The sequence below is a fragment of the Vigna unguiculata genome, chromosome 6 (genome assembly GCF_004118075.2).
Source record: "Vigna unguiculata cultivar IT97K-499-35 chromosome 6, ASM411807v1, whole genome shotgun sequence".
In the NCBI taxonomy this organism is placed as follows: Eukaryota; Viridiplantae; Streptophyta; class Magnoliopsida; order Fabales; family Fabaceae; genus Vigna; species Vigna unguiculata.
In genome coordinates, this window is record NC_040284.1 from 23,732,327 (window position 1) to 24,019,948 (window position 287,622).

The following is a 287,622-nucleotide window of genomic DNA, read 5'->3' on the forward strand; positions in this document are numbered from 1 at the left end:
ACAAAATCTAAATCAACTTTACAAATCTAGTATATAAGTTGGGATTTACTATACTTTTGAATTTATTTTATTTTTAATTAATATGAAATCTCCTACTAGAAAAGATTTTAGTAAAATGCTTTTTTATTCTATTTAACAATAAAAAAATTCAGCTAAATAAAAGAAATAATTAAAATTTAATGCATAAAAGGTAGATTTTCATTAAATTATAAATTATCTTATAAAAATTTTTACCTTTTCAGAAAATGTATTTTTAATATAAATAGCGATTAAATTTTTTAACTTATCATTATATAAGATTTAATTTTACGTTACATTAAAAATGAAAACAAATAAAATTAAGTGATCAATCTACAGGAAAAGAAAAAACGAAGTAACAGGATGAAATATCAAAGTTTATATTGACCACTAAATAGCATTAATAATCTGCTATACATCATTTCAAAAGGTTTGTGCACCTTAATGGTTTATGCACCAATAGAGCAGAAAGTTTTTGAAATATTATTCAATCATAAACAAATTTTCATATTTAATAAGATTTTAAAGTTCTACAATAACTACCGATAAAGTCATAATAATCACGCGTTATGATTGATTGGTTGATAGTATAAAATATTTCACACAGCATACAAACAAACTCTTAAAAATGCATAATGCTGGTCATATAATGGTCTTTTAATTTTTTTATTTATCTTAACAATATAAATATAAATTGAAATAGTTATAGTTTTTTTTTTAAAGATGACAAAGTAAATCAACCATGTTCATACAAGTTGAATTATCAAGAATTAAACTTAAAAAAAAAAGTCTTGATCCAATTCATTACTCACGCTCAAACTTTTGATAAATCTTGACTCATAAGTTATAACTCATTTTAACATCTTTAATTATTTTCTTCATTTAATCCTTTATTGCAGTTATAAATAAAACAAAGATGTAAAAGGAACATTTTTTTTCTTTTGAAAATGAAGGAAAGAATATAGTATTACTAGCAGCACTTACGTAACATAAGCGGTGTCCACGTTATGTTATTCCAAAAATACATATGATACAAAACACGCATCCCAAGAAATGCAATCTCACAACCCAATAGAACATACAAGTAAAAAAAAAATCCAACATACAAAATCTTTCAACCCCAATTATAATTCAATGCAACAAATCCTGTATAGCCATTTTTCAGTCCCTGGATTTGAATCATCTAAAGGTATGAAATAATTATATTATTACCAACAAAAACTGGACAAGATATGACTGATATAATGCACTTTTCTTTTTCTTATTGCAAGAGCTTGTAATTAGAGCTGGAACTTACTTAACTCATTTTGCAAGAGAAAATTTATAAAAAGCTCAAAGGTAAAAATTACTAATAAAAAGTCTTGCAATAAGTTGAGCAAGGTAAAGTATTGCTAACTCTTGCAACAAAGAAAAGAAAATATGTAAGACCGATCATTTCATGAGATTTTATTAGTAATTTAGTTATTTTATAGACCATTAGATGATTCACATCCAAAGAGAGAAAAATGGCAAGAGAGTGCTGGAGAGAAAAATTATTGGAGAGGATCTAAATCCAGCCAGAACCCTCATTAGCACAAGCAAATATAACCGTTGAAGATCTCACATTAATTAAAAATATGAAAAATTACGGTGTATAAGTCAATGTAAATTCTACTTTACAAATCAATTTTGTAGACTTGAATTAAATTTAAAGTTCACTTCTTAACTTAATATCAGAATCATCTAAGTCTACAATCGAGATGTGTATGTCTCTCTATAATGCAATTATCTATCTGTAATGATACTTTGTAATTAGATGATATTACAAAAATACTTTGCCCAATGGTACATAATCTATTTAAATTAATAGTTATTCACATAATATATATATATATAATATTAATTTCTCCCTTATACAGGTTTTCTGGTTCATATGCTTATCCTAGAGGGACGGAAACTCTATAGTCCAGCCTTCTTAATAGATCAAGCTCCGGGCCTAGTGTTAATACACTCAAGAAATTCTAATGACATATTTATATATATAATTTTGTATTTCAAATTTATTGCTTGACATAAAATTACCAAAAGGAGATGCCTATTCTTTCCTGTAAATGCCTGTAAAGGTCATCATGATATTTGGAAAGAACTACCATACTTGCTAATCTTCTAGTATTTATACTCACTCATATTCTAAGATGGCCAAGCTCAGAGCTAGTTCTTGATACCTCTTTGTCTTCAGGTTTTAGATCTTCTTTTTCCTTGCTCTTGGACACCTCTTCTGCCATGGATCTCCTTGGAGGAGCGGAGCAGACCGGAACCACGGATCTGATTCTCACAGGTGGTGCCACAAATAGCGGAGTAGGTGTTCTCATCATGCCAAATCTTCCAGGAGTAGAACTTCCTGGACTTAGTGGGATTCCAGTTCTCAACCTTGATCCAACATGTTGTGGTCTTGAACCAGATGAAGTAGGGCATATGGCTCGCGCAATGGAAGATGATGAAGGAGGTGGTGGTCTAAAACTTCTGTTGTAGCTTGCTTGTGAACGTGATCTGAGAACAGATGAACCAATCCTTGATGGGTTTTGGAGCTCAGAATTAGTTGGTCTGTGTACAGATCCCATGCTCCAATGAGAATCCCATTCAGATTTCTCACATTGTTCTCCCTGCTCAGTAGCTCTACTTCTGCTTCCAGAACTATCAAGCTTCTTATTCTCATCAACTGGGGGTAAGACTCTAGTTTCATTGCTAAAGGTACAAACTGGGGGATCTTCTGTTTTTTCTTCTTGTATCTCTCTGATGGTTAGTGTTGATCTGCTTGCACTTAGTTCTGGAGCAATTTGGTTTGAAAAACAAAATGAAGGGCTTGATGTAGCCATTGATAGTTTTGGTCCTACAGGAACTGATCCCAACTCGCTCGGGAAATAGAGACAGTGGTCTGGCTGGAACATGGATTGCATTAATGGATAAATATGTTGAGTAGATGGAATAATTGGCTGAAATGTTAGTGCCAATAGACGATTTTGTTGCTGCAAAATTTGTTCTTGCTGCCAAATCTGATACAGAGCCAACTCTGGTGAGAAACTAGAGATTACACATTGCTGGCATTGTGTAGGGTACATGTTTGCTGTAGGATGGGTTGATACCAAAGAGGTTGAAGTAGATTTTTGCCATCCAAGTTGATTATCACCTTTGGAAAAGTTCTCTGAACCATTTGCAAGGATGCGAGCTATGATGACTTGATCTTGTTCTTCATTGCCTCTAGACTCCGGCGAAAATGAAGATGATAAACTATGCTCTGACACTAGAAGAAATTTAGAACAACAACAATAAGTTAAATGTGGGAGGGAAAGACAGAATAATGTGCAAAAAAGAGAAAGGTATGATGAAAAATAGTCATATTAAGGCACGGATAATATGCAGACACACATAAATATGATTGAAGAATCAAAAAGCTCACATTTTTTCAATGCAGCCCAAGCAGCCATTGCAGCATTTTTTTGAGCCTGTTTCTTGGTCCTAGCTGGATCTCCTGTAAAATGCTTTCCTGCAATCTCAACTGTACACGAGAAGTTAGGACCATGACCTGGTCCAGAACGAATTGTAGTATAAACAGGAAGATTCAGTCCAGCTCTATGAGCAGTTTCTTGGAGTAAATTCTTGTATACTCCTGTTTCATCCTGTCAATATCCAAATGAAAAATACATATTCAGAAAAAAAATCTTTTAGATCATCAATGACATTCTTTAATTCCTAACATTTGTGGGTATGTTTCTGTTCTTACTATAATCTGAAATTCTTCTATTTGTCCATTCTATATACTATTTGGTTGCAAAAAAAGTTAAATGTAATTAATGAGTCAACTAGCCTCAACATATTTTGGGAAAATGCAACCCTCTAAAAGAAGATAAAAAAGAGACTATAAAATTAAATATCTATTTGAAATAGAATGTATATTTGGCCCTAAAATCGCTTATATATATAAGTTGACATTTAAACCAGTAATGGAGAGAAAGCCAAACATGAAAATTCAGCTTTAAACACTCTTATTAAAATGCTTCTGGTTTCCCAGAAAGTGGGTGCTAAAATGATTTTTGTATTTCTGATACACTAAATACTTATTTTCAAAGATAATTTTCTACTTTTATTTTACTATACTAATACTACAATATTGAATATTTTTATAGGAAGAAATACTTTTCCAATTCTAGTATTCAAGATCAAAATACTTGTACATCAAACTACAAACGTGAGTGGAAGAGTGATTACAGTTTTAAAGAAAGAAAGAAAAAACCAGGAAGGAGATTCTTAAAATTCTCATTTGCTCACCAGAACTCTTGCAGCCAAAGCTCTAGAGGGACCTCTTTTTGCAAGAGTGTTAAGAGCCACTTCAGCTGCTGCATGTTCTGCCTGTCTAAGAGTAGAACAAAAAGTAGGGCTTTCAAAGGTCTCTCCATTAAAGTTGACAGTAGCTTTAAAACGAGGAGCATGATCTGGCCCTTCACGAATGCATGAATAGGCTGGCAAATTAAAACAGCTTCTTTGAGCCAACTCTTGCAGCCGATTCTTGTACATGTCTGCACACAAATAAAAATTAAAAAGGAATTTAAATTTTTATAATTTTTAAGGAAGAAAAAAGAAAACTTGTGTTATTCTAGCAAACATTTAACTGGATGAATAATTCACCACACTCCAACTTTTTATAATTGAAGAAATTTATCACATAATAATATCACTAATGCTCTTTTTTGTTCAATAACAAAGACTCAAATCAGTCAACATCCTATGCTTAGAAGCCTAACTCAATAATATATTGTGAATTGTTCTTATCACTAATCGATATGGAAATTCCAACACTCTCTAAAGCCGGAAGAAAACATAGAGGCTTTTTATCACATAATAATATCACTAATGCTCTCTTCTGTTCAATAACAAAGACTCATATCAGTCAAACATCTTATGCTAGTAGTCTAACTCAACCCCACAAAACCAGATTGAAAAATCAAGTTTTCACCTAATTATATTTTGTGAATTGACCTTATCACTAATCAATGTGAGGCTTCTTCCAACACTCTCTAAAGTTGGAAGAAAATAGAGAGGCTTTCTTCAACTACTGGACTTAGAAAGTTTTCAATAGTTTAAAAAGGGTAGCCATACCACCACTGTAGCATCTCAATTTCTCTTAAATTGTTTGCTATTACACCAAAGATCAATATGAATATTCTCCACCCACATAACAGCAACCCCCACACCTAGATTAGTGTTTATATGAATCAGCAAGAGAAATGTTAGCAACACATGCATTATCACTCTTGACTACTGGTTGAAACTTACTGAAAATCACAAAAAATCGTGAGTCTTGCTTCACATTTTAGTTTCAACAAATTTTAACCAATGATGGAAAATGTATTAGAAAGAGTGTATTAGTACTCTTCATGTCAACACACCCTCACATAGGTAATCTAGGGATTAATTCAAAAGACCAAAAACAACCGAGCAATGTTTATAACAAGACTTACGAGCTGTCAGTAAAGATATAAACCTAATCAAGAAACAAAATAAGCAGCACTAATTGAGTTCATTTCTACATAAATTCGAAAATACTAACAACACAGTAATTCGACAAGTTTTCTGTACATTGGGACAAACCTTTTCAGAAATAGTTTACACCGACAAAAGCAGAATCACCATTTTACTAAACCTCGTTCCAAATAAAAGGAAATGTAAAATCGCAGCACAGAAAAGAAACTCTCGAAAACCCCTAATAGTAAGTAACTAAACAGTGAAATAATGAAACAGACCCATTAGTCTATGTTCACTCAACATCTACGAAACCACCCAATGGACCAATATTCAGCACGATCAAACCCATTTATAACAACACAACTCAGAATTTGCATTGATAGAAGTAAAAGAACGGCGATAAACGATAAAGTAAGAAAAATCGAACCTTTTGAAGAGTAGTGTGAAAGGATCTGAGTGTGAGGAACCACAAAATGAAGCACAATTAAAAGTATCAGAGTGCGTCTAAATCTTTTGAATGTTTGATTAGAGAAAAACTTGGAGAAAGTGAAGGAAGAGGGAGAATAATAAAAGTAACAGTAAAGTGAGAATTATTACCCACAACACAAAATAACACAACGACAATGTTAAATTTTTTGTTTATGGAAGCAAAACCACGCAAGCAATCTATATTTATGGCTCATTCATTACCATAACTGTGTCCTTCCTCACAAAAGCTTAAAGTTCACATCTTTATTTATTTTATAGATAAAGAGTACTTCTTATGTTGTTTTAAAAATATCTTTGGATTGTAGAATTCTTCCTAATAAATACCCTAACAAGTATGAATATTTTTAAATTCTTCAAAATTATTACTTTGTAAAATAGCAATAATAATTTAGATGTATTCTTTAATGTATTCTTTAATCGGTAACAAATTTTAATAATAATTTTTTGTTATAATAACTAATTTAAATATAAATTTATAAATTAAAATTATTTATAATGATATTTTTAAATTATTTTTTAAATCAATCACTATAATTTATAAATTAATCATTAATATTAATTATTAAAATTTTAATTATCAACAAAAATTAATTTTTAAATTTGTATTTAATTATTAAATAAATTTAGAAATAATTTTTTAGTTAATATTAATCGTTAATTTAAAAACTAATTTATTAACCAATTTAATATACTCATGTTATTTTATTAGCATTGCACTACCGCAACTAAAAACAACCCACCGTTGCACCATGTCCTTCGTTGACGTGAAAGACACCAGCCACCACCAACAACGTAGGCATCCTTCAATTCGGTTGTAGTAAAATGTTTCGACGTTCAATACAACAACTTTCTGCCAAAAAAACATACGATAAAATTTTTGAATAAGTTTCAGAAGTAAAAAAAGCATGAATGAGAGAAAGAACCAGTTGCAAATGAAAAGAGAATGGGTTCCATTGACATCTTCAATTTTTTTTTTACAACTAATAAATATTTTTTTTTTTTTTACAACTAATAAATATTATGAATAATTTTATTTATTATAAAAAAAATTCAAAATTAATTACAACTTATCTATCTATCATTTTATATTATTTTTAACAAAAGATAATTTGGTAATCTTATATTTTCATTGATTAAATTTTATTTTTTATTACTCATATAAGTTAAACCTTCACAATCTTTCATCAAATTTACCTTCAAATCAATTTCATCAGTTCCAAATCCCTTAAAAAAATAACATAAACTTCATTCTCAAATTCATTCAAATCAATCATTTTCATCTCCCACACATCATTCTTCTACAATTTTGATACCTTTTACATATATCAAGACACTAAATTTATAACAACTGAGGTTTTAAATTTGATTTAGTAATACATATTTATAATATTTCAAGTTTTGTTCCTTGCTAGAAAGTCATAAGAAATATAGATTAAAAAGTAAAGAAACATACATACATTACTAATGGGGCTTTCTGTTGGGAAACATGTTTGAGACAGTGCCTTGAGTTGGAAACAGTTCACGCATCTATCACATTGGAGAGTCATGGTATCGTTATGAGAAGAGGAACCAACATAATTTATTTTAGTGAAAACGAACTAATATCTCCTATTTAATAAAAATATTTAAAAGATGATGTAGTTAATAGTATTAAAAAAAATTACCATGCCAATAGTAACAGGGGTTAACCAATATACAAATTTTATTACATGGTTCATCAATCTTAATCTTTCATGCAATTGAAAATTAAATTTGCTGGTAATTAGTTTTGAAAGTATATTCACATTTTCAAGTAACTAAAAATCACGATATGTATGTCTTTCAACAATAATTATTACACAAGTCAATTAATTAGATAAGACTTTGAGATGAGATGATATTTTTTTTATTTAAACTACTAGTAAATGCGCCATTTAAGTTTAGTTTAAAAGTCATACAAAAAGCGTTACTTATTGATAGACGATGTAATTTTGTATAAGCATCAACAATTAAGTTTAATAAGTATGTCGTTCAACAGAAAAGTTTTCTTCATGAATCTGCATAATTTATTCGCACACCCCTTACACATTCGAGATGTTCTTTTGCCTTTCTCACAGTTTTTCGAAATTTTGGGAACTGAATTTTCGGAAAGAATTTTTTCAAATAAATCTCTCAAAACTTTTGTAACAGAATCTTCGAAACATATAAAATATGTTTTAGAATAAATTTTTTTCATAATGAAATTCTTGAAAAAATAAACTTTTCAAAACTCAACAAATATCTGTTGGAATGATTCTTACGGTACATATAATATGTTCCAGAATATATTTTTTCAGAATGAAATTCTCGAAAAAGAAAAACTTTTCAAAACTCAAAATATATTTTGAAATGATTTTTTTAAAATACTCGTACGTTGAAATATGTTCCAGATAAAAATTTCCAGAATACAAAGAAATACATTTTAAAATTCTTTTCATAAAGAATTTTTCCTGTATTCTCTCTTCTCATTCTTCATCTATTCTCCTCAGACAGAAGCAATGCAGCAATATTAAAGTCTTTTCAAAACAATTTTTTTCTGCATTTTTTCTTGTCATCCTCCATCTCTTCTTCCTCTGCAGAAGTAGCGTGAGGGTTGCAGTTAGTAATTATAGGGATGTAGGAAGCAATAGCTAAGATCATTTTTGCAAGACACATTTGCCATATACACAATTTGCTGTTAGAAACAGTGTAAAATTCTTTTATAACGTGAGTACTATATTACTCATTCTAAACTTTAAATGTGATTGAAAGGTTAAAATAAAGTATGAAAAAATTGTAACCAAATGATATATATATATATATATATATATATATATATATATATATATATATAAAACATTAATAAGTCATTCAAGTTGCTTCTTCTGTTTTAGACTTGCAAGGCACAGTTGTGGTAAAGAATGTGGCTGTTGACATTGACATCAATTATGAACTCTGAAGAAAGCTACATTATTTTTGGTACATAGAAAAAACACCACATTTTATTAGAATAATGACCATGTACATGTATCTGTTCACAAATAATTGTGATTACATAAGAATCAGTAATGTGAATGAAAACATTTGTTAGGGCTCAAATGATGGAGTTGGTTCAGTTTCAGGAGGATAAAATATCTGATACATCTTTCTGTCAATGAAATTCCTGTATGGATCCTCTTTCCTCTTCTTGATCAAGTAATTCAAATTGCTTTCAACTTCTGACTTAATCTGCAGGTATATTTTGTTGGCATTTTCTCTGTCTTTTAGCATATTTTCCATGCCTTTTGTTCTTATGGGCTTCCCAAACAGAAAGTAAAAGCGACCAGGTATTTTGGGTGCAAGCACAGGAACAGAGAGATTCTGGTTTGCTACTTCACCACTTCTCTCATCTCTGAATAGCAACAAACACACCAATGGCTTAGTTGTGAAAGAAAAATCCATAGATTGGATGTATAAGCTATCAGATATCATATGAAAACATGGTTTGAAATTTCTTAAAAATGGAATGTTTTAGTGAATTATACTTACTTCAAAAAGATTCCACCAAATTTTGTAATATATTAACCAATGATAAAGTGTGCAAGAGTGTGTTGTTGTTAGCACTCCTCTTCATAAGTTATATGGTCTATGAGAAATGTCAAGAACATTTCTTCACTCCCCTTAGAACATGTTCTTTGTCTCTTGTACAGGTTGAAATATAAAATCATACAAATTTGTGGGTATCAGTGTTATTTAATAAATTTCTCATGATTTTATACCTTTCAACAAATTTTAACTATAAGGTGGGTATATATTAGAAATGGTGTTGTTGGCTACAGTTTTGAGGCTATATTATAAACAATAAACAGTATTGAGATGGAGAATAGTTACCTAAACTTAACTGAGTCACGATTCATATCTCTTATGTAATCGTTGACTATGGGGATCTTCATTAAATCGTTGTAGTCAAGAACCATCTGCATAATTCAAGCAAAAAAGTCCAACCAAAAAGCAAGACCAATTAATCAAAACTCAAGAATTGCAAGGAAAAACAGCTATTTTCTTCTCATTCCTCTCTCCCACCACCCCCCAACATTTTCATTATTCAACTTGATATTTCTCTGAACGTTCATTGAGACATTTAAAAGTAAACATTCCTAACAGGTTTAGAAAAAAAAAGAGGAAAAAGTACGAATTTTGTAGTCCCTGTAATTTTTGCTAAACTTGCAATCAGTTATTCTGCTTTCAAATTGATGAATTAGTCATCCATCCAACTTTTGAAAATATGTGATTTTTAGTCCTTCATTTTCTTAAACTAACTATTATGAAAGACCAATGTGAAAGATGAAACTTATTTTAGGTACACTAATTTTTAATGTCAACACTTTTAGAAACTGACTAGAAGGTAGCATACAGAATCAAGAAGCCAAAAGAAAAAGATCTGATGAAAGAAAATCTAAACCTCAGTGTACTCCACTAACTCCACTTTTAACATTGGTTTTCTCATCAATAACCAAAATTACTTCACTCGTAAGAGCCTCAAACATCCCTAAAGTGTGATGGTTAAAAAATGTGAGGGGTGAACCAAAAAGAGACTGATAGAAAAAGAAGAAACGTACTTGAGCTAAATCATCTTCTCCCACAGCTCCAAATGGAACAATTGTGGCACCAAATCGAGCGGCCATTCTCACAAATTCCGGATGATCAGGCCAAAACAACTTGTATTCTTCCCCCTAGCAATTGCAGAGTTCAGTCAGTTTTAAAGTAGAAGACACCATCACAAAATAGTAAATGCTGATCCCAAAGACTACACATGGAAACATCAACTGCATGTTGTATTAATGTGATTGCATAAATAACTGAATCATAGATACTACAAAGGTTGGATAAGAAGCATAGATAAAGCAATAAAACTAATGTACCTTATAATGGAGAGCCTCACGAGCACCACCAGGATATAGAAGAACATGTGACTTTGTTGAAAGTAATTTGAAAAGGTTGCTTGCTGAAACAGGCACCCCACCAAATATCTTCACCCAATCAAACATGGAAAACTCAGATGAAAAACTCTCCACTTTAGGCAAGAACAGCTCCGGATGGGCTATTCCGCGAAGGGCAATACCTTTCTCACTTAAAAATCCATCTGTGAGTGAGATAAGCTCAAACCCCAACAACATATGATAACCGACATATAAGACAGGACCTTCTTCTGGAACACCAGAGAGACCTTTTACGATCTTTCCATCCTCCAAAGTAGAGAAAAATACAGATCCGGTAACAGAACGAAATAACCTACCATCCACATTAGTAGTGTAGCATATCAGATTTAAACCTACTAGTCCAATTTGTTTGGGAACAAGTGTTAATTAAACTATCAAAGAAGATTATTGAAGTAAGGCTGACATAAATTGTAGGCTTGAACCTAAGAGAATAAGGACTTAAGTCTAGGTTTCACATTTACTCATACGGATACGTATGCACATCTATAAACCACTTTTTCTCCATTTAGGCACTTTGTATTAAACTATTAGTATAAAGATAAATACAAACAAACAAATAAAATGGATGCTTGACATCCAAGGTTGATTGTTCAACAGAACATACCAGGGAACAAAGAATAAGGTTGTGGAGGAGTGGCTAACAGCACATGAGAAAATATGAGCAATTTAATGAAAAAACTCCTTTCAAGTTTAAACATGTTTATCTTTTACAGAATCAAAAATTTCTGTCGAAATTATTAGGTACACCTGAGAATAAGCAAGGAATAACAAGAGATGCACATGAAGAGAGAGATCAAGTAAATAACTGTAGTCTAACAAATCAAATTGTGGGGGACATAATATTGCCAAATCAAATTACCCAACCACTTGATCCATTGCATATCTGAATTCTGTCATACTAGGAGGAATGAAATCTCTGACCAAATCATGCCTCCGTGAAGGACGGTACATGCAAGTTCCCTTGATGATGGTCAATAGACCAATACCATCTTCCTGCATTTGATGAGTTGTTATCACTGAAGCTGTATAGGAGGTAAGTTTGCGACTAATATAGTTAAACTTAATACAGCAATATAACATGGCTAGTGAGTTCATGATGTTCATCACATGATCTAAGGACTGTGTTAAGGTTATGCAGAAATGGTTTTAGAAAAAACACAAAAACACATCCTTTTGTATGCCTATTGGTCCATGGACAAGTACTAAAATTAAAAAATGCTCTTTACAGCATTTGTGACTATGAGAGTCCCTGAAAGTAATAAACATAGATAATTTAATAAAATATTAAAAAATGTAAATTAAGGTAAACTCAAGCTTTTCAAAAGCAATCTTAGAAAAGAAAAGAAAAACTTTACAAAGCAATTAAAGGGGAAATTATAAAGAGAAAATCATCAATATGGTCCTCATAAGTTACATACACCCCAACATTAGTCCTCCAAAATATTTATACGCCAGATTAGTGCCTCAGGTTTTTTTACTACTTTGTTCTCCAAAGATTGTCACCAAATTAACCCCTCAAAGATTTGATATAAAGATTCTTTGTGCACCATTTTAATCCTTATAGAGGATTCAAATGGTGATAAATCCTTTAAAGGATTAATTCAGTGACAAAATATTTAGAGGACTAATATACGATAACCATTTGGTGACCAAGATTTTTGAAGGACTAATAGTGAATTATATAACTTTGAAGGACCGATTGAAGATTTCTCTATTATAATGGAAATAGTTTACATATAAAATTTAAATATATTGAACAAACTACAAAGATTTAAATCCTCTAAAATGAGTAAAATTCTAATATGCTCCTAGCGCTACTCTAGGTGGTTCTTGCTATGTTCTCACAAGAGTAGTGTAATATTCTCATATCACAAACTTCTAAATGTGGTGAACAGCCAAACATAACTAGTGTTATATGATGCAATGCAATAGTCTACCTATTATAGGAGTCATCAAGTGAAAGAATTATCTTATTGTAAAAGGTTGAAGGAACTAATTTCGACCATTCAATCTTATATAGATGTGAGAACATTATCTTATTATAGAGGGTTAAAGGAACCAATCTCGGCCATTCAATCTTACACCAATGGTCAAATTTAGAAGTTGCATGATCGCTAGAAAATATCCTCAACTTTATGGATGATAGTTTCAAGTAGTCTCACTTAACACACCCTGTTTATAGAGGTATCAAGTGAAAGCATGATCTGAAATTATCATACTTGCAAGTATATACATTCACTTCACGTACCAGGAGAAGGGTGTGTCCACTGTCCTTAAAGACGCGAACTTTGCAGTTTGACAATATTCCCGCAAGTCTTTGAGCTTCACTTGTGCTGGGAAGCAAGTTATCCTTACCACTAGAATAGAAATTTTGTCAACATCCAGCGGAAAATATTAACTAGAGGGCAACTTATACATCTTAATTATATGAATACGAGAGTCTGAAATTTGGATGCGAAAATGCTACATTCATACACAAAATTATTGACTCAGTTAAAATGTAAGAACCTAACTCAGAAATCAATAAATTTAAGCTAAAATTAAAGATCTAATACATCATTGACCTATAAGAATGTGAGAACTGTAACTCTGAACCACACTATCATACATGGATAGTCAAGATTAAAAGCTATTGAGTAGTCACATGATACCATATACACATTATTGGTCTACTACTAGTTTATATCATTCTATAGGTTATTGTGGCTGAATTCTTGTATTACATTACAATAGCTGCATAACCTCTTCCTATTAGGTTGGTTTGGTTGAATCAAACAACGCCATAACATTCTGCATTGCAAGTATAAATTTAGATTTGTGACGCAATTAGAAGAACTTCTTTGAGGTATGATGAAAAATTAAACTATGCATGCTGTATTATCATGTGAGGCGTCAATTTTAGAGAGAGTAGAAACCTGGCAAGTACAAGTACTTCAGCTTTAACAGCATGAAGACGCGAATTAGCATATGCAGCAGCTGACTTCAGAAGCTTCAGCTTCCAAAGAAGAGTATCCCTTGGTATAATATTAGCCAGCTCCTGGCAATACAAATACAGTTAAATACAGATGCAGATCAACATAATAGCATATTATATGAACTTCGAGAATTTGTCCATAAAATAGAAGAAAGAAAAAGCATAGAGGAAAAAGACAAATACTATTACAATCTAAAAAATAAGAGGTATAATTAAACAATCACAAGGATTACCAACAAGTTGAAAGAAAAAACTTCATAATGCTAGTGTGTAATTCTCAACAATTAGCTAAACATAGATACAATATAGCCCTAAACATTAAGAAATACAGAGAGAGTGACCAAGGACAGAATATTAAAATCTTCTTACAGGAAGACATGGTAGCAATGCAGTAAGGTTGTATGATAATTGTTCAATTTTTTTGACTGGAGGAAGCCTATTTCCGATATTGACTGATGCCATCTTCACTGGATCGCCTGATGTCAATAAATATAACAGTATATGTGAATTAATGAGACAAGATAAATTACAGCAAGTTTGTTATGATACTGATATCAACATATATTCTTCAGACCGCATTCTGTTGAACCAGAACTTAGAGATTAGGCCTTTTTGTTTCATAATTGGTTGTTATCCTCCTAGCAATGTTCTTCACCTCTGTGTGTGTGTGTGTGTGTGTGATCACAATTACTCTGACATCTTTAGTAGTTGAATACAATTCAGTCCCTCATTCCTTTGGAATAGACGTAATTATTTATGGACATAATTCACAAGATATACAATAAGTGAGAATTGGGTTATTTATGGACGTAATTGCATATCTAACAGCTAGAATATTAAGAAATAGATTATTTACCCATAATAAAGCTCAGAACAAAGGGAACAGCAACATGCAGTTCGTCAGGTAAAGCCTCCAAGATAGGAAACAAAGGTTGCAACTGAGATTGGCCGACGGATGTAGCTGTGATTGAAAAAGGTATATTCCCAGATTTCAGATGAAAATTGACAAGACATCGCCAACTAAATACATTAACAAATTTGACATAAAAGAATACACCATTGATAGAATCACCTGGATTGGATAATATCAGTACCAGGTCAACAGTTGGATTATGAGCAGCAACAGCAAGTGCTAGACTTCCACCAAAAGAATCACCTACCAGATAGATTGGTTTATTTGGAGATAAAGCATGTTCATGCTTAACAGCTTCTCCAACAAGTTTCACCAGCCCTTCAAAAATTTGAAAATAAAAAGCACTTCACTAGCAAGTTTGAATTTATTCCTTTATGAAATTTTACAATCAAGAGAATGTTTAGGTTTGCATAATTCTTAGGGAAAGACATTTTTTAGTTTGACATTTCAAACAGAAAGGATACGACAGTGTGAATAGTTGATTAGTTTTCCTTATATTTTTTTTAAGATTACTACCATATAAGCAAGATTCTTGATAATTAGTTAGCCATTGATTAATCAATATTGGTTTCACCTCAAAGTAAACTGATAACAGAGAATACTAAAAAACAATCCCAAGAGCTTTTGGAAGGGAAGGTGGGAGGGGGAGGAAATCCCTCCAATCTAAAATAGGATTCTGATCATCAGAGTGCCCAAAGGAAGAGTCACTCAATCACCCAATTCAGAATTCCCATATTGTTTCTCATAAGATCTATTTTAACCATCTACTTCCTTTTGGTTTAAGATTTGGAGCAACAACATGCTTAATTGAATTCTATGCTTCAAATTCATTACTATCCTACTTATAAATGTTCAATTGCTACGTGAGCTGCATCACGTTTGAACTAGCCAGTGTAGAAGTATATTTTGAGAGCATTAAACAAATTGAAATTGAGAAGTTCCACATGCTTTAATAAAATGAACAACTCAAATCAAGCACTCTCATATCATCAAAAACAACAAAAAGCTTTCAAAAGCTGACAAAAGCATACGTTAAAAAGCAAAGACCTTCAAAAGGTGTTCGATCATGAACTGGGATATGCAGGCAACGAACTTCAAAAACCCTGCATTGTTGAAAGTAACGATCAAAAGAGGAAGCAAGATAAAATTACAAGAACCAACATAGAATAATTGTTCTGAACAATATAACAAGCATATCCATCAAGCAGCTTAATATTTCATCAACCTTCAACGAGAACTCTATGCCAAAAATAGAATCAGACCATTGTAAAACTGAGCAATATCTCAGACATGCAATTTTAAAAGGCTGAAATTAATCCAGTATACTTAACTTGTGCTAAACAAACGCTATTTTGAAGTAGTTTTTAACTAACTACTAAAATACAGAAAACAACATACTTCCCAAGAGCTTGATGGTGCAAAGTGAGACCGAATCCCGTGCCATCCATCCCTGCACGAGTTAAACTAGAGAAATGTCAACACTCTGCATTTTCAATTCCAACATTCAATATAACACAACAACATTTAGAGTTAATAAACAACTTCAATTTGGGGTTTGAAAGTAGCAACTAGTATCACTCTGTCACCAAAAAGTTTTCATCTGTTCAAATCAGTCTTTGAGGATGAAACTGTTTTCAGGTTAAACACTCATTCACATTACACAAATATACTTACATATCCAAGTTGAATATAACCCAACATCAACCCAGTCTTCAAAAAACATGAAAAGAAACCCATTCAACACTAACTATCTCTCCTGTTAGTAATTGTTTTCTTTTTAAGTTACAAAATCACAAGTAAGGTTCATTAAACAAAGAAGTCACAAACAAATTTATTTTGTTGTTATCTCCAATAAATATTAGCAGAAAAAGTGTGTCGGAATGAATGTGTCAGAAGCCTCATACATAAGTTACTAAAGTGTGAAAAGTGACCATGTCACAATATTTCTAAGGAAAAAACAATTTCATGCCTAGAAGCCTCATACGCATACATCACACACAGAGTGAATGCATGGAGTTCAAAAGTGTAACTTTGAACCTGGTAAAAACAGAAGAGTAGGAGAATCCTTCAAAGGGGGCCCACATTCAACTGGGCAAAACCACCGAGGTGGGCCTCCATCTGATCTACAAATCTCCTTGGCTGCAGCAAAGTAATCCTCCACACTGTTTCTCCCATACCCATCATCCCAAAGCGCTGCCAAACCTTCTTCTGTTTCACCCTTCTTCTTCTTCTTATTCTCCTCAACTACTAACGACCGAACCTTCGCTTCCTCCTTAACCAACGAACCACCATTATGATTCTTCTGCGTCCCCACCACCACCACCGACGAAGATCCGTTCACAGACTCCGACGACAGCACCGTCGAGCCTCCACCCTCCAAACTCTGCGCCCGAACTCCAACCCTGTGCCTCGTAACGCACCTTACAGCACCAACGGGCGAGACTACAAAACCCCCAACCGAGGCCATCACAGTTCACGGTGATTGAACTGAACTTACTCAACTCTACCGATGTTCACTCTTTTTGTGTTGCTACTGTTATCGTCACACTTTCCGATGCACCGAAGCATGAACCAGGAAAAAGTAGTACCTTTTTACACCATGCTGTCTTTGTTATGCATGTTCCTGAGAGTTTATAGTAAGAAAAAACAAAACAAAACAAAACAAAGAAGTTGTGTTGTTTGTAGTGCGATTGTGCAAGAGTCACATGTTTGCGTTCGGTCAGCGGAAAATGCTTAAAAAGGAGAATGAGTGGTAGAAGCGAAATTGTAGCAACACACGAAACGAGCGGAGCGCGTAGTTACACCCGCGCCATGACATTAAAATCGAAATGTTTTTGAGGCTGTCGTGTTGCAAGAAACTGTACCAGACATAAAGATAACAATGATTCTTCTTCCCACCAATGGCAATAAGGGGCGTGGGATTTTATTACGGAGAATGTTAATCGACGTAGTTAGCTATGGTACCCGTGAAGATATAATTAACTATATTTGGGTAATTTTATATTGAAAATTGAATAATTAACTCGTTAATTAAAATTATATAAATTTATTTAATAGATTTTATACAGATACAAAAATATTTTTTGGAATTTTTAATCATATTTCTTTGACTCAAATTTAATGAAGTTTTACATTTATATATATTTTTTAAAATTTTTTACACATTTAATACTATTTTTTTTTCAATTTAAATATTTTTAAGTTTAATTACATTTTACTTTTTAACGACAATAAAATATTATTATTTTAATTATTTTTAACTTTTCTATTAAATAAAATATTAAATATATAATATTTGTAACATTTTTGTAGTTTAGAGAAATCAAACTATATTAATAATTATTATTAAGTCAGAATTTATTAATGTCATAATTATTTACGAAGTTTTGTAAAATTTAATATGTATTAATTATATTTAACTAGTGTACTAAGAATATTTATTAACAGGATCTTTCTATTATTTCTAAAGTGAAAGATAAATTATATCTCTTAAAAACAGTATGACAGAAAAGGTGACAGACTTTTTTTTTCTATAAAATGATGTTATTACTATTTGGAGAATGTTAATCGATGATTAAGAAATAATTAATGCATATTAATTTTATTAGTTTTATATTAAAAATTAAAATAATTAAATTTTTTATTAAAAGTAATATAAATCATAGATTTTATAAAACAAAACTGTCGTTTGAAATTTATAAATTAATATAAAATTAATATTTTGAAATTTGTAACGTTCTACTAAAAGTTTAGAAAAGTTTAGGTAATTAACTTTTTTAATAATATTAAATTTATGTTTTTAAAATTAATAATTTTAAATATTTAAATATTTTATTTTTTTCGTGGATATTGTTTGGTTAAAAACAAATTATGAAGTTAGAGAATAAAAATTCAATAAAGCTTGATACTTTATTTTTATTTTTTTGTAAAATTTTAAAATGTTTAGCATTATTTTATTTATGTTTAATTATATTTTAATTTTTAATAACATTAAAATATTATTATTTTATTATTTTATTATTTTTTAATTTTTACGAATAAACATTAAATAAAATATTAAACACAATTATATAATATTTAAAAGTGTTTTTATTTTTTAAATAAAATAAAATATAATTATTAGATAAAATCTTATTTATTATCACAGTTAATTATAAATTTTTATAAAATTCAATGAGTTACCCGGTGTACTCAGAGCACAGTTAGCCAGATACATTATTTTTTTTATATTTAATAAATTAAATAAAACATTTGTATGATGTTCGAATATGGGAGACAAACAACTGCAGTCTAGTAATCATTTTTAAACGTGAAGATTGTTGCACTTATTTTTTTTTATCCTTTTTGGGAAATGAAAAGATTAAGAATATTCACCCTAACAACTACTATTTTTTATTAATGTCTGTTTTTTTTTTTAATTCTGCATTAAAAGAACTCTTGCAATTGTTGAAGAGTCCCAGTGGAGAAAGTTGTATTGAAGGTGTTTTGCGTGTTTAGCGCAAAGAACCCCTTAGGGAAAAGTTGGGTCAAATGAAAACAGAAAATTTCTAATTGAATGGACCAGAATACTAAAAGCGGTATACGTCCAAAACACTTTTATGTTGCCTAAACTTACACGTTTTAGTTTAATAGATGTAGAATAGTTGGCTATTTTAAATGGATGTCATATTTTAAATTTGGACGCATTTGACTAATTTTTTCATAAATAATTAAAAAATTAAAGAAAAAAGTTATTCTTTTTATGAAGGTTTAATTATTGATTTTTAATATTTGTTCAGTTTTTACAATTTAGTTCTAATAGTTTATGTTTGTTCAATTTGACTTTTTTTCTAACATTATTAAAATAGTTAATAAATTATGAATATAAATGGTAACTGTCGCGTGTTATTTTTTAATTTTTTTAATTTTTAATTTTATTTTTTAAAAAGATATCTATGTGTCAAACAAAAGTCATGTAAGGTCAACAGGTCAATAAAACTTCTGAATTCGATTTAAAAAGAGTATTGTTGACTAATAAGGATATGAATGAAGTGAAAGAATATATAGAAAAATACCACTTTTTTATAAATTAACTCATAATTATAAGTTAATGTTAATTTACAAAATAATTAAATACTGATTTGACTTTAATATTTATTCAATTTTTTAAATGTGGTTCTAATTTTTATTTTGCTTAATTTAATTTTAATATTTGTTAATTTTGTACATATCGTTACATGTCATTTCATTATTTTTTTATTTTTTTAATTTTTTTCATATAAAAAAAATGTTTATGTGTTATTTTTTTTAATTTGGTTCTAATATTCATTATATATTTTTTTATTTGGTCTTAAATGTTTTAAAATTGAACAATTTTGATTTTCTTTAAGACCAAATTTAATTTTTGAATCTTAAACATAATATAAAGTAATATAAATTATTAGTATAATGTTTATATGATTTTTATTACTTTATGTGATTTATAGAAAAGCACAAAATTATTTAATTTTAAAAAATTAGGATCAAATTGAAAAAAAAAATGTTAAAACCAAATTAAAAGAAATAACACATGAACATTTTTTAAATGAAAGAAATTTAAAAAATTAAAAATTAAAAAAACTATGAAAATTCATAACGATCCGAATAAAATTAAAAATATTAAAATTAAATTAAACAAAATAAATATTAGAACCACATTTAAAAAAATAAACAAATATTAAAGTCAAATCAATATTTAAGCCTTTTATAAATTAACATTAACTTATAATTAAGAGTTAATTTATAAAAAAGTTGTATATTCTTTATGTATTCTTTTACTTCATTCACATCCTTATTAGTCAACAATAATGTGTCTAAATCAAATCCAGAAGTTTCACTTATAAAAACATTATTTCTTTTAATTTTTTATTAATTTATTTTAATGAAAGAATTCGTTAATCCAAAATTTACTTATCCAAATCCCTGAAATTTATCGTGTTGTTACAAATACCCTTTGCTTTGGCAGTGATCATAGCATAAATGTATACTTCTGTTTATTACTTCTTTTTAACAGTTATAATTAAATTAAAAGATAAAAACATGTTTCAAAATCTGTTTGGGAAAAACCTCCAAAAATGACAAACCTTAATTTAAAATTTTAATATTTAATAAATTTTATATGTAAATATGTATTAAAAATCCATTTTAAATATACAAATGCATTAAAAACAATTTTCTATACCTCGTATAACAACATTATATTAAGATAAAGCATCCCCTCAATGAAAACGGAGTGCATCTGTCACTGAATTTAAAAAAGAAAAATTGTATAGTCAACAACACATGTGATGCAAATTTCACTGAACACAATAATTCTCACTGTAATTTATAAAATGAATTATAATACACCAATCACCAATGCAAAATTCTAAAAAATATGTTTCAGCAGAAATAATATTAGTTTAAAAATAGTAAAATTTAATTATTTTAATATTAAAATGTTAAAACATAAATAAAAATTTTATAAACGAGTTTCATAATTATAACTATCTTTTTAAAATCTTTTTTCTAAGAGTTCCAAGAGTTCTCTCACATTTTTCTAGGATTTCTTATCATGTGTTCATCTTTTTGAAGAACGGAGACCGTCCGTGTGATTCTCACGGTCAGATTTTCAAGGTCATCCGATCAATTTCTCTAATTGAGTAAGTTGGTTTTTTGCTCTTTTCTCATGATCAATTGATCTTCCTGTTGCATGAGAGTGATTCTAGTTGGCATGTGGTGTCTTTATAAATCTTTATGGATCAATGATTTTAACGATATGTCCTAATCATGTTTGTGTTGTTCCTAGATTTAGTTTTGACATCTTATTGAGTTGAAAGAGGTTGGATACTCTTATAGCTAAATGAGTTATCTCACAAGTAAGGAAAACTAACTTTAAACTTGTATCTAAATGAATGTTTTTTATTTGTGTAATTACTTAGATTAATAAAGTAAAAATTAGTATGATTATGGTTAGTTGATCTTGTTTAAATTGGAATTTTTTTATTTTTATTGTGTATTATTGATGAATATTGTGATAATGAGGATAACTTGAAATCTGAGTCATAGATCATATTGGTACCAATTTCTATATTATAAAAACCATTAAGAATCAATCTTAAATAAGAGTACCAATTTTGAACTGTGAAAACAAGGTCCAAATCACTTAAAAACTAAAAAAGTGGACAAATAGTTCTTTTTGATACAATGTCAGCTGAGCACTAGAAACTAGTGTATTCTAGGGACTGGGCGCCACTTTTTCCACGTTGGGCACCATTTTTGGTTTACGTCCTTTTAGTAAAATGAAGATTCTCACTTCGTTAACCATTGAAGTGAGCTGAAATTTTAATAATTAATCCTAAACACATGAATATTCATTTTTATCGTTTTGATGTACTTTGTATATATATGTTTTGAGATTGTAATTGATTGAGATGGAATTGTTGATATGAATATGAAAAGGAGATTAAGAATATACATGATAAAAGTATACCTTGAATGTTTGCAATATTTCTCGGAGAGAAAATCCCATTGGTCATCTGTTTCATTAGGGTGTACCTTAACAATCAGTATTGTTCCATCATCTTGTGTAAAACTATTATGAACTCTACTAGCTATTCATATTCACATAAAAAAGAATAATTAAGTGATGAAAATAGCATTATGTCCTATAAAAATGGTTCCTTTATCCTTCTAACTCTAAAAGTAATTAACCCTATACGTTGTAGCTTGGTAGAAATTATATCATTGCATGTGCATAACTTCGGTAGTCTGATACAAATGCAATATTCGAATAATATTGAGTTTAGAAGAATTTAATTTATAAAATGACATGAATAGTAATTGTGTTGTATATTTTGAAATAAAAAACTTATATACATATGAAATGTTTTAAAGTGCTTTTTGTATAATTAATTCAATTAGTTAACTTTGCACTATATGTCTCATGTTATTTGTTTTTTTTTAATAATCACTTTATTAATGTAAGTAGATGTAGTGTCACCTCGCCATCAGTTTTGACAATCAAACGATATTAAATATAATTTAATAATAGAAACATAGTATAATAAATTAAGAATGCATATGCATGATATTTCTGTAGTCTATGTAATAAGACTATATTAACATACGATATAGATTATATTACCTATTTTAAATATTATAATAAAATGTCATATTTTATTAGTTTTAAATTGTTAAAATAAAATGTTACAACTAACTGATAAGAGTAAACATCGAACTAACTGATTAGAGTAAACATAGCATGCCGGTAAAAGTATCACCCATTATGTACATATTCAGTTTCCATATTTCACACCCATTGGCTCAACAAAAATAAATAAAATAAAAGCATAACAAGGTATGATTATCACAGTTACAACATATAATATAGAGAATAATTTCGAAATATAAACCTCTACGCAAATAATGCCATAGCTACAATTAGTACCGTCACAGTTTCAACTAATGTTTTGCCTTCAGAATTCAATATCGAATACACTCAAATATTCATACACTAATGCGGAGAAAGAACACAAGACCCAAATATGATGTTAGATGAGAACTAGCACTGGATATAAAATTACTGATTTGAACAAATGGAAATATTATTAGAATTAACAAAATTTTATGATGTAAATATGCACCTGGACAACATAATTACTCTGGCCAGATATTTAACGCACAATTCAAATTTACAACGTTTTCGTTGTCATCTCTATATCAACTACCTGATTCCTGAAAGAAAACCCCACTTTGGCAGTATGATTCCCACTAATCCTCAACAGAGTCAATTAAAAACCTTCAACAGATGCAGAAGACACCGCCATGTCCAGCAGAAGTATGCACGCCAGCTAGATATAGTTCAAAATTTACAGTAACAGCTCTCCAATAAAGAATAAACTATCCAAGCAGGTTTGGAGAATGTCACTAAATTTGGTGATAATGAACACTAAGAATTTACAAATTCCTATAATACTACCGATCAATGCAGGCAACCCAAGAAGAATAGTTGCTCAGAAGCATTTTACATAATCACAACAAAACCTGCAAGAATCAGTCATAATTCATAGTTAAGTCTGCAATCTTTGCTTAGATTGCATAAATAAAATACAGAAAAATACCTGCAATACACTCTTTCAAAACATCCCTTTTAATATTGGTTGAAATTTATTAACAATTACAAATTTTAGTTGGTTTCACTTCTCACTTAATGAGTCTTTTCTGATTTTCTAGTTTTCAGTAAATTTTACACCAATGAGATGTCTTAAAAAAAAAAGTGCTCAAGAGAGTAATTACTTGTGGAACAACAACAAACTATATCCCACCAGGTGATGCTTGTATATAAAAGAAAAAAAAGTTCAGAATAAAAAAGACAAGAAAATATTTTTTTCCTTTTATTATTTTTCTTACAGAAATAAGGCTAAGAAAGAAGAACAAATGGCCATTCAGACAATAATAGGTCAAGCTCACTTTTGTCCAATACGAAGGAAAACAAATACTAATGACTTTATCACCTAATATCACTTTTATCGACATTCACACAGTCAAGAAATATTATCCTAAAATGTGATAAATACAGGAATGTAAATTCATAAAAGCATTAAATATTATATTTTAGCTCAGAAAAGACAAGCAAGGATCAATTACCCACCTCTGATGCATATGCGATTGGTAGTCACCTGCTTTGAACTAGTCTGTAATTTAGAACCAAGTCCTCTGATTTCTTCCATATGTAAGCTCGCACTGTGGCCAAGCTCATTTCAGGAGATAGTACCTGAAAATAAATAAAAAGGCTGGCTAAATAAAGATTACTTAAATGATAAATAGTATCATGCAAAATAAAGTCAAATGTGAATCAAATAAAAACAACATTCAGTCTTTGGGCCAAATGATATTTAAAAAAAATATTATCATCATCTCCAACCAGTAAAAGGCGTAATAAGTTTAATAACTTGATTAAAACACGAAATGGAAAATAAAGGAATAAAGGTGGTAACAAACAAGAACAGTTAAGACTAAAGATCAAATACAAATACCACAGTCTATTTTAAGACTCCAATACAATAGTAAGAAGGTCAGTTAGGAGTGTATAATATCTGAAGTTTAGGTTTATAACAAAGGGCTTACTAGTAGGTTAAGAATTTAAGAAGAAAGTCATTTCAAAGCTTATTATCAGTTCATCTTGTGATATCCAGTGAAAAAAAAATATCTATCACGATGAATAATGTCACTGCTAAAAGAAATCCTAGCTTTAAGAAACATTCCACTGAGTTTTGGGATAATCACACCAAGATTATTTAAACCATATAGGCCCTAATATTCTATCCTGCATCATGGACTCCAGAAGTCAGTCAAAATAGTAACTTCGTAACTGCAAATTACAAGTTTAAATATGTTTTTAGTTAGTCAAATTTGTATCACTCTTTCCTATAGTCCACCAAATTAAAAATTGTCTTCATTTAGGCCTTGAATTAAAGAAAATGTTATTTGGATCCTTACGTACTAAGCCTTCTAACAATATGTAATTTCTTCAATGACTTCCAGAAACAGCAAGACGAAAGACTAAAATGGCAATCAGATTAGCAAAAGATTCTTGAAGACAAGGAATTGGAAAGTAAGCCAACCTCAGAAAAATAAAGTATGAAGTCAAGAACTTGATCAATCACAGTATCATTTAAAAAGCCATGCTATATTCATGCAGTGTCATAAGATTGTATATAAGACAGGTAAGCAACATATTACTTGCCTGGTTGCTGCACAATATTTCAATAGAAGGTCTAAGCTTTTGCCAAGGCTTAAATCCAGATCGAAAGGATCCATCTCCAACCGTTTGATGTTGTGACTGTGAACCAGTAAGCCCAGGGGCAAAATTACCATCAGCATTTAAGCTGTCCAAAGGTTTGTCAAGCACCATCTTCTCAATTACATAATTAATAACCTAAACCAACCAAAAGAAGAGAATGTTTAAGTTCATCATAAAAAAAATTATCATCTACATGTGGGGATATGTTTAGAGAATCCACACATGAACAAACAAAAACTAAACCAAATTCAAAACGAATAGTACTTTTGGAAAGCATGATCAGAGTCAACTTAAAACCACGTGCAAAAAGAATCAAGGCAATTATTAATGCCACAATTGTCAGTTAATATAAAAACTTACCTTGTGAATTCTTAATATACGTGGGGCACTTAGCTTCCCTTGGGTCACAATCTGGACTGAGGAGCCTTCACACGGCTGCAAATAGAAACTGCATCTGCAGTGATAATCACAAGAAAACACATTAACGAGAGCATTATATAACTAGGCTGAGATTGTCATCATAGAAACTGCATCTGCAGTGGTTATGACAAGAAAACACATATCAACGAGAGCATTATATAACTGGGGTGAGATTGTCATCATGCTCAGACAATCAAATTCAAAGATAACGTTCTATTTCTTTCTCTCTCTACACAAACACACGTATATATAAAAAATAAATAAATAACTATGACTTTTAACCATATATGAATTGATTTCATGTTACAAAAGCCATGTTAAATACTACCATATTTTTGGATATGATTAAATAGATATAATCCTCAGAGTTAAGCAATTATGCTGAATGAACAAAATATACAAATTGTCACAAGCACGACTTATTGCTCTCAACTACAACCACATATTCTATTGCTCTCAACTACAACCACATATTCTAGGCAATAATTAATATGGAAGGAAAAAATAAAGAAGGGGGCAAAATTACTTGGTGTTTTCTCTGGGAGGTAACCGATTATTCAAGACACAATCAAGGCACCACCAGGGGAAGTCTTTCTCATCCTTAGTTCCATCTAAATCAGTAATTTTTTTCCTCCACGGACCTCCATGAGAGCCCTCGGTAATAATGGAAGGAGGGGAAGTAACTGAGAATTCAAACGGAGGATAAACCATAGTATCATTCTCAGAACTACCATCAACCTCAATTCTTGAATGGGTAAGACTTCTAGAAGCAATATCTTTTCCAGATAATAACTCCCCATTAGCCGAAGCTGGGGATCCTGTTCTCTGCTTTCGTTTTCTCAACCAATGAGCCAGGAGCCCTTTAAGGGTTTCACGACCCAAATTAACCTGCAGAATAACAGCCAACGAATTAGATTGTTCACACATGAGCAACTAACCGATGAAAACATTTTCATTATGTCGTTGTGTGCATGAATTGCATATTTCTTTAAACTATAAAGCTTCAAAACAGAACTCAGCCAATATAGTTCAACAGACATGTAAAAAACTTAAATGCTTTCATCATGACCAATATACTATGAACCAAGATAGGAATCATACCAGACTGAGCAAGATTATGGACTAAAGATGATATGATGATTATGTGCCACACTGACTGGAATGAATCACATGAAGATTAAGTGTGTGTTTGGATTACTAGAAAATACATTTGAATGCAACCACAGTTTGGGCCTCTTTAATACTCAAAAAAACGTAAAAAAAAATTGTCAAACAAGTGGGTGAGACTTTCAATGCTCTTCAACTGACTTTTGGGTGCTCAAAAAGTAATCCAAACACAAACTAAGTGGTCGAACACTTATACAGTTTCACATCAATTGTAGCCAATGATAACAAGTAAATAAGGAGTTGACTTTAATTGTAGTGGCATACCAAAAACTAGGAGCAAAATTAATATAACATTGATTTAGAAAAACGGCTAGTGCATTTTTCAAGACCGTGATGTCATTACCTTATCATCTTCAGGCTTGCCAACAATGTTAAGATCTGCTGAATACATTTCCGCAGAAAAACACTGGGGTGTGTCCAAATGAACTGACAAGCTTCCAAGCCTGGTATCCACAGTAAACCATGCAGGAATGCTAACCTAAAGCAGCATTTGGAAAAATTAAAAGCTGGCTTGAACAACTAGTACAGGGAACCGTGTCATCTTGCCAAGAAAAGAAAATATAATTATTAAAAAAGAAATTCATGATGTGAATTAGTAATCATACCATCTCAAACAACTCTTCCTTTTTCTCCTCAAATGAAACCTAGATAGTTCACAAGTAAAGCAAGAGCTATATTAGTTGAAACTTTGTAAATCATTCATTTATTACAGACAATCTTCTTCCCTCGCAAAAAGGAATGTGATACAAGTTACAAATCAAAATGCAACCAGTTGTCACCTTTCCATAATCTTCAACCACAACGCCTTTAGTAATCTCCCAAAGTTTCACTGAACCAGATGCATCCTATACCAAAAGTTATTCATCAGGTGAGAAAATAACAGAGAAAGGTCATGTCCATATGCAGGGCATAATAAAATTACCAAAAAACATCACGGTTACCTTTGTCAGCACATGCCTCTTATTATTCAAAACTTCATGCTGTACTATTGCAGGTGTACCAAGGATAGTTAAGGTAGGTTCTTTGTATACAGGAACCTATTAGATCAGTAATTTCGAGAATAAAGGGACAATTATTAGTTCTGAGAAAACGAGAACCCAAAAGAACATTATTTTCAACAAAAACTAGTTTAGAAGACAAAATCTATCATATTAACTAACAGGAAGTACTAATATTGGATATGTAAGCTAACATGCCTAATCTATACATGTATATATGCAACTGGTATTATGAGAATTGAGGGTAACACAATGGAAAATAAACATATAAAATTAATATAGTAATTTTGTATCAGAAATAAATGTAACATACAGGGGTAGATCCTTCCAGTGACACTCTTGCTCTTGAAAAAGACAAGTTTCCTGCTAAAAAAGAATTTCCGCTCTGGAAAATCTTTTCCGGGTTGCATCCTTCAGCAGGCCATCTGTGAACTGAAGAGTCTGTTGATGCAACCCACATGCTATCATCGTGCAAAGCTAATTGAAGAATAGGGTGCTCGCCAGTACAAAGCAAACTACTCTCTCTGGTTTGCAAATCTGTCAAGTATAACTTAGGATATAAAAGAATACAACATTAGAACGTGGGGTTCATGAGTTAAACAGGAAAAGGAGATGTTATGTCACATAAATTAAAGATGTAACAATAAAAAAAACAAAAAATAGTTTTATGTTAATTTTAGTTGAAGGTTGCACTCACTGAAAAGTCTCTCCCCCCACTATAAACATGACTAAACGTTGGGGTGCTGGCAAGTGCCCAAACAGAATCTGTATGAACTGCATAAGAATGCACACATCTCTGCTGTCCTATATCCCAAAGCCTGTGAGGAAAGATGGACAAATTATTAGTCAACAACAAAACAAAACGCTTTGAAATGCTTATAACAACTCCATATGCAACCATTACCTTATCATTGAGTCTGAAGATCCAGATAAACAATATCTGCAATAATGAACATTAAAAACATCACAGCTGACTTGCTGAAAAAACATATTACTTAATTTGAACTAAACAAATTTATCTAGTGAAAATATACATTGTTATATATAATGAAAAGAAACCCAACAACACTTTTCACTGTATGATCGACTATTAAACAAGTCCACTCTAACATAGTCAATCAAAGAATTAGGTTGTTCAAGTGCATTGTTATCTACAGGTTGTGGGAAAACATAGAAATGCAAAATGTATCAATGCAAAGAGAGACAGAATTTTATGATAATAAAGAAATGAAAAATAAAAAAGGAGGAAAAACAAGTTACAAACTTTAAAATATAATTGTAAACTGAAAAATAGCAACTAAAACTAGATATCCACCATCACAAACCTGCCAGTAGAATCCAGAAGCAGAGCCCTGATGTTATCTGTGTGCCCTTTTAGCTTTAGTGTCTTTGATCCTGTTCTTGCATCCCAGACACGCACAACCTACAGAATCCCCCAAAAATGTAGAAGAAACAAATCATGGTAAAGAAACATGCCACAAAATTCAAGCTACAAAAGCGATACATCTTTATCTAATAAGCACAAACAAACCACTTCTAATGTTTCAAAAGTTAAAGAAGCCTCAACAAATCAGACCATAGGCCATACTGTACCTTTTCAGTGCCACCAGACACGAGAATTGTTCCACTTTCATTTGTAGCTAATGCATAAACAGAATCTTTATGGCCTTTGGCAGCAATTGGACTGTAGCCCTGAGTTTGACTAGTGTTCATGGACATATTGGTGCTTGAGTTAATAGTTCGCAAGCTTGTCAATGGTAGTAAGTTGCTAGAACCATTGATACCATTTGAAGATTCATCAACTGTAGTGTCATTGCTCTTAGAGACTGGAGTGGTGGCAGCCTCTATATCCCATACAAAAACCTCCCCACCAAGGCCACCAGAGGCAACAACATTGCTCTAAAATGCATGACACTATTAAACAATCAAAGAATGGATTTGACATTGATAATTCAACCAAATCTATCTGATTCAATGCACGACTTATAGAAACAACAAATTAACTTTCTTCTTGATGCACTAAATAAGATGCGTAAAATGTTTGAAGCACGTTACATTTTTTCCTGCTGCTGCAAGGCAAGTAACATAGTCAGAGTGTTGTCGAAGCGTCCTAGTACAAGTTCCAAGGGACAAGGCATTCCACGTCTAACACACAAAAAAGATGAAAATAATTATGAAAGTACTTGCATCATTTCAGAAGAGCAAGGATTGGTTGTAACAAAAAAGCTAGCTAGCCACCATCAAACCTTGAGGGTAGTATCTGACGAACAAGAAACAAGTGTACTGTCACCAACAAGAACTGCGTCATTAACCTGAAAGAATAAAATAGCATTTATAAATTATGTATTCAATTGTACTTAAGCTGTTGTGCATGCGCTAGAGATTGTGCCAGTGTCAGATTTTGTGGGTACAACTTAAATGCTAATGAACAGGGTTTTGGACTTTGGGGGGAAGTAAAAGTCGAAGAATGATCATAAGTTCAAAAACATTGACATCGACATATTGAACAAAAATAATTGCATAAATTTCTAAAGACAATAAATAATTAGATAAAAAGAGGATATTTTAAAGGAAAAAATGTACACTAGACATTTAAGGATATTATGAATTCTACAGTATAAGAGAAGGCAAGAGAAATAGACAACCTAAAAACAAAGTTCAAGAACGCAGAGATAACATTATCTCAATCAATACAAAACTCAAATTCAGTTGCACACGTGCACGTTCAGTTTTGGGATATTTGAAACATGAAAATCCAATGTGTTTTTATAGCCTTTTCCTTTTCAACCATACTTCACAATTAGAATTAAGCTCTTTAAATTTCAACACCACAAATCATTACACACAGCAGGAAAGGATGTCCGATGAAGTACTCCACAAAAAACAAAATAAATAAAAGTCAATGTCAAATTCAGACCATTGAAGACCTATTTTTGAAGATGAAATTCTAAAAAAACACAATACTCATCTTATTAGTATAAACATCCAATACACCCCTCACACAATCATAAAAGGCAAGACCCCGACAATGAGACCTCTTTTGCACATAGCATGGTAAATAGATTTCCCACATTGCATCATATACTTTCTTACACCTTTTGACCTTACCACTAGATTGGGTAAAATTTAAAAAAACAAAACGCATTATTAAGAGCGTAACATAAAGTCCATCAAGAAATGCCTTGTGCAGGAAAAATGACAAAAATAGCTGCTGGGAGGTGTTCCATTGCAGATGAAGTTTTATGAAGTAACCATGTTTCAAAAACATTGCCATGTACCAGAAGTTACTAAATCAAAATTAAACTATTAAATGGAAGGGAAGAAAAAAAAATTAACACAAGGATTACCCAATCAACATGAGATTCAAAGGTAGCCGAGCATGTTGCTCTATCCACAGATAGAGCCCATCGCTTTAACCTGCCATCCCGGCTCCCAGTGAAGAGATAATCAGACCCGTCAGATGCTTCAGAAGTAAGCAGAGCCAAACAATTTATGCCTGCACAATGCTGCAGTAAAGAGCCAAGTTACAATTCTAGACTGTGCAAGACGACACCTATCAAAATTGAAGGAAATACAACCAAAATAAAAAATATTGAAAGAATAAAATCTATGGCAATAACACCTTTCAAAGCAAAACACGAGTACCTGGCATAAAGGAGCCAAGTACTGTATGAACTATTCAAGAAGATTTGACCGATTAGAAAGTAAATATTAGGTAAATATTAAAAAACAAAAAGGTCAAAATATGCAAACCACCAAGTGGGTCTAAGCCAACGTAAAAAGAGAAAATAAGATTAAAAATTAGGGTAAACCTCCATCTTGGCATTTGTAAAATTCTTTCGAACATGAACACATACTGTTTACTACGACAAAATCTATGACAGTCAATAATCAAATATTCTCATTAGAGCAGAATTTAAATCACTATATTGAGAGGAAGATTAAGTCAAAAGAATTTTTCAAGGACCAAAATGGGAATTCACAAAATTCATTATATAGTATGTTCATCCAAGTAAAAAGATGTTTGTGTTTACTAAAATCAACCCGATCAGTTTCAACTAGTTAACAAACTAGGAAGCATAATATGAAAGAATTTTTGTGTAGGAATGGATAGGAATAAAAATGCAACTACTAGAAGCAAGCAAGCATGAAACTTGTATGCTACCCTGGAACAAATAAAATAAATAAAACAGCGAGCTCACCTTACTGTCATCAGAATCATTCAACACATAGGTTAATCTCTTCTCCTTGCGAGGACGAGTTGAGCTGTTTCCGTTGCTCGCACTACCCACGCGGTGCATTGCAGAAACTGTCAAGTACATAAATCATATAGCTTAAGTAATAATCCCAGGGATAAACTGAGAAAATAATTCCACAACAGGAGTTCTAAATAGGATCATTTCCAACGGCAAATAAAATAAACAAAAAATCAGATGTAGTTTATGGATTATGACCATTTATTTAACAAACGAAGTTTGCAGTGCATAAAAACTCTCTGAAGACACATCCAAATACTTCCACTTCCTCAGAAAGGCGTTACCTATAAGGCATAACCGTACATCGTGGGAGCTCCTAGAAACTAACATTAAGAAGTCTCTGTAACAGTAGCTAATTATTATCAAACGTTTTCAGCCATTATATAAGATGGACCATAGTCTTCTCAACATCCCAAACACTGATACCAAAATCTACAGCTCCAGACATGGTTCAGAACTTCTCATTGATTTTCCAGACACGCTACACCATCTCTTACCACAATCCCCTAAGAACCTCACAATCCAGGCAAAGTTTAAAATCATTCTTTCAATACTCTCTGAATTACCAGTCCAAGCATAATCGCGTATCAAACGCGGCGAATACTCAATGCGAATCAAATCAGAACGCAGAGTAACGTCATCAATAACAAAAAACACACCTAAAATTCATAACATACTGAACCCGCAGAAACTATCGAATACCCCAAATCATCGACACGAGTAACGCAAACGAAAGAGAAAATAAAAGGTCGGAAAACGAAAACATAACTCTTCGCACAAATTAACTAAACCGATCATAACGAAGTATAAGCTAAAACAGACTAATTACGAGATGCGATAAATTGTTTGGTAGAATCGAAAGGAGAAAACAACGCAATAAAACGAAATCGAGCTGGAGAAGGAGAAGATGAATCAGTGGAAGGAACAAACCGTGATGAGTAAGGAATTAGGAGCACTTTGAGTGCTTGCGTTTGTTGCAGTGGCGAGGTTTCAAGTCTAGAGAGAGAAAATGTTTGGACGAAGGTGAGAGAGAAGGGTGAAGACAGCGAACATGGGTGTGGAAATATGGGCGTCCAAATTTATTCCGGTAGATCCTTTGACCCGTTTATGCCTTTTATGTGAGGGCAATTTGGTCTTTACAGGCGAAGAAAGGATAAACCAAAACCATGGAGAGAGGAAAAATAAGCAGCATGGCCGATGATTCATCAAAAACAGCTCCGTCTGCGGAACCAAAGCTTTCAACGGGGTTTTTTCTTTTCTTTTTCTTTAAATAAGAACGTAGTATTCTTATGAAGGAGAAAAATATTAGTTTTACACGATGTGACAACCTTTTATCAATAAATTATTCGTATTAATTATATATATATATATATATATATATATATATATATATATATGTTCTTCTAATTTCAGTAAATTAAATTAATCAAAAATACATTTTTATATAAATGATAATGTGAAACGGACCAACGAATTGGCAGATCCGTTAAAAAAATTAAGAACGGATTGAGTATTTTAATTGGCTGCCTGGTTTAGTCTCTTCTGTTTAATTCACATATACGCCTGGTTTAATCTCTTCTGTTTAATTCATATACCTACGATGAATATGATTTGCATAATTTGTATTGATTTAAATTTCCAAAATTTGGTGACACCAACACGATAAATTATGTATGTTTTTATAAATAAGTTGTTAGAGTTTTTTTTTTTTAATTTATCCAATAACAATATTTTATTTGTATCTTTTTTTGTTTCAATCTTAATTATAATTATTATTATTTTTAACATATTTATATCTAAAAATTATGAATTATAAAATTTGAATGTTACTTATTTTATAAAAAAAATTACTAATTTCAGGCAGACCGATCCAGAAAAATTAAACCGTATTTCATATGTAAAATGGGGACCGACCTTCACGCATTGTCGTCTCTATATTTAGAAGGTGTGTCTTTATTAATACTGTAAATAAATTAAATTTTAAAAAAGGAAAATGCACTAAAAAAGTTAAGGGTAACTTAAATCTCCTTGTGGTGCTCTAAATGATATTATTTTGATTAAAAAAAAAAAAACTATTGTTTGCACGCTTTATGTTAGTTTGTAATTAACATCTTTTATAATTTGTTACGAAGGTTCATACTTAGAGCAATATAAAACATATATAGATATGTGCGTTTGGGGAAAATATATGTTTATTATAGATGGGTGCGAGGGATTTGGAATTAAATTATTTATGGCTTAATTGTGGTTTAGGTCGTCGAAAACTTTGTTGAATTTTTAATAATATAGTTTATTGACTATTTAACAAATTTAATTTTAGAATTAAATCTTTCTTATTAATTGTTTGTTTTAAGTTAGTTATGTGAATATTAATTATGTTAATTTTTATTAAAGTTAAATTGCACGCTTGAGTTTACAATAACTAAACATTATTTGATGTAATAAAGTTATCAAATTTTAAAATTAAAAAAACTTAAAATAATAAAATTATAACTTAAAATTTGAAAATAATTAAATTATATGTAACAGCAATCTAACGACGTGGCAAGATAATAATAATATTAAGGTTAAAATATTTCATCTTATTTACCAAAATCTCAATTTGGTCTCGTATCTTTATTAGTCTTAATTAGGTTCACATTTTTGTAAATCAGTAACAATTAGGTCTTTTTATAGAACTAAAACCGATAAGTAGGTGTCACGAGTCAATTCTTAATTTTTTTGAATTTTTTTGAATTTTTCTTTTTCTTTAAATTTTTTTTTTTAAATATTTATGTCATGTGTCACGTGCTACGTGTTAATCTAATATGGTGACACGTGTCAAATTATTGTATGAATCTCAATTTGGTTTCTTATTTGTTAATTTGATTTAATTTCAGTCCCAAATTTTTTAAAAAAATTTTATTTCATGTGCTTCAAATTTAGACCAAATTTAATTTTTATATAAATATAATGATGATACTTTTATTACACATGTTATTTCTATTACATATTTTTAATAATATTTAATTTATTTAAATTTATATTTTACATTAAACTTTATTTTAAAACTATAAATATATAGATTAATAAATTTATATTCGAAATATTTGTATAACATTATATATCAACAATTTTGTAGAGTTGGCTTAAAAATAACAATTTTATAAATTCAAATGTAAAATTTTAAAACAAGTTTATAACAAATTAAAATAAATATATTTAAAATTTTAATATTAAATACAATTAATGTTATTAAAATAATTAATAAAAATATCAATTTTAATAAAAATAATCATAACATTATATAAAAGTAAAATTTGGTCTAAATTTGGACGTCTGAAATTGACAAGTTTTAAAAAAATTTGAGACTAAAATCAAATCAAATTAACAAATATGATGACCAAATTGAGATCCATACAATAATTTGACACGCATCACCATATTAGATTGACATGTGGCACACTACAGATGTAACACGTGGCATAAGTATTTAAAAATAAAAAAAAATTCAAAATTCAAAATTCAAAAAATTAGAAGCTGACACGTGACACCTACTTACCTACTTAACAGTGTTAGTTCTATACTAACCGAAATGACCTGATTGTTACTAATTTACAAAATTATGAACCTAATTGAGACTAATAAAAATACGATAACCAAATTAAGATTTTGATAAAAAAACGAGGAGTAATGGAGTATTTTAACATAATATTAATCATCTAACACAACATTACTATCATTAAACAAAAAAAAGGTAACTAACAGTGAGATTCAATTGAAAAATATAACTTATTAAGTATTCCATATACTATAAAGATTTATAGAAACTCTCCAAGTTGATTAGAACATAAAACATAATTAAATCATTATTTATTATTTATGATTTGAGGGATACATTGTTTAAAATATTTAAACCATGGTGTTGGATGGATGTTGGCATGGAACAAGACATTTTGATTGAATTTGTTATTTATACCTTAAATATTTAAGAGATTTTTTTTTGTCTCCACTTTTTTTTTCGCTTTTACTGCATTTCATTCAGATTTAATTGATTTTGTAAATTTAACTAATTTTTAAAATTAAATAAATAAAAGATATTTACAAAATAAATAAAAAATATCTATATTTAAATTACAATAATATTTATATTTATTTGTATAATTATAATTTTATTAGTTTTTGTTACAAGAAGTTAGCAACATGTAACGCATGTGTTCTCAATTATGATTATAAAAACAATCTACAAAAGTAATATTAGGAATCATAAGAAACTAAATTTAAAGTTTTTTATGCCACGGCATGCCAAATTGTTAATCCTTATCATCGTTGAAGAAGTAATACTTTTAAATAAATCAACCAAATTAAATGTCATACAAAAATAAGTAAATGACAAACCAAACTAAATTTATGTATAAACAAATAATACTTTCAAGAAATAAATCAACCAAATATAAAATAGGAGATGTTAAAACTATTTTAAAAAAGAAAACTAATTATAAGTAAGTAAAGATGTCAAGATAAATTTTAATCTATGAGCTAAGGGTTAAATCTTTTTTTTTTAAAGTGGATTGAAGTTAATTCGGTCACTTAATCCATGGGTTCGAACCGGATTGAGGATGAATTGATCCACAACCCATCAACATCACTATTATTTTTTAAAAATATCTCTATTATAATTATTTATTATTTTTAATTATATATAGGTGCACAATTTGATATTTTTAAATACTAGAATGTTACTAAATAATATTTAAATAGTTTGAATGTTTAATTTATTTATTTATCAAGTTAATTATACATGTATATACCTTATACTTTAATATTTAACTATTATCTTTATAATAATATGTAAACACTTTCATTTCACCATTACAAATAAATTGAGTTAATTCATTTTCATTGTAATACAATGAATATATAAAATAAATTGCAAAAAAAAATCATAATTAGAATGAGTTAGTTATCGAATAATGATGATAATTATATTAATAGGGCGATTAAGAGCAAAAATGTTATGGGTTAATTTAAAGGAGATTTCATTTTATATTCTTTGATTAAGAATTTATTTACCACTTTCTACGAGGCATTGTAAGGATAAATGGTTGTTATTTAATAATTTTTTTGGTAAGAGTCATTTATTATACCTTTAACACTACTAAAGTACCATCTTTTTCATACTCATTAGATTTAAATTTTTGTATAAAGTACATAAACAAAAACTCATTATTAATTGGTTCAATTTAGGAAGTTAAAAAGTATTTAGATTACTACACGTTATTATATTCCCATCCCATGTTAAATGGCCCTAATTTTGTTGCAACGAAACGACGCCGAATCATGTTCCCTTTTAAGTTAAAATAAAAAGATGGCATAAGAAATGGTGTCGGGGGTAGCCATTGTTACGCAATCCTATATGGCGCTGATAGCGTCAGTTATCGTTCTTTTCTCCACTCTCTCTTCTTGTTCTTGCCCTTCCAACGCTCCGGTAAACGACGTCGTTCGCGGCAGCGTCTCGGAGAACGACAATGCCGTTTTGATTACGGCGGCGGAGGACGTAGCGTGGGTGCAAGACCAGATCCAACTGAACGGACTGCACGTGCACAACAACATCCCCCGCAAAGGCATTAACCCGCGCACCAGGGCTCACTAACTCGACGATCTCAGAGAGTAAGCTCTCTTTCCTGCAATTTTCTCTTTAACTCGTTCTTTTTCGGATCACATGTATTTTACGGCCATTTTATTTGTCAGAATGATAGAAACATGCACGGGAATCTGCATATGGGGAATAGATTTGCGATTAAACATGAATTTGTTTGCGTTATTCCCTTCTTGTTGTAATTGTCTTTTTCTTTGTTCGGCCACTGTAATGGAATGTTTCATCGATGATAGTAGAATTTTTTACTGAATGGTACTCTGCCATTAATTTACTTAGATAGGATAATGACTAAAAGAATTTCACAAATAACACTTATCTTAATATATTTTTATTTTGAGATATTCTTGTAAATTCCTTAAAAGCATCTTGGATAGGGGCGGCCAGCACGTAACTCAATGTTAGATGTTTTCTCTTTCATTTGGGCTGCATTTTTGCAATAACTAATAAAATCTTAATAGTGTATTTTACTATTATTATTCTGTCGAATCTTGGATGCAGTATATTGCAAGTTGTGGTTTGTAGGAACCAGGTAGACTTTGGACATTTGTGCATTGGAAAGTGCAATTCTTCGGTTCAATTTTTTTTAACCTCTTTGTTTGGATTCAAATTCAAATTCTTGCATATTCTTCTGACTCAACTGGTTGCGATTTCTGTTATGTTTTGCAGATATAAAGGTATATTGCAGATATGAGGGAGCTGATTCAGATAACCACCATGTCTTACCCTAGTCGAGGAGCACCATAGTAACTATGGAGAAACTTGGGGAGGTGGAAAGAGATGTGTTTGGATTTCTCGCTCTGCCCCCTAAACTCAAACTCTACACCCACGTCCTTGAGATAGGTTTTGGTATAGCTTCCTTCCCCGGGCCTTCGATAGTGTAAGGGGAAGATATGGATTTCAGCAAGTTTGATTCTGGAGTTATGTATGATTTGATTTAAATGCCTGATAAACTAGTGTCGGTTGGACTTGAGAGGTTAGCTGATAGATTGAAACCTTATGATGGGCGAATTTTTGTAACATATCATGAAGTTATATTCTCAGTTAGGAGGAGAGGAATGCATAAGGAGGCTTACGAGTTCAGGGTTTGAGTATACAGGGAAGCATACACATGATAGTTTTCTATTTAATCATTATGAGATATGGTTTGAATTTGGCGGTTCAGGGCTTAATTTAGACACGGAAATGGAAAAAAAAAATTGGAAATTATCTCAGTGCAGTGGTATTGTGTCTCTGCTCTCAGGATCTATCCTTGTCCTTGAGCAACTCCATGTTATTTTTGGTTTAGTTAGGGAGCGAGCTCAGAATTAAGAACCTGGTTTGTGGATTTCGACGTAGAGAAGGATCATGTGATTTTGGCGGAGGACTCAACAGAACCAAAGGCTTGCGATTATTTATTTGATGTAATTGCTTGCCTGGCTTTGGCTTCTTTTCTGATAAAATAATTTGATGTAATTTAGTCTATGCTGTAACAGTCATAGTTTAGCCCTTATTCTATGTTGCAACGGTCATAGTTCAGCAAATTTCTTTCTGTTTTTTTCTTTTATTCTCTTATATAACCGGATTTAATGTACTTTAAAACAACAATGCAAACATATCCCCAAACTTTGTGTCAATTAAATAAAGAACTTTTCAGTAAATACTTACTATGTTTGAGTAGCAGAAATATGATTATCGAGTTACCCAATTCATTCTATATATTTTTTTTTTCAACCTTGATGAAAAGTAGAGGCAGAATAAGTATGTATGGTATTATTGCAACAACTTTTTGAACTATATTCTTATTGTAGAAAAGGATAAACATGGCGACCGGTTACCATTTTTATACTCCTGAGAGGTTGTCATGTTCTGCCACCGTTTTATATCCACAAAATGTAAATAGAAAAAACAAAGAATGAAAGGGATTTGGAAAGGAAAAGTAAAACAGTGGCGGTTTGTATTAGAATCCTCAGACAAAAAACGGAAAATGTTTCATAATATTGAAATAACATACTAATGATAACTTCTAGTCTAGATTTTATTTTCAGCATTAATATATCTATCTATATATATATATATATTTATTTATATATGTATGTGTATGCACACACACTTATATAAATAAAACAAAAGTTTCAGACAAGAGCAGTGCACTTAAAACGACGTCGTTTAGGCCTAGAGTCATCATTCCAATTTTGAGGGCAATTCTCTAACCTCTAGCAGAGTTGAGTGTTCAACTCAGAAGTTTCGATGGCTTTACTTCGCATCGCAAGCAAAATTTTACATTCAGCAAGAAACCAAAGTTCCAAGTGCCAGCACCGAACAATCTTTGCCACGGCACAGTTGCAGGTTTCATGGATGGAGAAGGTCAAAAACGTCATCACAGGCCCGAAGACCACGCAGTCCCAGGAAGACGGGTCACAAGCCGATTCCAATTCATTCACTCTGCTTCGTCAGTTCCTTTTAATTCCAATTTCGCCCTTGCTTCTCCTTTCTCACATATCTCCACAAACTGTTTTTTACATTTACTTAACCTCGTAATAATGATATCATTGATCTCAGGTTTTGCGGATGAAATGAAGAATGCAAGTAGAATCGGCGCTTTCAAGGAGTTCATGGTTGGGCGAAGCAGCGAAGCCACTTTTTCATCTGCGTTCGAGAAATACGAAGCCATAATTCGATATCTTGGGGTTTTGGACCCCACTGGAGAGGTTTCTGGATAAATTTATGCTTCACGATGTTTATTTATGCATATATTAATTGATTTGTGATTTATTCTTCTGCCTTTTATCCTTTTGTTTTGTTATCTCCAGAATCTCCAGACTGCTCAGAAGCAACAAGCGGCAAAGCATTGTAGCTGCACGATTGCTGATGTAGAGAATGCACTTGCTAAGTTTACTTGGGCCAAAGAAGCACAGAAGAAGATAGAGAAGTTAAAAGAAGAAGGAAAACCATTGCCAAAAAGTTTTGCTGAAGTAATGCTTCTTATTATCACTTTAATTCCTTGCTGAAGTTGGTTCAATTGATAATTTTTTGGAAGAAATTTTAGTTTTGTCATTGGTTTATTAAAAGCTTATCGTTTTTTTACTCTCGCTTTTGTAGTAGTTCTACTCCAAAATAGGTCTTGATCGGGCAGTTTTATCTTGACATTTAGGGTTTGGTATAAGTAGCACGATTTGGGTCAATTATTAGCCTAACAAAGTGCAAAGCCTCGGCCATTGGATAAGGTCCATAGTTTATTTGTAGTGATAATTTAAAAACCAATTACTAGCTTATTCAATAGGATGCCAAAATTTCAGAATCATGTTGTAGATTCATTAGGACTTCTTGATTTTGGCTTATGTTGCTGGCAATGCTGTACAGCATTATGCTTCAAACAAAAACAAACCATGTAAATGTTGATGTCTCCGTCAATGTGTTATATTTTATTCCTTATCTTTTGTTGTTGGTATAGATAATCATTTCTTATTTCAAAACTTGTTTGATTTGGATGTATTACCTTTTTTGATGACTATGATGCTTGTGAGTATGTGCAACAAGATAACAACTGAACTTTGAATGTAAAATAATTAGTGTAATTGCTTTTCTGGGTGCTTGTATTGTAGCCATGCTTTGATAACCAGCCATATTTATATTTCATCTTCTCTAGGTTCAAAAGCTGGTTGGTTCTACCCCTTTAGACCTTGCAAGGTCTAATTTGGCCCAATCTGGACAAATTAGCAGGAATGCGCTCTGTCCATGTGGTTCAAAGAAGAGATATAAAAGGTTAATTTTTCTCCCTTTTCCTGTTTTGTTTAAGCGAGTAAAATATTACTGTGTGTCCATATGTAATTCCTTGGTTTTCTTCGCATACTTTTACACTGTAGCTGATTATGAGGCTAAAATAATTGATTTCAAAACTCCTTAATCCGTGGCCTTCTCAGTTTGCTTCTGTTTGTAATATCTTGTTAGATATTAGAGTAGTTTCCAGCCTACTGTCTTTTATTTCTTAATTTGTTTCTCAAAAGCTTGATTTGGAGTATTAATACGTATTTGTGTATTAGAGTAGTTTTTCCTTGTCTTTTATTTCCAGCCTATCGCGTTGTTCCTTGTCTAGTTGTAAACAGTAAATTCTGACATTTCTTTCTTTTGTATTGAAATAGTAAACGGCATTTTTTATCCACCAAATTATATGAACTTTAATATAAAAAGTCCAGAACCCTTATGTTCCTCATTATTAATTTATGAAGGTGCTGCGGAAAGGATTGAAGGAATTCAGAGAGTTAATGTTAAACTGCAAGTAAGCCTGATCGGTTATGGAGGTACCCCTACACATTGGTGAATTGATCTAGAGTTATAACCAGTTTTGTTCAGTAACCGATCTAGCTGCCCAATTCACTGGACTGCAAGAATACCAACAATAAGTTAATTTAGCTTTCCAATTTTGCTGAACAGTTGCACAATTTTGTTTAGCTTTCCAATTTTTGAGGTGGTCACAGGCAACATATTTTGTTCAACTGAAGAATAGTTAGTTAGTTCTCTTCTTTCTGTCACACCTGCCCAAATAGGCAAGGGAATAATAAGAATGATTGTGTTCGCTTTAAAATTCCAAATGGTTCAACTATTTGTTTACCGATATATAACATCATTTTAGTAAATCTTCGGGATTTGGTATTCAAGTTGCATCGATAGATTTTTGTTTTGGTATATTTGGTCAAGGTGAAAAAGAGATTGGATGAGGGATACACGGTTCAAAGATGGCAGTGAAGTGAAGTGGTCAGGCAAAGTTGACCTCATACTCTCACCCATTGGAAGTGCTTAAATTAATTATCAATCTGGGGATGAAAAATTAACATATGAATGCAGGAAGTATTTGCTCCAAATGATCAAAGTTAGGTGTTTGGACTCCTATATAACGTGCTTCCTATTCTCTGCATGTGTTCTAGTTCAAGCATATCTAAGCAATCTATGTATAACTTTCTCCTAAATCGTGACATTAGAGGCACTATCAGAACTTAGTTTACTAATTACAAGTCAGGAAAAGAAGATATAAATAAAAAGAAGAAAAACAAAAAAAAGTTAATAAAGATGTGAGAGATTTTTGTTAGCTAATGTATAAACTAATTTTAGTTTATGCTTGTGATTCAAAGTTGATCGGTAAATCAGTAGACTATTTATTAACTCTATTATTTGATATGAAATTGTAATAATAATAATATCATTTTTCAATTAAAATAATCTTACTTAAAAAAGAATGAGTACAAGTATTTAATATGGGTATTATATATATATATATATATATATATATATATATATATATATATATATATATATATATATATATATATATATATAAGTAATAAAATAATACAGGAAGATTTGCAGGAGTATTATCCCGTTACTAATGACCATTGTCTTTTACTAGTAAGTTTCATAAGTAAGCATAATTGTTTTTTTTTAATTATTTAGTTATCAAACACAATTGTAACAAAATACCGTGCCAATGCAGGTATTACTATTCTAAGAATGTTATGAATCTTCACGAGTTAGAAGTTGGTAAGGTCATCTGAATATTTTATATTTCACTCATCCTTAATTTTTCTTTTTTTTTTATAAAATTTCATCCATTAAACATGGGAAAGTCTATTTCAATTACTCGGTAATTATTAGTTCAAGCAAGAGAATATTGTTCAACAAACATATGTTTAGAGAAGAAAAGATGAATTATTGTGTTATCTCACTTCCAAAGAGGTAAATAGGTGCGGGAAGTACATTGAAAATTTCAGGTTATGACATTATTGTAACAGCAGCCTGCACTATTCAAGTCAGTTTAAACCTACTTTTAGAGAAAACCAGTTAGAACACTTCAATGTAGTCAAAAGGTATGGTTTTCATTTTATTTATTAGAAATAATTTTCATTTCATAAGGAGTTATTTTATTTGGTACATGAATTCGGAGTACTTATTAATAGTCCCACATCGGTCAGTAGTAAAAAGCAGTAGTCTTCGTAGTGTTTAAATAAGAACTAACTCTCTACGTTGAAACATACTTACCTGGATGGGGTCTATGGGCGATCATTAAGGTCCATGGCCTAAGTTGGCAACCTCCATTGCACATTGGAGGGGTGCCCACTTAAGGTCTCCCTACATGGGAGAGCCTACATCATAATTTGTGGCAGAGGGGCCTGCGTTCGCGCGGCCTCTACTATTTTGAGTTTAAGATTTATAATTTTCAGGCACCAGGTTCAAGAATTACAATTTTTAATCAAATTAATTACTCATTATCTATTGATTTGCTGAAATACCCTTACCAATTTTAGTTAGTATTTCTGGATCATCTTTCTCTAAGCTGAACATTAGAGTGCGTAACTGATGGCATAGTATCTATGTTCGTCTACCCATTGTTGTCCTTGAGAAGTGCTTGTGGTGAACCTTATATAGCAACGTCTGGTTTTAATATTTCATTTCTTCAGAAAAACTCTTGGACACCAATATATATATATATATATATATATATTTGTTTTTTTTCTCTCATGGTAATTTCTCTTTGTTCTTCAATTAAACTAGTGAAATATTGCTGTCTGTTCACGCTTTCTGTAGTTCTTGGTTTTTCTGTGCATACCTTTACACACTAGCTAATGTGTTGAACTTAATATATTTTATGTGTGACTAAATGGATTGTTCCAAATTCCCTAAGACCCAACACACTCATAGCATGATACTTTACTAAGATATTATTGTAGTTTGCTGTCTCATGCATTTTATTTCTCCCATCTCTATCAGAAAATCAGTTCTACATGATCAGTAAAACAACAATTTCTATTAACACAGGAGATGGTAATAGTAAAACAACAATTTCTATTAACACAGAAGATGGTAATGTGCCTAATATTAAACTGGAATTGGTGGTTTATTATTTATAAACAATGAAAACTATTGCGTGCTTATTGGCATTTGTCTTTCTTTTTTTCTTTTAACCGTAGTAAATGAATTTTCTTTTATCTCCACATATGTTATGGATTTAATATTTAACATAAGAATTCCACAATCTTAAAGAGATGGTTTCCAAAATTGACCACAGTATGTTCCTCGTTATTCATTTATGAAGGTGCTACGGACATTGTAGACACATGATTGCTACAGCTACACCTGCTTGCAGTTGTAAGTTCACAGTAGAAATTTGATTGAAGTGTGCATTGTTATTTGGTTAGAAGTGGTTACAAATTTGAATTCGCAGAAGAACTCTTTCTTTCATCCATAAGAATTTTAAGACCAGGAGTAGAGTTGCAATTAGTTTGTTTGAATCAGTTATTTTCAAGACAACAAATGGTAATAGTTTCTAAAAACTAGAACCAAGGATCTTCTGGCTATGTCTGTTGAACTAATATTAAACCTTTTTCATCTTGTCTTCAGTTCAAAAAGATTTATATGAAAGATACATTAGTTAAATTAAAATTTGATATTTTTTCTGTGAAGTTCATGAGTTCAGGGTTTGACAGCAGCAAATCCTACATAGGTGAGGGTGATTAGAAACGCACCTAGACAGTATTTTTATTAGTCCCACATCGTTAAAAGATATACATTCTTTTCATCTTAGATAATTTAAATATAGAGTCCCTAGCAACTTTTTAACATACTTACTTGGATGGGGTCAATGAGTAATCAATAAAGCATATGACTTAGCCGGGTGACTTCCATTGCACTCAGGAAGGGTGCCAGACTAAGGTCTCCCCAAGTGGGAGAGCCTACGTCATAAGCCAATTTTCTATTATGTTTATCAAATCATATTTCAATTCAATTCTTATTTAATCATGTTTGACAGACAAAAATCCTTTCAAATTCTTTATTTTTTTTGTGTAAATCAATATCTGAAACTTCAGAAATCAGAACAACACATAGTTTGACCAAGATGACACCAGTGGATCTGTCCACCATTACTCTCCGGCCATTCAAGATGAGTGATGTTGATGATTTTTTCTTGTGGGCAGGGGATGATGAAGTGACAAGAAACCTCAGATGGAAAACGTGTGGATCCAAGGAGGAGGCTTTGGCCTTCATAAGGGATGTTTGCATACCTCATCCATGGCGTCGTTCAATTTGCCTTGACGACTGTTCCATCGGCTTTGTTTCAGTGTATCCTTGGTCAGGTGAGGAAGCTCACAAGGCTGACATAGGTTATGCCATTGGGACTAGCTACTGGGGCCAAGGGATAGCCACAAAAGTACTCAAGATTGCTGTGCCTCAAGTCTTCAAGGACTTTCCCAATTTGCTGAGGTTGCAGGCTTTTGTTGATGTTGAGAACAAAGCTTGTCAACGGAGGAAGTTCTTGTCACTGACTAGATTACTTCTGGTAATGTTTGGTCTTGTTTGGTGCAAGTAATGTTTGGTCACTGACTGTCAGGAAAACTTTTTGTCTGTCAGTTCCATTCCAAGAATAATGCATAAATAATGTTTCTCATTAATTCCTTATGATTTCACTATAATTTGAGACCTTTGGTGTGAAGTTTATCTTAAATCTATTACAAACAAAGGATTGGTTCTGCAAATTTACTTTTCCTTAATCTTATGATTTATTGTTGTGGTGCACTTTCCTGATTCTAGTTTAGTTATTGATATTTTGACTATACTGAATTGGAAGGTTGATTCCGACAGAGGTTTTGTTAATCGACATAGAGATTAGTCCCACATCGTTCAAATAAGCAAAAATATTGTTTTGGGAAAAAAAGTGGAAATCTTGTAATGGTCAAGTCAAAATTATTGGGCTAAAAACAAATTCAGACTATTTTTTATTTTTTATTTGTTGGTTTGATGTATATTTATTTCTCTTTTAAAGTATTACTTATTTCAATTTTAAGACCAACTAATTCAACTTTTTATGTTAAAGAAAATTTTGATATTCTGTTTATTAGAGATTTTTCGAAAGACATCCATTTATTTATAATTAATCATTAACGATATATAATTAAAATAGGAAATAGTGAATAGTTCAACTTTTCTTAATTGGTAGATTTCGTTGGACAATTTAATTGATCTCCGAGAAAAAATCTATTAATTAATCGTCATTTAAGATATTCAAGTTTAGTATAAGTCAAATCCACGTAATAATAATAATATATATTTCTTTATCTTCATTCAAGTTGAATATTCAAAATTGTTTTTTTTTTCACATATTTTTCCTCCCAATTATAGAATTTATCACATCTATTCCTTTTATTTTGATTGTGAAAAAAAGAAAAAAGAAAAACGATAAAAAGATGGGTTTAATTTTTGAGTCAAGACAACCTCCTAAAATACTTGATCTCAAAATGAGATATTATCTTTTAGCCATTATAATTATTCAATTGATTTTTTAAAAAAATATATTTAAAATTTTCTTAAATTCCGATGAAAGAAAATCTCCTCCAACTTGCTAATAGTCAATGTGCAGTGGTCTGATCAACATAAAACATATAAATGAAGTCCATATGAATTTGTTATAAAAAGGGGTCATGACACCAATCTTAGCAATAGTTAATTACACTAATACTATATGGTAACAAATTAATTAAATTAATAATATGGTGGGTGCAGATAACAACACACGTTAAATTGTCATCAGAAACAACAAAATTCATCTTAGATATATTGCACATTAGATAGTGACCGCAACTAGTTAGCATTTGAAAATGACTACAACAATAAATTTGTCAGGAATCAATCATCCTTCTACCATTAAAGATTTTGATTTATGTATTATTTTGTTGTAATCTTTATAGATATATATTTTTTTTCATCCTAAGAGTAAACAACACAAATCATCAACATTAAATAAATAACTTTATTGCATGCAAGAGAAATTTCAACAAATGTATAAGGAATACATACAATCAATGATAATAAACTGAAAATATCCAATAAATAAGAGAGAAAAGCATGATGGAAGTTTTTCTTTTTTTGTCAAGATCGTCACAAAAGTTTTTTGTTAATTAATTGTGCAACTAAGCATCCAAAAATACATACTTAAATCTAATTCACCAGTGCAGTAAAGGCTTTTTGTCCCGATTATTTTCCACATTTTGCTTCGGGTCTGGAACCGAGACATATTGGGGCGAGGCTAAAAGGTACACCCGAAGCCATATACCCAATTTTATGCCTCGGTTGTTTCAAAACCGGTGCCATATACCCAGTTTTCCAACACCGGCAATGGCAACCTTCTTACCCTTCAAGGTCCTACAATTGTTCTTGGTTCGCTGGCCTCTGCAAGGAAGCCCCTGAATATGCCTTATTCCTCTGTAGCACTGACTGTCCTTCAGTCTCTTTATATCAATCGCATTAAATCGTCTCTGAGGCCGCCAACGATATCAAAATTCACAAAGAAACTCACAGAAAAAGGAAAACAAAAATGTAATAACAATATCTTCATTACCAAGTCTCCTTCAATCATGTACCTGGAGACTTCGTCCTTGAGAGTGATGATTTCCTCCTGAGTGAGCTCCTTTGTCAATTTGTTATCCATGCTTATATCACACAAGATCTGTCGCGCTCTGCTCCTCCCAACTCCATGAATGTACTGCAGCGAATACTCGATTCGCTTGTTGTTCGGAATCTCCACATCGCCAACACGAGCGCATTTGATGCTCAATCCTTGAACCTGCACGCACACCTCCAATTCATGTTTTACTGTGCCAAACACGAAACCCTAATTGTGTGTGGTTACCTTTGGAGTATGAGGATTCAGAATGTTAACGGAGGTGGTCGAAGGTGGCTGAAGGGTGTGGTGGCAGTGGGTGCAACGTAATAGAGAGAGAGAGAGAGCACGAGAGAGAGACGCGAAATGAATGTGCAGCACAGGGGGTTCGTTCGCGTGGTGGTTGCAATGGCCGGAGGTGGTCGATCGACGGTGGCCGGAGGGTGTGGTGGCAGTGGTTGCAGCGGAGAGAGAGAGGAGAAAGAGTTGCAGAGGCGCATGCGCGGGGAAGAAGAAGGGTTCGCGAAATTCGAACCCTAAATAAACCCTATGGCTTCGGGTGTTAGAGGAACCAAAGCCATTGACCCCATTTTGGCACCGGGTCTCCTTGAACCGAGGCCAAACAACTAACGTCCAACCACTTTTTGGCTTCGGGTCTTACTGGACCGAGGCCTATTCCACTGTTTGGCACCGGTTTTGAGCGAACCGGGGCCTATACCCCTCTTTGACTTCGGGTATTTGGAGAACTGAGGCCTAAAACTTGACTCTAATTGCAAAAATGCCACCGCGCCATTATATGCTTCGGTTCCTGGCCAACCGAGGCATATAAGGCGAGGTAAAATGGGAATTCTGCACTAGTGATTTCAGATTTTTTTACTGAATATTTCTACTGAATATATTGGTACTATCGTATGCTGAATATTAAAGATATACTATGTTGATATTTTAAAAATATTTTTAATATATTTTAAAATTTACCGAATAAAATTTTGCATTAGCGACCGAAATCGTAGTGGTTGCTAATTTTTTTTTATGACAATTAGCGATTGAAAAATATTTGGTTGCTAACTAAAATTTTTTTAATACATGAATCAGTGACCGAAAGTATAGTGGTCGCTAAATATGTATAATTTTATAGTTAGCAACCAAAAACTTGGTGGTTGCTAAATATTTATTACATGGTAATTAGTGACCGCAAATTGTTTGGTCGCTAAATGTAGTATTTTTAACATTTCAATTTGTGACTGATATGTGGTGGTCGCTAAATATTGAACATATCATTTAGCGACTAAATTGTTTTGGTTGCTAAATTCAATATTTTTAAAATTGCATTAGATGTGTGTATTTAGAGTTTGGGATTTAAGGGTTAGGATTTTAAGACTTAGGGTTAGGGTTTATGGTTAAATGTTATATTAAGATCCAAAAATTTAATGGTTGCTAAATGTTTATTGTTTTTAGTTGAAAAATAAAATTTAATATTTAATTGTATCACTAAACATTGGCATGTAAAATAATATTAGTTATGAGCTAGTTCGTCATTGATTTTTTTTTTCATACAATAGGTATTGAAACTTTTGAATTTAATACAATTGAAAACAATTGACCACTTTTGTGTAATAGGTATAATTTCGTTTGACTTTTACTTGTTAAGTTAAATGCTTACTTAGACATCATGTGTGAGACTATTCATAAGTTGAATGCTGAACTTATGACAAAGAATGCCAAGGAGAAGACACTTGAAGAAAAGGTTGAACACTTGCTGAAAAATCATGCCAAACAAAGTGAACATATGCATGAACAAAATGAACGTATGCGCTAACAAGATGAACAAATGAAATTTATTTTGCAACATATTCATTTGAAGAATGTTGTGTCAGGTCCTAGTGATCCTACTATTATTGGAGATGATAGAGTAGACCATATCAGTGATAGTAGACTAGGAGATCATTAGTTTCATGTTTAGTTATTTGGTGTGTTTCAATGTTGCACACTTTCAAACTATTTTTGTTTTGTTCTTTTGGATCATGTTATAATATATTTACCACTTGTTATGTATGTACTACACTTTACTATATTATGTAATGTAGTTTGTTATTACTTAGCTAGATTAAATTTTATCATTCATAAACAGGTAAAAATATTATTTTTAAGCAGGTAAAAATCGTAAATAATTAAAACAAAAAATTTTATTTTTTTGCTAATCAGCGACCGATTTTATAGGTCGCTGTTAGTTTCCAAACTTTGCCACCAATTTAGCGACCAACCAATATTAGTCCATGTTGATAAAAAAAATTGCCACCATTTCAGTGACCCCAAACAAATGGATATCTAAAATAATCATACTTTAGCGACCGATTTAATTGGTCGCTGTTTGTCTCATAACTTTGCCACCAATTTAGCAATCAAAAAAATTGTGTATAAATATAATAATCATACTTTAGCGATCGAAATATTTGGTCGCTAACTACCTTCCTTTTGCGACCAAGCTAGCAACCGAATTTAGTGTCACTTCTGGTTGCTAAATTGGTTATGCTTGAGAAGTGACCAAACTTTTAACGACCAAATAGCGGCCGATATTTCAGTAGCTATTTAGCGACTAAATAAAAATTGGTTACTATTGTTTTTGCCACCAAGATTTTTGTTACCATATACATTCGGTCGCTAATTCAGTCACAAAAAGTATTAGCGACTGATTTTTGTTATTTAGCTACTGAATTTGGTGATCGTTAAAATACATTTTTTTAGTAGTGTTATATCATACACATAAAAAATAAATATTAATATTTTCTATGCACTAACTAAAAAATTGATCTAGTTTTGTAGTTATATAACTCTTTTCTTCGGACCGAAATTTAAAATTTACACAAATACAAATTTTCACAAATGCTTGAAAATGATCCAAAATATTCTACAGTGATAGGTTTATCAATCACTTCATGTTTATTTGTGATTTGTTTAAGATTAGACTTAATAAGTAATTAGTTCTTATAATAATTTACTCTTTTATATTTATTTTTATTCAATATTTATTTAAAAAACTGTTATATTAATACCAAATTACTTATTGAACATTGGAATTATAATTAAGAGATTTGTTTTCTCATAATGCAAAAGTCATGTTATTTGGAATAATGTGTTTAAAGTTAATAACTCGGTAACCAATCTTGTCACATTTTTTGTGTTTTACCTAACATTACAAGCACAATAGTTTAGTATTTTAAAGATATATTTAATGTATTTTAAAATTTCAAAAGTGAGTCATCATTCGTATTTAAAGGCATATCATAAAAACAACACATAAAAAGCAGTACAAAATCTAAATTCTCACAATTTTTTCTTTTAAGTTTGTTTCCACCTTTTTCGTCCTTCCTTTTGTATGGGTAAACTTAAAAAGATTTTTTTTTTAAATATATATTTTTCTTATATGTAAGATGAGATTCATTAAGAAAAAAAAAGTAATTCTTTTAATTTCGTTTTTTTTATTTTAAATTTTACATGATATAATAATTAATTATTATTCTATTGTTCATTTTTATGGGTTACTTTTTTTATATTACTTTTATTCATTTGGTTATATAGCATTGCAAGATTGACTATTTTTATCAATTGAAAAATATTTATTCTCTAAACTAGGATGAAAAAGATGTAATAGGTTTTCTTTTAAAGAAAATCTAAAACCTTTTAATCAATTGTGCTGATGACCTATAAATTAATTTATAGAAAGAATGATGTAAAAGTGCTAAAATTTATAATTTTTTATTAATTCTAATCACCTTGCTTCCAAGTTGTTTTGTTGTTTCCTTTAATTCCATCTCCTATTTTTTTTAATGTGTTGAAAATGATAAATAATATGTAAAGAAAATTATTTTTTTAAATAAAGTTTTGCCAACAAATTTCTAATAATATACGTGATGGTACCTTAAGAAGGAACAAAAAAGCAAAATTATTGTAATTTGAAAAAAAGAAGAATATATATTTAGTGTATTTTAAAGAATAAATTTTGTTACACCTTATTTATAAAAAAGAAAGTTTAGTAAAGTATCATATTCGATTATTATCGTGTGTAATGATAAATTAATTCTCCCCAATGATATCAAGGTTTATTGTAATGATATTTACTATCCAAACATAATAACGTACAGATAGATAAATAAATAAATAAATATATATATATATAAAGTTTCTTTATATAATTTTTTAATATTAACACTATTTTTCATGTTATAGAAAAATCTCAAACTTATCCATTAAGGTGTGTTACCTTGTTAAAAAATCATTAATTCTAATTAAATAATTATAACTTATTATATAATCTGAAAATCTCAATTGAACTCTTTAATTAAGATCTTTTATGTTAAAACAAGTTCTAATATTAACAAAAAAAATCTCTATTTTCTCTCTCTCTCTCTCTCTCTCTCTCTATATATATATATATATATATATATATATATATAAATATATATATAATTTGAAAGGCTCACTGATAAGTAAAGAAATTATATAAAAATTAACCCCTAAAACCTAAATGCCATACACTTAATAAGAGATTAGTGAACTAACTCACACCTCTCAATTATATGCTACTTATTAACAATTTAACCAACTACACAACTACTCATAATCTATGTTGCATTATTACATGACCTGCACCCACCAACCTGAACTTGGCACACCCTTATGCACCACAAACAGCATGTAGTACCCCGGCGGCGCTATCTCCGCCGTCGAGGGCCCCACCACCGTCGCATAATAAGCCTCTCCACCCACGTATGTAACCCCCCGCAACTTCAACACCACCATCCTCTGATTCTGTCCGAAAGAGTGCGTCGTAAACGACGGCGCCACGATCCTGATCGACACGTCACTCGCCGAACCAAAATCAGCCACCGTAAACGTCACGTAACAAAAAACCCTAAACCCTAAAACGTTATTATTCGTGACATACCTAATCGTTGGCCGCACCGGATTAAACTCCGGCGCCAAATACGGCGGAGAAAACGCCTCCAGGCTAAGATCAGTGGGGTACTCTACCCCAGTGAAGTTGTAAAAAACGTGAGGGTTGCTACCACCGACTAAAACCCTTCCATCTTTCAACAACACAGCTGAAGAGTGATACAACCTGGGTCTTGCCGCCGGTGCCATGATACTGAACCGATTCACCGTCTCCGATGGCCGGAATATCACCGGCGTGAACACCGGCTCACGGCTATGTTCCCACCCGGCGGTTCCCGCCCCTACGCCGTTAATTATAACGACATTGCCGTCAGGGAGGAGAAGCATGTCACCCATTGCTCGTGGCATCGGCATCTTCTCCATCACCCAGTTAGGGTTAGAGTCAGAGAGTCTCAGCCTCCCGCACGTGGCAAGGGCTTGCATGAACGCCCCACGCACGGCGCTCTCGAACGAGCCACGTGGCGCTCCGCCGCAGACGACCACTTCAGCTTGGAGTGGAGCAAGGTTTTCGTCCAGTGGGAGAAGAACGGAAGAACCCGAGCTAGGGTAGTTACGAGGATCTTCACCAGGAATCGGAGGGAACTCTTTGATTACACTATTTTGCTTGTAGTCAAATAACACGGATTTTGTGTTGGCGAAGATGAATAGGTTTCCGTCGGGTAAAAGATGGACGAAAGGGTATAAATTATTTTCACTTTCATCGGTGGTTCGTTGCAGAAAGTTAAGAGGAATAGAAGAAGGAATATTGTTGTTAGGTAAGAACTCGTAGTTGAATTGTCTTCTACCTCCAACAACAACGACACGAGCATCTGGGAGTATTTGGTTTGTTGCATACCATCTTCTCTGTGACAACGAACGTGGGAATTCGACCCAGTCGCAGGTTTGGTCGAAGCATGGGGTGAACATGCGAATGGTGCGGTCACCATCGTTGTAGCCTCCGGTTTGAATCAAAGTACCGTTGGGGAGAACCGAGCCTGAGGAACACCATGTGTCGGTTTGTATCATTAAGGGTCGTAGAGTGTTCGTGACAACGTCGTATAGAACGGAGTGAGCGGAACAATCGAGTTTTAGGGCAATGTCGGAGGGATCCACGCGACAACGACCATTGGAAAGAGGAAGGTAGGAGTGACCAAAATCAGTTCTGTCGAACATGATGACTTTGTCGTTGTGTAGAAGTTGCATGTGCATTGGAGATATTCCAATGGTTGGGTGCAAGAGTTGCCATTGGCCTTGGTTGGCGAAGGGTGATGATGGCAGAATCTGAGTCTGAAAACATGGAAATAGTGAAGACAGAATAAAGGGTATTGGTATTAGGATCATGATAGTGTTCATTGTTGGGAGAACGTGGTTGAGTTTATTGGTGAAAAGTTGGTGGAGTTTAATTTATATTTGTGTAGAGAGTGATAAAGTGTGAAACATGTCTGTGATGAGAAGAAGAGAAAAAAGATGCATTGATATAATTAGAGGGAAGAATAAAAAGGAGGGTATCTTTGAAAGGAATGGTTATGATTGGGGAGCTATAAAGGGGCGAAGGTGAAGTTTAAAGGCAAGAAATATGACACCAAAAACCTACACATCTTCAGCTGATTTTAAATCATATTGCTCACATGTTCAGAAAATACAGGACCAGATTCCAGGTTAGATTTTGAAGTATTCGTCCTTGAAGCTCGTAGATCTGTGATAATTTTATCCTGAAAAAACGTATCAAAGAGTTGAAAGAAAAAAATATACATTTAAATTATTTAATCTCAATTCTTGAGTTATTAAGTGTATATGGAACAATATATTAGTTTGGTGGCAAACTATCGTAAGTTTACGGGATTTTATCAATTTTGACCAAAATTATAATCTTATTTTTCAAGTTTTTATTATCTGGGTATTTTAGTTGTCGTAAGTTAAATTTTGGACAATAATATTTTGATAATTTTTTTTATAATTATCTTTTAAAAAGTTTTGAAATATAAAGAAATAAAAAAAAAGATAAATATAAAAGAAATATGTCAAAATTTAGTTGTTAAATTTTTTTTCTTTTAAGTTTTTGTGGTTTAAGATTATTTTAAAAAGCATCTCGTACATTTAACTTTCACAATATCTATTTTATTTTATATATATATATATATATATATATATATATATATATAATATAAGAGAGAGAAATGTTTTTTGACACACATTGACACTTATAATTAAACGTGACTTTTGCGTGGGCTTTTAAGAAATGCTAACTTTGAGATTTGTTGTAGTGTACATCAAGATCACATGTCAAACGTAAGGGTGGACAAAAAATCCATTTTTTATGATCTAATTAATTTTTTTATGATCCAATTCATTTAATATTCATTCTATCAAAAATTTAATCCATTTTATTGGATCTGGAATCTAATTTACATTTTATATATTTTATGGATTATATATTCATACTCTAAATATAGATTTTCAAAATGGATAATCCTAAATATCCAATCCAAATTTTCAGTTTATATTTTTTGTTAGGTTAGGCTAAAGGTTGAGACGGACTAGCCCAAATTTAGTCATATTTGATTGAGTTGGCGTGACCCTATACAAAATTTGGCCGAATTAGGCCAAATTCTGTCAAGTCGGTCCTGATCGAGATTTGACCCAGTTGGTCCTGAACAAAATTTGGAAGTATTCGGCCAAATCTGTCAAATTCTTTTTTGTCAGCCCTATGGACACAAATTTGGATCCACATCCATTATTTGGATCCAAAATGGATGTGGATTAGATTTTCGATAGGGCTGACACCATAGAATTTGACAGATTTTTTGTCGAGGCCAACGAGGCCATATTTCAGCATAGGATGAACTTGGATGACTTTCGAACGAATTTCGATCGAGGACGACGTGACCAAATTTGGGCTAAGGTCGACTCGACAAAATTTCAGTCGAGATCGACTTGACTTAATTTCGGCCAGGTCCAATTTTGCCTAATACGACCAAATTTTGGCCAGAGCCGATTTGGCCAAATATGGCCACATTTGGGTCAGGGCCTGATCAGTCAAATTTCGGTCAGGGTTGACTCCACTAAATTCGTCGGTCGGGACCGACTTGACTGAATATGTCCAATTTTCGATCACAATCGACTAAGTTGAATATAGTCAAATTTCGTTCGAAACTTAGTCGACCGAATACGGCTAAATTTTGGCAAGTGCCGACTTGACCAAATTTTGGTCATGACCAACTCGATTGAATTTGACCAAATTTAGGTTATGACCAACTCGCCTAAATATGACCAAATTTTGGTCGCGATCGACTCTGTCGAATACGACCAAATTCAGGTCAGGACCAACTCGGTCAAATTTTGGTCGAGGCCAACACAACTAAATTTTGACCGGAGCCGACTCGACTGAATTCGGCCGACTTTCGGTCGTGGTCGACTCAGTTGAATACAACCAAATTTCGATCGTGATCGACTCATTTGAATACAGCCAAATTTCACCCAGGCCATCTTAGTCAAATATGACCAAATTTGGGTCAAGGCCGACTCGGCCAAATCTCAATTGGGGCCAACTCGATTGAATTCGACCAAATCTTGACTGGAGCGAACTAGGTTGAATACAACCAAATTTTGGTCGCGGTTGTCTCGGCCGAATACGGTCAAATTTTGTCTAGGTCGATCATCCTAATGCAGTCAAATTTGGGTTGGGGTGAACTCAACTGAATACTTCCAAATTTTGTCTAGGACTAGCTGGGCCAAATTTCGATCGAGACCGACTTGACAGAATTCGGCCAAATTTTGTATAGGGTCACGCCAACTCAATCAAATACAACTAAATTTAGACTAGTCAGTCTCAACTTTTAGCCTAACCTAACCAAAAATATAAATTGAAAATTTGGATTGGATATTTTGGATTATCCAATTTGAAAATCTAGATTTAGAGAATGAATATCCAATTCATAAAATATATATCAGATTGATATCCATATCCAATAAAATATATTTTAAATGGATTGAATTTTTAATAAAATAGATATTAAATAGATTATATCATAGAAAAAATAGATTGAATTATAAAAACTGGATTTTTTGCCCACCCTTAATTAAAATTTTGTGACACATCTCTTCGCATATTGAATATCAGAATAGAAAACCAATAAAAAAATATTGCCTCCCAAAATCTAAACACTTTTCTAAAATCATTTATATAATGATACCAGACATCTGTAAAAGCTTCAAATTACAGTTGTTGTATAAGGTTAGCTTTCCTATTTCCGGTAAAATAATGTCCTTTCTCTTCCTTCTTTCGATCAATAAGAAACTATTATCTAAAGAAGGATAAACAACAAAGAAGAACCTTACCAAAGCACCATTATTTTATGAAAGAATAAAGTATTTTAGTGAAATAATGTGAGACGTTCGACGTGGAAGGTGAGACGTTGGCGTGATACGTGGGATGTGGGACGCGAGACGTGAGACGTGGTACGTGGGACATGCGACTAGAGATGTGAGACGTAGGACGTGAGACGAAGTGGGACCTGAGACGTGAGACGTGAGACGTGAGAAGATATGAGACGTGAGACGTGAGAAGATATGGGACGTGAGACGAGAGACGTGGGACATGCGACGTGAGACGTGCGACTAGAGACGTGAGACGTGAGACATGGGACGTAGAACATGAGACGTGGGACGACGTTAGATGTGAGACGTGAGACGACGTGAGACGTGAGACATGGGACGTGAGACATGAGACGTGAGACGTGGGACATGGGACGTGAGACGCGGGACGTGGGACATGCGACGTGAGATGTGGGACGAAGGAGGTGGGACGTGGGACGTGGGACATTGGATGTGGGACGTGAGACGTGAGAGACGTGACACGTGGGACGTGAGACGTGAGAGACGTGACACGTGGGACGTGAGACGTGAGAGACGTGACACGTAGGACGTGAGATGTGACACGCGGGACGTGAGAAATATGAGACGTGAGAAACGTGCGACATGCGACATGAGACGAGAAACATGAGACGTGGGACGTGGGACGTGAGAAATGTGGGACGTGAGACGTGATAGACGTGCGACTAGAGACGTGGGACGTAGGATGAAGAACGTGGGACGTGGGATGTAGAACGTAGGACGTGGGACGTGAGACGTGAAATGTGGGTCGTGGGACGTGAGACGTGGGACGTGGAACGTGAGACGTGAGACGCGAGACATAAGACGTGGGACGTGAGACGTGAGAGACAAGAGACGTGAGAGACGTGAGACTTAGGATGTGAGACGTGAGAGACATAAGTGTGAGACGTGAGAGACATGAGACGTGAGACGTGAGACGTGAGAGACATGAGAGGTGAGAGATGTGCGACGTGCGACGTGAGACGAGAGACGTGGGACGTGGGACGTGGGACGTGCGATGTGCGACGTGAGAGACGTGAGACGTGGGACGTGAGACGTGAGAGACATGAGACGTGAGAGACGTGAGAGACGTGCGACGTGCAACGTGCGACGTGCAACGTGAGATGTGAGACGTGAGACGTGAGACGTGAGATGTGCGACGTGCGATGTGAGAGATGCGACGTAAGATGTGAGACGTGAAATGTCTGTAAACACTAAACCTTGAAATTTATATTCATAAACTTTAAACTTTACAATTTAATTGCAAATTTTAGAAGTTTAATAAGGTATCCATAAATTTGTACTAACAAATTTAAATAATACTTTTGTAAAAAAATGTATTAATAAAAAGAGATTAAATACATATAAAAGTGAAAGAATAAAAATATGAGGGTAAAAGTAATAATTAATGTTTATTTAACACATAAAAATAAAAATTATGAGAATAACAACAATAATTTATATTTATTGAACTCTTAAATGAGCAGAAGGAAGCAGAGGATGATCTGAAAAGTTAAACTAAGGATGGGCAAAAAATCTAATTTTCATGATCCAATCCATTTTTGCTATGATTTAATCCATTTAATATTCATTTTATTAAACATCCAATCCATTTTATTGGATTTGGATAATCTGATCTACATTTTATATATTTTATGGATTGTATTCATACTCTAAATATAGATTTTCAAAATGGATAATCTAAAATATCCAATCCAAATTTTCAGTTTATATTTTTTGTTAGGTTAGGCTAAAGGTTGAGACGGACTAGCCCAAATTTTGTTGTATTTGATTGAGTTGGCGTGACCCTATACAAAATTTGGCTGAATTAGGCCAAATTCTATCAAGTAGGTCCTGATAGAAATTTGGCCCAGCTGGTCCTTGACAAAATTTGGAAGTATTCGGTTGAGTTCACCTCGACCCAAATTTGACTGCATTGGGCTGAGTCGACCTAGACAAAATTTGACTGTATTCAACCGAGACAACTGCGACCAAAATTTGGCTGTATTTAGCCTAGTTGGCTACAGTCAAAATTCGGTCGAATTCAATCGAGTTAGTTGAGTCGGTTGTGGCCCAAATTTTGTCATATTTGGTTAAGACGGCCTAGGATGAAATTTGGTCGTATTCAAATGAGTCGGTCACGATCGAAATTTGGCCGTATTCAACTGAGTTGGCCACGATCGAAATTCAGCCGAATTTAGTCGAGTCGGCTCCGGTCAAAATTTGGTCGTGTTGGCCTCAACTAAAATTTGACTAAGTTGGTTCTGGCCTGAATTTGGTCGTATTCGGCAGAGTCGATCGGGACCGAAAGTCATATTTAGGCGAGTCGGTCCTAACCTAAATTTGACCAAATTCAGTCGAGTTGGTCATGACCAAAATTTGGTCGAGTCGGCACTAGTCCAAATTTAGCCGTATTCGGTCAAGTAAGTCCCGAACGAAATTTGACTACATTCAACTTAGTCGCCTGTGATTTAAAATTAGAGCTGTCAAAATGGGTTAGAACCCGCGAGCCAACCCAGCTCACCACGGTTTCGGGTCGGGTTTGGTTGAATTTTTTTTTATAAATATCAATACGGGTTGATTTTTGACTCGGCTTTGACTACATTCAACTTAGTCGTCTGTGATTTAAAATTAGAGTTGTCAAAATAGGTTAGAACCCGCGAGCCAACCCGGCTCACCACGGGTTCGAGTCGGGTTTGGTTGAAATTTTTTTATAAATATCAATACGGGTTGATTTTGACTCGACTCATTCGGGTTGAACCCGTCGTGAGCCGGGTTGGCTCACCAACCTGCAGATAAAAGGGTCACAAAAGTATTTTTATTTTATTTTTATTAAGTTGGGCTTTATATTTAGGTCATGTTAGGTTGTTTTTTTATCCAACATAAAAATAATTTGTATTTTTTTTATTTTGGTTTGTATTTGGATTGTATTAAAGTTTATTTAGATTTTAATTAGAATTAAAATTTAGTTTTGATTGAAAAAAAAATTAATTTTTTTAATTAAGTGAACCTATGAGCCAACCCGTTTAACCTGTCAACCCGTGGTGGGCCGGGCCGAGTTCGAACTTTTTTGGCTCGCTAAAAAGTGAGCCGGGTTGGGTTGGCTCACTAAATCTTCAACCTGTGTGGGTCGAGCCGGGTCAGAACGGGTTACCCATTTTGACAACTCTATCGAAAATTGACCATGTTCAGTCAAGTCGGTTTCGACCGACGAATTTAGTGGAGTCAACCCTGACCAAAATTTGAATGATCAGGCCCTGGCTCAAATGTGGCCATATTTGGCCTAGTCAGCTCTGGCCAAAATTTGGTCAAGTCGGCTCTGGCCAAAATTTGGTCGTATTAGGCAAAATTAGCTCTGGCCGAAATTCAGTCAAATCCAGTCAAGTCGATCTCGACTGAAATTTTGTCAAGTCGACCTTGTCCCAAATTTGGTCACGTCGTCCCCGACCGAAATTCGTTCGAAAGTCATCCAAGTTCATCTCATGCTGAAATTTGGTCTCGTTGGCCCCGACAAAAAATCTGCCAAATTCTATAGTGTCAACCCTATGGACACAAGGTTTACAAAATTTAATTTGAATTTATTTTATGAAAAATGTATTTTGGATTTTGAACTTGATCCAAATATTTAGATATGGATTTAAACTTGATCTAAATATTTGGATATGAATTTTTAAAAAATCCAATCTACTTTTTAAAAAAAATAGTTTTGGATTGAAAATTTAATTAAGTTATTTCGATCCAAAATGGATGTGAATTGGATCATTAACAATCCAATCCATAATCACCCTAACCAAACACATCTACAACTTTTTATTTATCCTAGGATGGTTATTCTGACAGTTTTTACTCTATTTTTAAATAAGAAACAATTGTTGAATAATGTTTTGTTCGATAAATTTTGACAAAAATCATTTTTAATAAAAAATTATAAAATTTAATTATTTTATTTGTGTAACTTTTATAAAAAATAAAAAAATAATTTTATTTTATAACTTTGTCAATTAAAAAAAAATATTTATCTAAATAATATTTTCCTTTTTAAACACTTAAAACCAACTGATTGTTATAAGTATTAGTTTTGTTGTTATTATAAAGGGTTAAATATTTTTTTGTCCCTTAACTTTTAGTCAATTTTGAAATTAGTCAAATTCGAAATTTTGGAGTAATTTAGTCTCCCAACTTAGAAAATACACATATTTAGTTTTTTAACAAAATTTTATTAAATTTATTTGATATTTTATATGAATTTTTAAGTTAACATCGAAGCAGGAATGTGTCAGATGATACAAATAATATAAACAACTTAAATACTATAATTAAACATGTTTAAAACATCAAATAAATTTAATAAACTGTGATAAAAAAAAACTAAATCTATATATTTTTAAAAGTCAAAATACTAAATTAAACCAAAATTTTTTAAAAAAATTAATTTTAATTTTTACTAAAACTTAAAAATAAAAAACATATTTAATCCTAAATATTTAAGACGATCTGTACGATATATGAATAATAGAACAAGCAAATAATTCTGATACGACAGAAGGAAAGGAAGGGACCATTTTGTAAATTTAGAATTTCCTACTTTACTACAGCAAACCAACACTGTTTATTAAATAGCTCTAATTTACTATTTTTGTATAAATACTGTAAACTATTTTTTTTCTCCATCAAAGAAATTTAATAGATTGGTGACCTGATGCAGGAAGGAGTTGGTGCAAGGTAGTTGGAAATTTAATACTTTAAACATTGGACAACTTATTTAACTCCATAAATTTTAAAGAATTCAATCAAACAAAAGTATAGGTAAATTAATGTATTTGAAAGAAAATCAAAGTATAATTCTCTTATATGTAAATAAAATTTTAAATAATGGTTAAACAAATATCAACCGATTAGTTATTATCTTATAAATTCAATAACTCATTTTTTAATTTTATATTCAATAATTTAATTTATATTTTAATTGAAAAGTTTAATATTTATACTTTTATATATATATATATATATATATATATATATATATATATATATATATATATAAAAGTATAAATAAAGAACATTTTTTTTGTGTGTTCATATTTGTTTTTAGATTTGTCCTTCAAATAAAAGTTCTTAAATTAAGATAACTATTTCATCATTTTTATTGTTTAACTGACTCTTTAAATTTTAACTTTTGTTTTAATTTTAATATTTTTTAAGTTTAATAATTTTTAATTAAAAGATCACATATAAAATAAATGAAAATTATTACTTTTTTATTATCATACAAAATGTTAACATATATCTATTTTATCTAATATTATTAATATTATTAACGGTTTTTATATAGACGTGAAAGGAGAAGAATGGTGGCAAAACATTTTTTTCCATTTAAATGTGGTAATTAATTTTATCAAATAATTTAATGTAAATAATTATCTTTTCAAATATTAATTAAAGTTGAAATAAAATTATTATACAATATTATTAGAAGTAAAAACTATAATAAATAGACAATAAAATAAAATAAACTTTTTTTAATAATGCACTAAAATTTAAATTTTAGTTAATTTTATTTTAAGTGACTAAATATTATTGTATTTCTTAAAATAATTAAATTAAATTCATATAATTATTACATTTAACGGCATAAAATTGATTTCACGTATATAAAAAAGCAATTAATACAAATTATAGATTAATATGTTGATTTCACGTACGTAAAAACAATTGGTACACATTATATTTTAATGTTATTTATAGAAAAAAATGGTAATTGTGTAAAAAGAAATAGTTTATTACATTCATTTCAGAGAAAATTTTAAAAATAGGTTGCAAAAGCGTACGTTAAATCAGAATAATCTAAATTAAAAAAAATGTTTATTCAAATCCTATGTAATTTATCAAAGGTTTATTAAAAAGCTGTCAATCCTTAAATAAACCTTTTAAAACTTTAACCGACAATAAAAAAAAATAGACAACAATAAATATCAAGTCACGAAGAAAAATATTAACTCAAGAATATTAGTATAACTTCCTTAATCCATACTTTAACATATTATACCATAATTTACCTTCAACACTACATTAGATATATACTTAAAAATAGTAAACCAGATTTTATAATTTTAATTATAACTTTAAACTAGTTTGTCCCACTTTAAATTAAAATACATAAATTTCACTTTAAAATATTAAATTCTAATTTTAAATTACTACACCTACTTAAAAAAATATTAAATCATATTCCAATTTGAAAATCGTTCTTTGAAAATATTACATCTTAATTTAAAATTAGATTCCCTAATTTCACCTTTCTACTTTAAAATATAAACTTCTACTTTCAAACTTGCCTAACTTAATGGTAAAAACAATAAAAATATAAAGTCCAAAAAAGTTACCTACTGCATATTGAAATATTAAAGTCAATAGTTCAAAACTTAGTACCTATTTCAAATTATTAAACCCGATTTCACATTTTATATTCATACTTTGAAAGTATCAAAGTTTAACTTAAAAATATAATCTTTAATTTTAAATTAACTTCCTCCAATAAAACATTAAACCTGTTGTAATTAGTCCCGATCAGTGATAACAATATTAAATTTATATTTTGTAATAGTTATAGTTTGATATTTTAATAACCAGACACGATTGAATGAAAATAACAACGAGCTTATATGCAATTTCAATGTTTGTATTATAATTTAAATATTATATAATCAATTATTCTTCAACATATTCATTATTTCTTTTATTTTGAAAGTGTACTTTAGTAGAGCTTTAACAGAACTACCATAAGCACATTTACGAGTACAAAGATAATAAATCACGAACTCATTATACTACAAACCCATTTTAATACACTCATTTTTATTAGCTAAAATTGATTAAAGTTATAAAATCAGGAAAATTAAATGAGAAATACTTGATTTTTGAATAAATTTTTATTAATAATAGGAAACATGTTTTTTATATATATATATTGGAGTTGAGTTATGAGAAATCATGTATCATGTGTGACGTTTGATTAATCAACTAGATCTTTGATTAATAAAAGAATATGTTTAAACTGTACTTAAAAATGTGTGACGTTTAATTTTTCTAAAATTCAAGGTAATTCTGGTTCTGGTTCCCCAAATTTCAACAAGTCCCTTTGGTCTTTTGAAATTGAAAAAGAAGAAAAAAGACTCTAAGCATTGTATTTGAAAGGAATTCATAAAGATTTTAGTCGTACATCCATAATTCTAAAATCAACTCAATTTAGCCATTTGAATTGAGTGTTTATAAATTAAAATCATATTATTTTAATTTTAGAAAAATGTTTTTAAGAAAATAAAAAGACCAAAATAATCCCATTTTAGAAAGTAAAATCTTATCGATCATTAAAAGATATTTTGTTAGTTTTCCTAAAACACATTCCTTTTTAAAAATGGACAATTTTATTTAAAAATTAATTATATTTTGATCTCTAAACTATAACATAATTTTATAATTTTCGATTTTATTTAAAAATTAATTATATTTTGATCTCTAAACTATAACATAATTTTATAATTTTCGTTTAGATATGAAATTTTGATTATTTTGAACTCTTATATTTAAGGAAATATGGATGTAGTACTTTTCGTCTGACAAGGTTCATTGCTTTTTAATATCATAAATTATAAATTAATTTGAATACGGTCCACCAATTTTCCTTCTATTACTATCTTACAAAGTCAACATAATTTATAGTTTATGATGCCAAAAATCGATTAACGCAGGTTTTGGACCGAATAAATTTTTAACTAATTTTTTAACACATAAATAATAATGACTTGTTTTTCATTCAACACAATTTTTTTAATTAATTTTAGAAAAATTAAATACATATTAATTTTATATTAAAAATTAAATTTTATCAATTTTATATTAAAAATTAAATTTTATCAATTTTATATTGCTTTGACACAGAATAAAACACAAAAAAATTATATTTATGCAATTTTTTAAGTATAATAACACAAAATGATAAAACTTTGAAGAAAAACCAAAATCGCATTGAAGGATAAAAACATAATCAACCTCATTTAATTTTATTTAATGAAACTTAATTAAAATCATAGGCACAGGGAGAGTACAGGTGTAAAGACCATCCTACCCTCAATTAAGAAGGCACGAAACGGGTCAAAGGATCTACCGGAATAATAAATCTGGACGCCCATATTTTTACGCCCACGTTCGCTGCCTCACCTTACCTCACCCTTCTCTCTCTCTCTCTCTCTCTCTCTCTAAACTTGAAACGAAACCTCGCCACTGCAACGAACACAACCACTTCCTAGTGCTTCCAATTCCTCACTCATCACGGTTTGTTCCTCTTCCATTTTCTCCCTCTCCAACTCCATTTCCTTTTCTTCCATTTTCGTCTCCTTTCAATTCCATACACCAATTTATCGCATCTCATAATTACTCTGTTTTAGCTCATAGCTTTTGCATAGTGCTTAACCTTATGATCGCCCTAGTAGGGTTATGGTTTCGTTTTCTCACCTTTTATTCTCTATTTTTTCCTTCCTTTGGGTTATTTCTGTCCATGATTTGGGGTATTCGACAGCTTCTGCGTGTTCGTGTTCGTGTTCCTTATGTTATGACTTTTAGCTGTGTGTTTGTTTATTGATTACGTAACTATGCGCTTTTGATTTGATTCGCATTGAGTATTTGCTGCGTTTGGTACGCAATTATGCTTTAACTGCTGATTCAGACGGTATTGGAAGAACGAGTTTGAACTTTGCCTGTGGAGTTATTGTAAAAAATGGTGTAGCGTGTTTGGGAACCTGTTGAGAAGTGAGACGAGGAACCCGTAGCTATTAGCTTCTTGAAGCTATAACTATTACTTTCTTAGTAAATGTGAAAAACTACGTCTGGAGTTGTAGATTTTAGTACTATTATTTGGGATATTGTGAAGACTAAGCTCCATCTTATATGATAGCTGAAAATATTTGATAATAATTAGCTACTGTTACAGAGAATTCTTTGTGGTTGTTTCTAGGAACTCTCACGTTGTACTGTTTGGATCTGTCTGTCATTAAATGTGCCCCTGAAAGAGTTTTTCAGCACAGCAAACTTCCGTTTATTAAAGAAACGGTGGTAATCCATAAACTGCATCATCTGTTTATTTGTTTTTAAATTTTTATTTATGCAGTTGGAAACGCTCCTAAGTAGAATTCCTGTTAATGGCATTGATTTCTCGCTTTACTCCTGGGGTTATTTTTTAAGTAATGTGATTTATTGACATGTCAGTTTCGGCAATGCACCGCGTGGGTAGTGCTGGTAATGGAAACAGTTCAACTCGTCCTCGCAAGGAGAAGAGATTAACCTACGTGTTGAATGATTCTGACGACACTAAGGTGAGGTCATTATTTATTTAAGTATTCAATTTGTTTCAGGGAAATAGACAAGTTCAATATTTGCTTCTATTAGTTGCATCATTATCTTTTCAAAACTTTTGTTTGATGTCTGCTTTATAAATCTGTTAACTAGTTGAACTTGATTGAGATGTTTTTAATGATCACAACCGTTTCTTACTTGAATGAAAAATATTCTTCAAATTATATGGTGAATTCCCACTTTGGTCCCTGCAAGATTTTTTAAACTTAAATTTTCTTCTCAGAAGGTTAGTGATGTTAAATGTTGCTCCCGTGTGAATATTTGGGTCAATCGGGTCCTTGTGAACAGTATTTGCACAAGTTTGATTTTAGAACCTTTTCTTTGAGGATCAAATAGATGTGATCACCTTTGGAGGGCCAAATTGATGTTCCTACAAAGATCAAGATGGAGGTTTACCCTACCTTGTGATGTTAGTTTGTCTTTTTACATTGACTCAGACCCATTTAGTGGTTTGCAGATTTTGACCTTTTTTTAATATTTACCCTATGTTTTACTTTCTAATCAATCAAAGCTTCATTTATAGTTCAAAAAGCACTTGGCTCCTTTTCTAACAGGTACTTAGCATTTTACTGTGAAAGGTGTTATTGTATGGATTTTGTTCTTTTCATTAAGATTTATTGTCCTGGTTGAAATTCTTTCAATTTTAATCGTTTTCTTGGTTGCACAGTTTAGAATTGCTTCAAAGTTGTCTCTTCTCTGCAGCATTGTGCAGGCATAAATTGTCTGGCTCTACTTACATCTGTGGCATCTGATGTGTCTGATTATCTCTTCACTGGGAGTCGTGATGGCAGGCTAAAACGATGGGTATTAGATGTGGATAGAGCAACATGCTCGGCTACCTTTGAATCTCATGTTGATTGGGTAATATTTATGTTCATTTTTTCATTTTATTTTTCTTCCTTTCTATTTTTTTTTGTTGACTTCTTAGTTCTAATATAGTAGCTAGCATGTCTTTTTAATCATGGTTACTTGATTAGCACTATCTGCAAAGGATCCACTGCCTCTTCAGCTTTTTCTTGCGGAGGACATCTTGTTTTTGGTGGACTTATGTTACATTTTAATAATGCTCCTTTATATATATATATATATATATATATATATATATATATATATATATATATATATATATATATATAAGCTTTATGCTCAATCTCAGTGATGAGATAAAAAGGTGTAAGGAAATGCATCATGTGACATAGGAAAACTATTTACCATGCAATGTGCACGTCTCATTCTTGAGATCTTACCATCTTGGTTTTGATTTTGTGGGGCCTGTATGTTTAATTTTTTTGATTAAGACGAGTAGTGTTTTTTAGTATTCAGCTTCATATAGAGGTATGTAATGGTCTGAATTTGGTATTGAATTTTATTTATTTTATATTGTTGAATTCTTCATCAGACATCCTTTCACTCAGTCTATGAGGATTTGTGGTGTTCTTTTTATGTTGAGGTTTAACAAGCTGAGTTCTAATAAAAAAGATATGGTTGAAAAGGAAAAGGCAATGAAAACCCATTGGATTCTCATGTGCAAAAATTTCTAAAACTACAAGTGTAATTTTGCAACTGAATTTGACTGAGTATTGTATTGTGCTGTTTGTGTGAGATAAATTATCACTATGGTTTAAAATCTGTTTTAGGTTGTCTTTTTGTCTCAGTTCCTTTTCTTACATTATAAAATTCGTAATATCCTGTAATGTATCCTGTACACTTTTCCATTAAAATATCCCCCTTTTTTCTAATTTTTTACATTACTAGAAAAGTTCTGCAATTTTTTTTCCCCAATATATCAATGTTCCTGAAATTATAATCATTCTTCATCTTTGGTGTTTTCTCCCTAAAGTCCAAATTCCTGTTTGGCCCGTTTGATTAGCATTCAAGTTAATTGAATATTTAAATGTTATTTTAATCTTGCAGGTTAATGATACTGTTCTTGTTGGTGATAGTACACTCGTTTCTTGTTCTTCAGATACAACCATAAAGGTTTGTTGATTGCTAGCTTTTTTTTCTCCGACTAGTACTTGCTCTTCTGAAATAATTACATAATTTTTTACTCCATTTTATATCTTTGTTAGCTATGGAATGCCTCGTCCTTTGGAACTTGTACAAGGACTCTACGACAACACTCTGACTATGTTACTTGCCTTGCAGCGGCAGGAAAGAATGTAATGTACTTAGAAAATCTTATGTTTCTTAAAGTGCAAAAGAAAAATTCATTTGATTACTTCCGTATGTTCCACACTGAAACAGATAGATACTTTGGTTGAATTGTCAATGTCAAATCCATTATTTGATTCTTTAATAGTGTCATGCTTTTTAGAGCAATGTTGTTGCCTCTGGTGGCCTTGGTGGGGAGGTTTTTATATGGGATATTGAGTCTGCCCTTGCTCCAACCTCTAAGAGTAGTGATGCTACGGGGGATGAATCTTCAAATGGTATCAATGGTTCTGGCAACTTACTACCATTGACAAGCTTGCGTACCAACTCAAATGACAATATGTCTGTGCACACTACTCAAAGTCAGGGATATAGTCCAATTTCAGCCAAAGGCCATAAAGATTCTGTTTATGCTTTGGCTATGAATGAAAGTGGAACAATTCTTGTCTCTGGAGGCACAGAAAAGGTATAACGTGGCATTTGCTCTGCTTGTCAAGGTTTCTTTGTGTTTTGATGTCAGAGTTGGTTTGTTTGCTCTGTAGGAGCTTGAATCATATGAATGTTTTCTCTGACCATGGTTTATTTATTCTGCCATTTTCTGGGGTTGTCTAGGTTGTTCGTGTCTGGGACACAAGGACAGGATCAAAGACTCTAAAGCTAAGAGGGCATACTGATAACATCCGGGCTCTGCTTCTGGATTCTAGCGGCAGGTTTGTGGAGTGGATATCTGAGTTTAGTTGCAATTTTCGGTTTACATCTATATTTTAAAGTTGGTAACTTGCTTTCCTTCCTATTGGTTTATAATACATTTATTATCAAAATTCTCTCCTACTCTCTGCATTGATCTTTCTCATTTGACATTTCTATTTTCCCACAATGTATAGATAATAACTAACAGGAATAACTTAAAACTTTCGTTGGCTGTGTGTGTTGCAATGGACTTATTTAATAGTCAATCATATGGTGGATGAAATCCTGTTGGGTTTACGTTTCATTCTATGCAGTCATGCATCTTTTTATTGCATAAGTTTGTTAGGGGTGAGTTTGGTAAGGGAGAAAAAGTGGGGAAGAGGAAGGAATGGGAAAAAAAGAGCAAAAGTAGGTACTTTGGTAAGGGAGAAGTGTGAGAAATAAAAATAATCAGCACGGGACACATTTTTATTTTTTCATTCAAAACAATAAAGAAATGGGAAATGCGTCATGAAGCACAACATAATCCATTGTGTTGTGATAAGGGTGTTTTGTTAATAAACACTCCCTTAATCAATTATGTACGGCCCATTTTCAATATATGGGGATTGCGTTTTTTTCAGACCTTATTTTTATAATAAATAAATAAAACAATATCAATATAATAAATAAATAGTAGTAAAAAAATAAAGATATCATTGTAAAAATAAATTCTCTTCAACTGAGCAACCTTCAATTTTATGGAGTCTTCTTGAACTTGTGAAGGATCTATTCACCTTAAAGAAAGCAAAGAGTCCATGTAGTTGCATTGATTGGTTCGGCTATTCACCTTAAAGAAAGCAAAGAACTGTCCGTGTAGCTATCATCTTCTAACTGCTAGAATATTCTAGAAAATTCCAAAAGTTATAGAGTATTATGCTTTCTGATTTCCAGTTCAAGCTCTTTAAGTTTCCTTGTAAATCTTCCCTTTTAGTAGAGGCGTGTTTCATGTGTGTTAGTTGTAATGTTATTTGATCTATAAATAGGACCTTGTAGCTTCAGTAGAAGCTAACCGAGAGTTGTAATGTTTGAGTTGTATTCTGAGTGAGTTTGGTGAGGGAGAAACTCCTAAGTTGTAATCTGTGTGAGTTTAGTGAATTCTCCTGTGGGCGAAGGATGAAGTTGATCAACACTTCAATCGAACCACGTTACTTCTGTTTGTGATTCTTTCTTATTCTTCCTTAGTGTTTACCTTCTATCGTCTAGCACTGCAGATCTGTTTGTGTGGTAGACGTTTTGCAGTAAATTGTGAGCTATTTCCTAACACCTCTCCCTTATTTCTTTCCTTCTTTCCCAACATATCCTATTCAATTAAATAAAATGTTTCTTCCAAAAGTCAGCTGTGATTTTTTGATTTTCATTATTGCAGATATTGTTTATCAGGATCTTCAGACTCTATGATAAGGTAATGCACGTGCATGGAGTTATAAGCATTTGTATTTGTTTTGTTTTGTTTTGTGGTTGACTAATAATCCATCTTCCCTGGTAGGCTTTGGGATATCGGTCAGCAAAGATGTGTGCATTCTTATGCTGTTCATACAGATTCTGTCTGGGCACTTGCCAGCACCCCAACATTTAGTCATGTTTATAGTGGAGGGAGAGACTTTTCCGTGAGTGCAATCTTCCATGAAGATTAACATCAACCTTTTTTTTTTTATTATTACATCATGCATATATGTGACTTGACATCTCCTTTTTACGTTTAACCTGTGAACCTCATCTTCTAATGCCCTATTCTTTTATATCTTAAGTTATACTTGACAGATTTGCAAACTAGAGAGAGTAGTTTGGTCTGCACGGGCGAGCACCCTATTCTTCAATTGGCTTTGCATGATGATAGCATATGGGTTGCATCAACAGACTCTTCAGTTCGCAGATGGCATGCTGAAGGATGCAACCCTGAAAAGATTTTCCAGAGCGGCAATTCCTTTTTAGCAGGAAACTTGTCTTTTTCAAGAGCAAGAGTGTCTCTAGAAGGATCTACCCCTGTATGTTACATGCATTTCTGAAAATAATTACCATACGACATTGCTCTCAGTACTCATAATACTAGTTGTATACGAACATCTGTAGATTAAGTGTTAGTTTACATATCCAATATTAGTACTTCCTCTTTGTTCATATGACAATTAGTCTTAACAAATTTTTGTTGAAAATATTTTTTTCTTTTGGTTCTTTCTGTTCTGCAGAACTAGTAACTTTGTTGTCAAAATTAATAATTTTAACAGGTTCCTGTATATAAAGAACCTACCTTAACTATCTTGGGTACACCTGCAATAGTACAACATGAAGTTTTGAATAATAAGAGGCATGTGCTGACGAAGGTAACCGTGGTGTTTTCTGGTAATTTTTGTGCCATGCATATTGTTTTTCCTTGGTGACGTCCATTTTTTAGTGAAATTAATATCCTTTCTATGTTATTTTCTTAAATGGTTAACAACTCTCTGTATAGGATGCTTCTGGTTCAGTAAAGCTATGGGAGATTACCAAAGGTGCTGTGATTGAAGATTACGGAAAGGTATCAACTTATTGAATTTTCATTTTGTAACATGCATGACAATCTTATTTGCTAGGGAAGAGTCATATTTTCACAAACTTCAACTAAAGCTGATGATAGGATTCATTTTGTTTGTTCGTAATAGCTCATGTTTTACTTGTGCACAATCTATCTAGGTTTCATTTGAGGAGAAAAAGGAAGAGCTATTTGAGATGGTATGGATACCAACAGAAATCATGATTCCATTTTTAATAATTATATTTTTTTAGTTGGTAGCGAAACATAATGATTTCCAGTAGTTTTCTTATTCAAGCTGACTTTTAATTTTCTTCTGATGCTGCTTTAGGTTAGCATTCCTGCATGGTTTACAGTGGATACCAGGCTTGGAAGTTTGTCTGTTCATTTAGACACTCCCCAATGTTTTTCCGCAGAGATGTATTCAGCAGATCTTAACATTGTAGGCAAGCCTGAAGATGATAAGGTAATGGCTTTGTTATCGTGAGTGATGTACCTGGCTTGATCTTAAATTCCTAATTGTATTATTTTTTCTGCTAGTTTTTGGTATGCTGGAACAATTATTGTCTACTTTTATGTAACTATTAACTTGCTATTACTTATCTTCATGGAATTCATTTAAGTTAGTGGCACATAACCATCAACCTATCTTAGTCCGTCTTGTTACTCAATCTTAAATGATTCCTGTCACGATTTCTAATATAGTGGACACGGAAGTATTTAAATTTCTTTGTAATCTGTTGAACTGTGATTGGCTGAGTTCTTCTATGCACTTTTATAGTTTCAACTTTCAAGAAATATGTAATTCATGCATACAATGACATAATGAGAATGTTGTCTTTAGTTTTCTTTCAACAATAAATCCAATGCCTATTATTCTGCAGGTTAATTTGGCTCGAGAAACCCTTAAAGGATTACTTGCTCCTTGGTTGAGAAAACGAAAGCAAAGATCGGGCTCCTCAGCTCCAGCTAATGGGGAGTTATTATCTGGAAAGGATACTGCTTCAAGAAGTAGTACCCATTCAAGAGTTGAGGTTGATGGTAGTTCTGATAATGATGCTATGGTTTATCCTCCGTTTGAATTCTCAGTTACCTACCCGCCTTCCATTATTACTGAGGGCACTCATGGAGGTCCATGGAGGAAAAAAACTACCGATTTAGAAGGAACCAAGGATGATAAAGACTTCCCCTGGTGGTGTTTGGACTGTGTTTTGAATAATCGGTTACCTCCCAGAGAAAATACCAAGTAATTTTACCTTCCTCTTCGATTTTTTCTTCCTTAAAAGGTTGCTTTTAAACACATGGTAGAAGTTGAAAGTATTAAACCATGCTTGTGACAATTTGTTTATTTTGTTAATGTAGAATAGTTTCCTAATTCTGATGATTAATATTTATTAATCACATGCAAAAAATGTGGTGGTACTTAACATTCCGATTGTAAATGACATCAATTGATATATGGTTAAGAAATCAAAGGAATCTATCTTCCTATTAATTCTGTGGTATCTGTTGACTTCGAATTATTGATGTACTCAACACAATAGCTTCAGAAATATTTTGTACTTCAAGTGTCTATTGCCATGATAATGTTTGTTAGAGCAAATAGTCTTACATAGAATTTATGATAAAGGTGTTTTGTGTTTTGCGCTACACCTAGTAACTGGATCTATTTTGTCATATTCTCTCATACACTGTATCTGATATGTGTAAAGTTGTTATAAATATGAGATCCTTAGAGAGGGAAATTCACTTTCTAAAATTCATTCTAAATCCTATGTATTATTCTCAAATTGCTATTAAAGCATCTCAATCCCACTTTGCTGTCTCTGTCCAGCAAAGGAATTGTCTATTAGTCATTGTTCGTGCCATCCGCTGCCATCAACTGTCGGAGTTTCATCTTCTAACGCTTGGGTCAGATGTGTCTCGAGGGGTATGACCCAACAATGGTGTTTGTGCATCCAAACTCCAACCAACACGCCGTTACAATTGTCCCACTGCTGTGTTGCCCTAGGCATATGTCTCATGTGTCGCCTTCCAGTGGTCAGACTCTTCTTAGACCACCTAGGGTTGACTCATCGGAGCAATCTAAGCCCCTTTTCGCCCTTTGTTTTTCAATAAAGGAGCATTTAGTGTGTCTTCTAGTGTTAATCATGATTTCTCTCACTTGCCCTAGATTTCTCTATTGACTGTCTCCTTTCCTCTACCTTGCTAAACACGTCTTTAGGAACTATCTCTTTTTCATAATTTTTGCTTGTGAAAAAGGAGGCTGTGGCACTAGAGGATGGCATCCTCGTGGTAGAGGGCATCCTCAATGCATATATTTTAAAAGAATGGTCACACCCAAAAAAATTGTTACACTTTATATGGCTTTCTGGACAGGGTAGCCAATATTTTCAAATCCGAAGTTTTTGAGTCAAAGTTCTCTAATAAAGAATATTATAAATATTCCAGGTTAATGTTTCACCACCAAGCACAATCTTTCACCCATTAAGCTTGCATTTCTCAAATCTTGGAATGTCAAAGTTCATGAATAATTGATTCAGGTGCTTCTGATTATATTTTTGAGAATGCTTCATTACTCTCCTGTTTCTCATTCTAAAATTCCTCATATTATTATTTAAGCCAATGGATACAAAGCTACTTCTCAAGGAGTTGGGCAAACCCCCCTTTCTCCCTCCTTAAACCTAAAACATGTTCTTCTTGTCCCTAATTATTGTCCTTTTAGCCTAATTTCCTTAAGTCAATTAATCAAATCTTTGAATTTTCCTGTTACCTTTATTGCCAATTCTTTTGTTATAAAAGAACGTGGTACAGGTCAATTGATTGGTTAAGAAAACATGTTTGGTCTTCTTTTTCAAAAGAACTGAAACAAGTTGTTACTCTACCTTTTCTATAATTCAGTATGACATTTGGGTCTTAGTCGAGTCACATCCTTTGGGTTTTGTTATTTTGTCACTTCCATTGTATGATCTAGCTGGGGAGTATTAAAATAGTCTTAAATAGAATTTATTGTAAAGGTGTTGTGTGCTATGCTGCACCTAGTGACCTGATATCTCTTTTCGTATTCTCTTCCTCTCATACATTGTATTTGATGTATCTAAAGTTATTATAAATATGAGAGCCTAAGAGAGGGAAATCCACTTTTTAAAATTCATTCTAAATCCTTTGTATTATTCTCAAGTATGTTAAATTATTTTTCTTACTTTTATAGATTAGCAATGGTCATGTCTATTAATTTGAATCTGAGTATGATGTGATCTCAGACTAGTTACCTGTGGCTCACTTTGATACATGTTGTTTTGTGATAATCACTGCAGATGCAGTTTCTATTTGCAACCTTGTGAAGGCTCTTCAGTCCAGATTCTCACACAAGGGAAGCTAAGTGCCCCACGTATATTAAGAATTCACAAAGTAAGCTTTTATCTGTATATTAATTGACAATAGGTACTAATAATTGCATTAATTTTTGGATGTGTTGTTGTTAAGTTGGCTTTGACTATGCTTTCTAAAAGTATTGTTTGTTGAGTTTTTTGTGTGTGCAATGTAGATTCCTGACACATTTTTCTCACGGGTGCTGATGCAGTTTGAATGATCAACTTTCCCTTCTTTTGGTTTGTTTAGGTTGTTAATTATGTAATAGAGAAGATGGTGCTTGACAAACCTTTGGATAGCTTAAACGCTGAGTCTAGTTTTTCCCCTGGTCTTACTGCGTCACAGTCACAGCATCAAGTAGTTGGCGATGGATCTTTTCGATCTGGATTTCAGCCTTGGCAAAAGCTTAAACCTTCTATTGAAATATTGTGCAACAACCAGGCAAGTGATATGTTCTGTTATATGCAATCTCATTATAGTGCAGATAGTAGGTTAAGAATTTAAGTATGAATAAAGTCTGTTCAAATCCAAATATAAGTTCATCTTATGATTTTCTGTGAAGATAACATCTAATATGACAATTTAGACCCATAGTTATAAAATTCAATTTCAGCTATTAGATACTCCTTATTTAAGTCTCAAATTAGATCATAGTGCTTCTATTTGATCTGTAGTTTTGACTCATGTGTGTTACCAACTTTGTTTTCAATTTCAAATGTTTGAAGTATGTTTTAAGCTTAACTCATCATAAAAAACTGACTTATAAGGTGAGCATTTATATACTATAGTTTGGGCTTGTCTCTAATCGATGTGGAATTTTCAACACAATTCTCTCACGTTAAGACATAAACATCTCGTGATACTTTTAGGTGGTTTGACAATGGTCCGATGGTTGGGGACATGATAGGTCCAACAAACCTTGTTAGGATTAAGCTCTGAAGCCATATTAGGAAGTGAGTTTAAGCCTAATTCATTTTCACAAACTTGACTTGTAAAGTTAGGATTGTCTCTACTTATATACTGTAAAGTGAAGATTGGCTCCACTTATCATGTCACCCGTTGTCAGACCGTTGTCGGATCACGTACAAATATTTAGTACTGTTAGATGATATAATATTGTGTTTAATAGTTGGGCTCAGCCCATTATGTATTTCTGGGATTTGGCCCATTATCAATATAAATAAACTGTCCTTTGTGTAGGGTTTACACAAGGGAGATTAATCCCAAAACCCTATTTCATCTTATTTTACATGGTATCAGAGCTTAGGTTAGTTTACTACAGCCACCGTCCCGCCGCCGCTCATTGCCACCGCTTCTGCCGTCGTCACCGTCGCCTCCGCCGCCGCCGTCGCTGGAGCTGCAGTTTCGACCGACGACCAGACGATTTTGTTCGTCTCGGCCAGGCGACTCCAACGCCGCAGAGATCGCCGCCATCGGAGCTCTCACGCGCCTCCACGCGCCGCCACAAGCTCCGGCAGCCGCCACCTCTCCGTCGCGCGTGACGGCGCGTCGCCGGTCGTTTTCTGCGCCGATCAACTTCGCCTGAATCGCCTTCTTGAGCTCTTTCTGAATCTGTGGTTGTTGTTTCAATCGGAGCACCTTGAATTTTTAGGGTTTCTCCCTCTATGGCTTCTTCCGCTGCCAATTCGAGTGTGTCATCTTCAAGCACTCCGTTGTCTGAACCCTCTGTTTATACCAACTACGTCAATGTGCATTTATCCATTGACAAGTTGGATGGCACAAATTACGCGACATGGGCATCCGATATCAAACTTTGGCTCAAGAGTCAAGGATATGAAGATCATCTCACCCAGAGTGTAACTACAGTTGCTGCAGATGAAGTTTCCCGCTGGACGAAAATTGATGCCCAATTATGCATCGTCATTAAGTCCACCATTAACTCTTCGCTGAAACAAATGTTTCGTTCATATGAAACATGTTCAGACGTTTGGGCACAGGCCAAGTTGTTATACACCAATGACACTCAGCGTCTTTATGGTGTTTGTCAGGATCTTTTCAAAGTTGTTGCTCCGCAGAGTCCTGGACCCATGGCTGAATATTTGGGCAAAATTCATGCCCTTCTGCATGAGTTTAATGAGTTATTGCCTCCGGCCTCCACTCCAGCTGAAGAACTTGAGCAACGGTCAAAGTTCTTTATGTTATTGGCATTACATGGTCTTTCTGATGAATATTCCCATGTTCGCGACCAGATTTTGGGGTCTCCTGTTGTGCCCAACTTCACTGCTACTAGTTCTGCCCTTTTACGTGTGCCAAGAAAACAAATCATTGATACATCTACTTGTGCTGATGATTCCTCAGTCTTGGTCTCTCAGCGGGATGATCGCAATCGTTCTCACAAGCCGGGAAAGGGACGACCCAAGTGTGACCATTGTGGCAAATTAGGCCACAAGATTGACAAATGTTATGCTCTACATGGACGTCCTCCTCGGTCTGCTGCAGTAGTTCACTCTGATCCTCCTCCCCGATCAGCGACTGTGGATCCTGCTTCATCTGATACCGCAGGGCACCCTGCCATTTTCAACGACTTTCTCAAATGGTATGAGGAACGTCAAAGTTCTAGTTCCACTACATCTGCCTCTGTTGCACGCACAGGTACATCATTCGTTGGCCTGACTCACTCTGATTCTCTTGGTCCTTGGGTTCTTGACTCAGGCGCCACAGACCATATTACTGGTAACAAATCTTTGTTTTCTTCTTTGTCTTGTCCGGATCATTTACCCTCAGTTACAATGGCTGATGGGTCTAGAGTCTCATCTCATGGTGTTGGTACTGTTAATATTTTTCCATCCATATCCATTGATCATGTTCTTTATGTTCCTGGGTCTCCATTCAATTTATTATCTGTCAGTCGACTAACTCGTTCTCTTGATTGTATTATTTCCTTTACCAAAGATTCTGTTTGTTTACAGGACCGGAGTTCGAGACACATGATTGGCACCGGATGTGAGTCTCATGGTCTGTATCATCTTCGTCCTCCTTCACATGTTGGCGCGGCTATGGAATCACCATCCCTTCTTCATGCACAATTTGGTCATCCTAGCCTTGCCAAACTGCAACAACTTGTCCCCAGCTTGTCCAAGTTATCTAGTTTGTCGTGTGAGTCTTGTCAATTAGGAAAGCATAGTCGTAGTTCGTTTCCTTGTAGTGTCTCACAACGAGCTTTGTCCCCTTTTGCATTAGTTCATTCGGACATTTGGGGACCTAGTCGTGTTAAGTCTACTTTAGGTTTTCAGTATTTTGTTACTTTTATTGATGATTATTCAAGATGTACTTGGTTATATTTAATGAAAAATCGTTCTGAGTTGTTCTCTATTTTTCAATCATTCTTTCATGAAATTAAAACACAGTTTGGGGTTTCTATCCGAAATTTGCGGAGTGATAATGGTCGTGAATATCTCTCTCAATCCTTCAAACATTTTATGGCTTCTCAGGGCATTCTTCATCAAACATCATGCGCTTATACACCCAAACAAAATGGAGTGGCTGAGCGCAAGAATAGGCACCTTATTGAAACAACTCGCACTCTTTTAATTCATGGTGCAGTTCCTTCACATTTTTGGGGTGATGCGGTTCTTACTGCTTGTTATCTTATTAATCGCATGCCTTCAGTCTTGCATAACCAAGTTCCTCATTCTATTTTATTTCCTCACGACCCTCTTCACCCTTTACCTCTTAAAGTCTTTGGGTCCACATGTTTTGTTCATGATTTTAGTCCTGGCTTGGATAAGTTGTCTCCGAGAGCCCACAAATGTGTCTTCTTAGGATTCCCCCGCTCACAAAAAGGGTATAAGTGTTTCTCTCCTTCCCTTAACCGTCATTTTATCTCCGCTGATGTCACCTTTGACGAGTCTTCTTTTTACTTCACACACCCCTCTTCTCGTTGTGAGCCACCATCTACTACTATAGATATCCCTGTTGTGTGTGATCCTCCTAGTGTGCCCACTTCCAGTGCCACCTCGGATTCTCCTCAGCCACCTCCGAGTGTACCTATTGCGGATAGACCACCTCTTCAGGTTTATAGCAGAAGACATCGTTGCCAACCACCAACTCATGACTCACATCAAGTGCCGAGTTATTTGTCTCCTCCGGTTCCAACAACTGAGTCTGATCTTCCCATTGCCCTTCGTAAAGGTATGCGTTCTACCCGTAATCATTCCCCTCATTATGCTGCTTTGAGTTATCATAGAATCTCTCCATCTTTCTATACATGCCTTTCGTCTATTTCCTCTTTGTCAATTCCAAAATCTTTAGGTGATGCATTAGCCCACCCTGGTTGGCGTCAGGCCATGTTTGATGAATTGAGTGCTCTCAGGCATAGTGGAACATGGGATCTTGTTCAATTACCATCCGGGAAATCTGTTGTTGGTTGCAGGTGGGTCTATGCTATCAAAGTTGGCCCTGATGGCACTGTTGACCGTCTCAAAGCTCGCCTTGTTGCCAAAGGTTACACACAGATCTTTGGTTTGGATTATGGTGATACTTTTTCTCCAGTGGCCAAGATGGCATCTGTTCGCTTATTCATTGCCATGGCTGCTCTTCGCCAATGGCCTCTTCACCAACTTGATGTCAAAAATGCATTCCTCAATGACGATTTGAATGAAGAAATTTATATGGAGCAACCTCCGGGTTTTGTTGCTCAGGGGGAGTCTTCTGGATTGGTTTGTCGTCTTCACAAATCTTTATATGGCCTAAAGCAGTCTCCTCGGGCCTGGTTTGGAAAATTCAGTAGTGTTGTTCAACAATTTGGCATGTCTCGCAGTGAAGTGGATCATTCAGTTTTTTATCGTCACTCCAGTGCTGGATGTATCTACTTAATAGTGTATGTTGATGACATTGTTCTCACAGGAAGCGACAACCTTGGCATCTCCCTCTTAAAGCAACATCTTTGTCGTCATTTTCAGACCAAAGATCTTGGAAAACTCAGGTATTTCTTGGGTATTGAAGTAGCACAATCCAATAGTGGTATTGTCATATCTCAGAGGAAATATGCATTGGATATTCTGGAGGAAACTGGATTAATGAATTCTAAAGCAGTAGAAACACCCATGGATCCTAATATTAAACTTCTACCTAAATAGGGGGAGCCTTTCTCAGATCCTGAACAGTACAGACGGTTAGTTGGAAAGTTGAATTATCTTACTGTTACTCGTCCTGATATTTCCTTTGCTGTTAGTGTGGTGAGTCAATTCCTTAATTCCCCATGTGAAGAACATTGGAATGCAGTTATTCGCATATTAAAGTATATCAAAAGCTCTCCTGGAAAAGGTTTACTATATGATTCCAACTCTGATACAAAAGTTGTATGTTATTCAGATGCTGACTGGGCAGGATCTCCTTCCGACAGAAGATCTACTTCCGGATATTGTGTCTCAATTGGTGGTAATTTGATCTCTTGGAAGACCAAGAAACAAAATGTTGTGGCAAGATCTAGTGCAGAAGCAGAATATAGAGCTATGGCTTTAGCCACATGTGAACTTGTTTGGCTTAAGCAATTGCTTCAAGAATTGCAATTTGGAGATGTCACTCAAATGACACTCATATGTGACAATCAGGCTGCTCTTCATATTAGCTCTAATCCTGTCTTTCATGAGAGGACCAAACACATTGAAATTAACTGTCACTTCATTCGAGAAAAAATCCTATCCGGGGACATCAAGACCGAGTTTGTCAACTCAAGTGATCAATTAGCAGATATTTTCACTAAGTCTCTTCGAGGACCTAGAATTGATTATCTTTGTAACAAGCTTGGTACATACGATTTGTATGCACCAGCTTGAGGGGGAGTGTTAGATGATATAATATTGTGTTTAATAGTTGGGCTCAGCCCATTATGTATTTCTGGGATTTGGCCCATTATCAATATAAATAAACTGTCCTTTGTGTAGGGTTTACACAAGGGAGATTAATCCCAAAACCCTATTTCATCTTATTTTACAAGTACCATGCACGAGATGTCTAGTTGGAGTGTTGGAGATCCCACATTAACTAAAGATAAGGTGAAAATATAAGTGGGACAATCTCACCTTACTAGCCGGTTTGTGAGAATGAGTTGAGTTTAAAAACATTTCTTAACATGGTATCAAAATCTATCTTATCAAAGTTTTCATGATTACTAGGAGAAGATGGAAGCATAGTACCTCCAGATCAATTTCAATTGTGGAAGAAAATTGATTTTCAGTTTTGTGCTCTACTTTGGCAATCAATAGAGCCCAATATTTTGAACATTATTTTTCTTAAGTAAAAAACGTGCCTTTAGCCAACTAGCTTTTTTGGTTTATTTTCAGGTGCTGTCTCCTGAAATGAGTTTAGCCACAGTGCGAGCTTATATATGGAAGAAGTCCGATGACTTGATTCTAAATTATAGACTAGTTCAAGGAAGGTGACTACAAATTGCATAATGCATTAGAGGTGGGTAATTGAACCTTGGGTTTTCTGAGCCAGTATATGATATTTAATGCTTCTATGAATTTTCATTCCTGTATTTTTTGTATTCTGTAAATGTTATTTACTGCCAACTGGAAAGGGGAAATATTTATTCTAGAATAGTATTTCTTTTCTAAATGATGATAATGTTGATGAAACTTTTCTTTTAGGTTATAAAGCCTAATTTTTATTTATAATTTGTTCTCTTTCAGATTGGATTGAAGTCAGCTCTAACCATGTCTGAATGTTCATTATTGGTATCACAAGTAACTTTTAGTGATTTTGATGCATTGCATAACCATTTCTTTTGTTCTAACGAAAGTTTTACTACTAGAAGAAAAAAAAGTTGGAGAAAAAATATTTTCACTTTATGTACTGAATTTGTTTTTTCCAATACACACACATCACCTAGTGGGTTATAGGTATATGATTTATGCCGTTTCAGAAAGGATTGCAGACCTTATAATGAATTATGATTAATACTTGCAGGTTTTCTTGTGATTATGTAAAATACTTCTGGGCACGAATTCTTCTTGGGTTACCTGCATTGATATGTGGTATTATAGGAATTTGTAAATTTTGGGCCGTCATCTATCACCAAATTTGGTGACATTCTCTAGAGCTGCTTGGATAGTTTTTTCTTTAGTGGAGAGTTGTTACTGTAAATTTTGAGCTAGATCTAGCCGGCATGCATGCTTCTGCTGGACACGGCATCGTCTGCATCTGGCATGAAGAAGGTTTTTATTGACTCTATTCAGAATTAGTAGGGGATTCATACTGGCATAGTGGGGTGTTTTCAGGAATCAGGTAGTTCATTTAGATGACAACAAAAACACTGTAAATTTGAATTGTGCGTTAAATATCTGGCCATAGAAATTTTGTTAATTGGTAATTGCTAATAATATTATTCTCATTTCTTCAAATTAATCATTTGATATCCAGTCCCGTTTATGCATATTTGAGTGTAGTCAGTATGCAATGCTGATAATGGGCCAATGTTGAACGAGCATTATTAGCTGAAACTGTGAGTGTTAATTGCAGCTATGCATCATTTACTCGATGGTTTATATTTCAAATTTATACTAATAATGTTGTAACTGATAATCATGTTATTATGCTTTTATTTTTTGTATGTCTGTTGAGCGAATAAATGCGAACTATGGAAACTGCATATTGCATAGTGGATAGTAGTTTTTTGCCCCCAGGCGATGTCTACTTTTACCTATTGGTGCCTGCTATATTCTAATGCTAGCATTGGTAGCGCACAAGTCATGTATTTTGCATAGATAGAGGTGTAAGTATTCTCTCTTTTTTTCACTGCTTTGAGAGACACGAACGAGAAGCTATTACCAGTGAGGAAGACTTCTGGTCAAATAGAAAGTATTAATACTTTTTAATCCTTGTACTCAAATATGGACTTTAAAGGGAAAGCAACTTTCTCAACAATAGTAAGATATTTACGTTTTCATCACAATCATTTGATTCGAAACGAATTAATTCCTATACTCTATATTATAAAATAAAAAACACGCCTGATATTTTCCTATTCATTAGACAATTACGTTGTAAATTACTTAAATCTTTCATGCACAAAGTCCATACAAAAAAGAAAAAAGAAAAATTTTCATTTCCTCATTCGTGGGATATTGTAAGTTTCATAGATATTGTGATGATTCAAGATTGTACGTTTCTAAGAATTTTTTTCTCAATTGGTGCACATGGAGAGCACATTGTGCTGAGTACCAAAGTAACACGGTTTAATGCAGAGACCATAATTTGGCCCTACGGGGACAGAATCTTGAAAAGTGTCCATATTTGCACTACCCTCACTTATTTCACAATATTACAATAAATTGGTATCATGGTTTATTTCACAAAGTATCTTATGGGATATTTAAATTGGTAACATTAAGCTTTGAAGAATGCATAGTTATTGTTTAACTGTGACAACACAACTTTGTGGTCAATCAATGTTATTGTTCATGCGTGGTAAATCTTGTAACAATTGATGCATTGTCATTTTTTTATGGTAATTTAATTTGTTAGTTAAATTTGGTTCGTTCTTATGAAAGGACATAAATATAAAAATACAAATGTTCGCTTTATAAATAATATATCTGAAACCAAAATCACCATACACAAGAATAAATAACCCTCACTTCGTCTATGAATCATATTATAGAGAATTTCGACATTATTAATGTCATTAACTTCTCAAATTCTTTTGATTGGCTTGTTCCTTCCAATCCTAAATTAGTACAAAATCACGACGAAGATTACTCTGAATATATTATTTTAAAATGTTTAGGATATCTTACAAATACACATTAGGATGTCTAAAGAAAATGATTTCTACTATTATGGACATTATGTTGGAAGAGTCATTGATAAGTTTTTTTCATCAACTAAAATTGATAGAAAATAGCGGTTGATATACCATATCACTCAACTATAGGTAGTAATATCAATGTTACACACAATTAATTCTAAGTTGAATTGACTTGATACATATGATCACATAGCTTTGAAATATTTGATAATTTTATATATTTGTAAGCATTTCAATTTCAATTTCCCTAACTTATCATGAATAATATTTAATTTTTAATATTAAATCTATTATTCAAAGTTTTAAATGCAGATGCATCTTGGATCATTTGTATCTATATAGATTAAAATCCCAATTCATGGATCTCTCAGTTGGAAAAATCAAGACGATCGAATCATTTTCTTTACTTTTTTTATATAAATAATTAGTAATAATAATAATTAAACTTTTCTAAATATAAAATTAAAAACAATATTCAGTATTAATTTATATTAAGTTGTCAAATTTTATTTTTAATATTCAAATAAAATTGAAATTATTAATATTAATTATTTTTATATAATTTATCAATTTTTTTACTTTTATTTAAAAAACAAAATATCACGTCAAAATTTTAATTTTCATGAACTAGATTTTAACCGATATTCTGAAAATTTTCAAATAAGGAAAGTCAGAATTCGCCTTTTTTTAGATGAAATATTTGAACAAATAAAAGGTGCATTACGAGAATGAATTCAGTGACTTTTTTTTTGGAATAGTGTGATTGGAAAAAAAAAGTGTTTTGATTGAATTAAAAGAAATAGATAATTATTTAAACTTTTTAAAGAGATAAGTTGTTGACACTTTCCATCACACATAGACATCCCATAATGAAAGCTAAGAACTTGGAGGAAATACAAATGACGGATGCATTCAGGCACTGTTCACCACTCATAAGAGGTGAATAATATAATAAAATAGTCGATTTACTTATTTTTCTTAAAATATATTTTGAACACAATTTTAAATTCACACATACATTTTTTTACATTTTAAAATAAATATACTCAAATAATATCATCTGTCTATAATATTTGAAACTTTTATCATGCTATAAAATTACTTATATAATTTTTTAAACCCAAGAAATACAGGCCTTTAAATATCAGTTAATCTTTATTGTATGTTGTAAGTGAGATATCATAATGAAACTTTAATTTTAATTAAAAGTAACACTCAAAAAACGTGTAAGAAACTAAAACAGAACTGAATTTGTCCATGTTGGAACATCTTCCTTTTATGGCAATTAATTAATGTTGATAGGCAAAATCCCACTTCCACGCCTCCACTTTGAAATATATCGGTAGTCTTCGAAAATTAAAATATGATTTTTAGTATAATAAAAAATAATTTTACTGAAAAAATTTAATTTTAATATTTTGTGTTTATGTTTGAGATGCTTAGGTAGTTGTATTTAAATTTTAGGGTTAAATATTTTTTGTCTATCGAATTTTACTAAAGTTTTTTTCTAAAATTTTTGACTAATTTAGTCTTTCATCTTTAAATATATGTAAATTTAATTTTTTTATATTTAATTTATATTATCAAAGTAAAATGATTTGAGATTCTTTTAATAACAAAAAGAAATGGGATTTAAATTTTTATTGATTTCTTATATTATTTTTCTATTAAACCTCATAAATACTGATTTTATTATTTAAAAATATATTAATTTCTTAATATTATAACACTAATGTATTTTAAATACAAAAAAAAAAATAACATACAAGAATTACGTGGACTCGAACAATTATATTATGGGTTAAATATGTTTTTGGTCCCTCAAGTTTTAGCAAAAATTGGAATTAGTCCCTCATCAAAACTTTTGATCAATTTAGTCCTTCATCTTTCAAAATGCGTGAATTTAGTCCTTTTAACCAAATTTTGTTAAGTTTTTTTTTTTACGCTTCAAGCGCATTTCATGATAGTATTTAAATTATTTACACTGTTCGACACATTTTTGTTTCAATGTTAACTTAAATACTATCATGAAATGCGCTTGAAACGTCAAATAAACTTAACAAAATTTGGTTAAAAGGACTAAATTCACGCATTTTGAAAGATGAAGGACTAAATTGATATAAAATTTTGATGAGGGACCAATTCTAAAATTTACTAAAATTTGAGGGAAAAAAACATATTTAACCCTTATATTATTAAGTGACCTCTATTCTAATAAGCACAATAACAATTAGAATCACATGGGGTTATTGTAAAACGGTTGTTGTGTTGGTAATGTCTTGTTGTGTTGATGCAGATAGAACACATCAGTTCCCACACTAAATGCATGTGGCCCATGCTGTCAGATTAATAATTGAAATTCATGGGGTATATCTTCAATCCTCTAATTTCTTGATTGAGAGGGATGAGATATTTGAATAAATGTGAACATGAGTAAATATCAAGATGATTTTTTTTTTATTATTTTAGTATTAAATTTTAATTATGTGTTTTGCTCTGATAACAAAAAATACAGTTATTGTTTTAATTATCAAGATGTCTTTGTTTTGCTCTTATTTGAGGGAAGTGATTTTTTTTTTTTTCATTTTAAACATTTTTGAAGCTTTTTTACCATTAACAAACTACCGCGTTTTTTTTTTTTCTTTTATTTACACATCAGAGACAGACAATTATATCGTACATAGTACTACCTATTTGCGGACGATAATGTCTAACGAGTGGTCTTGTCTTGTCACTCCAATTTTTTTATTTTTTCTTTTATTTACACATCAACTTCATGCAAACAGACAATTATATCGTACTTAGTACTATCTAATTGCAGATGATAATGTCTAATGTCACTCCAAATTTTTTATTTTACATATAAATTAGTACATAATTTAAACTAACCTTTTAATTTTAATATATTTTGTGAAGACCACACACAAATCGAGATTAACCACACAAAATATGAAAAAGCCAAACCATGGTTACTGAAAATTCTGTGACTGGTGCAGCACTTGATAAAGGATCTGTTAAACGAGTGGCATTGTGACACTTTGGGTCCATCACAGTAATCCTATGTTATCGAAACGTGTTTTCAATTTATTTTGTGCCAATGCATTTCATTTATAAAACACCAACACACTTAGCTCCAGAAACTCACACACCCACTATCTGCTTAGTTTCTCTTCTGTTCTTTCATAATTCTCATGGCCTCATCATCATCTTCTTCCTCTTCTCTAAACTTTACAGTGCGAAGGTGCGAACCAGAGCTGGTGCCTCCTGCTATCCCCACTCCTCATGAAGTTAAACTACTTTCCGACATTGATGATCAAGATGGTCTGCGTTTCCACATTCCGTTGATACAAATTTACCGAAAGCACGCATCGACGGCAGAGAAAGACCCAGTTCAAGTGATTCGACAAGCACTGTCGCAAACACTTGTCTTCTATTACCCATTTGCGGGTAGGCTCAGAGAGGGGCCTCACCGCAAATTGATGGTGGATTGCAACGGAGAAGGTGTCATGTTCATTGAAGCTGATGCTGACGTCACACTCGATGAGTTCGGTGATTCTCTCCACCCTCCATTCCCATGCTTCCATGAACTGTTATACCATGTTCCTGTCTCACAGCAAGTTACCAACATCCCCCTTCTACTCGTACAGGTTCAATAATGCTCTTTATTCATCACATGCTCTTTCCGTTAGTGAAACTTTCTGAAATTAAATTTTATTTCCGTTACCTTTATTTATCTGTGTTTCTATTGAACCAATTTCCATTTTTTTCTCCCCATATACTTTCTTCAAGATACCTCCGTCATAATGAATCCTCACTTCAGCCACCGAAACTTTTAAACATTACTACACCTATATCTTAGAAAAAGTTAATCTTTTTATTTAATTCTTCCTAAATTACTTTACAATTTAAAATAAAAATATAGTTTTATAGATGTGTAGAGTAAGAGGTGAAGTGTGCATCTATCATTACTCTGCTCTTATTAGCTAGTACTTTTCATGATCTATATCTTGAGACCGATATATCTTTCTATAAGCCTAAGTTATCCTTTCCAAATCTTCGTTTCCATACTATTAGGGCCCTTTATATGTTAAATATCTTTCTATAATTATTTTTCTCTTTATGTTGTTGATGTCGGAAATGAACTGATGACATCACAGGTGACACGCCTTAGGTGCGGTGGTTTCATCTTGGCCTTCTCCTTCAACCACACCATGTGTGACGGAACTGGTTTTTCACAATTCGTGAACACCTGGGCTGAAATAGCTCGCGGTGCAACCAAACCTTCCAATCCCCCGGTTTGGCGTAGGGAGCTTCTCATGGCAAGAGACCCACCTCGCATCACATGCAACCATCGCGAATACGAACATGTTCCAGACACAGTCAAAGGAACCGTCGCATCAAACGACCATGACATGGTTCTTCGATCGTTCTTCTTCGGACCTTCCCAAATAGCCGCTCTTCGTGGCTTGATTCCACCCCACCTTCATCACTGTTCCACTTTTGATCTCATCACAGCATGCTTCTGGCGCTGTCGTACAAAAGCGTTGCAGATAGAGGCAGAAGAGGATGTTCGCATGATGGTGATAGTGAACGCACGTGCAAAGTTCAATCCTCCTTTACCCGTTGGTTACTACGGCAATGCTTTTGCGTACCCTGCAGCAGTTACCACCGCAGGGAAGCTTCGTGAGAATCCGTTTGGGTATGCAGTGAATTTGATAAATAAAGTGAAGGGTGAGGTGACAGAAGAGTACATGCATTCTGTGGCGGATCTCATGGTGTCTAAGGGACGCTGCTTATTCACAACGACGAGATCGTTTATTGTGTCCGATTTGAGACGTTTTAGTTTGAGAGAAATTGATTTTGGGTGGGGTAATGCATTGTATGGTGGAGTAGCCAAAGCTGGGGCTGGAGCATTTCCTGCAGTAATATTTCTGATGTCGCATGAGAATGCAAATGGAGAAGAAGGTGCATTGATACCAATTTGGTTGCCTGCCAAAGCCATGGAAAAGTTTGAACACGAGTTATATGACATGCTTCGAAAATAAAACCATGAATTTGCTCTAGTATTGGCATTAATGTGTTTCCACTTGGGACTGATTTTTGATTATGAGGAGAATGTGATGTTAGGGGTAGAAGTTGTCCAGCCATGAATTTCAGGCAATTCAATGATGTGTCCACACTTGCTACACACATGGTATAAATGTCGTACTTATTTTCATAAAAAATATAGTAGTGGTAAAAATTTAATGTGATGTAAAATCAAACCAGCTATCATTAAAGTTTAAGACTATCTTGTATTTAAAAATTTATAACAAGGTTACATTACAAATTTTTTATGTTAATTAATGAAATTTAATCTAAGATACAATAATACTGTGTACAGAGTATCAACGAAAGATCCATCTCTCTCATTAAGAAATAATATTCAATAAAAATACATACCATGCTTATATTCCATAAATAATGAATAATAAATAAAAATACAAACATAATAAATATGTGATGCCAAAATGGTTCATATATTTTGATACGCTAAAAGAGATGTAATGAAGATGACATCATTAATAAATTTATATCTCATGAAAACCATCAAAACATAAAGTATAAATTTCAGATTCTTTCTAATGTTTTGTATGCATATATAGTATAACAAACATAAATTTTATAATAAAATGTTTTGAGCGAGTAGAAATTATGTTGTTTTGATAGAAATGCACGACTACACTCTTGTTACAATATATGCAAGTAAGCTAGAAATATTTTCAACAATTTGAAAACCAGAAATCAAATTTTTAAGTCACACTACTTGACAAAGTAGCTTCATAACAAAAACCATACTTTTTCTCCATGGTAGAAGCGGTAAGAGTTTATTTAATCCTTTTGCAAGAAATAGCTCCTCCTGCTATCATAAAAACAAAGCCAGGAGTAAATTTTCGGTTATCAAGACAATCAACAAACTCAGATTAACTAATGATCTAAAGTTGATCAATTTTTTTATAGGTCAACATGTGATCCTTAGTTCCCTACAAAAATCTAAAGACCTCTTTAACGTCTTTCCAATGATCAAAATCTGTGTCAATCAAATATCTCCCAAAAGCATTAACAGCAAAATCAATATTGAGACAAGTATATTAAACTACCAACAACGGAAGCACGTGGGATTTTTTTCATTTCAACTCTACCATTATCGGTTTGTCACCTTTTAAATAGGGGCAACATATGTTAAACCCATTTGAAGACTTTATCAACGACAAGCGGGAATGTTATATTTAAAAGTTAAGTATAGATAATATAAGATATGAAGTTAAAAAATAAAAAGGAAATTATAGTTAAATGTTTATTTCGAGCTTAAGTTCGATAGATAATTTAATTTAAGTTTATTTTTTTGACGCTAAATTTGGTTATTTGTTGGTATTCACTTCAAAAATAATGTTTTAGGGGTTAAGTATTTTAGCTTTTTGACAAATTTGTTGAAATGTTAATTGGCTGCTTTGCTTAAATAAAAGTGTGAGCAAAATAATTATATATTCTTTAAAGGATTTTCACTCAAGCGAGCGATGCATATTAACTATTAAAAAAATAAAATAAAAGAGATATTCTCAACGAAGCAAAAATATTATTGCTCAAGTGATGTTTTCTTTGGTGTTTTTTTATTATATAATAAATTAAATTGAATGAATTATACTTATGCATGTATCTTATTGAGTATATATAATTTTTGATATTTTGTGAATAAGACGTGATATATGATTATAATATGGTTATAATAAATCATATATTCATCTTTGTTGAAAGTACTCAATAATATAAAATATTGAATGAAAAAGTTGATTTTAAATGACAAATATGTAGTGGAAGAGTGTAAATGTTGGTTGAAAGTAGGGATGGAAATGCAGCATCCTCCGACCCGTACTTAGCCCGCAAAATGCAGATAGACTCGTCTGTCCTACATTTTAAATACAGGCTGAAAATTTTAGCTTATTTTGCATAAATGTGGGACCGTAAGTCAAACGGATCAATGTCCTAGTTTGTCCCACAATTTTATGATGGGTTTGTGGGTCGGACTATGCCTATATTACTACCCCTAGTTGAAAGTGACAATAGTTATTTTATTTCTCATTTACGTAGATGAATTTTATATGCATATATAATATATATACAACAGGTTAATTTAATTTATTAAAAAGTATAAGTATAGTTAATTTAATTTATTAATTAAAAGAAAAATTATTTTTTAATAAAGATTTTTTACAAACTTTTGACCATCCATATATGACACACACTTCAATAAAAGTTTAATGTAATTTGGAAAAAGAAAAAAAATATTTAAAAATGTAAACTTGTCAAAAACAAATTTGTCAAAATATTACAGTCATTGTTAAAAATCATAAATGTAACATTAGGAAGAAAGTCTAAATAATATATTTTTATAAAAGTATTGTAATAAATTAAAATCATATGACACCTGTATCAGCCTATTAATTAAAATCTCAAATAGTTACGCTAAAAGACGACTATTGACAAATGTCTTTCACGGTTTTCGTATTCTACGCCGTTGCTTATGGATTCACCTACGTTTTATTGACTTGTTTACGTTTTATGTTCAAACACAACGGGAGAACGTGAAACATAATGATATAAAAAGACTTTTTTCACTGATAAGCGAAGAAAGGATACAGAACGATGTTGAATTAAACAAAACAACGTGAAGTATGCAAGTACTCTTATTCGATTTTATACACGAGTTTTTGTTATCATCATAGTATAAAACGACAACAATCTTAGAAGCTGTCGGAAACTTCATAATCACAGATCCCTTCACAGATATACACATGGCTCCTCTAGAATTTACAGTGCGAAGGAGCGAACCCCAGCTGGTGCCTCCTGCTAGCCCCACCCCTACTGAGGTTAAGCCACTTTCCGACATTGATGATCAAGAAGGTCTGCGTATCCACGTTCCATTCATACAAATTTATCGAAAGCAAGAATCAATGGCAGAGAAAGACCCAGCTCAAGTCATTCGCCAAGCACTCTCGCAAGCACTTGTTTTCTATTACCCATTGGCGGGTAGGCTTAGGGAGGGACCTCACCGCAAATTGTCGGTGGATTGCACCGGAGAAGGTGCCATGTTCATTGAGGCTGACGCTGACGTCACGCTTGACCAGTTCGGCGATTCTCTCCAACCTCCATTCCCATGCTTCAATGAACTGCTACATGGTGTTCCTGCCCCACAGCAAATTACCGACACTTACCTTCTGCTCGTACAGGTATTCGAATTTTGAAGTGAGTTCTTCCTAACTATTTATTTATCTCTGTCTGTAGTTTGTTTATGCTGGATTTGAACCGATGACATCACAGGTGACACGCCTTAAGTGCGGTGGTTTCATCTTGGCCTTCTCCTTCAGCCACAACATGTGTGACGGAACTGGCTTTACACAATTCCTGAAAACCTGGGCTGAAATGGCTCGTGGTGCAACCGAACCTTCCGTTCCACCGGTTTGGTGTAGGGAGCTTCTCATGGCAAGAGATCCACCTCGCATCACATGCAACCATCGTGAATTCGAACATGTCCCAGAAACAGACACAGGCAATGGAAACGAGGATGACATTGTTCTTCGATCGTTCTTCTTTGGACCTTCCCAAATAGCCGCTATTCGTGGCTTGGTTCCCCCCGAACTTCAGCACTGCACCACGTTTGATCTCCTCACAGCATACTTCTGGCGTTGTCGTACAAAAGCATTGCAGATGGAGGCAGAAGAGGAGATTCGCATTATGGTGGTAGTGAATTCACGTCCAAGGTTCAATCCTCCTTTACCTGCGGGTTACTACGGCAACGCTATTGCGTACCCTGCAGCAGTTACCACTGCAGGGAAGGTTTGTGAGAATCCATTTGGGTATGCAGTGGAGTTGATAAATAAAGTGAAGGGTGAGGTGACAGAAGAGTACGTGCATTCTGTGGCGGATCTAATGGTGTCTAGGGGACGGTGCTTATTCACGACGGTGAGATCTTTGATTGTGTCCGATCTGAGACGTTTTGGTTTCAGAGATATTGATTTTGGATGGGGTAAGGCATTGTATGGTGGAGAAGCGAAAGGTGGTGGAGCATTTCCTGCAGCAATGTATCTGATATCGCATGAGAATGCAAATGGAGAAGAAGGTGCACTCGTACCAATGTGGTTGCCTTCCAAAGCCATGGAAAGGTTTGCACACGAGTTATATGACACGCTTCCAAAGTAAAACCAACCTACTCGTAAGTTTCTGTGTTTTACATGTTTATATAGTTTCTATGTAATTAAGAGAATTTTTGTTTATATTCCATAATGTTGACCATAACCAATCTAAAACTAGGAGTCCTAGTTTAATCATGTCTATCTTATAGTTTCTTAATAAATTTATGAAACAATATATTTCTTGTTCACGTCCTAGTACGGTTGAATGGCCGAAGAAAATTTTAGTTTGTTATTGAAATACAATAAATTGAACTCCAGAAGAGTTGAGTTTTCAATTTTTCTTTTCAAGCTTCGAACTATTTATTTTTAATATTTGTCTCGTAGCTTTGTCTTAAAAAGAAGGGCTATTATTGGTTGACAAAGTTTTTTAACAAAGGTTTTGACAAACTTTCTTATTTAGGTAAAAAAATATTATTTTATTATTTTATTTTAATTAAAAAATAAAAATTTAAGTTTGTTAATTCCATTTTTAGAAACTTTGTTAACTTTGTCAAAAAAAAAATTTGTCAATAGGTAATTTTCCTAAAAAGAATGTTAAGTTACTAGCGTGGTACATGTACCACAAATGACATAATGTATAATGTATCATGTTAACATTTATCACATTAGAACGTACAAAGGCACCATAAAAAATGTTATTTAGACACTTGAAAAATTTTCGCATTCAATTTACATTTATTATTTTAACTTTCAGTCTTTCTTTTTATTTTTAAATATACAATTTCATTTTTTTTAATGATTATTTTATCCCTCGATGGGTTGTCGAATAACTCTTATAATATCAAAAAGTTGTTTTTTTTCTTTACGAAACTAAAAGCGGAAAATAATGAGAGTAAACTTGAAAAAAATGAATTTACTTACTTGACCTTTTTTATGTGAATAATGATATATAAAAAAAAAGGAAATATGTGCAGAACAACTAAATAAGAGAGAATGTTAAACAAGAAAAAAAAATATTAGTTAATTATTTGCCCGAAGTCATTTTGAGAATACTTATGAGATGTGTATTAGATGGTTTTTTTTTATTTAGGAGATTTTTTAAATTCAAATTTGTAAAAATAGGTCCGTTGAATTGTTTTTTGCAAATTAGGGTCAAGTCGTTAGACGACATTACAGATGAAGTCGTTCTCCACCGTGTCCGTTTTTTTTTTTTTCAAAAAGCGAAACCGTATTCTAGGAAGCCGGTTTCATTCACTTTAAAAGTGAAGTCGTCCTTTGACGTAACGACTTCACTTTTTGGTTTTTTTATGTTCAGTTTTATGTATATTTTTTTAAATATATATTATTTAGTTTTTTTAAAATAGTTGTCTACAGTCAAAATATAAAAAAAATAGTTTTAAAAATTTTTAAAATACTTAATCTTTAAATCTTAATACAAAATTAAAAAAATAAAATGATACAAATTAAAAATATTAAAAAATCCTTCAATAATTATATTTGAATATTTAATTTGTTTAGGTTTATTTTATTTGTGTTTTAGTTAGTCTACTAACTATCAAATAAAAAGTATCATTTAATAAAATACTAAATTTGTAAAATCAAACGGAGAAGCAGAGGACGTTTTGACAATCAGAAGAAACTGGCGAAAAAATTGCCATTGAATGAAAGGAGGATGTCATTTTGTTTATCTACTGTAAACAAATATTTAAAAAAAAAACTAGATAATATATATTTAAAATTTTTTTACATAAAGCTGAACGTAAAAAAAAAAAATCAAAAAGTGAAGTCGTATCCAAGGATGACTTCACTTTAAAGTAAATGGAAAACAGTTTCCTAGAGCACAGTTTTACTTTTTCAAAAAAAGAAAAAAAGAAATCGGCACGGTGAAGAATGACTTCACTTGTAATAATATCGTCTCCAGTACGACGACTTGACTCTAATTTGCAAAAAAATATTCAACGGAACCATTTTTACAAATTTAAATTTAAAAGAACCCGTAAATAAAAAAAGCCGTAGTAGATAGAATAAATATTAGAGTATTTTAACATAGTAAGAGGACAATACTTTTTTTATTTTTTATTTTCTCAGTGATTAGCAAAGTAAAGAAGACGAGAAACACAACTTTTGAGGTTACAACGCTTTTCACTGCGGTTTTGAATATTTGAAACACTTACAAAAAAATAATAGAAACAAAATTAATTCACAAAGATAAGCCACAACAAAACTAATAAAAAAATAACGGAATAGAAATTCAAACTAGAAAACGTGAACGAGAGAACCTGAGATCCTTCACTATTAGTGTTCCCCACTAAGAATTCAGGGTAGACGGTTTGGTTTTAAGACGCGGTTCAGAGGGTTTGCGTTTTTTATGAGAACCTTGAACGCTCAGCAGTGAAGTTGGATTGACAGGGTTCAGTATTGTCAAAGGGTTGGATGAGTGTTCAATGTTTTAGAAACCCTAATGAGGGTTCTAAAAATATGAATGAGAATGAGGGTTCTCGAAATAGGAATGGAGTTTCTAAGAATGAGGGTTTCGAAAATCAAAACGAAAAATTATTTTTTGATTAACTGTTATTTTTTAAGTGGTTTTTTATTTGTTTATTTTTTTATTTTTAATATTTTAAAACCATTTAAAAGATAACACATCATATTATAAGAGAAAGTTATCAAGATTTAGTAGTCAAAATATAATTATTCAATGAAAACAAGGGTTTAACGCGAGATGGAATAAGTATTAAGGCGAAAAAGTATTAAGGCGAAAAAAATATCTTCTAATCAAATAATAAATTTGAAATAAATAAGAATGATTTATTTTATTTTTTTCAAAATTTGTGGAAGGAGAATTAGAAATAGCAAATGCTTGTTTTAATTAAAAAAAATAGTATTAAGATGGAGGGAATGAGATCCGTAAGAGTGAAAAGTATTATAGATGACATTTTTAAATTTCATATTTTCAATGAAAAAATGTGTTAGTTATAAAACTGTTATATTACACAACAAATATTTATTTAGAATATCAACGCATTAAAATTGTCATATTTAATTTAATTTTTTTTAGTGTGATATTATATAAATTCTTTACGATATAATATTTTGAACTTTTATAATGAATTTCAATATTCACTATTGCATAAGTTTTGCTACATATAGATTTACTCAAATAATTACATACAAATTTATGTAATTACCTAAAGATAAATTCATATAAATATTCATATGTAATTATTTACAAATAATTACCAACAGATAAATTCATATATAATCACGTACAAATAATTACATGCTCGCGAACCGCAATTTTTCTTAATTGGCATGCTGACACATGATACTTTGCACCCATAATAGTAAGCTTGTTTGAAGAATACATAACTATTCAACTGAAAACACAATTTTTTGGTCAATCAATGTTATTGTTCATACATGGTCAATCTTGTAACAATTGAGGCATTGTCCCTTTTTTATGGTAAATGTTAGTACGATTTACATCATTTAATTTGTTAGTTAAATTTGGTTCTTCTTATGAAAGGACATAATATAAAAACACAAATATTTGCTTTATAAATAATATATCTGAAACCATACACAAGAATAAACAACCCTCATTTCATCTATGAATTATAATATATAGAATTTTGACATTATTAATGTTATTATCGTCTCAAATTCCCCTTTTCCCCTTGTTTCTTCCAAACCTAAATTCGTACAAAATCACGAGAAAAATTACTCTAAATAAAAATAAAAATAAGTTGTTTTTCATTTAACGTGAATTTTTTATTTTTTATTTTTTAATTAATTTTGGAAATCAAATAGACACTAGTTCTATATTAAAAAATCAATTCTAATCAATTTTACATCATTTGATGCAGAATAACACGTACTAAAATAATCAATTTACTTAATTTTCTTAAAATATATTTTTAACACAATTTTAAATTCACACATACATTTTTTACATTTTAAAATAAGTATACTCAACTATGATATAATGTTTCTATATATTTGAAACTTTTATCATGTTATAAATTAACTTACATGACTTTTTAAACCCAAGAAATACATGCCCTTAAATATCAAATCTTTATTGTATGTTGTAAGATATCATAATGAACCTTTAATTTTAATTAAAACTAACACTAAAAAAACCCTCTAATAAGAAACTAAAACAACACTATATTTGTCCATGTTGCAACATCTTTCTTTTATGGCAATTAACTAAAATCTTGACAGGAAAGATCTTTAGTGTAACTTCCACGCCTCCACTTTGAAATATATTGTCTGGTTCTAATCGTCGAAATTAAAAATATGATTTTTAGTGTAATAAAAAAGTAATCTTACTTTTTTAATAGTTTTGAGTTTATGGTTGAGATAATTAAGTATGTGTATTTAAATTTTAACCATTTTCACTGTGCCTATCTTAAAAGATAAATAACATTAAAACGAAAAGAATATTATTATTATATAATTATATTAAAAGAAAAATATTATTATATTATATAATTATGTATACGTGATAACTATTAATTAGTAGGCGGGTTGAGTAGAGCGAATATGTACGTAAACTGATTAGAAATATATCCAGTTTTTTCGAATTGGATTTATTCATATTTTATGTTAAACTAATCTATTTCGATCCATTATTTACATTATTTACCTGGATAGATTGAGTTAGGTAAATTGAATTTATATTTGATTTATTTTACAAAAAAAAATGTAAATTTTAAATATTAATTTAATTAAAAATTAGATAATTTTTATAAAAGAATAATTAAAGATTTCTACTAACAAAACGAAGTCAAGTTATAATGTGTCTACTAATATAAGAAATGAAAAGAAGAGACGCAACATAAATTATTCATTACAAAAATATAAAAATGAGTTAATCACTCATGTGAGTAAACACATCCTCAATCCATATTAGATTTGATCCGATCATAAATTAAATTAAATTTATTATAGTTAGATTTGATTGAGTAATCAAATAACTCATCCAATAAACAAAGTTAATCATAAAAGATAAAAATATCCAACTAACCATTACCAAAATTAAAATAAAACTAATAAAATTAAATTCGTTTAACTTACTTGTATTCTTATTATACCACCATAAAAATACAATTAAATGTAATAGCATTTGTTGCTTCTAAATGTCCCCAACAATAATTGCTAGAGCCCTTTATAAGGACAAACTGTTCTTGCTCCAATCACTCACCTTCACCCAACAAACTCCATTTGCTTAGTTTCTCTTCTGTTCATAATTCTCATGGCCTCATCATTATTATTAACTTCTTCTTCTCCTTCTCTAAACTTTACGGTGCGAAGGTGCGAACCCCAGCTGGTCCCTCCAGCTATCCCCACTCCTCATGAAATTAAGCTACTTTCCGACATTGATGATCAAGAAGGCCTTCGTTTTCACGTTCCATTCATACAAATTTATCCAAAGCAAACATCAATGGCAGCAAAAGACCCAGTTCAAGTGATTCGACAAGCACTGTCACAAACACTTGTCTTCTATTACCCATTTGCGGGTAGGCTTAGGGAGGGTCCTCGCCGTAAATTGATGGTGGATTGCACCGGAGAAGGTGTCATGTTCATCGAGGCTGATGCTGACGTCACACTCGATCAGTTCGGTGATTCTCTCCACCCTCCATTCCCATGCTTCCATGAACTTCTATACCATGTTCCTGGTTCACAACAAATTACCGACACTCCCATTCTACTCGTACAGGTATTGGAATTTTGAACTGAGTTCTTCATAACTATTTATCTCTGTCTATAGTTTGTTGATGTTGGATTTGAACCGATGACATCACAGGTGACACGCCTTAGGTGCGGTGGTTTCATCTTGGCCTTCACCTTCAACCACACCATGTGCGATGGAGCTGGTCTTTCACAATTCATGAGCACATGGGCTGAAATGGCTCGTGGTGCAACCAAACTTTCCATTCCACCGGTTTGGCGTAGGGAGCTTCTAATGGCAAGAGACCCACCTCGCATCACATGCAACCATCGCGAATTCGAGCATGTCCCAGACACAGTCAAAGGAACCCTCGCATCAGACGAAGATGACATGGTTCTTCGATCGTTCTTCTTTGGACCTTCCCAAATAGCTGCTATTCGTGGCTTGATTCCCCCCAACATTCAGCACTGCACCACGTTTGATCTCATCACCGCATGCATCTGGCGTTGTCGTACAAAAGCATTGCAGATAGAGGCAGAAGAGGAAGTTCGCGTTATGGTGGTAGTGAATGCACGTGCAAAGTTCAATCCTCCTTTACCAGTTGGCTACTACGGCAATGCTATTGCATACCCTGCAGCAGTTAGCACTGCAGGGAAGCTTTGTGAGAATCCGTTTGGGTATGCAGTGAATTTGATAAATAAAGTGAAGGGTGAGGTGACAGAAGAGTACATGCATTCTGTGGCGGATCTCATGGTGAATAAGGGACGCTGCTTATTCACAACCTTGAGATCTTTCATTGTGTCCGATTTGAGACGTTTTAGTTTCAGAGAAATTGATTTTGGATGGGGTAAGGCAGTGTATGGTGGAGATGCGAAAGGGGGTGGAGCATTTCCTGCAATAATATATCTGATGTTGCATGAGAATGCAAATGGAGAAGAAGGTGCAGTGATACCAATTTGGTTGCCTGCCAAAGCCATGGAAAGGTTTGAACACGAATTATATGACATGCTTCCAAACTAAAACCAACCTGTTTTTACATGTTTATATGGTTTGTGTGTAATTAAGAGAAAAGTTTTTCCTATCTATTTATCAAGTTCCATACGTCTTAGTATGGTTGAAAGGCCGAAGAAAAATTGTACTTTGTTCTGGAAATACAATAAATTGAACTCGTGAAAAACTGAGTTTTCAATTGCTTTTATTTTAAGTTTCGGAGTATTAATTTTTAATATTTGCCAGGTAGCTTTCTCTGAAAAAGAATGTTAAAGTTATTAACTAGGTACCCGTTCCACAGAGGACAATGTATTAGGTTAATATTTATTTAAGTGCGTCGTAACGAATATTTAAATTCTAAAATAGTAACATGTTACAATCTTACATCTTATTTATAAGTTAGATTTTACAAATGATAAAGTCAGTAAGATTATTGTACAACATCTAAAATTATAAAATTGAATAAATTTACGTTTTTTAAAATATTTTATTACACCGTCTCTTCACCTCTCAATCTGTTTGAGTAAATTATTTCAGTTTAAATTAAATCTAAACCTAATTAAAAATTAATATAATTAAAAAAAATTCAATTTTTATTGTTACGTGTGTTCATCACATTTCATCGGTATGTGTTAGAGCTGTCAAAATGAATAATCCGGTCTGGTTTGACTCGATTCATCACAGGTTGATCACTTAGTGAGTCAATCCAACCCGACTTATTTATTAGCGAGCCAAAAAAATTTGAATCCGACCCGACCTACTACGGGTTGGTGGGTTAAACAGGTTGACTCACGGGCTCACTTAATTAGAAAATTACATTTTTTTTAATTTTTTTCGGTCAAAACTAAATTATAATTATAATTAAAATATAAATAAACTTCAATACAATCCAAATACAAACTAAAATAAAAAAATATCAAATTATTTATGTGTTGGCTAAAAAAATAACCTAACTTGATCCAAATGCAAAGCCCAACTTAACAAAAAACACTTGCATGGTCCTTTATTTGCGGGTTGGTGAGCCAACCTGGCTCACCACGGGTTCAACCCGGGTGTGCCGAGTTCTAAGTGAGCCGAGTCAAAAATTAACCCGTATTAATTTATAAAAAATTTTCAATTCAACCCGGCCCGAACCCATGGTGAGCCGAATTGACTCGCGAATTCCAACCCATTTTTACAACTCAGTAGGTGTGTTATCACTACATTTCAGCCATAAATATTAGATAAACAGGACATTTATTTAGTTTCTATAATTTTATTTCAATTCTGACAAGAAGAAACACAACTTTCAAGTTAGAACGCTTTTCACTACGGTTTTGAATATTTGAAGAAACATGCTACATTAATAAAGTTTTTTTAATAAAATTTGACAAACTATTATTTATTTTTATTAAAAAATAAAAAAAATAATCTACTTCAATTGTATTTATAGAAAGTTTGTCAATTTTATCAAAAACTAATTTTTCATATTTGAAACATTTACTTTCTCGGAATCGATTTACTATATTTGTCATTTATGAAGGGACATATTTATTTGACACGACTTTTGTAATATTGAAGAATAATGTGAAATGTGTAAAAGTATTTTTTTTTTATGAAGATGCATATTTAAATATGATAGCATACATAGTTTTTTTTTTTTTACCAAAAGGGTTCGGTTTACTTTTATAATTACACAATGTCATATTTTATAAATATTACGGGATTGTGAAATTGTGCAAAATGGAACAACTTTTAATGGGTGAAATCGTACAAGACAAAATAAAATTCCCAAACACAATTTCTGCTAAAACAACAAAAATAATACTCCTTACTGAAGTATTGCCACTTATGATAACTTCACGTAAAAAAAACAAAGTTGAATACAACCTCACCAATAATATAAACAAAAAAAAAAATTCCTCCCAATTGAAGTCGTGTCTTGTGACAACTTCATTAGAAAAATAAAAATTATTTTTTAACAAAGATTTGATATGATTTAAAAAATATATATATTTGGTGTGTTGAAAAATAAACTTTATCAAATTATTGTAGTTCTTAAAAAAATAATTTAAAGTTGTACTAATACATACAACTTCAAATAATACAAATTTGACTCTCACATCAGAACAAAAATAGTCTTGGATGAGACGACTTCACACTTTAAAAGTCGTTTTACGTTTTAGCTCGTATGACTTGACTTAATCCCGTAATATTTAAGAAATTTGCCCACATTATGTAATAACGAAAACAAATTGACCCCTTTTTAAAAAAAAAAAAATCCAGCACGCATATAAGTTTGCTTCTATAAAATTTAGGTGTAGCTTCAAACATGCACCTCAAAATGAAAAAAACATAATGTGTTTTTCTAAGTTTTTGTATTGATTTCTAATTCTACTATTTAATTAAAAATTATTAAATCTTTAACTTAAAATATTAAACTCTTTTCTTTCCAAAGTTTCAGTAGTAAGTAAATTTTCAATTTCAATTAAACTATAAAAAAACATTTTAATTTTTCTCACAATTATGGTTATGAAATTGAATGGTTTACGAGATCGTAATTTGTAGATTCTAACATGAATAATAAATGTTTGTAGTTAAAAATACGTTTTTTTTGTATTTCAGAGTTTTTTTAGTCAAATTTGTAAAAATAGATACGTTATATATTTTTTTTACAAAATAATATCAAGTCATCGAGATATAAAATAATATTATAATGAAGTCATCATGTCTCCTGCCATTTTTTTTAATTTTAAAAAAATAAAATTGACATGATAGAAAATATAAAAATAAAGTCATCATGAATAAGGACTTCACGGTTATAACTCATTCCTCATCTCTCAGTACTCTGTGGTTGCTTTTATTATTGTATTAATTAATTAATCAATTAATTGATTAAATTTTATTATTAGTATATTAGCATATTTCTTCCCTTTTCATCATCCTTAAGCATCCAAGTACTTCTACCGACATAAGGAAAACATTATTTTATACCTTCTGGTTCTGAATGCTGCCATTTTGTTTTATTTTTAAACACTTTATAATCTGCAGATGAAGTTGGAATTTTCTCTGAATGTTCTGAAGTCTTTATCAGGCAGATTTTAATTTTGAAAAAAAAGAAAATTAGTAAAATACAGGACGACTTTACTTATTTTATAAAAAAAAAGAAATCAACAAATTTATTTTTATAAATTTAACTACAAAAATTTTGAAATATAAAAAAGCCTACAAATACCTTAATTAGTTGAGTTTTGTTTTGATTGAAACTCATTCACCCGAGAGATGAAGGGGTGAAATAGAAGAGAAAACAATCATAATTTTTTATTTGGATTTGTTGTTTTATTTAAACCTTATTTATTAAAAAAGTAAATAGGTTTTGCAGCTCGAAAAAAAAATTATTGAATTAACTGAGCGATGTTCTCGGTTGACAACACAAAACGAGGTCATTTTTTTTCTATTGCATTAACTCTTAATTAGATTCAATTTTATTTGAATTGTTTGAATTGAATCCATTCACATAAGACGATGAAGAAGTGGTGGTGTAGAGTAAAATTTAGAAAAAGATGATCCACATAATTTAATGATTCTATTTGGCGATCGATCTTAGCAATTTTGATGTCATAATCATGTGTGAGATTTGAATAAGAAACAATGTGTAAAATCATAAGATTTCACGACTGAAATCTTAACTTTAAGTATAATGTTTTTCTCCAAATAAATATCTTAATAATGTTATTTCTCGGGAATTTAGTAAGTCAAATCAATTGGATGTGAATTTTTTGTAAATAAGACTAAGAAACAATTGTTTTCGATCGAAATTAAATTGTTTTAATTTAAAATTCTCCAATTAATATAAAATTAATGTGTAAATATATTAGACTAATTTCACAAAGATGTTTAATTTACTAAATTTTCTTTTACGTGAATATCAGTTAGAAATTCATTAATTTCTTTTTCATAATTGTAAATTTTGTGTTTTTAGATGGAAATGGAATTGTGTGAATGGTAATTAAAGATAAAAATGAAGAAAATGAGAATAGATTAAAGTAAAACTGTTTAAGAAACTGAAAATATAAAGTACATGTAAATACATAAAAATAAATTACAAACATAAACTAGTAAAAAAAAATCTACAAAAATGGTACTCAAAATGTAACAAGCATGACATACAGTCATTCTAACACACAACATTCATCAAACTTCACAAATAAGACATATCAGAGTTGTTCATAATATTGACATGTCCGACCATTTTTATTGTTCTTAATTTACATATTGCATGTTGCATTATTTTGAAAAAAAAATGTTATTTAACGACTATTTTTGACAACTTGTAACTTGTATAATGATACAATAATTTTAATAAAAATTAACTTTTATATTTTTAAAAGAAAAAATAAATAATAGTAAGAGGTAGTTAAAATGATAATAAAAAAATAATATCAAACAATAATAAAAGAAGAGTAATGTCAAAATATCATAATATTTATTCTTAATTTACATGCTCGACAACTGTATTTTTTCTCAATTGGCATGCAGATATATGATGCATTGCAGTCATAATAATAAACTTTTTTGAAGAATGCATAACTAGTACTGTTCAACTATGACAACACAATTTGGTCAATCAACGTTATTGTTATGCATGGTAAATCTCGTAACAATTGATGCATTCTTTTTTATGGTAAATGTTATTACAATTTACATAATTTAATTTGTTAGTTAATTTTGGTTCGTTCTTATGAAAGGACATAAATATAAGAACACAAATAAATTCTTCATTATTAATGGTATTACTACATTTCAACAGTTAATTTAGTTAACTTAATATAAATTTAATTTCTTAAAATTAAACTGTTTTATAATTCAGTCTAATTATTATTATAAATAATTTAGTACATTTTAATTTAATATCATATAATTAACTATAATTTATACAGTTTAGTAAATTATGTCTAATTTACTTGTTTCTTCCGATCTTAAAGTAATACAAAATCATGAGGAAGATTACTCTAAATATATTTATTTCAAAATGTTTAGATATCTTACAAATGCACAATGGGAGGCCTAAATAAAATAATTTCCAATATTGTTGACATAGTGATTGATAAGGTTTTTCTTTTTCATCAACTAAAGTTGATAGGAAATAATATTGATATACCATATCACTCACCTATAGGTAGCGATATCAATGTTACACACAAGATTAATTTTAAGTTGAATTGACTTGATACATTTGAACATATTGCTTTGGAATATTTGATAATTTTAAATTTTGTTATTCTATTTAATTATTTTATTTTCAACTTTAAGTATTTATTAAAAATATTTCTATGAATTTTTATTTCAATTTCCTTCCAACTTACCATGAATAATATTTAATTTATGTAAAAAAAAAAATTGAATACCATAACTACTAATATTATTCAAAGTCTTATGCGTGTATATATATATACACACATAATGAAAGGAAATACGACGGATGAATTCAGTCAATTTATGTATTTTTCTTAAAATGTATTTTTATCACAATTTTAAATTCACACATACATTTTTACATTTTAAAATAAGTATAATCAAATAATATCATCTTTCTATAATATTTGAAACTTTTATCATGCTATACAATTAACTTATTTAAATATCAGTTAATATTTACTGTATCGTGTAAGATCTCATAATGAGACTTTAGTTTGAATTAAAAGTAACACTCGAAAAATAGACTTTTTTTCCGGTGTAATTTATTTATGCAAATACTAAAGTGGTGCAATTTTTATTTTTAAATTTCAGCGAAGGTAAGTCGTGCCAATATGTAACGGTTTCACAATAAAAAAATCATGCTAAAATCAGACGATTTTAATTAAAATAAGTTGAAGTCGTGTCAACATAGAGAGACTTCTATGTTGTTGAGAAGTTGTATCATATCAAGACGACTTTAGTTAACATTCTAAGCAAAGTCGTGCCAATATGGGAAGACTTCAGTATTAAATTGTTATGAATAAGTCGTTCTATATTGGAGAGACTTCAGTATTATATTGATAATGAAGAAGTCGTACCATATTGGGACGACTTTAGTTTGGCTGAATAAAAATTAAATATTTTTTAGTCATATTAATTAGTTAAATAATAATGCATATAAGTAATTAAAAATTTCATGATGATTTTCGTTTCTTATAATAGGGCGAGAAAGTTATCTATGAGAGTCTGTGCCACAAGGAGGTCTTCTTCGCTGTCGTCTAGGTCTTATTTGAGGGCTCTAAACTAGATCGTCATCATCATTATCTTCATGTTGTTGTCTTTGGTTTATATATTCCACCATTTGTGGCGGCATTGTAGGCCGATAATATTGTTGAAAGGATATGGGATATGCGAATGAAGGTGTTGACGAAGAAGTTGCAAAGACATTTTGTGTAGGACCAGAAAAAAGTATCTAATTATTGAGGAAACATGTTGTATGTGTGTGGAATTTGCTCGAATGGAGTATGTGAAGACCCTCACATGCGACACAACAAACCAGGAAGATGAACTACAACTTGTATCCACAACCAAATAATTTTTTCTCTTTTTTAACTTTTTTATTTCTTTATTCACTTTTATTTTACGTACGCACTGCATTTGTTAATATTAACAATGAAGTTGTACCATTATAGTAAGACTTTCTTTATAGCCCAATACACTAAGTCGTGCCATTATGGCAAGACTTTCCTAATAGCTCAATATTGAAGTCGTGTCCTCATGACAAGACTTTCCTTATTATGAAATCGTCCCATTATGACAAGATTTTGATTCGATGATAATTAATTTAAGTGAAATCGTCTCTGTTTGCGACGACTTCATCAAACATATTGAAGTCTCCACGGTTTGGTACGACTTCAATATAACTTAATTAAAATTGTCTCACTTTAGCATGACTTCTTTAAGACAAAGTTGTGCCATTTTCACACAACTTACTTATGAGAATTTAAAAAAAAAAAAATGCACCATTTGGGGACATAACGGTTAAAATTGAACCATTTGGGGAAAAAAAACCCGAAAAATATCTAAAACTAAAATGATGCAAAATTTGTGCATATTATGCAACATCATCCTTTCATGGCAATTAATGTTGGCAGACAGGAATCCAACTTCCACCGCATCCACTTTTAATGTTATTGAATTGTCTGGTCCTGTCTTCGAAAAATAAAATATGATTTTTAGGATGATAAAAAAATAATTTTACTACAAAACTTTAATTTTAATAATTGGATTAAATATATTTTTAGTTTCTGAATTTTGAAATTAGTCTATTTTGAAACTTTGAATCAATTTAGTTATTAATTTCTCAAAATATGTGAATTTAATCATTTTAATCAAATTTGATTAGGTTTATTTGATACTTCGTACACATTTCAGAATTGTATTTAAGTTGTTCATATTGTTTAACACATTTTTGCTTTAATGTTAAATCAAATACTATTATGAAACGCACTTGAAATATCAAATAAAATTAAAAAAATTTGATTAAATTAGTCTAAAATTTTGAAATAGACTAATTCCAAAATTCATTGAAAGTTAAAAAATAGAAACATATTTAACTCTTAATAATTTTGTGTTAATAATTGAGAAAAGTAAGTATTATTACGTATCTTTATTAAAAGATAAACAACATTATTATATAATTAATTATCCACTAACATACAGAAAATACCTTGTTAATAATCCATTTTAAAAATTAAAAGTTTTTACTTACTACAGTGAGAAAGATTAATTTAAAAACTGACTCCTTTGGTAGAGACAACTTTATGAGTTAATGTTTAGTAATTAATTTTATCTATTAGTTAAAATTTTAGTAATTAAATTTTAGAAATCAATTTAAAGACCAATAATAATTTTTTATTTATAATAGTGATTATTTTAATAATTAATAATTTTTTATTTTTGTAAATTAATATCTAAATTGATTATTATAATGATAAACAACTTTTGTCCACTAAAATTGATTGTTAATAAGATAATTTATTGTAGTATAATATGTAAATGTGATAACTTTTAATATATTTGAAGTTAGAGTTAGATATATAATATTTAAACAAATTCATTTGAAAAATATTGAGTTGAGTTGTATTGAATTATGCATATTTTATGTTAAATTCAATCAACTCTCAATTCATTACTGACTTGGTTATATATAGTTAGAAAAATTGAATTTACATTTAAAAAAAATTATGAAAAATGTAACTTTTAAGTATTTATTTAATTAAATAACATAATTTTGATAAAAAATTAATTAAAGACTTCAACTGATAAACAAGTTATATAAATGTGTCTAAACTATCTAAGAAATGAAAAGAAAACACAACTTAATTTATTTATTAAAAAATATAAAAATGAGTTAACCATTAATATATAAACTCATCATTCAATCTATATTAAATTTGATCTCATCATAAATTACATTCAACTCATTATAATTAGATTTGATGAGTAATCAAATAACTCATCCAATGAACAAACCTAATTTCTAAAAGATAAAAATATTCAACTTTCTTGACCATTATCAAAATTAAAATAAAACTAATAAAATTAAATTCTTTTAACTTCCTTTTATTCTTATTGTACACCCATAAGGAATATATCAATTAAATGTAATAACAACCAACCACTGCTTCTAAATCTCCCCAATAATAATTGCTAGAGGTCCTTTATAGAGACAAACTGTGTTTGCTCCAGCCACTCACGCTCACTCAACCAAAATCCATTATTTGTTTAATTTTTCTTCTGTCCTCTCATAATTCTCATGGCCTCATCATTTTCTTCTTCTTCATCTTCTCTAAAGTTTACGGTGCGAAGGTGCGAACCACAGCTGGTGCGTCCTGCTATTCCCACTCCTCACGAAGTTAAGTTACTTTCCGACATTGATGATCAAGAAGGTTTGCGTTTCCACCTTCCAATGATACAAATTTATCGAAAGCAAACATCAATGGCAAAGAAAGACCCAGTTCGAGTGATTCGACAAGCGCTGTCACAAACACTTGTCTTCTATTACCCGTTTGCGGGTAGGCTTAGGGAGGGACCTCGCCGCAAATTGATGGTGGATTGCACCGGAGAAGGTGCCATGTTCATTGAGGCTGACGCTGACGTCACGCTTGACCAGTTCGGAGATTCTCTCCTCCCTCCATTCCCATGCTTCCATCAACTGCTATACCATGTTCCTGGTTCACAACAAATTACCGATACTCCCCTTCTACTTGTACAGGTTAAATACACTTTATTCACATAATTAACTTATAATTAACTTATGGTGTGTTTGGACGAAATAATTTAAGAGAATAATTCATTTATCGACAGAATGTGATTTTTTTTAAATGTTATGTTTGGACGAGAAAAATAAATAAAAAATTGAAATTAAAGTATTTTAGGAAAGTATTTAAAAATATCTAAAATAGTAAAATTTGAAATTTTCTAAAAAAAGAAAAGAAATTGAAATTTTTTAAGTTATGAAATTGTTCATTGGTTAGGACAAAAAAAGTCTATAAGTCCAAAGAGTCAAGTCGGGTCGGACAGAAGGTCGAGACAAGTCGGTTCAGACCGAAGGTCAAGCTATAGGTTAGTTATGTTAAGAATCCAAGTGTGAGTCTAAGTCTCATATTGGATAAAAATGAGAAAGTAAAACACTATATAAGGATAAAAACTCATAATTTATGGGTTGAGAGTGATGTCAATGCCTTATGTGGCTGGACTAATGCGGTATAGTCCTTGTATCGAAAGTCTTACTGGCAAAGATTTCAGGTAAGCATATCCTATTAAGAACCAAAGGTGAAGATGGATCGAGCTAAGCCAAAGGTCAAACTGGACCAGATCGGACGCCAAGGTAAGTTAAGGTAGAATCAAAGGTAGAGTTGAGTTCTCCATAAAATAGAAATTAAATTGTTTTATCCAAACAAAAAAATTGAAATTTAAGATATTTCAATTACTTTTTTTAGACTAATTATTTAATAAGAAATAAAGAGAATTGAATTAGAAATAATTTAATTATTAGATATTTCAATTTATTAGAATGGTTAAAATCTCTAGTCCAAACGTAAAATTAAATATTAAAATTTTTAGGTTGAGGCTTTTTTTTTAACTTAAAATATTATATTTTTTTATAAGCCACATCAAGTATATATATTTGTAATAGATATTAAATAAATATTTTTATAATGGATGTCTACTAATGAAAAATAAATTCTTAATAATATCTATATGTGGTGAGCGTCGGTGTTTTAGTCATTTGCTTATTGATAAAGTTGTTCCGGTATTAAACTAAAACACAATATGTTTATAATGTCACCTGACCCATAAAAATTAGACGTGAAAAATATGTGGTAGTATTTTTTAATTAAATTGTTAAAATCTATGTCTGACCTTGTCTAACCCATATATACAAGTCAGATGTAAAAAAAAAAATGTCTTACCTATAAGCGTTAGAAGTAAATTTGTTTAGAAGAAACCTTAGTGCTCCTTTCTTCTTTACTGTGCAAACAAAACTCTCGACGCAGACTTTGGTGCCTAAAAGTTGCGTTTTCTACCATTGTTGTTTGCGGTTCACTAGAAATTTTTTTGCCTCCAAATATTTTCGGCATTGAAATTAATTTTTCTCATCTTTTCTCTTTAGTAATTAGCCTTTGCGTGATTCTTTTTACTTAACTCATATGATCAAAGGTAGAAAATTATTTTTTACTCAATTTTTTTTGTGATAACTTTTACCGGATTGTATTCAAATGCAGTGTTTATATATGACATATTAGTCATGTAAATTTAGAATTGTCAATATTTAATTGTTAAAAATTTTAAATAGTTATAATTTTTATTACGAATCTCAAATAAAGATACTCCAGACATGCAAGTTGTTGGGAGTGAGGTTTGAAATTTAAAAAATTTCATCATTTACTATATGTTTTTTTTTTCTTAGTATTTTTAACTTATTTTTATATGCTTTACATATTTATTTAAGATACTCATACTACTTAAAGATTCTGAAAAAAAAAATTAGTGGTTTTTTTATAGATATATAGATTTTTCATGCTTTCATAGAATTTGACTTAAAATAAATAAAAAGAACATATAAAAAATTTATGTCTATTCTCTAGATGTAAATTTACGTCTTTCACAGTTGTGTTTGACCTATGTTGCACATAAAAAACCAAAAATATCATACGTGAAAAGTCTTTTATGTGTTAGTGTTAGGTGCTAATTATTCTTGTGTATTTTTTTATAAAACAAATCAAGTAATAAAAATAAAATTATTAATGAGAAAGATATTAATTATTTAATCAGGATTTAAAATTTGATTTTATATATTTATATTTGTAAGAATTAATTAACTTTCTTAATAAATTTGGAAAATTTTAAGAGTTTCTATTAAATTTATATTATTTCATGAGGACTTCACTTTATGGCTGATGACAACTTTACTTTGTTAAAAAAAAAAAAAAACCATTTTGTATCATAATTAGATCACCTATAAAGATATTCTGATTTTTTTTACGACTTCATCCTATTTTATAAGAAAAAAAATTAAGTCATATTTAAGATTTCCACCTCAAACTAACCGAGATAAAAAAAGCCGAAATGAATGAAAGTTCCGATTTGACTAAATTGATTCTTTCCGTTAAAGATATATGTCTTTCTTTCAATAACTAGTCTTTTTCTAGCATTTAATGTGAATCTGCTACGATTCTTTCTGATTTTAAACTAGTTTCTAATCGATTTTACTCTAATTTTCCGCTTATCTAATCCATTTTTTTTATTGATTTTATGATTAATATGAACCGAATATTGAAAACACGCTTTCACTTGATGAATTGAATTAACGGGTTTTTGAAGTGAGTTACTCATAATTATTTTCCTGTTTATGTTGTTGATGTCGGAAATGAACTGATATCATCACAGGTGACACGTCTTAGCTGCGGCGGTTTCATCTTGGCCTTCTCCTTCAACCACACCATGTGTGACGGAGATGGTCTTTCACAATTCATGAACACCTGGGCTGAAATGGCTCGTGGAGCAACCAAACCTTCCATTGCACCAGTGTGGCGTAGGGAGCTTCTAATGACAAGAGACCCACCTCGCATCACATGCAACCACCGTGAATACATGCAGATCCCTCACAATATGACACCGACCACCTTCATTCCATACGAGAACCACATGGTTCTTCGATCGTTCTTCTTCGGACCTTCCCGAGTAGCCGCTATTCGTGGCTTGGTTCCACCTCACCTTCAGCACTGTTCCACGTTTGATCTCATCACAGCATGCTTCTGGCGCTGTCGTACAAAAGCGTTGCAGATAGAGGCAGAAGAGGAGGTTCGCATGATGGTGATAGTGAACGCACGTGCAAAGTTCAATCCTCCTTTACCCGTTGGTTACTACGGCAATGCTTTTGCGTACCCTGCAGCAGTTACCACCGCAGGGAAGCTTCGTGAGAATCCGTTTGGGTATGCAGTGAATTTGATAAATAAAGTGAAGGGTGAGGTGACAGAAGAGTACATGCATTCTGTGGCGGATCTCATGGTGAATAAGGGGCAATACATACCTGTAACTGAAAGGTCTTTCATGGTGTCAGATTTGAGATATTTTGGATCGAGAGAAACTGATTTTGGTTGGGGTGATGCTGCGTATGGTGGAGTAGCCAAAGGAGGACTTGGGCCATTTCCTGCAGTAACATTTGTGGTTCCTTTTAAGAATGCAAAAGGTGAAGAAGGTGTAGTATTACCCATTTGGTTGCCCCCGGAAGCTATGAACAGGTTTACCAAAGAGTTGGGTACGTGCGTGCTTTGATTTCTTTCGTATCAGAAACAATTTGTATTATGAAAAGAATGATAAACTTAAAACAGTGTGTGAGTTTTCCTTTTATTAGTCGACATGTTAATATCAATTACGAAGTAACCGTGGCGAAGAACTTCCACCAAAGTTCACGTCCTTTATAGTTGTCCATGTTTTGCATTATGTTACTGCTATTTGTGTCATATATTTGTTAAGCATCCTTGAGATATGAGATATGATGCAGAGTTGCCTACATTTGTCTGTCTTTATTTTGCAGCTGCAATGTAAAGTATAAAGGGATGATATATTAAGAAGCAAAATAATATGTTTACACTTCATAACAATGTTTTAAAGGTTAATGTGTTAATCAAAGGAAAACATACTTTTATAATTTAAAAAAAAAAAAAACAGGGTTAAATAGTCAATGTCAACCAACCAGTGTCAACACTCAATCTTCACAGGACAAATAAATTTGTTCTTAATATATATATATATATATATATATATATATATATATATATATATATATATATATATATATATATTAAATTAATGATAGAAAAAAAAGGAGAATAAAGAAAAAAAAAACGTGTAATAATCTTTCTCTAGATTTTTAAACTTTTATTTTTCACAACCTTTTTTATGAGCACATGGCCCAAAACTTTTATAGATATCTTTACCTCACTATTTGTTATTTATACTCCTCACATTATCACATGTTAAAAAACTATATTTTAAAATCTATATTATCAAGGAAAGGGTATAGTTTTAATTATTAGAAACAATATTATTTCGTAATAATTAGAATAAATATCTTGATTTTATATTTATATGATGTGTTTCATTGAGATTTTTTCAATTAGAGAAGATATTATTAGATATTATTCTAATAATTAGAGACAATATTTATGATAATAATTATAATCATGTATTATTTTATTGATTCCTATAATATGCTTCATCAAGACCAATTTCTTATTTATATATTTCATTCTAATTAAAGATTAGGGTTTTCATGTTTTCAGTAGTATCTCAAGGTGTTGATATAAACAAAAAATCTCTCTAATGCAAAACAGTGAACAAAATTCGACATTTCTCTTCTTATTACCAGAGCACACACGCAAAGGAAATCATTCACTATCCTTTCGGTCGGATTTGCTATGCTCGTGGCCTTGAAAGGTAAGTTCTTTTTTGCTCCTAATGTTATTGGTGAGCATAATAAGATTAATGGATTGGGAATCCTAATTTCATGTTACTCTGTTACATTATCAAGTGTATGACTTATTGACTCAATATATTGTTGAACGCGTTTGGGGTCTGGGGTCTGATGTTATGTATAGGGATGCCAACGGGCGGGTAGGGTATGGGTAGTAGCTCCCTTTTACCTTATTCACTGGATTGGTCTTTGTTATGTAAGTACCTGCATATTTTTGTAATATTCACGGGTACCCGCAGATATTTACAAAAAGAAAATTTTAATATTTAACAACAAATTTTAACTATAAATTGAAATAAAAAATACAATACATAACATTTATAAATTTCAAAACAAAGTGCATATAATTCATTTAAATATTGTTGAATGATAGTTTACAAATAAATAGAGATTTTTTAAAATCAATTTATAAAAAATAACTAATTCAAAATCAATGTGTTAATATTTTAATGATTTTTTTTAATTTAAATTAGAGTGTAGCAGGTACGGGTATCCACGGGTATGATATTATGATACTCGTACTCGTTATCCGTGGGTATCTTCATTTTCAACATCCATTTCCTATCTGTTGCAGTTTTATATGTAAAAACTCGTGGATACGGATTTTTTTTTGACATTTCTAGTTATGTAATTATGGGCCTAAATTCATGATGGATGTGTCGTTTGACAACATTATAAACTCCTTCTCAAGATTTTAATTCTCCACTTCTAAAATAAATGAAAATAAAAATTATAAATTATACTTCTTTTTTTATATAATTTTGGACATCATGTCAAGTCTTGGATTCGCTTGATAAATTAGTTTTATATGATGTTGAATCTCAGATTCTCTTGATTATAAAAAAAATATAAAAATCTAAAACTAAAAAAATCAACCAATAAATTTTTTTTATAAAGAACTACGTGATCCCTGATTTTTTATATGAAAATATGTAGGAGCGAGTACAATCTTTGTGGGCCAAAAAAATAAAAAATAATTTTGTTTTTTTATCTTTATTATTTTGTATATGTATTTGTTTTGTTTGATTTTTGGGAACAACAAATTTTAAAAAATTTATTTTTATCTTACATACTTAATTACAAGGAATCGTCTTAGGACGACTGTTATGGAGTGTTAATACCAAATGTGTAACTGACTCTCGAATCCAATTTTGATTTCAAAGACTATTATTTCTTTTTTAAGATTTTTTTTAGTTTTTCATTATAAATTATGGTGACAACTCCGTTGATTTTTTTTTTTTAAATTAGATTTCTGACAACCAGTTATATAAATTTTGTTGTGATGTGAATAAATTGATGATGATCAATCTTACACATTGTTATAACTTTTCTAATAATAGATATGTTCTTTCTCTTTCTATGTTTTTCTTCTGTAATTTTTTTAATGTAATTTTCGATTTTTTTATAAAAATAATCAATATTAATTATATAATGAGTTCATAATTATTGATTTAATTATTTATTAATTATGACTAATTAAATTAAAGTAATACTGTGAAAATATCATTTTTCCAATATATAGAACAAAAGTTAAAGTATTATGACCGATAATACGTTGTTGTAACGTTCTAAATCAAGTCTATATTTAGGAGTTTTGTGAGGAAAAAAATTATTTTGACAACTTTTAATTTGCATACTGCTTAAGAACTAATAATAATATAATAATAAAAATATTTAAGTTAATTTTTAAATGTTATATTATTATATACTATTATAATACAATTATCAAGCTAGAAATACAGTAAATTATCAAAAATATTATTATATACTATGAGGTGTGGCTATTATGTTTCGATGGATGAAAACAATTGTGCAAAGTAGTTATAAAGTGATTTGGTTGAGATAATATGTTAACTTTTATATATACTAAATTTAACTTTATTATATACACTAATATTAACTTTAACTAATTTTTTTCAAAATCTCAATAACACAAGTCCAATAAATTAAAAAGCATTAGCTTATGTTTAACGAGTGTGGACAAAAGTATTTTTTGGTGCCAAATGTTAAAGTTAATACATGAATTTGTAGTTCAACTTTTCTATTGTTTTCTATAATTTTTACAAGTTAAGATGAATTTATTGAAAATTATAAACAATTCTTTTGTAATTGAGATAAAGAACTTGATTAGCGTTCATATTAGATCCAAATTAGCTTCAAATTGTTAATTATATAAGACCTTTAATGTGTTAAAACCCATATAAAAATCATTTCTAAAGTTTTATACTTTTTCTTTTCTTTCTTTTCTCTCTCTTTTTCTCTTCTCTTTTTCTTTTAGCTGATCAATATATATATATATATATATATATATATATATATATATATATATATATATTCTTTGCCACGTTTCTGTCTTTTTTCTGTCATGTTTTATGTTCTTCAACAATGGAGGATCAATTCATATGATGAAGATCGATTTAAGATTATAAGATTTTTGGTTTGTTTTATTCTTGAGTTTGTGATTGATATGTTTACATTTTTGTTCCTACTTATGTTCTTCTTGCTTTTGCAATTTAATGTTCTTACTCTTCAAAATTCTTGTTCTGTAATTTTCTTGCACGTTTTAATTCTCTAAAATTTCATTTTCCAATAATTTTAATTTATACTAGTTCTTATATACAATGTGGTCCAATTTGCAACATTCCAGTCCTAGTCTCATAATAGCTAAATCCCGACAACTCACATACCTTTAGTACCTCTCATGCCTCCCCTAATAGCTGTATCACAATACATTCAATTCGGTATTCATACCAATCACAATCACAGTGTCAAAGTGTTGAATTAGGATTTTGCTTATATAACTATATTTAGGATAATATAAGGTTAATTAAATTTAAAATCCGACTTGCTATTAATTTAGTAAAATAGGTCCACATTTTTAGTTTACTTTAGTTGTCCTCTTTCTTACTAATTAAATATAAAAGTTATAAATTAAAAAAATTAGAATTTGTATATATTGTATTATTTGAAAATAGAATGCATGTATAATCGAGTAAAATTGACCAAAGTCGTCGATTCATCCTCATGGTCGGTGACCTCTAACCTACCATTTTATGGTGGGTTATATGTTAACATCTAATTTATTTTCTGTCTTCCGTTTGACATTTCTAAACAATATTATTTTATTCTAAAATTTCATTTTTATTAGTTAAGTATAATATTTTATTATTAAAAGGATAATAATATATATATGGGTTAAATATATTTTTGGTCCCTCAATTTTCCGTAAAATTTGAAATTAGTCCATTTTTAAAAGAATTTATTAATTTAGTCATTCATCTCTAAACATGCGTGAATTTAGTCCTTTTAACCAAATTTTGTTAAGTTTATCTCACGTTTTAAACGCATTTCATGTATTTGAATTATTTTTGACATATTTTCGTTTCAATGTTAATTCAAATATTATTATATATTTAAAATATAAAATAAACTTAATAAAATTTAATAAAAAAACTAAATTCATATATTTATAAAAATAAAAAACTAAATTAATATTAACTTAAAAAAAACTAATTTTAAAATTCACGGTAAAAAAATATTTAACCCTATTTTTATCCGGATCATTCAGCATGTAACCTAGTACAGTGCCGAACAAATACCATTGATCTTTATCACAACACACCAATGTAATGTATGTTCTTCAGAATACGTCATTATGACATCACACAATATATATCTACCTCTAGAATCTGCTAAATTATTCCACGAAACACAGATGATTACAGGTTAGACATTATTAAAGTAGCAGAAGTGGTTTGAGGTTGGTTTTTGTTGCGTAGCATGTGGTTAAACTCTTGGGAAAACCTCTCCATAGCTGCAGCAGGTAAACAAATCGGAAATACTATACCTTCTTCTCCTTTTCCATTCTTAGCAGAACAGAAAAACGAAATGCCTGGAAAGCTCCCACCCCCAGCTTGGGCGACTCCAGCATACACACCCTCACCCCACCCAAAATCCACTTCTCTAATGTTAAAACGTGCCAAATGTGACACAATACAAGACCTCACAGTGGTGAATAAGCATCGTCCCTTCATCACCATCAGGTCTGCAACAGATTGCAGGTACTCTTCTGTCATCTCACCTTTCACTTTATTTATCAGCTCCACCGCATACCCAAACGGCTTTCCGCAAAGCTTCCCTGCGGTGGTTACCGCCGCCGGATATGCAAAACCGTTGCCGTAGTAACCCACGGGTAGTGGGGAATTGAACTGACCACGTGCGTTGACTACGCACATCATGCGGACATCCTCGTCTGCCTCTATCTGCAGCGCTTTTGTGCGACAGCGCCACAAACATGCTGTGATGAGATCGAATGTGGTGCAGTGCCGAAGGTGTTGGGGAATCAAGCGCCGAAGTGCAGCTATGTCGAGGGGTCCAAAGAAGAACGACCGCTGAACCATGTCATCTTGGTTTGGTGTGACGGTTCCTTTGACTGTGTCTGGAACTTGTTCGTATTCGCGATGGTTGCATGTGATGCGAGGTGGGTCTCTTGCCATTAGGAGCTCCCTACGCCACACTGGTGCAATGGAAGGTTTGGTTGCACCTCTAGCCATTTCGGCCCAAGCGCTCAAGAATTGTTGGTAACCGGGTCCGTCACACATCGTGTGGTTAAGGCGGATGGCTAAGAAGAAACCACCACACTTGAGTCGAGTCACCTGCATTTTTATTCCATATTCAAGAGGTTTACACATTTTTCTTGCGGTAAATTTTTTCCAAAGTTAACTACTACGACCAAGAATAAGTGCAAGAAACAAGCTACTTGTGAAATTTCTGTTCAACATTCTCACATCCTTTGTTAAATTATTATATATATCTAGTGCAGATTTATGCAAAAAAGATTTACGAGTACGAGCATATATAAATTTGTTACTTGTAATAAGCTGAGTTGTCGGTGTGTCACACGACCCATGAAAATTGTGTCCAAGCCACATAACTTTGGGATTGGACTGTGAAAAGTGAAAGTCCGTGTTCGAGGACCACTGTGTCTTCCAATTTCTAAATTAAAAATCGTGGTATCATCGGGTACGACTCCTATTTTGCAGAAGTTGTGAGAGGCTTATGCAAAATATGATTTGAATTCGTAGTTTTATCTCACGATTTTTAATTTAAAAATTGAAGTTCTGAATTTTACGCGATCTGCGATTATTAAATTCTGATTGAAAGTCGTTATTCGCCATACGACTTGAATGCAATCACAAATACACCAAAGTCAAGGTCATCGAGCACGACTTCTACTTTTCACAGTCCAAACCCTGAAGTTGTGAGACCTGAGACCTGGATACGATTTTTATTCAGAAGTCGTACGTGTGTGGCACACACATGACTTTGCATATGACTCCTAATAAATTAAAACCAGCCAATACTCTCTATCAGAACTGGAAGACTACCGATTCAAAATCTCAAAATCTAGATGAGAAAGAACATCTTTTGAAAACAAAATTCAAAACTTAGTTGATTTTGACAGAAATTAACATGGAAGTAACGAATAATTGTATCAGAAATCAGTTTCTAAAATTTAAGAAATGTAGAAAATGAACCAAAAAATTGCTGAGATTCATAAGTATGTGTATTGAACCTGTACAAGTAGAAGGGGAGTGTTGGTAATTTCTTGTGAGCCAGGAACTTCGTATTGCAGTTCTTGGTAGCATGGGAATGGAGGCTGAAGAGAATCGCCGAACTGATCGAGTGTGACGTCAGCATCAGCCTCGATGAACATGACACCTTCTCCGGTGCAATCCACCATCAATTTGCGGTGAGGCCCCTCTCTGAGCCTACCCGCAAATGGGTAATAGAAGACAAGTGTTTGTGACAGTGCTTGTCGAATCACTTGAACTGGGTCTTTCTCTGCCATTGATTCTTTTTTTCGATAAATTTGTACCATTGGAACGTGGAAACGCAGACCATCTTGATCATCAATGTCTGAAAGTAGTTTAACTTCATGAGGAGTGGGGATAGCAGGAGGCACCAGCTCTGGTTCGCACCTTCGCACTGTAAAGTTTAGAGAAGAGGAAGAAGATGATGATGAGGCCATGAGAATTATGAGAGAACAAAGAGAAACTAAGCAAATGGATTTTGGTTGAGTGAGTGTGTGAGTTCCTGGAGCCATGTCTCTTGGTGTCTTTATAAATGGAACGAAAATGATTATTTGATAAACGAGTAATTTTTTTACTTTTTATGAAAATTACAAAACGTAAAGTAATAAAATTTTAATTTTTCTTTTACTTAAAATGGTTGTTTTTAAACAAAGTTTAAAGTATCATTTCCTCAAAATATAATACATTGACATAAGACAAGGAAAAAGTTGTTTGACACACTTGATCCTAATAAATTGAAAATACGTCTTCGTGATAGAAAAATATAAGAAAAATATTATGTGATTACTAAATTTTGAGAACTTTTTCTTATAATTTTAAGTGATATTTTTTAAATGGTTCTCTATTCTCATTCTTAATATTTTAAAATTATTTAAAAGATGACACATTATATTATAAAAGAAAGTTATTAAAATTTAGTAGTCAAAATATTATTGTCCAAATGATAATATGATAAAGTCTTGTTTAACAAACTCAGCAAACCACCATTCTTCATCAAAAAAAAATTCTAAAATTTTATTATTTTAATTTTGTAAGTTCTATAAAAAAAATTATTTCATTTAATAACTTTGTCAATTTCATTAAAATATTAGTCAAAAAAAATTATTTTCCTTTCATAATAACGTATGATTACTGTGATGGAGCCAAGTGTCACACTGCCACCCATTTAACCAGAGGCTTATGAGGACACCATTATTATATCAAGTACTGCACTAGTCAACGAATATTTGGTAGCCATGTTTTGCATTTTTCTTATATTTTGTGTGTGTGGTTAATCTGAATGCAATCTCTTCTGTTTTCATTTACCTATTTTACTTTCTAATATTTACGTATGACTATCCATTTTTACATTGAATTTTAATATTATATTTAATTAAAAATGTTAATATTAAAAAATTATTTAATTTATATTGTTAAATGTATTTCTTTACATTCATATATGATTTAATAGTCTTAAAACTTTTAAAAATAATTTAAATATATTTTTTCTCTTAAATCTCTTAGGTTAAATCATTTCATTGATCCTTATTTTCGTAGGAAAGTGAGGTAGATTCTCTTTTTTATCTGAATTAGGTCCTTATTATAGAAAATTCGTTGCAATTAGATTATTTCCGTTAATAATACACTAACTGCATTAACTATATGTCATGGCAACACGTGATTTTTTTATTTTTATTACTTTTTATAATTTTTTAAAAAATAACAATAAAAAATATTCACATCAAGCTTACAGTGTACAATGTGACAAAGGTAATGTCATGTGATAGAGTAATGTCTGTGTCATAATAAATGTGAAAATTCTCAATTTAGTGTCTATATTTATTATTTTGTCTGAGTTTAGTCCAATTTTTTAAAACTGAAGCAATTTCATCATTACTTAAATTGAGATAAAATTTAACTTTTATATAGATGTCACAATGATATTTCTAACCAGATTAAAGTTTTATTTTACATTGAACTTTATTTAAATATTGTTTTAAATATTTATATATCAATAATTTATAAACAAATGTTAAAGTTAAGTTAACAATAACAACTTTATAAATTGAATTGTAAAATTTTAAATAAATATATTTATTTTAAATTGTTATAAAATTGTTTTAAAATTTTATATTTGAATTTATAAAGTCGTTATTTTTAAATCAACTCTAACATTTATCTACAAATTATAGATATATAAATATTTGAAACAAAATTTAAATAAAGTTCAATGCAAAATATACATTTAAATAAACTTAATTTTGTTAAAAATATCAATTATAATAAAAATACAATTGTAAAATTTATATAAAATTAAATTTGGTATAGGGATGAAATTGATTTAGTTTTAAAAATTTATGACCAAATTGAGACAAAATTACAAATACATGGACTACATGAAGACTTTTCACATCTAATAATAATACGTGACAATGTCACTGTCACATCACATCGTCTTTGACACATAACAATTTTTTATAAGAAAATTAAAATCAAAAAAATTAAGAAAAATAAAAAAAAATTACGTACCGATACATAACACATAATCAATGTTGTAAGTGTATTAATAACGAAAATAATCTAATCTTAACGAATTTTTTAAGATGTAACTAATTGAGAGAAAAAAAAAATCTTTATGATAGTTCGCTGCAAATTAAAATGACCAATTAAATAATTTAACTGATTTCTGATACAATTTTGTAATCAAAAGTGTAAGATTTGTCTGAATTGTAACATAATTGTAACAGAAATTTCAACTCTAATAATTAATTAGGAATGTAAAATAAATCCTTTGTGAATGTTGTCATAACTTGTTGATTTTTTTTATGTAGTTATTTTTTATTTTTTAACCAATTCTCATAATTATAATTTTATTATTGTAATTATATAAATAATTTTATTTATTGTAATATAATAATTTAATGATTATTGTAATTAATTTTATTTATTAATTATAAATTGAGTTCAAAAAAGAAATTGTTTAAATTTGAATTATTTGTCTGAATTTCTTTTTTATTTCGTTCACTTATAAATTTTATTAATTTATAGAAAAGTAAATTTTATTAGATTTTAGAAAAAGGAACTAAAGTGATATTTGAAATATTTTTAAATTTGATTTTTTTTTTTATTTTTTAAAGGTATTTTTTAAATTTATCAACTTTGTTTATTAATATATATATATATATATATATATATATATATATATATATATATATATATATATATATATATAAATTTGAACCTTTCATTAGACATTAAGGTCTGAGTAGTACCAAGTACTATATAATTGTCCCCGTTCATAGAACCTCTATTTGCATTAAGTTGACATGTAACCAAAAATCGGGCAGTCTGGTCAAAAGGGAAAGATCTTAAAATGTGTAAAATGAAAAAAATGTCATAATTTTCCCCTCAAGATAAAATAAAAAGATATGAAAAATGTTCAAAATAGATAAAAAAAAAAACTTTGAAAGAATTTATGTAAATGTGAATAACACGATAAATTAAGAATAACACCTAATAAACAATATCAGAGCAAAACAAATAATTAAAATTTAATACTAAAATAATAAATAAATCATCGTGATATTTACTCATGTTCACATTTATTCAAATATCTGAATGAAGAAATTAGAGGAATGAAGATATACCACATGAATTTCAATTATTAATCTGACAGCATGGGCCACATGCATTTAGTGGGAACTGATGTGTTCTATCTGCATCAACACAACCAATACATTACCAACACAAAAACCGTTTAACAATAACCCCATGTGATTCTAATTCTTATTGTGCTTATTAGAACAGAGGTCACTTCAATAATATAATTGTTCGAGTCCACATAATTTTTGTACGTTATTTTTTTTATTATTTAAAATACATTACATTACATGTTTGTTTACTAAATTTTTTTAAAATTCTAATGATTTTTTTTTTTATAAATAAAATGTATAATACATCACTTATTAAAATCACACAAAGAATTAAATTAATAATAATTGAAATTTAATATTGATATTTTATCTTTTGAACTTCAATATATATATTAAATGACGATAAAAAATATTCATGACAATTATATTAAATTATTATGTAAATAAAATTTATTTATACAACTCTAATAAAAAAATTACATGTATAAAATGAGTTAGAAAATAAAAATAATTATATAAAAAATATTGAAATAATATTTTATACGATAAAAATAAACAACAAATAATTTTTTTTTTAAATAATCAAGTTTAAATAATTTGATAGACCTTTAAATTAAATCGTATAAAGAAAAATAAATGTATAATTAAATGTATGATAAGATGAAAAAGATCTTAGAGATCTAAAAGCACTTTTCAAATATCAACCTAGTTGAACGGTTGATAAATAATAAAAATTGTTTTAAGGAAATAAAATAAATCTTCAAATCAAGCAAAAATTACAAATAATAGAATAAAAAGAATTAGTTTTTTATATTGCCTAGTAAATGAAAGATTTATACTATTTAACATTTAAATTGAAAATGTTAAACATTATAATGTGAAAATAAAATGTACAATAAATAAAAATATTAAAAAACAACATAAATATTGAATGTGAGAAATAAAAAATATTTAATTGACATACATCATTTGAACAGATTGCACAAAGATTATGATAAGAATAAAAAATATCTTGAGAATGTCAATGAATTTCATCACAAGACATACAATTAGAAAAAACACAAAATAGAAAGTTTATGTATGTATGTATGTATGTAATTTTACTTAATAGACTATGAGTATTTTAATTATTTAAAGTGAGACAAAAATTAGGCGAATATAAGTATTATGGTGGGTATGAGAATGAGGACGCGTGGATATGTACATCTAGGGATGTCAACGGGGTGGGTAGGGTACGGGTAGTAGCTCCCATGTACCCAGTGGCAGACTTATGTATTGACAGAGGGGAGCCACGGTTCCCCGACTTTTTTTTAGAATTTATTATATATATATATATATATATATATATATATATATTTATTTATTTATTTATTTTTTTAAATTATATTTATATATTATTTATATTAAATTTATATTATGGAAATTATAATAAAAGATAAAATAAAAAATTTAATGGAGACATTAATTTATAAAAGATATTAGAATTTTTTTTGGCTATAGCATTTTTTCACCGTGTAAATTATCATGAAAATGTGTGAGGAGAAATAAATATAAAGAGATAGATTGAAAAAAAGAGATTAGGGAACATATAGATTGAGATGAAGTAATTCTCGTATGATCTCTCACACATCAAGTTTAGTATCTTATTATGATTTATGTACCTTGAATTTATGAATCTCTTTAGGATGTTTCTCCAAATTAAGTTTATCTCAAATTAGTATAAACTTAATTATGATTTTAGGGATTCTTTTATGAAATTGGTATGAATCCTAATTATACTTTTTTCTAAATTATTATAACCCTTAATTATGAAATTTATGGATTTTGTGTTTTCGGCTGCCTATGGTAATTTTTTTTTAAGTTTTAAATTTATACCTTGTTGCTTATTTAATTAAAGTGGTATAAGTTTTGTTATGTCTTGGATTGTGATAACTGTGACTTTTGAATATAAATTTTATTTTTTTCTAAATAGGTGAGATGTGATAAATTTATATTAGAAAAATTATGATAAAGAGTAAAAAAATTAATTCTTTTTTAAAAAAGGAGGTTTGTGATAAAGATGAAAAAACTGCATATATGTTAACTAAACTTTTCATGAGAACCAAAAATTCAAGATAATGAAAATCAAATCTCTAAAGTTCCTAGAGTTATATATAATGAATTTAAAAATTCATTAGAACGCGATCCGGAAAAAGCGTCTTCAAATTTGACAATACCCATCAAATCAAATTGATAAGATACAAAGGGTTGATCTAAAATGATATTCATGGTTAGTATCATGATATAATAACATGATATAATAACAAATAATAGTCATATTTTTTTGAATTATACTATTATGCGTGTTTGTTTTAAGCAGAAGAAATGAAAAAAAAAATCTAACTAAAAAAATTTATATATAACAAATTTAATTTGGCACCCCTAAATTTTTTCTCCTAGTTCCGCCACTGCATGTACCCTACCCGTTGGATAAATATATGCCATGTACCCGTTCCTATATTTGTCGGGAATCCGTTATGCGGGTACCCATCTATTTTTTTCATATCTGCCGGTATCCACGGGTACCCACGGGTATTTACAAAAATATTTAACCATAAATTTAAAAATAAAATAAAATACATCACTATCCTAAATTTTAAATATAATTCAAATAAACTCAAGTTCATAAAAGTCAAAATAATTATAAAAGTAAATATAAAATGAGTTCAACACAATAGAAATTCTTTAATTAGTTATTGGATCAACAAGTCCACTCTCTTTGATTGATTCCTGAAAAACAACAAATAAAAAATCATTAACAATTTATATTGTAGTTTATTTTTGAATAAAATATTAAAGAAATTACTAACTTCATCAATGTCCACATCATGCAACATTGTATAAAGTGTCATTTTGTCCAATTTTAATCTAGAAGAGCCTGAAAACATAAGAAGTTCATTAAAAATTTCTAACAATCACTTAATTAAAATATCTAAGTAAAAGTGTTAATTTCATTACATTCCATGTTGGTCCATAACCAATCTTAGAGACACATCAATGCCTTCATAGTATTTGAAAGTAATCTACTGCGATGTGGGGTAAGAACTCGACCACCATTATTACTCAATGAAGACCGAGAAGCAATAATTGAAATAATAAAATAATAAACCAAAATGCTATTAAAATGATAGAAGTCGTGCCATAGTAATTTTCAATTCATATGGAACTCATGAAATTTAAAAATAATAGACCAAAAAACCAGTTAAATAAGAAAACACATACGAAACCAATTTTTCAATTATCAGAAGTTAATAAAATTCAATTCTTAAAAATTAATAAACTTCAACTGCCACGTGCCAAATATTTCCAACCATATAAGGCAGGCACCGACACCACTCTCAATCCAAAACCTTAAGGCAATGGATTTATGTTGGTAGGAATCCAAGTGTGAGTCTAAGTCCCACATTGACTAGAGATGAGAAAGTAGAGCACTATATAAGAATAAAGACTCATAAACCCATTGCCTTAAGATTTTGGGTTGAGAGTGGTGTCAATGCCTTATATGGTTGGGCTCAGATCTCATTCGGTGTTGTATCTCTCCAGTGAAATCCCCGCTGTAAACCTACCACCACGTGCCAAGTATTCTTATTGTGTTAACTCCATCATTTGACAACAAGCATGCCATAAACGTCCAGACAAGACAAAATTATATACACACTTATATGTAAGTGTATTTTTATGAATTAAAGTTTAACGGGTACGAGTATTTACGGGTATGGAAATACCCATACCCGCGGGTAATGAGTATCCATTTTTAATATTTGTTTCTTATCCGTTGCGGATTTTATCTACGGATACCCGTGTGTACGGATTTTTTTGACATTTCTATATACATCTCATTCTCAAATCTAATTGAAAAGTCGAGTATTGCTCATACTTATACTCATGCGGAAATTTCCCATCAAAAATAAAAACAAGTTGGGATAATACCCACGTGATGGATTTATTTCTAATCCTAGTGTTAAGCGATTTCAATTTTTTTTTCGATTTTAAAATTCAAATAACTTGAGAAAAAAATTAATTAAACTACTTTAATATAGAAAGTTTCTCAACTTTGTTAAAAAAAATTTGTAAAAACTTTATTTTCCTTTGGATTTTATCAACAACGATATTAACTTAACTTATTACAGCTTACGACAATGATAAAAGTGTTATTTTTCATTCAGTAATTTAGAATTATCCATCAATAATAGACAGGAACACAAAGGGATAGGTAATACAATGGATCATGGATCATCATTTTCCTTTGTGTTTCCTCTTTACTGTTACAATCCAATGGAATATTTTTCCCTTCGATTCTCTTCTTCTCCGTTGTACCACCAACCATCAATCCAAACAGAGCTTAAAGAGAGAAAATACAGAGAGTTTCATAGTATAGCTACATGGTAGACCTGATAAAAGCAGCAGTTTTTGTAGGGTGGTTCAGCTGTTTTTGGTTGCCACTCATCAGATCTTCCATCTCTTTCACAAACATGGGCATGGCTTTTGCGGGCATCCAAACCGGTAACACCAACCCATCTACTCCGTTCGAATTCTTATACGACACAATGTGTGTTCCTCCGTAAAAGGGTCCAGTGCTACCTTTGGCTGGTGCACCAGACAAAGCCTTGCCCCACCCAAAATCCACGTCCCTGAACCTAGCACGAGTCAGATCCGACACCAAACAAGACCTTACCGTTGTGGGCATGCACCGTCCCTTAAGCACCATCAGATCCGCCACCGAATGCATATACTCCTCCGTCACCGCACCCTTCACATTGTGAATCAACTCCACCGCATACGCGTATGGATTTGCGCAGAGCTTCCCGGCGGTGGCCATTGCGGCGGGGTATGCAAAAGCGTTGCCGTAGTAACCAACAGGTAACGGAGGACGGAACCTGTTACGCGCGTTCACGATGCACATCATGCGAACATCCTCGTTTGGGTCTATTTGCAGTGCTCTTGTGCGGCAACGCCAGAAGCACGCCGTGATGAGATCGAATGCGGTGCACTGTCGAAGCTCACGGGGAAGCGAGCCACGAAGGGCAGCCATCTGAGTAGGTCCGAAGAAGAATGATCGATGAACCAGGTCGAGGTCGGAGGAACTGAGGTTGTCTTGGATTTGGTCGTATTCACGATGGTTGCATGTAATGCGAGGTGGATCTCTTGCCATTAGGAGCTCCCTTCTCCAGAGAGGTGAGATCGAAGGAGTCTTTATACCTCGTGCCATTTCAGCCCATGCTTGCATGAACTGTGACAAACCAGCTCCGTCTGCCATCACGTGGTTCCACCCTGTCGACACCACGAAACCACCACACTTGAGTCTTGTCACCTGTAGCTTATTCATAGTTTCATGTTAGAGAATTCCATGCACACGTTAGAGAATTCCATGCACGATAAGTGAAAGTAGGACCTGGATGAGTAGAAGAGGCAGATTTTTAATATCTTCGGATTCTGCAACATCACACATAAATGACTTAGAGTGTATGAATGGAGGTTGAAGATTATCACCAAACTGATCGAGTGTTACGTCAGCATCAGCCTCAACGAACATGACACCTTCTCCGGTGCAATCCACCATTAATTTGTGGGCACGACCCTCCCTGAGCCTACCCGCAAATGGGTAATAGAAAACAAGTGCTTGTGCCAGTGCCTGCCGAATCACTCTTACCGGGTCTTTATTCGCCATTGATGATTCATTTTGATAGATTTGTATGATTGAATAATGGAAACGGAGGTAGTTTTGATCATCTATTTCAGATAGTAGTTTAGTTTCGTCGGGAGTGGGTATTGAAGGAGCCACAAGCTCAGGTTTGCACTTATGCATCGTAAACGGTGGAGAGGGAGATGATGAAGCCATGTTATCGATCTCTGAGGATGTTCTTGCTCGTTTAGGAACGAACAAAAACGGTTCTTATAATGATGTGCGAGTTTGGAAGACTTTTTGTGTCCCCACTTGTCCAAGATTTATGTCAAAGTTACATTAAAATAACTGTATATTGATGAGTGGTTGATGTCCAAGCTATGATGGTGGATCCAAATGGAGCAAGAACGGCTAGACTTTATGAAGGGCTTTTTCTTTCAATCAGCGAATTAAATTTTATAAATATAACTATAACTGTTTCCAAAAATAAATGAAGTTTGATTTACAGTTTCCTATGTGGCTAAGTGAAGGGCATTGCATTACAAAATTTCCATGCCGAAAGTTAAAGTTTTAATGGGTTGTTGGATGTATCTAAGGTTAGCATTCATATCTTACATAAAATAATGCTTTTACAATTAATTATATTGATATTTTGATTACATATATTTTTATTTTTTTAAAATTAAAATAATTAATATCTTTTTGTCAATAATAACTAATATATTAATTATAGAATTGTACCATCCAGAGAATGGTCGATCTCAACATGCTCATTTGGATTCCGACTCGATAAATATTTATCATAAAACGAGTCTCAGTTACAGACCGAGGTGACGAGCATTTGGGCCGAGGTGGCTGAGGTGACGAGCATTTAGGCCGATGTGGCCAAGGTGACGATCATTTAGGCCGATGTGGCCGAGGTGACAATCATTTAGGCCGATGTGGCCGATGTGGCCGATATGACGATCATTTAGGCCGAGGTGACCGAGGTGACGAGCAAATATCCCTAGATTTTAGGAATAACCACCCTCCCCCCATGTGAGATTTCAGGAGAGAATAATGGAGAAGTGGATAGGTTGGTTAGCTAAAGATCTGGCAGTAAGATAGTAGTTTTAAGATTGAAAGACCCTATATATATACATGAGGGATTAAGGAAAGAGGAGAGTTTTTCGGACGGGTGAAAGAGAAGAAATTATTTACGGCAGAGTTGATTCTCAGTTCTGGTTCGGTCCCTAATTCCAGACCGGAACATTGGCGCCCACCGTGGGGCCCTAGTAAAATGAGGTCCCAACCACAATAATGTGAAAAAATCACGATGATAAAGTACTCCACAAAGAAAGCATCTATGGCGGAGTTGGCAACATAGAAGAGACGACAAAGGTCTTTTGATTCTCGACGACGAGGGCTTGCGATGATCCCTGATGATGTTTCAGCGATGGCAGTCTTGACGAAGCTAAATAGAGAGGTGAGCTCTAGGCCGACCTCGAAGCAAGAAGGGGTTCGACGACAGTCAGCTCTGGGTCTCCTCCACAAGCACGATGCTGGACAGAGAGGTAGGCTCGGGACCGACCTCGTAGCAGGAAGTGGGCTGACGTCAGTTAGCCAAAAATATCCCCTCAAGCACGAAGTTGAACGGAGATGTATGCTCTTTGTCGATCTCAATTGTATCCTCTTTATAAACTTTTTAGTTGTATTATTTTACGTAACATTAAGAGCTCATGAATTACCAATTTTACAAAGAACCAAAAGACACTCAAACTCGACTAAAAAGCAGGTATGCCCGCGCAAAACAAAAATGTATGACAACTCGGATCCGACCTCGCTACGTGCGAGAGAATATCTCATTACGTTGAGGACTAAACTCAGATCCGACCTCGGTACGTGCAAGAGAATACCTCAGTACACTGAGGACTAAACTCGGATCCGACCTCGCTACGAGCGAAAGAATACCTCAGTACGCTGAGGACTAAACTCGGATCCGACCTCGCTACGTGCGAGAGCATACCTCAGTATGCTAAGGACTAAACTCGGATTCGACCTCGCTACATGTGAGAAAATATCTCAGTATGCTGAGGATTTAACTCGGATTCGACCTCGCTACGTGCGAGAGAATATCTCAGTACGTTGAGGACTCAACTTGGTTCCGACCTCGCTACGTGCGAGAGAATACCTCAGTACGCTGAGGACTAAACTTGGATCTGACCTCGCTACGTGTGAGAGAATACCTCAGTACGCTGAGGACTAAACTCGTATCTGACCTCGCTACAAGCAAGAGAATACCTTAGTACATTGAGGGCTAAACTCGGATCCGACCTAGCTACGAGCGAGAGAATACCATAGTACGTTGAGAGCTTTAGTAGAATGACCTCAACTCAGTTTATCTTTTGTACGTCGAGGTCTCCCTCGGGCCGACCTCATATGTTGAGGTCTCCTTCAGGCCGACCTATGCTTGATCATTTTACTTATCATATTTTTAGCTCTCCCTTAGGCCGACCTATGCTTGATCGTTTTACTTATCTTATGTCGAGGTCTCCCTCGGACCGACCTCATATGTTGAGGTCTCCCTCAGGCCGACCTTGGCTTTATCGTTTTAGTTATCTTATGTTGAGGTCCCCCTCGGGCCGACCTCATATGTTGAGGTCTCCCTAATGCCAACCTCAGCTTGATCGTTATACTTATCTTATGTCGAGGTCTCCCTCAGGCCGACCTCATATTTTGAGGTCTCCCTCAGGCCAACCTCAGCTTGATCGTTTTACTTATCTTATGTCGAGGTCTCCCTCGGGCCTACCTCATATGTTGAGGTCTCCCTCAAGCCGACCTCAACTTGATCGTTTTACTCATCTTATGTCAAGGTCTCCCTCGGGCCGACCTCGTATGTTGAGGTCTCCCTCATGCCGACCTCAGCTTGATCGTTTTACTTATCTATGTCGAGGTCTCCCTTGCACTGACCTCAACTTTATCATGTTATATATTTACTTGTCCTATACTAGAATATATGGACGGTTTATGACAACCGTTCATCCCAGCAAGTTGAGGACTCAAGGTTGGAGGACTATGTACTGTCCAGGGAATGGCCGACCTCAACATGCTCATTTGGATTTCGACTCGATAAATATTTATCATAAAACGAGTCTCAGTCACAGGCCGAGGTGACGAACATTTGGGCCGAGGTGGCTGAGGTGACGAGCATTTAGGCCGATGTAGCCGAGGTGACGATCATTTAAGCCGACGTGGCCGATGTGACGATCATTTAGGCCGAGGTGACGAGCAAATATCCCTAGATTTTAGGAATAACCACCCCCCATGCGAGATTTCAGGAGAGAATAGTGGAGAAGTGGATAGGTTGGTTAGCTAAATATCTGACAGTAAGATAGCAGTTTTAAGATTGAAAGACCCTATATATATACATGAGGGATTAAGGAAAGAGGAGAGTTTTTTGGACGGGTGAAAGAGAAGAAATTCTTTACAATAGAGTTGATTCTCGGTTCTGGTTCGATCCCTAATTCCAAACCGGAACAAGAATATACGGAATAAATTGCTCAAACTCTTTTACATTAAATTATTAATATATATTATTAACATATGTATTAAGCATCATAACTGTTTCCAAAAATAAATGAAGTTTGATTTACAGTTTCCTATGTGGCTAAGTGAAGGGCATTGCATTACAAAATTTCCATGCCGAAAGTTAAAGTTTTAATGGGTTGTTGGATGTATTTAATGTTAGCATTCATATCTTACATAAAATAATGCTTTTACAATTAATTATATTGATATTTTGATTACATATATTTTTATTTTTTTAAAATTAAATAATTAATATCTTTTTGTCAATAATAACTAATATATTAATTATAGAATATACGGAATGAATTGTTCAAACTCTTTTACATTAAATTATTAATATATATTATTAACATATGTATTAAGCATTATAACTGTTTCCAAAAATAAATGAAGTTTGATTTACAGTTTCCTATGTGGCTAAGTGAAGGGCATTGCATTACAAAATTTCCATGCCGAAAGTTAAAGTTTTAATGGGTTGTTGGATGTATTTAATGTTAGCATTCATATCTTACATAAAATAATGCTCTTACAATTAATTATATTGATATTTTGATTACATATATATATATATATATATATATATATTTTAAATTAAATAATTAATATCTTTTTGTCAATAATAACTAATATATTAATTATAGAATATACGGAATGAATTGCTCAAACTCTTTTACATTAAATTATTAATATATATTATTAACATATGTATTAAGCATTACACTTAAAATCACGATTAATTCGTACAATTTTACAATTTTATATTATATTTTTTTAATTAAATTAATATTATTAAACTCATAATATTTAAAAAAAATTCTTATTATAATTAATAGTTCAGGTTTAAAATATATATATTTATGATAAAAAATATTATCCTAATATTATAAATTTTGTTTTATATTAATTGAATTTATATTTTATTATTTACGACTTAAAAAAGCAAGAGCTTCTCACTTTAATAAGATCGAAGGATCGAAAGAAAAAGTAAAAACTAATAAATTATTTGTTTTAAAATATATTAATAATATATTTATATTATCAAGTAACAATATCATTTAATAAAATTAAATTTTAAAAATATGTTTTAATTTTATTTCTTAAAATAATATTATTTAAAAATAAAATATATTTATTCATAATACAAATTATTTACACTGTCATATAAAAAAATTGTCTTACAATGTTTTTGTTTTACAAAAAATTGTCAACAAAAATTTACGTTTTTTTATATTAAATTATAGTAATATAAATATTTTTTATAGTTGAATATTCTTTATAATTTTAGTTTGTAAATTAAATTGGTATTATTTAATAAAAAATATAGAATTAATCATGTGTAATATGGAACTTTGTATAATGTTTTAAATTATTATATTTGTAACATAATAAATAAAAATATGGTTAAATATGTTTTTAGTCCCTGAAACTTTGATGTAAAATTGGAATTTGTATCTCTTTAAAATTTGATATATTTTGGTTCTTAAACTTAAAAAATGAATGAATATAGTCCTTTTAGTTCAATTACATTAATTTTTTTTTACATATAACACGACGTTTCATGCTAGTATTTGAGTTGTTTATATAGTTTGACATGTTCTCGTTCAATATCTGCTGAAAAATTCATTTGACACGTCAACAAAATTTAATGTAATTGGACTAAAAAGACTCGTTTATTTTTCAAGTATAAGAACTATAATGTATCAAAGTTTTAAACAAAGACGAATTCCAATTTCACATCAAAGTTTAAGGACTAAAGTATCATAGTTCATTTTAAAGATTTGAAATATATATTTGTAATAATAATAATAAAAAAAGCACATTCATGATATTATAACTTTTGTTTTATATTATTTGAATTCACTTTTCACTAAAATTCGAAATGTATTTTTTTTTACAGAAACAAAATGTAACAAATTAAATTCACTTTGATAAATATTTTTTTATTTTTGAAAATTAAATTATTAATATTGTTTACCAATAATAAATAATATATTAATTATAGAATACACATTGTGTCCAAACTTTTTAAAATTAAATTATTAATATATTTCTTTGGTGGAAAACATTATACTTGAAATCAAGATTAACTCGTAAAATCTTATTATTTTAAACATTATTTCCTATTCAAATCTAACACAAGACATCAAACTCCCAAGAAGAATAGACTAAATCATAAAATTGTGTGGATCATCGTTTTCTAAATTTTTCTCTATACCACTAACTCATTTCTTATATAAATGGATTCAATTCAAATAAATTTTAAGAGTTAATGCAATCAAAAATCGACCTCCTTATGTTTTCTCGATTAACAATATCACCTAATTAAAAATTAAAAATTAATGCACACCTATTAACTTTTTTAATGAATAAGGTTCAAATAAAACAACAAAATTCAAATTCAATTAAAAAATTAAGAGTTTCTTGCCTTCTTTATTTGGCAAGAAAAGCATTATAATCTCAAAGTTGTGTTTCTTGCCTTCTTTATTTCGCTAATCATCCTGAAAATTAAAATAAAAAATATTAGAAGTGTCCGATTATTAGATTATTATGTTAAAATACTATAATATTTATTCTGTCTAACACACATCTAATAATTTAATTAACAAAGGGTAAAAGCTTTTGTTATTTTGTTGGAAAGTTTGTTTTGATTGGGTTTGCAATTGTTAATTTGTTATTGAACGTGAATTTTTACCTTTTGTTTTGTCTATCGGTGTGAGGCGATGGAAGCATGGGAGTGGATGGTGGAGATCATCCCCGAACTGGTCAAGCGTGACGTCAGCGTCAGGCTCAATGAACATGGCACCTTCTCCGGTGCAATCCACCATCAATTTGCGGCGAGGACCCTCCCTAAGCCTACCCGCAAATGGGTAATAGAAGACAAGTGTTTGTGACAGTGCTTGTCGAATCACTTGAACTGGGTCTTTCTCTGCCATTGATGCTTGCTTTCGATAAATTTGTACCATTGGAACGTGGTACGCAGAGCTTCTTGATCATCAATGTCGGAAAGTAGCTTAACTTCATGAGGAGTGGGGATAGCAGGAGGCACCAGCTGGGGTTCGCACCTTCGTACCGTAAACTTTAGAGAAGAAGAAGATAATGATAACGATGAGGCCATGATGAGAATTATGAGAGAACAGAAGAGAAACTAAGCAAATGGATTTTGGTTGAGTGAGCGTGAAGATGGGGCCATGTATGTGAGTATTTATATAGGTGTTAAAAAGTGGGATAATGATATTCCAACAAAATTTTCTGATAAGGTTTTGACACAGCTTACGTGGCAGCAGTTTTTTTAATTTTTAATCACTGAAAATCTTTGTTCGCACGTGCAGCTGAGAGGGAAAGAAAAATGAGATTAAATGTCCTTTAGAGAGAGAAAGAGAAGAGAAAAAAGGGGGGAGGTCCGTTCCGTAGTGAGAAGTGAAGAGAGAGAAGGTGGAAATACCAACTTGCGGTCGGAGTTAGAAAGTGAAGAGATAAAAGGGGGAAAGTAAGGCCTGGGTGGGGCGGCCGGAGTTAGAAAGTGAAGAGATAAAAGGGGGAAAGTGAGGCCTGGGTGGTTTCGAACTGAGAAAGTCAAGACAGAGAAGGGGGGAAAGTGAGATTCCGGCAACCATTTGGGTTGGTGGTGGTGGTGGGTCGTTATCAGGCAATGCGAGAGTGAGAAGAAGTGGTCGACGACAAGGAATTCGTCAGCCCAAGCGTACAATCGACCCTTTGGCGGAGCCCATTTAATTTGTTTAAGCCAAAGGTAACGTTTTTCGGTCGTATTACGCAGAGGATGTGTATGTGGTTGTTTGGTGTTCTTTTCAAAGATAAACTGCATTCAAAAGCGGGGAGTTATGCGTACGTAAGTGGGGAGTAGAGTTTAACTTTTGCAACACTGCTACAATATGGAAGAAAAACTATTCTTAAGTAGCCTCTTCGAACCGTTGACCATGTAGTTGATAAATCACGACGTCTAATTGCCCAATTTAAATTGAATGATCGGAATTAGGTGGATTTAATATGGCCACACAACTGCATAAACAGCTGAGGCCGATGTGGGGAGTAAGGAAGAAGTACGTGGGGAGTTGAAGCAAAGTTTTCTCAACAAAGGTGCAGGACATAGAAAAAAACCTAAGTAAAATGTCGTCAAGCCTTATTCCTATTTCATTCGTTTACAAATAAATTCCTTGGCGTGACTCAAGCGTTAGCCATTTTCAAATAATTTAATTTAATGTGGCTGGACCCTCACAGAACCCTAAAGATATACTGCATTCAAAAGCGGGGAGTTATGCGTACGTAAGTGGGGAGTAGAGTTTAACTTTTGCAACAGTGCTACAATATGTAAGAAAAACTATTTTTAAGTAGCCTCTTGAAACCCTTGACCATGTAGTTGATAAATCACGACGTCTAATTGCCCAATTTAAATTGAATGATCGGAATTAAGTGGATTTAATATGGTCACACAACTGCATAAACAGCCGAGGCCAATGTGGGGAGTAAGGAAGAAGTACGTGGGGAGTTGAAGCAAAGTTTTCTCAACAAAGGTGCAGGACATAGAAAAAAACCTAAGTAAAGTAAAATGTCAACCATTATTACTATTTCTTTTCTTAACACATAGATTCCTTGATGTGACTCAAGTGTTAGTCATTTTCAAATAATTTAATTTAATGTGACTGGACCCTCACAGAACCCCAAAGATATACTGCATTCAAAAGCGGGGAGTTATGCGTACGTAAGTGGGGAGTAGAGTTTAACTTTTGCAGCACTGCTACAATATGGAAGAAAAACTATTCTTAAGTAGCCTATTCGAACCGTTGACCATGTAGTTGAAAAATCACGACGTCTAATTGCCCAATTTAAATTGAATGATCGGAATTAGGTGGATTTAATATGGCCAAACAACTGCATAAACAGCTGAGGCCGATGTGGGGAGTAAGGAAGTAGTACGTGGGGAGTTGAAGCAAAGTTTTCTCAACAAAGGTGCAGGACATAGAAAAAAACCTAAGTAAAATGTCGTCAAGCCTTATTCTTATTTCATTCGTTTGCAAATAAATTCCTTGGCGTGACTCAAGCGTTAGCCATTTTCAAATAATTTTATTTAAATACCTCATTCATATTTCATGCTTTAAGAAAATAAATATTTGTCATCATCGAACTAAAAAGGGGAGTTACTCACCCGTATGTGGGGAGTACAGTTCGACTATTTCAATAGTGCTTCCACGTTGAATCAAAACTATTCTTTAATCGCCTGAGTCGACCAATGGCCATCATGTAAGTGAACAATGAAGTCAATCACCAAGTCCAGTACAATAATTAACATTGCATTCGTTTAATTTTGTGCATTGTCAACTACATAAACCGCTAAAAAACATTTCACGCATATATGGGCACTTATGCATACATATGTGGGGAGTAATGGCAAACATTTTTAACAAAACTGCAGAAAACGTTAACACAATTACTAAAATGTGTAAACACATGATTTGTGTTTCATTTTTCCCAACAAATTTTCCCGTGTATTATCCATTCCAAATGAAGTAATTTGTTTGGATGTAAACTTAGTACAGGCAATATTCAAACCTCTGATGGTAAGTAGGGAGTTAGGTGTAACTACTTGTGGAGTGGAGTTGAAATTAATCAGTATTGTACAATGAATTAAAAGTTGTTAAATACGTCTACAATATTGAATTCTGTCACACATATGCTGCATACATTAACTGGGGACTAAACCAGTACTATGTGGGGGACTAGTGCTACCTTTTCCTATTTGCACTGCAATAACTAAAAAACATTTCAACCTGCTGTTGTAACCTGACATACAATTGCCAAAGGGTCGATTGTACGCTTGGGCTGACGAATTCCTTGTCGTTGACCACTTCTTCTCACTCTCGCATTGCCTGATAACGACCCACCACCACCACCAATCCAAATGGTTGCCGGAATCTCACTTTCCCCCTTCTCTGTCTTGACTTTCTCAGTTCGAAACCACCCAGGCCTCACTTTCCCCCTTTTATCTCTTCACTTTCTAACTCTGGTCGCCCCACCCAGGCCTCACTTTCCCCCTTTTATCTCTTCACTTTCTAACTCCGGTCGCAAGTTGGTATTTCCACCTTCTCTCTCTTCACTTCTCACTGCGGAACGGACCTCCCCCCTTTTTTCTCTTCTCTTTCTCTCTCTAAAAGACATTTAATCTCATTTTTCTTTCCCTCTCAGCTGCACTTACGAACAAAGATTTTCAGTTATTAAAAATTAAAAAAACTGCTGCCACGTAAACTGTGTCAAAACCTTATCAAAAAATTTTATTGGAATATCATTATCCTAAAAAGTGTTGAAAAATCCAAGGATGCATATGGTTAAAGGAAAACATTTTCCTTTGTTTTTTGGTTGTTGGGAAAACATTCCCATCAACATTAAGAGTATGAAAAGGAGGCTTACTTGACCAATATATTTTTTAAACAATGTTTTATGACAATTTTTTTTCATTATAAAATATAACATTTAGAAGAGTCGTTAATATCAGTAATCTATTTAAAAATACAATATTATTAAAAGGTTTTATATCGATTAATGTAGAATATAAGAGTATTTTAAAATATCATCAACAGAAATCATGGATATATGAGACTGATTTACGACAAACATATCAGTAATTTTAATTTATTATAGTTTTTATATTTAAAGAAATATTATTTTGATTTACTATTGGATTTATGGGTGTTTTTGAATGAACTATATTAACCAGATTTTTTAACTAAATAAGATTTTATAAAAAAAAAAAAACATTTGGCTTTTAATTACCTAACTAAATATGATGTAACTACCGGTGGTCGCTCTATGGTATTCTCTTGTTAATCATCATGATTCCTGGTGTATCCGTGATGATTTTAATGTCGTTCTTTTGTATTGAGGATGGTGTTGGCTTTAGTCCAATTTCTTAGGTTGTGTTGAGGATGTGAATAAAAAAATTATTAAAATATTTTTTATGCTTTCTCTCGTTGTCTTTTAAATTTCTCACATGATTTATTTATCTTCTACTTTTACATGTTTTTTGTTTGTTTTTTTGAAAAGAGAAATTAGGCACAAATTCATCATGTTCTCATTTTTTATTTGTTCTCTTCCTTTTTTAAAGATAACAAAGGTATTTCTTTTTTATCTTTTGATAATAAAATATTAGTTTAATAATTAGTATTTTTTTATCTTGTAAGTCTTTTATATATTAATTTATGTATGAATATAGAAGGAAAAATTATGTATTATATATTTTTTCATAATCATTTTTTAGTTCTGACTTGATTATCATATGTATTTTTTTAACAATTACGTTTCTCAATTTTTGATAAATTATTTTTAGTCTTAAACTCTTTGTTTAAATAGATATATTGATGAAAAATAAAATAATAGATTCATCTTTTTTAAAGTGGTGAAAGGAAAAATATTAATTCTTTGGAACTTATAAATCGATATAAATCTCACAATTTTGGTTTAAATCAAAATACACTCAAATCATTTAATTTTAGTTCAAATTTTGCATATAAAACTACCTCATTATACTAAAATACATGAAAATAACTGTACATTAATTTAGATGTTGATGTCCAAACTATGACACTAGATCCAAATGGGAAAAAAATGGGAAGAGTTCAGATTCTCTACTGAATTTTTTAGTGTTGTCTTTTACTGAGCATTAAAAATATATTGTATTGATATTTTAAATATCTTTTTAATATATTTTAAAATGTCAAAATTAATGGTAGTCAGTGTATTATGAAGACACAATAGAAAAATAACACAACAAAATCCAGCAGAAAATTCAAATTCATGTATTTTTTAAGAAATACTAGATGTATTTATAGAGTGATAAAATAAATAATGTAAAATTAAGCAATATTAATTAAATAAGGACTTACCTCAACTAAGCAATAATGATAATAATAAATAATAATAATAATAATAATAATAATTATAATAAAAATAATGATAATAATAATATTATGACACCTTAAATATCCTATAAATATTTGATAGAAATATAAGATGTAATCAAACTACTCATATATGTTAATATATGAATATTTGTTCCAATATATTTATTTTATAATATTTTATAGTTTTTTTTTTTTACGACGAGGCTAATTAGGTTTAGTTGTACTACATTACCCAACATGAATGGATAGGTACAATTTTAAACATTTGAAACATACACTTTCTCGAAATCAATTCACATAGCTTCAAAGGTGTATCTCAAAATGGACAAAAACATCATGTTCTTTGTTAAGTTTTTGTATTAATTTTTAGTTCTGCTATTTAATTTGAAATTATTAAAACTTTATTTAAAATATTGAACTCTTTTCTTTCCAAAGCTTTAGTGAAAAGTAAAATTTCAATGTTAATTAAATTAAAAAAAATATTTTGATATTCCAACCAGTTAAAATTGAAATTATATTGGAAAAATAAAGGATTCACTTGCCACGATCATAAATATAAGATCGTAACATAAATGAATATGTTATAATAATATTTATTAATGTAAAGATTTAAGCACTATAATGTTCTATAATAAATATACTTTTTATTGTTGATAAAAATATATTAATAATTTAATTTTAAAAAATAAAAAATATATAATCGAAATATCAATGTAATTGGCTGTGAAAGAATTGTTTTTGGTAAGATATAAATGCCAACCTTAAATACATCCAACTACCCATCTAGAAGTATTAAAAGTTTAAGTTCTGGTATGAAAATAATTTTGTAATGCAATGCCCTTCATAAAGTGAGGCTGCTTAGTCACATCGGAAACTGTAAACCAAACTTCATGTATTTTTGGAAATAGTTATATTTATATTTATAAAATTAAATTTGCTGTTAGACATAAAAAAAGCCCTTAATAAAGTGTAGCTCCATAATCTGCCAACACTTCAATTTATATATTATATTTGTATTTTATTATTAAATATCTAATATAAAATTTAAAAATATTTTTATAATAATGATTTATAAATTGTTTATGTTAAAAATATTTAATATATTTGATTTTAATTTGGATTCATCTAATAATAATCATTTAGATATCATATTTTTAAATATATTTATATTTTGTAATATATATATATATATATATATATATATCAATCATGTATCATGTAATATTATTTTTAAAATAAATGTATCAACATGTTATACTTATGACTCATATTCAATAAACGTTTCTGGAAATGTTTTTATCTATGCATCATAGATGTAGCCGTTTTTTGAATTTGGATTTTCTGATGAGTTTTATTGTGTTATTTCTTTATTGTGCCTTCATAATATATTGATTACGCTTAATTTTGATATTTTAAAAAATATTATAAAAATATTTAAAATGTCAATAAAATATATTTTTAATATTTAATAGAGGATAACACAAAAAAAAAATCAGTAGAAAATTTAGACTCGAAATACACTCTCTCGATCTTATTTTCTCTTACTTAAAAAAAAAAATCAAATTCTCTTACTAATTTAAATATCATATAGCTTTTTTGGCAAGTAGATTTATGCGTTCCAGCACTAGAAGTATACATCTACGTTGTAACCTCAAAGTTGTCTTTCTTACTTTCTTTAATTTGTCATGTCCTATGTGCTACATGTACCACGTTAGTAACATAACATTATTTTTAATACAAAATTACATGGGAAATATTAAAAATAAATAATTCGAAATTTACATGAATACTGAAAAAAAAAAAATCATCTGAGAACTCAACTTTTTTTCGAGTTCACTTTACTGTCCATAACAAACTAAAATTTTCTTCTGCCTTTGAACCATATTAAGACATTAGTAAACTAAATACTTATTGTTTCATAAGCTATTAAACAAACTACAAGGTAGACATTATTAAACTAGGACATGATTAAACAATAATAAATCAACTAATCAATTTTTTTTCTCGTTCAACACTCTTTCACATTTACTTGTTGCACACTTTCTCCATTTCTTTTTATCATTATTTGCATAAAAATAGGTCAAGTATCGGTAAATTCATTTATTTTTTGAAAAATTATGTTTTGAAAAAATTTTATTGACAAACTTTTGACAAAGTATATGTGACAATGCTTTAATGGATGAAATAAAGGTTTGATATGATTTGGAAAGAGAAAAAAAAATGTTTGGTGTGTGTTAAAGCAAATTTTGTCAAACGTTATTAAAAAAAAGGAAAATAATTTTTTGACTACTAAATTTTGATAACTTTCTCTTACAATCTTAGGTGTCATTTTCTGATTGGTTTCCATTTTTTCATTTTCTCTTTCTCAATATTCTAAAACCACTTAAGAAATGACACCTCATGTTGTAAAATAAAGTTGTCAAAATTTAGTAGTCAAAATATTATTATTCTAAAAAAAAGTTTGTCAAAGTATCATAGTGTTTTTTTTTTTTCATGTTTACTTTAGAAGTAAATAGTTCGAAACTTACATGAATTCTGAAAAACAAAATTGAGAACTCAACTTTTCTGAAGTTCAATTTTATGTATTTCCATAACAAGCTAAATTTTCCTCAGCCTTTTCTATACCATATTAAAACGTTAGTAAACTTGAAGTTTATTGATTCAAACAATCTCACTTTTATTTATTTATTTTCCCTTTAAGTTTATCATATTTTATTTCTCAAATGAATATTTTAATCCAAACTAAAATCTTAAAACGTCACACTCAATCAGTTCGGCGATTCTCTCCACCCTCCATTCCCATGCTTCCATGAACTGCTATATGATGTTCCTGGCTCACAGCAAATTACCGACACTCTCCTTCTGCTCGTACAGGTATTTCTTCCTAACTATTAATCTCTGTCTATAGTTTGTTGATGTTGGATTTCGTCTTGTCCTTCTCCTTCAACCACACCATGTGTGATGGAGCTGGTATTTCACAATTCATGAGCACATGGGCTGAAATGGCACGTGGTGCAACCAAACCTTCCATTCCACCGGTTTGGCATAGGGAGCTTCTCATGGCAACACATCCACCTCGCATCACATGCAACCATCGCGAATTCGAACATGTCCCAGACACAGTCAAAGGAACCGTCACATCAAACAGAACATGACATGACGTGGTTTGATCTCATCACAGCATGTTTGTGGCGCTGTCGTGGCAGATGAGGATGTTCGCATTGGGTGGGGCAATGCATTGTATGGCGGAGTAGCCAAAGTTGGGGCTGGAGCATTTGATGCAGTAATATATCTGATATCGCATGAGAATGCAAACGGAGAAGAAGGTGCAGTGATACCAATTTTGTTGCCTGCCAAAGCGATGGAAAGGTTTGAACACGAGTTACATGACATACTTCTCGAGGTGAGCTTTAAACCTAACGTCCGATATCGATTAGAAAAAAATGTCTAAAAGATAGATTATGACTTGCTTCTGATATCTAGAAGTAAACTTGAGATCTACTTCAACTCTACAAAATTAACTTCTAAACTAAAATTTGCACTCCACTTATATATTATGAATTAAACTTATATAAATTAACTTTATTTCTAATTGATATGGGACTCTCAACATGTTCCTATCTAAAAGCAACCTACCGGTAAGATACATGTTTTTTACATTGTTTATATAGTTTGTATATAGTTAAGAGAATTTTGGTTTATATTCTGTAATGTTGACCAAAACCAAAGTAAAACTAGTAGCCAAATTATTACTTTTTTAATTACCAAGGTAGCATATTGTAGGGAATATTTATCCACGCTAACGTTCAAGTATTTAACATTTCTCCATGTAAATTACTACGGGATCTTAGCATTCTCTTCAACATTTTTCTATAAATTATTATCATCAATGAAATTTCAACTTTTCTTTATTTATTATCATCGTCAAAACTTCATTTCTCTTCAAGATTTTAGAATAAGATATTCATCTTCTTCTTTTATCAACATAAATATACATTTTGTTATAATTTAATTTAAAATGAAAGAAAATTATAAAAAAAAAATTGTCTTTGAAAGTTTTAGAACTGTATTTAAATTTATAAAAATTTATAAGATCAATTATATTTTTATATTTTGGTCTCCAATTAAAATATTTAAATAATTAGTTGTATTATTATAATTATATTTTAATATTTACTATCGCGAAATTGTCATACTAGTTACATTTTCTTCTTAGTTTATTTTATTTTTTAATGGTAAATAATTATTTTTGGTTAAAAATAGCATTTACCACAAAATGGTTAATTAGAAACAAAAATACATTTTTATAACAAGATTCGGTGTAAACAATGTCAATTCATAAAGAATAATTTAAAAAAAATTGCAATTCATTACCATTAGTTAAACTAATGATATCTCATATTAAAATTAAAATAAAGTTTCAATTACATATGCAAATAAGAAAGGATGGCTGAAAAAACCAATATTCTTCATCTTTTTTCCTGATCTTACTTTGATAATAGTTATTTTTTGTGTTATTATACAATTATTAATTTATATCGAAACTTATCAAAATTAAGAATTATATATATATATATATATATATATATATATATATATATATATATATAAGTTTTTTAATTATAAAAATCACACAGAAATTTCAAAAGAAATTACTTTACATCACTTTTAATATAAAGTTTTTCACATGGTTTTACTTTTCATATACCAATTCAGGTGTCTTTGTAAGACCTTCTCTTTGTTCTTCCCCAACTTTGAAATGACTTCCACCCTAAGATGATCTCCTCTTCTCAAGTTGAGATGGTTGAAGGGGTGTATGCAAATATATTTCGTCGACATTTAAGTCAGTAATTTTTTTTGTATTGTAGTAAAAATAAGACTAAATTATTCGTTTGGCCTTGAAATAATTTAAGTAGGTTCCTTAATTTTTTTTTTTTATGTTTTTAATTTTTTTTAAAATTGATTTAATTAAGTCATTTATGTCAAATATGTATCTATGATATTAAAAACATGTTACGTATTAGTTTGTAATTTATTTATTTATTTTTTATTTTTTTAAATCTTTTTTGTCCGAATACTAACATAAAAGACTTTTACATGTTATTTTAGAATTTTTACGTCTATTTTTGTCAGATATAATGATGAAAGATGTAAATTTATGTCAATTGACTAAACAATAAACAAAAGTTGATGTTTATTGCTTTTATAATACCCGTAAATTTATATCTATCGTAAACATAACAAACATAAATATTTTACTCTCTTTTTTTGTCTTCAATTTTATGTATGTTACTGTTAATTTATGTTTGTTAATATATATATATATATATATATATATATATATATATATATATATATATCCCGGTTAGTTCTATAATACGGGTAAAGTTTTGAGTTTTTTTTTTTAATTAAATTGGTTTTAGCATGAAATCAAAACCTGGAAAAAGAAAAATATCAAGAACAACATATAGATTTCAAACATAACGTTAGTAATACATAATACATATTTCTAAAGTCAAAATAAATAATTAGTGAATAAAATAGGTATTCTGAGTTAAAAGAAAAAGTTAATTAAATTTTATCTTCTGCATGCTTGAAAAAATAATTTGTCTATTCTCGCCTTATTTCAGTCATGTCTTCCTTTAATAAGATGGGTGAGAGATCCTAAAAAACTTAAAACACTGATACAATATTATTATATGTAAGAGTTTTTTAAACGCCTGTACAATTTATGCACAATTTATAAGAGTTTAACACTTTGAATTTTTCAATCATTCAAATGTTGTACTCACATTTGAATGAACTACTCTCTACTACACTTAAATAAATAATGAAAGAAAAATTAATATCACTTTTACACAAAATAAATTTAAAGAGTGATATAGGATATATACATTAAATTTGTATTTGTTTGTTTCTATTTAATGATCGGTTTTTCTCGCAACCTTAACTCATTAAATTGAAGTCATACTTACACTCAAATCATCCAAAACTTACACAATTTTAGTTCAAATTTTACATATAAAACTACACCATTATAGTAAAATACATGAAAAATACTGTATGGTTGATTCCAAGCTATGATGGTGGATCCAAACGGAGCAAGAACGGCTAGACTTTATGAAGTCCTTTTTTTTTCATCAGAAAATTTAATTTTATAAATATACGAAGTTTCCGATGTGACTAAGCAGTTTTTGGTTTACGAAGGGCATTGCATTACAAAATTTCCATGCCAAAACTTAAAGTTTTAATATTTCTAGATAGGTTGTTGGATGTATTTAAGGTTAGCATTTATATCTTACCTAGAACTATATTCATATTTTGATTATATATATTTTTATTTTTAAAACTAAATTATTAATATCTTTTATCAAAAATAAAGAATATGTTAAATACAGAACATGTTCAAATTTTTTTACTTTAAATTATTAATATATATTATTAAAATATTTATTTATGTTATAATATTATGATTTTTTTTCTTTTTTAATTATAATATCGATTTTAACCGGTTAAAATATTAAGATATAATTTTTTTAAAAGTTAATTAAAATTGAAATTTCACTCCCCACTAAAACTTTGGAAAGGAAAGAGTTCAAATTTTTAAAGTAAAATTATAATCTTTTGTAATTAAATAACAATTAAAATTAATACAAAAACTTAACATAGCACGTGATGTTTTTGTCCATTTTGAGGTGCACATTTGAAGTTGCACCTTATTTTGATAGAAGCAAATAGGGATTAAAAATAGACATGTTTCCATGGCATTGTTTGACGAAAAATTCTTGTATTGGTTGGGTATAGAAAATATCTTACTTCTTCAATTGGATATAAGGATGTAAATATTTGTGTTCCATAATCGTCATAATACTCATTTCCGTCATATTTCTATTTTCGTTTAAATTTTTAAAATACTCATATTCTATTAAGTAACTTTATATATATATATATATATATATATATATATATATATATATTTGAAAAAAATTGGGACTAAATTGAATCAAAATGGTATATGTGAGGACTAAATTGAAACAAATAAAAGTATATGGTTATATGGAACTAAATTGAAACAAATAGACATATGATGACTAAATTGAAATCAAGACAATAACACTCAGTATCTTATCACGTGTAACACCAAGGACCTGACGTATGACAAAAAAAACAAAAAAAAAAACATAGACTGATATGCGACACGCCATTAACGACATTAATATTTTTGTTTCTGAAATAGGCCTAATTGAGATAATTTTTCAAAAATTAAGACGTAATAGACAATTTTTTAAAAGTAGAGACCAAACTGAAAAATATCCGAAAGAAAGTTGGTACCATTCGATTAATTAAGCATTCTTTTTTAAAACGAAATTAGAAGCCAAATATTAAAAACAGATAGTTTGAAACTTACATAAATTCTGAAAAAAAAAATCATTTGAGAACTCAACTTTTATCGAGTTCAATTTTTTGTATTTCCATAACAAACCAAAATTTTCTTCGCCCTTTCAACCATACTAAGACATCAAATATTAAAGTTATTCTTTCATAAGCTACGATAATTTTTTTATTGGTTTTCTGATGCTATCTTCTTTTCTGCACACTAAAATATACTAATACTGGTATTTAAAAAGAAAAAAGTGATATATTTTAAAATATCAAAATCAATACCCAATATATTTTAAGGCAGTACACAGAAATAGCACAGAAAAAACCATTTTGGAAAACCATTTCAGAATCTAAATCCTATTAACAAACTATAAGGTAGACTTGATTAAACTAGGACTCCATATTTTAGTTTGGTTTTGGTTCCAAAACATGTGATCCAACTCTTTTGCAAACCTATTCATAGCTTCAGCAGGCAACCAGATTGGTAAGATGATGCCTTCTTCTCCATTTCTATTTTTATGCAAAACCTGATAGGTTGCTCCAAGAAACCTCCCAGCTCCACCTTCAGCCACTCCACCATAAACACCCTCACCCCACCCAAAATCCGCTTCTCTAAGCTTCAAACGTCTCAAATCCGAAATAATACAAGACCTCACAGTTGTAAACGTGCACCGATCCTTAATCACCATCAAATCTGCCACCGAATGCACGTACTCCTCTGTCACCTCACCTTTCACTTTCTTTATCAACTCCACTGCGTACCCAAACGGATTCTCACAAAGCTTCCCTGCAGTTGTGACTGCTGCAGGGTATGCAATAGCATTGCCGTAGTAACCAACAGGTAAAGGAGGATTGAACTTTGCACGTGCGTTCACTATCACCATCATGCGAACCTCCTCTTCTGCCTCTATCTCCAACGCTTTTGTACGACAGCGCCAGAAGCATGCTGTGATGAGATCAAACGTGGAACTGTGCTGAAGGTGGGGTGGAACCAAGCCACGAATAGCGGCTATTTGGGAAGGTCCAAAGAAGAACGACCGAAGAACCATGTCATGGTCGTTTGATGAGACGGTTCCTTTGACTGTGTCTGGGACATGTTCGTATTCGCGATGGTTGCATGTGATGCGAGGTGGGTCTCTTGCCATTAGAAGCTCCCTACGCCAAACCGGTGGAATGGAAGGTTTGGTTGCACCACGTGCCATTGCAGCCCACGTGCTCATGAATTGTGAAAGACCAGCTCCATCACAGATGGTGTGGTTGAAGGAGAAGGCCAAGATGAAACCACCGCACTTTAGCCGTGTCACCTGTGATGTCATCAGTTGAAATCCAACATCAACAAACTATAGACAGAGATAAATAGTTATGAAGAACTCACTTCAAAATTACAATACCTGTACAAGTAGAAGGGGAGTGTTTGTACTTTGGTGTGAACCAGGAACATGGTATAGCAGTTCATGGAAGCATGGGAATGGAGGGTGGAGAGAATCACCGAACTGATCGAGTGTGACGTCAGCATCAGCCTCGATGAACATGACACCTTCTCCGGTGCAATCCACCATCAATTTACGGCGAGGACCCTCCCTAAGCCTACCGGCAAATGGGTAATAGAAGACAAGTGTTTGTGACAGTGCTTGGCGAATGACTTGAACTGGGTCTTTCTCTGCCATTGATGTTTGCTTTGGATAAATTTGTATGAATGGAACGTGAAAACGAAGGCCTTCTTGATCATCGATGTCGGAAAGTAGCTTAATTTCATGAGGAGTGGGGATAGCTGGAGGGACCAGCTGGGGTTCGCATCTTCGCACGGTGAACTGTAGAGAAGAAGAAGAAGATGAGGCCATGAATTATGTGAGTATTTATTAAGAGAGAGAGAGAGAGAGAGAGAGAGTTACTTAGTAACTTGTTTGTTTGAGTTGACACAGTACCTACGACTGTTACCCCTTTTATAAACAAACGGATCTCCAGTCATAATAGACAAACTCGATTACGGAACGAAAATATTATTTTGGCAGTACTTGTATTCGTTTGACAAAAATAATGAAACTCAATTGCCAGTCGAGGATTTTTTAACACTATTATATTAAAATTTAATTGTAATGTTTATGTTTAAACGTATCGGTAATTTTAATTTATTATAATTTTTATGTTTAAAGAATATTATTTATATTTACATCCATGTATCAGATTTATAGTTTTTTTAATGAATTAAATTAACCTGATTTTTTTTTAACTGAACGAGATTTTATAAAAACAAAAAACATTGAATAATGAAGGGACTTGCTTTTACATAGGAATTACTGAAATTATTATTTTATTTATTTAATATTATTTTTTAGACTCAAATCCATCTTTTGTACACATAGTTTAGCATTATCAATAAAAATTTAATCACATATTTAGTCTTTCAGTTTTTTAAAATTAAATAATTTTAGTTGTTAATCAAAACGGTTAGTATATTCATTAAAAACAATATTTATTCAAGTTAACGATGAAGTTTTATTTTTAATACCATAATAAGTAGTTTACAATAATAGACGTGTAACATTTTTAAGCAGTTAAATAGCATATTAGCAATAGATTAAAATTGTTTAATTTTAAAATTTGGAAAAATAAATCTACAGCTAAAATTTCATGAAACTTGCATATTTTCAGATCTATAAAGATTAAAAGTGGAATTAATATTTTCTTTATATCATAAATTATACTATTTTACATTTCTTTTTACTTTTTTGTTTTTATTTCTATGATCACATATTCATAGTACGGTGAAAATAGTGTTCGATATGCAAACATCTTTCTATTTTATTTATTTTATTTATTTAAACGGTGGTAGTTGTAAACAAACATTATTTTTCTTTCACGTTTTAAATAAGGTTTCACGTGTTTTTCGTAGTAGTCGTGTAATAGATTGGTGGTGTTGGAAGGGACATAACCCGCAATCAATCACCATCCAAAAAACAAAAGTCTATTAACATTTGTTATACTAACATATACGAATACGTAGATTAATCAATGATTTAGTCATTTAATTTGTTGGTTTAGTTTATTTTTTGTTTTATTATTTTTTGTTCATTTTAGTTCTTTATTCTTTTGAAAATATTTAATTTGGTCCTTTTTGTTAGGAAAATATATTTTTAACAATTAAAATTTGACAACTTTCTCTTATTATTTGAGGTGTTATTTTTTAAGTAATTTTTTATTTTTTTTAATATTTGAAAATCACTTAGAAGATGATACTTCAAGTTAAAATAGAAAAAATTTAGTTGTCAAAATATTATTGTCATTTCTGTTAAGTTGGCCTTAACACATTATATTCGTACTAGGGATGTTAACGGAGCGGGTAGGGTACGGATAGTAGCTCCCCCGTACCCTATCTGCTAGATAAATATTCATCCCGTATCCATATCTGTCATATATCTGTTATGTGGGTACCCGTCTATTTTTTTCATATCCGCGATCCGAGGGTATCCACGGGAACCCGCGGATATTTACAAAATTATTTAAAATATAAATATTTAATTATAAATTCAATTAAAATAAAATAAAATACATCACTATGATAAAATTTAAATAAAGTTCAAACAAACTCAAGTCTCCATACAAGTCCAAATAATTATAAAAATAAATATAAAATAACGTTCAACACAATGAAAATTTTTTAATTAGTGTTTTCATCAACAAGTCCACTTTCTCTGATTGATTCCTACAAAATAATCAAATAATAAACCTCAACTGTCACGTGCCAAATATTCTTATTTTAATTCCATCATTTGACAACAAGCATACCATAAACGTCATTGTCTATAGGGTTTGATGTATATGCCCAATTTCAAAGAAGGGAAAGAGAAGAATGTCAATGGGTGTACTTAGGAGAAGACAACGTACCAATATTTGAAGCTGAAAGAATGAAGACATAAGAAGATAAGATATGTAGCCTAGAAAATATTAGATTATAATGTTTATATATATATATATATATATATATATATATATATATATATATATATATATATATATATATATACACACACACACACACATATATATATAGGGTATTTTTGTGAATTAAAGTTTAGCGGGTACGGGTATCCACGGATACAGATACTATGATACCATGATACCCGTACCTGTCCCGTTAACATGCGGGTATAAAAAATACTCGTACCCGCAGGTAGCGGGTATCCATTTTTAATATTCGTTTTCTACCATTTTTAATACCCGCGGGTACGGAGATTTTTGACATCCCTAGTCCATACATGTCACATATCATTAGAATTTCACAAAACGACACATGAGATGTACAAACGTCAACTTAACAGAAAGAACCAAATTGAACATTTTTAAAAAATTAGAAAACCAACTTAAACAAAAAAAATAATAAGAGAACTAAAATGAATCAAATCAAAAAATTAGAGGACTAAATCACTAAAGTCTGTAATTTTCGTTTTTTATTATTTTCTTATGTTTTGAGCTTTGGACTTTCTTTTAGAGTTTCTATGTTTTTTTAAACGTATTTGTCTATATATCAAGGTACCAAAAGTTGACATAGATACTTTTGAATCATATTATATGAATTTGCATTATTTTAGAAATTATTCTCTTGGTTATTGGATTAGAATTCTAATTTTTATAAAAAATTAACATCGTTATAATGAATTTTCACTTAACTTATTAATCTGTTAGATTGTGTCAACTCCATCCCTATTTTATTCTACGTTCCTTTCTTATTTATTTTTGTTGTGTCTCTTGAAAATTTAAATTCAAAAAATCGTATTTTTCCCAGAAAATCCCTCCCTTTATAGTAGGGTTATACGAAGACGAGTGGGAGGAGTTTGCAAGACGAAAAACTTCCTTTTGATTCTTGCTGATTTAGGAATGATGAAAAGAAAAATTAGAAAGAAAAATGAAAGAGAACCGAGAATTTTTAAGGTGCACACATAACATGACTTTTTATTACAAAGAAATTGTGCACACATAACATGACTTTTAAGGTGACCTTACACGACTTCTGAATTAGAGAAAAAGTTACATAAATCAAATACAACTTTAATCAATTTTTTAATTTGAATTGAAGTCCCGTAGAATTAACACAATTTCGATTCAAATCAAATTACACTTGTACCCGTCCATAAACAGCACGTCAATATTTTGTCAATGATAAAGTCAATATATTATCGATGATAGGGTGATGATCAACAAAGAACAAAGATATGAAGTGCATCGTCATAAAGATGATGGTTGAGAAAGGATGAGCAGAGGTGTAGAGTTGTATCGCTATAGAGTCGATGTCAGTAAGGATAGCAATCTAACCTCCTTGTAAGAAGATAAGATTAAGGAAATAATACTAACAAATATTATGTAATTATTATAGTTACATTAGTTATTATTTAGGTTGGTTGAGATTTAGGAAGATATTGATGATTATCTTTAAGATGATTATGTATATCTGTAATATTTGTAACTGATTTATCTATTATAAATAAAAATATTACTCTCATGGTCAAGAAACAGATTATTTTTAACCTAAACAAGTCTTAAGTAGTTAAAAATTATGTGTCACTTTTCTTGACGAGAAGAACACTTAAATTATTTCAACTATTTACGGTTAGTTCAAATTTTACATATAAAAATTAGTGTATAGTAAAAGAAAACTAAGAATAAGATAAATAAACTTATGGCCTAATGCATGCAGTGGAGATATGCAACAAATTATTAAACTATAAGGTAGACCTCGGGAAATAAAGAGTAGTTATTGTAGTTTGGTTTTGGTTCCCAAACATGTGATCCAACTCATCTGCAAACCTATCCATAGCTTCAGCAGGCAACCAAATTGGTAAGACTATGCCTTCTTCTCCCCTTCCATTCTTATGCAACACCTGATACGTTGCTCCAACAAACCTCCCAGCCCCACCTTCAGCCACTCCTCCATACACACCCTCACCCCACCCAAAATCCACTTCCCTGAACCTCCCACGACTCAAATCCGAAATAAGACAAGATCTTATGGGCGTAAATGTGCACCCATCCTTAATCACCATCAAATCTGCCACCGAATGCACGTACTCTTCTGTCACCTCGCCTTTCGCTTTCTTTATCAACTCCACTGCGTACCCAATTGGATTCTCACAAAGCTTCCCTGCAGTTGCAACTGCTGCAGGGTACGCAAAAGCATTGCCGTAGTAACCAACGGGTAAAGGAGGATTGAACTTTGCACGTGCGTTCACTATCACCATCATGCGAACCTCCTCTTCTGCCTCTATCTCCAACGCTTTTGTGCGACAGCGCCACAAACATGCTGTGATGAGATCAAACGTGGAACAGTGCTGAAGGTGGGGTGGAACCAAGCCACGAATAGCGGCTATTTGGGAAGGTCCAAAGAAGAACGACCGAAGAACCATGTCATGTTCGTTTGATGTGACGGTTCCTTTGACTGTGTCTGGGACATGCTCGTATTCGCGATGGTTGCATGTGATGCGAGGTGGGTCTCTTGCCATTAGAAGCTCCCTACGCCAAACCGGTGGAATGGAAGGTTTGGTTGCACCACGAGCCATTTCAGCCCACGTGCTCATGAATTGTGAAAGACCAGCTCCATCACAGATGGTGTGGTTGAAGGAGAAGGCCAAGATGAAACCACCGCACCTAAGGCGTGTCACCTGTGATGTCATCAGTTCATATCCAACATCAACAAACTATAGACACAGATAAATAGTTATGAAGAATTCACTTCAAAATTCCAATACCTGTACGAGTAGAATGGGAGTGTTGGTAACTTGTTGTGAACCAGGAACATGGTATAGAAGTTCATGGAAGCATGGGAATGGAGGGTGGAGAGAATCACCGAACTCATCAAGTGTGACGTCAGCATGAGCCTCGATGAACATGACACCTTCTCCGGTGCAATCCACCATCAATTTGCGGTGAGGCCCCTCTCTAAGCCTACCCGCAAATGGGTAATAGAAGACAAGTGTTTGTGACAGTGCTTGTCGAATCACTTGAACTGGGTCTTTCTCTGCCATTGATGCTTGCATTCGATAAATTTGTATCCATGGAACGTGGAAACGCAGACCCTCTTGATCATCAATGTCGGAAAGTAGCTTAACTTCGTGAGGGGTGGGAATAGCAGGAGACACCAGCTGAGGTTGGCACCTTCGCACTGTAAACTCTAGAGAAGCCATGTGTATACCTGTGAAGAGATCAGTGATTATGAAGTTTCTGACAGCTTCTAGGATTGTTGTCGTTTTATACTATGATGATAACAAAAAACTCGATCATAAAATTGCATACTTAACGTTGTTTGTTTACATCAGTCTTTCTCTTACTTTCTTCGCAGATCAATGAAAAAAAGTCTTTTATATCTGTTTCCACGTTCTCCCGTTGTCTGTGTACACAAAACGTTAACAAGTATATAAAACGTAGGAGAATCCATAACCTCTAGTGTAGTATACGAAAACCGTGAAACCCATTTGTCAGTGGTCTTTTTTAGCCTAACTATTTTAGATTTTAATTAATAGTCTGATACAGGTGTCATATGATTTTAATTTATTACAATACTTTTATAAAAATATATTATTTAGATTTTCTTCCTTACATTTATGATATTTAATAAATTAAATCAATTATATTTATACTTTTGAATTAAATTAACCTTGATGTTGTATATATACTATGCATATAAAATCCATGTACATACATGAGAAATAAAATAACTATTGTCACTTTCAACCAACATTTTACACTCTTCCGCTACATATTAATCATTTAAAATCAACTTTTCCGTTCAATATTTGTATTTTTGAGTACTTTCAACAAAGATTTTCAACAAAGATGAATATATAATTTATAATTTTCACTGATAAAACTGATGTTGGAATTTTATATCTAGATAACTACTTGCATTTGTTATAATAAGAATGGGTATGACCTTGTGATTAAATTATTAGTAAAGTCAAATATTTTTCTTTCTTAACAAGTTTTGTGCCATATAATAAACAATATCATCTAAATTATCCTTACATCCAATACACATAAAATACAACACACACGCAAAGGGACCACAATAATATTGTACTAGATATATCACATAAACATAAGTCGCTCAGTATATAATCATATATAGCGTCTTATTCACAAAATAGCAAAAATTATATATACTCAATATAAGTATAATTCATTCAATTTACTTTATTATATAACTAGCATAAACACTGTACTATCGCATGTACTATCGCATATCGTACCTGTATACGTATTTTTTAAATATTTGTGATATTATTTTAGTAGATAATGATATTGTAATGTTATTTATTATACAAAATATATAAAATATATCACAAAATATGAGAAAATAAAATAAAATATATAAGAAAAGATGAAAGAATGCTCGTTAATAAATAAAGAAGAAAAGATAAACGATTTTATAAAAAATTTGTAAAAAGAACAGTCAATTTTAAAAAATTTAACAAATAATTATATTTTAAAGAATAAAATTGATATTTTAAAATATGGAGAAAAGAAAAATCTTTTTATATATTATTATATATATTGTTATAAATAAATAAAAACATTACTTCAGCAATAATTAATTTTGCTTGAAGTTGAGAATATCTTTGATTTATTCTATTTTTTAATAGTTAATGTATGAATAAGTTCTCATTTTATCTTTAATATTGCAATTAAATAGTGTGAATTGAAAAAGACGCCCAACTGCATACAATAAAAGCCATACGAATCAGGTAAAGGCAAATTCAGAATGAAATACTGCTCCGATTAGAATCACACATTTTCTTCATTGACCATTTAAAATGCCAACTCTTTATTCTGTTAGAAAATTGTCCCATCTTCGGATTATAATGAAATTGAGAATAATGTAATTAAATGATATTAGGTAATTGTAACGTCTCAATTAATTAATGAGCGTAATTAAAAGAAAGTCACATGATTATAATATAACAGCGAGCGCAGTTCAGGAGTTTAAACATAAGACCTTACAACTAAGGCACACCATGATGCCACCAAAAATAGGATAACGATATGGCTAAAAGTTTACAATTCCAATAACGAGGAATACAGGGGCCGTAGCCCTAAATAAAAGCCTAAAGGAAACTAAAGCCCAATCCACGCGGACTATGCAGCGGAATGACCATCTCCCTGTTGTCCATGGGTGTTCCTCGTCTTTGCTCACACCAACAAGTTGATGATCATCGCAAATAAGAGTACCACACAGCAGGAACACACAACAACAAAAGTAGGGTAAGCTTGTGCATAAAATCACATCATCAATGAAGTCAGAAACATATTCACAGTCCATCATACGTACATCACACAAGCATGTTACGACCTTTCAAACAATACACTACGACTCGACTCGACTCATCCGGATACATATAACCTGGTCGGATTCAACGGATGCTTGCACTTGTGGTGGATACCTCTGCTCACCCCCGAGCTATGTGTTACAAGTGTTGCAATGAATCAAATTTCCCTCACCACAAGGTTAGCCCTTAATAAGTTTCAGGCCTCCTGCTACTCTCACCACAGGGGTTAGTCCGCTCTAAGTGAGACTAACTGACCCCTTAGAGTGTCAGGATGCAATCCTTACCTAGTTATACAGATGGGGCACCACCATGGACACCCACTAACAGGGACCATAGAATTACGTTCCAACCACTGAAGCGCAACCCCGAAGGTCTCACCTAGAAACCCCAAGGAATTACACGCTAACACGGACCAATCAATCATAAATTAACAATATTAGAACGTTAAATCATGTTTGAAATTGCATACCAACCCCTGAGGCCAATTCCTCATACTTATCACATTTTTGAATCCATGCTACTGATCATCACCATCCCATGAGTCTAGGGCCTCATCTCATATCAATACCATGTTACTTTAATTCCAGTCCACTCATTCATTTCACATGCCAAGTTTCCACAATATCCGTCATTCACCATTCATGAATCATATCATACATACTTAGCAAGCCATTGTGCATATATACATACATACGAACGTGTATCTCATCACAACAATCATATTCAAACAAATTCCAACCATCCAAGAGCAATCAAACAACCAAACAGTGCCCTGTCTCGCCCAACCCCCCGCTCAGGCCGAAGGGTCTCGCTCAGGCGAGACGTTCTCGCTCAGGCGGAACCCCTTCGCCTAGGCGAGGGCTCGAAGGAGGAACCAGAAGCCAACGCGGGATCTTGCTTAGGCGAGTCCCTTCTCGCCTGGGCGAGATGTTCGCTCGCTCAAAAGTTGAGCAGGTCGCCTGGGCGACCTTTTGCGCAAAAAGGGTTTGGGCGAGTCCCTGTTTGTCTCGCCTAGGCAAGACTGGCTCGCTTGGACAAGTTTATCAGGTCTCGCCACTGTTCTCCTGTAACAGCCACTCACACCAACTCAACCCAACAAATCATTGCGTCCACAGTTAACCAAAATCTCACACCAATCAACATAAACTCAAAACGACAGTCAACAACATGGAAGGGAGCGGAATATAAGTTTAAGCCATAGCTTCCCTACCTGGAATGGGTTCGTACAGGACGTTCGATGCACAATCAAGGAGCACAACAGCTCTAGAACGCACTAAAGAGCTAAAAACAGAAGGTACACGGGACAAAGGGGGCGGATTAATACTAAACCCTAACTGTGAAATACAAAGAAAAAACAAATGGAACTCAGACGATCTAGAGAGGGCACTTACGTGGAGTAGGAACTGATTCGAAGCTAGTTCGAGAAGACTTGGGGAGGAACCCTAGCAAAGCGCCCTGTGAGTGCAAGGCGAAAAGACGAATGGTTTTCTGAAAGTGAATGAAAATGTGAAATTAGGGCAACACGAAGGGTTCTTATATCATGGGCCAACCTTTAGGCCCACTGCTGCAGGGCAGCCCTTAAAATTAAGGTGGCAGAAATAATTAGCCTTACATTAATTTTCTTAATTAATATAAACTTAGTTGTTTTTTTAATAATACATAGGTCTAAAGAGAGGATATGAAGAATAGAAATAGAGAGATTGGTAGAAAATACTTTTTCATAGACAGAAATGAAGAAAAATAATAAAAACCTTCCTTTCTATCTCGTATGGATGAATGGAAATGTAGAGTGTGAACAAATAAAATGAGAAAAAAAAAGTAAATTGCATAAAATATTTATATGATGGCTAAAAAAACATTTTGACTTCACTAGTTTTTTAACAAGATTCATATTATATAAATTTAAATTTTAAAATTATAAAAAATAAAATAGAAAGTTTAGCATCTCCCAATCATGATTTAAGTATGAATTATTTGGCCAAGCTTATCCGTTCAACTCAAAATAATAAAGGGGTTGAAAAAAAAAACTTTTATTACAAATGTGAACAGATTGTTGATAATATAAAAGTCTTTGTTTTAATCATGTAACAAAACATTCAAGGTAGCAATGAAAAATAGTAGAAAAAAGCAGGTGTGCCTAACTTCTAAGGGAATTTGACTCGTCATAAATTTGAGTCGAATTTGATTTAAAAATAATTATTATTATTATTTAAATATGGATTAAATAGAATCTAATTCACTTAATTCTGATTTAAATAAATTTCACTCAGTTTTGAATATTCTTCTACTTACAACAATAATTTATTATTTTCTGTTATTTTTTATAACTTTTTATTTATTATTATTTATTAATTTTAATTTAAATATGTAGGTTTCTATTAAAATGTTATTCAACAATATTTTAAAATATTTTAAATTTTTGATTTTATTTATTTGTTTAATTATATAATTAATATTTTAATTTTAATATATTATCTTTATAATAATGTTTATGTAAACATTTTAATTAAACTATTATAAGAAAACAAATTAGTATTAAAATAAATTAGGAACAAAATATTTTTAAATTAGTCAATAATTTACGGACTCATGATTATTTGAGGTGGATTATAAATTTTTTTTTACTTAATTATATATTTGTGTTAATAAATGTTGAGGTTTAAAGATGTAGTAAAAATTAAAAAAATTAAAAAGTTGTGTCATCTTCTATTTAGCTGTAATAAAAATTCATAGGAAATTGTGATTCTTATCCATAGTTGTGTGATCTTCAACTAGCTGTAGCAAACATTATTTTGTCACATGTTAAATAAGTTTTCACGTGTTTCTGGTAGCAGTAGTAGTCGTGTAACAGATTGGTGGTCTTCGAATAAGGGACGGAACCAAATATGAGTCTACACCCGCAATCAATCACCCTCCAAAAAAACAAAATTCTATTAACATTTTATACTTAAAAATAATCTATATGTATACAAATATATAACATAAACTTAAATTATTGTATGAATATTTAAGAGTAAATATTTTAACAATGTTAGTTTATAAAATTAAAGAAGATTTAAAAAAACTTTGAAGCTTTTTGGAATTTTTTAAAAATTTATAAGATTAACAATTTTTTTTATTTTGGTCTCTAGTTCAAAGATTTAAATTATTATTATTTTAATGTTTTAATATTCACTCTGGTTAAATTTTGTTAATAATATTAATGTTTGTTATCACTTGCATGTTGGGATGACGATAGGACACTGAGGGGATGGGTTTGCTATTGCATGTTTATTTTTGTACAAAACATTCATCCACATTCTCATACCTAAATTTAATGATATCAAAATTTTGTCTCGTCTCCATCCTATTAAGTAACGGGTATAATCTCGTATCTGTATTTGTTTTCTCACTATTTCAATATCAATTTTAATTAATTTTTTAAAATAAAAAATTATGGTAAAGAAAACATAATATTATCAAATATTCAATATTAGGAGATGATTATTTCTTCGATATCAAATACTTTGAAATAAATTATAATTGTTTACATTTTAAATTAGAATATCAAATAAAATTTCATGAGAACCAAAAATATTTATTAAATTTACAAACATTAATAAAACCTATTTGATAAATTTTAAAATTATTTTAAAAAAATATAAAAGAAAAATAATTTTTAAATTAAAATATATTTTAAATGTTTGTTTACTTCAATTTTTAAAATTCTAATAAATCTCTTTTTTATACACTAATAAAAGTTATAATACATCGCTTAATTAAAATGATGCAAAGAATAAATAATAAACTTAATAATAAAATTATAACATAGATATTGTCTCTTTTGAACTTCAATATACGTTGGATGGTGATAAAAAAAATATTAATGTCAATTACATTAAATTTTTATATTGTAGTAAATAAAAATTATTTATATAATTATAGTGAAAAAAATTACAGTATGATTGATAACGAATTATAAAATAAAATATAACTAGATAAAATACATCAAAATATTATTCTACATATTGAAAATAAACAACAACAAAAAATATTATAAAATTTACAAATGTGTGTCTTGTAAACAATTAGAGAGACTATTAAAAGAAATCGCAAAGGATATGATAAAATGAAAAATACCTTAGAGATCTAAGAAAACTTTTCAAATATCAACATATATACTCAATGATTAAGAAATAACAAAAATTGTTTTAGTGAAATAAAAGAGTTCTTCAAATAAAACAAAAATTAATAATAAATAATTTTTTTTTTTAATAATACCTAGTAAATGAAATGTTTATACTATTAAACACTTAAATTAAGAGTGTTAAACATTCTCATGTGAAAGAAAAATATACACAAAATAAAATATTAAAAAATAATAGAAATATTCAAATGTGAGACATAAAAAGATATTAATTGACATATATCATTTTAACATAATTATATAAAGGTTATGATAAAATAAAAGATATATTGAAGATGCAAATGAGTTTCATAACAAACAGAATAATTAAAAAAATAAAAAATAGAAAATATAACTTAATTAATTATAAATATTTTAATAAACAATCCATAAACCTGTTTTGGAGTCTGTAGCTATACTTAATCTGTGTCTCAATAGTACTTAACTTTTTATCCTTTCTACAAATGATTGTTTAAAGAAAACCTGGAATTAAATTGTGAAGCTTATGGTTGGATAAATTTACAAGCTTAAATTTCAATGAATTTCCTAACAAATTCAATTTACAAAAAATCCCTTGTTTTTTCATCTCAAACAGTTTTGCAGAGAAGTGAAACAAAACTCTAAGTTACAAAGAAAATCAAACACGACTTTTTTTGTTTTTTTTCTTGAAATGACACCAATAATCTACTGATCATGGACTTTTGTTTAGAAAAGAAAAGGGAAAGGAGGAATACGGATTAATTGAAAGCTTTTCTTTAAAATGAAATTAGAAGATTAGCACATTCAAGAGATTAATCAACAAAAGTTACAAAAATTAGAATTGCAGACCATTAAACTCTGCTGCGACCAAGGAACGCTGGAGATAAAAAAAGAAAAAACAAAAGAGGAGATAGATTTATTCAGGCCAATCGGCTAGATGCTCTTAACTCAATTGAGAGCTCATTCTATAGTTCACAAAAAAAATTATAAGTTATAATATATTCATTTTAGTTACTATTTTATACGATATATACAAAACATAACCATGTTAAAATCATATGAAAACAAACAACAGTTTTCGTAAGTTTTAGGAAAAAAACAAAAATAAAGATTTCTATATATATATATATATATATATATATATATATATATATATATATATATATATATATATATATATATATATATAAGAATGCCCTTATATTTGTCAATAAAAACAAAATGGCAGATGCATGGAGTGATTTTATAGGAAAAAAAACATAAAAAATGAAACTTCTTGACAAATCTTTGCATGATTAATTTCAAATTCAAACCGGTGGACTGCAATGATGTCTATGCAAGTAATTGAAAAGGGAAAGTATCTTATGAATGTCATAATGAAAGGAAATTGGGATATAGATTCTAATGAAACAGATCAGTTCGAACCTAAAAAGATATAAAACATCCCATTAACACCTTTGAAGCAGTCTATTGGATATCATTTAAAACTCTGTTTCATTTCACAATGAGTCATCATCTACCATGAACCTTCAGCGCCCGCAGTTGGATTCTTGAAGGCAGAGAACTCCCAGTACGTTTTCAACGAGAAAGGTGGGTAAACAGTGGCACCTTCATCTGTAATTTTGGATATCTGCAAACAATAGTACGTTACACTTAAGTATCATAAAATATTCATTATGCGATGTATAAGAACCCATTTCGGTTCAACAAAGGGAGGAAGTGACGAAGCAGATTCATAAATTTAGTTCAGATCCAAGCCTCAATCCTCATGATACAACGGGTGCAATAAAGGTTCCGTTTACCCCTGATTTAACATCTACAACATATATACAGCTTAGCAGTCAAGAACCTAAGGTACACAAGCAAAGCAGTGATTGACTGGTAATAATGACCACCAACACACTACAGAATGTGCACAGCAAAAGAAATTGAAAGTTTTACACATATCAGCAGACATAACCAAGCAAGCATAAATTGTAGTAGTTAGTAGTTACCACATAGCTTGTCTATGCCATGCTATGTTGATTAGAGTCAAGATTCACACGTGATTTCGTACCAGTACAACACAGCAAATTCATATTAGCTGTCTATGAAAACCTACTAACTTGCTATCCCATGAGCTAGAAGTGGGGATTATAAATAAGTATGCAAACAAAGGTAGAAAAGAGAGAACATCACAAAGACATCTAGGTAAGCATTTGATAAATGCTTAGGAGCTAAAATCCAACTGATGAACTTTGTCATATATGCATCAGCCAGAACCATATGCATAATCCAAAATTAAGAGAACTCCCAGACAAAATCACCAACCAATTTTCAATACCTTCCCATACAAATTCCAAAACCAATCATAATATTGAGCAAAATATTTAAACATGAAAATTTGAGAAGAATATTCTCTTAGGTATAGAGCTTAACAAAGGGAAACGATTAGCAGATGTAAACAGAGTACAATAACATCATATTTCACTTTTTAATTTTAGAGAAGAAAAAAGATGGAAGTTGGAGGTTCGGTTGACCATAGAGCATTGAACAAGATAAGTGATGAGGCCGAGAGAATGAGTGGGCTCCATGAACCATTAGCCATGAAGGTAGTAAGACAAGATGGGGAAAAGTGTATGTGAGAAAGAAATATTATTTGAGGTCGCATGACTTAGGGACACTGCAGTTAGAGGAGAGAGAAGAATATATGGATGAATGGAAATACTAATTGTATTCGCTTTTGCTGTTAGTTAAAGGGGGAGAGGGATTTCGGTAGGAACAGGGAGTATAGAGGATTACATACAAAGGTTTGAATGTTTAGTAGCTCAAGTGCCCAAATTACATGAAGAGTACTTTGCTTACTTTATTCACAGTTTGCATAAAGAAATTAGAACCTGAATCAGAAGTTTGCATGTTGTAAGTCCACTTATAAGAGGAAGAATGATGAACATAGCAAGAGCCATTGATATGGAGTTTTCAAATAAGAGCAGAGGATGGCATGGGAAAGAAGAAACACGAATGGAAGGCTATTCGAGTTACAAGACTAGTTCACATATCTCTGGGCAGTGGGATCTTTTATCCGTCTATATTTTCATTAACAAAATAATACGAACATCGGTGTTTACTTCATTTTTATCTTTTTCTTCTTGTTTTTGAGGTGTGTGTTAGTAACAATAAGTATGGTCTATCCCAGACAAATTGAATATACTTGTTATTGATGAACTATCGGTCAAGTTGGGGGAAACAATTTTATCTGGGCTAGGTCCCAGATCTTATTATCATCACTTTAGAGTAAAGGAGAAAGACATTAAAAAGATTGTTTTCCGAACACAGGAGGCCATTGTGAGATTTTAAAACCGCCCTAATGCCCACTGTCACTTTACAATTCCTTATGAACGGGTATTAAAGCTGTTCTCACACAAAAAAAAAAAATAGATCTTTACTACTTTGATAAATAATCCAGATGAGAAATGTACATTTGAGGTTTTGTACAAATTGAAGCCCTATCAACTTATCCTAAATACTTGTGTTGATTAATGGAAAATGGAGAAAGGAAGCGGAAGAGCATAGCAGAGTAGAGAAAGAAAAGGAAACAGTATAAAACCTGAATTTTGTTGACTGCAGACCTATCCCGGTATAAAAGCACGCGCATGCACTTCTCCAGTAATTTTACACCCTCTTCAAAGGTCAAGTTTTCATGCCACTCGTCACGAAGAATTGGCCTAGCAAGATGATTTCCAAGCCCAGTTGCTACATGGTTGTCCTCAAAATTAATCCCAATCATGTTAACCTGGAAAAGATACACGGATTTTTAAGTGTTGGAAGGAAAAAAAACTTGCAGGTATACCAAACTTGGAACTGCAAAGAAAAAACAAACAAAGAAACACAAAATCATACCATGCCAAGGTACTTCTGGCCATTTTTAACTCCACCCAGCACAAGCGCATTCCACAGAGGATTGAACTTGTTCCGCCGATTGTACATCACTCGGGTTAAATAATTGTGCACCTCCTTCGGTCCTAGAGAATTCCCATCATCCCACATGTTGTCATAAAGGCTGCACAACCAAAACTCAAAACAAAACAGTTAGATAGGAACTTTTGTAATACAAAGAAGGTAAAGGGAAAAACTACAGAGTATTTTACTGTGCCCAAAAAAAAAAAGCAAGCATAGTATGGAAAACAGAGCAGATGCAACCATTTTAACTCATAACACCTTTAACACTAAACTTATTTGAGATAACCGATTCACAATGAGTAGCAATTACTATTAAAAGGAAAAGGTACTGACATAAGCTCATCAAGGTAGCGCAGAATCTCCTGAAAGTCACTTATCTCCCCGCTAGCACCAAGGAGAGAATGTTTTCCAATAGGCTTGATACGCTCAACACTCTTGTACCGCAGGGTAGATCCATATGAACCTATCAACATATCCCCCATTCATATGATATACAAAGTATTCCAACACTTAAATAAACTATAATGAACTATTCAGACATGGCAGATTCATGAATCATAAAACAACTACTAATACTATCGTTAAAATTTATTTCTCCGATAATGTCATTTCTTTGAAACAAAGTACCCGAGAAAGAAACTTCCACAATAATCAGATAAAGAACATTTTGCGAAACGAAGATAAAAAGCTAATTGAATATCAGACCTCCCATATCAGCGGCCATGAGAATCCCATCTTTGTATTTGATAGCAACCACAGAGGATCCAGTCACGTACGGGTACCTAGGGTTAAACCATAATTAGGGCAAAAAAATTAAGACACAAAATACGCAGTTTAAGAGTAAAATCAAACCATTCAGAAACCCTAAAAAAGAACATTGAACATTGAAGGAGAAACGAAAGAAGTGAGAGAAAGTAAACTTACAGAGTTCGCTGGGATTCAGCTACACCTTCCATAGCAACGAGTATCTATCACGTTGGATCGTCGTTCCAGTGCTAAAGAAGAAGGGAAGAAAATAAAAGAATAGGAACACTAAGAAAAAGTAGAATATAGCTTGCCTAATATGTTTCACAGCAAACGACGGCGTTTCTAAGTTTAATTTCGTAAGCCCCAATCCAAACCAAAAAGTTCTTTTAAGGTAAAAAAACATACTGTGTCACCGCTCTTTTGCATAAACACTTTCAATTTTTTAGAAATTTATATATATATATATATATATATATATAAAGAAAACATTTCATAATTTTAATTTTCCTTTTTATGATAACGTTAACTGACTTTTTAATAATAATTATTAGATTCAATCTATTACCTATCATCATCATAATATAAAGAGAATTTTTCATTATATATATATATATATATTATAATTTCAATTTTAAATGACTTCTTAAAAATAATTACTAAATTAAATTTATTATCTATTATAATTTATTATCTATTATTTATTATAATCTACAACAATATATAAATATATAAAGAGATTCTCTTTTTTGTGTTCACATTTATAAATACCAATTTTACCCTTTAAAAATATAATTATTCATTAAAATTTTTAAAATTGATGTTACTTTTACAAACCTTTCTGTAAAATTGTCTATTTCTGCTCTTCTTTTTTCTCTATTTATCAACAATTATTCTCTCATATTTTATGCTATATTTCACTCTATTTTTAATAAATATAAATTTATTTTATATATTAACTCAATTACACTACATTATCATTACCTACTAATATAATATCACGCATATTTTAAAAATACATATTATAATTTATTATGTATTATTTATTATAATCTATAACAATATATGAAGATGATTTTCTCTTGTGTCCACATTTATAAATACCAATTTTACTCTTTAAAATATAATTATTTATTAAATTTTTTAAAATTGACCGTTACTTTTACAAACTTTTTGTAAAATCGTCTATTTCTGCTCTTTTTTTTACTCTATTTATCAACAGTTATTCTTTCATTTTTTTTTTCTAATATATTTCACTCTATTTGTGGTACGCTAGTATAAATAATATGTTAGAATATTTTATGATGAGTTTTATAACATATATTAGATTATATATATGAATTAGACGAGACGAGTTTAACAATTTTCATTAGACGAGTGTGTTCATATACTAATTATATAAGTTTAATAACACGTGTTAAACTAGTTTAATAATGCATTGATTAAACAGTTTAAGAATGCATATCAGACCATTATGTTTATATACTGATATATAATTTTAGCAAACCTGCTTCATATATTTTTGTATATCCTTTATAATTTTAGAAAGTCTATTCTATATTTATACACATGTTTTATTCATTGTACTTTTACAAAATCTACTATTTATGTTATGACATATATATTGATTTTTCTAAATCTGTAAATTGTATTTAAAACTTAATTATAAACTTGAAAATATTATTATTTATTTTTTCATAAACACGAGTTTAAATCTAGTTTTTAAAAGAAAAACTGGCACGAGTTTACTTTTTTTTTTGTCATATTTACCATTTTAAAGTTAATATTAAGGGACTTTACACTATTATATTCAATACTTTTTCTTAAAACTTAAAGAATGTATACACAAAAATACGAAAACAAACAATTGTGTTTCTACTGGTCTTTTAAAATGATTCTTATACGTTAATACAAATATAAATTTCAAAGTTGAATTTTTTAATACATACTTTATGTTTACCCGAAAAAGATACAAATTTGTGGACAAGAAATATAAAGTTATCTAAGAAATATATATTTATGGTAACAGTAGCAAGATGTGTTATTTATTTTTATTACTATTATTATTGTAAAATATGAAATGGTACTCAAATTGTATAGCTATTGTATATAAAATATTTATACTATTACATGCAAATTTTTGAGTAAGTTAAAAATAAAAATAAAATTATAATTATACAATTTCTGAAAAAACTATAACAACAATAAATAACTTATGTTTTACAAATGAAATCAGTTTAATTGTTTTTTAAACAACACATTCACTACATTAAGCTAACTCTTCTAGATATGTATGAATAATAGTTTTGAAATATTAAATTAAATTTTGAAAATTTCTTAAATGCTTTGTTTACTTAGCTTTTATTTTTAATGAATAAGAGATATACAAAATTTCTTAGTTGAAAGAATTGAAGAGTAAATATATATTTAAAAAACGATTAATTATTTAAAAGATAGATACTTTTAAATGAAAAATAAAAGTTGTTCAGTAATGAGATAACATCGATTATTAAGAAAAGAAAAAAAAATGTAACCTGTTCAAGCATTAGTATTCGTAAATTTTGAAAAAATAAAATAAAATTTAACAGGCCAATAAATTTTTAATGATGGGAAATTCAATATTTGATGGATCGCTCAATAAAAGTAAACCACTTCTAAGTTCAAAACTCATTGGTTGTGGGATCAGTCTTTTGTTATATAAAGGTGGGATGAGTCTTTTGTTATATATAATGTTTTGTGGACATATTCTTAATTAATGTGGGACTATGTTCACATTAGGATCTACACAGCTTCTGTAAAAATGTTAAAACCTTTAACAACACTCGTACCCATACTTAATCTTTAGAAGAACTTACAATGGCATTCACAGAAGAAAACTTGACGTCAGAGGAACAATATATTTATAATTAATACACTTTCAGATGAATCTAAAGCAGAACTAACAATGGCTTCCTCCCCATATAAGTGAATTAGTACATTTCCAGCCTTCAAATTCATTTTCCACTAGACCAACCAGAGAAAATTACATTAATAGGACAAATTTCATACTCGTACTAATAACAATAAATTTCTCTGAAAATAATTCAAAACTTATTCACAACAGTTTAGATAACACTTAATGACGATGTGTGCTAATGCTAGAAATTCGAAATTTTTACTTGTTTATGCAGTCCAGATTGCATGTTTTGCAAGTGTAAAATTGAGGCACACCAGATTCTGGTACAAGTAAAAAAGATCTCTGTGTTTAAGCTTGATTAAACTTATTAAAACGGTTTATGACTTACACAAGTAACCTAGAATGCTTACCAATACACAAGTTTTAAGTTCCATCTTATGCATAAACAATCAGAACTGCTTACCAAGCAATGTTCAGAAACTAATAATATTCTCTCATAACTGTGTCATTCTTGTTAAATGCCATTAATATAGCATCTTAATCTAATGGTTTTCATCACTGAGGAATAACGTCTGCATAACAACTGCAACTTCGAACCGTTTGTTTGCGATGGGTACAGACAAATTGAAGAATCAGAGCAATGTCTTCGAATCACATATGTTATGCCATGAATCTGGCAAATCTTACATAAAAAAGAAGAGGAAATGAGAAGATTCACTTGTACTTAATGAATGATAAAAGTCTTATAAGGTTATGCTTATGGGAAACACGAAAGAAAGAAGAAACAAAAAGGACAATGATTCTATTATATTTCTTATGGATATGCTGATGTGCTCGTATGTGAGTTATTTCATGGAACACACACATTCCTTTCAAATTTGTAGTGTGGAATTGGTGAAACAGGTTTCTCTGTATGTTTCTCTCAAGTTCATGTAAATGGTTTTCCTGAGACAGAGTGAGACCAAGTCCCACATCGCTCAAGTTATAGTCATTACAGTTGACAGCATTGTATAAATAAGAAGCAACTGGCTACATTTGAACATACTTACCTGGATGGGGTCAATGGGTGATCAATAAGGCCCATGGCCTAGGTTGGTGACTTCCATTGCACTTAGGAAGGGTGCCACCCTAAGGTCTCCCCAAGTGGGAGAGCCTACATCATAATTTGTGGCAGTGGGGGCCTGCGTACGCGCGGCCCCTTCCAATTTCAGTCTTAAAATTTTTATGTGATGAGCCCTATTTTTACATGTGAGCTTTGTAATTGAGAAATTTGTTAAAATTAGGAAATTAAGTGAAAAGTGAAAATCCCCTTCCAATTTTAGTCTTAAAATTTTTATGTGATGAGCCCTATTTTTACATGTGAGCTATGTAATTGAGAAATTTGTTAAAATTAGGAAATTAAGTGAAAAGTGAAAATCCCCTTCCAATTTTAGTCTTAAAATTTTTATGTGATGAGCCCTAATTTTACATGTGAGCTTTGTAATTGAGAAATTTGTTAAAATTAGGAAATGAAGTGAAAAGTGAGAATTTTAATAAATTTGAGGTTTGTAATTGAGTAATAATATTGAAATGAAATTGGATTCTTCAATCATTCTTATTCTCATTATACACATAAAGGATCAGTCTTTATTATCTTAGCTTCCAAGTCCATGTTGTAGGGCAAAGAAACCGGTTATTAACATGAATGAGAGAAAATGTAAGTTGTAAGAACCATCCAAAATTATGTATGTTTTAGGTTATACAACAAACGAAGTTACCATGTAAACTTCAAAGTTTTACTACTTAAAATTCAAAATTATGTATATTCGTCTGGGATAAACAGTTTAAGCCTGGGTCAAAAAATTCATATAATTTTATTTTAGTTCCGAGTGTTTTATTAGATTAACATTGAAATACCGGATTTAAGTAGTAACTAAAACTCGTACTTGATATCATTCTCTTCAAGTGATGAATAATTGTGGACAAGTTTGAAATTCCAGCAAACTTCTGTTACTACTATTGAATCTTATTTCACAACCAAACACAAGCCCATTTTTAACTTCAAGATTTGGAAAAATAATAAATACATAAGCCGAAGAGAGAATGCAACTTGAGAAGCATCAAATGACTATTACACGAGCACTAAAAGACTAATTTGGCTTTGTATTCAGGGTTCAAAGACCAGACTCTCTGCTTCTCGCTTCACAGATTCGAATAGCACAGATGATAGATAACGCTCTCCGAAGCTTGGAAAAACCACCTACACAGGTTTTCAACAAGATTATCAGTGATGGAATACACACACTCAACTGCATCTATGACAACCAAATGGGATATTTCTGAAAGCTAAAACTCAAGTTTTTGTCAAGGATCAAAAATTAAAGACGCAACTATTCTGACAATCTTAGAACACATTTATATTGAATCTATAGTGAACTAACAATGATATTCACCAAAGAAAATTTTATGCTAGGTGAACAATAGACAAACTTACAACAATGAGTTTTCCAGCATTTTCTGGCCTCTTTGCTATCTTAATTGCAGCTGCAGCGGCAGCACCAGATGATATCCCCACCTGCAATGTTTATAATACAAACAAAATAGCAATAAAAGTACTGTCTCCACCGGATGCTACTAACAGAAGATGATGCACATAATCAAAGTCAAGACATGAGAAGAGGTAACACCACTGAAAAAACAGTCTATCTTTAATGTGAACTTACCAGCAAACCTTCCTTCAAAGCAAGTATTTTAGCAGTTTCGATAGCTTCTTCACTTGAAATCTGAAATCACAACCAAATACGAAAGTTACTATTTGTATTTTCAGAAAGCATGGATAAATTATCATGGCATTCAGTTAGCGATGCTTCCTCCATAAAAGTGAATTAATACACTTCCAGCCTTCAATTTAATGTACTCTTAAAGAACAAAAATATCGGTTGTAAGACTAGAGACACACCAGATTATCTTACATGACACAAAACTGTTTATTAAGCACAAATAAACTATAAAAAAGGTTTGTTGCTTACTTGAATAACTTCATCAATTAGATCAACGTCCAGAACACCAGGGATGAAGCCAGCACCAATTCCTTGAATCTTGTGAGGACCTTTTATCCATTCAACAACCATGCGTGTATCAGGGAAAATGTACACAAAAGGAGACAGACATTTGATAAATATAAAACCAAAAAAAAAGTAGGATATAGATTTTTCTTGTTGTTGTTAATTTTGGAACGATAGAATGAGAATCTAAGACATCAAACACACAAATGCTCATTAAAGACATGCATGAATAACATTATTAGTGCAGTAATGGTGAACGACAAAGCATATCCACATTGACATGACAGAAAGTGATGTTGGTACTGAGTTCAGTTTCAGAAGCCAAAACTTGTGCACGGCAATGGAAGAAAAGAACCACGGAGATAAAACATCATCATAGTACAGTTCAAAATTTAAGGAACCTCAGTATACTCACCAGGTTTTCCTCCGGACAGTACTGGACTTTCTACTGGTTCGACGCCATATAGCTGAGTAAAAAAAATGGTGTGAAAATCATAAACAATGCAGGGGAAACACTAGAAAGACTAATTCATACACTATGAGAAAATTAAAAGCCTAACCGTTATATCAGGGTTCTGCTCTTTCAGATATTTTCCAGCACCTGTTATTGTACCTCCCGTTCCAATCCCAGAGACAAGAGCATCAACCTTCCCACTTGAGCCCTTCCAGATCTCAGGTCCAGTGGTTTCATAATGAATCTAAGAATAGGAAAAATGAGAGAATGTTGAATACTCATCAACCAACTGGTTTTTCAAACAAAGAGTATTGACACAATACCTTTGGGTTTGCAGGATTTTCAAATTGCTGTAGCATATAAGAATTTGGAGTCTTTTCCCGTATCTCTTCTGCCTTCTGAACAGCTCCTTTCATACCCTTGGCGGGGTCTGTGAGAACTAAATCAGCTCCAAAAGCTTTTAGAATGGTTCTTCTCTCAAGACTCATTGAAGAAGGCATGGTTATAATAAGTTTGTAACCCTTAGCAGCTGCCATGAATGCCAAACCAATGCCAGTGTTTCCGCTTGTAGGCTCAATGAGAACACTCTAATAACATGAACAACAATAAACCAGATTAATAATAAGTTTGAATATCAAAAAGCATTAAACAATTACTCATACAATACTGAATCAAATTGGGAAGAATAATCAGAGTGAAGCTTTGATGCAATATGAAAGATTGGTATCAAACATGAATCCAAATATACAAGGAGAGAACAATCTAAAGCAAGAACTAACTTCACCCGGTTTGATGAGTCCCTGCTGCTCAGCGTCTACAATCATGCTATATCCTATCCTGTAGGAAAATAAAAAAAATCATGATTTTATTACATAAGTTTTCTGAAACACATTGTTGCATGCCATTAGAAACTTGGCATCAATCATACAACATCTGTGCCAAATTTTTATTAATCTAAGCATTTCTACAAGGATGTTATGAGCATAAACAGGGAAGCATGAAACCAAAAGTTACATCATAGGATGAAGAAATATATATACCTGTCTTTGACACTGGAGCAAGGTTCCATCATTTCTAGCTTCGCAGCAACTTTGGCAACACAACCATCGACGATGTGGTTGAGATATACCAATGGAGTTTTGCCGATTAACTGCATGTTCCAAAAATGAATTCAGACGTTCTGTGAGCTAAAGACAAAAGAACAGGGTTGAACGCGACTTACTTCAGTCACATCTTTTGCAATGCTTGACTTCTCAACCGCCATGTTAAGTTATCCAAAGCACTGCAAAATCATAAAAATGGCTCAAAGATTCGGTGATTAAAAACAGAAAGAATCCTCATCGTCATAAACTAAATATCCAACTAGTTTTAGCCGAGTTGATTTATCCTGTGAGTAAAAAAACAGATCAAGAATTCCCAACTTTCCATTCAGAATGCATCGCAATTACATTTGTTTTATCTTTCTTGTTATACTAAAAAGAAACAGATCATGACCCCTTTAGTAAAAAAACGGAGAATCAGATAAAAGAAAATAGTTCAAGCCTCATATTGACCTAGAAAATTATCCTGCTATTGAACTCATGTTTCAGAAATATTAAAACCTGGAATTCTTGTTCAAGTGTTACGAATCGATCTACTTATGACAAAAAAAATATTGAAGAAATTTGTAGAAAAAATAAAATAAGTAGATTAAGCCCTGAAGTTTAAACGTGAAGATCAAAATTCAATGACAGGGTTAAAGCACTCTATCATGAATCCACCAGTAAGGTACATAAAATTCTGGTATCTAATTCAAGCGAGGAAAAGTGTATGAAAAATAACACCAAAAACATAGACACGAGTGAGAAAAAAGGAGTTCAGAATTGTGGGTAATAGAAAGCCAAAACTATAGAAGGATTAAAGTTGGTAAGAACAATGCTATTGCGAGGCTCACCAGAGTGAGTCACCACCACAGTACAACCTTATCCAAACAACGTTTGTTTCTCATAGAAAGATGAACAGAGACTTCTTATATACCTGAAGAGGACGAGAATTTCAATGAAACTCGTTCATTAATATCCAACCACACACATATTTTAATTTCTCTCTCTCACGCACACACTGTCTTTTTTGGTCGTTATTTTTGTCTTCTTTATTAAAGTCTTTGTAATTTTTGTTCCTTCTTTCAAATTTCCAACACTGTTTTCGAAAATCACATCAAAGTACAAGAACAGATTCGCTTCCTTAAATGTCCACCTGAGATTTTTCTTTTAAAGTAAATTATATAAACATTACGAACTGTTTTAATTATATTTTCATTTCAATTTTCATTTATTGTAATCGCGAAAGCAATTTATTGGTCATTATTATGCCCAAAAAAAAAAATGATACGTGAGAACTCCCTAAGAAACTCATGAATTCGTATCTTTCACGTAATTACAGCGTTTTTCTTAGTTTTATAATAATAATAAACAATTCAAATAGTCAAATTCACCCTATTTCTGAATTGGCGTGTATCAAGATTATTAAGAAAAAAAAAATAGTTGAAGGCCTTTGTTCGTGCAAACCAAAACCAAAACCAAAACCAAAACCAGAACTTCTAATTTTATGTACAATAGAAATATATTTAAGTTTTTTAATATCTTAATTACTTTGTATCAAATATTTTGTTGCTTAATTAATAGTAGCAATGATAATAGTTTTCATAAAATAGAAAAGACTTAATTAGTCACTTTTATATTGAATTCTTTATTAGAAGTGAACTTTGAAACTTAAAATTTTACAAAATCAGTTTGTAAAATAAAATTAATTCTAATACTATGTTAAAAATAAAATTTTAAAACTAATTTAATCTCACAAAATTAATTTATAAAATGAAATTTATTATATTATGAAATTGGTTATCTCTAATTAGTACTTACAACATCACTCAACTCAAATTCAAAAACATTTTTAAATTAACCTATATTAATGCAACTGTTATATTTTGATGTGTGTGGCCAAAACGATGGGCATGGCCAGGTTTCGATAAAGATCGAGCACGACATGATGAAAATTTGCCCACCGATTTCCAAATCGCAATCAGATTTGAAATCTCTTATTTTAATATAATATATTAATTAAGTTAGTCAACTATATTACGTTTTTATTTTTATTACTCATCGTATATCGTTAATTACACTAAAACACGTAAAAGTATATTAATTTAAAAACATTTATGCTGCATCGGTTAAAATTTTATTTTTAATAATGTAAAAATTTTAATAAAATGTAATATGGTCTAAAAAAATTTAATATAATTTTGTTTTGATTCAAAAGTTTAGTGACAAGTATTTCTTTAAATTAAAGATGTTCTGTGTCTACAGAAGAAAAAAAAATTCTTGAATTTTCTTAAGGTGATTTTGATTACTAGAAAACAATTTTCTAAGTAAAAAGGTTTGGATTATGAAAAAATAGGTTCAGAATGTAATTCCCAATAATACTAATTAACTTAAAAGACTAAAATAACAATAATAATCTCTTTAATCATATATTTAGATATGAAATTAAACACCCATTAAATCATTCTTTTAATAAAAACCTACTTAAAATTATTGAAATTTATATATAAATTTAAAACTTAATTAAGCCTCTATATATATATATATAATAAAACTTTCACATGTTTAATTAGTGATATATTTATATACATAATAATTACTCCATCTTGGCTTTTTTCGAAGGCACAGATTCGAAACAGCTAATAATACCAATAATTATTTAAAAACAATACTGTGTTGCAGGCTCTACAATAAAAGAAAGATAATGATGAGACAGCACATTGCCACATTTTCGACGAACCCATGCCTAACACGTTACTTAAATTCAAACACCAATAGCAATTAACAATTATCAATTATATAATCCTTACTTTTAAAGTTTTATTTAAATATAAGCAGAATTTTAAATATTGATGTTTTGAGTGAATGATAATCTTAAGAGATTATGTTATCCTTATTATTGTTGAGATTTTTTTTATAGAGAAGACTATTATTTGGAGATTACATGTAATTTTGTTTAATAAGTCTTTTTCTTTTTTTACAGTAGGTTTAATTTTGTCATTTTTATTTGATATGAAACTTAAATTAACATTTGAATTATTCGCAATAATTTTCTTTCAATAATAAACATTTTTTATATGATATATTTTTTCTCAACTGTATACGGTGATATTTACTTATATTATTATTGTTGTGGGTATGGTGTTGTTATTATAACTGTCTAAACAATTATCGTGATAGATCATCAATTCTAATACTACTAATGGAATTTTTTATAGAGAAGGTCATTAGGGTAGAAATTATATATATGTATATGTGACATTGGACTTCTGATGAATGTTAAAATGTGGGTCTTCATCTATTTTCTTCACTTGGACGTCAAACTTCTTCAAGAGATATTCATCTTCTTTTGATTTTGATCATTCTTTTGTATTTTCTTCATTTGTAGTCAATTCCTTTTCATCATATCCAAAGCAAATCTTTTGTCTTTCATATAAACTTTGAATACTTTTAGGTCATTAGCATCTTTGATCACATAAAGTTTGTTTTCAAATGAGACCTTATAACATTTCTCTAATATTTGAGCAACACTTAACAAATTTTGAGTAATCTGAAAAATATATAAGACTTCAAAAATTATTTTGATACATGAATGAAATTGTTCTTCGTACTTTTCATAGGAAGTTATTCTCCATTCTCAATTATTATTTTGAAAATATTTAATTTGTTGAGCTCCTTGAAAAGTCATGTGATTTGTACAACCACTATCTATAATTCAACCTTTTGGAGATTTGTTGATTTTAAAAACACATGATGTTGGAAGAAGTATTTCCTCCTTTGATTCATGCTTTACGATCTCGACATCTTCTTGATAATTATAAAATTTGCATACTTTTTTCACATATCTCAATGAGTTTTATTCTTACACGATCATCATGAAATTAAGACAACAAAAACCACATAAGCAAGGTAAGGTAACAATAATTTGAAGTAAGCATACATTTTAACAATTGTAATTCCACTGAATTACACATTTTTCACATTTCACTCATCATCAAATTAAGGGTTAAGTATGTTTTTAGTCCCCGAACTTTGACTTAAAATTGGAATTCGTCCCTGTCTGAAACTTCGATATATTTTGGTCCCTAAACTTTAGAAATGAATGAATATAGTCCTTTTAACCCAATTATGTTAATTTTTTTTGACGTGTCGAACGCTTTTCATATTAGCATTGGAGTTTTCTACACTATTTGACACATTCTTGGTTCAATATCTACTGAGAAATATGTTCGACACTTCAAAAAAAGTTTACGTAATTGAGTTAAAAGGACTATATTCATTCTTTTTTAAAGTTTAGGGACCAAAATATATTGAAATTTCAGACAGGGACGAATTCTAATTTTGGGTCAAAATTCAGGGACTAAAAACATACTTAACCTCAAATTAATATCATGTACAAATCAAATCATATAATTATCAGAGACACTTAACAATGTTATCCAAAAAAACCATGTTTTGAATTAGACTCAGAGATTATGCACTTGTCGTATAACCATCTACTTACACAAAGTCACATCCCAAGAACAATAATTGAACTATAAAAGATTACAATATGCTATACATGGTCTTTTGTTACTTCAACAAAATATGAAACAAATAGAATTTTAAATTATATGTTAATAGGATAAACATGTTTATATAATTAACATTTCAATTAGTTTGGGTTCCAAACTCTAAGTAACCTCGAATGCATGTCCTCTTATATCAGCATTATCTTTTGAAATGAAAAAAAGAAACATTTTCTCGTGAAATGAAAAAATTAGAATACTATGAGGTAAATTTTATTTTCCACTTTATTAATTCCAAAACTTTGGGTAGCAATATTTTTTTATAATTTTTGCTAAGTTTGTTTCTTAGATTTATATAAATCTGTCTAAAGATGATCACTAGTTGAATTATTGGATGACTTAATCATTGTAGTGAAGAATTTAAAAGGAGGATAAAGATTAATTAACTTAAAATAGAATTTTAATCGGCTAAGATTAGTATGTCGGAATTTCTGTGACGGTCTTTGATCTTCAAAAAGATAAACATAATGATCATAAACTTAGTTAGAAAAAGGGAAGAGAATAGTTTTAGAGAATTGATGATCATTATAGGATGAAACTCGACTAAATAACCTTTTTTATTTATAAACTATATTTTAATAATAAAATATTGAAACTCCATTTATAGAAAGACCACTTTTAATCATAATTACTTTTTAGATCTATATAGCCTTCAACTAAAAATGGAGTAAAGAAAATAAACTAGATCTAATGAACTTGAGGTTAAGTCTTCGACAAAATATAGAAACTTGAAATCACGAAAAGAGAAAAGAAACACAGAAAAGAACATTGGCAATCACATAGAAGACCAACTATTTTTAAGAGAAACAATGATGAGAAATTGCAATTAATGTTGCAATGAGGAAGAACAAAATGAAAAATCGTCAACAATGAGGAAGAACGAAATAAAGAATTGTTAGTAGCTAGTTAGAGCACAAACACAGAAAAAACACAAACCAATGGTCCAATTCGAGACCTAATAATTAAACCAAAATTTTGTTACTTCAACAAAATATGAAATAAATAGAATTTTAAATTGTATGTTAATAGGATAAACATGTTTATATAATTAACATTTTAATCAGTTCAGGTTCCAAACTCTAAGCGATAACTATAGAGTTTTTCAAAAGATAACAAGTAGCAAAATGCTAACTAAATCTAAACAACTACATTATTAAGACCATCGCCAAGGGAGCCAACACTTAAATCATCATATGCTTACATCAAATATTGGTGATCATTACAAAATAAGAACAACAACACAATAAGCACACACACAAGAGAGAGAGTAAGCTAATATAAAAGCAAATATTCCATTAACCATAAATTAAATCATCTTAGGGAGCCGAGTATTTCACACCATCATAAGCAACAAGCCACATCATAAAAAACTCATTACACTCAATTATTTTGATAACAAGCATTGGTGTAGAAATACTTGGAAGCTTTGGCACTTATGATGGATAATTTTCACCCATAAGGTTAATCCTATACAGGTTCCTAGAAATACAAATGGTTCTTCCAACCAGGACTTCCTGCTACTCTTTACTCTCTACTCCTAATTCATTCTCCTCTACATGAGTTTGAATGATTAGTAGAGTTTTAGGATAAGATTCCAAATTATGAGTCCCTACATCAATGCACACGAAAGCACACATACTTTAAAAGGATTTCCCTTAAAAATCCATTCATCATTCTTAGTTCGAATTTTAATAAGTCTTGTCCATTATATCATCAATATTCAACACACATATCCATTGATAAGGTCATCATCATCACAATTTCACACATCATTATATTCCAAAAGTTCATATTATCCCCAAATATTGGCATAATCACCAAGTATATTACATAAGAACTTAACAACACATGCAAAATTTGTCGGGATTTTTAAAAATAAAACTGCAGCTTGTACAAAACTCCAAAAATTATGTTCTTACACTTAAATTAAAGATAACTTATTCAATTAATCAATGCGAAAAGAATCAACCTAATTGAACACTTATAAAAAAAAGTTATGTATTAAACAAGTGACAAAGGTCAAATTTGTCAACAACCTATTCTACAGGAAGTTTACAAGAAAAACTGCTCTCATTATAGACTTTCAAACAAAGATCCTAACGGTCAAAACAAAGCATAATATGTCTAGGACCTATTGTAAAAATTTCAGCTCTATTCGATGCTTAATGAAGCGGGAATTCAATTTTTTCCAAGATGACTCCGAGTAAGAAAACTCAACTTGCTCAGCGATAGAATTGCTCGCCCAATGGGAGAAACTCTTGGTTAAATTAATTTTGTCAAACTCTCCGTTAAAATTAGTGTTGTCACTCGCTCAACGAGTAGTAGGCTTGCCTAGAGAGTTTACATAATGCAAAAACGCAAATTATGCATTTTGACAGCGCCAAAAGAACAAAAACTCATTTCAAGCTTCATACAAGTTACAAACACACTAATCTCGTGTCAAAAAACTCAAACCAACCAAAATTACCACATATGCAATTCGTACTATAGAAAGCCCCAAGATTTTCTAACACACATATTAAAACATGCAAATTTATGGATCCTCTTAAACTCACAAAGACTAAATAAAACTAACACCGTTAGAGCTACAAATCACATAAACCAATATTTATTCCAAATAAAAAAAAACCACATGAAATTCATCACATAATAATTGAAGTTTTAGCTTCCATTACCTTCGAAGATAAACTCGAACTCTGAGAGCCCCAAAGCACATTCAAACTCGTGGAAGTTCAACCTCAACCTGAGACAACGGAAAATAATGTGATTGTGCCCACACAATCATCGATTAGAATAAATACAAAATGGAAATCAAAGGGCATATGTAAGCAAAGAAGACTTGCATGCACTGTAGAAAAAAAACTGACTTACCTTAAACAAGAAACTGGTCGATAGGGATCGAAGGCCTTATCATGAAGAACATCCTACAGTCTCAATTTTACAAACGAGCAAATAGAGAGGTGAGAAATAAAGGTTCAAAGATGGAGATGAAGGGATGACGTTAGGAGAAAAAGGAAATCTTTTTTTCTAAAATATAACCCTTTGAAAGTTTATTTAGGAAAAATAGATTTTACAGTATTTTACAAAACTAACTTACAGTAAATAAATATTTTTCTATGCAAGTAACAAATGCTAGTTTTTTTTTCTTAACACTAAAATTAAGACAAGAGGAGATATTTTTCAAAATAATTAAAATAATAGAGATGTTTACGGTTTAATGTTCAAACTGAAGCATACAAAACCGAACTTGTGCCACCGGTTCGACGAGGGCGCTCCTAAACGGGGGCATTTTGGTCTCATAAAATAAGGCGGCCACCGCAGCCGCCCGTACATTAAACGGCAACATAGATCTCCCTCTATTGTTGATTTTTATCATAATAATTTTTTCCCTCTCTCTCGTGTTTCCGAACCGGGCCGAAGCGAGCCGGAAATATGGGAGTGCCAGCGTTTTACCGGTGGCTCGCGGATCGGTACCCGCTCTCGATCGTCGACGTTGTGGAGGAGGACACCGCCGGCGGCGACGGCACTGTTGATGTTTCTAAACCTAATCCTAATGGCATGGAGTTCGACAACTTGTACTTGGACATGAACGGCATCATTCATCCCTGTTTTCATCCTGACGGCAAGGTACATGCTTCGCTTCACCTTACTTTCATTCAATCCGTTATTCTGTTTTCGTGACTCCGATATTGCAACCGATTGACCTGTTATTCTGTTAATAGCATTAATGTCTTCTTCATTGGTTAAAAAAAAGTCAGTAGACATATAACCTAATAGAAATAAGCAAAGGAGCGGAGAATTACGGTAGTGAGCTTGTAAGATTTCTGTTTCAAGTTCGCATTCCAAGTCTTCGTATGGATTGATATTGAGGTCATGTTCGTCAATTGATTGTTGAAAACTTGCTTTAGAATTTGTTGCATTTAGAGGCTCTGCAAACTGAGCTCCTGGAGCATTTTGAAGATATAGCATCATGCATAGTTATATGAGCAGAGTGAAACCTTATACAAAGTTGACTAGACTTTGTAGCTTTTCTATTTTTTGTCTAAGCGGAAGTGTTTTTTGTTGATTAATCTTTAAAATGCAGCCGGCACCTGCTACCTATGAAGATGTATTCAAAATAATGTTTGACTACATTGACCATCTATTTTCATTGGTTCGCCCAAGGAAGCTTCTTTATCTCGCAATTGGTATGTAGCTTTTTCTCACCATTGCATTTCTTATCAATGTGGTACTATGGAACACCAAGACATGCATTTTTCTTTGCTTATCATATTGGATAAGAATGCAAATCCGATATCAATGCATTAATTCTTTACCTATGCTTAATCTTATTTGATACTTAAGGAGGAAATAAGATTGATACCATTGATTAAGTAAACAATATGTCAATGAAGATTAATCTGTGATGACAACGATTATAATTACTATTTTGTTTTGGTCGATGTCCCAAAAGTATGCTCATTGTGCGGATTTATGGAATGTGTGAATCCTACCCTGTATGTTTTAGGAATAATTGGATAAATATTATATATTTGGATCATAGTTGTTCGTCATGGAGGATCTGCCAGCCAGCTCCTTTAAGTTATAAATCCAAGATATTTGGTATCTCTATGTCAAAAGCTTAGAAATCATGCTAAAGAATTCTGTAAACATCCATTAACTTTGTTCCCTTTAAGCATTCTATTTCTTTTCAATGATTGGCTACTTGGCACATTTTTGTATGGTATACTTTCCTCGTTCAAATCTTTTTCAGGTAAAAGATTCAGATAAGCGCTTGTAAAACAGAATAGCCAATATGGAAAACTAGAACTGTCTGAATTTTGAGAGGCTGTAATTTTTTGTCTGTAATGTTATGTTATTGTATGTGTGATTTAACTTTGAATCACTTCCTCATTCCTAACATTTTTTCCATATGTATTTTTCTTGCACCATTAGACGGTGTTGCACCAAGAGCCAAAATGAACCAGCAACGATCACGGCGTTTCCGAGCTGCAAAAGATGCAGCTGAGGCTGTAAGAATATGAACATACTCCTATTTACTATGATCTCCTGCTATTTCTCTTACAAAAATTGAGTACAATGTGATGTTGTAGGAAGCTGAAAAGGAAAGACTCAGGGAAGAATTTGAGGGTGAGATGGAACTCTTGTCTTCTAAAGACAAGCCTGAGACCTATGACTCAAATGTCATTACCCCTGGCACTCCTTTTATGGCAGTGTTGTCAGTGGCTCTTCAGTATTATATACAGACTAGATTAAATTACAACCCTGGCTGGATAAATACAAAGGTTGACCTTATCATATTTATTCTTTGCTCCCTTGATCTCTTCCATACTGCACATTCCTTCCTTGAGGACTAATCCTGTTTATTTTCTTTTCTCATATTGTATATATCTTGTTTTCAGAATATTTTTTTCTATATATTTATCTATGGAGCTACATTGGGTATTTTTTTGAAGGTTATACTTTCTGATTCAAATGTTCCTGGTGAGGGAGAACATAAAATAATGGAATACATACGATCACAACGTAACCTTCCTGGATTTAATCCAAATACTCGTCACTGTTTGTATGGATTGGTGAGTTTTTGTCTGATTTAGAATTTTTCATTTTATCCAAGCTTGGTGTATTTATCTTTAGTTTTTGAATGGTGATCTCATTGCTATGATCTTTAAATTCAGGATGCTGATTTGATTATGTTGGCCTTAGCCACACATGAGGTTCATTTCTGCATATTGAGGGAGGTTAGTTTTCAGTGTACAAACTGTCTATGTGATTTTGGATCATTGATCCCAATGGATTGCCTTGATGACTAATTACATGAGTGAACAGGTAATTACTTTCCCTGGACAACAGGACAAGTGCTATCAGTGTGGGCAAGTTGGTCATTTTGCAGCTGATTGTCGTGGTAAGCCAGGTGAGAAAGCTGAGGACTGGAATCCAGTTGATGATACCCCAGTTCACAAGAAGAAATATCAGGTTTGATATTGCAACCCAGCATGTTAGGCTGGATATTCATTCTTCTTTTCTGCTGATTTTTAGTTTGAAACTAAAATCTTGTATGTACAGTTTCTTAACATCTGGGTGCTGCGTGAATATTTGCAATATGAAATGGAGATCCCCAACCCTCCTTTTGAGATTGACTTTGAACGCATAGTGGATGATTTTGTATTTCTATGCTTCTTTGTTGGCAATGACTTTCTTCCGCACATGCCAACATTAGAAATACGTGAGGTAAGCATTTGGAAGGCACCATGCTATATTGAGGAGTAACATGAAACAAAAAGTATGCCAGTGCTATATGGTTCTAGTTTTTTCTACATAATTTTTAATTGAACCTGCTTAACTTATGCATATGCTCTTTACCTGCATATCCTGCTCTATACCTGTTCTCTTTGATAATCTTTTTACCGTTTCAGGGGGCTGTCAACTTGTTGATGCATATTTATAGAAAGGAATTCACTGCCATGGGTGGTTATCTTACTGAAGGGGGTGAGGTAAGTTTCTCACTTTTTTTTTCTTAAATTCAGTTAAGTAGTGTTTGTCATTTTGTGACAGAATCATTTTTAGCAATGATCTTCCTTCAACTGATTGTCTTATCTCTTAAGTCATCTATCTGGAGTTTTTAGTTCTTAAATTGGTGTTGTAAATTGTAATATGAATATCATTGAATATTTCAGGTTTTCTTAGAGAGAGTGGAACATTTTATTCAGTCTGTTGCTGTTCATGAAGATCAAATATTTCAGAAACGAGTTCGCATTCAACAGGTATTGTTATTTCTACGTATTGACTATCCCTCTTTGGAAGGGATAATTATTATGGATTCTTAAACTTCTGAACCCTTTGGAGTTTTCAGCCAATCAAATTCAATAATAGCGGTATCTGCTTATTTTCATGATTCTGTACTTTGAGATGGTATAGTTTGCTTGATACATAGTAAGAAAGTTCTTCTGTTAATATTGATGAGGAAAAATCTTCATTTCACTCCATTCCATTTTGCATTCTATTTTATTGGCCTATTTTTACTGTTTAAAATTTCTCACTGAGAGATCGTAATTTTATGCCATCATCCATGATTTTTTCTTCCTATTTGAATTGACTTGAAATTAAGTTATTTGGGAAGTAGACTTAACACATTTCTAAATTACACTGTTTCATATCATTTAAAGTCATGAATGATATGATTTAAACTCTACTTGTGCATATGATTTATCCTTTGTACTTTTACCAAGTCTACTATTTATAATTTTACACACACACACACACACACACACACACACACACACACACACACATATATATATATATATATATATATATATATTTCTCTTTAATATGGTTTTGAATTTTACTTCCTGATATGCTATACTTTTGATTTGATTGTGTTTTAAGGCTACAGAAATTAATGAAGAGATGAGAGCTAGGGCAAGAGGAGAAATGCCTGAAGAACCACGAGCATCTGTTTCGGACAAGGTTTAGTTACTATTTATTTCTCGAATTCTTTAGTGTTTGCTTGAATTTAGTATTTCTTACTGACATTTTAAACTTGTGTTTGGGAATCTACTGCACTTTTCTGGACCCCAAACCACAGAAATTCTAGTGGCTTCCCAAAAATACATTGAGGTTAGCGTGTCTGTGGGTTGTGAGGGGTGGTTAGTTTTCACATAGAGTTATGATAAGGCATACCATAATTCCAGCTCAGAACACAATATGCTGGGGTTGTGTAAAATTTCACCTTTTTAAGAATTTAAATTTAAGGTCTAATTCAATTTCACAAACAAGCGTATAAGATTAGGATTGGCCAAGTTTTATTTAAGTAATTTCTCTCAGGCAATTGTGAGACTAAACACACCTCCTCAAGGCTGTAATTAAAGCTTCCCCAAACTGGTCACTATTAAGTTGGCTTTCCAATAGCAACCTTTGTGTGATTAGACGTTTGCTGTGATGTGTGTCATTTTGTGATTGAATTTTGGGTTCATCTGCTTATGTGTGAATGAAATCTGGGAGGGTTGCTTCTGCAATTGCTATTTGTTTCTGTTGTCTTCTGGTTTGTGGTTCCGCACAAAATCTTTCTGGCCAGCTGGTCCGTGGGTGACATGGTTCCCACTTTCTACACTTAAAATTCTTCATAGGAAGCCTTGTAAAGCTTGTAGTAACTCTAAGATTCTTAAATAGTTATGAATGTTATTATGTTCTTGTTTTTCACTTGTGCTAGTTTTGTATGTACACATATATTCTTCTGTATAATTAATAGTTTTATATAACAGGTAAGTTATACCTCTTTTGTTATATCCTATAAGTTCTACTACTTTGGCAACCTTGGGAAGTAAACTGCAGTATTTGGAATTACTTGTAGTTTGTTGCATTTACGACTAACCAGTAGAGTTGAGGGGAATTCTGATAAATTTTAGTAGCCATGTTGAAGGGTTTTATACTTGTATACCTCTTTTTTTATATCCTATAAGTTCTACTACTTTGGCAATCTTGGGAAGTAAACTGCAGTATTTGGAATTACTTGTAGTTTGCCTTGTTGCATTTATGACTAACCAGCTGAGTTGAGGGGAATTCTGATAAATTTTAGTAGCCATGTTGAAGAGTTTATACATATAAGTTCTTTTTTTTTCCGTTGGTATTTAAAACAGAAGTGCGTGGGTAGTACGTGAAACAACTTCATTGTGTTCTCTTTTAGTGGTGGAACAGCTGATGAGAACGATCACTTTCACAGCTAGAATTTTCTTTTTTAAATTAAATGTATCTTTTGTTTTTTGGAAGTTGCTAAAAAGATGTTGGAACTTAGAAGTCATGTATTTGTTTGGGTCAGATATAATCTATATCAAGAGTGATCCCTGAATAGGATACTTAGCCTATTCCATACCACGTGAAATCTGAATTTTTATTAACTACATAGTGTTTGTTATTTTTTTAGGTTAAGTTAGGGGAGCCTGGATACAAGGAAAGGTATTATGCAGAAAAATTTGGTGCTTTGGATCTGGAGGAGACCGACAAAATAAAAAAAGATACAGTATGTGCTATCAGTATTCTTGGAATTATTTGTTGTTACCTTTAATTCTATACAGTCATGGGTTATAATGGAAAAAATTTTCAAATTTACAAATTCAATGCTTAAAAAAGTTTTTCAATGCAAAAACTTGACTATCATATTATCAACAATAACATATTTAACTTTCAGAAACTCCTTAAATGAGCTTATGAAGACCTGTTTACTTGTAAAAGTGTTTTCTGTTTTCACTGTTAATTACAAAAATGTTGCCATATTTTCACACGATTTCCTGTTTTTGAAAGTTTTTTTTTTTTTTTTTCACTATTTCATATATGAAATTTTTAAAAAGGAAACAAAGAGAAAAGAAGGTGGCTTTTTTGTAAGTAGAAGTGAAAACAGAAAATAAAAATAGAAAACAATTTTCTCAAACCAAAGAACACCTAAACTACTCCTTTTCTTTTTAAATGGTGCACTAGGCTCACATTGTTACAATTTTCTTTTTAAATGATGTTAGGCACATCCCGTTTATGTGTCTTGAAATCTTGATGTTATTATCTGCCTGTGTTTCAATATGTTCTATTCATGAGGGATTGAGGGCCTCACACTGGTTGAATATTTGTCCCCATGAATTGATTCGTGGTGTGTTGGATTTAATTTTGTTTTCTCCTTGTTGATGGCTATTTTTACCCAACCCTTATAATTTATGGTTTTCATAGAAGATAGCTGATTGTCTTGGTCTTCCTCATAGGTCTTGAAATATGTAGAAGGCCTTTGTTGGGTTTGTCGGTATTACTACCAGGGTGTCTGCTCATGGCAATGGTTAGTTGATCTTTCACTAGCTAATATATTATATTTGAACCCATTCCTGCTATTTTCTGTTTGTAGATTGATAATCTGGTTCATTTATGTTGGAAAGCTTCCTTGATTACGGTCACCCTTAACCCACTGTAATCATGGCTTCTTTGGGATCTGCCTTAAGTTCAGCTCCAAGGGTGGTGCTTCATCCCACGTCAACTTGATATATGAGTTAACTAAAAGCTTATTAAGCTTGGGTAATCCTCACCTTACATGCATAGTTTTATGGGGTTTTAGTTGGCCAAATTCTAAGAACTCTGCATAATGTTATACTGTAATCAGTTTTGGTGAAAAACTAACTTTTAAACTCATACCGAGAAAATATCCCCACCCTTGGCCTGATCCCTTAAAGGATTGAGTGTTTGGATTTAGTAGAATGTACTATATATAGGTTCTGCATATCACCCATATATAATCTCTTAATATACTCAGTGGAGAATATTTCCTAGGCTACTATTAATTAAGTGCAACTTCCTATATGATGCTAACCATGAGTTCTAAATGCATTTTATCATGCAAGACATGGACATTATTTCTTAAGTAATTAAATATCATCGTTTTTAACTTTTTATTAGTAAATTTTTTTTGTTTAAGTAATCATTTAATTGTGGTGCACCCAAAGCAATGTTTGTACCAGTGACCATACACAGTTTTAGTAGAATGGAGGCATGGTCATTGTTTTGTTGTGTTGTGCGACAATTATTCCTCATTGTGAGTTATACTATCTTGTGTACCTTCTCAGCACTGTAGTTAGATGTATTGTACTATTACACTTTGGTCTGGCTTGAAGAGTGTTTTGCTTCAGATATATTCTTTTAGCAAGTTTTCCTGCATCTTTATATTCTGTTGGAACCTTGTATTGTTGCTCATAGCTATTGAGCTTCAAAGATATTTTGTAGCAGGAACTTCTAATCATGATTTTATAAGGAATTATTAATATATAATATGGACTGGAGGCCTTTAGAGCTGGGATACTGCCTTTTTTATGTTTGAGTGGCTTTAAGATATTGAAGAAAATTTCTGAGACCCCTTCAATTTTGTTGAAATTATCATCCCATTAATATTCTTCAATATTTTTCATTATTTTGTTCATTCAGGTACTACCCATACCATTATGCTCCTTTTGCTTCTGATCTTAAAGATCTAGCTGATCTGGAGATAACTTTTTTTTTGGGAGAACCATTTAAGCCATTTGATCAACTAATGGGGACCCTACCTGCATCAAGGTTTCTTCTTCTTTCCTGTCATTAGATCTATCATATCATGCATCCTGTGCTGATGCTAATTAAGTTCTTGTTACACAGTTCAAGTGCACTGCCTGAAAAGTACAGGGATTTGATGACTGATCCTTCATCACCTATTCTTGAATTTTACCCTGCTGGTGAGATCACCTGATTGTTATTGACTTATTTTGCTATATCTAAAAGTTTCTAGAGTTACTTGTTTTGCTTTCTTGACAGATCTTTTTTTTTTTTTGGACAGACTTTGAGATTGATATGAATGGCAAACGATTTGCATGGCAGGTAAATATAGTGGTCTGTGATTTAATTTTTTTATTAAAATGGGGGTTAAGTTTACTGTTGCATTTTTTTTCAGGGCGTTGCCAAGTTGCCATTCATTGATGAGAAAAAATTGCTCTCTGCCACTAGCAAACTTGAAGGCACATTAACGGTCCGGAATTGTTTTTCATTTTTACTTTTCTAGTCCATTGCGTTTGTGACCAACTGTAAAAGATTACTGGTCCAAAATTGTTGGACTTGAAATTGCATCAAAGAATAAATAGTCTAAGAAGTTGATTGTTAAGTGATAACCCTCTGTTAGTACTGTTTCTTTTGCACAATTATCCCTGACACTTTGCTGGAATCTGTTTGTTCGAGCTGGATACTTTTAACATTATAATTTTTAGTCCTGAACTTTACAACTGTTAGTTTGAATCATAGTTTTGCATCTGGGTGCGCTTAATTTCATTCAGATTTTTTATGTGCAGGTGGAGGAACAGCTCCGAAATAGTAAGATGCTTGATTTGCTTTATGTCAACAGAGCGCATAATTTGGCTCCGTTTATCTTATCGTACTACCAATATTCTTGTCAATTCTCTCTGCATGACAGACCTGCTGTACCGATTGACCCAAGTGCTAGGTTAGTGAATATGGTTTGGTAATAGTCACCAGTCGAAATCATAAATATGTTTGGTAATTGTCTTGGAATCTTTGATAGCAGTGATGGTATGAATGGACACGTCTGGTTGTATGAAAGAAATGTGCTCAGAACCGTTGTATCCTCTCCCATCAAGGGATTGCAAGACATTGAGTTTAATCAAGTTTTGTAAGTTTTTTCTTTTACACTTTCCTGATATTTTAAAATCAATGGATGAACTCATGTTGAGTGTTTCAAATTTCAGAAATATTACCTATCTTAATCCTCGTAAACATAGACATATTCCAAGACCTCCCAATGGTGTACAAATGCCCAAAAAGGTTGGTATTCTGACCTCTCTTAGACATTAAGTGATGGGACAAATATTATATTTTTGTTTAGTTTTTTCAATATCTATGTATAGTTCTCATTTACTTTGACATTGGTTATGTTTGCAGATATTAAAAGCCATTGATATTAAACCTTTTCCTGTATTATGGCACGAAGATAATAGTGGTCGGCGTCATGGCAGAGAAAGGTTAGAATCTATTCCTGAGTTGTAATTAGATAATTTTACATATTATTTGTGTATGGATAAATAGGCCCCCGCTGCTGGTGACATTAAAGTTCAATGCGGTTCTGGTACTGGTATTACTCACTGCTGTATGTGGACAATTTTTTTTTAGGAAATTATAAATATTTACTTTAAGCAATTGTCTTAGGGGATAATAGAAAGTTCCATATTAAGTGGATTGATAAGTTCTCAGTGAAGTTTTTCTTGTATTAAATATGGCCTTTATCACTCGCTCAAAGACATACATTTGTTAGAGCTCTTACCTTTCTTGTATGATGCATGCAACAGACCGCAACTACACGGAGCAATGGCTGGGCCTCAACTGGGAGAAGCAGCACATCGTCTTGTGAAGAACACCCTTAATATTAAGCCAAATAACGCAACATACGGATTCACAGAGCCGCTTCCAGGCCATCATGCAATGAACCGGGTGCTTAGATCACCAGGACCCTCTGGACCTGGTAGATATTATGCCGAGGACACAAGTGGTTATTACGGACATCATTACAATCACCAGGGGATGATGCCTAGGCCTAGATATCCAGTCTCGTCCAATGGTGGACACAGTGACAAACAGAATTTTAGGATACAGGATAGGTCACAGCATCATGAACAGCATTACTACAACGGGAGAACTGGGTTCCATACTTTCACAATGGAGGATGGCCCAAGACCAAGACCATATGCGGTACCTCCACCAAAGACTCCTGTGGTAATGTTATCAAGGCCACCCAATTCAGGACCAACAACTAATCTGCAACAGCAATTTGTGGGTCCTCCTATTCCACCTCCAAATTGGATTACTAGAGCACCTGATACCAACGGAATATATGCTAGGCATCAAGAAGTTGCAATTGGTGGAGCTTATGATAATAAGCACATGAAGAAGGTGTACCAAGTTAGAAGTCGGCAACCCCAAGATATGCCAGAGCACGGGAATCAATAGTGATTGTTGTGGAGTTTATTTGCCTTGTCACCGAAGTGCCCTCTTCTATTCCTTGGGTTGTTCCTCAAATTGGTACTCATCCGTTCAACAATGCCATAGTACGGAAATCATTTGCCATCGAAATGCAATGCGATAGGCTTACAATTGCTTATCAAAGCTTTGGATAGCACTTAAATAATTTTCTGCTGTGAAGGTGCTGCAGCCTGCAAAGAATTTTGTTCTGGCTTCACTAGACACGGGCAGTTGGAAAGGTGGGAGTGCTATAGTATATTCACAATGTTCTTGCTTTTCAAGTTCTAAACAAATACTAAAAAATATTGTATAAACTTGTAATTGCTGTGTAGGGTAGCATGTATAAATCCAGCTGCGCTCAGTGGCACTTGTATTATCATGTACTACACCCAACTTTAATAGACAATCGTAAATTTGTAGTTGAAAAATTAGATTTGTTAGATTATATATATTTTTTTTCAAAATTAAGAGTTAAAATGGGTACACTGTAAAATGTGTCAATCAATTAAAATTAATTGTTGATATAATTTAGAGTGCAATTGAGGTAAAAGTTGGTAGAATTAAGAGTTATGATTGGATTAGTGTAAACTGATTTATATTATTCCTATTCTTGTCTCTATTTCGGTGAAGTCAACAGACGATAGTCTGATTGGATTGATTTTACACCAAAATTGAAGAAGTAATTTGATCGACCTAGTTTTAATTTAAATAAATTTCCTTTTATTGAATTATTAAAACGATTTTTGTATAAAACTGAAGTATTAAAATTTTACATGTTACACTCTGGTTATCTTGTTAAAATTAAATTAGAGATTAGGCTTGATCTTTTCTATAAAAAAAAAAAATGTAGGATATATCTCATTTAAAGAATTGAAATTAGTAAAATACTTGAAAAAGTAAATGTTATCGGTAATTTAAGTATCCGATATACTAGTTGACAAAGTCTTGTACTTATTTTAGATTTATTTTAACAAAATTATTTCAAATTTATCCGAATTTCTGTTGTTCTGGTAACCATTCTCTGATCGCGATGTGGACTCGGAAGCACAAGATTTGCTGGTCCTGCCAGTGTTTTATATAAGAAGAGATATATGAATAAGAATCATCGAGAACAATTATTTATAATTTCCCAGAATTATTAAATTGATACGATGATGCACTGCAAATTAATCAACCGAAAAAAAAAATTACGATGCTTGATATATCATTAAAAATAAAAACCCTGTAGAAATAAACAAGTACAATTCGGTATCCTCTTGAGAAAGTGTTACTAAGCAATCAAATTCTACAAGATCTTATACAACAAGGAAACAAACGCTATGAGTCACAACTCAAATCCCAAGCTTGCACTACCATCGAAGAAGGAACTACTAACACTCATCACACCTTTTAAGATTATTTGATAAGAACGTGGTATTTGATTGATACATTATTAAACGAATTGTATAACTCATCCAAAGCAAGAAAAGCGTGTGCTAGCTTGAATCGAAAACAATAAGAAAGAAAGATAAAGAGCACATTCTTCTCATTGAGTAGTGACTACATACAATACATACATACATTCACATAACCCTTCGTCGATAAATACATATCCAATCCAACATAAACAAAAAGTTACCTTAGGCGAGTTGAAGAGAAACTATTGTAGGAAGTAACCGCCCAAAAAGAGAGCGAAGAAGAGCAACAAAGAGCCGTATATAAGGACGGTCTTCTGACCCGAGGTGAGGGAATTTCCCCCGAGTCCATATTGTTGGTTCTGCGCAAACCCTGCGATCTGAACGCTCTTGCTCTCGAAGAAACTCTGTGCGGCTCCGCACGTGGGACACCGCCAATCGTCCGGAAGCTTCTCGAACTGAAACCCCGGGGGAATCGGATACGAAGGATCGCCCACCGCCTCGTCGTATTTATACCCGCACGACCGGCACTCGTAGATGCCAGTGTTCAGAACCGCGAATTTCTCCTCCAGCCGCCGAGGGTCCAAGTTCTCCGCCTCGGGCGCCGGCTCCGGCGTCGGCGTAGGCGACGGCGACGGCGTGGTGTCTTCCTTGGAGACGTCGATGGAATTCACGGTCAATTTTCGGGGTTTGGTAAAGAGAGAAGGAAGAGAATGAGGTTTCAATTTGGGTTTGGGTTTGAGAGAAAAGGTTGAGAAGTGGAGAGAGAAAGGTGATGGTGGAGTAACACAAGCCATTGTTAGTTGAAAGTTAGAGCCAGCCGTGAGTGACGGTTGGTTCTTCTGTGGAGGAGAAGACGAGAATAACCATAGTATATGCCCTTCCTCTTGGATAAGGTATGCATTTCTTTTTTTAATTATCTTCTAATTTTCCCCTTTTCATAATTCATTTCAATAATATTAATAATAATAATAATAATCTCTGGGCTTCTTCTTCAGTTTCATTTGGGTCGCCTCTCTCTTTTTTCCTGCACTCCACAGTTTTCTTCTTTCACACCCTCATTCAAGGTCAGTTTACTGTATTTCTCAATTCTTTTCCATTTCTACTTTTCTCTCAACTTAGTTTCTGAAACACAATTAAGACACTAAAATCATATTTTAAATATTTAGTATTTTTTAATTTAAAGAATTATTTTGTTTTGATATTTTATCAGCTGCTCACTTGAAAAAGACATTTTCTACTTAGAACTGATCAACAAGCCAGCCATTATATAATTACCATGTTTTTTTTATAAATATTTTCTTTTACATTCAACACTGATAATTTTTGACATTTTATTATTATTTTCTTTTGGTCACATGATTGGCGTCATTACTTGGTGAAGTGAAACTGTGCAATAAAAAACCTTTGCCGAAAAGAAATAGTGGATAAGGGATGAATTAATCATTGCGTGAATTTCAGCACATTACCTTCCTCTTTTGCTTTTCACCTATTTTTTCAGAAAAAAAGGTGGAAAGTTAATCTACCTTAACGGAATCTTACCACTTCCAAACAACTGTACCAAGAGCATTAATGATAAATTGATTCTTTTTATTGAAAGTTATTAAAAATTGCATTGCCATGAAATTGTATGAAGAGCATTCATTCAGTACTAATAATAATAATAATTTAACTGTTGTCTTGAAAAGATTTATTATGTTTATCCTAAATGAATCTGAATAAATAAATAAATTTCACTTCTAAAATCAGAATCTACTTTAATTCCTCGTATCATTCAAAGAAACTCCGGTTTGAACTCTGAAATTGACCTATATTACTTTAATCCCTAATGCTAGTCGAATGATTAATTGACAGCTATCAGTTAATTCAACCCGTGTTAAAAGATCCAAATAGGTAATGTTCACCAAATTCAAGGGTTAACGGTTGTATGAAAGATGAATTTTATGTTAAGGTGATTTTCAGAGCTTCAATTTACTCTGTATAGATCTCATCGTGTACATTCTTTTTACAATTTTTTCCTTTAAAAAAAGAAATTTTTAAGATCCAAATTTTAATTAATATTTTATTCTCATATTGATGTTTTAAGATAGAAAAATATTTTTTATTTCTATAACTCGGCAACTTGAATTTTATAATACACTATCTGCTATTAAAATATTGTTAAACTCTAAAATGACAGGAATTGATTTGATGATCTGGCCCAAAAATAACTGAACATTCAATAACTATAAAACGAGCATTAAAACCAGAACTGACCATTGATGGTGATCAGAGATACAAACTGACCCATCTGAGACGTATTAAGAATCCAAAATTCAAAGAGCTTCGAGCCCCAACCGCTTGCAGCATATATGAATAGACCATTCCACTGTGCTTCTCATTCAACATTTAAACCTCTTTCAGATATTAAAATGCCAAATTTTACAATCCATGGAATAACAATAATGCAAAAGATAGTTAAAGTTGTGCATGTATCAAAGCGTCGAAACTGTAATAAGAAAGTACCGAGGAAGATCATTCCAGAATTAAGAACGGACTACTTTTGCATCTTTTACAACATATCATGGTTCAAAGCCAACACTCAGCACCAATTATTTCCATCTGTTCTGTACATGTATGAGATCATTGAAGATTAAAGGAACATAAAACCGACTAAAATGTAAACATTTTATTTTAATTGACAAATGCTCTACCGAATCAGCGAAAAATAAAACACTAGTTACCACTTACTAGTTACTAGCTAAGTGCTAAGCTATGAGTATGAAGCAAATTACGAGGCAAATCTTGGTGTGATGAAGTGAACATGAAGAGGAGAACTCCAATCACTCACTACAAAAAGGAAACGAAGAACAAACTAAAAGGCGTGTGTGCTCAAACTCCTCCTCCTCCTCCTCCACCACCGGACCGCAACTCCTCCATCGCAGCTTTGATCTGATCCTGCACCAGCTCCAACCGCTTCGAGTACACTTCCAACTCCAATATCTGTTGCTTCCTCCATTTCTCATCCACCAATTCTCCACCACCATAACTCAAATTCATCAGAGGCATAGGGTTTAAATTGAAGGAAACTCCTCTCCCACCGAACGCTCCTCCTCCTCCTCCTATCGCTCCCACCAACTCCCTCACCACCGGCGACAGACAACTCCTCACCGTCTCCTCAATCAAACTCGGTATGTTATTGCTATAACCACTGTTATGATTGTTATTAGTAGTAGTAGTAGCGGTAGTGTTAGTAGCAGTAGCAGTAGGAGTAACCATAGTTGTAGCATTGCTAGTACAATTAAGATCTCTGTTCGACGCCGATCCATCGTTTGGCTCGATTTTCACCGCCGATCGAGGCCGGGAGCGTTTCGGTGTTTTCTTCTCTGCGGAATTCCTGGAAGTCGTTTCGTTCTTGAGAATTACGGGGCTAAAATTAAGGTTAGGGTGGGGGATAGGGTTAGGGTTGGGGCAAAGGTTGATTTCGTCGTCGTCCAAGGAATTTTCGCCGATTGGAGCCACGCTGCTCCAGATCTTGCGAGAGATTTCGAAGGTTGCTTGATCGTGTGCGCTCTTGAAGGAGAATTCCTTGCCGGAGCCAATCTTGTTGAGGACGTTTCGGTACTTCTTCTTAAGCCTTCGGATCTTCTCCACCAGCTGGTTCTTGTTGAAATCGAGTTGGAGTTTCGACTTGATTTGGTCGTAAAACAGAGCGGTGTCGTTGTGGTGAGAGGATCCTCTCTGAGAGGTGTAGTCCAGGAACCCTTGAAGGAGCTCGATCTCGTCCTCGTCGGTCCACAGCCGCTGGAACAGCCGCCGCGAGTCGTCTAGCGGCGGCGGTGGCTTCTTTTCCTCGATTGGCTCCACGCGCCGCCGCTTCGGATCGGAGGAGTCACCGATGACGATGGTAGTGGCGGTGGGCGTCGATAGTGGAGCGGCTCCGCCGTTTGAGATGGCGGAGCCGGGGACGGCGACGGTGACGGCGAGAGCGGCGGAGGGAGAAGGCTCGTTTTCTTCATCGTCGGCGGGCAAAACGTCGTCGTCTTCTTCGAACTCTTCGTCCTCCTGGGACTCGTCGTCTTCGTCGTCCATGTCTTCCTCGCGGAAAACGGCATCGTGTTGCTGAGATGCCATTGATACAAAGGAGAGAGAGCGAGAAAGAGAGAGGTTTGGTTAGTGGTTAGGCCAAGAAGAGTGGGCTGAGTCACGGGTTTTGGTTTCTTGTTGAACTCACTTGCTCACGCACTCACCCATGGTTTGGTTTGGTGATGGTAAAAGGGAATCCGAAGGGTGGTTTTGGTTTTTAGTTTAGTTTAGGTAGCCTAGTGGACCAAGTGACCAACCAAACCTCCTGCATCATTTTTCTATTCCCTATTTTCATTTTACAAGGAATGTACTTTTCTTCCTTTTCCACAAACGCTACCAAATTCATTTCTTTTTCTATTATTCATTTCGTTTAAATACTTACAAAACCTTAACAATACTCCCATACTTAATATTTATATAATTTAGCAGCTATGGATTAATTTAATATTTTATTATTTCTAATATTAATGGAATGATAGTAAGTACTACTTGAAAAGTTCATTAAAGTAAAAATAATAATTTGATTGAATAACTAGTTACGAAGAACAAAATATTCATTGCAACAACGTTCACAAAACAAGAAAATATTGGTCCTGACAGCGAGATCGTATATTCAATAAAATAGTCTTTTTAACATTTCGTCAGACTTTCAGAAAGAAAAGGTTTTTTTTGAATGAAAACAAAATAAATATATGCTAGAGTTAGCGAAGTATACACACTAAAAAATTCACTGACAAAACTGTTACTAATGTTATCCTTGTTTTATTACTTTTAAAAGATGAATGTGCACACTACAGAGAGAGAAAAATCAAAAGCATTATGATACAAATATTATCTTGTTTTACCTAATTATAACTTGCAATACTGTTTATTTGTATAAGATGTTTAATTAGAAGCAAATGGTATCTTTAATTTAATAATGACGTTTTTTTAAAACATTACTGTCATGTTCATAAAAATTTATCATAAGGAGGCATGGTATAATGTGTTTCTTTAATCAATAACCAGCTTGTAGTTGAAACCTCTATACTCACAGATTTCATTCATTTCACGTTTGTTTTCGATTGACAATTACTAACTGAAGAGTGATTACTTTGACGTGTTCCAATTGTATTACTACTGCTGTCTTGTTTTCATGCTTACGTTTCATTATATGGAAACAAATTTTGACCATGCATCATCGTGAGGGCACATAATAGAATCGCAAATATTTCATTTTAGTTGTATATTTATTTTATTTTAAACAAATACAGATTGTTGAATAACTTTAGTATAACAGTACAAAAATGGAACTTGTATTTATCTTAATCACATTTACTTTTCATTCAAAAATATTCCATGAAAGACATGCCATTTTTCAATTATTTTATTCCCTATTATGTTAAAGGAAATATTGTCGTAAAGTGTTCATACTGGTAACAAAACAATGTTTAACACACTCAACAATCTGACGTTCATAAATTACAAATAAAATTTAATCACGATGGAATTGGGTTTAAATTATTTAAGAAAATAAATTATACTTGTCATGTAATACAATATAATATTACAATAATTTTTTTTTTGACTGATAAATTCCAATATTGGACCAAGTCGCTCTTAAACTTTATCCAACGAAATTATGTCACAAATTCGTTGACTCTTCATCTATATAAATATATTAGGCAGAGCGGACTTTATACTATACAAAAAGAGAAATAGAGATAAAAATGCCATGAGTACGCGAAAATCATTTTCATAACTTAACGACTCACCACTTTAACAAGTTATGAAGTAGCTATTCCTTCTATAAAGCTAACTAGAAATGTTTGGTTCTAGTACCTCATCCCCAACTTCCAATAAAAACTTCTCTTCTGCTTAATAATGTTTTCCTATATCAAATATAATCTGGTCTTACTTACACAATACTTTTCTTATATAAGATGTCAACATTCAAGATATTTAACACGAAACACTAAACTACAGCTGCAAAACTTGGTTCCATTAACATATTCAGTTCGTACAAAAACCTGAGTATATAATATTAATTCGAACAAAACTGATTCAAAAGCATAAATAAAATAACAAGTAGCGGGGAAAAAGTTTCAATTCGATTTTGCTTCATTTAACTCAGAAGCAACGACGAAAATTACAGTTAACATTCAAAATCATTTTCAAAAACGTTACGGGTCAACTTCAGAAAAACCTACCTAAATGGATACGAAACCAAAAGAATAAAGAGAAGCATGTGACATTCAACCAAAAATATGCCAATAGAGGCCTTCCCAATGTCCTTTCTTCTTTAGCTCTTTCTTCCACTAACCCCGTATACAACTAAAACGTCATAAGGTAGTGCTTTTTCTATACATACGCATCTCGGATGATTATTCAAAAGTCTCTGCTCTACCACAAGAAATTCAGCTAAACACATTGGCGTAAACAAGGGAGTTCAATGTTGTTTGCCACTTAAGGAAACATAGCATTGTTTTGTATTTTCATCGTATACTTTCAGTTAAGCGTCAGGCTGAATCGAAAAGGTATTCCTAGAATTGATAAATAATACACTTGCCCAGATGAACTTTAATGGTATTCTACAAGCTAAGTACTAAAACAATTCTGCAAGTAAATCAAGTATCGTTTTACGCAAAAGTAATTACTCACTACCTCAAAATTTACCAAATAATTGAAAGCAAAGTTAAACACGAGCTCTCAAAATTGTTCAATGCTAGTACTCAACATCTGAAGTTATAAGCAAACATAAAATAAAATAAGGATCAACACTTTGGCAAAACATCTCATTCTATAATTCTAGCATAAGATAAAATAAAATAACAACTACAAAGCACCGAATCCAATATAACCTTAGAATCGAAATAAGATTTCTCATAACTTATTTCTTCTTTCCAGCCTTGGCAGCATCAGAAGCTTTCGTCTGCAGAAACAAAACATACCACAATTTATAATTTAATCAAGCAAATCATGCGATATCTTATAATTTAATTCGAAATTACCTTCTTTACTCCACGGATTTTCTTTGCTCTGTTTTTCCTCTCCTTCATTTGTTTCCTTGACTTTTCTACCTTAGTGTCAAGACCATTCTGCAATACATATAATTTAGTACGCCAGCACAAAATGATGCAACTGCTACTAGACATGTTATAAAATTCATTTAGAAAAGAAAATAAAGTCATAGATTACAATATATTCAATACCACTGACACTAAGTCGCAAAATTAAAGATAATGAAATCAATTCAAAAACAGAATGACAACAGTCACCATTAGCAGCCCGAATAAATCTAATGATTTCTTACGAAAATTAGTACAAATCTTTATGCTCCAAAGAAACTAATTTAAATTCTTATTTCTAGAACACTGGTAACAGTCTTGAAACAATGAAATGTATTGCAGTGCAAATGCCTTCACCGGGAGAAAAAATGACTGAAAGAGGTGATAGAAAAATGTAAAGAAAAATAACAGTAACAGAAATATTCCAAGGAGTGCATCAACAAAATGAAATCACAAAACACAACATATATCATGTATAATAAAATTCAGATGAGGTTATTGATTGTCGACTTACCCTGATTAGCCTGTACTTGGGCTCGTACTTCTTGGCATTGTCGACTGAATCATAAATCAAACCAAAACCAGTAGATTTGCCACCACCAAAATGTGTTCGGAATTTGAAGACGAATACAGTGTTAGGGTCTTTCACGTCGTACATTCTAGCAAGCTTCTCCTTGAGTTCAGCCTATTATTCCACAATCAACACACAAAAATTAATTCAAAAAGTATAATACAATTGTCTATGAATAACATCTCAAAATCGGACACAGTTGATAGCAAGAGATATTTACAGTTCCTGAATTCCCTAACAAAAGTTATTCAAAAAATTACTTTAAATATAGAACCAAAGTACCTTAGAAACATTTGCCCTCCCTGGATGAAGTACGTCCACAATCTGCAACACAAACATGTATATATAGAAGGATTAGTGGTGCAATCGCTAAGAATCACTAACACTATAATCAGGAAAATAACTTCCAAAATTCCATAAACTTGTAGACAACTAACTGAGAAACATTAACCATCTACTGGCCGACAATCATATAAATGTGAAAATCACACCACTCATTGCATATTTTCAGATCAAAAGTGCTCTAACAATAGGCAACTAAACAAAATCGTTTCGTCTAAACACACGGTTTAATTAAATATGCACTATTCTCACAAAAACATACATCCGATCAGTCAGATTCATAGGGCTAATGGATTACAATTATTACGGATAAGTGAAAAGCAAAAAGATCAGAAAACAAAAATCAAATAAGACTCGGAAATGCATTTTAAACAATCATTTGCATTTGCAGAATCGTATATGAAAAATAAAATGAAATAGGACACGGAAAACTCACAAACTGCTTCCTGGAAAGGAGCCTGTTTGTCATGAACTTGCGAGTTCGGATTGTAACAGCCTTGTCCGCCATACTGTTAAGTGAGATTTGGCACTGAAGAACTTGACTCCGATGCGGTTACAGCAGCTCCACAACACGCAACACTAAGAGATACAAAATGAAACCCTAACCCTTTTATAAACGCTAGGGTTTAGATAACCAACGGGCTGGGCTATAAACTTTGAGCGCGTTAATGATATGGGCTTTTTTGGTTCCTAAAATTAAAAACCTTCAGCAGCTTTTAAAATTTGACATGACCAATTTTTCCTGTACCCCCATGATTTCAATCTACAGCACCAAATGAATGATGAAATGTCCAATTTACCTTTAGTACAAAAAAATAATATAAACCAACTTTTTTCATTTTTCTCAACTCCATCTTCATCTTCTTTTTCGTCCACCATACGATACAAGTATACAAGGATAGAATATGATACGTGTCAGATACACAAAATTTGTTTATCTTAAAAAATATAAAATATAACATGTTTTGAATACGACAATTCATTTTATTTTAAAAAATATATGATATTATTATAATTTATTTTAAATCATTCCATAATTAAAATAATATTCATAATTATTATTTAAATTAAATATGCTAAATATATTAAACTTAATATATAATTATTTTAAAATTATATGAGTAACGAAAATTTTAAGTTATTATGTTTTTTAATTCTGTTATACATATAAATATTTAATTTTTTAGTTTAAACTTTTAAAATATTGCAATATTTTATTAGTTGTTAAAAATTTATTATTAATATTTTAAAATTTAACTTGTGTCTTATTTGAATTTATTTTTATTTATTATAATCATTATTTGTAAATTTAAATTAAAGAAAAATTGAATGATAATTAATAAATTAAAAAATATTTAATTCTAATTTTATGCTTGTTGTTAATATTGAAGAAAAAAAAATACTGAAAAAGATAAAATACAAAATTTTAATAAATTAATGAAAATCGGATTAACAAATATATGTTTAATTGGATTCTTAGTATTGTGTATTTGATTGTTAATATAGAGGTAGTAATATTATATAAATAAAATAAAAATTTTGTAATAAATAGAAGATAAATCGAATCGAGATATTAATAAAATATGTGCAATAATAACACTAGGAATTTTATGAATTTGTATTTGAAAGTGTTGTAACAAAACTTTGTAATAAAATATATCGAAAAATATATGAATATACAATAAGTTTTTAATGAAATAATAAATGTTTTACTAACCACCTTAATTTTAGTTTGAATACGGTATTTATAGCGTTAATTATGGTCGATAATTTTTATATCATTTTTTTATCAACCGTTTAGAGATATCGTTTGATATATATATATATATATATATATTTAAAGTACAACAATAAATAGCAATTTTGTTTTAAAATTTTGTTTTAAAATTTTATGTAATAAAAAGTACTAATACTAAATTCGTAAGAAGTGAGAAAAAAAAAATGAAAGATCCTTATATCTTCTTAAATAGTCATGGAGGTTTCGATGTATCATTATCTACTTTCCTACCAGCGCATTTTCTACCGTGATCTTTACATGATGTTAAATCAAACCAAATTAATTTTTTCCTCCATATAAAATATGAGTTTTTTATATAAAATAATGAATAATTATGTTTGTCATAGCTAAGAAAGTGTGATTAAATACATGCCTTCTTAAATCGATAATGAAAACCAATATCTTAAATCGATAATCTAAGAGTTGGTAGAATATTAAATTGCGTTCCATCATACAATCTGTAAGTTGTTTTTTTCTCTGGATTTAGAATCTGAATATAAATTTTATATTTTGCAAAATATAAATTTATTTGTTTTGGAATGTACATTCTAATTATATTTTATATTTTATATTTTTATTATTCAATCTTTGAAATGTATTTTCTATTTTATTTTAAAAATGTAAAAATTGGATTGTAATTTTTTTTTTTTTCATTTCAAAACATCTGTCAATTATGTATTCCGAAACTTAAGGTGAAAATAGGATAAAATTATAATTTTATTTTAAAATTGAATAGAGGTAAAGAAGAAACTAGGATGTGTAGGAGGAAGTTACTTTATTGTGACACAAACACAATTTAAGGACAATTTCTTAATGTATCTCGTAAATTTATGATGAATAGATGAAATCAACGTTTTTTTTTATATTATTTCTTCTTCATCTTGTTTTTGTTGAATATTATTCCATCTTCTTCCTTCAACCCCATCAATGTTCATTTCCTTCTCTTCAGCAAAAAAATATTTAGAATATATATTTTTATTTTATTTATTTTACATTCACAATGTATAATTTAATATGCATAAATATATTTTATAATGTATAATCAAAATATAAATATATTTCAGATATATATTTTGAAACATAAATATTTACAAATATTATATTTTGGAAAAGTATATAATTTTTAAATTTTGAATTATACATCTCGAAACAACTATAAATCGTATATTCCAAATCTTAATCTTGTTAAAAGATAAGGAGGATAAAATTAAAAGTTTTATATAATGATAGAATCATGAGAGTCTCTTCTATTTTCTCTTGTTAATGATTTATTGCTTAGTGTCCTTCTTTACATTTGTTTTCAGTAAGAGTTGTGACTCTTCTATCATACACTCCCATTCCTTCTAGAAAAGTATCATTCAATCTTTATCGTTTGTGTTCAGTTTATCTCTTTAACCCTCACATCTTTCACGTTTTCGTTCATCATGTTCACATGTCTTCCGCTGCTGTTTTAATCAATTCCTTCCCGCTAAGGTGCTTAAGCTGTTATTTAGCAAATTTAATATGACCTAACATATAATTTTTAATTTGTCAAAATTGCAACCTTTTTTTCTAAAGTGTAACTATTTATTATAATTATCATTAGAGTAAAACTTACAAAAGTTTAGTATGAGTTAAAAAATAATGACATAATAAATCTCTATTAAATAAAATTAAAACTAAGATGTGCTGGTTATTTATAACCAACCCTCAAAATACTTAGAAGCTTACAAAAATAAATGGTTGATAAAAATGGTTAAATACTTGCATGTGTTATTGTTAGAAGTGAGTTTTAATGTCTAACTCAACCCCAAATAACCGATTTGTAAGATTAGCACCTTACAAGTCAGTTTTGTGGGATTGAGTTAGACTTAAAGCCTAATTTTAACATGATATCAGAGTCATGGTTTAAAAAGTTAATCCTAACGAGATTTATTGGATATTCTATTCCACCCGCTATTGAGCCGCTAACGAACCACTCATTTCTAGACCTACGCACGATATACCTCGACGTGAGGGGTGTGTTGGAAGTTCCACGTTGACTAAAGATAAGGCAATTTCCTAGTTATAAGTGGAATGCAAATCTCACATTACAAGCCGATTTTATGGAATTGAATTATGCTTAAAGTCCAATTCTAACCGTTATTCTTATCTTAAACATACTACTTATAATAAAAAAAGTAAATAAACACATACCGTGTTTTCATTCAAATTAATATAAAAAATAATGTTTCTTCTCAAAATTAGAAGGAAATAATTTTTTATTATTTATTGATTATCATGAGGTCAACTAACCTATTTAAATATATAAATATGTAACATAACATTAGTATGAACGAAAGAAGAAAAAAAAGTTGATCACTCAGGTTATTATTGATAGGAAAAGGAAGACGTTTATGTTTAGCTAACTCGCACAATTCACAATACATACTTCCTATATCTATGTTTTTAAATAGAGAAGGAAAGATATTTGTTATAATTTGAAATGGAGGATGCCTCATCCAATAGTGGTGAAGATGAATTTTTATTTGTCGATCATGGCAAATTTTATGACAAGAGAGTGACTTCTAGTAGAAAACTTGGGATTTTCTACGTAATAGTGATCATTCCATTCTTTAGCATGTTCAATCGTCCTCCCTAAGTCCTTGTCATGTAAAACACACATGTTGTTGTCAAATATAGCAATACAAGAGAGATCCTTTGTATGTTTTTGAATAGAAATAAGATTGGTGGATAATTTAGGAACAAGAAGGACATTTTTTAATATGAGGGATGGGCTTATGTGGATTTCTCCTTGTCCAAATGTTGTTATAAGTGTTCCATCGGCTATAAACAAAATTTTATTACTAGGGTGAGTAGATGGAAAAATATGGAGGAAGAGGTGTCATATGGTCTATGGCTCCTGAATCTAATATCCACAGAGTGTGGAAAGTTTGTATCTAAAACATTAAAGCTAAGAGAATGTGGAATCTTACCATAATGTATCACGACACGCATACTTATAAACTTGTTCATCTTACGCATAAAGGATCTTACTTTTTCTATCTCTTCATGATTCAGTTGCCCCATTTCTACATTATGCCCAATTACAAAGTTTATTTGTCCTTGGTCTCCCTTTTTTTGGTTATGAAATTTTTGGCTGCTCCATTCTCGATTTGGTGGTTTCCCATGTAGTTTTTAGCATTTCTCCTTTGTGTGACGTGGTTTCTTGTAATAAGTACACCACATTTCTTATTATTTATTTTCTCCCACTCTAAATTTGTTCTTCTTTCGATTAACTATTATTATTGCTCCCTCTCTTACCTTCATTGTAGTACTTTCAACAATAGGAATCTCCAACATCAGATTTCTTCTACTTTCCTTACTTCGAATAATGGCTATGACTTCATTCAAACTTTTCTTTGCCTATAATTTGAATATATACTTGATCTTATTCAAGACTTAGGCCAACCAAGAAATCATATCCACAGTCTTGCTCAATATACTCATTGAGTAGAACTGAATTCTCTTAACATTTTGCTTTTATCACATGATAATGATCCAATTCCATCCACGGGGACTTGAGCCGATTAGCATATTTTGTGACATATTTGTTGCCATGTTTAGCTCTCATAATTTTCATTTCACTTCATATATTTGGACACCATCCTTATCCTTTGAGTAGGTTTGTTCAACTGCTTCCCAAATTTCCTTGGCTAAGTTTAGAAACATACATGTGTCACTAATCTCAGGTATCATGTAATTCCAAAGCCATGTCATATTCATTGAATTTTTTTCTTCCCATTATCTCAACCTAGTCTTGTTTCATCAGGAGGATTTTCTATAAGATGGTTGTTGTTGCCTTTTAATATGGTTTGTGTAAGTTAGGACCACTTAATATAGTTATTTTTGTTCAATTTGTATGCAGAGTGAATATTATGCAATTCTCCATTCTTAGGGAATTTGTCACTTGAATTAGGGAATAACTCACCACCTCGGTCACAGAAGCAAGAATGATGGAATGAAAAGACAAAGTGTAGTAATGAAGACTGCAGAAAGACGATCGTAGATGCAGTGATGAAGATTGCGTGAAGATGCAGCGATGGAGGCTACGGTGACAAACAAAAGCAAAGATGAAGGTTGTACTTATGGATGATAATGTGGGCTTGGCCCGACGAGCAGGCCCACCAAAAATATGTTGGGTGGGTCAACATATTGAGCCCGTAGGCACGCCAAAACCCTGGTCCGCACAACCTAACACCTCTCACCCTAACTTGGTAACAGGTTAATGTTTTGATATTGTTTATTGAACTTGTTTTGATGGTTCATGGCTTGTTTTATTGGAATGTTATGATGTTGTTTATTGGACTTGTTTTGATGTTTTAGGACTTACTTTTTTTTAAAATGTTTTGATTCTCCAACTATTAAAATTATGATGTTCGAAATATTGTGGACTGTTTTGATTTGTTATATCGAATTGTTTTCATGTTCCAGGTTCGTTTTATTGGATTGTTTTGATGCTTAAAATATTAAAATTATAATGTCCAAGAATTTTTTTTAAGTAAGGATGTCCAAATATGTGGGCTAGCCCATATGCTTGCGAGCCCAAAAGTATGTGGGTTGGGCCATGTTTTCAAGCCCGTAACTTCTCTATGGGACAAGCCAACCCGGTCCACAATGTGTGAGCCTAATGCGGGTTAGGCCTAAATGGGTCGGACCGACCCACATTACTATCCCTAGTTGCAGTTAGGAATGTCAACGAGACGGGTAGTAGCTCTCCCGTACTCTACCCGCTGGATAAATATTCGTCTCGTACCCGTACCCATATCCGCACGGGTATCCATTATGCGGGTACTCACATATTTTCTTAATATCCACAGATATCCACGGGTACCTGTGAGTATTTATAAAAGAAAAATTTAATATTTAACAACAAATTTTAATCATAAATTCAATTCAAATAAAAATACAATGCATAACATTTATAAAGTTCAAATAAAATGCAAATAACTCATTTAAACAGTGTTGAATGACCATTTACCAATAAATGGAGATTTTTTAAAATCAATTGATAAAAAATAATACATTCAAAATCAATGTGTTAACGTTTTAATCATTTATTTATTTATTTTTTAATTTAAATTAGAGTATAGTAGGTACGGATATCCATGAGTACGGATATTATGATACTCGTACCCGTCTCGTTAACATGCGGGTATAAGAAAAATATTCGTATCCATTTTCAATATTCATTCTCTATCCGTTACGAATTTTATCTGTAAATACTTACAAATATATATTTTTTTGACATCTCTAATTGCGGTAAAAACAAAATAAAAACAACAATGAAGACTGACGGATGACAAAACGTAGGCAACAATGAAATCAAGATTGCACAATAATTATGACTCCAATTTAAGGTTTTGGGCTACCTCAGAAACTCCAAGAGGCTCTAACACCATCACAACATTTGAAGGAAATAATCTTTTATTCCTTATTAACTTATTTAAACATATATATATATATATATATATATATATATATATAACAAAACATATCCTTAAAAATAAATTCCTATAATTATGAGATTTTATTCTTATAATGAATTTCCTAACATTAAAATAGAATCTCAAGTAATTAAACCCTAATAAATAAAAAATCTACGATTAATGTTGGCTAACGTAAGTAAGCGCTTGCTCCTTGACATCTCTTAAAAAAATTCACCGAGCATCAAATTGTAGTTGTTGCAATAGTTAATAATTAACACACGAAAAAAAAAGGGATATGCAATATATGGATCGAGCCATGTGGCAGTGATAAATGGAAAACAGAATTATGGTGAAAAGGACAAAGATTTGGGGATGAGATGAGTTTGTGAAAACATGGCCCATCCATGCCTACATGGCCAAGCCTAACACACAAATCCAAATTCTCCATTTTACACTCTTTCAAAAACCACAACATATCTTCTTCACCTTCTTCATCTTCTTCATCAAAACCCAAACTCTTCATTACAAACACAATCACATCTCATTTCAATTCAATTAAATTCAGTTCCATGACCATGGCGTTAACGCTCTTGCTCCAACCCAATCTCTCCCACTTCAAATCCACCCTATTGCCTTCTCTTCCACGTCGCACCAACCTCGATAACTTCGCTCCAACACCAGACTCAAAACGCCGCCTTTCCACCGTAAAATGTCTCTCATCGCGCAATCCTCAAAACATGTCTAGTTCACAATCGGCGTGGGATGTTCTGTCGAGCACGCTGTCGAACACGTTGAAGGCGCTGAAGAAACCGGCAATAGCCGCGCTCTTGGTGGGGCTGTTATTAATGTACGATCCAAATTCTGCATTCGCGGCATCTGGAGGAAGAATGGGAGGAAGGTCGTTTTCTTCTTCCTCGTCTTCTTCTTCGTCGAGGAGTTATTCTGTGCCGAGGACTTCGGAGTCGAGGTCCTTCTATTCAACGCCGTATCACGCGCCTTCTCCGTTCGGTGGGGTTTATGTGGGGCCCGCCGTAGGGGTGGGAGTGGGTGCGGGTTCGAGTGCCTTTTTTATCTTAGCGGGGTTTATGGCCTTTGTTTTGGTTTCTGGCTTTCTTTCGGATCGCTCCGAGGATAGTGTGCTTACCGCTGCTGGCAAAACCACCGTGTTAAAGATTCAGGTTTGCCAAACTTAACATCTTTTAGTTTGCTTTACAATTTATCTTCCTTGTTTCCTGCTATTAGCTATGCGTCATGTTTTCGTATCCGTGTTGTGGTTTTGAGTCTGAAAGCTGAACAGCTGGGCTTACTTTTCTGAACCAAAGGTTTCACACTTTGTTGTTGTTTTTGATTGGGTTTAGAGGGCTTATTTGTTGGCGACTTGTTAGCTACCGATGTTACTGTGTTAGTTTATTCAGTATTGGTTCTGAAGTTCTTTTGTGAATTTGGATGGAGATGGTTTTCTTTTAGGTTGGGTTGGGGATGAGTTTGCGCAGGTTGGAGATGCATTTCTTCTGCTGAGATGAGACATGAAGCTTCTAAGTATGGGGTTAGGATTGGCACTCACTGTTGGTTTGGGTAGAAGGGCTTGGTCCATAGGGAGGGGTTCCTGCTTTGGCACAAAGCAGTGCTGCGAGGAAAAAAAAAAAGGGAAGCCTAGTAAGGCTAATAGTTGTTGAATGAAATTAGATGCATGTTAAGAATAATTCAAAAGGAAACAATAATAGGTTACCCGGACTATTGTTGGAGATGATGGTTGGAAATTATAAGTAAGTCCAAAAGAATACAGAGGGTCATAGCTGATATGTTACATTTTATGGCATAGGGAGGGGTTCCTGCTTTGGCACTTAGCAGTCCTGCGAGAAAAAAAAAAAGAAAAGAAAAAACCCTAGTAAGGCTAATAGTTGTTGAATAAAATTAGATGCATGTTAAGAATAATTCAAAAGGAAACAGTAATAGGTTACTCGGACTATTGTTGGAGATGATGGTTGGAAATTATAAGTAAGTCCAAAAGAATACAGAGGGTCATAGCTGATATGTTACATTTTATGGCCTATATGAAAGGAATGAAAGAGGGCAGTGTTCAAATCGGAACAAATTGACGCTCTAAGCTGTATAATGAAATGTGTTTGTATTGTAATGCACTGCATCCTTCAAGTTGCCGAGAGAGACAGGTGAAGGCTAATGCCTAACATATTATTGGTAAATTAATTTTGGGTGAGTGAAAGGGATACATTGAAGTAAGCTGTGAAGCTGTACCAAAAGTTGTGGGACTGAAGAACGCGTTGCAGATTACAGTTGATCAGTGAGTAAATAAATTAATTCACGTGTCTTCTGTCAGATATTGAGAAGTAAAATGTCCTGACGTTTATTAAAGAAAACATCTAAGAGGTAAAATATCATGAATTGGACAATCTAAAGAGAAAGCTTCAAATTGGGTAATTGGTTTTCTAGTTGTTTATGCTCTACCTGGAACTACCTCCCTGAATGTACCCTTCTTTGTGGATTGAATGAATTTGTTCTTTTGACCCATGATAATGAAAACACGGGCAACAGTTATCAAGTATGAAGACTTTGATGCAGATATTACTTCATTTTGTATTTTATTATTTATTATTTATTATTTATTACATATTAAGAAGGAATGTCACAAGCTGTTCAATTTAAGCCGCCTGACATGGGCCTTGGAAACAAGAGTTGTAGTTGTAGAAGGTAAATATGATAGAGGATAAAGGGAGATTCTCAAAGCATGGCCTATGGCTGCGTACCTGGCCTGGGATTATGGACAAGTCCCCATATTACTATTTCCAATATGGAAGACTACAGAAAGAGATTTTTCGTTCAGATTTTCACCATTTTTCTTTCAGTTTCTAGGTCTTTTTTCAGATTGTTCTTAGGGTAGTAGTACTTGCTGCCACTGAGTAAAATACCATGCTCAAGCTTCAATCATGGTCATGTTTTTCAGATAAATATATCCATGCCTCCCTTTTTAGTTTCTTTCCTGATTGATTGCTGCCATTAGTGTAAAGCCATGAACCATTTTTGCTACATGCTCTTCCAGTAAGTGGTTACTACTGTTATCTAAAGTTATGCTTTGTTACCATGTTTTCTCACTAATGCATATACTGTTAATTTAGATTTATGATCCAATGGTTCGGGTGCCAAGATTTGTTGCCATTTTAATTGGGTTAAAAGCCTTGTTTGTCAACTATTATTGTACAGCACAATCGTTTTCATTTTATTCATGGTTAAATCTTTGGTGAATGTCAAATGTTTAATGAAGGTGTTGTTATTTTAGGTTGGATTGTTGGGGATGGGTCGCACACTTCAAAGGGATCTGAATAGGATTGCAGAAGTTGCTGATACATCAACTCCAGAAGGGCTGCATTTTGTGTTGACAGGTGAAGTTGCTAAATATGCAATATTTCAGTCACTTGTTTATTGTATATTTTTCATTACATGTTTTTTCTTGTAAGGTTAGACAAATATGTGAACATGTTTATTATTTTCATATTTGCTATTTTTTGCAACAAGCAATGAAGGATTGAGAATTTATTTTGGTTAACTATAGTGCATTGTGATATTTGTGTTCTGGTTTTTGAGGGCTTCAACTTATAGAATTCACATAATCCTGGTAAAAGTATTCTATTGGGTGACATTCTGTCCACGGTACCAATAGAATATGTTTAATAAAAACGGAAATCCAGGAGAATAATGTCAGATGCATTGCATAATACTTCTAAGCCCCAAGGTCATATACAGCATAACACTTGGTTTCAAGCATTGCATGTATTCTTCAATTAATGTGTAAATATTAAGATTTTCATTACATTTCCATTCAGACTTTAGGATAAAGCTTTTAGATTTAATTTAATATTGTTAATAATCAGAAATAAATATTATACACTTAATGTATATTGATTTGATATTTGATTTTGAGGAAATTGAATATTCTCTAATCATGAGTTATTATATACAATAGTTCTGTATAAACCAATTGTGCAGTGTCACTTAGACACACTGTTTCAACATCATATATCCATGTCTTCCTTTTCATTTAACAAATATATACGCTTTTAGCATGGATACATCTAGTGAATGATATGTAGATCAAACCTATTGTTCAGGAAACAGAAATTCTTGAAATGGAATATTTACTTTAAATATCAAATTACTTACGACAGTTATAATAATGTAGCTTAAAGCAACTTGGCTTTGTAATCTACTTTCTTTTGTAATTTACTTTATTATTTGACTTTCTGCTACAGAGACAACCCTGGCTTTGCTTCGGCACCCTGATTACTGTATCTCAGCATATTCATCTGTAAGTGATTTTAGTCTTGAATCTAGAGTCTTCTAGAATTGCATGATACTATAGCAGACACAACAATTTAGGATTTGTTTGGATAAACTTCTTCATAAACACTTTTAGGATTATAAAAGAAAAAAATAAAATAAGTTTCTCCTTGTCAAAATAACTTATGCAAAATTGAAATTCTCTAAAAGATGAATTTTAAGTTGTATATAAGCTAATTTTAGCTTATGTAACAAATTATTTCACTTTTTGCTTTAAAATTTTTACGGAGAAGTTTATCCAAATGAACTCTTAGTGTTATTGTGTTGTTAAATCATGTTAATTTTTGTTGCTTAATACTGTGATAGATGAAATTGTGATACACCACATCCCACTTTAATATTCTCATTCTCAAATTTAAAAGCACATGCTTAGCAGTGTCCTTACTGGTTAAAGAATCATATGTAGAAAGTTTAGCATTTAATGTTACCAATGCATTGAAGTATAACTTTGAATAAATTTTGTATACTTAATGATTCCTTAAAGGATGTTAGCATAGGTCCCAAATTTAAAAGAAAGTATCGAAGTGGCTAGAGAGCTTAATTTAATGCTTTTAAATTGTGACCTTTTAGGCTGTGAAAATATAAGCTTTATGTTATAATATTTTTCTTTTTGTCCCCAAAATAATACTTTAACAAAAGCTATCGGTGAAGTTGATTATATACACTAGAATACAATATTTATTTAGTTTGGGATTTTGACCATCTATAAACAATCTTTCAAGAGTATATATAATTCCAATTATACTCTATGGGCGCATGTGTATACACTTTTTTATGATAATAAAAAATAATGAAATTATAATTATAAAAATAAGTATAAACAATTTTTATAATTTAATTACAGACAGTTTTTATTTATTTAGTAGATAATTTTTATTTATTTAATTTAGAAAAATAGTTAAATTTAAAAAAGAAACGGTTAAAAAATCAGTTACATAAATAAAACGGTAACTTAAGAGGTAAAAGTGAAAAAAAAAGTGGACACCAAAAAGGAAAATCTTCTTTATATATAGTAGGTATAGATATTCACTTCCCCTAAAACATTTGCTGCTATAAAACTAACACATGTTTATTCTTAGGAAGAAATAGGGATGAACCGCAATTACCAGATTGAACACTGCAGTACATTGAGGGTCTGCCCCTTCCAATTATAATTTTCTCTAAAAATGAAAAGATTCCCTTTTCTCTAGTTTTCATTTTATTATACATGTGGCAACCTTCGATCATCGTAACTAAATAGTGGGTTATCTAACAATAACCCCCTCCTCAATCCCCTAAAACATTCACCTCAGCCTCGGTGAAGAGGACCATCTAAACGGCACAATCAGCTGTTAACATAATTACTCCAGGGTCACATTGAATTATAAAAATTGTCTTTCTCTTTTCATCTCAGTAAGAGATGCAATGACAGACAACTGTCTTTGTCATTTATTACTATGTAATCTCCACGACTATCAATTGAAAAATATAGCTGGGTTAAAGACTCGGTTGAGTTAATTCAAAACTCTTCTTATTTCTCATAACATTAGTTTCCCCTAGAAGCACAAAATGGAGTCATGGCCCAGCGTCTGGTGAATTGACACCTTTTGATTTTGCTCCATCCCTATAACTTCTTGAATAACATCAACAGTACTGCCAAACATAGCAACTGTACCGTACTACCTCTCCACTGTTGCTGCTGTACTAATTGGACTCTCATTCTGCTTCTGTATTTCGTCAAACTCATCTTACACGTCCCAACAAGAAAATAAAATAGGATGGGTTCTGTAAGTTCCTCATCTGGATTTCACCAGTAATGTGCCCAACAACCCTCAATCTCATATGAATTGCGCCCAGTCGTATACGAAACCCTCAAAACATTCTTTTTACCAAATTATGACAAAAATATCACCCACATTATTGTGGAGAATTCGCACCAAATTGCCATCACCTTGTTGTATGCAGCAGAAACTACTGATTGTTACTGGATTATCTAACATTGACACTTGTGTAGGTGGACATAAAGCGGGGTATTGAAGACGGGGAGAAACGTTTTAATCAACTTTCAATTGAAGAGCGGGGAAAGTTTGATGAAGAAACTCTGGTCAATGTCAATAATATAAAGAGACAAAGCACAAGAAGCCAGAGAGCGAATGGGTTCAGCAATGAATACATCGTGGTATGATTTTTGTTTTCCAGTAACTTCCTTATTTTATACTTTTAATAAGCTGTTTCCCTAAATGCATTTTTTGTCGTAAACAGAAAACAAATATATTACTAGAGTACAGAGGGTACTCTATCCCCAACAAACAGTACAATAATAGGAAACGGACAAATTCCAATTCGAACTAATTTCATACTAAGATTTCGGGCACCTAATTGGATTAAACACCACGTTTTTCAACTCCTGCATAGATTTTACTTCTCCATGTTTTAACTATACACTTACAATAACTTAAAGAGTAGCGATACATAATGAAATCCAATTATTACATATTAACTTGTGTTAGATATGAAGTTGGGGGGACTTCACCTTTGACTATTACATTTTAGACAAGTCTTACCTGTTTTAGCATCTTAGTTTAGTGTCACTATTGACATCCATATCTAGAAGAAAAACAATCGAAAACATGTTGAAAATATTTGGCCTATGGGGCCCTGATGTAAGACGGAAAATTATAAAATCAATCTGAATCAATGGAGAATCTTCTCATCTTTGTTACTCTTTCAAGACCCGTATTTCCATTCTGGTGGTTAGTAGCATAAGCACAATTGAATCTGTGACCTTTGTCTTAAAGAATTAAATTGTCTTTACATTTTTCTAATTGTAAGTGATGCATACCGAATAAATTTGGATTTTTATACTTTTTTCTTTCTCTTCTTGTTGTTTGGTTATATCGATTCAGTTTGTGTCACCCAGAGGTGGGTTCCTGCTTGATTCATAACTCTGATGTTTGTTGCTTCTTCGTAAATTGCATAGGTCAATACCCGTTTACTAAGCAGGCATATATCATCAATATCCTAAATTCAGTACGCATGTAACTAGAGTAAACTTTGTTAATCTGTTTTCAGTTTTTGTTTGGCTTGGAAAATTTTAAATCTAAGCCCTGAAAAACTGTTAGAGGGGATATAAAGGGACAAAAAAATCATGTAGATTTTATACTTTTTGTGTGAAATACGAGTTTTTGCTATCTCCAACTGGTTTGTTTGAGACCCTTATTCCTAAGGGTGTAAGTGTCTAACTCAACCTAGAACTCGTCCAATCCAACCAATGACATTTTTGAGTTGGGTTGGATCATGGAGAATTTTTAATGTAGCTAATTAGAATTAGAATTGGAATAGGCAATGAATTCATGAATTTTAAACCGATAAATCTAATCCAACACAACTATATAATAAAAATACTTCTTTCCTAAAAATTTACCGTACTTAAAAATTTCTGTTTTATCATGTAATATTGTTTATGCAATTGCTTAAGCATTGTCGTTGTCTTATGAAAGATAAAATTAAAAAATATTGAAAATATTTAATTGGTGTGTGTGTTTTTTTTTTTGTCAAGTGACACTTTTTTTTTAAATGACATGATGATTCAATTAATTATATAATTGTGTTGAGTAAAAATTAGACCAAATTTGATCCAATCTCATAAGGGTGAAGACTGAAGTTCCATGAGGACAGTTCTTAAATTTTTTTTGTAATTCATGTTATCAGATAACAATCTTAGCAGCTGCTGAAGGAGAGCATAAACTTCCTACAGTCAATGGAAGTGGAAACTTGAAGGAGGCTTTACAGAAACTTGCATCCATTCCATCGAACAAATTATTGGTAAGATCAATGTTAGGCTGATAGTTCTTTGTAGCCATTGTTGGTTAAATGACATCACTGTGTGCTTTAACTACTTTCAGGCAGTTGAGGTGTTATGGACACCCCAGAATGAGAACGATACTCTCTCAGAACGAGAATTACTTGAAGATTACCCACTTTTGCGGCCATTGTAGATTGTGATGACATGCTTGCGTTCTTCTTCTGGCCTTCTACAGCTATGAACTGAAACTGTGTTGTCATCATCTTCAGGATTGAGATTGTCCTGCTACTACTCAATCTGCAAGGCAATTTTCAGCTCCAGACAATGTCAGTAATTACGTTGAATCGCTCACAAAGGTTTTACTATTAGATATTGATGAAATTAGTTGTAAAAATTACCAGTAGGATCTACTCTAAAGAGTGTATACAATATTATAGAGAATAATTCTATCACTGAAATCTGATATAGGTGCCCTTTCTGTTTAGAAATTGCTTTGCTTTTAAATTCTGTAAACTTTTCCACAATTGTTACGTGCAAGACAATATAAAAATACATTAGTTAAAAACGAAGTTTGGCAAGTTGTGATCATAGAATAGAATAAAACTTCAACGTTCAATGTATTATTATTATTTTGGTATTGCTGTAGACTTAATCCATTATCTAGTTGGATGAATTATTAGTTTTTGATCTCACTTATAGCTGTTTTATAATGGATTTCACTCATGACCGACACACCTCCTCAATCATGATTGTGGAGACATTTATTGACGCATTGCCAACATCTCATAAAATAAGAGTTTGTTTTATAATATATTATTTTTATACTATTATTTGATTTAAATCCATATGATTTTTCACGTAGTTATTAACTTAAAAATATTGTGAGTGTGGTGATGCTTTTCAATCGTGGATAAATTACATATCACTTTTCACATATCTTTTAAAGTGATTATTGAAAAGTAATAATCATTATGAATGTCAATTATTGAATGAAAAACAACGCGTTGTGATTAAATTCAGTAAAATGAATAGCATCCACAAAATCATAAATAAAACATACTAAAGAATAACACCAATGTCAATGAAAAGAAATCGTATATTTGTTTTTCAGTAATCTTTCATACTCTTTGATGATTTTTATAATTTTCTTTTTTTGCCATGATCTCATGATTTTGACTAATATTATCAGTCAGTCAACGGCTTATTATGTTCTGCTTTGTGATAATTGAATGCGTTCCACTTGAGTTTTCCCGCATCATGAGAGGGAGTCAAAAGTTGCAGGGTCAAAGTAAATATGGAAAGTATAAAAGAAATAAGGAAATTATAGTATTTTACAAATTAATGTTAGAAACTTTTAAATCTTAATAGTTAAATCTTGAGTTGTGATTTTTTATTTCTTAAAAAGTTTTAGTAGAGAAAATTTTCAGAGAAAAAATATTTTTAATGTAAATAGTAAATTACTTACTCTATTCCTTTTCGAGTGGTGGGATTTTTTATATTTATATTTTTATTTATCTATTATTTTAAAAAAAATCAATTATACCCCTTTTTTCACCTGAATTGAAAATGTGTCTACACACGTATAAACATATAAACAAATGCTAACTCGAATATATTTATTTTAGATTTAGAAAAAAAAAGTGTTTTCCGTATAAGTCAAAAAGCATATTGTTCCTAATCTTAACCCCAAAGAAAAATATTTATTATTAATATTTTAACTCTTAAACTAATAGGGCAATCAATAAAGTAATATAACTATTAATTGATTTTAAATTTTGTATGAAATATTATTTAATTATGCAAATTAGTAATGATCAAGCTAATTTTCAAAAAAGTGAGATTTCAATAGAAAATTTCAACATGAATGAGGTTACTTGATAAAAATAACCCCTAATATTTAACATTGTATCTAATTGTATAAATGTTTACATGTGATGGGAACATTTATATAGCGAAGAGAGTGTTTTTAATCTCTATCAAATCCAAAAATTGGTTGAATTAGTGACGATGATACTATAAATATGATTAGTCTCTGATTAGTAAATTTGAAAACACGACAAGACAAAAAAAAAACATATAGTTTTAGAGCAACAGTTATTTTACAAGATTTTTTATTAATAATATTTTTAATCAGGATCTTGCAAATATAAATTTCTTAAAATTAAATACCGCTATTTATAAAAACAACTCTCTATTTCAACGAAGTTATATTTACGAAATTCACGTTTATTAATAAAAAAACTCTCATTAGAAATATTCTAAATAATTAATTGGACTATGAAAACTATTTTTTAGTCATCCATCCTATTTTGAAAGATTTTCAAATTTTTTATTAGATTTTCAACATTAGTTATTTTAGTCCACAAATATATAATACTATAAATTCTTTTTGTTTTCTCTTATATGATAATTGAACAGTTTAATTTAAAATAAAAACAAAACGTTACTACTCCATTTCCAAAACTATACTAGCTGTTTTAGTTTAATGCACACATCTATTAAGAAATCATGAACTATTACATTTGTAGAGTAAAATACCCCTATTTAGTATATTAGTTTTGTAAAATTTACTTTTTAGTAGATATTGATAAGAGTACAATTGAACAAAAAAATATTATAAATGGTATCTTGAACTAGTAAAATGCTATAATTTCGGGGGGAAACCTAAATTGCTAAAACAACACAGTTTTAAAACAGATAAAGTTCTATAATTTATTTTCGATCATTAATCTAAGGGCAATTTTAAAATATATTACAATTAATTATAAAAAAAATTCAATGTTTTTAACTAAACAAACTTTTTCAATAGGATGAATTAGTTACAAATATTAATAGCTATAATTAGGTTTTATTTACTATCTAAGTTTGCAGTATTCTTTGTATGGGTATGTATGCTAACTTCATTTCATTGGTGTTAAGTATCTATCTATCAAAGTAACATTTTCTTACGAAAAAAAGAAGAAAATGATCCAAATAGAAAACCTGAAAAACAATTTTTTCGGTTCAATTAATTGTTTTACTTTTCAAAGCAGTGCATAAAGAAAAAAAGTTAATGTCAAAGAAAAAAGTTCAGAAACCATTTCATTAGCCAACCCCAGTGGGAACTCACACGCCAAATAGTATGAACAAACCAAACTCGAGAAAAAAAAAAAGTAACAAATAATTGATTGCAATGTCATTTGTCAAATGTAGCTTTAGTCCCTTCAACTTCATCCACATGAAAAATCAATCACGTTTCTCACTTCAAATACCAGTTTTAAACAAATGTGTATATAACGCAAGGAAAATGAGAGTAATTACAAGAAAACAAATAATACTCATTCAATTTATCCTCTTGTAATTTAGAAACCCCCATAAAATTGGTTGCAGCAATTGAACCTCTTTAAATTTGTATTGAAAGATATTGGGATATGATATATAAGCTCGATGTTTGGGAATGAACCAAATAAAGGGTAATTGACTAACAAATGGATAGTCACCAATTTGGGTTGAATTTCCACGCGCATTTAAGTTTAAGGGAGAATTTGACCCTGTTTTTGCACACTCAATTATTGTAGTCGCATATAGAAAAATAAAATACAAGCAATTCTAGTATTTGTTTTCATTAAAAGACTTCACAAAATTGCATAGACTTGACCAATTGCTATTAAACTCAGTATCCCCTCACCCAAAAAATCTGACATATTCTAAATATACGACACTGTAATGCATATCGACAAGTTTGTGTAAGAAAATGTTTTTGTATCTTTGTGGGGAAATTGAAATTCCAAGAAAAAAGTGGGGGTGTTGCCATCATATAGCCTCTAGAATTGTATATGTACATAATGCACAAAAGAATTCAAGGATTGTGTCATAAAATTTTATATATCCACAGCATCAACGGGAAGGGAAACTGTTCTGTATGGAGTGTCTCGAAGTGACCCTGTGTAAAAACTCTTAGCAGTAGCCATAATACCTTCTTTGTGAGAACACATCACCTCACAATTTTTTAGACTTTGCATGTCCAAATTGGAGTGGCTCTTTTGGATTAGAGAACGGTAACTGGAATCATAATCCCAGAAATTACACAAGGGTTTCAAGTGAATCCCATTTTTCACTCCATTTAATGTTTCTGTCAATGGTACCACAATGCCTTGTTCTGTTTTGTGGACTTTGTTCCTAGAATGTGAAGAAGATTTGGCTGCTGCACCAAAACTTTTATCCCTGAGATCCCTTGACTCCATTTGGTGTTTTGCTTTGAGCCATCTAAGTTCTTGTTGAACCTCTTTCTCATATTCACTCCCTGAGCCAGGACATAACAAACTGATAGCAGACAAATAATTCCCAGATAAACTTCGTGGAGGGTTTCCTGGATCATGTGCAAACTTGTTTCCCAAAACACCCTTTCCTTTGTCTTCTGCTAATACTGATTTATCTAACTGTTCATATTGCTCATCAGAATGGCTTTGATCAGACTCTACTGAACTCAGTTCACAACTTTCTTGATGATTCCATAGCTCCTGATACTGCTGGCACTCCAGTCGGTTCGATTCGATAGGCGTGACTGTATCCCCTCTAACATGATTGTCATACTCAGATGGGAAGGTTATCTCCTCGAACCGGCCATGCATCGAAGTACATCCATGCCTACAGCATTGAGGAAACTGAGAGTTCTTTCCAACTTGATTATGTGAATGAGAATCCATAATATTCCCACCAGAAGTATCATCAGACACACAATTGTTACAAAAGAAATTGTTTACAAAATGGTTAGTTTCTTCAATTCCTGGTCCTGGCTTCCATTCAGGTACCAAGGAAGCAATTTCCCCATCTATCATATCAGCTATGCTGGTAACATCCTGATCAGTGATGTCAAGTTCTGCTACCATTTCAGTTGCTACACTCAATGCTGTGTCCATCTCTATGTCAAATGGGAAATAAATATTTCGAATATGTCCTGCCATATAAATAAGTCAAATCATCAAACTTAAATTCCATCCTGAAATATACAAGTTATGGGGTGAAGTACCAGAACAATAAAGGCAACATTCCAACCTTCTTTGTCTGCAATTCTTAGTCTCAAGAAAATTCCACCATCATCTTTCTTCTTTCCCTTGATGCTTATGTCAACATCTTCTTCGGAGGCTTCATCATCATCATGGCACTTGAAAAGTTCAATTCCATTGGGTTCAATCTCAGCTGGATGAGAAATCCAGTCTCCTTCATATTCAAAGTAATTTGAGTGTTCAGTACTCATGTTGCTATAGCTCCGGTGAAGATTAAGATATGGCTGATGGATAAGAGAACCCTTGCCATCAAATGTTCCACTCTCCACAGGTCCCAAATCATACTCATAATCATCAATCTGAAGAAAAGGATCATCTAGAAGCTCCCTTGCAGAGAGCCTTAGGGACACTGTTGCCACACATTTCTCAACAAATTCACGCACTTCTGGATCCTTCACCTTATACAAGGCTTCTGGTTTCTTCCCCTGGAAATGTAAAATGCTGTTTATAGCTTGCCACTCCTGAAAAAATCGCTTATTTAAAGAGAGAGAAAGAGAGAAAGCAATCTTACAGAAATAACTTTCTTGTAGATTTGCGCTGGATGATTACATTCACTATAAGGATATTCAAATGTAACCATTTCTAACACACACATCCCAAAGGAATATATGTCCACTAATTCGTTATAGGATTCTTCATAAACTTCTGGTGCCATGAATTCAGGCGTTCCTGTGGAAATACATAAGTGACAGATAAAACTCTAATTAGAATTGCTGATCCTAAATCATCCCCTAACTATCTTAACAACACAAGCCAAAAATCACACGGTTTTATATGTTACTGCCATTTTTCAAAAGGTAGCATCCATGAACTGAACTAATCGCAAGTGGAGTTAGAATTGGTCAGGTTTTTCTTGTTAGGTTCTTATGTGACATGAAATAGACATACCTACACAATGAGCAGCATGAGACTTGCGCAGAATTGCTGCCAACCCAAGATCCCCAATCTTAACTTCCCCTTGGTTTCCATTGACAAAAATATTATCACATTTTAGATCTCTATGGATCACAGGTGGATCATGGCTATGAAGATAGTGAAGCCCTCTCAGGATCTGTCTACACCAATGCTTCACAGCCCTAATGTTAACTCTTTTGTGCTTTTGTCTATACCTATTGTGATGATTAAAATAAATAAAAGAATAAAATACAAGTTCTCAAAAAGCACAAAAAAAGGTTAAGGATCATATACACATGTAATGTAGAGAAATTTGAAAATAGAAGGAACTCACTGCCTAAGGGTGCCAGAAGTGAACATTTCAGTCACAAAGTTGATATTCCTATTAGCAGTATCCACCCAAGACGTGTAAAACTTCATTATGTTTTTGTGCTTCAGCGTCTTGAGAAGATGAATTTCACAGTAAAGCCTCTCGAGATCTTCGGGGCTCTGCAGAAAATCATACAACTTGACTTGGTTCCAAGCAACTTCAATCCCTTGATACTCATCAAATGCTCTATATCTGAATCAATCGAAAATCAAAATTAATGAACAAAATTTCAAATGCCCAGTTCAACAAAGCCAGAGAAAATTCAAAGAGGATCCTTGGACCAAACCAAACAACAACCAAAAATTTGGGAATTTGCGAAAGATGAGAAATGGGAGCAAAAGGGTTTGTCGGAAATATTCATACACTGTCTTTGAAGCTCCTTTGCCGAGGATTTCATTGTACTGCAACCAAAGAAAAAAGCGTGATGAAAAAGAGAAGGGATAATAAGAGAAGAAAAAACAGAAAGAAGAGAAGAAAGAGAGTATAGTTACTCTGCCGTATCTGCCAGTAGGATCAACTTCGGCGAACTCCGAAGAGGCAGAGGAATCTGTTTGAAGTTCGTTCATTTCTTATTCTTTATGATTTTCTCTAATTTCTTTCTCTCTTATCATCACATTTCTTCCCCTTCTTCCACACCACACCAGAGACTCAACAAAATTTTTCACCACTTTATCTCTCTACCAACCTATAATAACACTAACATATTTATTCACTTTAACATGGATTTTCTTTATTTTTTTAATACAACAATAATATATTCAACAACGATAAAAATAAAATATAATAAAAATAAACTACTCCATCACTAAAAAAAATAACTCTTAACCTACTAATTAATACTCATGTATTTACACTACAGTTACAATTTTCTTTCACCTGGTGTATATTCCATAAAAGAATAAGGGTAAATATTTTTAATAATTATTATTATTGAAGAGAGAGACATGACAGGAGAGAAACTATAGCGTACCATATGTTTGACGGTTTAGATTATGGAGCCACCCACCACGACAAGACATTATAAAATAAATAGCTTTTTCTTTTCTTTTTCTCTAAAATCCACGTCTATAAGATTTAACTTTATTTGACCCAACATTTTTTTTTTCTCAATCATAAAGTTTTCTTATCAAAATAGTGCACGTAATTATGTATTTAAGATTTTAATTATCACTTAAGGTATAGTTCGAATTCTTAATTTTTTTTCCTGACTAAATAATTAGGATTTCCTTTCATAAAATTTACCAGTTATGGAATTTATTTTATTTAATCTATTCCATAAAATATGAAGAAAGATAAACTTCAAAATAACGTTTTGAAAAAGATATATTCTTTAAGCAAATTGAAATAACTATTTATTCAATCGATTATCAATTAAAAGGAAATATTTATGTTAATTACAGCTATTTTTCCATGTCTGCTATATGTTAATTCACACAAAGTCAAAAACAAATATTTATACTTATAATTTTATGTTTGTCCTTTTTTTTAATTATATTATTCATCACATATTCTCTTACTAATAGAATTGGGTGTCACAAAGATAAACGTTTCATGATTTAATAAACTACAAGTTTTAAAACTTTTGCCGGTTACCGGATAAAGTGTGGGCGTTTTAACTGTGATTCAAATAATATTATATATTTTTGAAAGGAATATAATAAAATTATGTGCACATGTAATATCTCATTTAATTTAATTATATAAAACTGTTAAATAAAACATTATAAAATTGATGATTCAAGATAAATAGTTAGAAATATATATATATAAAATATATATATATATATATATATATATATATATATATAAATTCAGACCAAATTATAGATAATAGGAATTTTTCAAAAATACCAACTCTTATATAAAATCACTAACTTTGCAGTATTGTTACCTTCTACCATAGGTACATTACTACCTATTCTTGATTTAGGTACATCACTCGATTTACTCATGTTAATTTGGTGATCATTGCAAAAGAGACAAATTATAATTGATTGTTTGAGATAAACTTGTGATGAACCTTATTTATGCTTATGATTTTGATTGTTATTTTTAATTGAGGTGAAGTTGTTGTGTGAGTATGTACGATGACGATGTTTAAGGATTCTTAAGCAAAATTTATTTTTGGTTGTAATTTTACTATATGCATTGATGTATGAGATTTAGTAAAGGGGTATCTTAATACTCAAATAATCATTCTCAATCAAATATAGTACAATAAATTATGTTATGAGAGTTATACGATAAAGACCACCAAAAATGCACGTTTCCAGTGAACTTTGATGTCAAGGATATGTACATAGATAATTGTGTTTAGAGTCATTTGTTGTTTGTGTGTGTTTGCGTGTACACGTGCTCAGCATCCTAAAGCTAAAATGCTCCAGCCTACAGTACAAAACAAGCGCTTAACGGTGCCTTGTCATTGTCATTCACTACAAAAATATTTGCAAAACACGGTGCTCAGTGGTACAATTTGGCACTCAATGCTCCCAAACCTGCACAATGAAGGTGGCACTTAGGCCAATCTGCTACCACTCAATGTTGTATTAGAAATCATAATTTTTGTGTAATGATTGAGGGAAATTGGATATGTCCAACTGATCAATTTGGTACCCCTCTTTTAGTATTTTGGTTCAAAACAATTTTTCATAACATAAAGTTTGTACCAAATCACTCAATTGTTCATATTTCAATTATCTCGTTCAAATGCCCAAACAATCGCAAACATTCAACATAAATTATCAACCAATTCATATAATATTAGATCAGTCACACAAACAAAACCACATTCATCAGAAATCAAATTCATTTTTAACATTCAATATCGCATAAACATGCAAATCATAAAAATTAGTAAAACTCACACAACACATATCCAAACTAATTTTCCTCACCTAATTAAGTAACTCACAAGACCCCGAACAACAAAACACTTTCTAACTTGCAAATATTCCTTTTCAAGTCCAAAAACAACATTAAAACTATTTGATCACACCAACAAAAACATTTATTAATAGAAATTAAGAAAAATCTCACAAAGTCACATGTGAGTAATGAAACCCCGCTTGCAATCCAGATGAAACAAAAAAGACGAGAAAATGACGAAAAATTAACTTATCCCAAACGAAAAAATTGATTGATTCATCTTAATAAGCTTATCGCAAAGAATAATTTTACGATCTCTCTGGTCTTCAAAAAGACAACAGACTGTGAGAAAACTTTGAAAAAAAAACTCTTAAAAAAGTTTATAAAGAAATGAGTTTTAGAAAGAAAAAAAAGTAAAAAGGTAAAAAAGAAAAAATAGAAGTAACCGAACGGCCAAAAGAATAAGAATGTGCTTGACAGTATGACATTTCTCTTTCAGTATTAAAAGTCACAATTTCAGTATTAAAAGTCACAAGCAAAAGTAATAATAATTGATGACAATGTTTTCACCCTTTCGGCTTAGCGCCATTTATTCACTAACAATAAATTAAATAACACATTTAAACTATAATTAATGCTCAGTTTGCTTTTGCTGAAGATGAAATAAACACATTGAATGAAAGAAAAAAAAATGAGAAAAAAAAGAGAAACGACTAAAAATACTAAATAAAAATAAAAAACATAAAGTAAGAACAATAAAACAATTATTTGTTTCCAGTAAAAGATTAACAGATTACAATTAAAGGCACTTTTTGTGAAAAGTTGTCATCAGCAGCATACTAAATGGACCTGGTTTTTCCCTAAAACATTAATATATATTAAAACAAAGTTGTAATATCTTAAATTTTAAGTATTACAAACAAATCATAAAAAAAAATATTAATATTAAGTTATATTATATGTGGTATGATTGTTACGATTATTGAAGAAGAAGTTGTGTGATGAGATTATTTGATGGGAAGGGAAGAGTAGGAAGTAACAGTGTGACGAAGGAAACAGGTAACGAATGAAAAGCTATAATGTGACAATCTGGCAATTTCGTATAAATCAAACACTAACAACACAAAGAAAAGGTATTGAGTTTTGTTTGGGTGAATGAAGAGGATCCAAGTGTAAAATGGAGATGTGTTTGGAGGTTGGGGTACATTGATTAGAGCCTAGAGGGCACAGCACATGCACACACACTTCGAATCCTATAGTATAGCTTTTCATCCCAATAAATATATTCAATAAATAATAAATTTTATTAAAATAGATTATAATTTATGTTTTAATTACGTTAAAAAGTAAATTTAATGTCTGATTTAATCTATACCAACTCAAAAAATATTATTGGACTTTACATATATGAAAAGCATTGATCTTTGATAAAGGTAGACACGAACAATTTATTTAAAAAATAACTGACGCGGTTTGTTAAAATATTAGTATAAATTAAGGTGCAGTGAACATGTAAATATATGTTTTTTTCATTTTACTACGTACACTTTATGTCGAATCACTATTTAACTTGAGTGTCAGAGTGCCTGAAGGTACTCTCATCCTAGAGTTTAGACGGCAAAAAAATCCAGAAAGAGACCGGATGGGAGAACAGGAAGAAGTTCGACACATAAGATTCTTAAAATTTGTTGGTTCTTTACTAAAATAGTATCGATCAGGTACATTAATGGATGAAAATGGTCTAAATATATTTTCAAATAGAAATTATGGTATTTATTTGTGTTCAGAGGAAATGAATTTTGTTTGAAGTTGGTTAATTGAAGCAAAGAGGTGCAGCACTGTGTTTGGAAAAAAGTACGTAGAAGAAATGAAAAGCTTATGAAAATGAAATTAAATACGGAAAGTGTACCCTAGAAGATGTGGTTTACAAGTCAGCCAAAGTCTCCAAACACGCCCCCACCTTCCATCAACGTGCTTTACTCCCACCTAACTTATCTCATTTATATCTCATCAACGTACTTTATTAATCTTCACTTTTCAAACCTACATGCTATTATCTTTTACTTACTTATAACTACATCAAACCTATGTTTGCATAAACTGGTTCGTTCATAAATTAGTTGTTTGTTAGTAACTTTATGCTAATAAAATAGCTTAATAGCTTTAAAATGTTTCGTAAAATTATAATAAATATAGTTATATAAAATAACATACTTAAAAGTTATATTTGCTTTTTATTTAAATTAGTTCATTTAAATAGTGTTAATTAAATTTATTTTTTTAATATGAAAAATAGTAATAGTTTTTTTTTTATTCATCAATTTAAATTACTGTTATATGAAGTATTTTTTTACAATTTTCATCAGGTATAACTTTCATATATCGTTATATGTTGAAACATTGATTTATTAAATTTGATATGTTACATTATTTTTAATTTTAATTAAATAAAAAGTTAAAAAATAACGTATAAAATATGAAAAACAGTATAATAATAAATACTAAAAATATTATAGTAATTAATTGTTTAGGTAAAATTAACAAAATTATAATAAGCAAAAGAAAATAAGAACAATAGAAAAAATATTAAAATGTAAGGAATTATAATAGAAAAAAGATTAAATAGACTATAAATTATATCTAATTATAATAACTTATAGCCAAAAACTCTTAAATTAACTAATTAAATATATTACCAAATATTTCTATATTGGTCAAACTAATTTATAAGTTAGACAAACAATTTTGTAATAAACTTAGTTACGTTACTAAACATGTTTTAAGACTAAAAGACTTTATATTGATATATATATTTCATTAATCTTTTTGGATAATTCCTTTCCTATAAAAAGAATATAAAATTATTTATTGAAGATAATAACATAGAAAAGACAATAATATATTATGAATTCTAATTTTTTTACTTTTTGACGTAACTTAACGTAAGTCATTGATTAATGTACCGTTATATTCTTTTCGTAAAATATAAAGATAAGAGTAAAAAAATAGAAATCAAAATATAATTTTCGTACTGTATAATCCAAACCTATCCACAATCTTTAATATACATGAACTCTTATTTGCTACTAAACGTTAATTATGAAGTAAATTTGAATTATTAACGTGAGCTTAATTAAAATACTCAATTTTAATATAAAGCATGATCAAATATTATAATCATATTTAGAAAGTCTATTTATATAACCTCAACAAAAATTATCAATTATAAATAGATGGGAATTTTCGATATAAAACACTAATCCTGAATTATGAAACTTAAAAAAAAAAATTCTAAACTCTAGTAAAACATTTGCAAAGTTTGTGTTTTCTTTATTATATCCCGAGACTAAAAGAATATATTTATATATCTTTGTAGTTTATTGACTGGGTGTTTGTAATTCAAATTTTGCTATGTCTCAATATTCGATATTGAAAAAATGGTATCTTTTGGTAATTATTCATTGACCGAATATTTTTTACGATAGATGTATATAACAGTGAATCTTTGTAGTCTATACCTTACAACAATTTTGACATATGTGTTTAATTATTTTAAACATTTTTCTTTTAATATTATTTTAAAATTAAATGTTCTTTGTCCTTACAATTTAGAATTCGTCTTTTGTTTTAAATTTTTACACAATAAATATATATATATATATATATATATATATATATATATATATATATATATATAACTATATATAAAAGAGAATTTCCTCTTTTGTGTCCACATTTCATAATTCCAACTTTATCCTTTATAATTTAATTATTTATTAAATCTTTAAAAATTAACGGTTATTAAATTTTATAAAACTATTTACTTATCTCCTTTTTTTTTCTCCTACTATTCATCAACAGTTATTTTTTTCATATTTTCTCCATACATTTTACTTTATTTTTTATAAATATACATTTATTTTGTTTATTAACTTAACAACATTACAATATCATTAATTATTAATATAATTCAAAAAATGCGTACACACGATAACGTTTGTGTTTACGCTAGTGTATATATATATATATATATATATATATATATATATATATATATATATATATATATATATTATGGCGTTTTAAGTTTTTAGTCAATTATACCAATTGACAAATTAAAGCTCAAATATTATCTTATAACATCATTTAACAAGTCAAAAATAATTGACATCAATAAATTAAAATAATTATGGGTGTATTTGGTTCAATTTTGGAGAATTATTTCAGCTAAATCAATTCTCTAATGTATAAACAAGAATTAGTTATTTCTTATTCAACTTGAATTTTTTACTCTTTAATTGATTTTGGAAACCAAACACGTACCGATTTTAAGTTAGAAAATCAATTCCAATCAATTTTACATCGCAAAACTAAACACATATTATATTTGTTTATCTTTTAAATTTAAGAATAAAATTGATCAAAATTTAGTGTAAGAATCAATTTTAATTTTTCATCTAAATTTAGGACTAAAATATATTTTATATATATTTTTTAAAATTTTTAAGCTTTTGAGTATTTTTGACCGTTTTGGAAACTTCTTTCCGCCTAAAGCAGCAAAGGGAGGTGAGAGGTGCATTTAAAGCAGGAAAGGAAAGGTACGAACGTAGTACGTTAGGTTATCTCCACTCCAAAAACCATGCACACATTGTAATTCCTAATTCCCTGTTTGGCCTTCCCAATTGCAAAAAGCCAAACAAAAAGAAAGCGTTAGGCATCTATCTAATTTTAACGATTGCGACAACACCAAAACCGAACCACCTAAGCTTGCTTTTAATTTTTTCGGAACATCTCATTTATTCGGTGCTTTACATTGTGGAACGCTCATTACGCATCACGTTTCACCATTTTTTCTCCAAAAACTTTTTTCTTGGGCTAGTGGCTACCTTTTTAATCATTATTATTGGGCTAAAGATAAGGATGCAACTTTCTTTTTTTTCTTATGGATATGATCTTTGGGACGTAGTGCCTTTCTTTATTCCCACGTACAAACATGCCCCTTTTTAGTATTCAACTCAAGTATCCTCTTTTAATCAGTGACGCATCATCGTGCTTCCCAACAAAGTCCTCTTCAATTCAAACATCTCCACCAATCTCTTACATGGATTTCTAAATTAATGTTAAATCAAAGAAGGACGCACCAATATGTTACAACTTCTAGAAGTTAGTACTGTGTGTACCAACAAAAGCGTTTTTTTTTTTAATCCTTCAAAAGTTCTCTACAAGGAAAAGAAAAATAAAGAAAGATTCTGCGACCTGCTCGTGTGCCCTAACATTATGTATTACTATAAACATATAAAGTTTAATCTGATAATGGATGCAATTGAATATAGATATTGTTTATTGGACTCTTCAGGTGTCTGTCATAGTGGAGCAACAAAAATGTGATAGGCAAACCCCATATGTTTCTTTCTACACCCCCGTACTGAAGAAACTTTGTATTTTATAATTTTTTTTAGATTTTGCAATCTACAATTAAAAAATAAAAAATGAATTTCAATTGTATATTTCAAAATAAATAAAAAAATAGTTGCAAAAATAAATCTTTTCAATTGTATAAGTAGAAAGTCATTTGGTTTTTGGATTACAGTTATTTTTGTTTTCTAAATTGTGCACTTAAGAATTCCTTTTCCAAGGAAAAAAAATGTGTTTACTTCCGAATTCTACGATTTAAAAGGGGCAAAATTTAAATTTTCTCAATGCGAGAAATTGATGGAAGTACAATAAGAAGCAGCCATTAATCAATATACTGGCCCGTGATTTTGGGCTTGTAAGTTTACAGGGATATCTTTGTTTTTCAAGGCCCAACATTACACATCATTTGTGTGTGCCGGAAGCTCTTAGCAAGTTAGCATTTTTTATTTTATTTTTACGTTTTTAAAGTTATTGAAGTATAAATAGCATTTTAGTTATAGAAGATAAATGCTTATTTATACAATTAAAACTTACATAAATTTGATATATAAATTAGATAAGCTTCAAACAACGTTTTAGTCCCTATAAAAACACGATTTAGTTTTAACGTTGCCGAAGAAAACTCACTGTCCATGCTTGTGTCGTAGGTTAGTACTTAGGAGTCTCTACATATTCTGGGTTTCGGTACTGATCCCAATATTATTGTTGCTTGAAAATTTTCAATACTGAATTGCATTAGCCTGTCCTTCACTTTCTTGATTCATTTGCGATTTCAACTGATAGCACTCGAACCCAAATTTTGTTGGTTCAATTAAATTGAAGTATGATTGTTTCGCACACCATGCGAGCTAAATATGTTCTCAAATTTCGTAGATGGATGTGTTATGAGGCCAAACGATGAAATTGCCAGCATAGGATTATTGAATGATGTCTTACACAGATAGAAGGATGGTAGACATTGATGAAACAGAGTACAGAGAGGAGTTTATGAACGAATATGATACAAGGCACACGAAATTGAAGAGATTAAGAAACCGTAGAGTTCGTTAAACCTAATTCCTTATCGATAGCTTTTTTGGCAGTGTCAAGATCCTCATCGAAAAACATATCCCAATGCCCATCCCATTTGATGAAAAACTCAGTATCTTCATAGTACTTAACCCTATGCACATCGCCTGCGGGAGTGAACAAGTAATCCCCAACCGTCAGATCGTATTTCTCTTCCTTCGTCAGATTCCAAACGCTCTTCTTCCCTTCCAACACCACCAAATCGTGTCCGAACGTGTGGTGGTGCGCGGGCTCCACGCTCCCGGCCTTGAACCTCACGAACGCTGACGTCGGAGTCTCCCTCACGATCTTCATCGAACCGCCCGGAATCAACTCGATCGGATTCAGTTCCCGGTTCTTCACCAGACAGCACACTGCGCACGTGTCGAACGCTCCTTCTTTTCCGATCTCCGGCATCTCCACGAGCGAGTGGTCTAGAAACGTCTGGATCTCCCGCGGCCAGGGCTCGCCCTCGTTGGCGGGACACGCGGACTTAAACGGCGTGTTCAGCCACGCGTCCAGGATCTCGATTGCGGCTTCCGGCGAGGTGTACTTGCCGGAGACGGCGAGTACGTTGGAGTTGTTGATGGAGCGGGCGTTGACGGCGTCGGAAGGGGTGAGGCAGGTGGCCGCGTAGACGCCGGGGAATTTGTTGGCGAAGATAGAGACGCCGGCGCCTGTGCCGCAGGCGACGAGGCCGCGGACGGCGGAGGATTGGGAGACTCGGCGGCCGACCTCGGCTCCGGCGGAGTAGTAGGAAGAGGTTCCGAGATCCTCGACTTCTATGCTGAGGGAGCGGAGGTGAGCGACGAGGGCGTCTTTGAGAGGAGCACCGAAATCATCGGCGGCGGCGATGATTTTGACGGGGCGCGTGGGTTCTGCTGCCATGGCGATTATCGGATTGAAGGATTCTTCAGTTGAGTTCACTCACTTCACTTGCACAAACTCTCACCTGAGACCCAGGTACAATGAATCTGCTCCCTTATCCCTTATTGATTGCTCTAATTAATCAAGGATTTCAAGAATTTCTATCTTTTCCCTCAATAATTTATGGCCCAACTTTTTTTAAAAGGCAGGCCCTTGGGCCCAACTAAAAGCCGAACTCTTAAAGCCCATGTTTTTTTAATGATGCCGTGTTCAGACATTATGCTATGCTTGATTTGTACGGATTAAGGCAAGGGAAACAAAAAAGTGAAGAAAAAGAAAAGTAAAGTTTGTAATAGACTTGTTTTAATGTAATAAAAAATTAAATTAATTAAGTAGTATAATAAGTTAAAAGTATCTTTAGTTCAATTTTAATGAAAATGAGTATAAATTAAAATTGAGAGATTAATTAATAATATTGGATATAATATTTAAATTTATTTTGCTAGAAACATTTCACAAAATTACATATTGAAGACATAATTAAATTCATATTCAATCAAAATTAACTTCATTTCAATTAAAATTAAAAATTTCAGAGTGATTAAAATTCCAAGATGAGTTTAAATCATCATTACAATTATTTGCACTAAGATATTTTTATTTATTACTTTTTTTATTAAATTTCATTTCAGATTTAAAAATATATTAAATAGAAAATTGCATAAACTCAATAACATTAAAATTGAATATGTACATGCATAATTAGTTATGATTACGTCTCATTCAGTAATTATTATGATTGAAAATTAGTAATAACATTCAATAATTCATACATAATTCTTGATTGCATAAAATTACGCGTCTGCTTTCTACTTTTACATGATTGAGACATAATCAATCAATTATGTTATTTCTTTTACATAAGTGAATTTTATACATAATTAAGGCATAATCAATCAATTATGTGTCTTCTCTTACATAGGTGAATTTTATAAATTACGGTTTCAATGTAAAGACAATCACTTCCAATTTACAAATTTAAAAATTCATGACCGTATTCAAGATTGTAACATAAAAGTTACCTGAAAACTTTATTATAAAGTGCTAATGAAACCACTAACTCTTCGTTATCTTACATTTTTGCCACTCTTATTTGTTTCTTATTTAATGTCTTGTAATTTTTTTTTATTTAAACATTGTAAATTAAATAAACATTTTAAGCATAAAGTAAAAACTGTAATTAAATTAAACTGTAGTATTATCGAGACAAAAATTATTTTTCAAAAAATAATAACATTTAAGAATCTCCATCACACTTTGTAGTTGTTCAAATCAATCCCAAATTGATGAATCTATACACTTTTTTTTACACTTCTCTTTTCATACAAAAAGTACTTCAGTTGAAAAAAAATACATTATATATATATATATATATATATATATACATGCAATTTTTTTAAAATTTATTATCAATATTAACAGTATAATAAAAAGAAAATAAAAACAAATTAGAAGAAGCTAAGAGATAAACAAAAAGGAAAAAAATATTTCAAACTTCATACAATTTCAATAACACTTTTTGAATGGTGCAACCTATTTAATACAAGGTGGAGATGCTCTTAAATATGTTTTATTATTGAGAGAAAGTTATGATAAGAAGTGAAATTAGCAATATTCAGCAAGAAAACTTGCATGAATTTTACTCATAAACAATGCATTAAAATTGATTATATAAATAATATATCTGAATGATTGAAACATTTAAAAAATAGTGTGGACGCAGAATGTTCTAAAGCTGCAAGCATTTTATTATTGCACACAGCCTAGAATACGTTATCTCACTTTAGCTGGTGAAGGTTCTCAATTGAAGTGCGAAGAAGAATTTTCAGGTGCCAAAAAGTAAAAATTGTAGCAATTGATTATTACGTATATCACGAGCTGGCCCATTTCACCTCGTACAATTTATGCGGACTGTAATCATTGGCTCGTCTCGCACATTACTTGGCCCGTGATTTGGTCTGCTTTTTTAAGAAAAAAATAATTATGATAAAACTTTTGATGTCTAAAAATTGGAAAATTTTTAAAAATTTACAAAATTAAGTAAAGACTTTGGAGAGTTAGATGATAAATTGATAATTCAACATTTTCATCGTATTCATACAAAAATTTAGAATGTTAATGTATGAGTACATACAAAAAGTAACTAAAATATACAAATTCAAATTTTTTTTATGCAGCTTGCGAACCGAACTGTGCAGACCACAAACTTATACGGACTAAACTACTACAAGTCTACGGATTTACTATCCTGATCTGCCCCATATTTCTTTCACAAACTTATGGACGAGTCCAACGAACTAGTTACATATTGTCATCCCTCATCCCTCTCTAAGAATGATGATGTTGCAGAGAATCTCTCATATGTTATCAGAAAGAAAGGGTTACCTCTATCATGATTAACAGGAATGAGTTTCTGACAGTGCTGCGAGCTGGATTGGTATTAAATAAAGGAAGGTCTTCTATATTTGAGTCATAAGTCGTAGTATGACTTTTGAATATTAATGAAGTGTCTCATAAGTCACAAAGCCAACCTATTCCAAGGGATAACCCAAGCAATTAATTGACGCCAACAACATATTCAATCACAAATATTTAATACACTGATTCGATTAATAATTATTGAATGATTAATAGTAATAGTAGATATGAGAAACTAGTGAGTTAATGGACATGAATGAGTATTATAAAATGTAATTCAAAGGCATTTGCCATAAAAATTATTTTCATTTTATATGTTCTTTAAAATTTGTGGGATTAAAATTACTTTTAAACATGAAAATTGTTTTAAGACTTATATTTTGTGGTGTAAAATTTATTTGAATCTATCTTTTTTTTTTGGCATTAATATTTTATTATATAACTTTGTTTAACTTACACATTAAAATCAAATTTCATTTGAGTTTATTTTTAGATAATTATATTTAATTTTTTCAAAATAATCTCACTAATATCTACAAACGCGTAAAAAATATATAAAACTAAAAAATCTCAAATATTTTTATTCTGGTAAGTAAGTTGCATGACTTATTCTTTTTGACATACATAATGCGCGTAAGTACGAGACTCGTGTCCCCCACGACCCGTATTCATTAGATGTGTTTTTTTTCATCATAATCTATCTACCTAGTATATGGATCAATGATTACTAAACTTTCACATTTATTCTAAAGTTTAGTATTGCACACTTTACTCTCACTATTTTATTTTTTAATTTTTCTTATAAACATAAAAATTAATCTTTTTAATAACTATTTGAAAGAAAAAAAAATGAGTGTCTTTTTAATAACTAACACCCGATTATTGGATCCATATACTTTAAATCCATTATGGAATATCTTATCCATCTCTAAAAATCAAATCGGATTCCGAACAACCAAGGTGGTACGATAAATGAAATATCTTTAAAAATACTCGTAAACCAGGTGCAATTAATGTCGGAAAAAAAAAACATTTTCTTATTCTAAATTAATCTACAATGTAACTTTTGAAATAAACCCTCTGGAGCAAATTATTTTGAAATCATAACATGTAAAATAACCATCCAAAAATCACAAGCATTTTATCAAGGTGAACGGAAGAACACGATTATTTCTGATTATGGATAAAAGACAGTAACCGGAAGCAGCAAGAATGTACAAGAGAGAAAGAATAGATACATATATATGAACAAAATAATCGAAATCCAATCTCTGTAAAAGGTTGAAATCCCTTGAAAGAATGAAGAGAATAAGAATCAATTTACGGTCCAAGCATAAAGCAACAGAGAGAAACCAGTGGCATTGCTGCCACAAGACTTGGTCGATGAAGAACACGAAGACCTCCCACACTCGCTACTCTCCTCTGCCCACTGCAACACGCTCGAAACGGAAACGCTTTTCTTTATCAACTTTTTTTCCGCCACCGCCATTTCCGGCCACACCGCACCGTCCCCCACTTGAAACACAAAAACACCGTGACCGTTGTTGCTCTTATCGCCGTCGTCGTTAACCACCCAACTCAGCACGTCCCAATAAAACTCCACTTCGACTCCGTCGATGAATATTTTCTCGTACCCTCGGAACTTCCACGCCAACCGTTTCACCACCAGCCGCGTCTCGCCGTCCACTTTCACGCGCATCGCACCCCCGCCGCCGCCGCACTCGATCTCTATCACGTGCTTGGACCCCATGAACACCGCGCGCGACACGTAGCATCTGCTTCCGAACACGTGCTCTCTCCGCGACAGCAGAACCGGCTCAACAACAAGGTTGTCGCTGCCGCTGCCGCCCCCGGCCTCGAGCTTCTTGTGCCGCCGCGTTAGATCGCGGAGAAGATCGCCGAGGAAAAATTGGAGCTTGCCGTTGTGGGTGATCGCAAGGTAGAACCGCGATTCGGGTTCGGCGGAGTTTTGTGCGAACTCAGCGCGCGTGAAGTTCCAGTGGAGCTTGATTTTGCGGTGGCGTATGGATTTTGAACCGTGGCGTGTGAAGAAGGAGAGCATTGTTGAAGAGTTGAGAGGAATTGTGACGGAAAAGGTATCTGCGGCGGAAACGGTTAAAGAGTGAGAGAAAAGGGTTTTGGACCAACTGAGAGTGAGATAAGTGGGGGAGTTGCATAGTAGAGTTTGGTATATGCATGTTACCACATTCTGAGGTACTTGTTGGGAACAGTAACTGCTTCTTGAAGAAGAAGAAGAAGGGGTGTTTGGTATAGGTTGTCTGAAACTGAAACAACCTGCGATCATGTTGTTCGATTTCTTCTACACTCCGACCATAACCATAAATGTGCGTTCTTTTGTTTTTTTGCTATGTGAATGAAAGAAATGAAGAAAGGGGAAGTATTAATAGAAGTTTAATTTTTAGGTAAGGGGTTGAAAAAAGTGTGGTGCATAAAGCATGGTTTTAATGATGAGAACAGAGGGGTTGTTTGGTTAGAATGATGAAGGGCAATTGCAGTGAGTTTTGATTGGGTCATGTTTTTGTTCCTTGAATTGCGCCTTTGACAGGGCAAGGCATAGGAAGAGTGGGTTCTTTATCATGTGCCACTGAGCTGGGTTGCACTCACATTTTCCAACTCATCAAACTCACAATCATTTTCTTACATCACAATTTTCCCTTTTCTGAATTCATATATTGTGTCAATCATCCCAAAAGCTACTTGTTATTTTAGTATGTAAAATATTCTCACTCTGTTTAATCAATATTCACCAATTTTACCATTTTAATGCATGCATATATTATTAGTTTTTGAACTTACAATTTTAATTGGGTAAATTGAACATTTTTTACCTAATTTTTTTATGTTACAGTATGTGTGCTAATTCTTGTTTTCTCCCAATATGTTTTCAACCACAGAAGTATGCAGATTTTGAACGTTGTGAGATGTTAAGAAAATGTGTATCGTTGGGGTCCATCAAACAACGGTTAACTGAGGGTACACAGTTATCCGTACCGATACAATTTCAGCTGTTAGATAAAGATCTGACTGTTCACAATTTTCTGATTTCACTGTTGCGCTATTTTCCGTAATTGCACCAAATCCAAACCCACGATAAGTCAGAAACCAATGCTCACAATTCACTGTCTTTGTACTTGCAATGGAATTATGAAAAGATAAATTGTTTTTTTTTTTGTTAAATGTCTCTTAAAAAAATAAAGGAAAACAAAAAACTTATTTACCATGTTTCAAATTTTACATTATTATATGTTTATCATTTTTTAAATGAAATTCTACACGAAGATATGATAAAGTTGGAATAAATTACGAGACAAGTCATGAGTTTAACTTTTTAAAAAAATATAAAATTCATTTGATCAATTTAAAAGATAAAATGTGAGATTATAAGTTCAACTTATTTTGTTAACTTAACATTGTCGGTAATATTTTATTTTGTCAAACAAAATTGTATATAATTTTAAGAAAGAGAGCAAGAATAAAATAATTATGAAAGATTTTGTTAGTCTCGTTTATAGATATCTAACCCCTTAAAATTTATTATTAAAAGAAAAGTGGAATTAATAACACTACAAATAAGTAAATTTTGAAGTTTTCTCTTACTCTCTCAGTTTTTGTGTTATTTTTTTTCGTGCATTGTCTGAATTTTTCATGTTTGTCTAAGGTTTTTGATTGACTTTTCAAACTCTGATAACATGTAAATCACATATGTCTCTACAAAATCTTACAAAAGTACAAGAGAATTGTACACAAAAAAAAATATAGTTTTTATATTTCTTTTTTCTCATGATTTTTTTTTGTGCTTTTCATCTTTATGTCTTTTAATACATGCTATTTTCTTAACTATTATATTTTTAATGGGTGTTTTTATCTATTTATCATAGATTCTTTGTGTTTTTAAGAATTCAATGCGTTTATAACTTTCTTTATTGTTAGATATATCACAAAGAATCACTTAGTTGTATAAATTACTTTTAAAGTACAAATTTCATAATCTAGAATAAAAATTTATTAAATATTGTAATTATTGAAATAATTTAGATTATGATGTACAAAATATGAGGTGAGTTAATATTATTATGTCTACAAAATGGTGAGAAGAGATTAAGAATGAGTGAAACTTTAATGGTATTAATGGTATAAAGTAGTCAAAAGATTAGAATTTTCATAAATAAAAATGTAGAAAAACATTCAACCACAATATTCAATCACTGATTTGAGTTATTCCAGCGAATTATACTTACTGTAATCAATTTATTCCATTTTAAGATGATTATATATTAGAAATTTCATACAAAAAATATAGAAACAAATTTTAAAAACATTCAACCACAGTATTCAATCATTGATTTGAGTTAATCCAGCAAATACTTTATTGTAATAAATTTATTCCATTTTAAGATGGTTACATTTGAAATGTTTAAAGAATTGATAATTTTTTAAAAATTATTAAAGTTTAACCTAAATAAACATTTAAAAAGTTTAACGAGAACACATGAAATGTTTAAAGAATTACATAAATATTTCTTTCGTTTATTCTTACTCTGAAACAGTAATTGATTTTAAAAAAATACTAAAAATATTTATTTGAAGTAGGAATAAATTTATATCTGGAGAAATGTTTGTTATTTTGACCCATATTTTTTTTATAAATAGTTAATAGTTAACATATTTTTATAAACAAAATACAAACACATTTGTCAAAATTGTATTCATCAGTATATTTGTCTTAATAATTTTTATAATATTTGTACGTAAAGATTTACTTATCATTACAAATGAGTGGTCGTGTTTTATTAATTATACAGGTCAAATAAAAAAATAATACGTATAATATTAGTATATTTTTTTAATACAAATTTTTCTTAGATTTAGATTTGAATGATAATGCATGGATACTGTAAAAGTATTATATTACCATCTAATTAAATTTATATTTAATATGACTTTTAAGATCGTTATTATAATTATCGAGAAAACCATCATGCATGAGAATACATAATTTATTTGTCTTATCTTTACTCTCAATATCATTAAAATTTTACTTCCTATTAATTCAACTGTTAAATTTTTCTTAAATGTCAATATCAATTTCGTAAAATAATAATTATTTTGACTTAAATCTATTTAAATTATAATTAAAAGGGTTGGTGATTAAAAAATATCACAATTACATTATTAAATTTATATAAAAAAAATTAAGTTATAAATAATAGATTAAAATGTTGAGTTAATAAATAATTTCTAATTAAATTCAAAATTGATTTTGAATTGCACCAACACGCCACTAGTCCGAGCAGAATCATGCTTAAGTATATTTGGCGTTATAAATGAAGAAAAAAGTGAGTGTTTGAAAAAAAATCAAAAAAGTTATTAATCTAAAATTCCTTGACAAAAAATATTGAATTTATTTCAAGTATATTGATAGTATAAATGAACGTTAATCTTTTTATTGAATGATAAATTAACCTTTTTTATAACAAACATATATTTGATGATAATATCACTTCATGAAAATTAAATTAAAAAATTTTTGTTTTATTCCTTCAACTAAAAGTTTTAAATTATAATTTTTAATTCTACATTTATTTATTATTGCTGTTATGGCTAGCTTACGTAAACAAAATAATCAAGTGATTTTCGTTAACAAAGGAAAGAATAATGTAATATTCAAAAGTGTTAGTAAATGTTTTAATAAACCTTTAAAATATTCGAGATAGGATGATTTCTAAGACAGAGCATATTAACACGTAATCCATATTCTAGTTCGTGGGTGAGATGGTGCTTGCATTTCCACCACGTTTGTGGGTCCATGTCCTATGAACAGTTATAACAATTAATTTTTACTTATATATCTGTTATTAAAATTATAACATAATTGACATGACATGCATTATATGAGAAAATCAATAATATTTTAAAATGCTATTCAAATAGAATCTAATTAAAATAAAAGGTTTAAATTTTGTGCAATATCACCCACAAATGGCATGTTATTATATCTAATAAATTTATTAGTTTTTGTAAAAATTATTATAAGATTTTAACAAATTTTCGTTTTATCATTATAAAATCTGGAAACATTCCATATATTACTATATAGAACAAATAGAAAAAATATTAATTTTGTATGATTAATAATATTTATCTTAACATCTACCTGGAATGAAAATTAAACTGAAAAAACTGTTATATATGTTATATATGCGAGAGAGAAGAAGGACATGGAAATAGATTGATTAGTACACATGAACAGTGTTTGATTGAATCTTTTGACGAAGGACGCAATTTCTCGATTTCAAGTTTCACGTTCTTTTCCTCTATTTCTCGTGTCAGGTAAAAGCTTGGTCTCACTGCAAAAGGGAAAAAAGAGAAATACAGACACAGCATAAAAATACAACTTTTTCCTATTTTCACTCGTCACTACAATACCCAGTTTCCGTTTTCTTCATTCTCTTACACCAGTTATATTCCGTTGAGCGTTTTTTTTTTTTTTATTTCATTCTTCGTTTTGGGTTGTGGTTATTTCTTTCCCCTGAAAACAATTTCAATTGTTGGTAACGCATGGACATTGAAAGTGAAAGAAGTAAGCTTTTTTGTCTGCTTCTATCTGGGGTCTGAGTTGTTTTTCTCTCCACATTCTCTTTATTTGTCTTGAAGTAACACGTTCTATTCTCTCTAGTGGGATTCATGGGTTCTTGCTTCATATTGAAAAAACCTTTCCTTTATGGGTTTTTCTGATCATGTTAGGGTAGGGACTTTCCGAAATTGTTTTTTGAGACTTTCACCTTGTTGCTGAGTGGGTATTTTTGTCCATTTCAAATCTGGGTTCCATCTGTTTGTTGAAAAACCCCAAAGGGAAGAAGGCATCGTAGTTGAATTGAATTGAGGCACAGAATGAAGGATTTTCCATCCTGTTTTGGTGAGAATGGGGTTCAAGTTGCGGATTCTTCGTCGTCGAGCGCCAATAAAAGTGCCCAGAACGTTGTCACTTGTGTTTATCAATGCAAGGTTGGTGGTAGTTCGTGCCTGATTACTGTCACATGGAGTAAGAATTTGATGGGGCAAGGTCTTGGTGTAGCGATCGACGATTCCTCAAGCCAGAGTCTTTGTAAGGTGGATATCAAACCGTGGGGATTTTCCAAGAGGAGAGGATGTAAGAGTCTAGAAGTTCATTCTTGTAAACTTGACGTGTATTGGGATCTTTCTTCGGCTAAATTTGGTTCCAGCCCGGAACCATTGGGGGGATTCTATGTTGCAGCTGTGGTGGATGGACAAATGGTTCTTCTTATAGGGGATTTGAAGAGAGAAGCTTTGAAGAAGACCAATGCCAGCCCTTTACCCCACAATGCATTTTTGATTGCCAAGAAGGAGCATGTTTTTGGTAAGAAGTTGTACGGTACCAAAGCTGTATTTTGTGACAATGGCCAAATTCATGATATTGTGATTGAGTGTGACACCGCAAGTGTTAGTGATCCGAGCCTTGTGATTCGCATAGACAGCAAAACTGTGATGCAAGTGAAGCGGTTGAGATGGAAGTTCAGGGGGAATCACACTATTCTGGTAGATGGCCTTGCAGTGGAAGTTTTTTGGGATGTTCATAATTGGCTCTTTGGTACATCCCTTGGAAATGCTGTCTTTATGTTCCGGACAAGCCTCTCCGCTTTGGACAAGTTGTTGGCTAGCCAACCTACTTCTGATTTGCCGTGGTCTTTCTCTGAGAGATTTCCTGAGACCAAATTGCAGGGTCTTGGTTTCTCGCTTAACTTGTATGCTTGGAAGAGCCAGTAGATATGCAGAACTCCATCACAGATGGAGTACTAACAGACCTCTCAGTGATATTTGGTTTATCAACCATGTGATTGAAACATAGTTGAGTAAAAATGAGTGCTTTTGTTTCTCTCATTCCCTTGTCAAATTCATATCCTGTTTAGTTGAGCTGAGCTATTTGAACAGATCAGAAACTTTTTTTTCCTCTGAAATGGCTGTACATTTGTCTTCAATTGGCAACTTTATGGTTCATATTACTAAGAATACAAACTTTACAGTATGTTTATTCAATTACATCTCTATTCTCTTTAAATCAGCAACTATTACCTACTTTTCCCTGTTCTGTGTCTTCATATGTTTTGACTTTAGTATTTTACTTACCATTGATGATTCATTCATTCTATTAAGTACACAAGGCTTTTACATCATATTGCTAACTCCCAGGTACTAAGTAGACCATAACATTGAATAACTGATAAATTTAGCAGAGCTGAGATTGAAGAAGGTAGTGCCTCAGAGGAAGATCTTCAAAATTATAGTGAATATCAAAACTCTTTTTAGCAACCATTTGAATTTTTAATGTACCTTAGGAAACTGAGATGGTGATGAAGCTGTCATCAGTCTGGAGGATTTATAGTTCTTTTATGCGCTGTGATGGGTCATGAATATGAATATATATTTTGCCTTTGTAGGATTGCATACTCTGATGTCTGATAATAATTAGCAAATTTGATACAAGAGTCTGGCCAAATATATTCATGTGCTGGCTAGTGAATCATTATTGCATATTTTAAATCTTTGTACTGTTGAACCTCTCTTGCCAGCTCAATAAGGCCTAAGATGTTAAATATATATATATATTTTTTTTTTTATGGCCATTTAGTCTGTTGCATGACCCTTTAATTTCAATTCTGCAGCAGAACTAAACTTGATAGCAATAGTTTAACAATGGTAGTTTCTATTTAAAACGTTCATTTTGCGATTTCAGTTGCAAATCTCAGAAGCAAAAGTTTTTGAACTATGCACGTTAAACAAAAAAAATAAAAAACTCTAGCTTATTTGAACGCATTTTGTCATTCTTTAATCTCCAGCACAAGAAGCTTCACACTTAAGGTATATCCTTAGGTTTATTTTATGTTTTTCAACCCTGCATGCATAGTCTTTTTGTATATTGTTCTTAATCTTAGAATCTGGATATTTTACTTTGACTACCTTATTCCTTAAATCATGGATAATCTCTTATCAATTTGTTCTTAATAGCTAAGTTCTTGATAAATTGGAATGCAATTTAATTTTGTTATTTCTTTTCTTTAATTCTTCATTTGGCATGAAGTGATTGCACAAATCAATTGTATATAATTTCACAAGCATATTGCGAAAAATGTTGGTGAGATGTAGCATGTAAAATAGCCACAACAAATTTGTCTGATAAAAATGTTTTTTCAGGTTTTTTTTTTTTTTTTTGTCGTGCAGGACCATTTGAATAAGTCACAGTCGTGTTTTCATCCTCTGAAAGTTACTTAAATTAATATAAAAAAAAAACATCTTTTTATACTCTTTTATTTTAAAATAGCTACCTCACAAATTCAAAACCCATAATAAAGATAATCTGGTAATTAAGAAAATAATTTTTGTTATTATACTTCCATAGTTGTAATTAAAGATTTATTCCAGTTAATTACAAAAAAAAATATTTTTTACTAATAAAAAGGGAATTTTACTCATTTTAATTGGAGAGCTACAAATCAATTTATGCATTCAGTTTGTATTTCCAGCAGAAGAAAACAAACCCAAGTAAATAAAAGTTAGCATAGTTTGTACTTAGTCTATTAATTATAAAAATATTCCAATTAAAATTGATTTTATATAAAATATTTTTAATTTGAAATTAAACGAAAAATATCCTAATTGGTAGCGAAACGTAAATTTTGCAAATGCTTTGAGATATGTTGGAGATTTGTCTGCATTTCCTAAAAAAAAATTCTCAATATAACAAAATATAGAAGGAAAATATTTAATAGATTAATGTTATCAACTGAACTTAATACAAATTCAATGTAATTTTTTCTTTTCCTTTGGCATCTAATAAGAATTATTAAAATTTGTTTTATTGAATAGATTAAAATTTTATTGGATATCATACTAATAATATATAAAGTGATTAAAATATAATATCTGAATTTCATAACATCAGTGTCCAACATCAAATACATCAAGTTCACGCCAACCACAAACATAATGAACATAATGAGCAGTGCCACCCACAAACATGTCAAAACCAAAACCAATCAAATGAAAAAAAAAAAAATCCCCGATTCATGTTAAATAAATATAATTATTTAACCTTAAAAAATAAAAAAATTACCCTAATTACATAATATATTATTGTTGAAATTTTAAATAGGAGAGATTAATACTAATAAATCATAAACAATATTACATGAAATAAGATATTGTAACATCCCAATTTTAGCAGCTTAAAACTAATAAAAATAGGGAGTTTCATCATAGTTCCAAAACAGATAATCCAGTGTAACCAATATATTAATACAGTCTTACAAAAGGTATGACTATAAAAATATATCACTTATATACTTAAACTAAACTAATAAACTTTGTACTACTGACCACTACTAACGCTCCCACTGAAAACCTCCTCTTCAACACTAACACGATGGCTCTTCATCCTCCAGAAGTGCCTTTGACACTGCAACCACATCTGCTCCCACCGAATAGGTGATCATCGCAAAAGGAAACATACAACACAAGACAGGAACACAAAAAGCAAGGGTAAGCTAATCTGATTAAGGAATCCTGCAGTTCAATTATAAACAGAAATCATGCAATCTTTCTCATTTTCACCAGAATCACATAGACCACCACAACCACAATGCAGATATATTACTCTAGACTCGATATCCGGATTATGTAAGCGACATTGGATCTCTGGGTGGCTTGCACCTGTGACGGTTCTCAAACTCTGCAGAGTTGGACACAAGGAGTTGTCACCCGACCGCTCACAAGGTAAGTCCCCTTCGCGTCTAAGACTTGATCAAGTCCAAAGACTAGGACCTCCTGCTACTCCTCACGACATAATCCATTATGCTCTATCTGAGCGTGAATGATTATTGGAGTTTCAGGATACCAACCCATACGGAGTCCTTATGTCCTTACATACACTAAAACATTCCTCTTAGAATTTCCCTGGAAATCCTAGTTCAACCACTTCTTCTCATATTCCAACTTCATGCAATTTCACCGCACATATTACCAGTCATAACAACTCATGCATATCATAACTAAGTTCATATTTTAACATTCAAACATAGCTTCATCCATTAGAAATAAAGAAATAACACTCAACTGCAGGGTTTCTCGCCCAAGCTAGAAGGTCTCGCCTAGGCAAAAAGGCTCTCTTGCTTAGGCGAGTCATTCTCGCTTGAGCGAGGCTCAAAACAGAGAACAACCCAAACTCTGGGCGAATTCTCGCTCAGGCTAAGTTGTCTCGCTTAGACGAGAGTAACTCTCGCTCAAGCGAGACTGGCTCGCCTAGGCGAGATCTCGTGCAGAAACAGGGGATGAGTTTCTGGTGTTTTCACTCAGGCGAGAGCTGCTCGCTTAGGCGAAAATACCAGATTCTCAATCTATTCTCACATGCAACAGTAAAGAAATCTAGCACAATCCAAGCATACACTCAATTACGCAATTCAAGCGCTCATACAACAATCAATCATGCAATTCAAAGTCATCAGAATGATTTCTAGATGAAATTCAAGTAAAACACTTAGCTTCCCTTACCTGTTATCCTGTTTAGACAACTTTATAAATGTCAACGCCTTAAAAACGTCAACACCTCTAACTCCACAGGATGCTCTATCTACACATAGAAACATCACAAGAACGATCAGGACATACCGTTATGATCACTGATCAACAGAGACTCATACTGATGATTAAAACGTCGCATGCAAGCGGAAGAGGGCTTGCATGCAACAGAAAACAGAAAAGACTAGAAAAGATAGCGGAAACTCAACTTACCCGAACGGAGAAACTGATCGGTCCAATTTGAAGAGCTCGCCGAGAGGATCAATCCTACGGTCTCGGTTCTTCAATCAGACGACCAGAGAGACAGAACCTCTAGAGAGAAGTCAGAGAACTCTAGAAAAGTGGTTTCTAGAGAGATGGTGTGTTTTAAAATAATGAAACTCGTTTATAACAATTCTATTTATACTAAAATCTTTTAGTATTAAAATAATCGAGTCTCACTATTTTTAAACCACTATCACTTTTAAAACGCCATTTTCTAGGGTCTTACATTCTCCCCAACAAGAAAAATTTTTGTCCCCGAAAATTCACTCGTCAGATAGAAAGAAAACCATGCTCTCCTCATGTTCTCTACAACAACCACCTAGACATGACTAACTTAACGATTGCAATAGCTAAACTGACTGAAAACTCTGCCTCTGTGGTAAGCGATATATGTTTAACAATGTAGATTGGATTGGTCACTACTCTTAAAGCAACCCTCCACCTTGCACCTTAAAACTTGAATGATCATTTACACCTAACCAACCCACTTATGTCTGATATGCTGACCCACCTTCCATATGCTCTCCATTACTTCTAGTAGGTGTTTACCAAAATTTTAAAGATTTGCAACCGATCTCAACCTAGAACGCGATTGTTATCACTTCTCATTATCTAGTTTCTTCCTTGAGGTACCACTCATCTGACTTGGTCACACACAACTTCATAACATTCTTGACCACCCTATCCACCACCATCCTCATGACATCATGTTTCTCATACTGACTTTGACCAGGGCAGCAAAGTCCATAATAATGCTATCCCACTTCCAGAGTAGACCCTTCACTTGCGGCAACAACGACCCCAAATTCTGACACTTTCTCAGCATTTTATTAAACCCTTTAATCTTCAACCATCTCTCCACCAATTCTTACTCTTCATTGTCGAACCAACCACTGCAATTCTCTCTCCGCTTAAAACATATACTAGCACTTTTCCACTTCTACGGTGATAGCACAACTCAAAACCATAACTTGATTTTGCTCTCTCGTTTCCTATCCATTTCCCTCTATGCAACTCCATACTTCTAGCTGTTGATGATCACTAAACATCTTTAACAAATCTTCATAACACTAACACATCTGTTGTTTTAGAGAACTCACTACCACATCAACCACCAGGTTAAGAGTAAGATACCCCCTCTTCTCCTGTATTCCCACTATTGATAAGTATATCCCACCATTATTCCGCTGCGTCACTCTGATCAACAACCACTTTTCACCTCTGATGTGTTTAGCCACAAAAGACCGCAAAGAATAATCAATCATTGAAGCGCTGATCATGTTTTTCTTCAACGTCTTGACGACTCTCTTCACACTTGAGAACTTGTCGCGAAACCTTGATAATAACTTGCTTGTAAAACCTTACTTAAAGTCACTTTTAGAACTTCCTTTCCCTTAACACATTTTCCACTCATCTTAACCACTTATAGTCGTAGATCTTAACATATAATTACTTCTCTTTCCAAACTTTGTTAGACTAGATTACTAACGATGATACACTGCGATTAAACCATTGCTTTTCTAAGGACTCCTCCACCTGTTGTCTTGACTCCACACTTTTAGCAAAACCATCCAATGAAAGCTATTGATACTGATTACGTTTCAGATATCAATGCCACAATGAATCCCACCGCTTGTCGATGATTGTTCTAACATCTGGTTCATAACATAACTAAAATTGCTTTACCATTGAGATCCCTTACATAAGTTCTTCACGCGCCTTTACTAGATAAACACTCATACCGGTAACATTCTGTCTTCACCTTTCAACTTGTTCCATACTTGATGCACAACCATTTACTCTCCTTCTTGAAACAAGGAACATCACTTCCTATGCTACCACATTCCATAAGAATGAGCTTAGAAAACAACCTAGTTACCCTTGAGATTTATGCTCTCGACCAAACCTTGTAAAGGAAGTAATTCAGGTTGACTTTGAATTTGAATTCTTTGATCACCCCGAAACATACCACGCATCCAAGAAATCTTCACTTGTCCGCCATAGAAGAAAAACTACTAGCTCAAACTCCAACTCTTCCTTGCGGTTAACCATGACTCATTTACCATATTGACGACACCAAGGTTTTACGATCACGAACGAAACCAAAACTCATATCCCAAACACCACCTTCTGAATTTGATAATTTGCATTAACAACTCCAACACCAACTACCGTAGACACCATTTTAACTACTTAAGATTTTTCTTCTCTTTTCATTATTTACGGTACTCTGCCTTCTCTAGCTTTTATCGTTCCCACAAGATCAAACTTAACGGTTCACTTCTTCTCCCCACACTTGAATTTCTCTACCTCAGCCCCAAAGTCAATGCTTATGCTCATGAATTATTTTTCCTTGAAACATCCCACTGTCTACTGAAAAGATCCAAGCATCTCCTTCTGATTATTGAACCTAATATGAAACCTTTATGCCACTTCATTCTCATCCACATATTATTTCTCTTTCTACTTAGGAAACATCATCTTACCTAACTGGTCCTCAAACTCTGATATGTCTTAACCTCCCACTAGGGATTTGTCGTCTTTTTACACTTCACGATCTTTATCTTTATTAGCTTGCTCGATGCCAAACAATCTCATTATTTTCTGTAACCTAGGATCTGCTAACTATTTCTCTTCCACCAATCCAATAAAGCACTAGATATGGTCTTACGACTATATCTAATGACACTTCTCCTAACATTGCATGTATCTAGATAACTCTGAACCTCAGAATTGCCATGATGTAGAACCAAGTTAATTTTTCCCAAACATTGTTGCGCTGGCATACACTGATATCTTCAATATTTCTAACCTTTGAACTCAACTCCTTTTGGAAAACTTGTGAAATTTGATCTCGTGAGCCTGCCCTTGAAGCTTCCTTAGTCTAAACATTGACGCTAAATTTTAACCTCTTTATCCAGTCTACTAACCCAAAGCTTAACTTTCCTCGCTCATCGATCTACTTCATACAACAAACCTATATCCTTGAGACAAAAAGTTATCTCAAAAGCTATATCCAACCCTCACAAAGGTAAGCAGGTCAAGTTGACGTTGAATTTGCATTCCTCTATCACTATAAACACTAAACGCAAACCACAGAGGTGCAACAAAACAAACGTGGACACAGAAAGCAAAACTCTAACATCTATTGATAGCCAAAACTTTTCTCTATCTCTCTTATTTTCTCAAACCAATAAAATTAAGAAAGGAAAATAATCTTTGATCTAGTCATGAGTGTGCACCCTCATTACTTTATCAAGACGTTTTCTGTTCTTAATACTTTCGGTTTCAAAGACAAACTCTACTAAACTCGAACTCCAACACAAAAAAAGACACGACAAACCCACAACCCTCAGGTCATCCTAAGGACGAACTGCTCTGATACCATAAATGTAACATCCCAATTTCAGCAGCTTAAAACTAATAAAAATAGGGAGTTTCATCATAGTTCCAAAACAGATAATCCAGTGTAACCAATATATTAATACAGTCTTACAAAAGGTATGACTATAAAAATATATCACTTATACACTTAAACTAAACTAATAAACTCTGTACTACTGACCACTGCTAACGCTCCCACTGGAAACCTCCTCTTCAACACTAACACGATGGCTCTTCATCCTCCAGAAGTGCCTTTGACACTGCAACCACATATGCTCCCACCGAATAGGTGATCATCGCAAAAGGAAACATACAACACAAGACAGGAACACAAAAAGCAAGGGTAAGCTAATCTGATTAAGGAATCCTGCAGTTCAATTATAAACAGAAATCATGCAATCTTTCTCATTTTCACCAGAATCACATAGACCACCACAACCACAATGCAGATATATTACTCTAGACTCGATATCTGGATTATGTAAGCGACATTGGATCTCTGGGTGGCTTGCACCTGTGACGGTTCTCAAACTCTACAGAGTTGGACACAAGGAGTTATCACCCGACCGCTCACAAGGTAAGTCCCCTTCGCGTCTAAGACTTGATCAAGTCCAAAGACTAGGACCTCCTGCTACTCCTCACGACATAATCCATTATGCTCTATTTGAGTGTGAATGATTATTGGAGTTTCAGGATACCAACCCATACGGAGTCCTTATGTCCTTACATACACTAAAACATTCCTCTTAGAATTTCCCTTGAAATCCTAGTTCAACCACTTCTTCTCATATTCCAACTTCATGCAATTTCACCGCACATATTACCAGTCATAACAACTCATGCATATCATAACTAAGTTCATATTTAACATTCAAACATAGCTTCATCCATTAGAAATAAAGAAATAACACTCAACTGCAGGGTTTCTTGCCCAAGCTAGAAGGTCTCGCCTAGGCAAAAAGGCTCTCTTGCTTAGGCGAGTCATTCTCGCCTGAGTGAGGGTCAAAACAGAGAACAACCCAAACTCTGGGCGAATTCTCGCTCAGGCTAAGTTGTCTCGCTTAGACGAGAGTGACCCTCGCTCAAGCGAGACTGGCTCGCCTAGGCGAGATCTCGCGCAGAAACAGGGGATGAGTTTCTGGTGTTTTCGCTCAGGCGAGAGCTGCTCGCTTAGGCGAAAATACTAGATTCCCAATCTGTTCTCACATGCAACAGTAAAGAAATCTAGCACAATCCAAGCATACACTCAATTACACAATTCAAGCGCTCATACAACAATCAATCATGCAATTCAAAGTCATCAGAATGATTTCTAGATGAAATTCAAGTAAAACACTTAGCTTCCCTTACCTGTTATCCTGTTTAGACAACTTTATAAATGTCAACGCCTTAAAAACATCAACACCTCTAACTCCACAGGATGCTCTATCTACACATAGAAACATCACAAGAACGATCAGGACATACCGTTATGATCACTGATCAACAGAGACTCATACTGATGATTAAAACGTCGCATGCAAGCGGAAGAGGGCTTGCATGCAACAGAAAACAGAAAAGACTAGAAAAGAAAGCGGAAACTCAACTTACCCGAACGGAGAAACTGATCGGTCCAATTTGAAGAGCTCGCCGAGAGGATCAATCATACGGTCTCGGTTCTTCAATCAGACGACCAGAGAGACAGAACCTCTAGAGAGAAGTCAGAGAACTCTAGAAAAGTGGTTTCTAGAGTGTGTTTTAAAATAATGAAACTCGTTTATAACAATTCTATTTATACTAAAATCTTTTAATATTAAAATAATCGAGTCTCACTATTTTTAAACCATTATCACTTTTAAAACGCCATTTTCTAGGGTCTTACAGATATTATGTTTAATTCTAAATTTTAACTTAACAATATTTTTTTTCTAATATTTAGAATAAATAAATAATTTAATATAATGAATATTAATCTGTTTCAGTTTTAGTATAATAAAAGTCATATTTTTAATAATAAAAAATTATTAATTTTATTCAAATTATATAAACTAGTAAAAATACATTTTACATATGTGTATTCAATTTTTTATATTAAAATTATAATTATAAAAACGAATTTAAATTATTTTTAGACTTTGGTTATAGATAAATTTTTAAATATGGTTGAGATATTTAAATATGTATTTATCTTTTAGTAATTGTTATGTATATTTACTAAAAATATTATATTAGCAAAAAATCCCTTTCGAGATTTGTACATTAATGATAATATATATTTCCTTTGTAAATACTTATGTTTATATCTTAAAAATCAATATGTACACAATTATCTTAATTATTACCAAATTTTAAATAAAAATATTTTTTTACATTCAATTTATTTTATTATTGTATTAAAAATAAATACGTAAACATTTTATTTATGTTATTATTTGTAATGCAACTTAACCATATATATATATATATATATATATAGTTATTGAAAGATAATCTTTTTACAATTATAAAAAGAATAATAAAATGAAATAATGGTATAATTTTAGTCTTCGTGTATGCTTGACATTGTCACTTAGAAATGCAGCAGTTGCATTAAATGATTTGCATGCAGGTAATGTCATTTTGAAATATAAAAGAAAAAAAAAAAAAAAAAAGAGAGAAAAAGTAGTGGGTCTGTATTGTGTTAACACAAACATCACAGCGTCTGCTATGGAATTAGGTCATTAAAAGCTGCAATTCGTACGCAAACACTCTTCAAAGTTTAATCTCACCATGGCAGTTACCATGTGCCCATATTCTTCTACTTAATATATATTCATTTCATATATAATATGCATTCTGTCGTTAACGTTTTCGACAAATTTACTATACTCACTGTTGGCTGGCCTTTTCGACACTACTCTGCAATTCTAACATTCGCATGCCATTTCTATTTGTTACAAAACCGTTCCATTCAAACACCATCTAGCTGCAGTTTTTCGACCAGGAACATAGGTATTATTTTGGGTTAATTTTTCAGTTTTCTTTTCTCTTCGAAAGGATGTGCTTAATTAAACACGTTCTTTTAAGAAAATGTAAGAAATAATTTTTACAAGTTATAATAAACATTCATTTAAATTTGTATTTCATCTAAATTTGTATTTAAGGAAGCAAATTTCTAGTATAAATTATTTGGTAATTTTATTTTAAAGAAATCACATAAAATAGTTTGAATTTATATTCTACTACATTATTTATATATATATATATAAGTAAGTAAATAAATAAAATAAAATAATATAATATGTACTTTCTCACGTAACATACATCTTATATTTATCATATATTTTATATCTTTCATACTTTTACAATTTTTATAAATTTTCACTACTCATAATATTTTATACGTAGTTATATAACTTCTAAAATTTCTTATTATAACATGATTCTTAAAATTTTATAAGTCTGCATTTCAATTAAATCTGCATCAAACTCTTAATATCAAAATATAGACTTAAATGAATATTTATTATAGGTCAACGAGTTAGTTTTTCTAATTAAAAAATTAAGATAAGTTAAAATATTATGTTCAGCAATAAATCAAATAAATAATATATATAGAAAACCTCATGAATATATTATCTTTTAAGTGTTTTTTTATTGGAAATATTACTTTCATCTTTTGCATCAATAAATTCAAAGACTAACATTTTAGAGATGTTTCTTTTATCTTTTCTAATCAAAATCAAAAGGTTTCTTTAATAGTTGATTAAATAAAAGAGTTTAGTTGTCATGCATAGGAAGTGGTATGAAATTTATATTATATGATTTTAGTTTGAGATTGTTATATTTAAAACACAACGAATTTCTTTATATTATGATGAAGGGTGGATACAGTACATTTCAAATAAATTGCAATTAAAAATTCTATTATCAGATAGATCTAGATTAATAAGAGACCTATCTCATAGGTGGAATAGAATATATAGATTGATATACATCTCTTTAGATATATCAAAGCAGATATATCAACCTATTTTTGATTAATTTTGATCTTTAGACTTTATTTATATTGGGTCAATAGATAACTTTAGTCTGTTTTAAAAATAAAACAAAACGTTTTCAAATAAAAAATTACAAATAACATGTGCTTTCAAAATTTAAGTAATAACAATAAAATTAAATTTAGTTTTAGATATAAGAATTTTATATGTCAATTATAATATATATTAAAAAAAATATTTTTCTAAAATATAATTATTACTTTATAAATAGATATAATTAGACAGTGGGTTCAAACCAGATGGGATGAACGAAAATTAGTCTTGTTTTATTAAGATGACAAACTCTTTTAACTCAAATCAAAAACTATTTTCTAGATTCTTCATACTAAGTTATTGAGATACAGATTTTGACAGCTATAACTCTCATGGTAGGTATTCCATATCTATGGACCACAAAACTGAAATCGCCTATAATATTATTATAATTAAATTTTTCTTTCCATTCAATTTAAGAGACTCATGCCCTAAAACATAATTAGCCCCTTCCATACTAATTTCTGTTTTAAACATGAATGGATGATATTATAAAAGAAATTACTGGTTAAATTATTTTTGAAATATTTTGCACTTTTTCAATTCTCAGTTGATAAAAGAGACTATTGCAAGAACCTATACAAAATAAATTTTACCATATGAACCTTAATTGACGAATAAACTTGAATTAAGTTCATAAAAGTGACATGATATTCCCCAAAGAGACCATTGCAAGAACCTATTTATGAAAATAGATCTTCAAAATAAATTAATCCAACCGAGCACGCCTCGAAGGAACAAACATTTGATACCAAAAATATGATTGAGTAGTCACTTTCTCCAATGCCAGAGTAGTGCAAAATTCTGCTGCCCCAAACCGTATGACTGGGATCCATTAACAGTACAACGAGCTACATCATCAAATCATAATGTTACTATTTATGCTATAAATGGAACACTATCGTAACGTAAATGATTTTAAACAAGGGAGATTAATATTTTAACTTAATTTGTAAAGCCACTGAAAATAATGAGTGGCAAAAGATGTCAAAAACAAATTATGCCACCAAATGCATCATCAAAGCTATGACAATACCTTTGGGTCCAGGCCATCTGAAACTTTAAATGTCTTTCAATAAATAGTCATTATCTAAGGTAAACTGCAGAAAATTAAGAATTTCCATTTTAATATTGAGAAGAAAATGACTGAGAAAATCTAAGTGCGTTAATTCAAGCTGACAACAATCTTAGAAAATTTCAAAAAGTGACTAAATAATAATCTTTAAGAGACGCTGCATCACGATGACAATGTTAAACTCTTTAAGGCAGTTGTAAGTTGAGGAAGCTTGTCCGGAGCTCTCTGTTTGTAATCTTTCTCCAAAACTTTGGCCGCTAGAGATTGTAACTGTGACCCTTCTTTCTCCTCCTTGCTTTTCCCTTTCGTAATCTGTGTAATAGCAGAAGCGCACTGGAGAACAGGAGCAAAACTAAAATTTCAGGCATATAGCAATTAATAGTTTCGGAAAGAAGAATCCAGAGATCCTTATTTAGGTGAAGATCAAGACTATACGAAGGAAAACTGAAATCCTCTGAAGTAAAAACTAAACTTTCATAGCACCCAACAAAAACTAGGTTCAACCAACTTCCAAATTAAAACAATTATAGTCAGTTCACAGACACAATAACTTGCAGTTGCCGAGGAGGACCACACAAAATTAATACTCATGGAAGATCTTACCAAGCATATACCAAAGAGCGCTCTTGTGTTTTTGCCTCCAGTTAAATCAATAGTAGACGCATAGTATTTCTTGGCAGTTTGGAGGTTTTCTAATCCACCAAGCGTATAAAGTACCTGACAATGCCACAAATCAAATAAAAGTAAGACTGTTACTGCGCTACTACACCTCAGCATGCAGTGTTTTCTGTGCCTTGTTTGTTACTAAAGGAGCAAAGACATGAGAGGAGGAGAAGAATTTATTTGACAAAAAAAAAAGTAATCACATTTCATCAAGAAGTTACTCACATCAGCATAAGCTAAATGGTAGAGTGGAACAGTAGGTTGAGATAATATCAACTCCTCGTAACAAAATGCTGCTTGTTTATACCTAATAGGAAGACAGAAAGCCAAAAGAAACAAAGGCAGATAAATAATTAGCAATATCAATGTTACCCTCGCGAGGGAAGATAAATGGTAGAATAAAAATCTAACATTTGCAGGGAGACGTATATTTCAGCCAGTTCTCTCCATGCATCATGGTCTGCCATGAATCTGTTACAAGAAGAATAATTCAGATATATGCAATATTTTCTTATGTAAATCAGAAACTATTTTTTTTAGTTATGGAAGAAAATAAAACTTTTAACATTAGTCTCACGTTTCTAGATATTTATTAAGCCAATCAATAGCCACAGAAATGTTGCCTTGTGCCTTTGCCATTGCCACCCTCCTCTTATGGATGGCCTGCACAAAATCAAGACAACAAAAACGATAAACACTTTAGCTTTTTGGCTTTCTTTACACAGGACGCCTAGCCTGTTTAATGTAAAACCGAAAGATTAAAATCAAGTGGAAATAACAACACAAAAGAAGAAGCCACAATTATATGATTTTGTTTCATCACACATAAGAGTAAATGAACAACCAACAGTTCCCCATTCCATAAGGTTATGTGAGTTTACTTGGTCAAGAGGATTGTCCTCCAAAAGGCTTGCGTAAGCCTTTTCTGCCAACTCCCAGGATCCTTTTGCTTCAAACAACATTGCCTCCAGCCTACCTGTAACAATTTCGAAGCTTAAATCAATTCTTTCTTAAGAGAGAACAGGAGCATGCGTATGCACAGACATATTTGGGCTGTGTGTAGTTATGTTACAGAGTGTGATTTGTAAAGCATTTCATCTAGATTATAGATGAAATTAATAAATGAAATTTTGAAAAAACATATAGCTTTTAGGTTATTTCAATAAGCTACTCCATTAGCTTTCAAAAAAATCTATCTAGATGAAACCAATAATTTACCATCTTACCCCTTAGAACAAAAATAGAAACCCTAATGTACGGAACATGTTTATGACAACAATTTTTGGATTATCGTTTTACTTGTACACTTTTTTGGATTATGGATTTAATGCAACGCTTGTTTATTATTATTTTAATTATTCAATAATGTATTTTAATTTTTAATAAAATGTTTTTTTATTGAGAAATGATATGAATTTTAAATTATAATTAACAATACATATTTACACAAATATTACTTGGAACTTAATTTATACAAATAAAACAAATTAAATTACAATAATATGAATTTATAATTATTGAAAATATGTAATCACCTAATATAAAGATTTGATTCGATAATTAATCATGTCCTCATTTGTTATTTTACAGCTTTCAGGCAGCTACTTTTATTGAAACACTTTTTGCCTAGTTTTTTTCAGATTCCTTTTCAACTATTTTGAGCTAATTTTACCAAACATAGCCCTAACATCCCTCTTCAAAGAAATGAATAAAAATTATTCAAGTTACACACCAGTCTAAAAGTTTGTTTCAAGAACCTGATCTGGGCATAAACAATCAGATCAGAGCATGCAGTTGTTTGTGTTTTGGGACAAGTAAACAATACAGTTCGTGTTTTGGGAAAATTATCATAGAGCTCAAGATATAAATTAGACAGCTCAATCATTGCAATGTCACAAGAAACAGTTTCTTAGCCTAGCAGGAAGCAATATGTAGGAACACTGGCCTATTATAAGGCATATGTCAGCAGCATTTAGCCAGAGTAATGCTCCCTACACAACTGTTACATCTGCATCTAAGATTAGAACTGTACAAAGTGAGGTCTGAGTTCAACAGGTACAACTTAATTCTCCCTGCACCCCCAAAGCTTATAGAGGGTCAGTTCTATGTCAACAGTTGTGTAGACAGTTCTATAACTAACTCCAAATCAAAACATGGTTAAGAGGTATAGATAATATCAACTTACCAACTCTTTTACTATCTGGGAATCTCTTCCGAAGAACCTTTGTACAGTCCTGATAAAGAAGAAAAATATTATCAACTTCAAGACATAAAATCTCAAACCTGATGGTTTCCTTTATCATACGAAGAGGACAGCATAATGGACAACATACAAGTTCAGCAGCATATTAATTTGCAGGCTCGGAACTTACAAAAGCAAACAAGATCAAACATCTTGCCAAGAACTTTAGAAACAACGATACAACACAGTGAAAGAATAATGCAATAGCAAGATCAGAAAACGATTATTTCCTCCATCCATCATCAACAGAGAATAAAGGGCCAAAAGGGACTCAAACTTAAAACAAAAACTACCAAGAAATTGAACAGCAATCAAATGTAGTGGACTATAACCTTACAAGGTACGTAATGAAAATCAACCATTACGCAGCACCCAAAAAAAAAACAATAAGCAAGATTATAACTCCTTGTAAAACTCACAAGCAACCATCTCTAGTGCATAATCAGAACCTCCAAAACACAAGTGACAAGAGAGTAAAGGGCAAGTTCCAACTATTTCAAATAAGTACGATTCAATCCGTTCATAAGATTCCAGTTTTGAGTAATCATTACACTACATCAGAAATTCTCCTACGGCTTTGTTTCACGGAAAGAAGGCTATGATTTTACAATCTGTAGAATAGTGCCCAATAAAATTTACAATTCACGAAAGAGACCAATACAAGAAACAAGACCAAATTAGATCGAGACCTTGGCAACGTCGAGACATTGACAATCCATAGCAGCAACTGCAACCTGTTCGTACAAGGTCCATTCTGCACACACAAACACCCAAACATTAGTCAAAAGTCAAATTCAGTGAAAGATATATACCTGCAAGTAAAGCATAGCTGAAAAAACAAGGTTTTACAAGACAGTGAAATTCGAAGCTCCAAAAATCACAGCATAAAATCATAAATTACAGAATCACGCAATAGAATCATAACAACAAAAATTAGGTCAGTAGCGAAGGAGGAGTGACCATCTGCGCCTAGAGAAGATCGTTGTTTGGGGTCGTTCAAGATGGAGAGGCCATGCTTCAGAACCTTCTCGGAACGGCGAACCTTGAGCTTTCTGACAAGGCAGAGGTAGTCCCAGGCGCCGCCGCCGCCGTTATCGACCTGATTTTCAAGCCTGTTCAATTGAGTCTCCTCTGTTTTGGTAACCATCTTCTTTCCCACAATTCACAAACGCAGATCCAAGAAATCGATAAACAGATTTTCGATCTGTTGCCGAAAATATCGATCGCTGTCTCTGTCGTTGAAAATACACACCCGGAGTGAGACGAGAGGAAATCCAGTGAGATCGCACTTTCACTCCAGGTTCCGCCTCAGAAATATATCAAAATAAAATAGTTAAACGAATCAAACAAGATATTATCAGAATTTAATTAACAAAATTTTATACTTCGAACAAAAACTCATTTTTAAAATAATAATCAAATAACTATTTTATTTTATTTTATTTAACCATTATTTCAATCGTTACTTTATTTAATTGCCGCTAAATATTATTTTTCTACTTGGAAGGAAGCATGCACCGCAAATTTAATGTTTATATTATTTTTAATTTTGGATATATTAAATACAATATATTATTATTATTATTTTTTGTATATGACTTTAGTTATTATATTGATACCAATAAATAATATATATTAAATTATTTAATATATAAGAAAATACTTTATTTAGTATATTGTTTTCGTTTATAATAATACTTTTATTTGAAGTTGATTACAGCAATAAAAAAAATTATGAAACTGTTATTAAGTAGAGGTGGAAGGTCTTTTGTACTATTTTATCTCTTCGTCATTATTTTTTCGATGAATTTTATGTTCACGTCTTAGAAAAACAAAATAAATATAAGACGGATTATGGAATTTGTATATTGTTATAAATATAATTATAATAAATAAATTTACTGAATATTAATTGTATTTAAAATGGTAGTATATTATACATTATGATATAATTTTTACTTATTGTCAATTTTAAAAAGTATTCAAATATTTAAAAATAAAGATAAACCTTATAAAATAAAAAGAATAAAAATTTGTATACCGCTAGAGTCTTTGTTTTCAAATTTTTAAAAAGGTTTTCTTTTACATGTATATTTATATTTATATTATATTTTCAGCTACCTTTGTAAATGTTTCACTTGAATTTTCATTATTATTAAATCACATTTCACTTCATAATAATAGATGATTTAAGAATTATTCTCAGACCAATTTAATTTAGAATAAAATTTTGATATGAAACTAAATCAATTTTACTCACAAGTTAGTTCGTAGAGTCAAACTAAAATTGAATTGTGTAATTATTTTTTTTGAGAAAAAATTGTGATTAGGCTTAACTTACCATAAGTTGTGGGTTAAGTAAGTTAAGTCACTTAAGCATCAGCATGTGTATGTTATTTCCATTTTTTTTATACATTAATTATAATGTAATAAATGTAGACTAATTTTACTTGTCTTTTTATATAGTAATACAATCAATTGTTCACATGATTGATAAATAATATTATAAATATACTAATTAAAAATTATATTATCAATTTACATTTGACAAGTAGATAAATCAAATATCTAAATTATTTAAATATTAATATACACATTGTATTGTAGTCTTTGAAAAAACAAAATGTTACTCTACATAATAATTAAAAATAATAAATAATTACAATAAAAAAAACTTACGAAAAAAATGATAAAAGGATAAAAAATAATTGCTATTGATGGATTATGAGTCAATTCATTTCAATTTGACTTAAATTTATTTAGTTTCTGAGTAGGTGAACCCAGTTCATTTAAATTACATTTAACTCAAATGAATTAGATGACAAATTTTAACATTTTTATAAAAGAAATAAATGTCATATTTCACGACAAATTATTTAAGAATTTTTTTTATTCAAACCAGTTTTAACTCTAAAACATTAATGTTTCTAAAACAATATTTTTTAGTGATTTCTTAAAGCATAACCCACAAATGAAATAAATTATCTTAGTGAAATAACTTTACATGGATACATGATTAAAACTAAAGAAACAAAAATTGAATATTTATATTTATATTATGAAAATTTTAAATTTTTGTGAGTTTGGACGTGAGATTGAATATTAAATCATCACTTGTAATTTAAAGAAATTGGCACTTGAAATTTGAAAATAATTTTAAATGGTGGTTTGAAACTAGTAGAATCTTAAATGTAGTTTGTTACATTGAATTGTGTTTTAGTTTATACATATATTTTTATTGAATGGTAATTTCAGCTTTACAAGATCAATTTGAATAAAACAATCTCATAGAAATGATTTAATACATGATTGATATTATATATATATATATATATATATATATATATATATATATATTATATTTTTTTTATTGTAATTTTTTCTATGTTGTTTACATAGTATTTTTATAACTAGAGCTAAGAAATTATTGGACCATTGATTCGAATATAAGTTGAAGTGATCTTTATGAAATATTTGACAATTTATGTTAGCTGAAAATACTTTTGCATCATCAGTTTGATTTTAGAGCGGATTAGCTCTAGTAGCTCACCAATAAAAGAATAGATTGGATCGGAGTTTTTAACTCGTGAATTTATTGTAATTCGGTTTGTCTAGTTTATCACTTTTGCAAGTCAAAGGAGGGTCAGTTTATACTGATTCGCCAATCGTTTTATTTTTTTATTATTTTGTTTATGTTTAGATTTAAAAATAATTAAAAAATCTTTTTTATATTATATAAAAAAAATTTATAAACAATTTTTTTTTTAAAAAAGTTAAAAGAACATAAAATAAAAAGTGATAGGCGAACTCGACCTGATTTATTTTTGGCAAATTACGGACGAATCAAACAAAAATAGACCGAACTAATCCGTTTTCTCATTTTTTATATTTGAATTACAATATTCATTGAAAAAAAGAAAAAAGAAAAAAAAGATGTAGCCAAAAGTTAATATATTAATATTATGTGAAATTAAAAAAGCACAATAAAAGGACACCTTTTCTACCAAAACTTTAACAGAGGGGGATTAATTTATATTAGGGTTAAATATGTTTTTGGTCCCTTAACTTTTAGTAAATTTTGGAATTAGTCCATTTTGAAACTTTGGACCAATTTAGTCCTTGATCTTCGAAATACGTGGATTTAGTCCTTTTAATCAAATTTTGGTTTGTTTATTGGATGTTTCGTACGCATTTCAGGATTGTATTTGAGTTGTTTATACTGTTTGACACATTTTTGCTTTAATGTTAAGTCAAATACTATTATGAAACGCGCTTGAAATGTCAAATAAACTTAACAAATTTTGATTAAAAGAACTAAATCCACGCATTTCAAAAGATGGAGGATTAAATTGGTCCAAAGTTTCAAAATGGACTAATTCCAAAATTCACTGAAAGTTAAGGGACCAAAAACATATTTAACCCTTTATATTATTGTTGTCTTTATTACACCTTATATACTTTTACTATCTTCATAATTTTTAGACTATGTCCAACCAATAAATGTTATCATTAACCCTCCTTTTTGTGACAATTAGAATGCCATATTATTTAGTTAAAATCACTTTTTTTCTTATGTTTATATCATCTTGTATTAAAATTGTTATAATTATTATTTAATCATGTTTATCTTGTGCAATATATGTGGGAATCTCTTTTCACTATTTTTTATTTCTTAATGTTATACTATACTTTTATTTTCATATATTGATATTTTTATGAATTTTGTATAAAAGCACCACTAAGAATAAAATTAACAATAAATATTTTGTGTATTATGTATTAAGGGTTTATATATTTAGATTTTTATATTTATAAACAATATTACTCTGATAGTTATTGTTGCATGAAGAAATTATGTGATGGTGAGAAATAATATGATTATCAATTTATATATTTATTAAATAGTATTATTATTTTTTATGGAAAGGTAGAATAAATGACACTAAGAATAGTTATATATACAAAATAAGTTTGTAATACACGAAAAGTAAAGAGAGAGAAAACAATGACTTAATAAAAAAATAAGATAAAAGCTAATAACTTACAATAATTGTTTTTTATTACTGTAAAATATTGGACAAGAATAAAATAAATATTTGCCTTAATTTCTTTTAAAATGTTCGTTTATCTTAAATGTTGAAGTCGTGTTATAATATCTTAATTTATTTATTATATAAATATTTCTTTTAATGCATTTTTTATAAAATACATATTTTATTTTTATTTCTATATACTCTTTGATAGTATAATTACCGTTTTTATAACATGAAAAACGTTTTTTTATTTTTTATTTCATAAGCTGGAAGTTGCTGAGAAATTAAACGATGCGTTTCAAAGGATGCATGAAGATATGCAGTGGCGGTTGCAATGCAACTTCCCGCTCCGTTGCTCTAAACCCTAACCTAAACTAAAACCCTATCCAGAGGTCGTGATCACCATTTGTGTAAAACCCTCATGGCGATGAAAACCGTCGAAGAAGACGAAGTGGGTATCTCCTGCTTCATTTCCGACCTTCCTGGCTTCCGCGGAGTTTTAAAGCAAAGGTCTTTTCATTTTCCACACAATTCATTACTACCTTCCTCATTGCACCTCCTTGATAGTGATGTATGTGTCTTGAAGTGCATTATTCAACAATCTCTTGTTAATGTTGATTTCAGTTGAATTTTGTTCAGGTATTCTGATTTTATTGTGAATGAAGTGGACAGAGATGGAACAGTTGTTCAATTGACCTCACTCGATGCCCCTGAAGAGGAGCCAGAGGTCTACTTATCTGTGATCATTGATCAATTAATTTTTGCTTTGTTTTTGGTATCTGACTTTTTTATGTATATTTCAGAGTGTTCAGGAAAATGGAACCAACTCATCTGACACTGTTGTAAGTTATGCCTCTCGAATTGAATCTTTTAAGTCTCTTGCTGGGGAGTCTGATGCAATTCTTTTGGAAGAATTTATCAATAAAATTAATGCTGGTGGAGAAGATAGTTTTTCTCCCATTGTTCTTTCTCCGGATTCTGATAAGTCTCATCGAAAGGTTAGTATGAGTTTTGTGGCTTATTTTGCTCTGTTAGATTCTGAAGACATGTACAGATGCTCATAATGTATTAATGGGGAGCACTTGGATATTTACTCGACGCGGGTGTCTCATCTCATTACAATGGGCAGACATTTTCGATGAATTTACATGATTTTTTGAATTAACAAACCAAGTATCAAATTGAATGCTTTTGAATTGCACTTCGTTAATTCACTAAGCCCTTTTTTAGTACAGTGCGCCAGCCACATTTTACATCTAATTGAGTTTAGGAAGAGGAGACTGATCTGATTATGCTTATGTGACATGCAAAATAAAATCATTTTGTAGTTTCTTTGCCCTTTCAAAATATCATAAACCTTTTTCTTTTCGAATGTATCAGGCAGTGCATAACTTCTTTAAGGAAAACTTTAAGTTCCTCGTTACTGATGTGGTTGACGGACCCGATCCTTCCTTGAAATGTATCCGCGTGAGATTGAATTCTGCTGAACCGAACAACAAAGCCAAAAACTCCAAGAAACGGAAAGAAAGGGGTGGTAAACCCTTTGACAGCCGAGGTTCAGAAAATTGGCCTGAAAATGCTGGAAAGTTCCTCAGGTAAGATTGCTCAGCGATCTTGTTTAATAAAATACAAATTAAGAAATGCTTGCTGTCTTCCATTTATAGTGCAGTCTGCAAGAGCGTTTTGTTAATTATCTATAGCACTGTGTCCAATAAGTAACTAATTATTGAATATCCAAAATCATTCAACTTAATGAAGACTCTCGCCTGTATTAAATTATGTTATTCACAGATTTTCAGAAAGTGATAGCTGCTCATTGTTGCATTTTTTGTTTGCACGTGCCGTTTTCCTGTTTTTACGTTGTATTTGTTTGTCAACTGAATGTTTCTACCGATACAATTTCTAGGTTCCATATTTACAAAGAAAACAAAGATACCCATGAAGCCTTGGGGGTTATTGGAAGTATGCTTGGTATCCAGGTGTGTATGGTTCTTCGTTGGATACACTCTGTTGGCTTTTTGATTGATTTTTGAATGTGAAGTTTTTTGGCTGATGGTTCATTGAATTCTGTATGTGATGACATCGATTCCCATATAACCAATTATTAATATACATTCATGAACTGAAGCATGTGTGATATGATATGATAAACAAATCTGTTTGCCATATTTTTATTTGTGAATTATTTGCATGATATATTCATAATTGTGTATAAATGTATTATGCCTCTGTACAACCTTCTTTTCAACCTGGAGATTTAGGAACATTAATTAAATGCAGTGTGCTAATATTACTATTGATTTATGAATAACCTTTCTTTTTAACTGATTGATAATTAATTGACAGCCAAAGTCATTTGGATTTGCTGGTACGAAGGATAAGCGTGCTGTCACAACACAAAGGGTGATAAATTGTTGCATTCTTTTTTATTTTACATCAAGCATTCTATCATTTATTCACTTTCCAGAATTAATACCAGTGTTCATCTATAGATAAATACTAAAACTGGTTTATTACTTGTTTTGTTTCTAGGTTACTGTTTACAAGCAGCGAGCAAGTCGGCTTGCTTCACTTAACAAGCGCTTGTTTGGTATTAAATTGGGTGATTTCTGGTAAGGTGATTGAATTTTGAACGGTTGACATTCTTACTTAACTGGTTTTTGTGGAATGATAGCTTTAAATGTACTATTGTCCAGTTATGTTAAGGAAGGACTTTGTCTTGGCCAGCTCATGGGAAACCGATTTACAATTACCTTGCGGTGAGGGTCTTACTTATACATGGAATTTATTTTCCCCATGTTAAATTAGTATCCCTTGAAGTTAAGGTTATTTATAATTGTTGATGTAATTGAAACTTAATAGTTGTATCATAGCATTGACATATTTTCTCAGAGGCATCGTTTCAGATTCTGAAGATATCATAAAAGCATCTGCAGATGCCTTGGGAAGGCTTGGCTTCATTAACTACTTTGGTCTACAGGTACTTTAATTTTTCCTCTTTTATTAGTTCTCTCATAATTTTGTTTCGATGACATGCGCTTGGATAACTACCTTGTGCTAGTTTAGAGCTAAACTTGCTGAACAAGCCTGGGGGGTATGTTCTATGATAGCATGTGGCCTTACCAGTATACTATTCAGAACTGACGTATGCAGTAGGATGCTGTGTGAACCGATTAGATTAAATCATCATTGATCACTTACTGTTATTTATCATTTTTCCCATTTTCCTATATCTGTAAGAGTCAGATAAAATTAACTCTTGGATGCGAGCATATTTCTTTTCTAAGGTAACCTCTTAAAGTTTTGTTGTGTCCAACATATGCCAGCTCGTAATACAAACTTATGTTTTATTTTATTTCTTTGGGGATGACATACATGCATAGTCTTAAAGATTATTATTACGATGCTTAAATTAAAGATATAAGAAACTTAAAGACGTTGGAAAAGTTACCCAGCTTCATATGCCCTGTTTCTTGAAGAGAAAAATTTATTTTAAATTTTGTTGTAAGTCGAAAATTGCATTAAAATGTAAAATCTTATTTTACATTTGTCTGTGTCTTTTGCTTAGTGTTGCAGCATTTCATAAAGTAACAACATGGTGATTTAGACCGTGTTAAGATGTCCCAAATTGGACTAGAAGTAATATGGCTCAATTCCTTATTAGACTAGGCAATCCTTCCCTTGCGTTAACTTTTGAAAGTGAACTAGGCATAGTTCATTTCTAGTAGACTGTCTATTGTAAGACTTATTTTATTTTTCATTTTTGCTTTGCGAGTAACTTATTTGTCTGAATGTGCTCACTGTCAGCGTTTTGGAAGTGGTTCTCTGCCAACTCACCTTATTGGAGGTGCATTACTTCGAGGGGAATGGAAACTTGCGGTTGACATGATTCTTGATCCAAGAGAAGGAGATATCCTTTTCATTGTTTCTATTATTACATATAATGGATAATGTCTAGATGATTAATCAGTAATTGTGCAGCTGATAGTTAAAAATAGCATTTTGATTACTGTTGTTCGTCATAACAATGTTATCTAGATACAGAGAATTGCAATCGCCAAGGCACGTAAGTACTATAAAGAAAGTAACGATGTTGTTGGGACACTTAAGCAGTTGCCTCGATATTTAGTTGCTGAAAGGGCTGTGGTAAGCTTCAAATAAAAGTGATAGTTTGATTTTTTTTTTTGTCTACTCACTGTATTCATCCTTGTATGATATGTCGTAACCATGTTTGTGTCATCAAATATTCTGCAGCTGCAATCATTAAAGACGTCTCCAGGAAATTATTTGCAGGCTTTGAAAAGCATTCCAAGGACTCTGAGAATGTTGTGAGTTATAATTATTTTATTATATTTATTATCTGGCTAAACTGGTGATGCGCTGTCTGTTGCTGCTAATGATTTTTCTTTGTTTCAAAGTTCATTTTTATTCTTTAGTGTCATCGTCTGGTGTTACAGAATTTCATGATTTTTGTTTTCTTTGGACACTGTATAGTGATGGTGTTATGCTTCTATTTTAACTGTTCTTGCATGAAGAATAAAAAATGTTTTCTTAAGCATATCTAACTTTTCTTTCTCTAGGTTCCATTTTAAACATATTCCAGGTTTTCAATTTGACATACTTTATGTAAAAATTTGGTGCACATGTTTGAGTTATGTGAAAATTCACATACTCCCTTTAGCTTCGAATTATCTTATTTTGTTTCTAGAAAGACTTTCAATCAAAATGAACAAGGGTAAACATTTGACTGAAAAGCCTTTTCTGGGCATAAAATAATAAAAAACCAAACGTGCTCCATGGTTTTTGCATATTGCAGACTACACACTGCAGGCATGCCATAGCAACATTAATTTCCTTACTTCCAATGGAAATGTGATGAAAAAGGCTGTGGTGTTGTTACTATTGGGAATTCTATGAAGTTTATTGCCAATGTCTATTTTATGTTGGGGTGTGTGTTTGTCTTGCTCTCCTCGTACACTAGTAGTGAGTTCTATACTTCCATGCCAGCTCATCAGCCATTCAGTTTTATTTGATGAAACAGAGTTGACAAGTGCATGTGGTTTTTATCATGAAATAATATTGGTCATTTTAGTACTAAGGGGGCCAGTTTGTTTTAGTTTATTTAAGGAAACAGTCACCTTTTTTTTTAAATTACCACTTCTAAATTTTTTTAGTTTTTCAAAATAATTAGAAAATGAAAGTAATCTAGAATTTAATTAAAATGAGAAGCTATTTTCAATGGCTTCTCATAAAACCAGTTGTTTTCTTAAAGTGAGTTTTATACGATTCTAAACAAACATAAATTATCACTGGATGATTTTACATCAGAATAATTGTTTTAATCTGTAACAAACGGGTCCTAAATCTCTGCTTTGACACCGTATACAGCTCAGGAGGAAATGTTTTCATGTATAGAAAAACTGTTAACACAAATGCAAATGAATAAAATTTGAAAGCTAGGAAGATGCAAAAGAAATTCTTGCACAAGTTTCTAGCTTTAAAGTGGGTTGTTTATGCTGTCTATTTGTTGATGATTTTTCTTTTGTTCTTTGAGTATTGTACTCAGAACTGTTGTTGAATCTCAGTTGGTTATACTGTCACAAAGGTAGTTAGAGTTTTAGTTTTGCAGCTGTCACCATGACTGCTGTATCTAGGTACATAAGCTAGTTCTAATCACGTATATAAATACCTTTGTGTATCTCTCATTTCTAAGTAACCTTGACTCAGCTATACAGTTCCTTTCCTTTTCTAAACTATGTCTCTAAATATCTTGATGTAGTTCCATTTGCAGCTTTGAACACTAATAAAAGATGTTATAAATTATTCAGCATGCATCATTTATTTGAAGGATGATATAAATATTCATTTCATATTTCCATTACCGTTTTTAGGTATATACATAGTTACCAAAGCTATTTATGGAACCATGCTGCAAGTAAGAGGGTGCAAAACTATGGTAAGTTGTGGTTTATAATAAATTTCTAGATTTGCCTTGATTTCTCACGAAATAAACTTCTAATGTCACATCTCGTGATTCCTTTCTGCATTTGATACTCATTCCATGCAATCCTTACGATGAATTATCATTGTTATGATAGCTGAAGTCAAAATATTCATTTATTAAATTGAATGATATTCTACTCTGGCAGGAACTGAACAAGTAGTATTAGGGGACTTGGTAAATTTTAAAGGAAATTCTACTGCAAAAGTTACAGAGTTTGTTGGATCTGAATATACTGAAGACTGTAGTGGTGGAGGGTATGATTCCAATAATGAGGATGATATATCTGTAGATATTCATGAAGACATAAATACTTGTGTCAAGGTTAGTCGTTTGATTTTAGCCATTTGCAGAGAGATATGCTAGTACTTAACCGAACTGTAGTTTTAGAAATAAGCCATGGCTTAAAATTTTCATCTATCTATTCAGAGTCTAGTGCACACACATTATGTACAAATATTTGGTTTAGGAGGATAAGAATCCTCCTTAGAAAAAAATAAAAGAATAGAAAAAGGTGCGTAAATCAGAAGACATCAATGAAGCTGTGAGATGATATTACTTTGTAATTATTCTGGAAATCAAAGTTCAGGAATATTTTATGAAATCAATTATTTTTCATTACAAAAGTTTGGAGGATAAGAATCCTCCTTAAAAAGGAAAAGAAGAAAAAAAAACAAGAAAAAAAGTACGTAAAAAAATAAAATCAATGAAGCTGTTAGAAGATATTAAGAATTAGTCTTGTTAGCCTCGGACTTGGGCTTGTGCCAGTAATACTTGCACTTGATCTATTTTGTGGTATAGGTACACTAGGTTTTCAGGAACATCAAACTATCAATTACATACTACATTGTTAACTTTCATTCTCTCTTCCATTTTACTTATTAAAATCCTAATTTTTTTTTATAGAAGTAAAGCTACCGAATTTGTCCGTCTATAAGACAAACCCCTGTAGAAACTGTTTTTACCGTAACTTGTTGCCAAACTCTAATCTTATCCGATTGTAATTTTTAAAGAATCAAGAATTTACTTTTTGACAAAATGCACCGGAGTAATGTAGATAGCATTTTGCCTTCTAATATTTGTCTTAGATCGCTCTATCAAAATTTCATTGTGTCCGTTCTGCCTAAAACCTGGATCACACCCCTAGTCTTCAAACAGCTATATGAAGTAACAAGAGCAATGGGAACTTCTTAATTACATGGTGCAGGCCTTTTGTGCATATATCTGTCTATAACTTTACCATTTTGTAATCTCACAGTATGACTTTACCCCTTTTGTATTTATCAGTCCTAGAGGCTCTCATCTTATCACCAGTATCTTGGAGTTTCCTTTGCGCTTTTGCCACCTTGTTTGGCGAAACCATATTATATTTTTTCTTTTTCTAAATATAATTGTTATGAGTGTTAGAATATATGAAAAGTGTCGAATTTTATCTTGATTATATTTTGTTATCTTATCTTTTTAGGATGCGTATCTTATTCGTAGCTGTTTTATCTTCAAGAACTTATTTCTGAAATAAAAAGTAGTTATCAGTGTAAATAGTAGTTATTATAATGTCATCTTCCTAATCTAAAGTTGTACAAAAATGTGTTCCTAAAAAACAGTGATAAAATTGGTTTCATGTTTATGTTTGGGAAGTGACTCTGAGCATTTTAGGAAATCAATAATTATTGAGAAATTTTGTCAAATTTCTTCAAGGAAAACTATATTTTTGCTGTAATGAAGGGATTTATTTCATATGGGCATAATTCTATGTCCAGGAACTTGGTTTCGACCTTCATTAGCAGGCGGTAAAGTGTAAAATATATATTTTAAAATTGAAGATTTTCATGTGGGAAAAATGAGATGAAGTACAACTACGGGAAGGATAATTTACTAATTGGAACAAACAAAGGAACAACAGAAGTTGTGTGAATGATGTTCTAAAGTGGATTGACTTCGTGTGACAGGTTGTTGATGCTGAAGATCTTATTTCTGGATGCTACACAATTGATGATGTCATCCTTCCTATGCCAGGGTAAGCATGATTGCCTAATAGTGCTCAGGTGCTGTGATTCTGACAACTCAAATCCTCAACCAGTGCTTTAGTTTTCCATGGTCTTTTTCTTTTTTTTTTTAATTTTGTGGGAGGGATCATTCTGAAATTTGTGTATTTGTTATCTTGCAGTTCACGGGTAAAATATCCAACCAATAATATTGCCAATGTTTATGAAGATTTAACAAAAAAAGTAAGTATCAATTTTGACTCTCGTACTTTCAAGTTTCAATATCCTGAATTTTATGCATTTAATTAGGAGTGAGATCTGAGAAGTTCAGGCTGGGTCAACTATTCTGTAATTAATTTTTTCTATCTCAATAAGAAATTAAATTACCCACCTTTATCCCACTCTTCCTATCTCTTACACGTAAGAATTGTCGTAAAGAATTTGTAGGAGTAGATTTATCTATTTACTGGTAAAAAATACTTCAAGGTATATTAAATGCTATGCATAGACAGTACTTGAGAAAATGAGTTTGTTTGATGACGGGGTAACTAACCAGGTTGCTCCTCAGGTTCATGCCGTAGAACACCAGCCTGTAAAGTCTGCTGTATTTATGTTAATAAGATTAACATTAATACTCTGTAGTTGACAAATGATATTGATTTGGAACTGCAATTTGGTGGAGATATCGTTAAGCATGACGACCCCCTCCACGTCCCATTGCTTCTGTTTAGCATCCTCTTTCTGATACTTTTAGAACTATGTTCAACTAATTCTTTCATTTTGGTTTGGGTTGCTGCCTTTGCTTTTTTGTAACCTTCTGTACTGTTACTGTTCCATGGGTTGTTTTTTATTCCCCCTTATAATACATTCACCTGTTTTATCGTACTTGGTCAGGATGGAATCAGTTTAACTGAAAGTGTGCACAATGTGGAGTATGTAATCAAATCTCAACTTAAATCTTGAAGAGTCCAATTCTACATCCATTCTTTCTCTCCTGCCAGTTCTCTTACCTTGATTTAATCGTACTCTTTTTTAGGGAATTCTCAATAACTAGTATCACTGGCTGTTACCGGAGGGTTTTTCAAAAGCCAATTAACTTTGAATGGTATTTTACTTAGTTAACCCTCCAGATTGCACAGACTCGTATTTTTTGTACAATTTTTTTGGGTAGTTCACTCTGACTCATTTCTTTGATGTCTGCAATTCCAGGGAATTGCTTACATACTCCGACAGTAATAAGCAGCTGGTAGAGACAGATTTAGACAAAATTAATAAGTCTGCACCTAAGAATACTGTCAAACCAATTGATGTAGGAAATGGGAAAACTGATGAAGCCTTTGATTGCATCCGAGAGTCAGAGAGTTCTGATGACTTTCCAAAGGATAAGATCTCCGGTGAGGTAAAATTACATCATGGCGAATCTCTTGGTGATTCCAGCTCTCAAGATTCCCATATTGCTCTCAAATTGAGCTTTACTCTTCCTGCTTCATGTTATGCTACAATGGCCATAAGGGAGCTGCTGAAGACTTCAACATCTGTAAGAGCCCTAATTGAAAATCTTGTGTCTGTTAATGCGAGCTTACAAATCAATCATGATTAGGAAAAACTTTTGGCATTGGGAATATATACACAAATAATATAGTTGTAAAAAGATAAAATGGTGGAAAGTGAATAACTTAGGTGAGAATAATCAGTTAAATTTTAATGGTGAAGATAAAACAATAGCTAGTTGCATCTACTTTTTTATTACTATGATTTGTGAATTAGAATTGATTCTTGTTTGTTATCCAAATGCACTATAATTTTTAAACTATACTGATTTATTTCAGCGGGTTGAAACTGGCTGGGTCAGTTGTATGTGCATATAATTTTTTTTATTCGAATTTTCTTGCAGGTTGCATATCACAAGACATTAAACCAATAGTATGCGGAAAGATACCCATTTAGCAATATTTTCTGGAGGAGAAAGTGATTTATAGAACAGGAGACAACAGCGTGAACAGCATTTTACTAATTCTATGTTGCTATAATATCTTGTTAGATGAACTGAGAAATTTAACTGTACTAGTATTTTGATTATTGAATTTTATTTTTATTATAATTAAAAAAATTAAAAATAGATATTATTACGTCTTAAAGAATTTATAATTTTAACCTTTTAGTAATACAATTATTGAATTTTTAAAATTATTATTTAGATTTAACATAAATGTATTATACTTTTAAATGAAATATTATTTTTAACATTTTATTATTTAGTTTAATTTATTATTGATGTTATCAATTATTTATTTATTGTTTTATATTATATTTTAATTTATTATTATTATTTTTCATTATTTACATATTTTTATTATCAAACTTTTCTTAAAATTTTTCTTATAAGTTAGAAATATGTGAAAATTGTTTAGAGACATTAAAAGGTTCATTAAAAAGAAATGTTTTTATAATTTTTTAAATTTTGAATTTCAAATTCAAACTTTTTGTCATCATATTTTTTCAGTGTTTTGAGATTTTAAAATTTAAACTTGAACTTTGTTATTATATATTTTGAATTTTAAATTTAACTATATAAACTTAAATTTAGAAAAGGATTGAAATTGTAATAGTTGTTTTTTTATCTTTAATAGTTTAATAAATTTATAATTTTCACTTTTTAATAATACACATATGTTTATGTTATTGAAATTATTTTTTAAATTTAATATAAGCATATTAAAATTTTCATTGTTTATATTATTTCTAATATTTTATTAATGATTTCATTGTCATAATTATTTATTTATTGTTTTATATATTATTATTATTATTATTATTAAGATTAAATATGTTATTGGTCTCTTAATTTTAAGGGAAAACTAGATTTAGCCTTTTTTCAAAATTTTGATTCAATTTAGTTTTCAAATTTTAAAAATAAATGGATTTAGTCCTTTTAAATAATTTGTTTGTTAACTTTATTTAACATGTATATCTTAATAGGATTTGAGTTGTTTACATTGTTTGACATACTTTCACTTTAATGTTAGTTAACAAGTTTAAAAATTGAATAAACTTACCAAAATTTAGTTACAATGACTAAATTCACACATTTATTAAAGTTATGAGACTAAATTGGTCAAGTTTTTGAAGTGGCACCAAAAGTCATCTAAAAGTATTTAGCAAAAGTCCTTTTGGTCTTCCAAAGACTAGTTCTTAACACTGGCATAAGGTCTAGTACTTCTAATCAACTTAACCTTGGGGGTATAAAAATATAAAATTATGATCTGTTTAAAGTTTATTAAAATTCTTTAGTTCAAACAAAATTTAGAGTAAATTTTTTAGTAATAAACCCAACAAGAAAATCAACCCGGGTGAGCCGGGTTCTAGGTGAGTCGGGTAAAAAATCAACCCATATTAAATACGTATAAGAATAATCTTAGTATGCAAGGCCTTCGATCTAAAGGGAGCTTCGGTGTGTTCTTTGCTTTCATAGAAGATCCTCCGCTGCTGCTAAAGGAAATGGTTCTTAGGTCGGTGAAACTGTCCCTGTAGCTAAAGTCAAGTCAAGCCAGTTCATTCATGGCAATCGGTCTAGTAAGGAAGAAGTGAGCTGTAGCCTTAGTCTTAGTACGCGCACTAGAAAGGGCTACCGAATGCGCCAGTGAGACAATAAAATCTGATTTGTGTGCCGCGAAGGGCCTACCCCTTGAAAATGGAAGGGCATGGAGAAGCGGATTCCTACTTATTAATAGAATAGCTTGATTGACCACCATCCTTATTTACCTTCCCTCGGGTTGGTATGCTTGTGTGTCAAGCAATCCTGCTTCGGTAGCAGACTTCGGTCAAGGAAATCGCTTCAAGCAATGGCTTTGGATCGACCTGACTTCTTAGAGAGGAAAGCCAGTGAATGAAATCCGTTGAAATAAGAAGTCTTTATGGCTCAAGCAGCTAGCGGACCTCCTTAATTGAGAATGTCAAGTCAGCACGCCCCTACCTATGTAGTGGGCTTCCCGGTAGTTTGAGGGACGCTATTGGAATCGGTCTATCTAAATGGCCTATCTCCATATGTATTATTGAAGTGCCTTTCTCATAGTTCCCTTCCCGGGCATTGATTGAGAGGGAATAGACTTCCCCACTGAACGAGGAAGTCAGTCAACTCTTGCCGATAGTCGGGCAATCAAATCAATCCTTCCTCTCGGGCACAAACAAAAAAGGTAACCATATCTACTCAACGCAGACACTCTTGGTCTTACCGGTGCTTTAGCCATATCTTTTGTTTGCCTTTACCTACCTGCTATTGGTGTAAGCGTAACTGGTCTTACTGCTATTGAATCAGCTCTTTGAAAGAAAAGGCTCTGGGACTGTTGACTTTCCCGATGCCTCTCAACTCCATCCTCTTGCTTTAACCGTATCTGCTTCAAAGAGTTGCTTGCATTTGCCGATTTATTTTCCGACAAAAGCTTGTTATGAGCCTGAATGACGTATACCTTAAACCTGGGTTATACTTCTGATAACAAAACCTGAGTTATACTTAAACCTGAATGGCGTATTTCAAGAGATAAATAATAATTTTATACCAAAGGTTAAATTGATTAGAAGTACTAGGCACTATTTAAACAATTTTAGGTGTTAGATAATTTATCCAGTTGATTTTTTTTTTATGAACTGAAAACAATTCCTAAGAATCTCTTATTAAGTATGCTCTTAATACTTTGCTTTTATTGATATAATATAAATTTTCAAATTTTAATTAAATATTATTCATTGAACGACATTTTTTCATGTGCATAATTACATTAAAAATTCTTGACAAATTATATATATTAATTCAATAAACATTATTTTGATTGATGTTTATTAAAATATGAAAAATTGAACATAAATCTTTTAAATGTTAAAATCGACGGTAAAGAAAGTCGAGAAAGTTGACACGAAAAGACAGATAAAATACATGAAGTTATAATATAGATATATTTTAAACAAATAATAAATAACACTAAAGAATATCACTTGGCATACTAAATTGAATAATGTGCCACATATAAAATTGTTACACGAAATATTTATTATTAAACTAATTTCCTTTAAAATGGAAAGATCAATGATTTTTTATTATTTTTGAAGCTAATTGCATATTTCTCTTTGCATCATTTTTAAATTATCAAGCTTTGGGAGTGTTTAATGCATCAATTGAAGTGTTAAATGTCTTTTAGACCCTCTAATGGAAAAACATCTTTACACAATTTTTCTGAAGAATTTACAGTCTCAAAAACCTATATTCTACTTGTTAAGAGGGTATTTAGATTTTAAAGATAAAAATACTTTTGAAATAATGACATTAATCGAGTTTAAGAAAATTAAAGTTCAATTATATTTGAATTCATCAAATACATACTTTTTTTCTTATATAATGAATTAAGAGGAGTATATGTTAATGTTAGCATTATTAATTGATATTAGGACCTATAAATATACTAAAAAAGTGTTAAGGATTCAGACAGTAATGGGAGAGAAGAGAAGAAGAAATAAGAGAAAATGATGTAAATGTTTCATACAAGACGATTTTAGAAAGTATTTGAATAAATTATACTAATTCTAACACATTCTTTTAATTCATATTTATTATTTCTATAAATTTATTGAATTCTTAGTGAGTTCAGATTTTTTACTGGTTTTGTTGTGTTATCTTTTGCCGAGAATTAAAAAATATTGTGTTAATATTTTAAATATTTTTTTAATATATTTTAAAACGTTAAAATTAGTGGTAATAAATATATTATGAAGACATAATAAAAAAATAACACAGTAAAATTTAGTAGAGAATCCAAATTCATTACTAGTTAGTTCAATTGTTCATTGATTATCAACAAACAATTGCACATTTTTTTTCACCATCGACACTCAATTAAAATCAAAAAGAAAAAAATAATAGAAACTAATATATATTATCTTATATATGTGTAAAATTGTACATATAGGTAAATATGTACATATCTTATAGGTTGATCTTACCGAATATCAACATTAATTATACTAATTATGAAAAAATAAACTTATTTAATATCATTAGTAATAAAAATTATGTTGGAAAATCTGAAACTATCAATTGCATGTTTAATTTTATTTGGAAAACATCCAAAATCAATTCATACTAATAAATGGTTAGGAAACATCCAAAACCAATTTCTAAAATCAATTATAGATGAAAAATTCACATTTTAAAAGTTAACTCTTTCTACTTTTTTTCATCAACCAAAATTATTTTTTTCACATTAAATATAATCGATTTTCTTAAAGTATTTCCGACCACATCCCCAAATTTACTCTCTATTGAATTGGAGTACAGTTGAGAGAAAATCAACTTCAAAATTAACGAGTCTAATAATTTAAAAAGGGAGCGAAAAAGAAGGAAAAATATTAGTAAAAGATAAAATAAGAGGTGTATATATATATCAATTATATTTTTCATTTAATAGAAATTATAACTGGCAGAAACCTAAATAAAAATTGTAAAAGAGTAATTAAAGCTACGTACCTTTATCAAAAAAATGTGTCAGGTTGAACCCATCCTATTCTGATCCTACTTTGGATTTTGTTGGGTTGAGTGGACCAACTTAAGCATTCTCCCAGGTTACAAAATCAAACTCATTTTACCAAATTTGGAAGGTTACCTCAACTAACTCCTCCAATTTAACTCTTAATTAACCACAATTAACCTAAAAAGAGAAAAAGAAAAAAAAAAGAAAAAACACAAGAGGAGACTCTCCAACATTATTGGACAGATCGAAACTGCAATTAAAAAATGATGAAAAGGTTTTTCACGAAACAAGAAAAATGGTGATAACAGCATTGAAAGCAGGTTGATGAAAAGGGTAATATTTTTTCTTTTGGAACTTAAATGTGGATTGTGTAAGAGTAATTGCGAGGTGGTGGTGATTCACAACACAAGTGTTGAATATATAGTGACAACACAGGAGATGCATATGGTGCAATGTTTATGTAAGGAGAGAGGGTCCCACCTTGTCTTTTTGTATATCAGGCTCCTTTGGGGGCCCCCCTCTTCCGGGGCCAGACACTGACTCAACCAGACATCTGTTATGTTTCATTTTTACATCATTTTTTATTTGTTTAACTCTTACAATAATGTCATGTCTGCATCGATTTTCCCCCACACTATCAATTTACCACCATTTTCCTTTTCTTTAACTCAACCAAAACAAATCCTTTCATTAGAATTTAAGGTAGGTTTAAATATTTATATCGGGTGTATGCAAGTAATATATATATATATATATATATATATATATATATATATATATATATAAATAATTTATCAATAATTTTATATTTGAGTCAATTTGTAATGTTGAAGTTAATGAAAATTTTATCGGACAAAATTGATATTGGAAGATTGAATTAAGTTTAAAGTATACTTCTTAAAATAATATTAGAATGTCGAATTACAGTTTATCATAATAAAATTTGTTGTTTGTTAGGTTTAATGTTATTGTTACTATGATATCATTGATTAATATATCGTTCTACACACATAATTTTTATATGCCTAAATAATATGAAAGAGTGTATTAAAAGTTTTACACATCAAGTATAGATAAAACGAATTATGAATTAAATTTTATTATATCAAAATTTATTATTTGTTAGATTTATTATTTTTTATATTATCAGACTATTTATTAATGTATAGTTTTACACACACATCAATGACATGATAAAAATATATTGAAAGTTTCATATTAAATATAGATAAGACTAATTTGTAATATATATATATATATAGATGTGAATCTCAATTTTGTAGGTTTTAATTAAATTTCAACACCATTTCTTAATAATTAATGTCAAATTAACCGTAACTTAAAGAATTATAAAATTTGCTAATATTTGTATGAAAAAATATTAAATTAAAAGAAATATATATGTAATTTATTATATAAACTTGTAAATTTATTATTTTAAAATTAAAAAATAAAAATAACATTGTAATTTATTTAGTAATAATATTTTTTTTAATTTGTGTACTTAAAAAGAAAAAGGTGAGGAGTATTAGATGGCATGGCATGCAAAAGAAACAATTTGTTGCATAAGCTTTTCTCCCATCCCATGTGCTCTTGGGCGTGTTCAGTGAGGGTGTGCAAGCGTCCACTCCACAGTAAGCGCTTGCACGTGCTGGCTGCTGTTCCTGTACGACGCCACTGTATTCCTTTGTACCAACTCAAGATTCCCATCCTTAAATCATTGGTCCCACTCTCTGCTTCTTTTCACGTGTCCTGCCATCCCTATGCCGTTAATTACACACCCTCACCTACTCCCACTCTCACTCCCCCGCGCGTCCACATCAATCCTTCGCATTAACCCATTACTTACATCCCCGCCTCACAAAATATTGCAAAAGTTTGAATATACCTTGTATGGCAACGTGGTTGGATTGACTTCTCCAAGGTCTCACATTATTTAATTGCGTAAAATACTATGGTTTTGAAGGTGGCCGGTGACTTCACTTTCTCCTAAAAGAGTGTCGGGGCCATCTTTTTCCTTTTCATGCAAGGACAATCTCCTTGATAAACGCGAGCGAGAAAGAGAAAGAGAAAGAGAAAGAGAGAAAAGAGAGTGTTTTGTTTTGTGTTGTAGCAAGCAATGTTGTTGTGGTGGTGATTCACAGCGAGGTGGAGGAGGAGAAAGAAAGGAAGAAAGAGAAGAGAGGTAAAGGTTTCGTTTCGCATTCCAACACAAACACCAACATGTTCGATGGAGTATCAGACCAGTTCCACCAATTCATAGCACCAAGGACCACTCTTCCTCTTCACTTGTCTTTCCCTCTTCATGCCTCTTCAACTTCCCCAACTACTTTTCTACCCTTTGATCCCTATAACCCTTCTCAATCTCAATTCCAAACCAATCTCTTCCACCCCTCATTGCACCCTCCTTCTTCCCCCACCCACAAACACAAGCTTCCTTCAATCCACCAAACACAATTACCAGACCTAACCGATTCCTGGACCAACGATGAACTGCTTGCACTTTTCCGAATCAGATCTACCATGGAGAATTGGTTCCCGGAGCACACATGGGACCATGTCTCAAGGTACCTATATGTTCCATTGCATTACATAACATTATAGTACATGCTTTCAATTAAACCACACTGTTATCTTTTAATTCACTCACTGTTTCTCGAGCAAGTAAACTCAGACTAATGATCTGGGGGAATGGGAAATTAATGAGTTAGACAGAGTTTACATCACACATGTTAATTACACTCATGTGGTACACAAATTAACGCACACGTGCACCAATCAGCGACCAGCTATAGTACTTTGGCTCGCACGCTGACACAGCACGGTAAGACACAGAGCCCGAGAGAAAGATATATATAAGCCATGGACGAATGAAAACCAAGCAGATAAGTGAAATAACGAAAATGCTTATGTTGTGGGTTTTGGATTTTTTGTGTTTATGATGTGTGCAGGAAGCTGGCAGAGCTTGGGTTTAAGAAGAGTGCCGAGAAGTGCAAGGAGAAGTTCGAAGATGAGAGTGGATATTTCGACAACATTAGCAACTTCGGCAAGAGCAATTACCGGTTCCTTAGCGAGCTGGAGGAGCTTTGTCAAAACCCTGATTCGGGTGGTGGTGACGGTGATGATGCAACTGTGAGGAGTGAAAAGACCCTCCTCCACCTTGGAGGAGACAACATGGGCCATGGACATGGACAATGTGATGGAACAGAAGACAAGGTTGTTGTGGCTGAAAAGTCAAAGGAGCGGAAGAGGAAGAGGCGTGACAGGTTCGAAATGTTCAAGGGTTTTTGCGAGAGTGTGGTGAACAAGATGATGGCTCAACAGGAAGAGATTCACAACAGGCTCCTCGAGGACATGGTGAAGAGGGACCAAGAGAAGTTAGCCAGAGAGGAAGCATGGAAGAAGCAAGAGATGGAGAGGATGAACAAGGAGCTTGACATCATGGCACAGGAACAAGCTATTGCCGGAGACAGACATGCCATTATAATCGAATTCTTAAAGAAATGTGCAAAAACAGCAGCAACAACATCAGCAACTTCACCATCTCCTTCCAGTCTTCCAAATCGTTCACTATTGCACTCACTAAACCCTAATAGTCCTTCCAATGAAGACAACAATCTTGATCCAACACCACCTTCTCCTGAAACGCTTCTGAACCATGATCAAACTAAGTTAAGACCAGAAAACCCTAATTCGAGTGAGACATTATTATTACAAGTTCCTTCTTCCTCCAATTCTTCTCCAAATCCCCACAACCCTAGTTCTTCCCTCAACAGCCATAACAATAATATTATCCCGTTATTAGAATCAAACTCAGTTTCCACATACAAAACAACCTCAACAACCCCACAAGCCAGCACTGAGAACTCCAAGGATGATGTTGGGAGAAGATGGCCGAGAGATGAAGTGCTGGCACTGATAAACCTGAGATGCACGAGTGTAAGCAACAACAACAGTGAAGAAAAAGAAGGAAACAAGGGTCCTCTGTGGGAGAGAATCTCGCAAGGGATGTCAGAGCTGGGATACAAAAGAAGCGCAAAGAGATGCAAAGAGAAGTGGGAGAACATAAACAAGTACTTCAGAAAAACTAAGGATGTTAACAAGAAAAGGTCCCTTAATTCTAGGACCTGTCCCTATTTCCATCAACTGAGTTGCTTGTATGGTCAGGGAAAAATTGTGGCAGCACAATCGGAAAGAGAAGGAAACTACATGAATCCAACCGCGAATTCCGGCCAAGTGCCACCGGATTTTGGTGTCGATGATGAAGATGAGTCTTCTCATGTGGGGTCTGGTGGTTTGGATCATTATGCATGTTAATTTCATCATGCAGGTCAGAAAACTTTGAAATTATTAAGTAATAATACCTTCTTCTTTGGGTCGTGATTAATTACTTTCAAATTCATTAATTTGCCCATTTTATAATAAGTTCCACTATTTTCCTTATTTTTTTTCTTTGTGTTGGGGGAATTGAATATGTATATTTTGAATTTTGGTTGGCACCGACAGCTTGAAGAAGTAGAACAATGTTTCTCTTCTATGGAAGACTTTTTTTAATGGCACTCACTTCAATTTAATTAGATCTTCTTTTGATGAGATTGATGTTTCATGCATGTATTAATTCACCTATGCCTATTAATTGGGAACACACTGACCCCAGGAAAAGAGAGGGCTGGGGATGAGACATTCTTAAGAATAATATTTTATTTTGTACAAAATATTTATTACCTTTTTCTTCAGTTTTTATTTAAAATTTATTATAAGAATAAATTAGATAAAAAAATGTGTGATGCTGTTTTCCAGATTTAATGTTGTAATCATAAAGTCTTGGTACTTTTGAAATGTAATGGGATGGGAATTAATTGTAAAAAAAGCTACAGAAATTATCAGTGTTTTCATCCCAAAAAATAAGGGGGTGGGGGAGTTATAAGTTATTGCTAGCTTGCATGATGATGAATTTTTGCGTTAATAATGGTAACCGTTATATGAAATAAAAAGTTATGTGAAAAAAAAAATATTACGACTAATTTATTCTTTTCTTATTAATTTAGCGGATATGTGCAATGAGATCTTATTAATAAGAGAATATTTTGCAAGGTGAATTTGGATATTTGAGTTCGTGCTCTTAAATGTTGAATATTCTCTTTCCAAAGGTAATGCTTTTAATTTTGAGACCATTATAAAAGAAAAATTAACTTATGATGCATCATCTTATTTTATAGATATAATGTTCAGAATTTAAAAGGAAATGTAAATTAGAATAAATTATAATAGTAAAATTGTTTATTTAAATAGAAAAAATATTATTGATTTAACTCCTTAGTCGAAGTGTATAAAGAAGTCAAATTTTAAGAATAAAATAAATTATGTTGGCATTCCCTATTTTAGATAATATGTATGTTTTTCTAATACTTTTGTTTATAAAATTATGATTTTTTTGTTAAATTAAAAATGTCAAATTTAAACTTAATTTTTATATCATGTGAAAGAATAAACAATTTAATAAACAAATATTCAATATAAGTGGTTTCTAAAATTTAAGTTGAACTAACATTTTACTTTAATACAAGTGGTAGTGTTCTATTTATATTCAATGAAATGATTATAGTCTAAAATTTTATTATATCACTTGAATATGAAATAAATTATAAAAATTATAAAAAATTTGTATTATTTATCGTCACTTTCATCTATATATGATCAGATCACCAATATGACAGATCTAAAATATAGTCATATATACATAGTATACAATTATTCAAAATACTTCCATTTTACCTATATATACATAAATTAATATTATATTATAGATTGATATTATTTATTTATTTTTTATTCTATTATACTAAAACCAAATTGCATATAATTATTTTTGCGTGCAATTTTAAAAAATATATATACATAAAACAAAATTTGTAGGTAATGTTTTGTCAATTCATCACATAGCATTCAAATGCAACAAATATCCACGTCGTACATTTTGATTGATCATTATCAATGGTTCACATCTTCAAAATCATCCCTGTTAAACCGTTGACTTCTTCGCTTTAATCTGCAATATTATTTCATTATTTCTAGATTTTTAGGAAGGTAATTGTGTGTTAACCTACTTTAATTTGGAGCTTAACCATTGCTTATTTCTTTGCTCACAAGCACACTCAAATTATTTGAATTTTGGATATATTTTATAATTGAAAAGAGAATCTATGCTAAACTTTTACCTTTTAGTAAATAGACACCATAAAATTGCCTTTTATTTTTTACTTATAAGTATTTAAACTTTTGTTATTATTTCAATCAAACATTGTGTTAACTTGACGTTAAATTCGCTTTAGAAAAACTTGCTGTCAACATTTAACAGAATCAATTTGCACCACTAGTTGAATTAAATATTTTTTATTTTATTTTTTGTTTAACTAAAATATTAAAAACAAATTGTAAGGTACACGAGGAGTCCTCATTGTTGTTTTGCTAACATTGTCCTTTGGTTCCTAACAAAAATAATTTGTCTCCAACAACCTATTCAGTATTTGTAACAGTTGGTGTATAGTGTTGATTTGTCACAACCAATTATAATAGATGTAAGAAAATTACTGTAGAAGAAAGAGGCACTTTGGCAACACCTTGTTTATATTTGTCAGGTTTTATATATATAAGTAACTTTTTCATCACTTTTTTTTACACACATTTCATTTTTATCATTCTTAAACTGATTCCTAAACTAATATAAATCTCCCATAAGAGCTATAAAAACATTAGTAATAAAAAAATATTTATTATTAATGCTATTATTATTGAAATGATTGAGGACTAAAATTCATGAAAACCTAGAAAAGAAAATGAAATGGAAACAGAAAGAAATAGTTGCAGTGATTATGATAAAAAGGTTTCAAAGGAATGGTATATTTCATATCAGAGTGGTTCTGGCCCCACACTTCTCTGCATAACACATAGACACAAACACACTCATTCATTTTTCACTGTCACACACTGCCACCTGCATCATGCATCATGCATGCCCATGTGCTCCTCTGCATCTCTTCTCTTTTCTATTATACAAATTTCACTTTCAGTAGACTCACACGTGCGCCCTGTGGACTCTTATTACTAACACTACTTCATTATTTGACTTTTAACCACACCAGTCAAATAAGAGTATCAGGCCACCCCATCCAAATAAACCCTTGGGCCTTATTCTAAATATTCGGCCCATAATATATACCCTGAAAGGCCTACGCACTCTAAGAAATTTTTTCATAAAAGTATTTCGACTTTTACTTCCTGCACTTCCACAATTTATTCACACACCTCCTCAAATTTTCAAAATGTTTTATCCTGGCTCTCCGATTACATATTAACAAGTTTTCCAGAATTTTTGAAACAAAATATTTCAAACAAGATTTCCATAATTTAATTTTCAGAACAGAATTTTTGAAACACTTGATATACATTCTGAAACAAGTTTTTCGGAATGAAATTATCGGAACAAACTTTTCAGAATGCATATAATGTGTTCTAAGCTTTTCAGAATTCATGAAATATGTTAGAGTTTGAGCGTGTTTTTTTTTCTTGCATTTTCTTCCTCTACAACGTTCTTTTTCCTTTTTTTTTTTTATTTCTTACTCTAGTAGTGGTGATGATGAAAGCGATGGTGTCAGTGGTGATATGGTTGAGTGGTGAAAAATATTTGAATTTTTTTTTTCTTAAAATGTAGTGAGTTGGTATCTGCGAGAGTACATAAGCAATAGGAAATATTTTTATCAACAAAAAATCAAGAAAAATAAATAAATAAGAATATATTTTGTATATAATGATGTATCACCAATTTTTTGTGTTCCAGGTACAATGTAACTTTCTTGCGGTGTAGGAAAGTTATGGGTATTTATTTTAGTAGCCATAATAATAATTATTATTATTGTTTGTACAAAGTTGAGTATTATTCTTTGATTATTTGGTTTTGTCAGTTTTCATGTTATCGATTTTTTCGGAATATGACTGCATAAGGTAGTCTAAAGTTTAAGACAAAATATGGGTCTGAATTGAGATTGCAATAAATGGTGATCAAAAGATCACAACTACCTTATTTGACCTATTATTTATTGTGTCCTTAGTGGACTTTTACCTTTTGACAGGCATAATCATGGTCCAATCATTATATACTCTTCATTACGGGGACTAATCGAGATTATTACGGTGTTTTTTCAACTTCAGTTGTCAAATCTTGCTAACACACTTGCATAGGCGAGCATATTGATATACATTAATGTAGTAATGTGCTTGGTCCCAACAACTCATGTATTATCGGTATCGACATATTAATGAGTAATCAGTTGTACATGTACACTGGCTCCCAAGTTTGAGTGTCCAATAAATGCTTATACGAGGTGTTTTGCAAAAAAATATCATTATTTGAGTTCAACCTCTCGACTACCGTAGTTTCGCTATATGCATACTAGGCTTGAGATCACGTGACACGTATAATGGTGCTCAAATCGTAACTCCTTGAAAATGGAGCCATTGTTGTTTTGTCAAGGTTGATGTGATATGTCACGTGATCTCCATTGTTGGTTAGAGTTTGATGCTATGGCTGGGATTTAGTGGCATTTGGGTTTCCCCTTCTCAAGGTTTCCAAAATTTGGGGGCGAAGATGTGATCGACTTGACTAGTCTTGACTTGGTGCGTAATTATTCTTTTGTGCATGGGCAGCGTTGATAGACCCTATAGGTTTATGTTGAGTGTGCACATACAAGGAATGACTCGACTTCTCTATCTTGTTCTTCATACACAATTTTTTAGCCAAGGAAGGGCTTCGATTTCTGTAATGCTTCTCCTCTTGAGAGTCTTATGCTTTCTTCTCAACTTTATAAGCATAACATTGTGGTTCATTTGTTCATATTCTTCCCCTCTTGACCCGCTATTGCTAGTCATCTTTTGGGTAGTTACCATAAAGATCAGTGTCATACTCG

At 31.6% G+C, this 287,622-nt stretch overlaps 29 protein-coding genes, 2 non-coding genes and 3 pseudogenes across 39 annotated transcripts; 15 read left to right on the forward strand and 19 right to left on the reverse strand.

Moving 5' to 3' along the window:
* Positions 1-2,016: 2,016 nt before the first annotated feature.
* On the reverse strand, positions 2,017-6,226 carry LOC114186564 (double-stranded RNA-binding protein 2-like). Of its 3 annotated transcripts, XM_028074504.1 has the most exons (5): positions 6,115-6,205; positions 5,945-5,969; positions 4,324-4,571; positions 3,455-3,674; positions 2,017-3,298 (listed from the first exon to the last, which is right to left on the reverse strand). In XM_028074504.1, the coding sequence occupies exons 3-5, from the start codon at positions 4,567-4,569 to the stop codon at positions 2,181-2,183; spliced, it is 1,584 nt and encodes a 527-aa protein (XP_027930305.1). In that variant the 5' UTR covers positions 4,570-4,571; positions 5,945-5,969; positions 6,115-6,205; the 3' UTR covers positions 2,017-2,180. The 3 variants fall into 3 exon arrangements, with proteins under 3 accessions (XP_027930305.1, XP_027930307.1, XP_027930304.1); XM_028074506.1 differs by lacking the exons at positions 5,945-5,969; positions 6,115-6,205 and adding an exon at positions 6,208-6,226; XM_028074503.1 differs by having other exon boundaries at positions 5,945-6,166.
* A 2,723-nt stretch (positions 6,227-8,949) lies between these two features.
* Positions 8,950-17,725, reverse strand: LOC114186576 (acyltransferase-like protein At1g54570, chloroplastic). The gene is made up of 13 exons (XM_028074528.1): positions 16,907-17,725; positions 16,268-16,319; positions 15,917-15,972; positions 15,029-15,187; positions 14,813-14,917; positions 14,326-14,432; positions 13,898-14,019; positions 13,231-13,339; positions 11,842-11,975; positions 10,905-11,274; positions 10,602-10,715; positions 9,874-9,959; positions 8,950-9,394 (listed from the first exon to the last, which is right to left on the reverse strand). The coding sequence occupies exons 1-13, from the start codon at positions 17,334-17,336 to the stop codon at positions 9,091-9,093; spliced, it is 2,148 nt and encodes a 715-aa protein (XP_027930329.1). The 5' UTR covers positions 17,337-17,725; the 3' UTR covers positions 8,950-9,090.
* A 5,610-nt stretch (positions 17,726-23,335) lies between these two features.
* On the reverse strand, positions 23,336-33,746 carry LOC114188009 (WD repeat-containing protein 48). Its single transcript, XM_028076484.1, has 19 exons — positions 33,442-33,746; positions 32,458-32,564; positions 31,603-31,761; positions 30,502-30,567; positions 30,311-30,400; positions 29,849-30,154; positions 29,581-29,678; positions 29,160-29,195; positions 28,953-29,073; positions 28,569-28,805; positions 28,199-28,294; positions 28,037-28,102; positions 27,863-27,901; positions 27,601-27,735; positions 26,617-26,978; positions 26,031-26,124; positions 25,614-25,805; positions 24,519-24,641; positions 23,336-23,911 (listed from the first exon to the last, which is right to left on the reverse strand). The coding sequence occupies exons 2-18, from the start codon at positions 32,554-32,556 to the stop codon at positions 24,543-24,545; spliced, it is 2,295 nt and encodes a 764-aa protein (XP_027932285.1). The 5' UTR covers positions 32,557-32,564; positions 33,442-33,746; the 3' UTR covers positions 23,336-23,911; positions 24,519-24,542.
* Positions 33,747-37,869: 4,123 nt separating this feature from the next.
* LOC114188803 lies at positions 37,870-39,767 on the forward strand (annotated as a pseudogene).
* A 500-nt stretch (positions 39,768-40,267) lies between these two features.
* On the forward strand, positions 40,268-42,762 carry LOC114187253. Its single transcript, XM_028075447.1, has 5 exons — positions 40,268-40,577; positions 40,688-40,836; positions 40,939-41,100; positions 41,775-41,890; positions 42,355-42,762. Exons 1-5 carry the CDS (start codon positions 40,376-40,378, stop codon positions 42,371-42,373), a joined length of 648 nt encoding a protein of 215 aa, XP_027931248.1. The 5' UTR covers positions 40,268-40,375; the 3' UTR covers positions 42,374-42,762.
* Positions 42,763-44,150: 1,388 nt separating this feature from the next.
* Positions 44,151-44,310, forward strand: LOC114189346. Its single transcript, XR_003605649.1, has one exon. It is a non-coding gene; the product is annotated as a U1 spliceosomal RNA (small nuclear RNA).
* Positions 44,311-45,731: 1,421 nt separating this feature from the next.
* LOC114189052 lies at positions 45,732-46,635 on the forward strand. The gene has a single exon (XM_028077750.1). It carries the CDS (start codon positions 46,014-46,016, stop codon positions 46,482-46,484), a length of 471 nt encoding a protein of 156 aa, XP_027933551.1. The 5' UTR covers positions 45,732-46,013; the 3' UTR covers positions 46,485-46,635.
* Positions 45,738-45,862, forward strand: LOC114189275 (annotated as a pseudogene).
* Positions 46,636-48,246: 1,611 nt separating the features above from the next.
* LOC114188544 (30S ribosomal protein S13, chloroplastic-like) lies at positions 48,247-49,141 on the reverse strand. The gene is made up of 3 exons (XM_028077117.1): positions 49,124-49,141; positions 48,510-48,734; positions 48,247-48,426 (listed from the first exon to the last, which is right to left on the reverse strand). The coding sequence occupies exons 1-3, from the start codon at positions 49,139-49,141 to the stop codon at positions 48,247-48,249; spliced, it is 423 nt and encodes a 140-aa protein (XP_027932918.1).
* Positions 49,142-53,186: 4,045 nt separating this feature from the next.
* Positions 53,187-54,836, reverse strand: LOC114187573 (aldehyde oxidase GLOX). Its single transcript, XM_028075849.1, has one exon. The coding sequence runs from the start codon at positions 54,834-54,836 to the stop codon at positions 53,187-53,189; it is 1,650 nt and encodes a 549-aa protein (XP_027931650.1).
* Positions 54,837-66,046: 11,210 nt separating this feature from the next.
* LOC114187392 (WD repeat-containing protein 48-like) lies at positions 66,047-83,396 on the forward strand. 5 transcript variants are annotated; one of them, XR_003605247.1, is made up of 21 exons: positions 66,047-66,185; positions 66,865-66,962; positions 67,116-67,222; positions 67,965-68,123; positions 69,177-69,242; positions 69,335-69,424; positions 69,580-69,882; positions 70,029-70,126; positions 71,515-71,550; positions 71,635-71,755; positions 71,897-72,133; positions 72,374-72,469; positions 72,598-72,663; positions 72,819-72,857; positions 72,989-73,123; positions 73,542-73,903; positions 75,975-76,068; positions 76,279-76,470; positions 82,335-82,458; positions 82,686-82,730; positions 82,963-83,396. XR_003605247.1 is itself a non-coding variant. In XM_028075642.1 (18 exons), exons 1-17 carry the CDS (start codon positions 67,109-67,111, stop codon positions 82,431-82,433), a joined length of 2,307 nt encoding a protein of 768 aa, XP_027931443.1. In that variant the 3' UTR covers positions 82,434-82,458; positions 82,963-83,358. The 5 variants fall into 5 exon arrangements, 1 of the variants encoding a protein (XP_027931443.1); XR_003605248.1 differs by having other exon boundaries at positions 66,865-66,959; XR_003605246.1 differs by lacking the exon at positions 66,865-66,962.
* A 4,517-nt stretch (positions 83,397-87,913) lies between these two features.
* Positions 87,914-90,081, forward strand: LOC114187453 (benzyl alcohol O-benzoyltransferase-like). The gene is made up of 2 exons (XM_028075715.1): positions 87,914-88,449; positions 88,960-90,081. Exons 1-2 carry the CDS (start codon positions 87,994-87,996, stop codon positions 89,845-89,847), a joined length of 1,344 nt encoding a protein of 447 aa, XP_027931516.1. The 5' UTR covers positions 87,914-87,993; the 3' UTR covers positions 89,848-90,081.
* A 2,440-nt stretch (positions 90,082-92,521) lies between these two features.
* LOC114189220 (benzyl alcohol O-benzoyltransferase-like) lies at positions 92,522-94,165 on the forward strand. The gene is made up of 2 exons (XM_028077935.1): positions 92,522-93,069; positions 93,161-94,165. Exons 1-2 carry the CDS (start codon positions 92,635-92,637, stop codon positions 94,037-94,039), a joined length of 1,314 nt encoding a protein of 437 aa, XP_027933736.1. The 5' UTR covers positions 92,522-92,634; the 3' UTR covers positions 94,040-94,165.
* Positions 94,166-99,187: 5,022 nt separating this feature from the next.
* LOC114187354 (benzyl alcohol O-benzoyltransferase-like) lies at positions 99,188-113,657 on the forward strand. 2 transcript variants are annotated; one of them, XM_028075590.1, is made up of 3 exons: positions 99,188-99,697; positions 99,785-100,402; positions 113,153-113,657. In XM_028075590.1, exons 1-3 carry the CDS (start codon positions 99,233-99,235, stop codon positions 113,417-113,419), a joined length of 1,350 nt encoding a protein of 449 aa, XP_027931391.1. In that variant the 5' UTR covers positions 99,188-99,232; the 3' UTR covers positions 113,420-113,657. The 2 variants fall into 2 exon arrangements, with proteins under 2 accessions (XP_027931391.1, XP_027931392.1); XM_028075591.1 differs by lacking the exons at positions 99,188-99,697; positions 99,785-100,402 and adding an exon at positions 109,347-109,853 and having other exon boundaries at positions 112,532-113,657.
* Positions 113,658-118,149: 4,492 nt separating this feature from the next.
* LOC114187624 (benzyl alcohol O-benzoyltransferase-like) lies at positions 118,150-120,717 on the reverse strand. Its single transcript, XM_028075919.1, has 2 exons — positions 120,196-120,717; positions 118,150-119,275 (listed from the first exon to the last, which is right to left on the reverse strand). Exons 1-2 carry the CDS (start codon positions 120,649-120,651, stop codon positions 118,340-118,342), a joined length of 1,392 nt encoding a protein of 463 aa, XP_027931720.1. The 5' UTR covers positions 120,652-120,717; the 3' UTR covers positions 118,150-118,339.
* A 7,266-nt stretch (positions 120,718-127,983) lies between these two features.
* Positions 127,984-133,774, reverse strand: LOC114187370 (benzyl alcohol O-benzoyltransferase-like). The gene is made up of 2 exons (XM_028075612.1): positions 129,278-133,774; positions 127,984-129,196 (listed from the first exon to the last, which is right to left on the reverse strand). Exons 1-2 carry the CDS (start codon positions 129,722-129,724, stop codon positions 128,264-128,266), a joined length of 1,380 nt encoding a protein of 459 aa, XP_027931413.1. The 5' UTR covers positions 129,725-133,774; the 3' UTR covers positions 127,984-128,263.
* A 1,503-nt stretch (positions 133,775-135,277) lies between these two features.
* LOC114187371 lies at positions 135,278-136,233 on the reverse strand (annotated as a pseudogene).
* Positions 136,234-148,625: 12,392 nt separating this feature from the next.
* LOC114187673 (benzyl alcohol O-benzoyltransferase-like) lies at positions 148,626-150,419 on the reverse strand. Its single transcript, XM_028075981.1, has 2 exons — positions 149,760-150,419; positions 148,626-149,672 (listed from the first exon to the last, which is right to left on the reverse strand). Exons 1-2 carry the CDS (start codon positions 150,207-150,209, stop codon positions 148,737-148,739), a joined length of 1,386 nt encoding a protein of 461 aa, XP_027931782.1. The 5' UTR covers positions 150,210-150,419; the 3' UTR covers positions 148,626-148,736.
* Positions 150,420-153,966: 3,547 nt separating this feature from the next.
* LOC114189028 (benzyl alcohol O-benzoyltransferase-like) lies at positions 153,967-155,790 on the reverse strand. Its single transcript, XM_028077725.1, has 2 exons — positions 155,109-155,790; positions 153,967-155,021 (listed from the first exon to the last, which is right to left on the reverse strand). Exons 1-2 carry the CDS (start codon positions 155,541-155,543, stop codon positions 154,086-154,088), a joined length of 1,371 nt encoding a protein of 456 aa, XP_027933526.1. The 5' UTR covers positions 155,544-155,790; the 3' UTR covers positions 153,967-154,085.
* A 7,309-nt stretch (positions 155,791-163,099) lies between these two features.
* On the reverse strand, positions 163,100-166,877 carry LOC114186631 (proteasome subunit beta type-4). Its single transcript, XM_028074593.1, has 6 exons — positions 166,690-166,877; positions 166,471-166,547; positions 166,099-166,228; positions 165,706-165,865; positions 165,413-165,598; positions 163,100-163,456 (listed from the first exon to the last, which is right to left on the reverse strand). The coding sequence occupies exons 1-6, from the start codon at positions 166,719-166,721 to the stop codon at positions 163,343-163,345; spliced, it is 699 nt and encodes a 232-aa protein (XP_027930394.1). The 5' UTR covers positions 166,722-166,877; the 3' UTR covers positions 163,100-163,342.
* Positions 166,878-170,446: 3,569 nt separating this feature from the next.
* On the forward strand, positions 170,447-170,607 carry LOC114189268. Its single transcript, XR_003605586.1, has one exon. It is a non-coding gene; the product is annotated as a U1 spliceosomal RNA (small nuclear RNA).
* Positions 170,608-171,371: 764 nt separating this feature from the next.
* Positions 171,372-175,031, reverse strand: LOC114186530 (cysteine synthase). Of its 2 annotated transcripts, none has more exons than XM_028074456.1 (11): positions 174,837-175,031; positions 174,126-174,185; positions 173,944-174,053; positions 173,683-173,740; positions 173,227-173,490; positions 173,010-173,147; positions 172,865-172,916; positions 172,414-172,493; positions 172,108-172,167; positions 171,879-171,959; positions 171,372-171,644 (listed from the first exon to the last, which is right to left on the reverse strand). In XM_028074456.1, the coding sequence occupies exons 2-11, from the start codon at positions 174,165-174,167 to the stop codon at positions 171,552-171,554; spliced, it is 978 nt and encodes a 325-aa protein (XP_027930257.1). In that variant the 5' UTR covers positions 174,168-174,185; positions 174,837-175,031; the 3' UTR covers positions 171,372-171,551. The 2 variants fall into 2 exon arrangements, with proteins under 2 accessions (XP_027930257.1, XP_027930258.1); XM_028074457.1 differs by having other exon boundaries at positions 174,920-174,943.
* A 6,951-nt stretch (positions 175,032-181,982) lies between these two features.
* Positions 181,983-192,502, forward strand: LOC114187716 (5'-3' exoribonuclease 4-like). The gene is made up of 22 exons (XM_028076038.1): positions 181,983-182,177; positions 182,635-182,737; positions 183,486-183,562; positions 183,644-183,835; positions 184,007-184,126; positions 184,229-184,291; positions 184,380-184,526; positions 184,617-184,781; positions 184,967-185,044; positions 185,228-185,314; positions 185,940-186,020; positions 187,474-187,569; positions 188,297-188,367; positions 189,501-189,629; positions 189,708-189,784; positions 189,886-189,926; positions 190,000-190,074; positions 190,391-190,542; positions 190,624-190,728; positions 190,805-190,880; positions 190,998-191,077; positions 191,402-192,502. Exons 1-22 carry the CDS (start codon positions 181,983-181,985, stop codon positions 192,057-192,059), a joined length of 2,868 nt encoding a protein of 955 aa, XP_027931839.1. The 3' UTR covers positions 192,060-192,502.
* Positions 192,503-193,566: 1,064 nt separating this feature from the next.
* On the reverse strand, positions 193,567-194,367 carry LOC114187723 (rubredoxin). The gene has a single exon (XM_028076045.1). The coding sequence runs from the start codon at positions 194,260-194,262 to the stop codon at positions 193,711-193,713; it is 552 nt and encodes a 183-aa protein (XP_027931846.1). The 5' UTR covers positions 194,263-194,367; the 3' UTR covers positions 193,567-193,710.
* Positions 194,368-195,982: 1,615 nt separating this feature from the next.
* On the reverse strand, positions 195,983-197,824 carry LOC114187722 (probable transcription factor At3g04930). Its single transcript, XM_028076044.1, has one exon. The coding sequence runs from the start codon at positions 197,576-197,578 to the stop codon at positions 196,337-196,339; it is 1,242 nt and encodes a 413-aa protein (XP_027931845.1). The 5' UTR covers positions 197,579-197,824; the 3' UTR covers positions 195,983-196,336.
* A 2,322-nt stretch (positions 197,825-200,146) lies between these two features.
* LOC114186722 (40S ribosomal protein S24-1) lies at positions 200,147-202,114 on the reverse strand. Its single transcript, XM_028074711.1, has 5 exons — positions 201,927-202,114; positions 201,431-201,472; positions 201,092-201,262; positions 200,521-200,607; positions 200,147-200,441 (listed from the first exon to the last, which is right to left on the reverse strand). The coding sequence occupies exons 1-5, from the start codon at positions 201,996-201,998 to the stop codon at positions 200,400-200,402; spliced, it is 414 nt and encodes a 137-aa protein (XP_027930512.1). The 5' UTR covers positions 201,999-202,114; the 3' UTR covers positions 200,147-200,399.
* A 7,012-nt stretch (positions 202,115-209,126) lies between these two features.
* LOC114186558 lies at positions 209,127-217,429 on the forward strand. The gene is made up of 6 exons (XM_028074494.1): positions 209,127-209,892; positions 212,010-212,112; positions 212,980-213,035; positions 215,061-215,225; positions 216,758-216,871; positions 216,952-217,429. The coding sequence occupies exons 1-6, from the start codon at positions 209,284-209,286 to the stop codon at positions 217,042-217,044; spliced, it is 1,140 nt and encodes a 379-aa protein (XP_027930295.1). The 5' UTR covers positions 209,127-209,283; the 3' UTR covers positions 217,045-217,429.
* A 3,186-nt stretch (positions 217,430-220,615) lies between these two features.
* LOC114188671 (probable serine/threonine-protein kinase WNK9) lies at positions 220,616-223,863 on the reverse strand. Its single transcript, XM_028077259.1, has 7 exons — positions 223,652-223,863; positions 223,524-223,561; positions 223,125-223,352; positions 222,785-223,005; positions 222,408-222,565; positions 221,886-222,321; positions 220,616-221,787 (listed from the first exon to the last, which is right to left on the reverse strand). Exons 1-7 carry the CDS (start codon positions 223,724-223,726, stop codon positions 220,712-220,714), a joined length of 2,232 nt encoding a protein of 743 aa, XP_027933060.1. The 5' UTR covers positions 223,727-223,863; the 3' UTR covers positions 220,616-220,711.
* Positions 223,864-232,325: 8,462 nt separating this feature from the next.
* Positions 232,326-233,495, reverse strand: LOC114186622 (DNA damage-repair/toleration protein DRT102). The gene has a single exon (XM_028074577.1). The coding sequence runs from the start codon at positions 233,373-233,375 to the stop codon at positions 232,467-232,469; it is 909 nt and encodes a 302-aa protein (XP_027930378.1). The 5' UTR covers positions 233,376-233,495; the 3' UTR covers positions 232,326-232,466.
* A 3,453-nt stretch (positions 233,496-236,948) lies between these two features.
* On the reverse strand, positions 236,949-238,409 carry LOC114187360. The gene has a single exon (XM_028075598.1). The coding sequence runs from the start codon at positions 238,135-238,137 to the stop codon at positions 237,148-237,150; it is 990 nt and encodes a 329-aa protein (XP_027931399.1). The 5' UTR covers positions 238,138-238,409; the 3' UTR covers positions 236,949-237,147.
* Positions 238,410-242,100: 3,691 nt separating this feature from the next.
* Positions 242,101-243,928, forward strand: LOC114187272. Its single transcript, XM_028075473.1, has one exon. It carries the CDS (start codon positions 242,745-242,747, stop codon positions 243,636-243,638), a length of 894 nt encoding a protein of 297 aa, XP_027931274.1. The 5' UTR covers positions 242,101-242,744; the 3' UTR covers positions 243,639-243,928.
* A 12,247-nt stretch (positions 243,929-256,175) lies between these two features.
* Positions 256,176-260,467, reverse strand: LOC114188874 (ER membrane protein complex subunit 2). The gene is made up of 9 exons (XM_028077531.1): positions 260,083-260,467; positions 259,812-259,876; positions 259,066-259,114; positions 257,762-257,856; positions 257,458-257,543; positions 257,292-257,351; positions 257,106-257,187; positions 256,821-256,934; positions 256,176-256,550 (listed from the first exon to the last, which is right to left on the reverse strand). The coding sequence occupies exons 1-9, from the start codon at positions 260,267-260,269 to the stop codon at positions 256,380-256,382; spliced, it is 909 nt and encodes a 302-aa protein (XP_027933332.1). The 5' UTR covers positions 260,270-260,467; the 3' UTR covers positions 256,176-256,379.
* Positions 260,468-264,427: 3,960 nt separating this feature from the next.
* LOC114189092 (multisubstrate pseudouridine synthase 7) lies at positions 264,428-274,264 on the forward strand. Its single transcript, XM_028077801.1, has 20 exons — positions 264,428-264,665; positions 264,795-264,882; positions 264,959-265,153; positions 265,536-265,750; positions 266,062-266,134; positions 266,502-266,558; positions 266,688-266,767; positions 266,852-266,914; positions 267,048-267,135; positions 267,963-268,065; positions 268,198-268,301; positions 268,410-268,483; positions 270,047-270,111; positions 270,305-270,480; positions 272,106-272,173; positions 272,324-272,384; positions 273,036-273,073; positions 273,178-273,246; positions 273,351-273,678; positions 274,036-274,264. The coding sequence occupies exons 1-20, from the start codon at positions 264,577-264,579 to the stop codon at positions 274,063-274,065; spliced, it is 2,064 nt and encodes a 687-aa protein (XP_027933602.1). The 5' UTR covers positions 264,428-264,576; the 3' UTR covers positions 274,066-274,264.
* Positions 274,265-280,541: 6,277 nt separating this feature from the next.
* LOC114187394 (trihelix transcription factor GTL2-like) lies at positions 280,542-283,102 on the forward strand. Its single transcript, XM_028075644.1, has 2 exons — positions 280,542-281,226; positions 281,611-283,102. Exons 1-2 carry the CDS (start codon positions 280,883-280,885, stop codon positions 282,974-282,976), a joined length of 1,710 nt encoding a protein of 569 aa, XP_027931445.1. The 5' UTR covers positions 280,542-280,882; the 3' UTR covers positions 282,977-283,102.
* Positions 283,103-287,622: the final 4,520 nt, after the last annotated feature.

What these genes read in the sequence shown, in the direction of transcription:
- LOC114186564 (XM_028074506.1), bottom strand. Translation starts at nt 4,569, where the DNA reads ATGTACAAGAATCGGCTGCAAGAGTTGGCTCAAAGAAGCTGTTTTAAT. An exon ending in CTTTGGCTGCAAGAGTTCTG is followed by an intron (nt 3,675 to 4,323) that starts GTGAGCAAATGA and finishes GGATATTGACAG; the next exon opens with GATGAAACAGGAGTATACAA. An exon ending in TTGGGCTGCATTGAAAAAAT is followed by an intron (nt 3,299 to 3,454) that starts GTGAGCTTTTTG and finishes AATTTCTTCTAG; the next exon opens with TGTCAGAGCATAGTTTATCA.
- LOC114186576 (XM_028074528.1), bottom strand. Translation starts at nt 17,336, where the DNA reads ATGGCCTCGGTTGGGGGTTTTGTAGTCTCGCCCGTTGGTGCTGTAAGG. An exon ending in GTGGACACACCCTTCTCCTG is followed by an intron (nt 11,976 to 13,230) that starts GTACGTGAAGTG and finishes CATCAAATGCAG; the next exon opens with GAAGATGGTATTGGTCTATT. An exon ending in GCAATGGATCAAGTGGTTGG is followed by an intron (nt 11,275 to 11,841) that starts GTAATTTGATTT and finishes TGTGGATGGTAG; the next exon opens with GTTATTTCGTTCTGTTACCG.
- LOC114188009 (XM_028076484.1), bottom strand. Translation starts at nt 32,556, where the DNA reads ATGCACCGCGTGGGTAGTGCGAGCAACGGAAACAGCTCAACTCGTCCT. An exon ending in CTTCTGGATTCTACTGGCAG is followed by an intron (nt 29,196 to 29,580) that starts GTTTGTGATGGT and finishes TCATTATTGCAG; the next exon opens with ATATTGTTTATCTGGATCTT. An exon ending in CCTCCCAGAGAAAACACCAA is followed by an intron (nt 26,125 to 26,616) that starts GTAATTTTGCCC and finishes TTATCACTGCAG; the next exon opens with ATGCAGTTTCTATTTGCAGC.
- LOC114187253 (XM_028075447.1), top strand. Translation starts at nt 40,376, where the DNA reads ATGGCTTTACTTCGCATCGCAAGCAAAATTTTACATTCAGCAAGAAAC. An exon ending in TTTTGGACCCCACTGGAGAG is followed by an intron (nt 40,837 to 40,938) that starts GTTTCTGGATAA and finishes TGTTATCTCCAG; the next exon opens with AATCTCCAGACTGCTCAGAA. An exon ending in TGCCAAAAAGTTTTGCTGAA is followed by an intron (nt 41,101 to 41,774) that starts GTAATGCTTCTT and finishes CATCTTCTCTAG; the next exon opens with GTTCAAAAGCTGGTTGGTTC.
- LOC114189052 (XM_028077750.1), top strand. Translation starts at nt 46,014, where the DNA reads ATGACACCAGTGGATCTGTCCACCATTACTCTCCGGCCATTCAAGATG.
- LOC114188544 (XM_028077117.1), bottom strand. An exon ending in ACATGATTGAAGGAGACTTG is followed by an intron (nt 48,427 to 48,509) that starts GTAATGAAGATA and finishes TGGCGGCCTCAG; the next exon opens with AGACGATTTAATGCGATTGA.
- LOC114187573 (XM_028075849.1), bottom strand. Translation starts at nt 54,836, where the DNA reads ATGAACACTATCATGATCCTAATACCAATACCCTTTATTCTGTCTTCA.
- LOC114187392 (XM_028075642.1), top strand. Translation starts at nt 67,109, where the DNA reads ATGTCAGTTTCGGCAATGCACCGCGTGGGTAGTGCTGGTAATGGAAAC. An exon ending in GTGGAGGGAGAGACTTTTCC is followed by an intron (nt 71,756 to 71,896) that starts GTGAGTGCAATC and finishes TTATATCTTAAG; the next exon opens with TTATACTTGACAGATTTGCA. An exon ending in TGATTGAAGATTACGGAAAG is followed by an intron (nt 72,664 to 72,818) that starts GTATCAACTTAT and finishes CAATCTATCTAG; the next exon opens with GTTTCATTTGAGGAGAAAAA.
- LOC114187453 (XM_028075715.1), top strand. Translation starts at nt 87,994, where the DNA reads ATGGCCTCATCATCATCTTCTTCCTCTTCTCTAAACTTTACAGTGCGA. An exon ending in TCCCCCTTCTACTCGTACAG is followed by an intron (nt 88,450 to 88,959) that starts GTTCAATAATGC and finishes ATGACATCACAG; the next exon opens with GTGACACGCCTTAGGTGCGG.
- LOC114189220 (XM_028077935.1), top strand. Translation starts at nt 92,635, where the DNA reads ATGGCTCCTCTAGAATTTACAGTGCGAAGGAGCGAACCCCAGCTGGTG. An exon ending in CTTACCTTCTGCTCGTACAG is followed by an intron (nt 93,070 to 93,160) that starts GTATTCGAATTT and finishes ATGACATCACAG; the next exon opens with GTGACACGCCTTAAGTGCGG.
- LOC114187354 (XM_028075590.1), top strand. Translation starts at nt 99,233, where the DNA reads ATGGCCTCATCATTATTATTAACTTCTTCTTCTCCTTCTCTAAACTTT. An exon ending in CTCCCATTCTACTCGTACAG is followed by an intron (nt 99,698 to 99,784) that starts GTATTGGAATTT and finishes ATGACATCACAG; the next exon opens with GTGACACGCCTTAGGTGCGG. An exon ending in ATTCTGTGGCGGATCTCATG is followed by an intron (nt 100,403 to 113,152) that starts GTGAATAAGGGA and finishes GCGGATCTCATG; the next exon opens with GTGAATAAGGGGCAATACAT.
- LOC114187624 (XM_028075919.1), bottom strand. Translation starts at nt 120,651, where the DNA reads ATGGCCTCATCATCATCTTCTTCCTCTTCTCTAAACTTTACAGTGCGA. An exon ending in CTCCCCTTCTACTTGTACAG is followed by an intron (nt 119,276 to 120,195) that starts GTTCAATACACA and finishes ATAAAAATGCAG; the next exon opens with GTGACTCGACTCAAGTGTGG.
- LOC114187370 (XM_028075612.1), bottom strand. Translation starts at nt 129,724, where the DNA reads ATGGCTTCATCATCTCCCTCTCCACCGTTTACGATGCATAAGTGCAAA. An exon ending in TGCCTCTTCTACTCATCCAG is followed by an intron (nt 129,197 to 129,277) that starts GTCCTACTTTCA and finishes AATAAGCTACAG; the next exon opens with GTGACAAGACTCAAGTGTGG.
- LOC114187673 (XM_028075981.1), bottom strand. Translation starts at nt 150,209, where the DNA reads ATGGCCTCATCTTCTTCTTCTTCTCTACAGTTCACCGTGCGAAGATGC. An exon ending in CTCCCCTTCTACTTGTACAG is followed by an intron (nt 149,673 to 149,759) that starts GTATTGTAATTT and finishes ATGACATCACAG; the next exon opens with GTGACACGGCTAAAGTGCGG.
- LOC114189028 (XM_028077725.1), bottom strand. Translation starts at nt 155,543, where the DNA reads ATGGCTTCTCTAGAGTTTACAGTGCGAAGGTGCCAACCTCAGCTGGTG. An exon ending in CTCCCATTCTACTCGTACAG is followed by an intron (nt 155,022 to 155,108) that starts GTATTGGAATTT and finishes ATGACATCACAG; the next exon opens with GTGACACGCCTTAGGTGCGG.
- LOC114186631 (XM_028074593.1), bottom strand. Translation starts at nt 166,721, where the DNA reads ATGGAAGGTGTAGCTGAATCCCAGCGAACTCT. An exon ending in CGCTACCTTGATGAGCTTAT is followed by an intron (nt 165,866 to 166,098) that starts GTCAGTACCTTT and finishes TTGGTTGTGCAG; the next exon opens with CCTTTATGACAACATGTGGG. An exon ending in GCCAGAAGTACCTTGGCATG is followed by an intron (nt 165,599 to 165,705) that starts GTATGATTTTGT and finishes TATCTTTTCCAG; the next exon opens with GTTAACATGATTGGGATTAA.
- LOC114186530 (XM_028074456.1), bottom strand. Translation starts at nt 174,167, where the DNA reads ATGGCGGTTGAGAAGTCAAGCATTGCAAAAGATGTGACTGAA. An exon ending in GACTCATCAAACCGGGTGAA is followed by an intron (nt 173,491 to 173,682) that starts GTTAGTTCTTGC and finishes TCATGTTATTAG; the next exon opens with AGTGTTCTCATTGAGCCTAC. An exon ending in ACTGTCCGGAGGAAAACCTG is followed by an intron (nt 172,494 to 172,864) that starts GTGAGTATACTG and finishes AATGGATAAAAG; the next exon opens with GTCCTCACAAGATTCAAGGA.
- LOC114187716 (XM_028076038.1), top strand. Translation starts at nt 181,983, where the DNA reads ATGGGAGTGCCAGCGTTTTACCGGTGGCTCGCGGATCGGTACCCGCTC. An exon ending in CAACATTAGAAATACGTGAG is followed by an intron (nt 184,782 to 184,966) that starts GTAAGCATTTGG and finishes TTACCGTTTCAG; the next exon opens with GGGGCTGTCAACTTGTTGAT. An exon ending in GAGCATCTGTTTCGGACAAG is followed by an intron (nt 186,021 to 187,473) that starts GTTTAGTTACTA and finishes TTATTTTTTTAG; the next exon opens with GTTAAGTTAGGGGAGCCTGG.
- LOC114187723 (XM_028076045.1), bottom strand. Translation starts at nt 194,262, where the DNA reads ATGGCTTGTGTTACTCCACCATCACCTTTCTCTCTCCACTTCTCAACC.
- LOC114187722 (XM_028076044.1), bottom strand. Translation starts at nt 197,578, where the DNA reads ATGGCATCTCAGCAACACGATGCCGTTTTCCGCGAGGAAGACATGGAC.
- LOC114186722 (XM_028074711.1), bottom strand. Translation starts at nt 201,998, where the DNA reads ATGGCGGACAAGGCTGTTACAATCCGAACTCGCAAGTTCATGACAAAC. An exon ending in TCCTTTCCAGGAAGCAGTTT is followed by an intron (nt 201,473 to 201,926) that starts GTGAGTTTTCCG and finishes TTTGTGTTGCAG; the next exon opens with ATTGTGGACGTACTTCATCC. An exon ending in CCAAGTACAGGCTAATCAGG is followed by an intron (nt 200,608 to 201,091) that starts GTAAGTCGACAA and finishes TATGTATTGCAG; the next exon opens with AATGGTCTTGACACTAAGGT.
- LOC114186558 (XM_028074494.1), top strand. Translation starts at nt 209,284, where the DNA reads ATGACCATGGCGTTAACGCTCTTGCTCCAACCCAATCTCTCCCACTTC. An exon ending in CCACCGTGTTAAAGATTCAG is followed by an intron (nt 209,893 to 212,009) that starts GTTTGCCAAACT and finishes TTGTTATTTTAG; the next exon opens with GTTGGATTGTTGGGGATGGG. An exon ending in GTATCTCAGCATATTCATCT is followed by an intron (nt 213,036 to 215,060) that starts GTAAGTGATTTT and finishes ACACTTGTGTAG; the next exon opens with GTGGACATAAAGCGGGGTAT.
- LOC114188671 (XM_028077259.1), bottom strand. Translation starts at nt 223,726, where the DNA reads ATGAACGAACTTCAAACAGATTCCTCTGCCTCTTCGGAGTTCGCCGAA. An exon ending in TCTACAAGAAAGTTATTTCT is followed by an intron (nt 222,322 to 222,407) that starts GTAAGATTGCTT and finishes TTACATTTCCAG; the next exon opens with GGGAAGAAACCAGAAGCCTT. An exon ending in AAGAATTGCAGACAAAGAAG is followed by an intron (nt 221,788 to 221,885) that starts GTTGGAATGTTG and finishes TTTATATGGCAG; the next exon opens with GACATATTCGAAATATTTAT.
- LOC114186622 (XM_028074577.1), bottom strand. Translation starts at nt 233,375, where the DNA reads ATGGCAGCAGAACCCACGCGCCCCGTCAAAATCATCGCCGCCGCCGAT.
- LOC114187360 (XM_028075598.1), bottom strand. Translation starts at nt 238,137, where the DNA reads ATGATCGCAGGTTGTTTCAGTTTCAGACAACCTATACCAAACACCCCT.
- LOC114187272 (XM_028075473.1), top strand. Translation starts at nt 242,745, where the DNA reads ATGAAGGATTTTCCATCCTGTTTTGGTGAGAATGGGGTTCAAGTTGCG.
- LOC114188874 (XM_028077531.1), bottom strand. Translation starts at nt 260,269, where the DNA reads ATGGTTACCAAAACAGAGGAGACTCAATTGAACAGGCTTGAAAATCAG. An exon ending in ATCTTCTCTAGGCGCAGATG is followed by an intron (nt 259,877 to 260,082) that starts GTCACTCCTCCT and finishes TTGTGTGTGCAG; the next exon opens with AATGGACCTTGTACGAACAG. An exon ending in AATGTCTCGACGTTGCCAAG is followed by an intron (nt 259,115 to 259,811) that starts GTCTCGATCTAA and finishes CTTCTTTATCAG; the next exon opens with GACTGTACAAAGGTTCTTCG.
- LOC114189092 (XM_028077801.1), top strand. Translation starts at nt 264,577, where the DNA reads ATGGCGATGAAAACCGTCGAAGAAGACGAAGTGGGTATCTCCTGCTTC. An exon ending in CGCGGAGTTTTAAAGCAAAG is followed by an intron (nt 264,666 to 264,794) that starts GTCTTTTCATTT and finishes AATTTTGTTCAG; the next exon opens with GTATTCTGATTTTATTGTGA. An exon ending in CCAAGGACTCTGAGAATGTT is followed by an intron (nt 268,484 to 270,046) that starts GTGAGTTATAAT and finishes TACCGTTTTTAG; the next exon opens with GTATATACATAGTTACCAAA.
- LOC114187394 (XM_028075644.1), top strand. Translation starts at nt 280,883, where the DNA reads ATGTTCGATGGAGTATCAGACCAGTTCCACCAATTCATAGCACCAAGG. An exon ending in ACATGGGACCATGTCTCAAG is followed by an intron (nt 281,227 to 281,610) that starts GTACCTATATGT and finishes TGATGTGTGCAG; the next exon opens with GAAGCTGGCAGAGCTTGGGT.